The sequence below is a fragment of the Hesperophylax consimilis genome, chromosome 18, assembly GCF_061612785.1.
Source record: "Hesperophylax consimilis isolate HC1 chromosome 18, BYU_Hcon_1.0, whole genome shotgun sequence".
NCBI classification, from domain to species: domain Eukaryota; kingdom Metazoa; phylum Arthropoda; class Insecta; order Trichoptera; family Limnephilidae; genus Hesperophylax; species Hesperophylax consimilis.
The window spans coordinates 6,041,933-6,277,224 of record NC_142853.1 but is presented as its reverse complement, the minus strand read 5'-3'; the positions used below and the strand labels follow the sequence as shown (position 1 = coordinate 6,277,224).

General features: G+C 34.0%; 4 protein-coding genes across 7 annotated transcripts; 3 read left to right on the top strand and 1 right to left on the bottom strand.

Moving 5' to 3' along the window:
- The first annotated feature begins 11,513 nt into the window (after nt 1–11,513).
- On the top strand, nt 11,514–20,690 carry LOC149415290 (MD-2-related lipid-recognition protein-like). The gene is made up of 4 exons (XM_089642275.1): nt 11,514–11,670; nt 17,345–17,461; nt 19,072–19,241; nt 20,494–20,690. Exons 1-4 carry the CDS (start codon nt 11,580–11,582, stop codon nt 20,575–20,577), a joined length of 462 nt encoding a protein of 153 aa, XP_089498401.1. The 5' UTR covers nt 11,514–11,579; the 3' UTR covers nt 20,578–20,690.
- Nucleotides 20,691–25,051: 4,361 nt separating this feature from the next.
- Nucleotides 25,052–216,942, top strand: LOC149415289 (echinoderm microtubule-associated protein-like 1). 3 transcript variants are annotated; one of them, XM_089642463.1, is made up of 20 exons: nt 25,052–25,380; nt 97,753–97,857; nt 100,076–100,302; nt 164,028–164,213; nt 166,880–167,036; nt 168,147–168,284; nt 169,732–169,869; nt 170,842–170,910; nt 195,851–196,018; nt 198,644–198,854; nt 201,789–201,995; nt 204,879–205,065; nt 207,259–207,467; nt 207,801–207,927; nt 208,203–208,333; nt 210,403–210,524; nt 211,421–211,553; nt 213,115–213,202; nt 213,838–214,064; nt 215,850–216,942. In XM_089642463.1, the coding sequence occupies exons 3-20, from the start codon at nt 100,218–100,220 to the stop codon at nt 215,973–215,975; spliced, it is 2,709 nt and encodes a 902-aa protein (XP_089498589.1). In that variant the 5' UTR covers nt 25,052–25,380; nt 97,753–97,857; nt 100,076–100,217; the 3' UTR covers nt 215,976–216,942. The 3 variants fall into 3 exon arrangements, with proteins under 3 accessions (XP_089498589.1, XP_089498590.1, XP_089498591.1); XM_089642464.1 differs by lacking the exon at nt 97,753–97,857 and having other exon boundaries at nt 25,054–25,092; XM_089642465.1 differs by lacking the exons at nt 25,052–25,380; nt 97,753–97,857; nt 100,076–100,302; ... (3 more) ...; nt 169,732–169,869; nt 170,842–170,910 and adding an exon at nt 190,102–190,353.
- A 2,758-nt stretch (nt 216,943–219,700) lies between these two features.
- On the bottom strand, nt 219,701–227,408 carry LOC149415288 (mitochondrial import inner membrane translocase subunit TIM44). 2 transcript variants are annotated; one of them, XM_089642260.1, is made up of 6 exons: nt 227,281–227,408; nt 227,019–227,117; nt 226,443–226,734; nt 225,759–225,865; nt 223,288–223,506; nt 219,701–221,698 (listed from the first exon to the last, which is right to left on the bottom strand). In XM_089642260.1, the coding sequence occupies exons 1-6, from the start codon at nt 227,281–227,283 to the stop codon at nt 221,111–221,113; spliced, it is 1,308 nt and encodes a 435-aa protein (XP_089498386.1). In that variant the 5' UTR covers nt 227,284–227,408; the 3' UTR covers nt 219,701–221,110. The 2 variants fall into 2 exon arrangements, with proteins under 2 accessions (XP_089498386.1, XP_089498387.1); XM_089642261.1 differs by having other exon boundaries at nt 227,019–227,114; nt 227,281–227,391.
- A 407-nt stretch (nt 227,409–227,815) lies between these two features.
- Nucleotides 227,816–230,378, top strand: mdu (mitotic spindle positioning protein meduse). Its single transcript, XM_089642258.1, has 2 exons — nt 227,816–228,016; nt 228,309–230,378. Exons 1-2 carry the CDS (start codon nt 227,990–227,992, stop codon nt 229,209–229,211), a joined length of 930 nt encoding a protein of 309 aa, XP_089498384.1. The 5' UTR covers nt 227,816–227,989; the 3' UTR covers nt 229,212–230,378.
- Nucleotides 230,379–235,292: the final 4,914 nt, after the last annotated feature.

Sequence of the window (235,292 nt, the reverse complement as noted above, 5' to 3'; positions counted from 1 at the left end):
CGAGTGCACTATTTGACTTGTCGAATATACAGCATGTGGATTCTCATGCAATAGAGCTCTTCTATAATTCCCACGGTGAAAGCAATGGCAACGGTGATCCATTTCGTTAATACGTATAAGGGAGATCTATGATAATGATACCATTTTTCTTATGGAAATCCGACATAAGTACATCTTCGTCTCATTTTGAACAGCTCTTTCTCACACACTAAAAAGAGCTGTGGCATTATTTTGATAGAGTTGGTACATTTTTTGTATTATTTGTACCGTTGCCGTGCCATAACCTTAGGAATTATAAAAGCGTCCATACAAAATATTGCATTGTCGAAAAAAATTTGTGTTTTTGATTTTCCATCTGGCGAATAATAGTTTTGGAAGCAAGAAGTAGATTTTCATCGTGAATGCATTTGTACTTGAAATCTGCTTTAATTTTTTAACAAAACCTTCATTGTAAAATATGTATTCGTAGTCGAGTATAATCAATAGTCATTGGATAAATCTATTTAAACTAACGCAGAGCTGTGAAAAATCAAGGAATATTATTGTAGGATTTGTGAAGCTGAAAGTAATTATAAAATATTATCCTCAGAATCACATTGCCTTTCAAAAACACATTTGATTTAATTTTCTCTACAATATAATTGCAATTTTTGTTGACAAATAAATTAACCTTTCGAATGAACACGGTTAGTAAACATGAAAAATCATCTGTCAAAAATTGAAACAAAAGAAATACACATTTCAAATTCAGATTTATTAATTAATAAAATTCTGATTATATTTATTTAGGTACCCAATCTACCTCGCTTGTCTGAATTCACACAACCATTCAATTTAGAAAATATAAAAGTAAATTTGAGTTCATTACGCAGCTATATTTCACATTGCAGTCAACTGAAATTAGTATCTTTGATGGTGTTATTAAAAATATTTTTTAAATTTGGTAATCCCCTAAAATTGTCCAAGTGAACAAAAATATTGCCTAAATGGACAAAAATATTGCTTAGGGCCCGTTCCCACTTCCGTTTTCAAATCGGAGGCGGGTCCCGTTTTAAAAACGGACGGCCAATGGCCCTGTTCACACTACCGTTTTAAAAACGGATCCGTTTTAAAAACGGACCATACTCTACGAAAAAAAATAATTGTCGATTCAACAAAAACATGTTATTTGCTCATTATTCAGTAATGGTGCGCAATGGACGACGATGAAGCTCTTGTTGTCATGTGGTACTTATTAAATAGAAGGAAAAAAGTGAAAAGAAAATTTTGAGTACACCCAATCATAGCCGAATGATTTTCTGTAGGAATTTTCCAAGTGTTAATTGGTGAGTTAAGAAGTGATGAACTAAAGTTCTTTAATTATTTTAGAATAATAATGAATGGATTATTTATATAGCGCCGTTTTCACCATGAAAAATCACATCAAGGGCGCTTAATGGCTTAAGAGAATGTCTATCACTTCCTTTAACCATCTACTGGAATGAGTTTCAGAGAGCTTAACATATCAAAATACAAAATTGAGAAAGTGCATTTGTCCTGAAGAAAGGCTATCGATATTTTAAAGTAAGAAAACAATAAACACTCAAATATTTTTTATTATGTGTTTATTTAACTAATACGCTCTTCCGTGCATCTCATTAAAGCTTTAAAATTTAAAAAAAAGTAAACTTAAATAAAATAAAATAAAAATTTTGATGTACAAAAGTTGTGTACACCAAGTGTTTTGTTTTTATTTAGTTAAAGATAAAATATTACCATACTCTTTCTTCGACCAGTGGTATTAAATTTTCGGGATTTATTTCCTTATCCATTATTGTAGTTTTGATTTATTTACTTAACAAAATAACCAAATACAAGCACGCAACGTGCCTGCTTCCTTGCGACAGGGAGCGGGCGGGGAGGGGTCGGGGTTTGGCGGGGACTCTGCCGGAACGACTGGACGACAAGTGTGAACAGCTCCATACAACACTATGAGCGAGCGTGTGCCGACACGATTTGAAAACGGACGCGCTGCGTAGGCGAGCCATCCGACAAAAAATGTCGGATCCGTTTTCAAATCGTGTCGGACAAGTGTGAACAGCTCCATACATCCACTACAGCCACTAGGGCATCCGATTTTAAAACGGGACCCGCCCCCGATTTGAAAACGGAAGTGGGAACGGGCCCTTAGATGGACAATCCATATGGTCAAAATATTTTCCAAGTGTACAAAAAATTTGTGTTTTATTAATTAATATATTTAATTTACTCTGTAAAATTACCGGTCGGTGGCTGAGTTAGTAGTAGGACATTTTCAAATATTGTCAGGTTATTCGTAACACAGGAATATTTATCTTTCTAAAAAAAATAATTTAATTGATTTCATATAAATATGTGTTAATGTTTTTATTTATATTGCTTCTGTAATAGATTTTGATTGTTATTATATATTATTATTTAATATGATTAAAAGTACGTACTTAATATGGTTAATTAAATATGGTGACAAGTCTTTTTAATTTAAATTTATTTGTTTCATCAAAAAAAAATTACAGAATATACAATATATCATTAGTAAGTAAAATACCTATATGTAAGTTAGTAACAATGACATTTTTGTTATTTGTTTTTGGGGTGTTATGCCGTGTTGCGCTAACTCCTTCTTCAGCCAACGTTTCGGACAGCATTGCAGTGTCCATCATCAGGGCAAATGTGTTATCTGTGTTATTATATATGATAACACATCTGCCCTGATGAAGGACACTGCAGTGCTGTCCGAAACGTTGGCTAAAGAGGGAGTAAGCGCAACACGGCATAACAACCCAAAAACAAATAACAAAAATACTTTTGGCCGAGAAAATCTTAAATCATATTTAACAATGACATTGTTGGAAAACTAATGTTACAATAATAGAACAAAAAGTAAATATGTATGAGTGTTATAAAGATATGGCATAATATACTATATTTTGAGTTGTGCATAACCTGCCTCACTAGGCGAAACTGTGTTGAGGCAGATTTTTTAGTTAATTATTTCTCGCAAAGATTATTATATATTATTAAAAATTATTCCCAAACAAGCTTACTTTCGACAAACCCTGTACTAATGATAAATACGTACACATGTAACTTCCCAACAAAAAACAATAAACAACATCATTGAACGCCGTGTACCGAATGTACCCATTTTGCACCCAGCCAAATATTTAGTTGATTATTGATAAAATTTTGTATTATTGTGTTACAATATCAACAGACCGGTCAATAACTCACCAAATAATTCATTATAAAATTTGATATGTCCCAATTTTTTATATTTATTTACGTAAATTTGTCCAAAGTTCTTCGGGCGAGGATTTGCACCGAATGTACCGAGTCTGCACCCAAACAAAAGGTTGTTTATATATAGTTTTATTTGATTATGATAGTAGTTATATTTAGTTATGTCTACCTGGTTTATTTCGACTGTCTGTCCATTTAACTTTTGATATACTCGGTTTAATTTTAAGTTTTGCTTTTTGAATGGATGCTAATCTTGGAAGCGGAAATTAACCAACTTAGTAAGTAAGCTCAATTATTACTCACTTCTAGTGAAATTTTCAAATAGGTATCGACAACAATACCGCAAAAAAGTCATATCTGCTTCCGACTGTCTGAGGCGAGTGGAACTGTGGCAGAATTATGTGGATTTTTTGTTCAGTGTCCAACAACAATATAATAATTAATGGCGCTGTTCTTGTTAAAAATCACACGAAGAGCGCTGCGTTATAATTATATTTGTTGAAACAGTGACAAACGCTAAACAAACCTTTCGTTTCAAAGCAAAGTTAACCATGTCAAATTGTATGTACCCCTTGCAGTCCGTGAACTAGTTAAAAACTAATAAATTGACCTTTCGTCTAAAAAGGTTTACCTTCACTGTTCTGAACAAAATCTTTATTTTAACATTTCAACTACTGTTAAACTGTTAACTTCTCTACTGTACATACATAGGTTGGCACTAAGCTAATGTCCGGGTCATAAGGTCAAAGCGATTAGATTGTTATTTAGACATTTTTATTGTCGTTATAAACGTGTCAGAATGATGTTATTTGAAAACAAAGAATCATCATATCAATGCGTAATATCTACTAACCTAATCGCAACGTATGAAGCCCTTATTCACAGTATCCCGGAATATAGCTCCATTATTCGGGCCCCTTCTGAACAAAACCATATCCTAGAAATAAAAAGTACAAAAGAAGTTTAAGCGTTACCTATATATGAGAGAGTATACGTACTGTGTCATGTGACAAGTTAAACCAGTTATATTTACATTATATTATATTATTCTGACAGGAGAATTATGTCAGATCTGATTATGTTACACAGAGTCTATAACTTAATTTACAGTCCTGCCATCATTGCCACTATTAAATTCTATGTGCCGACTAAGAATATAAGACAAAATATAACATTCTTCTGCAATACATACACACTCACTGACCAATAGGATCCACGATCTGGGCAATAATTATGGGGGTACTATTGATATATTTATTGACTCCATTTATAGAACTAAGCGTAATCTATACCAGCACTTTTTTGAATCCTACAAATTAGAGTAGCGTTGGTAATGTAGTTTAAGTGATTTGTTTTACATTCCTCCTCATGTACTCCTCCATTCCTCCTACAGTCCACCTCCTTTAGATTCATCCTTGTTCTTAAAAGGAATGCTCAATTTTAACACCTTAGAAGCACGGCGAAAATTATAATAAACTAATCTCTGGAACTATATTAAAAGTGGTTAAGGCGATGCCATACGTAGTAATGCAAAATCATGTGTTTTTTTGTTTGAAAATTTGGTCGCCTAGAAATGTTTCAGATGCTTTAAATAAATACCGTGAGTATAATACATCTTGGACTTTGAAATAATCGAGTATTTTTTACATAAGTCTTTTTATAAGCCCAGAAAAAAATAATTTATAAGGCCTATGAAAAAAGCTTTAAAGTTCAAAATTTCCTACTTACGAACCCATTTTCGGTTATGGTTTTATTGTATCATTTATGCCTGAACATCCACAAAATAAAATAAAAGGCACTTTTTGGCCATGTTTTTTTCTTGCCTAAATCAAAACAGCTGGATGGTGTTAAGCGGGAATTTAAACCTTATCGCCATCTACGTAAGGAGTGTTATTGATGGCGGCTCGATTCAAAATATTACACGACGTATGGCATCGCCTTAACTTATATGTTCCTTATACTTATAAGTGATACTCGTGGGAGGTTTCATACACTTATTAATACTCCGAAAGCGAGGACTTCTGCCTATTGGAATGTTCCAATACAGAGAACGACTAATTTTCGATGACCATCGACAATTTCAACGTCACTTACAGTTCAGCAACTATCTGTTGACTTATGTAACAAAATAGTAAAACTGCCCCCTAAGACCTTCTATGGTCTTCTCTGTATATATTGGTAAGAACATGAATAAAGTAATAATCTGTTAAGCTTCCAGAAATATGCATATACTTTATAAAGACAAATGGTTTAATTATCCCTGTTTCATCTACAGATCAGAAAACATTTGTCGGCTTAGTAGATTCTGCGATTGGTGGTGCAAAAACGAATCAACGCAGAAAACATGAAGAAGCGTTTTTTTAATATTTAAAACTTGTTATTTTCACATCTTGTAATAAAAAGTATAGTTAAATCGAAAACGATTTCTAGTACTTATCTGTCAACACAAAATAACGACACAGAAAGCCTTATTTAAAATAAAAAATTACTATTGCATAAAGTAAATGGTGACCGGAAAACTCATCATAATTACAATTCAACACACCTTTGAAAAGTGTCATAAAGTAATGAAAAGTGATGAAACAAAAACTAGGTAAGGTGAGTTAATTTTTTTCATCGCTTTTAATGACTTTATATCACTTTTTAAAGATGTGCTGAATTGTCATTGTGTTGAAACAAAGTAAATAATACTGCGTAAATAAAAAAGTTATTTTATATTATGTTCGTACGAGTAGAACCCAAAAAGACTCAAAATAAATCATCATGAGATTTTTTTTGAACAAAATACAGGGTAATAAAATAAGAATACAAAAACAAAAGGAAATGTTGATAAAATCAGTGTAAACTATAAACATTCAAATTGATTAACAGTCAATCAAGGATTTCAAACAAACCAAAGTCGTACATCGAAGTTTACAAATGTCTAATTTATTATTAATTAGATACACACATTATAACTTTCATCATGCATTGTATTTTTATATCAATATGCAGGGCCGGCTATGAGCCAAACGGCGCCTGCCGCGTGTAAAATTTTGGCGCCCCTTGTCAAAACCAGTAGGCCAGTGCAATTAGCGCCAAAAAGGGGGTCGCGATCGAAGTAATTCCGGTAGTCCCAATTTTTTTATATGTTATATAAACTGATCCCCTGATGTAAAATCTGAGTTTCCGACCTTGGCGCACCTGTGCTCGCGCCGCCATTTTGAAAAAACTGGCCGAAATCGGGCCGAAATCTAGTTTTTCCCAAATATATCATTTCCAATGCAAATTTCGGCTAACATATATTTACAAGTATAATAGAACATAAAATAACCTACAACTTTTGTAAAATCAAATCTCTAATAGGTACCGAGGTAGAAAGTCGTAAAGGTGCGTATATTTTTGAAAAAACAAGTTTTTTGCGTGACTAGGTTTGGTTTTTTATAAATACCTCGTTTCCAGTGAAATTTCATGAAAATTTTATTGATACCAATTATGTAGAACATAAAATTTCAAAAAAAGCTGTGCAGTTTTTATGTTTATATAGTTTTTTTTACCGATATAAAGAATAAACAAATCTAGGTAGTTACGCACAGAAAATCTATCACGGTTTATTATCACGTTATTAGATTTTTGTTTGCATTTTTAAATACATACGAAGTTTATATTTTATTCATCATTCAACCCTCTACCAAATAATACAGAACTGGGAAGCAGTAAAATACACGTAATTGATGGAGGATATTTACTTCACAAAGTGGTATGGTGTCGTGCTCAACCTTTTTCAGTAATTTTCCAGCAATATGTCAGGTATGTACAAAATCATTATGGATCCAATGCAGTAGTGGTATTCGATGGATACCCAGATTCTATGGAAAAGAAAAGCACTAAAGGGGTGGAAAGAGCACGGCGTGCCAGAGTTACAACTTCTGCTGAAGTTTTGTTTTTTGAAAGCATGCACCCACAAGTGCCACAGGAAAAGTTTCTGGGAAATGAGGAGAACAAGTCTCGTTTTATTTCCCTACTCAGAACCTCATTTGCACGATCCCACATAACGACAGTACAAGCTGAAGAGGATGCTGACGTTCTCATAGTGAACACAGCAAATTCGTTGTCATCTCAACATGATGTAGTCATAATCGTTGGTCAGGATATTGATCTGCTGGTACTCCTCACAGCTCTCTCACCTCCCAACGTATATTACCAAAAAGTTGGAAAAGGTAAATCACCTAACGCGTTGTACTCGAACAAATGTTTTAAACACATTGAAATAGTTGAAAACATTTTATTCCTTCATGCCATAAGTGGTTGCGATACAACTTGAGCTACGTTTGGTCAAGGCAAACACAAATTTTGTAATATTCTTCTCAAGAACCACTCAGTGAATGAACTTGTTCGTGTATTTCAAGACCCAAAAGCAAAGACAGAAACAATCACTTTGGCTGCCGAACAACTATTTGCACTTTTGTATGGCGGTAACGAGAAATCAAATTCGGAAAATTTAAAGTCATAATATTTTTATTATCGTAATCATTTTTGTCAGAGGAGTAAAAAAGAACAAATTCAATTTATCCAGGCTACCACCCACCAAAGATGCAGTCCAGCAACACGCTTCAAGAACATACTTGCAAGTGCAGACTTGGCTTGGTCACGATAAAGATCCGACTGAATGGGGGTGGAAAAAGGATGCTGTTGGGTTACTTACTCCAGTAACAATGTTGAAGGAAGCTGCACCTCAGGCCTTGCTGAACTTCATATCAAAGGTTGCGCTGGAAAGTGCAACTGCAGAAAGTCGGGTTTGAAATGTTCCCTATTCTGCATTCATTGCAATGGTAACTCCTGCGAGAATGCTGTAGAAGCCTTCGTTGATGACGATGACGAGTAATATGATGACCCAGTCGCCACAAATTTGGGTGATAAGACAGATGAAGAAGCTATTCAGGGCCAGAAGTAAGAAACTATAGTCAAGGGCTCGTACTTCTGTCTAAACTGATCTACCATTATTTTTATTTTTTGTTATGCTGAAAACTTAACTAATAAAGAAAAGAATGTCGATAAATGTTAATTTTACGAAAATACCAATTTTTTATCTTTTTTATGTACCTCATCATCTTAATTGTATTAATAATCTTAAATGTATGTTGGGATTACGTTGATAGGCATGTCAGACCAAGCTGCGAGCACAAATGTAGTGGCCTGGCCTATTTTAGTGGTCTTCCCATTGGGAATGTATGGCGACCGATATGCTGAAATAGTCTATCTACTATATTTATAGCTAGGTCTGACACAGGCATGACGATTTTTGTCAACGTATATGTTCTTAGAACAATAATTGTTAAAGAAAAATAAAATCATGGAATGCCAAGTTTAAAACACCTAACCTCTGTTTCAATTTTTGCCTGGTTTTGGTGGATTAGAGTTTGGATACGTAATAGAGATAAAAAACATAAATTATATACCTATTTAAATTTTATTTTCTACAAAATTATTATCAATAAATTTTTCACAAAATTGTACTGGAAACGATGTATTTATAAAAAACCAAACCTAGTCGCGCAAAAAACTTGTTTTTTCAAAAATATACGCACCTTTACGACTTTCTACCTCGGTACCTATTAGAGATAGAAGAAATTTATTTTCACAAAAGTTGTAGGTTATTTTATGTTCTATTATACTTGTTAAAATATTTTAGCCGAAATTTGCATTGGAAATGAGATATTTGGGAAAAACTAGATTTTGGCCCGATTTCGGCCAGTTTTTTCAAAATGGCGGCGCGAGCACAGGTGCGCCAAGGTCGGAAACTCAGATTTTACATCAGAAGATCAGTTTATATAACATATAAAAAAATTGGGACTACCGGAATTACTTCGATCGCGAATCGCTAATTGCACTGGCCTATAGTAGGTAAGTGATCATTGTGATCAATAATATTCCGATGATTTTATTTTTTGGTAGGGCCGTTATATGAAAAATAATATCAAGGGTGTCGTGTTAGGACTGTTAGGTGTTATATATTATCGCCGTTTTATGAAAAATAATATCAAGGGTGTCGTGTTAGGACTGTTAGGTGTTATATATTATCGCCGTTTTATGAAAAATAATATCAAGGGTGGTGTGTTAGGATTGTTAGGTGTTATGTATTATCGCTGTTTTATGAAAAATAATATCAAGGGTGGTGTGTTAGGACTATTAGATGTTAGGTATTATCGCCGTTTTATGGAAAATAATATCAAGGGGGGTGTATTAGGACTGTTGAGTGTTAGGTATTATCGCCTTTTATGGAAAATAATATCAAGGGTGGTGTGTTAGGACTGTTAAATGTTAGGTTATCGCATTTTATGGAAAATAATACCAAGGGTGGTGTGTTAGGATTGTTAGGTGTTAGGTATTATCGCTGTTTTATGAAAAATAATATCAAGGGTGGTGTGTTAGGATTGTTAGGTGTTATGTATTATCGCTGTTTTATGGAAAATAATATCAAGGGTGGTGTGTTAGGACTGTTAGATGTTAGGTATTATCGCCGTTTTATGGAAAATAATATCAAGGGGGTGTGTTAGGACTGTTAAGTGTTAGGTATTATCGCCTTTTATGGAAAATAATATCAAGGGTGGTGTGTTAGGACTGTTAAATGTTAGGTTATCGCATTTTATGGAAAATAATACCAAGGGTGGTGTGTTAGGATTGTTAGGTGTTAGGTATTATCGCTGTTTTATGAAAAATAATATCAAGGGTGGTGTGTTAGGATTGTTAGGTGTTATGTATTATCGCTGTTTTATGAAAAATAATATCAAGGGTGGTGTGTTAGGACTATTAGATGTTAGGTATTATCGCCGTTTTATGGAAAATAATATCAAGGGGGTGTATTAGGACTGTTGAGTGTTAGGTATTATCGCCTTTTATGGAAAATAATATCAAGGGTGGTGTGTTAGGACTGTTAAATGTTAGGTTATCGCATTTTATGGAAAATAATACCAAGGGTGGTGTGTTAGGATTGTTAGGTGTTAGGTATTATCGCTGTTTTATGAAAAATAATATCAAGGGTGGTGTGTTAGGATTGTTAGGTGTTATGTATTATCGCTGTTTTATGGAAAATAATATCAAGGGTGGTGTGTTAGGACTGTTAGATGTTAGGTATTATCGCCGTTTTATGGAAAATAATATCAAGGGGGTGTGTTAGGACTGTTAAGTGTTAGGTATTATCGCCTTTTATGGAAAATAATATCAAGGGTGGTGTGTTAGGACTGTTAAATGTTAGGTTATCGCATTTTATGGAAAATAATACCAAGGGTGGTTTGTTAGGATTGTTAGGTGTTAGGTATTATCGCTGTTTTATGAAAAATAATATCAAGGGTGGTGTGTTAGGATTGTTAGGTGTTAGGTATTATCGCTGTTTTATGGAAAATAATATCAAGGGGGTGTGTTAGGACTGTAGGTGTTAGGTTGGGTGCCTTAGCAATTCGGCGCCAGGAGCGGACTGCTCCAATTGTGCCCGCCGGAGCGGCCCTGGAGCGGACTCCAGGGCCGACCCTGTCAATATGGCTCCTACAATCCAGCCTGAATTTATCAATTGGTGCAGACTTTACGGTTTCGGCAGCGCATTTATAATATTGCAATCCTTTATACAACAACCATTTTGTGTTTTGACTTTGTCCTTTATCGGTAGTCTAATTTCGTTACACTTTTTTGTATTATATTTGTGAATGTCTTTGTTGTATATAATTTTCATGGAAAAGTATTTTAGTAAAAGGTTTTTTGTTATTTTATGCGTAAATATCATCTTGTTCAAGGTCATCATCTGTTAGCCAATTTAGTTCCTTTAACATTTTAGTTACTTTTGAAAGCTTTCTAATTGCTAGAATTTTATTAGTAAGAAGATAGGGAAGTACTTGGCTATTCGGATGTGATCAGAAAACACGGCTAAAGCCAATTCAAACAACGTTTCAATTCTGAATGGTAGTCTTACAACAGGGCGATACTGAAAGTATCTTCAGAGATATGAACCCGCGACCTTCGTATTGTCGAGAGCCTTACTCTTAGACCACTTACCTTCCTACTATTGTGTATTGTTGCCTCCTTTGTGTTGAGAAGCGATTGTGTGTATTCGCAGAAGCGACCGTATCGCTTGAACCCGATGTACCAAGGGTGTCTTATCAGAATGTCCGAAGAGTAAATAACGCGGTCCCCAACTCAAACAGTCAGTATAACTTATCAGTTGGCATTGGTCAGTGACCGTATAGAGAGCTAAACGCACCGTTTTACTTCCCTACATCTCCTCAACTATTCAATCAATAGTATTATTAGCAATAGTTTTATAAGTCATTTTTAAAAAATTACCTAAAATGAATTCCTGGTTCGTTCTGTGTTGTTTTTTGGTATTGGGAGAATTTACTTTTGGAGAAGAAGTCAAATTTTCACTCTGCCCCGGAGAAGGTATGTGAAATATTATAATTTTTAACTATTTTTGGCTTTTTACGTAAATACCGCACAGTACCCGCAGCAAGGGGTATTATAGTATCCTTCAATTTCATGAAACTGAATTGAAAGGAGTGAGAAAGGAGATGAAGATTAAAAAGATTTGCAAGTTACAGGACGTTTCAGGACGTTACAAGACGTACGAAAGACTAAACCCTGGAAGAATTACGATGTTATTACAGAATACAGGATTGTGTTTTTATTAAACCAATGTACAGAGTGTAGGGATACAGGCTTAGTCCTAGTGAGGTTGATTTTTATGTAAAAAAAAGTGTTTTATGTAAAGTAAGATGTAATAAATAAATAAATATCTAAAATGAAAAGAAAAATCAGGCCTTTCTACCTCCGTAGAACATGAAAACGTAAACCTAAAAAAATTAGTGATAATACCTTTGTATATTTGTAGGTATCATAATATTATGGATTTTTTTAAATAAATATTAGCGTCACAAACAGTCAAACAACGTTAAACATTTTATTTGAATTTTTTTTAACACTTTTCAAGTGATTGATTGGAATTAAATTTTTCTAATACTCTAATAGATGCTATGCAAGTACCTAATCATGAGTAGTATTCTTCATTCTTCTACACTATATTTTCATGAAATATAATGTGTTATTCAAGATAATAAGTTAGGCGTACAGTCGATAAAGAGGTCAGAGATCTTATTTACTCGTAATAACATAGGGCACAAAGTACAACAGCATATAATCCATTGAGACCCTCTTCTTTCTGCTACGATTGAAACCTTTATAGATTCTATTAGTTACATATTTACTAGATATTATTAGGGTCTTAAAACATTATGAAAGTATTCGTATTAACAAAAAACAATAAATTATAATACTACATTTTTTAAATACGTACGTGCGAACTATTTCTACCTACTGTGTAAACTATTATTATCAACTAATTTTATACCTTCTTATTATCGTTATCGTTGATTTGGAGGATTATGGCAGATTTTCTATTTTTTGTCTCACTTATTTGTACTCTATCCCTACCTATATTTTTAAAACTCTTATATTTTATGTAACCTATATTTTGTTAACTCTTATATTTTATATGTAACCTACATTTTTAACACTGATTTTTTATGTAATCTGTATGACTAAAAAAATAAAGATGTACATTATTGTAAGTAAAATAAAAATATTCCGGAAAAAAATCTCTAAATGATAGTGAATCCGTTGCGTAGTTTAGAATAACTAAGCACACAAACAGACAGACGCAACAATGTTACCGACTATGTTTTATAGTATTTAGAGATATCGACCGGTTTCGCTTCAACCAAGCTCATCAGGATATAACAGTTACATCTTGATGTAGCTTGTTTGATGCGAATCCGGTGGATATTAAAAATAATAAGAAGTTCGTGGTTAAATACAAAGTTTTTATTATATTTAAAAATATAATGCCTAACTACAAAGTAATTGCTTCCTACGAAAAAATATATATAATAATATCGTTTTAAGTCCAAATATTTCCGCCTGGCAATAATGTTAACTTAAACAATAACTCATGAAGAAAAATACATATTCTTTATCATAAACATTAATGATGAAAATACGTACTTCATTTATTACTAATATATCGCTAATTATTGTTGACTTTATCGTACGACTTTATTACATTAATCAATGTTTTAATTAATGGGGTCAGTAGTAAAGATAAATATTTTTCTTCGCGGCATGGAAGCCAAGAAATTTGAGTGTATTTTACTTCTCCAAACTTCTTCCAATCTTTAGTTATTCGGATGAGCTCCTGTGCATCTTCAACCCCTGTTAAAAGGCGATTATTCTTTCGTGCTGATACCAAAAATTCGATGAGTTTGTATTTTCTCAAATGTATTATGTCGATCTCTTCAATACACGAATAACCATCCCCTTAAAGACCCTACAGAGAAAAATTACACTGACGACGAAGAAATTATTTGCAAAACTTGAAACACTGTGAAGATGATTCTATATAGGTACCCATTATTATAGTTGCAAGTGTTGAGTTGAATGCTGTTAATAATTCACTTACTTTCGTACTTACACAAATCTGGAGATATTCAGTAAACTGTAATTAATATTAATAAACTAAAAATATCTAAGATCGATGTAGCTCACCGAGTTAAGGCGATGCCATACGTAGTAATGCATAATCATGTGTTTTTGGTTTGAAAATTTGGTCGTCTAGAAATGTTTCAGATGTTTTCATTAAATACTGCGAGTAGAATACATCTTGGCCTTTGAAATAATCGAGTATTTTTAGTAAGTCTTTTTATAAGCCCAGAAAAAATAATGTAAAGGCCTATGAAAACTACTTTAAAGTTCAAAATCTCCTACTTACGAACCCATTTTCGGTTATGATTTTATTGTATAATGTGGAAAATTAAATTATTTATAAAATGATCGAAAAAAAATTAAATATTTATGCCTGAACATCCACAAAATAAAATAAAAGGCACTTTTTGGCCCTGTTTTTTTCTTGCATAAATCAAAACAGGCGGATGGTGTTAAGCGGGAATTTAAACCTTATCGCCATCTACGTAAGGCTTGTTATTGATAGCGGCTCAATTTATAATATTACACGACGTAGTGCATCGCCTTAAGAAGAATACACAAGCGGAGTGCGTGTATGTTCTTAGTGTATCCTATATCACCACGAATACATAAAATGCCGAGTTAAGAAGAATACATACACAAGCTGAGTGTGTGTATGTTCTTAGTTTATCCTATATCACCACTAAGGCATAAAAATCGCTTGGCAAACCGAGTACCTACTACTAAAATCGGCTGATTTAAGCTCAAACGCGATTTTTATTCATTTCGTGTATAATTTTATAAAAAAGAAAAAAGTTAATCCAGAGAAACTGTCACAGATAATTTTTAGTCCAGTCAGTGGGGAGTTTTACCTTGCAAAAGGTTAGGTAGTAGCGATTTTGATATATGTTGTTAAGATTGGGACTCTAAGGAAAAAAAAAAGTTTTCGACCTTGGGGGGGTCGAGCTCGATCCGCCATCTTGGATTGAAGGTGCCAAAATTTTATTTTTTCAAAATAATAATGAAGTGGTTGATTTTACAACCAAATTGTTTAAGGCAAACTTAAAGACAACTAAATTACCTACATTTTTTGTAGAAAGTTTTTTTTTGTAAGTCTAATAGGTAACGAGTTACAGCGGTTGAAAGAAGAAAATTTTGACAAAAAATTGTAAAACTCCAGTTTTCTTGATAAATTTTGTATTATGGTATTTTTTTGTAAGTCTAATAGGTAACGAGTTACAGTGGCGGAAATGTGAATATTTTTCTAAAAAATGATGAAATTCCCAACTTTGTAATTTTTTCGGGTTATTCATTACATAATTATAATAATTTTGTAAACTCATTTCCACACCACCATGAGGTATAGAATTGGCGCATTTGGCGCATTTTTTTATTGTGGTATCTCCACTATCTCCAGTAGGTCTACTCCACAGATATACCAGCGATGGTAGATTTCGAAATTATGTTACATTACTATGAATTATGTTACTATAAATTATGTTACTTAATAACAGTCTTCGTCGCCAATGTCATCATCTAACTCATTGCCTGTGATACTGAGATTCTGGGCTTTCATTGACAAAATCTCTTCTTCTTCGTCCTCGACATCGATGTGAACCTCTAGCGAATTTCAGCATGTTTGACCATTACAGCACCCACATACAATAGAACACTTCAATCCAGCTTTCGTGCAGCTACATGCAACGCCGCATCCTTTTTTACAATTGCATGAAATAAATTTTAATAAAGTCTCGGGTGCTGGTTTCTTTGTCATTCTTACTGGAACAAGCCCGTTGGTGTCACGTTTCCAGCCCCAGTTTCTGGATTTTTTTGGATTCCATACCATTTTTGGACTTGATGGTACGTTCTAAATGCATGGTACCGTGCAGCGTCGTTCGTTGGTGGCAAAGAGGCAAGATTGAATTTGCTTTTTGTTGTCGACTTTGCGAAACGTTTGTAGCGGACTTCTTCCAAGGTTTCCTTATCCATGTCACCCCCGTACAAAGCAACAAGAAAGCGTGTTCTTGCAACTGCTATGTCTTCTGGTGTTGCATCATGTTGTTTGAAGATTCCTATCATGGCATTGAGTCTTGTGTCGTTTTGCACAAGCGAACAAAATTTTGTTTTTCCTTGGTTGAAGAAGGACGATGTTGTATCGCAGCCGCTAAAGGCATGAAGAAACAGAATATTCTCAGCCGCCTCTTTGTATTTCACACTATTCGCGGAACACAGTCTTTCAAAAGTTTTGCCTCTCCCGGGTTTGCGAAGATATATACTACTTTTCGGTGGTGCTAATGCTGTCAGCAGAACTAGGAGATCAACGTCTTCGCTAATAATGAAAACAGCGTCATATGATGAACACAAGGAAATCGCAGTAGGTATTGACAATCAACTCATCAGCATCTTCTTCAGCCTGCTTAACTGTAAAATCATCCTGTATAAATTGCTTTGTAAGCATCGAAATCAGACGGATTTTGTTATTTTCATTGGCTAAAAATCGTTCTTGTGAAACTTGAACTGGCATTGTTTCATCGAAAAGAACATCTGCAGACATGAGCATCCAGGCAACGTCCTGTAACCAGGACTCAATCAGTGTTGCCAAGTCAGCTGTAGACTAGGATCCCCTATAACAAATCAACGTCATCGAGTACACGGATGATGCTATATAAGTATATTGTAACGTAGAAATATGTTAAAATGATATTGTGTAATATGTTCGTACAAAATTTTTCAAGAAAACTGGAGTTTTACAATTTTTTGTAAAAATTTTCTTCTTTCAACCGCTGTAACTCGTTACCTATTAGACTTACAAAAAATATTTTTCAAAAAAAATGTAGGTAATTTAGTTGTCTTTAAGTTTGCCTTCAACAATTTGGTTGTAAAATCAACCACTTCATAATTTTTTTGAAAAAAACAAATTTTGGCACCTTCAATCCAAGATGGCGGATCGAGCTCGACCCCCCCAAGGTCGAAAACTTTTTTTTTTCTTTAGAGTCCCAATCTTAACAACATATGTGAAAATCGCTACTACCTAACCTTTTGCAAGGTGAAGCCCTTTTTTATCCCCCACTGACTGGACTATTTAGTCATAAAACAGTATTTTTAAGAGATGTTTCTTACAAGAGTTCATTTTTTGTAGTTCACGCTTATATTTTTTGTTAAGTACTCAAGTGAAACGATAGAAAAGATTACATTTATTTAAACCATCTTTTTGGTTTTCATAATGTAATACGTATTGACATGGGAACTCAAATCAGCTGTTTCGTATTATTAACTTGTGGTCAGGATTAGTAGACATAAAAGTAATAAACACAAACATAACAAAAAGTAACATAAATAAACCTAACATAGACATAACAATCAACGAGTTTATTTTGATCAGCTATAAACTCTACTTAATTTAAACAATTTTTTTAAAACCGATATTTAGTTATTTTTTGCTTAAATTTGAGGAAATATTATTGGTGACATGTTAAAAAAAATTCTTAATGAAACTGCTCGAAAATAATATGAATATAGTTTTTTAATCATGAACGAATACTGTTGTACGCAGAGGTCAGTTTATCAGAATGACCAAAAATGTTGTTAATTGTATTTTCAGAAAACAAATGTGATATCCACAGCCTGAGGGTGAACCCCTGCAAAGAGGCCGCTACAGATTCCCCGTGCAGAATTAAGAGAGGAAAATCTGCGTCGATTTCCTTCGATTACACACCACGTAAGTTAATGATATTTCTTAAAATTAAATAAAACTAGTAATACCCACAAACCCTTTGATTTTGGAAAAATGGCTCATGTCTGGATATCCTTATCTTATCTAAATATTGTGTGGCCATCCATCTGGCCTGATTTCTTTTCCGGACAGCCATTAGCATAACTTGTATACTACCGATATCTCAAACACGTAGACAATCTCCGAGTCCAGGATCGGATACCATTGTACTTTACTTTCGCTCCTCGGTTGGACCAATTGCCCCTCTTTGTTTCCTATGTAATTTAGCTATCCTTACCACACACCTGATAGTGAAAACACTGCGTTTCTTTCTATTCTCATCCTTATAATGACCTTCTTCAGAGCACTTCCAGAAATAACAATGGCCCTGCGTAAAGTTAACATAAACATTATTAAAACATACATAGGTTACATTTTTGTAAGAAAAACAACATTGAAGGAGTGGAGAAAATTTGCCGAACAATTCGGTAAAAATAAGTATGAGTATAATGTACAACTTCAACGATAAATTGGCAATTCCTATTTGATCACTAAGCCTTGTTTTTCTGGTTCCTGGGGACAGTTAAAACCTTATGTGTGATATATCCAAAAAGTTGCTAAATCTTGTACAACCAACGTATTCTGGATATGAGGGGTGGCTAGAGAATTTCAGAGTGAAAATTTCCTCAGAATTTGATTGTGGGGGTGGGGGGTTGGCGAAAAATGTCGTATACAAGAAATGTAGTAATTTAGTTTCAATACACAAACGCTTTATCACCTCACCACATCAAAACATTTATATACCTAATACAAATAATTTGTATTGATAGAAAATATTTTGTACTAATACAAAGAAAAAGAGTTAAGACAAAATGTTTTGGGAGTTGGCGGGATATTTTACGTTTTTGTATGGGATATTTTATAATGCATCTTGTATGAGGTAATATTTGCTACCTGCATCCATATATGCACACCTATACATATATGAGTAGCTCCATGAGTACCCCGATGTTACGCAATCAATTAATTAAAAGACATTGATTATGTGCTATCAAAAAATCTACATAATTTTAGTCAACAAATGGCGAAAACAAGCGAATTTGAACATTAGCATTAGAATGCTGTTCCTTGAACTTAGTTTATCTTCAATATGTTCGCACAATGTCCCCGAAATAAATTAGATTGTATTTATAAAAGTTCAAAGTTTATGTAGCCCGGCTAAATATATATTTGTTTAATATTTATTTCGTCAATTACCCACATTAATTGTAATCAGTTTTTAAATAGAACGTTCTACGTTGAAAACGAGTAAATACTCAAATACCGAAAAAATCATGACCTCTCGGCAGAAGCATGTTACGTACTGCAAATACTTCCCAAATCTTTTTCAACCAAACATTCTCGGTATTCCACCTACAATATTCTTCTTTTCCTCTACATTAGTGACTGTTGAGGTTGACCCGCCTAGCACCCTTATCTGCATTAGATTTTACATTCCAACTTTTCCTGTTTATGTTATCTTCGCAGTGTTCCTTTTTACTGAGGAATATGGCTTACTCCTTTCCGAATATATTCTTGCCAGGCCTTTCCACTGTATTGTTGATTTCGTTTTCTAGATTTCTCCGGAGAGAAAATCGGTAACAGGGCCTACTGGACCGGTGGTGTCATGGACATCGCCTTCCCTGGGATGAACAGTGACGCCTGCTCATACACCGCCTGCCCGCTGGTCTCAGGGACCAAAACCACATACACCTACGATCTGGTTGTATCGAAAAACTACCCCACCGTAAGTATTATTAATTTGGTGTCTGACTTCATCATCAGGTCTTGACTTCACTTGAGATGGAATTTAGCCTCCCCCACAATTTTCAATTTTCCCCGGGAACCATTTATTGGATAACTAACACACTGCCTTTGTCACCCCAAGTGGTTCTCTACGTTTGCTGATTTAACAGGGTACCAGGGTTCATGGGGTGAGGTTTGTTTAGGTATTGATAATGGATGCGTTTATTCACCTACTGCGTGGCGGGCCAAATTGGAAGAGACTAGTTGAGGGAGAAATTTTGACCTCTCCAGCCGGACTATATCGAACCATCCATCGCCTCGTACCGCACGGAGAAAAATGATTCTGTTTAAAAAGTGACAGCATGCCAACTTCCTGACAAAATATTATTCATTTAGAATATATCCAAAACACGTGTTCTTTCCTAATACATCCTCATAAAACATTCACTTTTGACTGATAATTTGTCAGGAACTTTTCAATTAATTCATTCAGTCCCATTTTATCAGGAAAATTAATAATTTGTTATTGAATAAATTAACAGTTTTCATATCTGTAAGTCTTCCTTGTGCGTAGCTGTAGGGATGGATTCATACGTCCATCACTCCTGGACACATTGAGGGATTTTTATTCCTTACAGCTTCCTGTGTGGAGTTAATGTAAAAAAAACTTCTCCGCCTGTCCCTCGCCAGTCGCATCAAGTCCGCAAATTTTTTCATCCTGATCCAATCCTTTTCCACGCAGTAAATTTACCTCTTATTCACCCACTTATTCATGATTTGTGGTGTCCTGTCACCTGGCTTTCTTTCAACAAGTCTAGCCCATCGCAGTATTTGCAACCTAAAAATCTTACAACTATTTCGTACTCATTGAGTTCAAGGTTAATTTCACTCGAAATTTAGATGTTTCCAAATTTTGTTTTATTATCGATTTACAACAGACATGTTATGTTGGTAAGAATTACTTGGTACCATTCTGTTTATTTTTTTTGTGTGACACCTCACAAGAGCACCCCTGTTTGTACATTACAGTGTACAGTTTAAATGCATTGAAATTATGATGCCATCCACTTGGGCAGCGTTGTGAGGGGGGTTAAGGTAGGGGCTGTAAGAAGGGATTTATTAATACGGGTCTTAAAGAGGACCGGATTATACGAAGAAGGAAAAACAGAAGAGGGCAACATTTAGCAATAAAAAATCTTTTGTTTACTTATTTATTGCATATATGATTAAATTTATTTATTTTTTTCTTTCAGAGAATTTTTGACGTCAAGTGGAAGTTGTGGAACGAACACGACGAACAATGCTGCTTCATCCTCTCAATAAAATTAGTTAAATAGAACTCAGCTAAATATGAAATATCTCATTATTGTGTGCCAATCTATTACCTACTAAGAAACGAACGTTTCACGTCGTACGATCATTACATATTAGAAATAAAATATAAATATTTAATTACGCTGGTTTTAATTAGGTACCTACCTTACTTTTAGATAGATAAGTTTTCAAATAGCGATGCACTATTTGAAGAGTTCCGAGTTCTGGATGTTAGACAACTATACATGAGAAAATTAATTTTAAACATCCATCAACAACGCCACCTCTACCCATTTATTAACCCCTCTCACGACACCCGCCACTCACGGAGAAATCCAATTGTACCACTCACAACTAAAACATCTCTCGCTCAAAGACACTTCTCATTCGTCCAAAACTATACAACTTCATGCCTGATGCTTGGAAAAAGGAAAACACAGCTATTTTTCATAAATTGACCACTAATTGGTTTCATCAATTAGGTAGAAAGGAGAGTGAACTTTTACTACACAAAACATGAAATCAAACACAAACCAAAAACAACAACAAAAACTCCAACAAAAAATAAACCATGTAAAAGATACCCTTATGTTCTAATCTTTATCACTATGTGTATATATGTACCCACCTAGTACTTTTAAATTAGAATGCTACCCAAGCAGCAGTTAATCTTATGTTTAATTGGATATTTTATTTTATTCTATTTCCTCTTTTTTTTTTTTTTTTTTTTTTTTTTTTTTTTTTTTTTTTTTTTTTTTATATATACAATAATATTATTATTGGGTTTATAAAAACAGTTTATTTTTAAACAAGTTCTGCTGTGTAATTATTATTACGCGTGACAGCTGTTTCGCCCTCTGAAGGCATTATCAAACTGTGGGTAGCCCACTTACAGACGATAAATTTATATTATTTCTAGGTAGGTATTTTAATTTCATTTACTGATTTCTTAATTGATTTCTAAGTAAAATATCAAAAATTATTAATGGTTATTACCCCAGCAAAGTTTCCCCAATTAGTGTAATGTTTAAATTTGACTGAATGTCTTTATGTTAGTTATTCCCAAACGATGACTCATAGGGTTATTTTAATAGCATAATTAAGTACTTCATAGTGCACTCATATTTGCATTAGGTTTGAAGATATCTAGTAGGGGTGAACGAATTATATTTGTTTGTTCATTAATTAGAATAGCTTTTGGATTATTAGAGTTTTTGTTAATTTCTAACTGCTCTAAAAGATTCAGTTTACGGCCTTTATTTTGTATGTGTAACGGAGTTGGTTTATTATTATCATTAAGTGAGTGATTTTCATCTAGGAGATGTTTGGCAAATTGAGATTGTATTTTATTATTATTTTTAAAAGATCTTATATGTTCTTTAAACCTAGTGTTAAAGGACCGGCCCGTTTGTCCAACATAAACAGCGTTGCATTCGTCACACTGGAGTTTATAAATGCCACTATTTTGTAATTTGAGTACCTTACTTTTTGAGTTTTTAAGAGATGATCCTAAGTTGTTATTTGTGCGGAAGGCAATATCTAAACCACACTTTTTGAGGACTTTGGCAATTTTATTAGATGTCTGTCCGATGAATTCTAAACACCCGAATTTATTATTCGTCTTATTATTAGTCGTTGGGTAAATTAATTTAAGGTTATTTTTGTGTTTGTTATTATTAATTATTTTTTCAATGTCTCTACCCTTGAAGCCATTATTTTTAGCAATAGTTAGGATTGTATTTTTTTCCTTCTCGTATGCTTTCTTGTCAAGTGGGATATTAGTAAGCCTATGTACCATACCATAATATCCCACTTGACAAGAAAGCATACGAGAAGGAAAAAAATACAATCCTAACTATTGCTAAAAATAATGGCTTCAAGGGTAGAGACATTGAAAAAATAATTAATAATAACAAACACAAAAATAACCTTAAATTAATTTACCCAACGACTAATAATAAGACGAATAATAAATTCGGGTGTTTAGAATTCATCGGACAGACATCTAATAAAATTGCCAAAGTCCTCAAAAAGTGTGGTTTAGATATTGCCTTCCGCACAAATAACAACTTAGGATCATCTCTTAAAAACTCAAAAAGTAAGGTACTCAAATTACAAAATAGTGGCATTTATAAACTCCAGTGTGACGAATGCAACGCTGTTTATGTTGGACAAACGGGCCGGTCCTTTAACACTAGGTTTAAAGAACATATAAGATCTTTTAAAAATAATAATAAAATACAATCTCAATTTGCCAAACATCTCCTAGATGAAAATCACTCACTTAATGATAATAATAAACCAACTCCGTTACACATACAAAACAAAGGCCGTAAACTGAATCTTTTAGAGCAGTTAGAAATTAACAAAAACTCTAATAATCCAAAAGCTATTCTAATTAATGAACAAACAAATATAATTCGTTCACCCCTACTAGATATCTTCAAACCTAATGCAAATATGAGTGCACTATGAAGTACTTAATTATGCTATTAAAATAACCCTATGAGTCATCGTTTGGGAATAACTAACATAAAGACATTCAGTCAAATTTAAACATTACACTAATTGGGGAAACTTTGCTGGGGTAATAACCATTAATAATTTTTGATATTTTACTTAGAAATCAATTAAGAAATCAGTAAATGAAATTAAAATACCTACCTAGAAATAATATAAATTTATCGTCTGTAAGTGGGCTACCCACAGTTTGATAATGCCTTCAGAGGGCGAAACAGCTGTCACGCGTAATAATAATTACACAGCAGAACTTGTTTAAAAATAAACTGTTTTTATAAACCCAATAATAATATTATTGTATATATAAAAAATAAAAAAATAAAATGGAGTTCTACAAATTAAACTTAATAACAATAAATATCTATTTCCTCTCTTTGTTATTCATATTTATACTAAATATGTTAGTAGGCTTAGGCACCAGTTAAAAGTACAAATACCTAATATACCTATTATTTCATTATTATTTAATACTATACTTATCAAACAACTTATCAAAATTTTAATACTCATCCTAATTTGACTGTCCTAAAACGGGAATCCTCCTAGCTGGGCAATCAAAACATTTCAAATGTATAATAAATGTATAATCTTTTACTAAATAAAAAAAAATAAAAAATATAGTTTTGGGCATGTTTTTTTTTTTTTTTTTTTATAGTGAATACCTCACAAGAGTCCCAACTGCTCCCGTCTGGAGCCAGTGAGACTATGGCATCCCCAATCGGGGGATGTTGTGAGGCTGAAGGTAAGTGGGGAATGGAAAGAGGAAGGTGGGGAAGTACCTGGCTATTCAGATCTAGTCACTAAACACGGCTAAAGCCATTTGGAGCAACGTTTCAATTCTGAATGGTGGTCTTACACCAGGGCGATACTGGTAGTATCTTCCACTCTGGAACGTGCCGCAAATATACTATATACTATATATTATTTTAATTAATAATTGTGAAATAACACAAATTAATCAAATAAAATTTATTTGCGCACGCCGGGTTCGAACCCGCGACCTTCGGAATGGCAGTCCAATGCGTTACCACTGGACTATGCCGGCCGTCAAATGTGGAGCGAATGAACGAAGAAAGGAGTGTAAAGTGGAGCGTAGAACCGGAGACGCCCGAGGAAGACATGGCACGATCAAGTGAAGCAAATATGTATATGGTCATGTCAATATTAATAATAGAAGGGTACGTATGAGACGATATAAATACGATAAAAAAATATTTGGTATTTTATTAAAAATCTCTTTAAATTATTCGTTGTCCGGTTAGAAACGGGATTGCAGGCCTTTAACGAATGAATTGATAGGTTTCCTGGCGAAATATTAGTAAAATACTCGTACCAATAAATTGTCACGATGTCGAACACGTGTTCATATTAATCCTAACATTTTCGCATTTCGTCATTATATATTATTAAAACAAACGCAGGTGCATGAACACGGGTTCCGATATTATTTAGAATTTACTGAAAGTTAATGAGGAAGCGGCCAGCAGTCCCGTTTTTAACTGGATTACCAATGATTTGAAGAGATTTTTAATAAATCAGCAATACTCTTTTTTTCCATGCATGAATGTGAGAGAAGCGAGCAGTGTGTGCCAAGACCGAGTTTTGTTTGGCTGTCCATCCTCTCTGCCTATCCCTGCGAGGAAACAGCGTGATGGTCAGTTAGTTAGGTTTTCAAATCATCCGCCAAAAGTGTTCGCAGTTTGGCCGCTAGATCTCCCGCTATCCGCAAACTTTGCACCTGACGTTTAATTTTAAAACAATCCATCCTAACCAAACTACTAACACATTAAAAGTAGTCAAAATCTTACAAAAGATCACTTCACACATTGATAAACTTTCACAGTGTAATACAAATGATTGAACCACTTTGTGTAGGTGTCTGCTTACTAAAGTTTTATTTTACCTGGCTTAGTCGTGGTTTGAGCCCCCACTTCATCGTTGTATCGTGCACTGTACACCTTGCAGTAGAGTTTGTTATATTCGTATTATTATTTGTGAAAAGATAACCTGCGCCACAGGTAGAGTGTCACAAGTTGTTCCGTCCCGTCCGCGTCGACGCGAAATCCCGTATTTTAATATCGTTCCATCGGCAATAAGTTATCGATCTAAAATAATATCGAAATGTCAGATGACTGAACTTGTCCCTCGATAAGATTGTTGTGTACGTGTTGAGTTATGATATAAAACTTGTGTCAATATTGTGTGAATTTTGTGCCGCAAATCTTCTTCTGACTTCTGACAGCCAGCGTCGCGTCTGCTCATCTCGGGATTAATTCCCACGCCCACGAATAAATTTTATTCAACAGGTGAGAAAATACTTTCAGACTAACTGGGCGCCATTTAAACGCGCTAATGTTCGCTGTGGGAATTATCGTTTTTACGTTCGAAAGTCCGGCTTTTTCTGAAATGCTTAAAACTAATAAAAAACGATGCGATGCTATAAAAACTATTGACGCGAATAAAAATAAGTACCTAGTACCTGCCTACTTGATTGTGTTTTATATCCTATGTTTTCATCATTGAGATTTACGAGTATTATGCTTGTTCAGCGTACTCGATGGTACCTTCAAAAAATATTAATTCATACAACTACCTTCGATTTGATATCAAGAACTTTGTAATAGCTGAACGTGATGAAACATCTGAATATGTAAATATAAGTTTGGTTATTTATGAAGAAGTTTTTGAGCTGTATGTTTGTTTATATTAGTTCAATACAAAGTCGATGGTTCAACCACTTGTAGAAAATGATATCTAGTGTCTGTATTTTTCGTAATTTTCGTTTTGAAATATGCTTGAATTTTGATTGTAGATATATCGTTTTGCCAAAAGATAATAAACATAAAGCTGTTGATATAAATCGTAATGGAACCAGACGTAAACAAAGAGAATGCACCTGGTACTCACTAGATATAATTTAACAGAGATTAACCCAGTGTAGGTAGATAAATGCGTAATATAATATAAGTTAACCTGTTAAATGATTTTTGTGGAATTTTTACTTGCTGCTTTGAACTCGATATATTTTCTCTAACCTTATACGAGTTCCCTTCTTATTCCTAGAAAGTCAATGTCGCCTGCAGCATAGTCGTGACTTCAACAAGATACAGTTTCTAGTCCGAATATCGACGAACTGGCTTTCTGGTGCTGGAATTCCTAACGGCCAATGATACCTGAGTTCAGAGTTACCTGTAAGGCTTATGTTCCCCTGGTACCGGCGGTTTGCCGACACAGCCAGGGGCGGTACTAAATTCGTTTCCGGGCACCCTAAAAAACACATCATTACATACCCTTAAATTGCTTAATATGCCATGCAACAGAAACCCCGTTTACCTACTAACTAACAAAAGTAATATTCGGATAAACAGATGTTATTTATTATAATCTGGTCAATGTTATCAATTTATTTTAACAATGTTACTATGATGTGAGCAGCACTAATAAATAATATGTATAGGAATATGATTTTCTCATATGATACCCAACGATGTATGCATCTAATAGAGTTTTTTTAGTTGAAAATAGGTTGCATCGAATCAGGTCTTAGTTGCCTCCGTTGTGGGTGGTCTAAAAATATTATACCCTTGAGTCCAGGCTTGGGCTCATTCTTCACAAAAAACAAACCTCATCAATTTATAATTGAAGAAATATTAATAAATCTCTAAAATTCCCCAGTAAACCTTTGTAATTTGTTATTTATCGTTTATTTATTTATTTTTATTCTCTACAGTACATCGGTTACAGTGATAAAACAATTTACAGATATTAAATATTAATTTTTCACTTGTAGCAAACACTTTGTGGGTATACATAATTATAATAATTAAAATAAAATAACTTTGTTTAAATACCACTTTATTGTATATATTTATAACCAACCGGTTTCAGTTCAGCCCGAACCTTCATCAGGGTTAATAAAAACATATTAAATTAATTACAGAGGTGTATGGGTACTTATAGTTAAGCTGGAAGAGGGAGAGAGAACATCAACTTTGGTGGGGGTGGAAGACTTAGGTAGGAGAGAGGGGGTAAACATAGGTGCAGGAAATGGAAATATATTTAAAATGGGGCTGTTTGTTAAATCTAATTGTTTATTTAGTAAATTGATTTTATTGACTTTAAGGGATTTTTTTATCTCGAGTGCTTCTAAATTGTTGAGGCGTAGACCTATCCCGTTTCTATGTAATACTTCTACACCTGAAGGCTTATCAAATGAGTGATCTTTATCTATTAAATGTGTTGCAAATTCCGAAAAACCTATGTTGTTTAAGCATCTCAAGTGCTCAACTACCCGCGTTCAAACGCGGGTAGTTGAGCACTTGAGATGCTTAAACAACATAGGTTTTTCGGAATTTGCAACACATTTAATAGATAAAGATCACTCATTTGATAAGCCTTCAGGTGTAGAAGTATTACATAGAAACGGGATAGGTCTACGCCTCAACAATTTAGAAGCACTCGAGATAAAAAAATCCCTTAAAGTCAATAAAATCAATTTACTAAATAAACAATTAGATTTAACAAACAGCCCCATTTTAAATATATTTCCATTTCCTGCACCTATGTTTACCCCCTCTCTCCTACCTAAGTCTTCCACCCCCACCAAAGTTGATGTTCTCTCTCCCTCTTCCAGCTTAACTATAAGTACCCATACACCTCTGTAATTAATTTAATATGTTTTTATTAACCCTGATGAAGGTTCGGGCTGAACTGAAACCGGTTGGTTATAAATATATACAATAAAGTGGTATTTAAACAAAGTTATTTTATTTTAATTATTATATTAAATATTAGTTTAATATCTAATGTATCTTGTAATGTTTGATTCGTGGTATGTATAATCAGTAATTACCGGGTGACGCGTGTAGTGTACAAGTGTGTATATGTGTAAGTGTATGTGTAAGTGTGAGCAGTTTATAATATTATTGACACTATGCCACTTTTAAATTTTTAGAGTGAATCCGAAAATATATCGATGTTAGAATTTAGACAAATATTATATTATCATCAATGACTAATTAAAATAGGGACATAAATATAAGTTTGATGTTTCTGTGTAATCAACAATAGACGACTTTTTATATGAATGATTTATGAATAGTCCAATAAAAATCTTTACCAAATCTTTTTGTTAAAAAAATCCGGAAACCCCGTCAATAGAACTTTTCCGAATACAATAATGACTCAAGTCATTTGCTTATCTATTGATCTGTATCTCCCATTTTTCCTAATTCTATTGTTTATCGTGCAGTATCTTATCTGACATTTGTTCTGCTGATATAAATAAAATACTTATCGATTGCACATTGGAAACGTTATCTCCCACTCTTTCCTGACTCAAAATACAATTTCAATTATATTATTTCTTGAAGATAGTAGATACGTATTTATAATCTTAATAAATTCCACATTCTTTTACCCAACAATCATCATTACCGCATCGATGATCGTATATATTACACAGGCTGTCTTATTGATAATAATATTGTTATCAGGTTCCATGTGGATGATTCGTAGCCTTGCGAAATTAAACAGAGATGTAAACATAGCCAAAGTTACATGATAAAATTTTTGCGTGGTAATTTTGTAAAATATGTGTGATAATAAATGATTGCAACATCTGAAACAATAAATAAACTAATAATAAAATCGGCACCTTTTTGAACAGACTGATGAAATTTTTGTAGTTATCTCACAAATAAATTGTCGTTTTTCAAAACCTCGAAATATTGGCACTTTGGCATTTTCCTATTCGAATTTTGCAATTGTCATAACGTTAATAGATAATAGATAAATCAATTTAATAGATAAATCACAAATCCTTTTACTACTCTTATCCACACTTGTGACAATAGGTATACTAGTTGGCACTCTCTTGTCTGTACAAAAGACTGTGTAAAGCTTGTTATTTTGATACATTTTATTCCTACAGTAGCACTTTATATATCACCAATGCAGCTTTACTTCTGTTTTACCATCAGAATTATTGAACAATTCCTTGCAAGTAATTTTTCTAGTTGAGTTTTCAACTTGTTCTTCAATCCTGTGTAACAATTCTGGAAAAGCTTTGCGAATGCATTTCGCAGTTTGTGGCAACCATCCTGAGATTCAGCTTTCTTGTTATCTGAATCGCTTTTACAGTTTCTCCTGCAAGCTTGATGGTCGTTATGTAACCTTCCACGGCCAAGAACTAACCGGTTCTTGTTTCTGAACTTGCAATGCAAGTTGCTGAAGAATCAATAAACCAGGGGGACGCAATTTCTTTACATCACATGCTTTACTTTCGTTGCGATTCATCACATGTCGGTAACTAATATGTGAGAATATTTGTGATCAAATAGAATAGATAGAAAACCGGATCAGCTTTTCAAGTAACTTTATTAGTTGATCCAACTTGACCAAAATATTTGGCAAGTTTTAGCCTTTCACGCTCGCTTCTAATATCATAGGCTTTTTTACAACTATCAAAGTAAATCCAACAGCGAATTAACAAAGAAAACTTACAAACTAATATTTAAGTCCTATAAACTGTTAGTTAATAAGTAAAATAAGTCATGGAAGTCATAGTTATCTTATTAGAGAAGTGAATTTGCATAATTACTGCATAATACCGTTGAAGGCATGACTGTTAGTTATATATTCTATGTTAACATCGCATTCATTACCATTGTATACAACTGTAATTATCACATAGTTATCAGAACTAATTTCTAAGTTTTCAAAGCAGCAAGTCTCACATCCATTTTAGTGTCAAGATGAACTTAGAACTGGGTTCAATACGACAATAATAATAAACTTTATATAGTATTTATGGTGAAGCACATGGTTATAAATAGATCCTTGATGGCGATTCAATGGGTCACATCACATTTAAGTGCATCTCTAGTATATTTTTTAACGATGTGCTGACAGCGAAGATCCATTAAACCTTATTTTAACCAACCACAATGCTTTTTTTAAATAACTAAACGTTCATAAACCCAATGAAGAGAGTCTGTGTTTAAAGCACTTGCGGTATTTTTTGTGTAAAACTCGCGGAAGTGTTTAGAAGATCATCAATTTTTTTCTTTGTTATGGCTATTTGGTTGCTTAATCTCCTCCAACGGATCACAGAATGTATCTAATTGTCCGTTCCCTCGACTTTCTACGTTCGCCATTCTTTTAAAAATTGCAACACTGGGTGCCATCTGAATTCTAAATGGCTAACCGTTATTTTTGTAAGTACTTTGCATCTTGTCATAAAATAACCCATTTACCATGTAGTTGGATCGTAAATGAATAATTGGTTATTGAACTAATTTTGTATGAAGTGAAGGTAATATAAAATTCAAACAGCAAGAACAATTTTGTTAAGGGTTATTTTTGGTTAGTTGTTAAATACTGTAATGGTTTTAACCACAGAACTTGTAAGATAGTATATTAGTTAAGGGTTATTGTTGGTTAGTTTTTAAATGTTGTAATGGTTTTAACCACAGAATTTGTAAGATAATATATTAGTTAAGGATTATTTTTGGTTTGTTGTTAACAAAGATATTAGAAGAACGAGATGTGCTATTCGCAGTTCGTACTGAGTGGAATTGTTTTGCCGAGTGTCGCCGGTTTTGTTCACCAATACTACTGCACACCTTCGCTTGCGCTAAGGTATCCGCACTAATACATAGAACAGATTTCTGTGCGTACACGTCCCGATACCGTTCAAAGTACCCTAATTAGGTAGTACTCCGGCTACGGTCCGGCGGCCAACATAGCATATCTCGTTCTTCTAATATCTTTGGTTGTTAAATATTGTAAAGGCTTTAACAATCAGTACCTTAAAGATATCAGATTAGTTAAGTGTTTTCTTGGTTAGTTGTTAAATATTGTAAAGGCTTTAACAATCAGTACCTTAAAGATATCAGATTAGTTAAGTGTTTTCTTGGTTAGTTGTTAAATATTGTAAAGGCTTTAACAATCAGTACCTTAAAGATATCAGATTAGTTAAGTGTTTTCTTGGTTAGTTGTTAAATATTGTAAAGGCTTTAACAATCAGTACCTTAAAGATATCAGATTAGTTAAGTGTTTTCTTGGTTAGTTGTTAAATATTGTAAAGGCTTTAACAATCAGTACCTTAAAGATATCAGATTAGTTAAGTGTTTTCTTGGTTAGTTGTTAAATATTGTAAAGGCTTTAACAATCAGTACCTTAAAGATATCAGATTAGTTAAGTGTTTTCTTGGTTAGTTGTTAAATATTGTAAAGGCTTTAACAATCAGTACCTTAAAGATATCAGATTAGTTAAGTGTTTTCTTGGTTAGTTGTTAAATATTGTAAAGGCTTTAACAATCAGTACCTTAAAGATATCAGATTAGTTAAGTGTTTTCTTGGTTAGTTGTTAAATATTGTAAAGGCTTTAACAATCAGTACCTTAAAGATATCAGATTAGTTAAGTGTTTTCTTGGTTAGTTGTTAAATATTGTAAAGGCTTTAACAATCAGTACCTTAAAGATATCAGATTAGTTAAGTGTTTTCTTGGTTAGTTGTTAAATATTGTAAAGGCTTTAACAATCAGTACCTTAAAGATATCAGATTAGTTAAGTGTTTTCTTGGTTAGTTGTTAAATATTGTAAAGGCTTTAACAATCAGTACCTTAAAGATATCAGATTAGTTAAGTGTTTTCTTGGTTAGTTGTTAAATATTGTAAAGGCTTTAACAATCAGTACCTTAAAGATATCAGATTAGTTAAGTGTTTTCTTGGTTAGTTGTTAAATATTGTAAAAGTTTTAACCATCAGTACTTGTAAGATCATATATAAGTTATTAACATGAATACAGCCCAAGAGTCAAAACTGCTCCCAACCGTCCAGTGAGACCATGGCTTCCCCAATTGGGATATATTGTGGGCTCAGTGGAGGAGAAGGAGTTGCTAAAGAGCAAGGTGGGGAAGTACCTGGCTATTCAGATTTGGTCACCAAACAAGGCTTAAGCCATTTCGAGCAACGTTTCAATTCTGATTGGTGATCTTACACCAGGGCGATACTGAGAGTATCTCCCACTCTGAAGTGTGACGCAAATATAATATTTTTAATTTTAGAAGAGTATATTGTGAAATAATACAAAATTATTTAAAAAATATATATTTTTCGGGATTTGAACCCGTGACCACCGGACTGCTAGTCGAGAGCCTTTTTCCTCGATCACGGGGGCCGTCGTATAAATAAAACATATTATTATCATTCTGTATTAGACTTAGACAAATAGGGATCTTGAATCCTTTTTTGTGTTTCAAAGTACTTCATTACTTACCACTTAAGGATCAGACAAATAAGCTGCTTATGTTATAAGCTATAATATCAGGTTTAGATCACTTGTTGTCTTCTGATTGAATGCCTTTTTAAAAGAAATCATTTATCAGCTGCATTCTCGAGTGTTGTGTTTGTACAGCATCACATTAGTTTATAAACTAGAGACAGTCCTGTATTTATAGATTTAACTAAATAAATACATAATGTAATTTATGCATACTTTAGATAACAATTCAGGAAGTCAAAGATACATAGGCCAGGTATATCGGTTGATTTAAAGCTCGGCTTGGTTGGAATGTAGAGCTTAGCGCGGCTTGGTATATATTTTTTTTTTTTTTTTTTTTTACTTTTTTTTTTAAAAGAAAGACAAACATTCCCGGGTTACGAATAACCCAACAATGTTTGAAAATCTCCTACTACCACCACAGAAAGCCGAAAATGTTGCTTGTGTTGTGATGGAGGACTTAGCCAGCCGAGGAATCGAACACGCGACGCTCGGGTGAGACCCAAGCGCTATGCCCACTCAACCACTGACCGGTCTAATATCCATAACCCGTATATATGTCGGAAGCCTAGATATCAGTTATATTACACGTAGATATTGTCTATGATTGTATTAGAGGAAAGTACTTGATTTTCTATACTGCGTGAGTGGTATATCCATGATCTTACGTAATAGAGAGATCGAAAGCTTTCAAAATGTCAATTGTTTTAGGCGGGCTAATTTGAGTTGATTTTTTTAACAAGTTCCTTACTTCAATCAGCATGGTGCTATAAGCGAGGATGCTAATTTTAAATAGTATTTGTTTTGCAGTAGTCAATGCACTATTCATTAAATTGTGACAAACAAACCGCTGAAAACACTGTCCTGACGTTGAAAAATCCTCGGATAATACCTTACTAGACTATTTGTCTATTTTAGATTGATCATCAATTAATAACATTAACAGCCCACATCGCTTGATGAATGTAACATGCCATACTGATAAAATTATCCAATTTACGTATATGTCGGTGAGATTGGAGTACGTAATTACATACGTATAAGTCATGTTTGACATGTGTTACTGCTAGCGCCTCGGTGTCTAAAAGTAGAACTATTCTGCGGGTTACCAAGGCTTAAGCGGCCGATATAGCCCGCTTAAATTTGCCATTATAGCTAGGATACGGACTGACTAATATATCGGGAACAATTACCCACTGCAACAGAATGAAGCGTGCAATATTTGCTATAAGTAAACAAGCAGAAATAAAATAGATATAAACAATTTTTTATGTCCGATGCAGTAATAAATAAAATTTTCAAGTAGGTAATAAAGAGTGGTATAACGGTTATCAGTGTTATAATCAAAACAACTTCTACATTTTAAGATTCTGGATTGTGTCAGTTATTCTGCTAGGAAGAAAGGGGTAGTGAATAAATCATTATTTTCGTTTCCAAATAGTTACACAAAAACATAAATGAGGTTGTTTTTTTTAATTTTGAATATACTCGTGGAATAAAATGGGTTCCGAGAACATCCCAACGCAGTGAAGATTCACTGATTTTATCGAGCTTTTATGAAAGTATTTTAATCGAGCGTTCCAAGAAAAACATAAAATAATAATATTGTCCTATAATATATATATAGCAAAATTTCTCAAAAGGTAAGATATACAATCATAATTTTTTTACTACCTTTTCTGTCTGGATTTTCTAGATCAACGCAACTATCTTAAAATGTAATTTCCCTCACGAGTTATGAAGCATTCATTTGAAACATTAATTTAATTGACAAAAATTGAGATGAGACAAATACTGTTTATTAGATAAGTACTAGCTGCTCAAGTTTCACTTGATCGTGCCATAACTTCCTCGGCCATTCTGGACCATTCACTTCCTCATACAATTTCCTTACACCCCTTTCTTCTTTCAACACATAATGCCACACTTAATTATTTGATTCATTGAGCGTCTCCGACTTCTTATATCTCTCACTACCATAAACCACACTGTTCCTATTAAAAAACTACATTAATTCGACTCCGTATCTCATTCCAGTGCATAAATGCGTTAAGTCTTCCTCGTGTGTCCCCGACTTCTTCTATGACTCCTGCGACCAATGCTGAAAATTGCAATCTGAAACACGAAACTCTAAACATAAAGCTCCCACTGGTTTATTGCCGTGACTAAGTTATATCGACCGACCAATGTTCAATGATATTATGATTGCAACAATAACTATTACACCGGAATCAATTACAACCGCCTTGGTTCCATCCTCAACAAAGGAGAGGTCAAAGAACTAATGGAGAAGCTCTCGACGACTGGAAGGAAGAAATTGTTTTATATTTTGTTCAAAAGTTAACTGTTCTACGTCTTCTGTATTATTTCTGAGATAGCAATGATGTAATATGTTAATAAAAAATCAAATTATGTATTTTTTCATAGTTCAAAAGTTGACTATTCGACTTCTTTGTTTTTCAAGAATCATCGAATTGTGTGTACTGAAATCATTGACTATCATACATTTCTATATAATCAAATCGTGTATTATTTAATTATTAATATAATCTAAATTAATTGGAACCTGCGATTGTCTTGAAGAGAGGCTTTATAGATTAATAAATTATGTGGGTAATTTTTTGCCAGGTCGGTGTTGAGCAACCCTTTCTCTTTCTTGTCTATGTGAAACTTTCCTTTCTCAAGACCAAAGAAAATCATGATAGACATTGATTACCCTAAGGTGCTAAGTAATCAAAATACGCGTGGTGTTATTGCCACTTCTCCATGCTCCATTGTTTTATGATTACCAAGATGGGTACATAATACTTTCTCACAGTCAGTCGTGCAAAAATTATAAAATACGCAAACGAAGTATCTCGAAGACAGTTAGATATCAAAATTTAAACATTTTATATGAAACATTATTTAAGTGCAATGAAGACTGAAGTTGTTTTATACTGTCATTTCTTTTATTATGTTACTCTGCGTGACCTTTGGCATAAAATGGCATAAATAGAACATGGAATCAGAGTTGTAAACATTTAATCAATGAATGAAGAGGATTGATACACAATGTATGTACGAGAATTTTTAAGCGTTGTGTGTGACTTCCATGAAATGACACTAAAATGTTACGTAACGAACAAAAAATTCTTAAAATAAATTAAAGCGACAGTAAATGTTTGATGTTTTGGGGAAAAAGAGGAGTGTGCGTCTTATTTATTATTCTTCTTCATTCAATAGAAGACTACATAACATGGGTCAGCGGAGACAGGATCAAACTGTTTGAATGGTGACTTCATGCGATGCTGAGATATTTCTACTTTTTCAATAGAATCCGATGCCTTGTAGTATAGCATATATGAAACTCGTAGAGTAAGAAAATCTTCAACAATTGTCAATTGTTAAAATGTCCACTTTTACACAATACAAGTTCCCATTTGTGCATCGTGATAAATGGCTGTGACTGCAACGGATAAGGTTGAATTTTGTCCTCGGATTATCAATTATAATTAGTGCAAAACTTCAGGATAATAGATTTTCTTTGTGGTTACCCAATAGATCAATAAATTAATTGTTGCTAAGCGATTTTAAACAGAGCGGGTTTGGTATTTCTATAATATTTATTCTGCGTAAATGGGTATTGGATTATCCATTTACAGTGTATACGTATTAGGATTCAATCCATACCGCAAAGTCGGATAATTGGTTCTGCTGTAAGAGATTGAACTGATTACTCTATTTGCATTTTGAGCATGGAATTGTTGAACGATTCACACGCTGTAAAATATTGGCGAACTGTGGAGATGTTATCAGTAGAGATGTCGGAATGCGGCGCACTGAGATTAAGCGAAGTGCTACATTATTTAGTTTTATCTAGGAAGGTATGCAATGAGGTGTGTGTTATGGCAAATCTCAGTGGAGTGCCTAAAAACATTTTAGGTTTATTCACTCGGATAATGTTTTTTGCTGGTAAATAACACTATTTTGATATCATGAAGCGCGGAAATTCTGATGAAATAATTATTTGTGGAACACCGCCAAGAGTTGCAGTGGAACGGAGTCAGTGAAACTATGACATCACTTAATTGGGACTGTTGTATTAAGTTAGGTTAAAGGTTGTGGGGGAGGAGAAACCTTAGGGGTGGGTAGTGGTTTGGAAAGTACCATACTATGTAGATTTCGTCACTAAATAGAGCGAAAGCCAGAAACTGAAATTCAATGTTACAGTATCTTGTGTCTATAAGTCTTATGTAAATGTTTGAATGAATTGACAGGTCATTTACATTGAATGTAGAAAATGAAAGTTGAAAAGAAAGCAACCACAGGGAACTATTGAATTATCTTACATCAGAGACTGAAGATGAAATAATAATATGTTTAAGTAACATTTATATTTCTTATCTGTTCGTAATCAAAGCAGAATTCAGAGTACATCGGCTGTAATAAATGTATTTTTATAGCGTGTATTCCCTAAATAGCATTTTAATGTTGACGTCTAAATATATATTGATATTAGCCCGATTACATGCGTAATTATACATTATTTCCAATAACATCAACTACTGTCGAGAATTTGGTGTCTTTTCTGGTACATTTGTGTTTTTTGACTCGGTAGTATGGTTCAAACTATGATCTGAGCTTCAACCAATCGTATCCTGACAAATCCGTCATTCATCTACTGTTATTGCACTCCCCTCACCCTAAATAACTCTTATTTCTTTTCCCGGGGATATTTTTCAGTCTGCAATCGAAATTTTTAATGAGACCCAGTGACCATAAACAATTGAATCGGAGAAGGGATTTACAAAATATTATTAAATAGATACTACATTCAAAGCCTCAGTTCAACGGAATCGTTCTTAATCCATTCGTTCTGAGAAAACATTCTCCTATCTGAGCCTATAAGCGCAGATCTGTGTAATTGATTGCTTTAGTTCTCGTATACATAAATTCGTGCCATAAAACTTTGGGACATATACGAGCTTGTAACTGTACATACGAGTACTTGGAATAAATTGCGAAATAAGATCCGTATTGGTGTGAATTATTTGGAAAATTTCCAACTGTGCTGTAAAACTCACTTCTACTTAATCAAATACGCATTTGCTGTGAAGGCTGTATGATTTATTAATACAATATTCAGAATATAGCACAACTTTATTAAATACTTAATCAAATCAACCTTCGTAAAATAAAGACTAGATTTGACTCGAGTAATTATTGGTAGCTCTACACCGCCGAGTTCTGTGTGAATTTTTAGCTTTCAAAGAATTGTTGTTAAGTTAGAGTTTAAAAAAAATTAGAAGTCAACAAAACTAAAATAAAGAGTTCTGAATACTATTCCCCATCCTCTCATTATTCTTGTTCTATTTCGAGTGTGTGTGGATTCGATAGAAAGATTTACCGTTTATATTCAATACTACATCGGACGTCTTTATCTGCCATCTCCAAGAGGTTAATTGATTCTCAAAATCGATTTCAGCTACTGCCAAAATCATTAAGCTGCCATTACCTTCAACAAACAAAGCCGCTGCTTTGTGTAACTCTGTACAATACGGTCATCGTCCACTATTCAAGCAGGATGTCTATCCGCTGCTCGTCTAAACAAAATAGAAGTCTATTTGCTGTGCGTGCATTATGATCTGGTCTGGCGATTGCTCTCCAGAGCGTGTAATTGACCAAAAAACTGAACCGTTTACCGTCGCATGTAACGACTATTCCATTCCTGATCTTCTTCAGTACCACCGCAGTCTCTTTAAAACGTTTATATTAAAATCATATCTTTGCATGCATCATGAATGCATTATCTAACTGTCTTTATGTAGTCAAATCTAGCTACACTGATGAGACGAGAAGAGCCGTTAGTTTTTGACACAAATTGTGTATGAAACAGTTGTAATCGAGTTATCATTATTTTACAGTGTGGAAAATTGCATAAACTTGTTTTATGGATGCGAATTAATATCCAATTAGTTTGTTGATGTTTTAGAGGTTTTTTAGGTTAATTTGGGTAAACGGTCATTGAACTACGATAGATGACAAGATTGTCAACTTGTTGCATTTCGGTGATTGCATTTTAAATTATTCACTTATTCTTGAGCATTCTGGCGTCCAGCTTTGGACTTTCCTCAAATATACCCTCTTTTGCTGATTCTTGATAAATCTCACCCACCCATCCGTTATTTTCACTTGGAGGCGAAATCTCTATTTTACTAACGAAGACGCCATATTATGGTGATATCTCTTCTCTTCCCTATATCTATTATACTAAAATAAAGTCGCTGTCGCATCTTTTTTTTATTTTTTATTATTTATTGAGTTAGTTTATACATTTGAATATAAACTAATATAAACAAGATCATATTTCATTTTGTAATTTTACATATTTTTACAATAAATATAACATTTCTTTTTAAATACATTCATTCTTCCTTCATTCTTCAGACTTTCAGGCATTTCATCATACATTTTTAGTCCTTTGTACATTAGGCAGTTCTGTGATTTTGTTTTTTTCATATGTGGCAATCTAATCCTATTTACATTTCTGGTTTCGTAATTATGAACATCTCTATTAAAAACAATTTTATCCTTAAAATATTTTGGCATTTGGTTGTTCATGATTTTATGTACAAAAATTAACACATTATATAATAGTCTCTTTTTTATAGAAATCCAATTTAGCTGTTCTCTCATTTGATCTATGCTTGCGTATTTTCCTTTTCCTAGTATACATCTCATAGCTCTATTCTGTATAACATCTAGCTTGTTCAAGTTTCCTTCATTGGCCAAATATAACATAGTAGAGCAATAATCTAAATGTGGAGCAACTATAGTTTTATAAATCAGCTCTGTAGTGTTTCCATTTAGTTTATTTCTTAATCTTCTAAGAAAATTGACTTTTTTAGATACCTTCTTTAGCACATATTCAAAATTTGCTGCGAAAGTTAGTTTTGAATCTAGTATCACACCTAGGTACTTAATTTCATTTACTTTTTCAATTTTTTCGTCATTAATTGTCAATTTTAACTCTGTGTTATGCGTTTTGTTGCCTATTTCCATATATTTTGTTTTGTTGACATTCAGTTTTAATTTGTTTAATTTCAGCCATTTCGCTATATTTTGAAGGTCTTCATTTAATTTATTGATTGCATCTGTGTACTCTTCACATGAAATATAGATTAATGTATCGTCTGCAAATAATCTAATTTTGCAATGTTTTATGGTTTTAATTATATCATTAATGTAAATAATGAATAGAATTGGACCTAATACCGACCCTTGTGGAACACCGAGGTTGTTTTCTATCGGTTCTGATTCTGAGCTTTCCACTTTTGTTACCTGTTTTCTTTCATGGAGATATTCTTTGAAAAGATTTAGAGCTACTTCAGAAAGACCTATATCTTCTAATTTTTCCAAAAGTTTTTTCCTTTCTATCGTTTCAAATGCTCTTTTAAAATCTAAGAATGCTGCAATGGTGATTTTTTTATTATCTGTTTCTTTCTTCCATGTATCAATCACAATGTTTATTGCAGCTTCACAAGAGTTATTATTACGGAATCCTGATTGTTCGTCACATAATATATGATGTTTTTCCAAATACTCAACGAGTTGTTTCTTTATTACAATTTCTAGTACCTGTTCGTATTTTGGTAACATATTTATAGGTCTAAATTCTTCACATTTTCTGGTATTAACAACTTTCGGAATCGGGATCACAATAGATGTTTTCCATGTGTTTGGAAATTTTCCACTTCTTAACGATTCATTTATTATGTTCAGTAGATGAGGTCCTATCACTGGCATTGCATCCCTTAAAACTGTAAAACTTATTCCATCTGGACTCTCTTTTGATTTGGTGCTGTTTAGAATCTGTAAAAGATATGTTTCATCAATCTCTTTAAACACAAGTTTTTCTCGGTTTAGGGGAACATTTCTCACGCGGTTGTCTTCCTTCAGTATTGGTATACTCTGATGTAATTCCGTTATGCTGTTTACAAAATATTTGTTGAAGCAGTTCTGTATGCTACCCTGTATCTGATGTGGAAATTCAATGTCATGTTTCATCCCTTTATCTTCAGTTTGCATTAATCCTTTTATGGTTTTCCACATTTTTTTAGTGTCTCCTTTTTCACAGATAATTTTATTTTTGAAGTAATCGTTCTTACAAACTTTCAGTTGTTTTGAGTATTTATTTCTTGCATTTTTGAATGCTTTCCAGTCTTGTGAGTTTCTTGAGATTTTTGCAATTTTGTACATTCTGTCTCTTTCATATTGTACTGATTGTAGTTTTATGTTATACCATTTATTTGTTCCTCTTATTTTAGTAGTTTGGATTGGTATTAACTGGTCGATTACTTCTTGAAGGTTATTTATTAATGATTTAGACTTTTCATTAAATTCCATTTGATGAAGTTCATTCATATCACCCAGAAGTTCAATTAACCTTTCACTGTTATATTTTTTATAATTTCTGTATTTTATTTCTTTGCTGGTTTTCGTATTAGTTCTTTTTGTGTTATCTGTAATGTGTATAAGGTTATGGTCGGTTATTTTTGGCTCATCTAGAACTTTTACATTCAAATCTAATCTGTTGGATATGACAAGGTCAATTAACGTCCTGGATTTATCCGTTATTCGTGTCTCACTTTTAACAAGTTGTTTCATTCCCGATGCTTGGATAATTTTTTTAAGTCTTTTAGTATATGTATCATTCAAATTTTTGAAATTTATATTAAAGTCACCAGTTAGGATATTATTTTCTTCCTCTTCTAGGTTTTGGGTGCACCAGTTCTCTATAAATGATAGAAAGTCTTTGGTACTTGCATTTGGAGAATGGTAAATTACTCCGTATACTCCTTTCTTATATCCAGAAGTTATCCTGATCGCAAGTATCCAGCAGTTCTTTTCATATTGTGTGTTAGAAATAACTTCATATAATATGTCTTTTTTGATAATTATTATTGCTCCCCCTGTATGTCTACTGTAGGAATCACAGCGTATTGTTGTATATCCTTCAAAAGTAACTTCGCTATCTTCAATATCGCATGTTATGTGAGTCTCGCTTAACATTACAAGTGCAGGATCATTTCGTTCTATTAGTATCTGGATTTCTTCATTATTCGATATCAGACTCTGAATATTTAAGTATATAATTCCTTGCAGTTGGTTGCATTTTATAAAAAATTTACCTTCTTCTTCTCCAATTCCAATTTCCTTTTGTATACTGGACATTCGAAGCTCCACGCTGGATGATTTGAGTCTAGGTTTATCTTCAACTTGTTTTTAGTATTAATACAATTATTACACTTTTCTGTTCCTCTAATAGCCTTGCATTCTTCACTTTTATGACCACCTGTACATTTAGGGCATACAAAGGAGTCTTTTTTACATTCGCTCCCTTTATGGTTGAACCCGTAGCATTTATAGCAGCGCTTAATGTCAAATGCATCAAATACTCTGACCCTTTCCCATCCAATATTTATTTTTTGCATTTGCAACATTATTCCATGTGTTTGTGTATCTACTTCCAAATATATTATATATTCTTCTCCTGTTTTTAATTTCTTGTTTTTTATTACAGTTACTTCCATTTTTTGTGGTTCTTCTGGAAACTCGTTCTGAATTTTTATGTTCTGAACGATTTCTTTTTCGTCCATTTTATGTGTTACTCCAACGACTTTTATTGATGGGAATCTTTTATCCGGGATCTTCGTTGTATATTTTTCACAGAACTTTATTTTTATGTCTTCCTGTAGTTTTTCAATATGCTGACTATTTCTACATGTAACAATTATTTTACCATCCTTTGCATTTTTTATTCCCATCACTCCTGTTTCAATTGGATCAATTTGTTTTTTAATATCCTCTTCGGTTTTCTCCGTGGTCTGCTCTTCTTTCGGAGTGATAATAATTTTTTTCCCCAAATTTTGGTATTGCTTATTGTTACCGGTAATTTCCTTAAGTATTTTATTTTCTCCAGAAATATCGGCCATTTTTGCTGCCATTTCGCTTATTAACCCCAAAATTGTAATTGTTTTCGGGGTTAATTTATTAATTTGTTCTTTGTTTAGTTTTGTCGAACTGTCATTAATGCAATTTTGTAGAATTAGAACTGCATCTGTGGCTTTATCAATAAAACTTTTAGGATCCATCTTGAGTTACTTTATTTATTTCACTATTCACGGCAAAAATCAAGTTTTATGTCCGTTTATCTCAGATCACCTGTCTATTTTAATGTTTTTCTGTGGTTTTCTTCTGTCAAAACTTTTAATGTAAACTTTAAAGATATATTGCACCTTGTTTACTCAAGACAACGAAAAACCAATTATTTGAATACATTCATTTACCACTTCTTTTTAAAACGATATATTGCTTGATTATTTTGAAACACCAATATAGCAACACTTTAACATAATTTAAGGACAACTTTATTGTTATGTTCAGAGTTCAATTCCATAGACACTTATCTTATCTGTCTCTTGGTGCGATTAGTTCTTCTAAACTACGAAACGGATTTTGATAGAATTTTCATTCATCATTTAGAGAATTTCTCCCAGAAGGTTTGTATATAAAATATATAGGATATTATAATTTTTGAAAGTTGAGAAAAGTCGAGTAATGCCGGGAACACGTCAGCTAGTTAGTAATAATAATTAATTAAGACTGTAAGCCAGGTGTTTAGTATGGTTCTACTTAGGGTTGGATTATCGTGATGGTAATTTCGGCTACCTTTATCTAGCTCCACGAATTCGTCATGCATAACTCTTTTTAGGTTTGGTTGCCATTTATATCACAAATTTCATGTTTACTCTCACATTTTACCTTATCACAACCCTCTTCTCTCTTCTGGGTCGAAGTTTCTATTGTGCTTATGCTTTTACTTAGTGCTTCTTCCTGTATCATTATGTAGCAGATATCAGGTAGCAGGGAGCAGGTTGCCGCCCGGCATCCGGTGGGGGATCACAGGTGGCTCGAGCCACTGGCATTCAACTTGGATAAAAAACTGTATTACATGTGGTGATGATATTGTCTGATTCAGAGCTGGCATTTCCGGCCGTGGCGGATGCACTTCCGCTCATAACAATGCTGTCACCTGCCGCGATGGACCTATCTGCTATCATAAACTGTTTCGAATTAGATCTTGTTTTTATTGCTTTTTTAGGTATCGGGAATTATTCAGGGGTGAACGCAATTGGATTGAAATGCCACACAATTTTATCCCGATACACATTTCTCATTTTCGTTGCCTCGACCCGACTTCAGAAATTACTATCCTGACTCTCCGTCCATTCGCAAATGTGGCCAATCCATCTCCGCTTACCTTTCCGATTTCGGGTTCATTAAGCTTTCAAATCTCCCCCTAAATTAGTTAAAAAAATTTCACGCATGCGCCCCAGGAATCTCATTTATTTGGCATTCAGCCTTTTTTCCTCTGCCACTTCAATGCAGATAAATAATTATGAAATGTATAAATATAAATGTCCCTTTTAAATACGTGTGATATTAAATAGTTGCATTTTAGTGTAAAATACATTGACCAACAATATCAACTATAGGTTGTTAGTGTTACATAAATTGACCAACAATATCAACAATATCAACAAAATCAATCTTCGGATCTACCGGATCTGCCCTGATGATGGACACTGCAACGCTGTCCGAAACGTCGGCTAAAGAAGGAGTTAGCGCAACACGGCATAACACCCCAAAAACAAACAACAAAAATCAACAATATTAACAATATCAACAATATCAACCATTTTTTGTATTTCTTTGGCATTCACTATGTAACAATTTCAAGACATTTTTTATTTACATTACAACAGCATAATGGTCTCCCAATGGGAAATCCCGCTTCTCCTTTGTTTGCTGAAATATTTATGGATTCCTTTGAAAACAAACTTTTCGAATGTGGACTCTCCCTTTTAGCTAATGTATTTGTTTGGTATAGATATGTTGATGACATTTCTGTTATTTGGACAGGTAGCAACAGACAATTAGACAATTTTCTCACTTTTATTAATAACATTCACCAAAATATAAAATTTACGCTAGAACATAACTATAATAACAATTTAAATTTTTTAGACTTAAACATCAGTTTAGATAATAATAAGTGTGTTTTAAACATCTATAGAAAACCTACACACACTGACTGTGTTATACCTTCTACTTCACTACATCCTTTGTCCCAAAAAATCGCCTCCTTCAACTCAATGATACATCGAGCCATTAATGTCCCTTTAAATATTGAGAATTTCAATAATGAAATTAACATTATAAAACAGATAGCTCTAAACAACGGATATAAACCTGACATAATTAACCGTTTAGTTAATAAGAAACAAACCAAAATATTTTCTAAAAAGTACATTTATAGTGGAGATAATAACAATAAATCTAGTAAAAATCTAATATATAAAAAACTTCTTTATACAGGCGACTTATCCTTAAAAATATCCCGCATGTTACCAATTAATATTTCGACAGCTTTTTACAGGATGACAGGATGTTTCAAATAAATTAGATAAAAATGGGATATACACTTTAGAGTGTAATGATTGTACCTCACAGTATGTAGGTATGACTACTAGAAATTTCAAAACCAGAATTAGGGAACACGAACTATGTTTAAAAAATAATAATTTCTCGGAGTTCGCTAATCATTTGATAGAGACAGGCCATAGCTTCAACCGGGATAAAACTAAGTTTTAACATTCTAACATTAATAAATATTTTAATTTGTGCGCATTAGAAACATTAGAAATCAACAAAAAAATAATTCAAACATTAATAGAGTTAATAAAATAATCGCACCTTGCAAATCACCTCTATTGACAATGTTCCCCGTTATGTTGACTCCTCCCTCCGTTTCCTTCTCAACCCCCCTCCCCCTCCCTCAAATCCCCTCCCACCAAAGAATCAAACTAAATAAAACCCCATATTTCTGCACTTAAAAATTTAGTTTTAAAATAGCTAGTTGATGACACGAACGTGACGAAACCGGTCGCTAATTAATAAAATTTATAAGTAACAAATGTACATTGTGAATAATAAAACTCATTAAAAAACAAAAAAAATATCAACCATATCAACAAAATCAACCAAATCAACAATATCAACAATAATAACTATATCAACAATATCAAATATATCGACCATATCAACTATACATTGTTAGTCTTACATACATTGACCAACAATGTCAACTATATCGATGGTTTTATATTATAAAGATAAAATTCAAGGTCTTTGTTAGTAATTGACTAATAATTTAACCGTAATCGAATGGGCTTTAATAATACGCATTGTTATAATCCACTCCCTGCCTACATCTTTTTGTCATTAATTACCCTATTGTCCCATAATAATTCTGACCAATACCACACGCCACCTATTGTCTCTCATTGCCGTTGTGTTACGAAGTTTGAAGCTTGCCATTGACATTATTTATAAAATTCGCTAAAAATGTATTATAATTAGCACTTCTCAGATGACTATGTATTACGATCAGCAGATGTTGCGTAATATCTATATTTGGTATCAGTATACCTTTAAGTTCTTCTTCAGTTAATTTATAAAGATACTTATTTTCAAAGTCATAAAGTATGAGTGGGGGTTTTTAAAACCATAGTTATGGAGGATTCACAAATATTTCGCCTCCTTGAAATTTAATATTCTTTTAAGTATGTCCTTAAATGTGACTTTTCATTGATCATCTCTATTTTTGAGAAGTTTATGAATGAGAATAAAAAACTTTATAGAAATGGTTGTAAACAATATGAGTCAATAAATGCAATTACAGTCGACCACCTGTTGGTGATTTCGAAGCCTTTTTTGCAATAGTTTTGCTTGTTGCAATTCTGATGAATTAATCTCTGTTATATTCAGTTACCAAACTAATTACTCCAAAATGTTAAATAATATTGAGTTAATTTCTTCATATTTTGTTTAGATAATCTTATGTATGTATAATGTACCTACCTATAAATCAGGAAAATTAAGTTTATAACGACTTCCATAAAATATGTTTGGGCCTCAGTAATAAACGCGTTTCAAATTTTTCACAACTGATACACTACCATTAATTTATGGTAAATGGTTGTTTATCAGTATGTTTATCAAAGGGTGAACTATATTTAAATCTGTTTTCGAACAATAATAAATATGAAGAAGTTGGTAAGACGATAACTATACAGGGTGTTAGGGGACATACTTAACTAGCTTTAACCAGTTATTATTTACAGTAAAAATTATAAACGAAATTTTGGAATCCGTTTTTTTTTTTCAAAAACAAACTTCAAAAATTCTTCCACGTGTTGTCACTGGTCACTCAGCCTAGTAACCGATCCTAACTTTTGAGACTACGGCATCCTCAATTGGGATATGTTGTGTTGCTGAAGGTAGTGCGAAAGGGAAAGAAATGGGAAGAGGAAGGTGGGGAAGTACTAGCTATTCGTATCTGATCACCAAACACAGCCAAAGCTATTTCAAGCAACATTTCAATTTTGAATGGTGGTCTTACACAAGGACGATACTTATGATTATAAGAGTATCTTCCACTTTGGTATACGTATGATAAAATAACACGTTTATCCTGACGAAGAAACCATTGGTTTCGTAACATGTCGATCGTTTGATTAAAAATAGTGGTGTATACAAAGCATTTTATTTTATAAAATAAAGTCGCTTTCGGCGTCTTTCTGTTTGTGCGCTTAGTTCATCTAAACTACGTTACGGATTATAATAGGGTTTTCACCATCAGTTAGAGAATTTCATCCGGAAGATTTTTTTTATTAAAAAATAATTTATTTTCATCAGCCCTTGATGAAATTGAATCTAAATCAGTTTGAAATTTGACACAATCTTGACCATCACAAATTTTCTTAAGTAATTTTAGATCGCCAGCAAAAAGCAGGCAAGTGGAATGTTTGATGCATTCTTGAATGTCATCAATTAAGATATTAAATAGTAGAGGCCCTAGGTTTGACCCCTGTGGCACTCCAGAGAATGCAGAGAATTCTCTAGACCTGTATCCGTCGATGCAAACATATTATTATATTTATAGATAGTAGAGAAAATTCGAACAACGCCGGGTACACTCCAGGTAGTTTTCATATAATTTATAAAAAGTGTTTGATATCAGAACCATTCGACGTTGCAAGTCGCACGTATGTTTTACAAATAAAGAAGAACACAATAAATATTCAGTGGTGTACGAACATAATCACTAGACATATTTGCATATGTAACTGTCCATTAGAAGTGCATCAACGTCCAGATTTGATTCTAATATAATATTATCCGATACCCATTGATATAAATTACTCTCCGAAAACAGTACACCTTTACTACGATGACGCACATTCAGCAGAAACTCTGCTAATTTGAACATACCAATTAATTTCGTGAAATTATCATGCTCATGATTACTCTAATAGTGTGAAAAATGTTAGAGTTATATTGTTTTCTTTAAAATCAGTTACTTAGTAAACATCGTATGAAAACAGTAAACATATCGTGGGTTACCGTTGAATATAACACTTTATTTATTGATTCGCACATAATTTTATCACTTACTTGCTTGAATAATTATTACCTGGCCTTCTTAAATCTCTAAAAATAATCGATTACTACTTACGTCTGTAAATTACATCCTTAAAACTATTCTCGTGCAAGTCGATTCGATTCGGTTTTCATAAAATCTATTTAGTAAACGAGTCATTACTCGTTTAATCACGACTATTGGTTATAAAATCGAAACAATTACAATTTTAACGCCGTCACGAGTCACTTGACAATTGTGAAAAATATCTGGAACTGTTAACCATTATTAAAAATAAAATAATTACTATCGTACATTATGATCATAAGCATGATAATAATGAGAAGTATTTTTATATTAGATATATACTATTAAGTAAATATCACGTATTACACATCAAGATATCAAGTTGAGATTTAAATATCTTACTATAAGCAAATAAATAGGAAAAGTGAGAGATTTCTTTCAATCAAACTGATTGATCAGTTTTGTAGGATTTAAGTAAGATAAAATATTGTACAAATAATAAAAAAATTAAAAAAAACTTATAGAATCGAGTATTTACCTAGAAATTTATTAAGATACTTTCATTTTGATTTTAAACCTTTTTTATGTGAATGACGCACAACAGTCCTAACTGCATCCATGAGAGTTTCAGGAAGGTGGGGAGGTACCTGGCTAATCAGAACTGGTCACTAAATATGGCTAAAGCCATTTCAACTAAAGTTTTAATTCTGAATGGTGGTCTTACATGTACCTCGTTTTATTTTAAATGATTAAATTGTAAAATTACACAAATAATCAACTAAAATTTACGTGCGCACGCCGGGGTTGGGCCTTCGGATTGCTAGTCGAGAGCCTTACCCCTCGACCACGGAGGCCGTCGCCTGGGAATTACTTAAATTTTTGGAATTTATGTATAAACAATAATATTCCTCCTATTTTGCACGTCAAGTATGCAAAATTTCAAAACAAAATCAAAATTTTACTTTAAGGGGTGCGTGGTGAGGATAGAGGTTGTTTTTCGAAATCTCATATAGACAGTGAGCTTCCTGTTATCTTGAACGTAAAGTGTTCAAAATTTTCTCATTCTCGGAATAAAACTGTAGATATGTATAAAACCAAATCCACGCCCCCCGCCACAGACTACAAATTTATATAAATAAATAGAGAGACGATACTGTATAGCTTGATATTGTTAGTTTTTTTTTCCTAATTATTTGTTCATTATACTTTATCATATAATTAACATCTGTCTAAGATATGTATCTTAAACTGATAATAAAATTCTGCCATAAAACTGGCACAGTTATCAAACCCGCAAACTCCCAACGCATTTAAATCCTAACGCATCGTTATGCTTATTTCCAGCAAACATTTTGTAGCTCATCACAGTTATTTGCAATCAATTAATTAACCACTACGTCAATTACACCACGTAATACAGAAATACGTTGTCAAAATATTACCAAAACATCATAATATTCACCTACGCAAATTCCAAGACTTTGACAATCGCTCACACACGGCCAAATGACGGCGCCTAGTCTACTCTTCAATCACAAATGCAATACTTCAATTTCTGTCTGCCATCAATACATAAATAATATTAATTTGATGCTGGTTAATTAGCATACCATTTCAATTTATTTGACTCACCCACAATACAAATTGTTTGGCGCTTTGAATTCGAATTCTTCAAATGGCTGGCACTCCCGAAATGGGTTCTCTAATGAAAGGAAAATGTGTTTTGAAGACCAAAACAGTTTTATTGAAGCGCATAAAAACCTATTCAGGAAGCTTTTACGGTTGAAGCGTTTTCATCAAGAGAAATGCTGGTCAAAACTCTAGAATTATCTTTGTGGAAAACTACAAATTCAAATAAATATTTCGTTTTATCTTGAAATGCAATTAAAATTATAAATTTTCGATAATAGTTAGGTACTACAGTTTTTCAAATGTGGGAGTTTATGGTTAACTAGCGCAGGCCCATGAAAAAGCGTGGAATGTTATGTAAGTTAATCTAGTTAATTAGTAAATAACGCTTTCTTGAAAATGGGAAAAAAACCGCTGACCCTTGAAAAATCACCGTTAACTTGCCGTGTTTAACCCTTAGAAATTTAAACAAAACAAGTAGGTACACATTTCAAATATAGAATAAAAATAATTTTCTGTTAAAAATATATATTTTTATAAGTGTTTGACGACTTCCTTGGTCGAGGGGTAAGGCTCTCGACTAGCAATCCAGAGGGCGCGGGCTCAAATCATGGGGTGCGTAAGTAAATTTTATTTGATTAATTTGTGTTACTTCACAATTTACTCATTCAAAATAATATGTAATATATTTGCGCCACGTTCCAGGGTGGAAGATACTCTCAGTATCGTCCCGGTGTAAGACCACCATTCGGAATTGAAACGTTGCATTCGTGTTTGGTGACCGGATCTGAATAGCCAGGTATTTCCCAACCTTCATCTTCCTCATATTCTTCACCTACCTACTACCTTCTGCATCACAATATGCCCCAATTAGGGATGACATAGTCTCACTGGCTCCAGACGGTTGGGAGCAGTTTGGACTCTTGTGCTGTTTCACAATAAAAATGTACTTTTTCGCGTGCCTGAAAATTACGAATATTACAATTTTTTAATGGGTTGGGCCTGAATTCGCCTATTAAATTCATAACAACCCGAGTTCATTGATGCAGAGTTATTGTTGTTTTTTATGATAGCGGTTTTGGTGTTGTTTATTGTGTCGAAACTGCCGCTCCAATATGCACGAAAATAATAATATAATAAAATCATACTGGACGGCTACACCAAAACAAAAAATTTAACTAATTCCTGTACGGAAATATCGGTCATAGGAGTATTAATGCAGGCAAAAAATCACTTCTACATATTTAAACATACACTTCACCAAAATCTACACAACTGTCATGATGATGGACACTGTAACGCAATCTCAAACATTGACTAGAGAAGGAGGAAGCGCAACACGGCATAATAGCACAAAAATTAATCACAATAAAGGGTAATCTTGTACTTATTGTTCCTTATTACCTTAATTAATTATAATTAAGGGTAGGTAAAGTTTTTTTTTATTGATGTTAATATGTACACATCATTGAACCAATGATCTGAGCTGATGTGACAGCATGAAAATTAAAAAGCCATTTACATGGTTACACAGGTGTTTCAACACGTACCCTAATTATTTTAACCAACGATTCCTAAGCATATTTTTAGTTAAAGTTGTAGATCTCAATTTGGGATCCGATTGTATTTTTGTTTATTAAAAACATAAAATATATTTCTGTAACACGCCGCCACTGATCACACTGCCGCACGTTGCAACGCATCACGTGATACGCGCTATGTCTCGTCTGTACGGTGCTACTGAAACGAGACGGATTGCATATCACGTGACCAACTAGTCTGTACCCAGTGGCAAGGTGTGACAGCTTTTTCTTGTTGTTTTTGTTTGAAAAAAATATTATCAGGAATTGCTGGTTAACATATTGCTGGAGTAAGATATTCCTGCTGCCTTCGAGAGAGTTTTCAATGTTTATCCCTCTATGTGGTGGTATTTACTAACAAAACTATTTGACTAGGTGCAGTGTCTCGCAACACTGTACAAGCGGTTCGGAACTGCTCGGCCTTCCCGAGCAGTTCCGAACCGGTCGCGTAAACTACGGGCGCTGGCGGAACAGCGCCAGACGGAAAACCACCCCACTAGCGAGCACACGTTACCAACTAATATTGTACAGCTCGGTTGTAAATAGCATTTATCGTAATAAATCTGTAAAAGAACCATCAGAGTCTCAATTATCTAACGAGCCTTGAGCAACAGAAAAGTGTAGTAAACAACAGAAACACTACACTAGGCCACGAGGCGTACTATGGTTACATTTAGGTAGAGAGCCGCCTTTCCAAATAGAAGTCTCTGGAAATTGCCTCCAAAACATTACTCCTTTGAACCAGCCGCACGAGCTATGTAACAAGCGTCCCTTTGAAAACACGCAAACTCACGAACGCAGCCATAAAGTTTACCAACTTATGACTGAACGCTATAATACAGTACAGTTTGTAACGAACGTAGGCTCGACAAACAGGTCGGTGATTACCGCGTAGTATGAACGTGAAAGAAATATAATTTAGTTTTTATTATTTTAGACGGTCTCTTTTGTCTAGCAATCTGGATGTCGCAGGTTCTCTTCCTCATTTCCTTCTCCTTCACACTGCCTTCAGCCTCTCTACATACCCCAATAGGGATGCCATAATCTCACTTGCTCCAGACGGTCGGGAGCAGTTAGGACTAAAAAATAAATATAAAAAAAATTAATCTTGGAGCAAAACGGCATCTTTCGCTTTTACTCCAAATTAGCTTAGGAATAGTTAGTTATAGCAAAACCAGCTGTGGTTTTGGTTGTAGTCTTTTGGATACGTCTTGTAACCATTGAGAAATATACCTAAAAACTTGTTTATAGCCTGTATATTGTGAAATATAAGCTATAAAACCAGGAAGTTGCGAAATACAGCCAAACATCCCTAAAATAAATCGATACAAATGAAATATAGGGAAACGATTTATCAAATTTTCTTTATTATAGCCTGGGTTTAAATAAGACTTTTTCACATTTGTGTAAAGCTACTAGGTAGTTGTATTAAATGGTCCCTGTGCTATTTTTTAAATTTTATTTAAAATCATGTATTTTATCTTCAACTCCTGTGTATTGTCCTCAAATTGAACATTTCCACAACGGCCCACCAATCACAAACGAAAAATTATAAGTATTTACACGAAAGTATACACACGAACATACTTGTCCGAAATACTCCCCGAAACACCGCAATATAAATAATATAATATAATATAGTATAACTGACATGCTGGTAGAACCTACAAATATTATAGTTATTTCGAAATGTTCATTCAATAACTACATACATCACAAACCTTCATGTTCGTTCACTACTAAAAACAGAAACGATTGCAGTTATTTTTCATATTATTATAGATTGCATGCAAAAGGCAACCTTCACTAGCATGGCTGCATTTAATCGACCTCTTGCATTATTATCAAATTAAGGTCATGTTCTAGATCAAAATTACGACAGACCATCTGTTGACAGTGCTGGATTTGAAGAATGAATGAATGGAATCAAATTGTTGTTTACATATTGCATACCTTCAATATTTTATTTATGATTATTTCTGCTAAACACGAACAAAAAATTATTTTTTTAGAACTCGCTGGTCTGTCGTAACATCGAATGTCGCAGATTGACTTTTAAGGCGATGCTCTGCGAAGTTATGCAAAATCATGTATTTTTGGTTTGAAAATTTGACAACTAAGAAATGGTATAGCTAGTAGGACTAATCGAGCCTTTTTATAAGACAAGAAAAAAATATTTTTATCAGGCCTATAAAAATGATTTAAAGTGCAAAATCTTCTATTTATGAATCCAATATTGGTTGTGATTTTATTGTATAATGTGGCAAATAAGGTTTTTTAGAGAATTTTTTTTTCCTTGAATTAACAAAATAAATAAAACACTTTTCGGATGTTATTTTTTTTGCACAAATTAAAATAGGCGGCTGATGTTGCAGGAGTTTCAACCTTATTGCCATCTACATAAGGAATGTTATTGTTAGTGGCCTGATTAAGAATATTAAACGACGTGGTGCATCATCGCTTTATTCATAAATGGAAATATTTTATTCTATACACAAATTTACAATTGAGAAAGAACATAGGTACCTACTTAACGTTTTTCAATTTTTACGAGTATTTAAATGGAAACCTTCGACATTTTGCTGTCTTTTTTGATTTCGTAGAAAAATAATGAAAATGAGGATGAATGAAAGAATTTAGCTTCATAAGCAATATTTTTCCATGACTCACGATGAACATTATCAAAAACAAATCATATTTTTATCGAACCTCCCATCTCAACGAAACCTTGATAAATAATTGCTTTTCCTAAACAGTTTCTTAAAAAAAGGCATTACATAATTTCGCAAACTATTTCGCCTACGCTACATATACGTAATATCTATGCAAATCGTCAATAAAATCAATGACCTTAGACTTCAGTTTAAAGCTTCACTATTTTTTTTACTATTCTACATTTTAGCTTTTTATTTAAATTATCATGTGCCAAAAACGGAGGCATAAGACAGGATCCTATTATTTTATTCCCCCCACGTACAAAATGTTGAATTTTTTCTCTCATTGGTCAAACATAATGCTTTGAAAACATTGGATAATATTTATCCATTGTATTTACTTAATTTTATTTGAGTTGTAATCAACTCCTACTCCTACTAATTTTTAAGCATATTTTATTAACCGCGGGATATTTGCTAAGATTCCTTTATTATACAAATACCCATTTAATATTTTAGTAGACTTTGCGTTTAGCCATAAATTAAGTCAACTGTTGGTGTAATAAAAAAATATTATTTATTTTTTGTGTAAGCGGAGGAGTTTTATAATTTAAGCTATTCATAGGATTACATTAATTCTTTTTTTAAAAGTCATAAATAAATTAAAAGACAAATGAACACTATTTTATACCGTCGTAAAAACTTTACGCATAGTGTGTCATGGTGTTATTTCATTGTTGTGTTTTGATAAATAATAATGAAAAACATTAAATCATTATTTTAGTGGGAAAAACTATGTGGGTAGGTAGAAGGTACTGAGATTGAAAATTCTATTCTTCCTACTCATATATCACCCGCCTATTTAACACGTAATAAATCCCTTTTTAAAAAATTGTCGGATTAATTCATCATAAAGCTTCCAGTCCGCGTGGGTAGATGGCGTATGATATTATAGCCACTGTAATGGCCGCTTTACCGCCCAAACTATATTGTCTAAGGTTTATGTCTCAATTGTTACGAACGAGATAGCATGTTATTTGATTTCTGATTTCATTATCAAAAGGTGTTATTTTTATTTAAGCTATTTTCATTGTTCTTTAATCTGCATATTCAAAACACATTAAACCTCTAATTTATTTTAAAAATTTGTGGGTTTTATCATTCTGTTTGGGGAGATATATTATTCTAATTCAACTAGTTTAATTTCTGGACATTCGATGATTCTAGTATAGTGCAGAGTTAAAAAAGAAGGCTCACTTTAATAAATAACATGTCAATATTTGAAATTCTCCAAGTATCACCGTAATAAGCTGAGAACGTTTTTTGTGCAATGATCTAGCAGAGGATTGAATCTGCAACGGCTGGGTGGGGACCCAATGCTATGGACCAATCAGTCACTAATCTTCTATCAATAGCATCATATAACAAGATTGAGAAAGAGACGCTTAGACGTTCAGACTATATAGCGAAAAGAGTTAGTAGTTGGAGAATATGTACTGCGCAAATACATGGATGAAGAAGTGATGGTCAAGAATGCCTCAGTACTACATTGCATAGTCAATTTGCATATGTATATGAATAAATCGTGGTGTGTGTTAATATTATGTGGTGTTCATCCTATCTGCTTATCCCTCAGGAGAGATGAGAATTTACCACGTAAAATATTATTATTAATATTTTTATCAAATTCATCACATCAATAAGAAGAGCGGACAAATGTATGCAGGTGTTAATAAAGGGTGTTAAGGGACGTGCTTGACTTACTAAGCAGTGATTCCTGACATAATTTTGAGTACAAAAAGTTTAAGAAAATTTTGGTCCCCGGTGACTTCTTTGATATATTTTTTTCTAAACTATTTCTTCCACTTGTCACTAGTCGCTCAGCTGAGTAACTGCCCAAACCTTCTCCCAGATTGTAACTATCCAATTCTACTGATTTTTTAAAATGTTTTAAGTTGAAAAAAGGCATTTCACCTTACACCATAATTTTATTTACATTTTTTATTCCAAATAATGTCAGGAATCACTGGTTTAAAGTAAGTCAAGTACGTCCCTTAACACCCTGTACAATTAAGAGTTTTACTTTCAAGTCATTGGACTCTTGTTAAAATGGGGAAATAGTAAGGTAGGTACATATTGTAGAACAAACAGATAGCAATCAAGCAAATTAATGTTCCCTCGACAAGTACTTCAAATGAATGTATTTTGTAATTCAATATCTACCGTAGATAACTACGCGATTAATAATTATCTAACCATTAGACTGTTTTAAACCTCTTGCTAAATCTACTCGTGTATTTGCGTTCTTTGCATATCGAGTATCACAATGAGGGGAGATAAAATAAACATTTCTTACAAGTCAGATATAGATAGATGTTTGAAAGATACTACCAAAAGGTAGTAAAACCATGACATCTGCACTTGGATTATGTATGTATTATATTAATATTATAGATAGATGTTTGAAAGCAGTCTGGAATACTACGACGACTGTCCCAAAAGATAGTGGAACAATGACATCTGCACTTGGATTATGTTGTGTTATTAATATTATAGATAGATGTTTGAAATCAGTCTGGAATACTACGACGACTGTGCCAAAAGATAGTGGAACAATGACATCTGCACTTGGATTATGTTGTGTTATTAATATTATAGATAGATGTTTGAAAGCAGTCTGGAATATTACGACAACTGTCCCAAAAGATAGAGGGACCTTGACATCTGCACTTATTATGATTATGTTGTGTTATTAAACATATTGAACGGATCAAAGAGTTTGGAGAGGAAGGAGATGGGGAAGAGTACGGTAGTGAAAAGTGTCTGGATATTTAAATCTTCATTCGCATTAATGTTATTATGACTCTTTACAAGACCCTAACCTAAGTATTTGATTCACTTCTTCGTCTTTATATTGATTTTTTGGATATATATCTTTTATAAAATAAATGCCCTCTTATAAAATTTATATTTTATTTGATTAGTGCACAAGACATATTACAAAGATGAGCGGGATAATATTCCAATCACTCCGTGAAATTACCATGAATGAATCTGTAACCTGCGTGGGTAGATAGATCTCTGCCATTATTTCGAACCTGTGAATGCGATTGACTCTGTACCACATGCTGCATTGTCCACACAATAGGCTCGAATTTTAATATAAAGCTTGGATTAATTTAGTCATTGACGTCATATATCTATGGATTTAGTAGAATAATAATGTTATGTCCAATGAAAAGCGAAATATAGTATCAACATAAACGGAGAAAGAATATTGATTAGAAATATTTAATTAAAAATCTGGTTAAATTAATCGTCTTAAAAACAGGATTGGAGGTTTTTAACCGGTCGGTGGCTGAGTTTACATCGCGTTTGGCTCCCACCCTGGCAATTCCTCGGCTGGTTAAGTCCACCAAATGTGGTGGTAGTAGGAGATTTTCAAATATTATCAGGTTATTCGTAACCCGGGAATGTTTGTCTTTCTTTTAAAAAAAAAAATAATTGACAGGTTTAAAGTGATTTGTTTTTGGGGTATTATGCCGTGTTGTGCATCTCCTTCTTTGGCCAACGTTTCGGACAGAATTGCAGTGTCTATCATCAGTGGGCAGATGTGTAATCATTACAGATTGCAGATGTGTAATGATTAATCAAATTATTATTACACATCTGCCCTGTTGATGGACACTGCAATGCTGTCCGAAACGTTGGCTAAAGAAAGAGATAGCACCTTGGCATAATACCCCAAAAACAAATCACTATAATACTTTTGGCCGTGAAAATCTCAAATTATAATTGATAGGTTTCTTAATAAACTTTCAATAAAACACAAATATATTTTATTAGGATGTCGAAACACGTGTTCGTAAAAATAAAAATGGAAGCACGTCGGTACCTACTCTCTTTGGATATTGAACTTGACCTATCTGACTGTTCGCCGAGGGTATTACCCACAGGCCCATCTATCACATATATTTGATTGCGAGTATTCAATTCAATTATAAATTATAACCTACACCAGCCTTTATCATGTGCGCTGGTTTAATTAAAAACTCGTACCAAACAATACCCACGCAAAACGATGAATCAAATAATATCTAACAATATTTTTCACCCATCTTAGTTTGTTTGTTTATCGCCTCTCTTATTTTTATAGTTTGGGGTTTAAAGAATAGCCAATCGTGGGTTTGTGATTGTTTTTCTTATATAAATATTAATAGAGAATCTAACCTTTTTTTATTTTATTTATACTGATGTGTTGAGAGCAGCAACCTAAATATGCAAGCCCTTGGAAAGTCGTCACAAATATTACTTTACTTATTATCAGCAATAATTAGTCGCTTGAAATATGCATACAAATTGAAAATATCTCCCGAGTAAAAATAAATACCGCCGACGGGAATTTAACCTGCACCTCCTGAAATTTTTCTAAATTTGTTATAGTTGTCGAAATTTTTCAATTTTACTGACGGCGTTTATTTGAAATGGAAATTTCTGATCGTTTTTTGAAAGGCAATAATGATCATGAGGCAAATATTTTTGTACAAACACCTTTACCTTTACAAATCCTATAAATATAATATCCCGTGATTTTTCACGGATCTGTGCTAGTACTCTATAAAAACCATCGGCAAAACCATGTTTTCAACATTAATTGAATCTCTTAAAAAGGCTTGATTACTGACAGGCCAAATAAGTACATAATAAGGTTTACAGGTTAGGATAGTTTCATTTCTTGGAATCTCTCTAGTCCTAATTGTAAAAGCAATATTTCTACGACAAAAATTCTGCAAACACATTCTCTGAGTGGTATCTATCAAGAACTAGAAAATAACAAGTCTGAAGTCCATTTTAAGAGGAAGCTTCATACCAAAATGTGTATATTCTTGATATACCTTATATTGTAGGTAATAGGCATTAACATCGCTTGACAAACGGAGTCTAGAAACGTTCGATTTTAAGCACAAAACTGGTTTTTATTTATTTTTTAAATAATTTTAAAAGAAAGCAAAAAATTAAATCAAGTGAAACTGTCACAGATTAAGTTGTTTCCTTTCTGCGTTCATACATTTCCATTGAAAAAATATTATTTTTAGTAGTTTACATTTATATTTTTTATTGAGTAATTTATTTTTTTATTTGTATTCTACTCAAGCAAAATGATAGGAAAACCTTCAATTTATCCAAAGCATATTTTTTGGTATTCATAATGTACACCAATTCTTTATAAAGATTGATCAAAATAGTTATTTGGCATTAAGCTTCGCCTTTATGTCTAGTGGTGCACATGTGTGTGAGCGTTACCGTCTGGTCTGATTTCAAGCGAAAGTTTCACACGCACCGAAACGTATATTTTCTAAAAGATGAACTAATGAGATAGCTAGTTTTCGACCTCATCCCGTAAAAGGAACTGTTTTGTTAGCGGAACAACATCCTACAAAATAAACACAACGTACGTGATGCAATGCCGAAGTCCAACAACCAACGGCCAACGTGAAATGATTTGCCTTCTCGAATTCTTATTTAGCAACGGAACAATGTTACATTTTTTCACGTCTCCAGCGACAGTGTATCATTCATATCATTGTTACAATACTGTACCTGAGTATTTCTACAATATGTTCACGATATTAATTATATTTTCGTGTGTAATATAATATATATTTTCTTTTCCATGACAACTCAACACAATGACAATTCAACACATCATCAAAAGTGATATAAAGTCAATATAAACAATAAAACATTCATATAACTTTTCCATGACAACTCAACACAATGACCATTCAACTCATCATCAAAAGTGATATAAAGTCAATATAAAAAAAAACATTCATATAACTTTTCCATGACAACTCAACACAATTACCATTCAACACATTATCAAAAGTGATATAAAGTCAATATAAAGAATAAAACATTCATATAACTTTTCCTTGACAACTCAAAACAATGACCATTCAACACATCATCAAAAGTGATATAAAGTAAATATAAACAATGAAACATTCATAACCTAACCTATTTAACCTTGTTATTGTTTCATCACTTTTCATGACTTTATATCACTTTTTAAAGGTGTGTTGAATTATCATTTTGATCCGGTCATCCTCGAGATAATACATTGTGTTAATTACAGTCATTTGACTATTTTTCCGCCACCCTAATCCTCGGTAATAATAATTATTATTATAATTACCACCATAATCCCAGAATACTTATGGAGGGTAATAATTATACCCAGTCAGTCAACATCTTTAATTTATCACTTAACAAATACAAAAGACTGTTATTGTGGCAGTTTAGTTAAATATAATTAATATTTGCTGTATTCATATATATATTTTTTTAGTATTCATATATAAAAGCCCAAAAAGGGCGTTAATAAAGAAAAATATAAATAAAGTATGATTATAAGTTTGTTTTTGTTCATTCGTCTTTATTAATTACATATACATTGGTGATGTGCTGTGCCTGTATCACTAGAAACTCCTGTGTTGAGAGCAGGCTCAGTTTATAACAGTTGACAGAAAATTTATAAAAAAAACAACACAAGTATCGTACCATTGGAAATGCATGCTTATAAATTGGTTTTAACGAAAACTAACTATAGTTTAACTAGTGTTTCGTGTAAATTAAAAACATTCATGTAACATTGAACAAAATTACTTACTATTCACTTGCACACTTTTTGTAGTATTTTTATTGATGCTTTCGATTGCAAATTATTTTCGAACCTCTTTGTGGTTTTAATGTATAAATGAATGACTGTTCGTTTTTTGACCATTCATTAATTCAGAAACATGTTTTACGAATAAATCTATTAGGTAGGTACCCTGTTTTTTAAGAATTAAAACATCTTCGGTTTTTACAGTGATGCAAGTTCTTGTTGGATTTGGTGGCATTAGGAACTTTTTGTGAAACGTTTTTTTTAAACATTTTGTGAATAGTTTTTGTTGTTGTATGATGTGTTTGCTGGTCTGTAATTTGATTTGTAATATTATTAAATGAAGCGTTTGTACATTTTTTTAGAACTTTGAAGCTATTTTATGTGTCTCTGTGTTGGCATTTTTAGGTAGCATTCGTCGTAGCTGTTATAAGGAGTCTGAGAAGACAAGTTTTTTTTTTCTTCTCCGATTATTTCGTATGAAAAATGGACGATATTAAAAGTAAACCCATTACATATTATTAGTTCATTATTTTAGTTCATTACATTAGTTAATTTTTTTTTTTTTTTTTTTAAAGAAAGACAAACATTCCCGGATCACGGATAACCCAACAATGTTTGAAAATCTCCTACTACCACCACAGAAAGCCGAAAATGTTGCTTGTGTTGTGATGGTCATTACATTAGTTCATTATATTAGTTCATTAAATTAGTTCATTATATTATAGTTCATTATATTAGTTCATTATATTAGTTTATTATATTAGTTTATTATATTAGTTCATTATATAAGTTCATTATATTAGTTCATTAAATTAGTTCATTATATTAGTTCATTATATTATTTCATTATACTAGTTTATTATATTATATTAGTTCATTATATTAGTTCATTATATTAGTTTATTATATTAGTTCATTATATTAGTTCATTACATTAGTTCATTATATTAGTTCATTATATTAGTTCATTATATTAGTTCATTACTTATATTAGTTCATTATATTAGTTTATTAGTTCATTAAAATTATAATATAATGTATTAGAAAATCTGTCTTTCTATGTTTATTTCGCCCTGACAACTTTTATTCATTTGAACATAATTTTATAAATTGCATTCAATAGACATATTCACAATCCACTAATCTTGCTTAAAAAAAAATATTTCAAATAAAAACACCTGTCCTTGCAAAAAGATATGAAAATACAAATTGCACAACACGCCAAATATCGCGAAGCTTCTCCAAAAAAAATCGAATATATTCTTTTTAATTATATTAAAAGTTAACTGGCGTTACTTTCTTATCGTATTTTATTTATATTAATCTTATTACGTTCGTCGTCTCAACGTTTTTTTGTTTGTTTTTATGCGGTAGCCATAACTCTTGGTACTTGTTGGACATGTTCATTTTCTCTATTTTTTTATTGATATAAATTGTTCTCGGGTCAATGAATTTTAAGTTGCAAGCTACATAGACCACACCAGAACTCGTATTATAAGACGTAATTGTGGGAAAAAAATCTATCAGCCATAATCTTGTAAGTTGCGACTCCCATAGAAAAGTAAATAGTATACAGTAAGCTTGACTATGGAAATACTACAAACCGTTTTTTTATGGTAAAATCGATATATTTACTTATATCGAAATGGTCTCTGCGGTCGAGGGTATAGGCTCTCGACTAGCGATCAAAAGATATTAAACTATCTTTGGATAATTTAATATTTGTATGTATAATGGATTTTAACATTTCATTCTTTCGTTAATTTATTATTTTAATCAAGAAAACAAAATAGATGCAAATGATTATTTTTTTATTCTTTTATTTATTAAAGGAAAAAGTACATGTAAGTAATAAGGTTTACAATTTTCAATGACAATATTTAATACTACTCTTCCAGAGAAGCATTCGCTTGTGGTTGGAAGAGGAGTGTACATTATATTATTGTAGATATACATATAGAATTGAGAGAAGTAGGAAAAAAATATATTGTATAAAAAATTTACTACTAGTAGCTATAATATATAAATAAAAACATGATGTTATTAGTTTCTGGGATAAAGAAAATTATTATTTTTTATTAATATGTATACTGTATTTGGAGAAGAAGTTGCTTCTTAAGTAGAATATTTACTAATCACTTTTATGATAATTTATCTTTAAAATATTTTTTCAATATGCTCAAAGCTTGGCTTTTGTCGTTTATGATTCCATAATTATATTCCTTCTCACAAAAATTCAACAAACACTTGAAAAGACAGAAAATACCAGAATGTTGTAAGTTCTCAAACGAATAACGGTAGAAATTTAAAATTGTACGATTTTGATATTTTATTGTATCCAAGAGTTCGGTTTATGAATTGTCACCGTTAGGCGTAATAATATTGCTAAACGAATCAAGCTGTGACATACAGTGCGCACGTTATAACTTACGACGGATCCATCGTAAGTTCTGGCATATTAATTTAATTTATATTTACCTATATCATGTTCAGATATTACTAAATCTGACTGTAAAATGTTCCAAGAATTCTTGTCACCACATTCCGCTTGACATCTGTATTTCATCGCCTACATTTTTCTGCCGTTAAAATGCCGCTATTTTTATTGAAAATCTCAGAGGTTAAACTCTCATAAAGAAGCCATTTTATAACCTTATTGTGTGAACTATCTGATGCCGCTCTACCTTGACAATGGTACAACTGTTTCAATGAAAATCCTACTAAGAAAATAATTTATGGTTTACATCGTTACCATTATATTTATGGCGAGCAGGTTTCTAACAAGGTTTTTTTCTGAAATGAACATAAGAAAGCTTATTTTGTTAACTGTAATCTTTGTATTGTCTGTATTAAAACCGTATATAATTTCAGATAACTTTATAGGTATGTTCATTGCGTAGGTTTTAGGTATTATTAGTTTATTCTAAACATAAAGTAGGTACCTTAATTATTATGCAATTGTTGTTGAAATAATTTAAGTAGGGTGCTTTTGTTATTTTATTCAGCCTGTTATATACACGAAGTCTTGGTGAAAATAGATGATTGTTAAATAAAAACAACATGCTTTAAAATTCTCTCTTACTACCCATTAAAAATATGATCTAAACGATTTCAAAGCAATCAATGAAGAACCTTCAGTGAGGAAGATTATAAAAATCTTGTAATAATTTGGGGTCGCTGGCGTGGCAGGGTACAGCTAATAAGTAATAATAATATATAACTTTCAAGTCATACATTCTCCATATACCTCTTTCTCCGTTCATCACTTACGTCTTATTTCACCACAAAAAAATATTTGATTCACGTCTTCCTCGGGCATCCCCGACTTTTTATACCATTCACTTCATGTATAATCATGAAATCCACATTGTTTCTGTTAAATAAACTACACTTTGTGGATTTTAATTCGACTTGACCGAGTGTCTCACCGTTTTCGAAAAAAAAAAACAATTATATATAAATCTTCTTTATGTCTTTAATGCTGGTAGGTACCGTATATTTTATTAACTAAGCTAATTTTACTTCTACGTGTGATTTGCATTTTTTTTCAATAAAAAAGCCTAACTTTATTCTCTCTCTTACTGTTTTCCCTCCATTGTTAATTAAACATAGTGAGCTCTATCATAAAAATTGCACAGAAACGTCATTTCCTTCATGATATGATGTTTACGATCCTTGTCTACGAATCCGGTGGTCGCGAGAATGATCCCAGATATGAATTCCAGCGTGAGCAAATAAATATTATTTGATTGATTCCTGTTATTTCACAATTTATGTATTTGAAATATCACCCTAAGGAAAGACCACCATTCAGAATCTAGACGTTGCATTAAATAGCTTTAGCCATGTTTGGTGACCAGATCTGAATAGCTAGGTAGGTACTGCCCAACCTTCTTCTTCGCCATCTATTTCTTCTTCCCACTACTTCCAGCCTCACAACATACTCTAATTAGGGATGCCAAAGTCTCACAGGCTCCAGACGGCTTGAAGCAGTTGGAACAGATTTAATTTTGTAAAAATAATGCAAGTCACGATATTATTGTATTTAGAAAAAAACTGTTAATAAGGTAGCCGAGTAGTAACTAAACTACTAATAAAATGTATCGGAAACAGTTGAAAAACGTCAATAATTTGTGTCATATAAAAACCACCGCAAAACCCACAATCATAAAATTACAAATATTTCATAAAACGTTGCACCTTACTGCATGCAATAAGTGCACAGTCGGCCGATAGCACGTCGCTGCAGAACCGCTGCATTGACCTCTGGTGCCTCCCTCTTCTCAGGTGGCAAGACTCGTTGGACCTCTATCGCCGTTCTCAACTCCAGCTCCGTACTTCGTACTGCATTACACAAACATAACTTTCTGATTCAATTACTTTTTAAATTAATTGATTTAATGTCTCACCCATAGGTACTAGGTACTATCCATATAATGAATAAAAAATGAAGACCTACTCGTATAATAAAATATGGCCTAAGTGGTAGCAGAAAATATAATAAAAATATATAAGGCTTTGTAGAATACATTTAAGATAAAACTATTGAACAGCTTCCCGTATGTTTTTTTCTTTCTCTTTTGTACCACCGGAGAAAAATGAGAATTGCTGATTAATTAAAATCCGATTAAAACGGGATTGCAGGCCGGTTTTTTTTTTTTTTTTTTTTCTTTATTCATAAAAATATATTTGGATACAGATTTTTTACATGCTTTTCGACTACCACATTAGACACATGTCCGTATTATTGTAGTCGAAATTTGTGTATAATTATATAAATGTAATACATGATTCATTCAGTTGTAAAATAGGTATAGGTTAAATAGGTTTAACTGAAAATAAGAAAGCGATGAAAATAAAGATAAATTAAATAATTATTTTAAATAGAAATTTTAAACAGAATTGAAATGAAAAAAAAAAGAATAAGAAAGCAAATGAACTTATTTAATGATGTCAGGTATTCTTTAAAATAGTTCTTTCCCTTCATAAATTACCAATACTGAATATATAATATTATGTACATGATCACATACAGGAAAGGAATTGGAGTAGGTGAATCTTGTAAACATAAAGATAAAAATAAAAATAAAAATAATCGCATCAGCGTAATATGAAGTTTTTTTTGAAAGTTAATTTAGAGATAAAATTTTTACTCGAAAAATAAGAACACTATTAAGTTGTAAGGTATTCTTTATAATATTTCCTTCCGTGAGCAAATAACCAGTTCTGTACACTAATGACATAAAGATCATCAGTTTTCGATGTCTTAATATCAATACGTTGAACATTTTAGGCGCTATATAAGAGAACTGTCGCTGGGCGAAGGCTGTTTTTGTTGGAGGAATTTAACATTTTTGGTGTGATGAGTAGCGGGTGCAAATATTGTGTTGAGTTTTGAGTGTTAAATCATTTTTCCTTATGTGTATAAGAATTTTCTTAACGTATAATTGTCTAATGTCTAGGATTGCGAATTTTTTTAAAAGTGGGTCTGAAGGGTGAGATGGGTGACATTTTAATATAATCCTTAGTAGCAGTTCATGTTAAACTTTTAGTACATTCCTAATACATCGAAATACGTGTTCGTGCCCTTGCATTTGCCATGGTAATATATAATCACGGAATGCGAAAAGATAATGATTTTTATGAAAACGTGTTCCGACATCTCTCTAAAAGTTTAACAGGATACCTATAGTTGAGGGCCTCCAATGCCGTTTTTAACCGGATTACGAATAATAAGAAGAGATTCTTAATAAAGTAGCAATATTTTATATCAGAAAGTTTTCTCCGGGCAGCTTGTCAAAATGATGAATATATCGTCGTAGGGTGGAGGTACTTATGAATACTGCGTCTTCAATATATATATCTCCTATTGTAAAGATCCCGGTAATTATACAAGAATGATCACTATCACCCATCAATATGTTATAAAGCAAGATACGACGTACGTCGTACATTAGTTTTACATATCAAAACACGTTTTTCGTGCACTATCCGATTGAAATAAACATGAATCATTTGGCAACGTTGATTGAGATTTCAATTAAAACAAGTTTTTTAAATACTCAAAATCATAAATGGATACCAGCAGGTAAAAATTTATTACTTTTGTGACAGATTTTCAAATGGAATATTTTAAAACTTAACACGATTAATTCAAGGCATTGAAATTACATTAGTTAGATTCTGCCTACTGCCGTTAGAAGTCCCACGAGTCCCCTGGGATCAAGATACTTCAAGCGGAGAACAAATGTTTTTACGGGCTTTGACCGAGAACCTCGGGTTAACTTCGGTCTCCAATGCACCAATAAGCTGCGGAAAATGCCTATCAATATTTTAAATCGTATAAAAAGGTATGAAGTAATTCTGCTACCTTTATAAATACAGTCGCATGAATCTAAACTTTTTAAAACTGATGATTTCAGTGCAGGTTGTGGGTATTTTACTGGATTCGACACATTCCATTGAGGCATGTCTTTGGAGTTCAGGTTCCATGGGAGCTATCCTCATGGCTTTCCTGCCATTATCATTGACTGGCACTTCATAAAAAAATATTATTGGAGCTGCCACCAAATGAACATGCTTACCTTTTTATGAACAGGACACCTGCTTATTTTTCTGGTGACCTTTTCTATTAGAGCTTGACATACATCATAACAATCTAAACCCTATAGACAATTCTGTATTCTGCATTCAGGAACACCTCAGCTTAACTGAACTCCTGTTAGTTAGCAGGATTCTTAGCAATGAAGTCTTTTTCTACATAATACTTATTTTATCAAAAGTCCTTGGATTTTCTCAAAAGTCCCTGGATTTTCTCAAAAGTCCCTGGATTTTTAGTTAAGTCATCTTGTATACGTAAATATATAGATCGCTCCTCATAATGTGACAAAGATATTGAAATTTTTCAACTAGTTAGCTTAGTTTCGGCCAATAAACGGGTTTCGGCCAAAATTTTTGCGAAAGCTGCGTTCGTAATGTGTCAGATTATTTCGCCTTTATGCCTTTAGAATAACTTAATTATTATTTTTAAATAATTGAAGTTCAATATTTAAAGGTTTTGTACTTTTATTTACATTTGTCAAAGTTTAAATGATATTTAATTAGATAATGTATTTATTTATGTTATCGAAAATAAATACTAATTAAATAGACTAATTTGGTTATTACCGTTAGTATTTCTAAGATCTTCTGTATTTTTGTAATTCCTAAAGTTTAAAGAAGGTATAGCGTACATTGAAGAACATAACAACGAATCAAAACATTCTAATAATAATTCAATTTACTCATCAAATATTGATGCTTTGGAGGATTGTAATTATCGCCAATTTAAATGGGTTTATTTATTTATTTATTTATTTATTTAATATCAACGGTATAAATATACCATAAACAATGATAACATGTCACAGTTAAAATCGTAGAAATATTTTTAAAAAAGAATTACAAATATATGTGGCATTTGAATGTGAAATGACATTAGAGAGTAAGTAAACAAGAGATACAAGTACATAAGTTTCTATAGTGCAAATAAGGTAGAATTAGATTTAATTAATATTGATTGAAAAGATTTGATAGCATAGCCCTCTTGTACCTACCTTGCGTGCAGTTAAATAGATCTGCCACATCTGCGTATCTATTACTAACTTCATGCAACCTAGGTACAAGCGAGTGTTTGGAATACTCAGTCCTGATATTGTTGCATTTAAACAAAATTTTAGAACGAGTAGCTCTCGTGGGTATATGATATTCAATGAGGTTAATTAAATCAGGACTGTCTATACTACCATTTACAATTTTGAACATAAATATTAAGTCGGATATAATTCTTCGATCTGAGAGTTTTAATAAATTTAGATTTTTCATCAAGTAATTATAATTTATATTTTCAATGGGAATACCGAGTTTAAAATTAATGTGTCTTAGGAATTTATGTTGAATTTTTTCGATTGAATCTGAATGTAATTTGTAGTGGGGGGTCCAGATCGAGGAGTTATATTCGACTTGACTACGAACCAGGGATGTATACAAAAATTTTAATGTTGAAATATTCTTGAAACCTTTGGAATTTCGAAGAATGAAGCCTAGCATTTTCATTCCTTTATTATTAATATTATTTATATGCGATATAAAGTTTCATTTAGAGTCGAAAGTTATCCCCAGGTCATTAATTTATTCAACAGAGGTAAGGATTGAGTTATTGAGTTTATATGAATGAATAATTGGTTGATTTATTCTGTAAAATTTAATTGAATAACATTTATTTATGTTCAGATGAAGTTTGTTAAGAGAACACCAATTAATTAACCTGTTCAAATTATTTTGTAGACAGATACAATCTTCAGCGCTTTTGATTATTTTAAATATTTTTAAATCATCTGCGAAAAGTAACGTATTAATATCTTCATCTAATATATTTACAATATCATTTATGAACAGTAAAAATAATATTGGGCCTAAATGAGACCCTTGTGGTACACCACTGGTAGCTATAAATTGATTGGAAATGAACAAATTGATTTTTACAAGTAAAACTCTATTAGTTAGATAGCTAGCAAACCATTCTAAAAGTTTTCCGTCAATACCGAGCTTACGTAGTTTGATCAGGAGAATTTTATGGCATACTTTGTCAAAGGCCTTGATAAAGTCCGTATATATGGAATCCACTTGAGTTCTGTTAGCTAATGCGTTTGATATATAGTTTTCATATAACGAGAGATTAGTCAGAGTTGATCTACCTGACAAAAATCCGTGTTGATTCGGAACAATGAGATGGTTAATACATGGTGAAATTTTATCAAGTAATAGTTTTTCAAAAAGTTTAGGAATTACAGATAGCTTACATATTGGTCTATAGTTAGTAACATCACTTTTATTACCCTTTTTAAATATAGGAGTTAGATAACAACGTTTCCAAATATCAGGGAAGCACCCTGTGTCAAGGGATTGATTAAACAATAGAATGGGTTGTTGGCTAAATGATTCTGTTGTTCTCCAATCCGTAGAATCCAAGGTTCCGTGATTACTCTCGGTGTGTAAAAATGAGAATTAGGATATTTTCAATTTTTGTTTTTATTTTAACAAAACTCACGTTGCAATAATTTTATGAATATACAGATCGCGTACATTAGAGGAGATTTTAGGGCTAAACTGGCCGCTAGACCGCTGGAGAGAGAATGAAATATTTGCCGCGCGAGGTATCGCGCGCGGGCTTTACAGTGATACTAGTCTCACATGAATGTAGGTAAAAGTAATGTTGTTATTATTTTCGGGAGATGTAAACTCCGTGTAATTTACCCAACAATGCCTTTATTTCATTACGAATTTCAATTAATAATTTCGGGGTGAGTATTGTTTAACTTATTTAAATGTGATTTGGTTCCGGCCGAACAGAAGCCGAAATTCGCTTACGGTATCGGCTTAAAATCTAGTGTCGGGTTGGTCAATAGATTTTTAGCAAAAATATTTTACCTTGTTCATCCAGGGTATTTTGAGAATGGTCGTAATATGTTTCAAACACATTTAATCAGCACACTTTTATTAACAATATATTTTAATGGTAACAAGTTGTAAGATAATGTATAATAAACTGTGCGTAATTAGAGAGGTAGGTAAGTGCTAATTTAAATGTTTTATGTCAATTATTGACGTGGCTATTTCTGGTTCAAGGTGAGTTTGGTGGTCGCACTGAGACTTTAATTTTTAGAATGTCATAAAGGTTTGTATTAATTCATTTTGGAATGTCAATTAGGTACCTATTAGCTACCTTGGAATGTTATATAATTTAATATGGGCACTTAAATTTAAAAATGGAATGTGCGTTTCACGTGTGTTCTTTTTTGAATCTAAAAGACCTGGAGCGGTCAAACAACAAAAGAATTAATTTGTTTAAATCTGCCGACAACATGTTAAGCCGGCATTTTTAAAATGCCAACCGCAAGCGTTGTTCTTTTATTTTTATCTGGTTTCTGAAAACTTTTAAAATAACACGAAATGACGACATTTTAAAAAGTCACGATATTCGGTGATTTGCTATAAATTTGCTTTCATCTTTTCAATGTAACTAAACCCACGATAAGTCATTATTATTATGTACCTAGTCGCTGACTTAAAAAGCTTACATATGACGCAAACTTGTGTTAATTTTAAATATATATATATGTAATCAAAATTGTGATTTAAAAACTTAAAAAATTATTTAACACCACTTTTTACTAATATTTTGGATGCTGATTAGAAAAATATAAATAAATAATTTGAAAAGTGTAAGAAAAATTTCCTTGTCAATTTTTTTCATAAAACAGACATTTAAACCCTGAGGTATTTTGAGATTTAGGATTTATTTAGAAATATTCCCAGATGACGTTGATTTTCTAATAAATTTGCTGTTTTTAATGTATAACAAAATGAAAGATTATTTTTGAAAGCAGATAAAATACTTACAGATTTTAATATTAATACACAATTAAAAATATTGAATTTCTGTTATCAAAAATAGAGGAATTTTTTTACGATTGCTTTGTCGCTTACCGATTTTTTTCTTATAAAATTGAGAAATATCACTTATTATAAACGTAATCACTACTTCTTTTTTTAGTTTCACTTAAAAATAATCAATAAAAAAATCACAAACTTTCGCAAACATAAAATTTTTTACGATCGATGAATTTTTGGAATATGTGTTACTATTATGTGAAGTATATTGTAAATTTTAGATACAAATACAAAGCGTGATGTGGCCTCTTTCTAACATTGTTTAAATGATATATCTCATCGCTTTATAAGATGAGATAGAAAAACTTTTATGAGTCCGTCTCGGTTTGTGCCATAAATTACCTACTAAAAATTACCCGAGTTTTAATTATTCGCATTAACCCATTGGCGTGTGGAAATTGGAGGAGGTGACTAAAGTAGCTTATTTGTTATTTGACCGTGATTGATAATTGATACCGTAGCAAAGCTGAATGAATCTGTATCTATGTAGGTAATTGATATATTGAAAAGGTCATTATAGTGCGTATTTAGCCATAATGTCAGTCGCTAAAATCAGGTTTCGCAGATCATAAATTTAAATTCCACTCAGCGCACGTTTCGAAATCCCCCCGCGAGGAATCCGCAAGAAAAATAACGACTTGAAGCCAGCAACAATAGCGATATTTGGTCAGGACTTGTTTCGTAATGGAGCTTTTGAACTGTTGCTGAGTCGCAACATATGGAGCGGACTCGATCACTCGAAGGAGCGGCTGTTTTATACCAAATACGGCTTCGATTGCGCGGTAATGTTGCACATAAATGTATATATATTATGTTAGCACGTAAATATGACTCAGGGTCGCTTACCATTTTGGTTTTCGACGCGTAATGGCCTCATAAGTATTAAGGTTTCAGGTATTAAACTGTGCTGCAGTCTGCAGTCTATTTTTATTCTCTGCTGCAGTTCTGTTGTACTAGCGGCGAATGAATCGGTAAAAACAGGGAGGGGTTGGGAGGTAGGAGGTTTGCATGTCTCTTTTTGCACTCTGTGTTTCTTTATTTATACAGCAAACGCTTTTTTAATGCACCCTCTAAGAACTTCACTCTCATTCTGTTTTGAGGTTCTTATTTTATGTATCAGAATATCAGTAGGATATTGTAACCTTATTAGTATTGTTTTTCTATGGGACTTTCCTGTTCAGATATAGTCATTAGATGCTTCGATTCTATACAGGGAGAATCTGTGAGTAACTTCCATTCCACGACATCTGGATCAGAGACATATTATCTTACCTGTTAACCAAGAAGGTCATGGAGGGATATTTAATAGAAGCAGGATATTGATATTCAGAGCTGCATTAATGTAACAGACCTAACCTGGCCTCTACCGGGAGACTTTGTAAAACTGTCAGCTCATTATGTAGTATTATTTATGTAGGATATAGATATATAATAATATTACTATTTATGTCGGCTTACACCAGTGTGGCTGTTTACATCGCTGTACCTGCTTTACCTGCTCACGATTCAATGAAGTTTTTAAAAAATACATGGTTTTCCAATAAGAGGTGTTATTTTGATATTCAATCGTAAAAGATCAATGGTTTCGTTCCTTTTGTGGCACGTAGCGCCGTTTTGTTGAAAGTAAACGTTGTCCAAATCAATGCCATCCAATTCTTGTCATGAAAAATCATTAATCATCTCTCGATAGCGCAATCCATTCACCGTAACTGTTGCTCCAGCTCATTTTCGAAAAAGTAAGGTCCAATGACTCCGCCGGACCATAAACCGCACCAAACAGTCACACGTTGAGGATACAGAGGCTTTTCAACAATTACTCTTGGGTTTTCCGAGCCCCAGATGCGACAATTTTGCTTGTTGACGAAGCCACCGAGGTGGAAATGGGCCTCATCACTCAAGATGATTTGCATTTGATTCACTCAAGTGAATTTTAATAATTTCAATGCGTTGTTGAAGCGTGTATCGTTCCATTTTTAGTAATGGCATAGTTTCTACTTGTCAAATATTAAAAAATGACAGCTTCAAAAGTAACATCTACCGAAATAGCGGGCTATTCAAAATAACACCTCTTATTGGAAAACCATGTATTACTCAAAATTGAGGAATTTTTTAGCATTTTAATCCAAGAAAGGGAAAAAAAATATTTTAATTTTATTTAGCTCATAATATTCCATCCCTTGAGTTTTGGACAAAGGCATTTTTATGAAGAAATCAAAACGTTAATTAAAAACTACATCTATTCCTAATGTTTACATTTTTACCCCCTTACTGGGTGTCTTGATTGCATGAGATTTTTTGCAGCTGAGAAACAACCATTTACTACATTAAGGGTAGCTACATTGGTTATCAGTTGTGTAGAGTTTGAACCACGTTTATTATTAGAAAGGCCCGAATACTTACTTTAAATTGCTTACCTTTTATTCAAAATAACTTTCACCACGAAACTGGCGGTTGCCTAGTATGGCGATTCAATGCATCAATTCCTTGAAATAGTCTATTAAAAAACCATGTATTTTATAACAAAATATTTAAAAAAAAAACAGTGATACTGAGCCAGCCGTCCATCTTGTCTTGTAAATCCCATAAGGCGCTACGAAAACTTCACATATTTATGCTATATCTTATGAGTGATAAAGGTAAAAAAACTTAACATAATTTGTATTCGGTATTTCTGTCACTACTTTGAAAAAATACGTGTTTTGAATCTCACTCGTGAAAACAATGCCCAATATCGATGACTCAAAATGCATGTATTCAAGTAAGTATTGCGAATATATTATGCTGCCTTCGATAATCTTAAGTACACGTCCTGGTCAAAACCGGTACAAGGATTCGTTGCGAAGTCCTTCGCTCCTTGTGACCTCTGACTCAGCCCAGAGTAAGGTCGTTGGTAAGGTCCACAACTTGCCTCCAACTCTACGGTTATTTTGCAAATTATGTCCACGTTTTTTCAATAAATTGTCGATCAAGGTTAGATCGGCAAAGAAGTTCATAATACGATAAAAAAGATATTTAATAATAATAATCATATCAGATAATTCTGCTTTTAAATTCTTCTGATATTCATAATTACTTTTTTATGGGTTTATACTTGGGTACCTACTTACAAAAAAATAATAATCACACCTGAGCATCCAGCACGGTCGATTGATAAAGGTTTTATCGAAAATGTATCTAGCACGGTTGATCGATAAACGTTTAATCGAAAATGTCGGTAACGTGTCATAGTTTCCGAGTGTGACTTCAGATCGCCAACGAACAAACTACAACTCGTAACGACTAAGTGTTCTTAATTTGTTCTTAGTGATCTCTTGTTTCTACGTTAGCTATATTCAGTCGTGCTTTTTTTAATATATAAAAAATCAGCCTGCGCTGAAATCTATCGCTGAATATTTCAATGTTTGGTCTATTAAGTACTAGGAGTATTTAAAGAGTGGTTTGAATGGTAATGCAAAATCATGTGTTTTTGGTTTGAAAATTTGGTCCTCTAGAAATGTTTCAGATGCTTCAATTAAATACTGCGAGTAGAATACATCTTGGCCTTTGAAATAATCGAGTATTTTTTAGATAAGTCTTTTTATAAGCCCAGAAAAAAATAATGTATAAGGCCTATGAAAACTGCTTTAAAGTTCAAAATCTCCTACTTACGAACCCATTTTCGGTTATGATTTCATTGAATAATGTGGAAAATTAAGTTATTTATAAAATGATCGAAAAACATGTAAATATTTGTTCCTGAACATCCACAAAATAAAATAAAAGGCACTTTTTGGCCATGTTTTTTTCTTGCATAAATCAAAACAGGCGCATGGTGTTAAGCGGGAATTTGAACCTTATCGCCATCTACGTAAGGGTTGTTATTGATAGCGGCTCAATTTAAAATATTACACGACGTAGTGCATCACCTTAAGGCAATATCTCTGCACCGTAATGAGATACGGAGTCGAATTAATATAGTTTTTTAACAGTAACATTGTGGTATATAGTTGTCAATGGTGGAAGAAGTCAGAATGGCCCCGATAAAGATATTAGCAATAGCGAAGTATTGCGGGGTCTACTGGTTAATGATAAAAACCTTTATGCTAGATACCCAGGGGCCAGTTGTTAACAGCAAGGCTTTATTTGGGTAACTTCCCTCATCTCCCTGAATTATGTAAATTGATTTACACGTAATTAGAAGAAAAAATTTGTATTTCTACTTTTTTTCGATTATTATCATCTTGTTACAGCTTGAGCAAACACCCCGGATGCGCGCACATTTCATAAGCATGCGTTTCCGCATTCTTATCCGCTAATTAAGCGGCTGATTAGGAGAGTTTGATCGAACATTTTATCAAAATTAATCCCATATTACTATGTCCCAGTTGATCTGAATAATTTTTCAGAAAAAATAGGATAAATTTACTATCAATAATGTCACCGCTAGCCTTGTATGTAGGTACAAAGATACAGATAGGTATCCGTTTGTATCCTGTTGATGAATTATGATAAAGTAGCACGAGCATTAAACAATCAACGCATTATCATTCTATTGTTCATGCCGTCCATGCGTAGGAAAGATAAGAGTTTAACGATCGCTTTCTCTAATCGATACCAACCAAATTCTCCATCATGGTAGACTTATTGTTACGTCGTAGAACTATAACTCAATATAACTCAAGTACGCTTACTATATCATTTCATGAAATTCGATTTAGGAATAAATAATCATCATTTTTATCATTAATTCTATTTATTTTCATGTCGTTTGCAAACATCAACTTAAAAACACGGGCAAAGGTCTTGGTAGCGCCATTAATAATAATACTAAATAGTATAGGTCCAAGATGAAAACCCAGAAGTACGCCACGTTTAGCTTCAAAACTGTAAAATGATTATTATTATTGATATCAATTCGTGCTTAAGTTGAAGGATGTGAGCAAGGGAATGAGATGGGATAGTAGACTCTATCTACTTACTGTATTTTCAGGCCTTACTAATAAAACAACTTTTAACGTTTTACACAACTGATGAATAACCAATAATGTAGGGTAAATGGGTGTTTAGCAGTTTTGTAACATTTAAAACACGTTCATTGGGAAAGAGATTAATCTAGGACACACCTATCTTCCTCTTGCAGTCAAATATAAATATGCATTCAGTGTGTATACTTTCACACTAATTCCCCACCTCAAAGAACGTGCAAAAATGTTTATAATAAATTCAATTATTATAACATTGACACAAAACGCCAGAGGTTAGTACATTTTGTGTATTATGTGTATACGCATCACTTTTTTAATGCGGTCACCATTTCGGTAAATTCGGCATGCAATTAATATTCACTTTACCGATGAAATCAATAAACCAATTGATTTTCCACCTGTGGCGTTGGTGACTGTTCCGCCAAATTCGACGTGAATACCAATGTTATGCCATTTTCATATAAGGCTTCAATAAATTTATGAAAATGTTGTTTTATGCTATTGATATTATGTATTTGCAGAGCGGTAGATACTCCCAGTATTGTCATGATGAGAAAACATTATTATTCGAAAGTCGAAACAAAATCATGCTTAGTGACCAGAACATACTAGTTTTCAACCTTCTCAACCTTCCTCTTCGTCGTCTTTTTTCTATCCCCGCTTCCTACATCATCAACTATTTTTTTTTTAAACTGGTTCAACTGGCTCCGATGTTAAGAAAATTCACGCAAATTTGTGTACCTAAACATTTGGTCGATTTTTTTTAAGGAGAGTTCTATTCCGACGGTTACTGATGCTTTTACATCTGCCCTACAATGGCGGCATCCCGCAGGGATCTGTTCTGTCGCCATCTTTGTTTTTGCTGAACATAAATGTTCTTTTATTGTTTGTACCAAAAGAATCTAATTTTTTAAAGGAAATAGTTCTTAAGTCAGTTCTTGCTAACAAGTTTACTGTAACAGCATTGGCTCACGTGACTAGGTGATCGCAATATCTTCGTCAACACCATTTAGGTTCTAATGAATAAATGGTAATAAGTTAACGTCGCAAGGCTCGTTAATTAACATTTTCTTATACTTAAGGAGGTGATGTAACAAGCCAAACTAGCAATTTTCTTAATGGGTGGATTGCCAGTTTGTTGTTATAATAGATAGGTACTGTAGATAGATGGCCACTTCAGACAAGGCAACGATGACATAAGAAACCAACCCATATTGATGTTCGAGTACTTTTATGATTCATTCAACATCCGCAAAAAGTGCAAACATTGTTCGTTCAAGAACGACCGGTGGAAGCAAAGGATTTTGTTTTAGAAAACAGCCAAAAAGAGTTTTCGTTACGTACTAACTAAATCAAAATCAATCAAAGATCTATAAGCAATAGATTACAGACAAAGCTATTCTGCTCCCCTTATATAAAATCTTTTTTTTCTTTAAATTTATCTTTTTTAATTTCTGTTTCATATTCGAAAAAATTCCTAACAATGACCATCATTTCCTGGAAACCCTACAGGAGTAATGGAGGAATAAACATTGTTAAGAGGCTACGCGGCCTTTTTCATACAAAACCAAATTTCAAATTATATTTGAAGCCAAAATACTTAACCAAACTGAATAATTTATTTTTTATCCAAAGCTATAGCCAACATCTAGTTCGAATATAAACTGTTTTATTCTATTGGTTTGATTTAATTTTAAATTATAAAATTTATTTACAGATTTCGTAATTTTAATGACAAATTTGAAAATTATTTGTGAGTTAATGATAATTATTACCTAGGTGCTGCTTAAATATAATGAAATATAAAAAAAAATGTAAAAGTGAAAAAGCATTTTGATGAGGTAAATTTAAATTACAAACGAAATGTTGGGATACAAATCTGTCTCACTTCAAGTAGATAATTTCTACCCAAAAAAGAGTTTTTTTTTTATTTTTATACTTAACATTTTATTATATTAACACAGTAAGTAGGACAACATTATTTTTTAGTAATAACTATTCACTCACAAAATTGCTTTAGTTGCATTTAAAATTAAAAAAAAAACTGATTCTTTATTAGCCATTTAAAAAAAATTTAAAACACGAATAACTAAAATAGCTCACATTTGTAGGTACTAGATAATTACTAAATATCTTTTGATTCGAAGGGACACGGGTTCGAGTCCCGTTGGCGTCATGTATCTTTTATCAGGAGATTTTTCAATGTGGATGAGTGTTTCAGGCGAATAATTATTGCATGTAAAATAAAATCTATTCCGTTTAGTTGGGTATTTTGGGCTCAAATGCGCCTGGGTGGGACCCAAACGCGATGCCAACTCGGCCCCTGACCTATTTCAGAAGGTGCGGGTCCAATTCGGGTCTGCGGCATTTATTTTTTGTCGTAAGATTTTTTCAATTAAAATTTTTGTTTCAGGCTTTATAGCTTATATGAAAAATTTCGCGCAACTATTCTCTTAATATGGTATACTTGACGGATTGTTGAACAGAATTTAAACAATTTATCAAATTTCAACGATAATTGTCAAGTTCTGTGAAAGTCCTATTCAAGTTTTGTTATTATGTCTTCATGGGCCAGTTGTTTTGATGAATTTTACAAATTCTGTGAAACAATCCAACCTCACTGGATCTTTTTTTTTGAACTAGTATGTATGTAAACAATATTAGTATCTATCGAAATCTGTGAAGCCTAAACGAAAACTTTACCGACTTATACGAATGTAAATATATATTTATTATGTGCATAATATCGATCTGGTAAAGTTTCTTAGCGCATGCTCGCGAATATATTAAAGATTTAAGTAGTTGAACTGCAGTTGGCAGCGTTCTCCTTATATCGCGCCAAAACTGGGTTAGTAATGCCAAAACTTGATGATAAACAATTCGCCGCTTCGCAGAGGAAAATAATGCGCGCCATTTTCAGTTTTTCCGCCCGCAGCGCCGCGCGGCTCTTTTGGAAACTACAACATATTTTAATGTATGTATTTATTTTATCAATGAAACAGAACAAACTCTCAAGTTTAATGTACTGTAATCATACATAGATAACGCCCAAAAGAAATGATTTGATATAATGATTGTGTTGATAAAATCTTAACAAATTCATGCTTTCACAGGCACGCTCGAAATTGATTTTGTGTGATGCGGATCGCGGATGTGATTCAATAGAATTGTATAAATTGTATTATATGAACTTGAAATCTCTCTGTAAATTACTTTTTCGGGAAAGTGATCTACATTCATTCATTGTTTTACTTCTAAAATTATATTACGATTCTAAAATTCACGATTAAAAATTGCCCTTCTATTTGATTTCGAAATGATAATACGCTTAGGTCCTACCAAAGATATTAGAAGAACGAGATGTGCTATGCGCAGTTCGTACTGAGTGGAATTGTTTTGCCGAGTGTCGCCGGTTTTGTTCACCAATACTACTGCACACCTTCGCTTGCGCTAAGGTATCCGCACTAATACATAGAACAGATTTCTGTGCGTACACGTCCCGATACCGTTCAAAGTACCCTAATTAGGTAGTACTCCGGCTACGGTCCGGCGGCCAACATAGCATATCTCGTTCTTCTAATATCTTTGGGTCCTACCGAGAAGTCATTTATCCAGTTCCTACCTTTCCAACACCATAACCTTGCTGTAAAAGTATTTGAAATTTGGAACAATGGCAAGAACAGGGTGCAAATTCGGTGCGTTTTTTTTAAAAAAGAAGAAAGATTTTTTCGTGCACATAATCATGAAATTGCTTAATATTTTTTTAAGAACTCATCCGTCTTTTTGTGGCGATAATTACCTCAAGCTACGAGTATCTTGTTAGAACTCACTATATTGTGATTGTGTTATGTACTTGGTGCATAAGTATTGATCCTCCTGTTCCTTCCTTCCATCCTTTGTTCATTCCTACACATACAGCAAACACCATTTCATTTCGTTTCTTTTAAATTATTTACAGTCCACTTCATGTTCATCTGAAGTAGTTTCGGATGCAACACCTTTTTACATTATATCCGCTAGCATTATTTTAATCAAGACGAAAAAATAATTGTGTCTTATTTTGTACAGAGCAACTCGTCATTAATATTATCTGAAATGTTTTTTTCCCTGCCTAATTGGATCGTTAATAAATACACAAACGTGAATAAACTTGACAACATTTTAAAAGCAAATATGGTAACGTTCTGCCATTTGGATTCGGCGAAACAGGTCTTAGTCAAGACAGGTATTAATATCGATGACAGTAGTAGCTGAAACTACGTTGTTTAAAATAATCATTCAATGTTCAAGTCACCTGAATGTGATAAAGTCCAGGTGTCATTGAGTATCATACTATAGACCTCTTACCAGCATTGATAATTAATTTATGTTTATGTGCCACTACCATCGCATCATCAGGTTAAGATTAAACTTACCTCAGTGTTGCATAGATTCGAATGGGTATTTTATAAAAATAGCTAACATTTTTGGCTTAGAATTGTAGGTATTAGTTTTATGAAATTATGAACTTATGATCTTTCTCCAACAGATTTTCTCTAAGGATTATTTTCTTAGAGAAAATAATCATCTGATGACGATGCTCTTTAGAATTAACTTAATCACTTCCAAAATATTAGATCATCTTTAGGCGTGGAATAAAAAAATCTCTCAAATGTGGAGTCACTTTTATTCATGCAGAAGAAAATGTTATCAGTAAGTTAACCGTTTTGTCGGTATAAAATTTTATATTTTTTCATAAATCATTCCAATATAATGTGCAAGCAAAAAAGGCATTTTTCAAAATATTACTACGATCTAAGTCTGAATAATTCATTTCCTCGCGGGCATACATGGGTTTATTTACAAAAAAATGATACATATATGTTTTACGTTAATAATAAATATACTTGCATGTAGGTACTTTACCTGCCTCACTAGACGTTGTCTGATATGAGAAGATTGGTGATTATTATCTTTACTTTTTATGGTGGTGCTTATGGGTACCGCCGCACCGGGAACTGTTCATTGAATAACCAAAACTTCAGCCATAGGTCACCCAAAGTCGTTTTGGGATTTAGCAAGGGTCCTCAGGTTCATGTGGCCAAGTTTTTCCAGGTCTTGAGGGAGACTATTTGTACCATTTCCAGCCGGACTCTTTCGACCCAACACTTTGTAGCTCAGTGAGAACGATGGATACATACGTCAATCCCGGTCACACTACACCGCAGCGTCCATCCACTTATTTTCCTTCCCTGAACTTCCTCTTCTTACTTCTTTAGTTAAGAGAACCCTCCCCAAATCATCCCCAAAGACAACATAGGCCTTTTGTGTGGAGTTAAAAAACATAGGAATGCATAGCCTTTGGAGGTTTGATCATGCTTTGAGAAAGTCGTGCCATAAATAGGTAGTAATAAAAATATAATTTCCATAGAATTATAATTTCCTACGCAAATTTTAAGAAGTAGATACTTGAAATAAACCAAGAGCAAAATATTCTCGAGAGTACTCAGATCGGATAATGGGCACCTAACCCCCTTCTCCCACTTAATACACACAAGAGGGTTTGCACTTGAAAATAGTCAAGGGTCATTTCAGGATTTGACTGCCGTGCTTATTTTTAAAATCTCTGCCGAATTTGCTGGAAAATTTGCCAAAATCATACATACCTGTTATTCGACTGAAAATTCTTAGATTACATAAATTAAAAATTATTGTATTAATTGATCGTTACTTACATCAAGTGATATACATATTTTTGTATCTGATTGCCGCACAAGAGTCCCTACTGCTCCCAACCATCTGAAGCCACACGGAGAAAACTTACCGAAATAAAATACTTGTATTTAATAAGAATATTTTCAAATTATTCGTAATCCGACTAAAAACGGGATTGCAGGCCTTTAACATTTTAAATATTTTTGCATTTTGTCATTATCGTTGTATACAATCATTAAAAATGCAGGTGCATGACACGTGTTCCGATATCTTATGAATGTATTGAAAGTTTATTAGGAAATGGTCTGCAATCCCGTTTTTAACAGGATTTTAAGAAATCAGCATATTATTTTCCAGTGTAACTCTGGCATCCCCAATTGAGGTATGTTATGTGGAAGAAAGTAGTGGGCAGGATAAGGAGATGGAGAGAGGAAGGTATCTGGCTATTCAGATTTGGTCACCAAGCACGGCTAAAGCCATTTCAGGGCGATACTAAGGCATCTACCACTCTTGAACGAAATTTATTTATTTACTAAAACCGGAATTGAAATTTGCTATTGCTGACAGAACAAAAACTTTAGCCTTCGTTTAATTGTATTTTAATCATTATTTGGCTTTGTCCGTTACTCCCTAATTGAGAAAAAAAACCTTCAGTTAGCGCAGTATGAAGTAGCGATGGGTCATGACTCATTTTATCAAGAGCGGGAGCCTCGGTACCAACTCAATCTTTTCGTACGGCTCAAAGAGTCGACTCAATCGAACGACGGCTCAATTGAACGGGAGCAGTGAGCTCGGAGCGTATGAGCAATGAGAGTGCTGTCCTCCCCGGTACGACTCCTCCACTATGGCTCCCCGATACGGCTCCCAGCATACTAATGATTGTACGACTCTTGGTAATGGTAAACCACGAGCAAAATGACATGTCTGATAGTTAGTAGGTGTAGTTACATACACCCAAGTTCAGATGTCAGACTGTCAGATGCCGTTAACGTCTCTGAGTATGTAATAACAATTAATATTTTCCAATAAGAGGTGTTATTTTGATATTCAAATAAAAATGCCATTTTTTAATATAAACGATCGAATGTTTATTTCATTATAAAGAAGAAAGTAAGTCGATAATAGTGAAAAATAACATCAGTCAAATGACCACCACGACCACGCCTACAGGACCATATCCTTTTCATGAAATTTTCCATAACCAAATCCCTCATCCCCTCACGAATTCCATATTTCAGGTCTTGAATCGACGCTGGGCTTTTGGCGTAGACCTTCTCTTTCACGTGGCCCCAAAGGAAGAAGTCGCAAGGTGTTAAATCACAAGATCTCGGTGGCCAATTGTGATCACCTCTTCGAGAGATAACACGGTCCGGAAACTTTTCCCGTAAAAGATCAATGGTTTCGTTGCTTATGTGGCACGTATCGCCGTTTTGTTCAAGGTAAACGTTGTCCAGATCAATAACATCCAATTCCGGCCATAAAAAATCATTTTATGTACGGAATAAAATATACATAACACCTCTTATTGGAAAACCCTATACTTGGATAATTTTAATGGCGTTATTTTTCTAAAATATCTCCTGATAAAAAAAAAGAGTAACCGTTCAATTGAGCCTTGGTGCAGAGTACCGGGAGTCGTAAGAATACGGCTCACCAAAAAGAGCTGGAGCAAATGTGCGGCTCGCTCATAAACGACTCATCGCTAGTATGAAGAAATAAAACAATGGGCGGACACTGATCTGTTCCGCATTTCTGTTACCCTGATAGTAGAAATACAAATTTCGGAGATACCAAGAAACCAGTAAAGATTACTAATTTGTTGGAAAGTTTGTTATCTTGAAAATACTTTATAATTTATGGATATATTAACAGCTAAGCCTTTTATTCCGATCCCGCATTATATATACTAAACATAGTAAGTATGCGTATATGCTTATCTATCCGATAACAAATATTAACATGTAGTGTAATACAATAATGAATATTATTTACAAAGGCTTAGATAATTAGTGATTACTTCTGATTTGTTTCGCATGACAATAATGCATGATTGCAGAAAAAGACAATACTAATAAATCTAAACAAGATACAGAAAAATAAATAAACATGTAACGGTCTCAGCTGGGAACCGAACCCAGGATCTCTGTCTTACCTGTTCAATCGATCACATATTTCAGATATACAGGGTTTTCCAATAAGAGGTGTTATTTTGAATAGCCCGCTATTTTGGTAGATGTTACTTTTGAAGCTCTCATTTTTTGACATTTGACAAGTAGAAACTACGCCATTAATAAAAATGGAACGATACACGCTTTAACAACGCATTGAAATTATTAAAATTCACTTGAGTGAATCAAATGACCTTGCTTTTTCGAAAATGAGGCTGGAGCAACAGTTGCGGTGAATGGATTGCGCTATGGAGAGATGATTAATGTATTTTTATGGCCGGAATTATCTGGACAGCGTTTACTTTCAACAAGATGGCGCTACGTGCCACACAAGCAACGAAACCATTGATCTTTTACGATTGTATATCAAAATAACACCTCTTATTGGAAAACCCTGTAGAATTTACGAAACTATTCAACTAATAATAACTTCTAAAGAATAATACTGATTTAAGCCGTCTAGTATAGTGACCTGCTGCTAACCGTAAACAAACCTCAAGTACACCAACAATTGAATTTGGGAGCCACCTCTGGGCTGGAGCCCCTCAATACTTGATAAATCTACTTAATTATGAGCAAAGGAGGGTAATGCAAATACGCAATATGGGCATGCTGAGTTTGCTTCAGGTATTTTAATGGAGCCTGCCCTAAAGAGTAGCAGCATCGATTCCTGGGCAATGGTGCAAGTGCGTGAAAAGTTGATGTTGGCTTCATGAGAACGGATGGTTTCTTAGGTTCGTAAGTGGAACGAGCTACAGGCATTTGTTTTCCTCCTTCATGTAATCCGGACCCATGTATTCACGACTCGCATTAATAAATCCCTACCTACAGCCCTTTCCATAACCCGCCTCACAACGTTGCCCAACCCGGTCGTAACACAGGGGTGATCTTGAGAGGTGTCACATAAAAAAAACAAGTACCTCATAATTACATAATTAAACTTCCAAACAATCTGCAAAGCTCTTAAAGTAATTCACATGTATGTCTAATAACTTTACGATTAAAATTTGTTCGGGTTTACTAAGGCATTTTTAAAATCCCACAGCAATTTTTTAAAATGCTTCCCACCGTTTTATATTGGTTCCACAATAGTGCATAAAATTATGTTTATTTTTGCCATAATGCCGTGTATCTTCCTTGTGTATTTTTTGAACAAAGAACTGAACTCCCAATTTCGTTAATATCATTTTTATTTGTGTAACTAAATTAACAGTTTTTAATGTGAAATAAAATACAATATGTTCGCAAATGCTCTTGAAGTTATTTTCTCACGAAAACGGTGCTATACAAATAATCCAATCATTATTATTATTAAATAATACTTGTTACCAAAATAAACTCAAAAATAACGTGATAATGAGATTGGTTTAGGCCCGGGTGTTTGAACTTCTTTCACATTTGACGTCTTCACAAATCGAGGGTCAACCTTTGTTAGTTTTGAGCTATTCATGTCAAAGCTAATCGTTTGTTTTTGACGATGTCAAAAACAACAATAATAATATGACAGAGATTCAAAAAACGTGGCCTTAGTTTCATACATTCATGTTGAATATGGGACTCAAGTGCAAAATTAAGTAGAAATCTATGTCTTAGAGTAGCAAAATTATTAAACCGTAAGTTCTGGTCTCATGACATTTTTTGTCCAGTATTTATAGATCAACACAAATATTTCCACCCCAACGTTGATTTTGTCATGAATCATGAGCTTTGTTGTTTATATAACTGTAAAAACAAATAATAACAACATGTTAATCTACAAAAAGTTGCTGGTTATGATTTTTTTTAAATTTCGGCTAAGACATGAAATGAAGAAGTAGTTATCTGCTCATATCAGTTTTTAGAAAACTGATGTAGTATTTTTCCTCTTATTTTGAACGTCAAGTGTGCGATATTTAATCGAGAAGTATCACAATTCTTCTTTGAGAGGTGGGAAAAGGGAATGGGATGATTTTTCGAAATCTCATAATAATAATGAAAATATTTGGATGATTTTTATAGCGCCGTTTTTGTGAGAAATCGCTTCAAGAGCTGTCTAGATTGTTTACTTCCTCTTGTTTTGAAGAGTGCAAAATTTCATCATTCTCTTAGTAAAACAATAGATTTGACACTATTAGACACTATTCTTTATATTATAGAAGATTCCAAAACAAACGCTTATCTAATCATACGCCCATTGAATAACTACATACAAGAGCTAATTACAAGTTAACAAAATAGAGTAGGCAGCTCAATTTACATTTTAAATGTTTACTAGAAAAAAACACCCGAATGACTGTTCATTTTGGTAATGGTTCAGTAATTGCCGTTTAGCCCAAAGAACAACGCAAATCAGTTTTTTTATCAGATAATCCAACGTTTACGGTGTTCTGTCTGATGTAATTACTTTATTCTCCGATACAATCGAGAAACAAAGGCAAAATATTTTTTGTATATAAAGAAACACAATATACACAAAAAGTGATACAAATATTACATATTATTAGCTCAAAAACATTTCTGTTTGCGAAAAAATTATCGATGAAAATGTCTACTTCAGCACAATCTATCTTAGTATATAGTCAACGAATTTCGGTCAGAGAGCCAAAATATTGGCGATATTATTTCTAAATGTGTTCAGGTGAAACGTGCTACGACGTTTTTAACAATAGTAACTGGGAAAATTTATTTCAATATTGTTATTATATCATATATTAACGTAGTAATGGGTTGATTATCAACTGTTACTATTCGTACCACAGCAGTCATCCGCTTTTACAGCATATTCAAATGGTTTAAGGCGATGCACTTCGTCGTGTAGTATTTTAAATTGAGCCGCTTTCAATAACAACCCTTACGTAGATGGCGATAAGGTTTAAATTCCCGCTTAACACCATCCGCCTGTTTTGATTTATGCAAGAAAAAAACATGGCCAAAAAGTGCCTTTTATTTTATTTTGTGAATGTTCAGGCATAAATATTTAAATGTTTTTCGATCATTTTATAAATAATTTAATTTGCCACACTATACAATAAAATCATAACCGAAAACGGGTTCGTAAGTAGGAGATTTTGAACTTTAAAGCAGTTTTCATAGGCCTTTACATTATTTTTTTCTGTGCTTATAAAAAGACTTATCTAAAAAATACTCGATTATTTTAAAGGCCAAAATGTATTCTACTCGCAGTATTTAATTATCAGTAGAAGCGACCAATTTTCAAACCAAAAACACATGATTTTGCATAACTACGTATGGCATCGCCTTGAGAATAAACGTTTAATTAATTATCTTTTTAACTAGGTACAATGATTTTTAGGGAGATTGACACTGCGTGTTTTCCATCAAATAATGAAATAAGGTATACTAGCTTCGAAATTCCCATTTATTAATCAACATGACTCTCATAAATATGTCATTAGTACTTCTTCATGTAATCTTTAAAATATTATATTTTTTCCGTGGCCCCCAAAGCTTGTTGAGGTCCACTAGAAACATTATAGACAGTCCAGTTGAGAACGCCATACTAGAACTACAGGTATAATAATTTACGAGGGAGTCGGTGATCAAACAAAAACCGTGAGAATTGTTGCGGTTAGTCGTATCCAAATACATTGCATGATATTAATTGCACAGCGCTATGAATAACACGGTGATTACATTTTTTACTGTGCAATTCGCGTGCATCTTCATCATTTTACAAGGCAAAAAGTACTCCAATGGAGGCCAAAACATTTTTATAGCTGTTGTACTTTTTGTGATTTTTTTCCCTGGGAAAACCAATAAAACGTTTTACGGTTGTTCTTAATTATTTTTGCAAACGATTGACTTTTGGGTGAATTTCTTTTAACCATTTAAAAATAGTATGAAGTCATACAATAGCATTAAAGAAAAGATAGGCACTTAAATGTTTTCTTATATGAATCAATTATGCCAAAATGACTGTCCTAAAATTGGATGAAATTCTAGCTCACAGATAAAAAATATTTAATAAATTAATAGCTGTATTATCATCTGTAGATAAACACACAGATAAATAAACATTCGTCCATTTCTACTTCTAACAAATCTGGATGGCTGGTTATATAATATTAAAAAATAACAGTTTTATTTTATTGGTAAAGTGTGTTTCAGCACATTAATAGCCCTATAGGCTGGAGCAAACTTATTTTTATTTATTTATTCATGCTCTCCACAAAACGGTTATATAATATTTTATTATTTTGTGACATATGTCATAAGATAGTTGCTGAACTATCTGAAATGACGTTGAAAATATCGATGGTCAATGTAAAATCGATAAGCAGTTCACTGGCTATATTGCTTGGCACGTTCTGATAGGCAGAAGTCCTGGTTTTAGGCGTATAAAAAAGTGCATGGGATCTCCCACGTGTTTACTTGTTAGGCACCTCTTTAGTTAACTTCTTTCAATATATGTGGATTAATTAAGTTCTAGAGATTAGTTTAAAAACACTAGTTTTATGTTTTACGAAGGACTAATCGTAGTTACCTAAGCATATAAATAAATGTGGACAAAGAACGCTCCACCACAAGGCAACGATTATGTTGTAGGCTTGCCTTGCTGAATGAAATAGTTTGTATTGTCCAATAAAATATTTTCCGGATAAATGTATTTTTTGTAAATTAATTCCATTTAGATTCCAGAACTATTGCATGTTGAACTATCTTTGAGGTTAAACGCTGATTTATGGTTATTTGGAAGTACTTTGTAAACCCGTATTTGCAGAAATAACGTAGTAAGAACTTACCTTCTCTTCAATATCGCGGAAATGAGCACTCCTTAGCTAAAAGTATAACATTCATCACGATCACCGTGTTCCATCCATATCGCATGTCGATAAATAAATCTGAATCGGTTTAAAATGGTTTACGTGTGTTCACACAGTATTTCACATTTATTACTGCCTAAAGTAACTTCTATTCACTCTGAATCAATCTTCAACCATCAGCGTGGTCGTCGTCCCACGGGTCGGTAAGGAATCCACATAAACCGAGCGCTGTAAGGATGTGGAAAATGCTCTGCAATGCATGCTGCATGGTCTCTGCACACTCCAGATGTCAAGTTATACATATTTTAGCTTCTAGCTCAGTAAAGTGCCGGTATTGCAGATTTCTGTTTTCGCTTTATTTACCGCATAAACGCTAAATCTCATCATCTTCTCATCTACCAAATTGACTCACGGGTACTGTTATACGGGTAATTTAATATAATAATACATATGGTAATTTAACAGAAGACCGAGAAGGTGACCGAATGGCACGTAAACATATACAAGATAACAAACGACTGCGAGTCAAGTCAGATATCAAATAACAACGAGGTTGAGGATTTAAAAAAATATTATTAATGTGCCTGTTAATAAATTTGTAAGAATATTATAAATGCATATTTATCTGAAATAAATTTTATTAATAAACATAATAACAAGCTTCCACTGTAACGTTTGATTGTACGTGGCATCGCTCCCGATCGCCTCCCCGACCCGTATTCTGGTCCCAATACAAATATGCAGATCAGTGGGCTATCGGTATACCACATCCTTACAGCACTCGGTTTTCGTCCATTCCTTACTGACCCGTGGGACGACGGCCTAAATTTCATTGAAACTGTTAAAAAATCGACAACCTTGTGGAATAAATGTTGACATTGATTCCAATTTATCAACATTTAATCCTATCCTGATAAAAATTATGATGGCGATGCATTTAGTCGACGGAGAAAGAAACTACACTGAAAACATGCAAATGAAATCCCTGAGGCATGTGATGTACAAACGGCGTATAACTGATTTACGAAATGTAATGACTAAATAAAATAGTATTGTTACATATTTTGTCATATAGAGCGAATGAATTGAGAAGTGTCAGGATAGAAAATAAAGTCAGGGACGTCCTAGGATGATTCGTCGATCCGATGTAAAACTGTACTAGCTGACAATTTTTTCATATTTGGGTTTAGTCGGATCGAATCAATCTTTCCCTACGTAAATGTATAGGAAATATTTATTGACGGGTTAAATTGACCGTGTTAATTAGTCCTAAACGACAAACTGAGCTAAAATGTAATTGTACAACTGTGCTAAGCACATAGCATAGTTTTACATTCACATAAATATTATTTCTCTACCTGTTCATTTAGTGCAAATGAACAGGAACAGGTAAATATGTAGGTATTTGGTTGTAGTGTTACATTCAAAATTCTCTTTGATTTATTACCTAATTCTTATATTTCGAAGTTGTTGCGCGTGTAAAGCAATCCCAAAAGTCGTAATCTTGTTTAGAATTTGTAACAACCAACAAAATATATCTATTAACTAAAAACTGACTAGTTCCTTTGATCAGCTTGCCAGTGAGCTATTTTAAATTATTATTATTTATTTTAATATAATATTTTTTTAATTATTGTGTCGGGACCATTAAAGAACACGTATAGTATCCTTCCCACGTGGTAAAGCCGGCCTTGAGCCTGGTTTAAGGCCGTTTTAACCAAACAAACGCCGTGTTAACAAGTCAAGTTTTTCAATCTTCTGACCTTACGAGCCGCGTAATATTTACACCACATTTTTTAGTGAGGCTGTATAGGTGCAGGAATGTGTTGAAAATAATAGTTTTAAAGGCTGTTTTCAATCCTAGCTCGTGAATCGCTCATTAGCGCCTGCATCGTGCCCATTATAAATATTCTATCGTCTATCGGGTATTAGTCGATAATGGGTACATAGTCGATTCATGTTATTTATTTATATATACGACTAAAAAGGCTTTTACATAGAAGTGATACATGATGCAGTGTACATAGAAGAATATGTATTATGCAGGAGATATTGACAGTAAATAGATATAATCCATTTTAAAGAAGGTACAAAATACACACTTGTAAAATTGTGATTACAAGTATAATGAGAAAATATTAAAAAATATGAAGCAATTTAAGTAAAACCTAAGAGTAACATAAAGTAAAAAAGAAATTACAACAACACTACATATAAGACAAATCATTAAAACTAATTTACCAACGCTACTCTAATTTGTAGGATTCAACAAAGTGTTGGTGTAGATTATGCTTAATTCTATATATGGAACGAATAAATAAATCAATAGCACCCCCATACTTGTTGCCCAGATCATGCATCCTATTGGTCAGTGAGTGTGTCTGATAGTTGGTCGAGTATGTATTACAGAAGAATGTTATATATTGTCTTGTATTCCTAGTCGGCACATATAGTTTAATAGTGGCAAGGATGGCAGGACTATCAATTAAGTTGTTAATGACTCTGTGTAACACAACCAGGTCTGAAATAATTCTCCTGTCAGACAGTGTTATTAGATGCAATTGATTCATCAAACTGACATAATTAATGTGATCAATAGGAATTCCGAACTTAAAATTTACGTACTTAAGAAATTTGTGCTGAACTCTTTCTATATTATTGGAGTGAACTTTATATAAAGGGGACCAAATAGGTGAATTATACTCCAATTGACTTCTGACTAATGAAATATAAAGGGTTCTCATACAATCTATGGACTTAAAATCATTTGTTCCGCAAAGGAAGCAAGCCTTATTGGTTATATAGTTGATGTGTTCAATGAATGACAAGTTTTCATCGAATATTGCACCCAAGTAAGGAATGTTATTAATGGTATTAATTTAATATTATTTAATGTATATTCATGTAATATATTATAACGAGTTTTAGAAAATCGTATTACTTGACATTTCTGAATGTTCAAAAATAAAGCATTTTGTTCACACCATTGATGAAGTTGTTCTAAATTACTCTGTAAAATTTGACAATCGTATACATTTGTGTAAATAGTTAATATATTAACGATTTGTGATTTGTGGTAGTTGATATGTAGACAATTTGCTATTCATCGATTTGCTCTTTGTTGATTCAAACACCCGCCGGATATCGATCTTCTTTGCAAGGTTTCTGAAGGTCGATCGATCGGCGATTCGATTTCGAGTTGGCGTATTGTAGTATTTGTGGGTGTGGTTGAATAATCCAATACTCGTAACTAATCCATCAAGAATCAGATTACACTAGTGCCCTTCCCACGAGCAACGTTAATGTTTATTATTTGCAAGCGAAAAATACGATGTTCGAACCACTATAAATAATTTCAAAAAATTATTCACAATATCCATCAGCTATTTGACTGGAATAATCATTATTATCATTTTTCACTTTTGCAAAAAAAATTCTTACCTTATCATTTACATCCCCGCTTTTTATTAATGTATTATCTGCACGACATTCAGACTCCGTAGGTCATAACATCTATTATTGAAGGGTTCGTTCTTCTAGAAAAATGTGTAAATGAAATTTACTACCGATGGATTTAAAATTTCGGTAAGGACCTCTTTCACCAAAATCAAAGCGATCAACGCAATTTTCGGGACAAGAATTAGACTACTTTTATTTCTGTGGTCAACATGTTTAAATGTCAAAGTGACGTCTGCATGATTTTTACTGTTTAAAAAAAACCTGTTTAAACAACACAAATATTTACAAATGATAAAGATAATATAGACGGCCCCCGTGGTCGAGGGTTGAGGTCCTCGACAAAGAATCCGAAGGTCGCAATTAAATTGTATTAGTTCATATTTTTCACGTATATTTGCGGCACGTTTTAGAGAGGAAGCACCCTCAGTGTCGCCCTGGGCGTATAAGACATTCAGTATTGAGACGTTGCTTGAAATGGCTTCAGCCGTGTTTGTTGACCACATCTGAATAGCCACGTTCTTCCCCATATTCCTTTTCCCATCCCCCTACCCTTCAGCCTGACAACATCAACTTTGTAGATAGATACAGAATTAAATGTTTTTAGTTAAACCATTTTTTTTAATTTAGAAATTGTTCGGACGCTCTGTCAAAAATGACAGTGAAGAGGAAATAGCGGTAATTCTTTGCTATTTCTGCCACAATGTTTAAAAAATTTACTTAACTAGGTACTTATCGTTCACTTAGTTTTGATTGGTGAAAGCGGCCTTAACCGTTAGGTACTATTTTTTATGAGAGCCAAACAAGCTTACAAAATTAACAATAGGTACTTAGCGAAAGTTGTTTCATTCATACTATACAATTATTTGTACAGGAACTTAATATAAGTGGTTCAATAGTTATTATTTGAATCGTTTAATTGAAGCCCGGAGCTTCCACTAAATGTCTTGTTTGTCTTCCTATCCGCGAGTATATTTTTTTATCAATCGTCTCTGCAATTAAATATTGCCGGCCATATCCAACCTGGTTCACATTTCCAAAACACGAGTCAACAACCTAATAACAGTCACAGTCAAACTGTTGGGCAAATAGTCGGCCTTCCCGCGTATTCAATAACTACTAATTAGGGCTGCCAACCATTTCGATAGTCCAATACATTTATATAGAAAGGCTTTTAATGCTTAAATTTAAAGTTTATGTAATGCTACTTGCAGTCCTTTTTGATTGAGCTTAGCGAATTCCTGTTTCAACTCAACCGTTTTTTTATAAATTTTATGTGAGAGAGTCAAGAGTCCCAACTGCTCCCGACTATCTGGAACCAATGAGATTATGACATCCTCAATTCGGATATGTTATGAAGCTGAATGTAATAGTAAAGAGGAAGGAGATGGGGAGGAGGACAGTGGCTATTAAGATCTAGTTAACAAACACGGCTAAAGCCATTTCGAACAACGCTTCAATTCTGAATGGTGTTTTTACACTTACAAGACGGAACTATATTCCACGTGAAGAAAAAAGAGTGCGAATTTTTTAAATAAAAAACACTATTAAAAAATTGACTGCATACGCATACCCATATCCTAACAAAATATTAGTAATTCAGAATATAATAGAACACGTGTTCATGTAGGTGGCCTTGTCCCAGTAAATATAATGGACGAGATTCGAAAATATTACATATAATATTGACATATTCGTGCTATACTGATAGTTTGTTATTCAATTTGTCAATGAATTCGTTATAAGCATGCAGTCCCATTTTTAACAGAAAAACGAGTAATTAGACCATCTTAATTTAATATTTAATCAGTAAGTTTTCTCCGTGCATTCTGGGACGTGCCTCAAGCATACAATATAATAATTTTTATGAATTAGTTGTAAAATAAGACAAATTCATCAAATTAAATGAATTTGCGCACGCCGGTATTTGAACGCGCGACCTTCGAATTACTAGTCGAGAGCCTTATTGTGCCTCATTGTAGGCTGTTTTGCTAAAAACCCTTTAGCCTTTTAGTGAAATAATCTGTAAATTTGGCGGCTTCGAGTTTTGCATCACCTCTGTAAATGCTTTAGATTAACAATTCATTGTAAATTATCTCGAAAAACCTACAGTTTAGTAAAATTTCAGAATCAGCCGACAGCTCATCGTAAATTTTCACGATTTACCGACAATTCTCTATTAATTTTATCCAACAACTTACTGGTTATCGTAAATATTCTCAATCCAGAACGAAAGACAATTTGTTATAAATCGTCACAATATTTCTTTCAAAATTTACTCATTCACTGTGGTTATCACAGTGATTAATGATTACAACATCGCCTGTCTCATTTTCCCAACTTTATTCCCTTTTTTAAAATAATCTTATTTGAATTTCAATTTTGTTTTCGGTAATGAATGAATGCGAATCTTGGAATCAGAAATTAACCCACTTCCCAATATTCGATCGATCTGAAACTCGGCGGAAAGACACGTAACTCGAAATTAACAGTACATTCTATCAACTTTTGGTAGCAATCAAAGTAAACACAAGCGGACTGTATGCATTTTTTAAATCGGGTGACATTGCAGCTGTCTACAACATACGAAATAAATGTCGGTCCTGGTGAGGTAGAGTTATCTACTCCAGTTCATGGATAGAAAGGTTTAACCCATTTACGCCCAAGACTAAAGTTATCGTAGAAAAAAGAATAAATTCATTTTATGTCGTAGGAAATAGAGATTTTTAACAAAAATAAAAAAAATATATTTAATTTTTTTTTATTTACTATAAAAAAAGTGCCGTGCTCAAATGGGGACACTGGGCACATTCAGTATGGTATTTCTCGAAGGATGGTTTTTCAATACACAAAGTTTTTTTGCATTTTTTGCACTCCTCACGTGCCTTACTATGGCAAATAGTGCATCGTAACTGTTTTGTCAACTTCTCCGGAAAGTGTAAATTCAAACTGTAAATTGAGCACTATACAGAGGCTGATGGGTGAAATTGTAGCTGGTCCATCTTCACGTCGTTACTAAGTATGTGTAGATCGAACATGTATGTAAATAACACCCACCACCACTTCTTGCCTCGTATTGAAGTTCGATACGTTGAAATCGACTGATCGGCTTGATCGACACCGTCCATGCCTCTGTTGTAATTCATAAATACTTGAGGAATATTTTCATCGATTTTCTTCTTTTCGATTGAGCTCGGAAGAAAATTATCGTAGTTTGTTCCCATTGTACAAACGCTGTTATCCAGCCAGCGAACAAACAATATTTTATTGACCGTGTTGAACCGGTCGTCAAAGTCAGCACGACTTTTCTTTTTCATCTCCTTGACGGGTGTGAGAGGAAATTTGCAGGTCCTACCCTCACGTACAGTTCCTGTAGCCAGATTCCCATAGATCCCGCAGCAATGCATAGCTAGTGAAAAAATTATCGAAGAACACAACATGGTCTCTAGGATCTGTGTTTAGCTTGTTCAACAGGTTTTTCACAACTCGTGTACTCAACGGCTCATTGGTGGGTATTTGCGACTTGCCGCAATAAATATCAAAATTGTAGCAGTAGCCATCAGCACTAGCGAGCATCCAATTTTTATAACCGAAGCGTACAGGCTTACCTCGAATAAATTGTTTCGACGGATGACGTCCAAAATATTTCACCATGGATTCATCTATTGACAGATTTGTGTGAAACACTCCCCATTGCATAAATTTCTTCATGAGAACCTCAGCAAGGGTTCGCATCTTGAACATTTTATCTGATGTTTCAGCAGCTACAGTATTATCACAAAAATGTTGGTACATTTTGATATCTAAAAATCTGTTTCTCGTCATTGCCTTAGAAACAACAGGTACATTACAGTCCTCGTCTAAAGACCAAAATAGACGTTCGCGAGGCAAAGTGTGATAACCAGATAGAGATAGAATGCCCAAAAATGTTTTCAACTCACCGACGGTAATATTGATATCATGTTTATTGTTTTGTGATGCATACAAATCAGAATATTGAAGAATCGAATCGATTACTTCCTGATCAAAAATCTTCTCGAAAATTGAAACAGGATTTTTACCTTTGAGATCAGTAATTAGGTTTTTGCATCGTTGTTGTACATTATTCTCATCAAAAGGCATGTGATCGTAGCTAGGCTCGCATTTACGCCAACGGGGCCCAACATTGCATCGTTGCCTTCTAGCGGATTTCGACAAAGGCTCTTCATCAGAACTGTCCCAATCTTCTTCGTTTCTGTTTACAAAAACTTCGATATTTCCAGGAATATCTCTTGGCATGTCATTGGTAATAATATTGTCTTCATCGCCTTCTTCTTCGTCAGTGAGGATACTTGTTTCTGGGGGAAGAGCAACGATATCAAATTCAACATCTGAGTCCTCTTCTGTCATAATAGCATCAAGGGCCTTCTGGAGTCCATGATAGTTATCGCTTACTTCAAATTGCCGTTTTGACATATTTATGTGCAGTCAAAACTCTGTAAAAAAAAAGAATAATTTACTCTTTATGTGCCCACTGTCCCTATTTGGGGACACCAACAAAAAAAAGTAGTTCACAGTTCAGTAAATTATATATTTTAACTTATCAAATTTTTATTCCAAAGTAAACAAAGTGTTCAATAAGATTATGTAGAAAAATTAAAAATTTACGAACGTAAACATATAAAAAAAAATACTTACATCACCGCGACTCTGAGATTCACTTTATTTATGACACTAAAATACTTTTTATAAATGGTGTTATCCAAAATGTTTGATATAAAATGTAAGACACATCAATTAACTCGACAATAATGCACTGTTAGCAAAACTGATCACATTAATAACAAAATGGTGGGTAGATTTGAAGGCGTCCTCGTTTGGGCACGGCAGGCGTAAATGGGTTAATCAGTGACAAAAAAATGTTTTACGTATGTTATAGTTTTATGTTTTAAGACATTTTAAAATAGATGTATACTAACACCCATATTATACAATTTACTAACACCCACTTCGACCATATTAAAAAAATTCCCAGTTTTGAAGATTCATAAATTATATTCAATACAAATACTAACTTTCCTTTACAAGAACCTAAACACATTTAAAACTTCACAAATTTCTCGCAATAGTAGAACAAGGCATGCACACCAAATACTTATACCAAAAACCAACACATCCTTTGGACAAAAACAATACAGATTCCAGGCCATAATACTACACAATATAAAACATCTAATCTTACAGAATACAAAAAAACTTATATGGAACTGGCTACAATCCTTTTAATATTTAATTTTGTTATATTTCACATTTGTTTTTGTTAAAACTATGTAAAAATCGATTTTATATTTTAATTTTTATTGTTTCTCTGTGTAACTAACTCCACTGTATTGTTTACTATTATTTATCTTTACAATTGAAAAAGTCCTCCACAACACAGGTGAACTCTTAGCGTGGAGGACAATATACTATACCTTTGTAATACTAATATATTAAAGAATAAAAAAATAAAAAAAAAATAAAATAGATAAAAAGAACTTCCTCTGTTTAACATATTTTCAACAATTTACTAGGAAGATAATAATTTCGACAGCCCTAAAAACTTCAAACGCAGAAATTTACCGGCTTTACTTTCTTCTTCCGCTGCTTAGCCCGGGGCGGCATTCCAACAATTGTATAATCGCCGAAGATGGAATCGTTTTTACCTTCACTTCTTATTGAAAAGGTGTACCGTGTAGTGTGTTGCCGATCTTTCTGATAGTCAACTAACGTGTTCTTTTTTTTCTTGCAGTTCCCCGTCGGCAGTTACCGAGCGAGCGCCAACTGCACAAGTCGCGTTGGAGGTTGGAAGAACCTCGTTCTCTGCGACCAGTTCTTGTGCTTACGTCCAACAGTGGTAAATCAAAATTTACAATCCAGTTCGTCGGGTAGTAGGCATTCTCAGCACCTACCTACATTCTGGTGTGATTCATAAGCGTGACGTTTTAACATTCTTCGATTACTTAATTGTGTGATACGATTTTTCTGTGATATAATTTTGATTGGTGCTTGCGAAAGAGATCTAATTGTTATTGTTCATCGAAAATGCCAATTAAAATACGTATAATAACATGACGTTTCCTTTGAGAAATTGCGGCATGTTTTGAATCTGATATGAGAATCGTTCGATAAGAAATTGTTGAATTCGCAAAATATTTCCACTTGACCAAAAAAAACCTAGGATTGCAAATATGTTTTTCAAACCCTCATTACGAGAAAAATTATTGAAAACATATTTTTTTAACTGGTACTGCACTATTTAAGTGACAGGCGTAGCCACGTTAAAACAATATTTATGTAATAACAAAACTTCTTGTATTTATTATTTACGTAAATTTAAACGCGAGTCAATAATGTTTGAACAATAGTCAATAGACGTACGTGTTGTGTTGTGACGTGATTTAGTTATATTTTAAGTCGAATAATTAATTTTCAAGTCTCATAGGTCACTCAGGAAATTTTAATATATTTTTTTTTAATTCTTTGATTTTATGTCCGGGTTAAATCTTCCACATAGGAAAGACTAAACCCTTCCACACAATTTTCCACAAATGATCATCTAGTCAATCAACATTATGCAAGAGCATTATATAAGCAAAATAATACAAAACAACACGTCAACTCACCAGAGATCAAATGGGAAAATAATTCACCGACTCCAGATATTTTCATATCAGAGGGTTCGGCTCGGTAGAACTCCTAACAGGGCCTATAAATCCTATTGATCCCTCAACATAAATATTTAAAAAATCTTTCGTTATCCCACATGTATTTAAAATAACTAAAATGTATTTGAATTATGTACCTAATTATTATTCCAAGAACAAAACACGTATATGTATAGTATTAGATCATCGATACTTTGTATCTCTAATATTTCACTTACAATATTAACATCACATACAATTACAACGTTAAAATCCATCATCATCATTAATGAGATGTTGCTAAAATACAGTGGCGTAGTGACAATCTTCCGGGCCCCGGGCAAACATGTTAACCTTTTTTATTTAGGTTTTATGCAATCAATCTCTCCGACGTAAGCGAAAAAATGTTTTTGGCACCTTTCACCAACTAAGTAATCACCCATACAAGGAAGGAGAACTTTACACGCTAGTTATAATTAGTCAGTTTTTTAACATGCATATTCAAAGCACACATCCTGTTATAAATTGATTTAACTCAGGAAAGAGATTTATGCGCTAATATTTTTGGGATAATATATTTTTTTTAACAACACGAAGAAAAATGAATATTTTTGATTTATTAAAAATCTCTTCAAATTATTGGTAAAAACGGGACTGCAGACCGCTTCCTAATAGACTTTTAGAAAATTCGCAATAATATCGGATCACGTGTTCATGCATCTTCGTTTATCTCAATAATATATAATGACGAAATGCGAACACGTGTTCCGACATCGTGATAATTCATTAGTATTTTACTAAAACGTTTTTCAGGAAACCTATCAATTCATTCGTTAATGGCCTGCAATGGCCTGCCGTTTTTAACCGGATAATGAATAATTTGAAGAGGTTCCTAATAAATTAGCAATATTTTTATCTGTATGTTTTCTTCATGTACGATATGAGCCCTCATCCACAAACATTTAGTATGCTTATGAAGGAGAGATTGCCTTGTCGCCATTGATGTATTGTATTTAGATGAAATATGAAGCAAAAAAATAAGTTCCGCTTTTTTACCTCCACCTATCCTTCAACTGACCTCCAACTCTCCCAACTAAAACTACCGAATCCGGTCTAGACGCACCGCTTATCGCGTTCGAATAGTGGGACAAATTTCGACGAGATAATTACTACACAGTTGGGTCTATAATTGTAGCTCTATACTTGCCGACTTTCAGTTTAGAGATGAGCGCTTATCTTTCAAGTACCAATCCAGTAATTTTTTATATTTCTTCACGGCTTTTACGATCTCTTGGAATAATAAAAATGGTATCTTCAGTGAACATAGTTTGAATATTTTCCCATCTATTCTATCGAGATCTTCTTGTCGATTCTCTAATCTACATTCTGTGTACTCTGTTTTAACGGCGACTCTCTTTATTTTCCCAGGTGGTTCAGTATTTGTGAATAATTAAAAGTGATTCAACGAAGAATAATTCCGAAGTGATGACATCTCAGTGAACCGTCTTTGACTATTGACCATTGGTAGTTTATTGTGTTTATTTGTGGCAAGTGAAGGAATGCAGCAAACATGATGAAGCTCAATGGATTATCTGACAAAAATGGAGCCAATTTTACGGCGCGACAACACATGAACTATCACTCCAGCGATATGGGTAAGGATTTTTTTTATAATTAACTAGCTGTACACCGCCATGCGTTTCTGAGGCCCAGTCTCTGTTCAGACAGATAAACAATAGATAATAATAAATACGAAACAATAATTTGTTTTTACCTGTCACAGGTGTCATCTATATAATATAGGTATATAAAACCACACGCGTTTTCGAATGCAACTTTGTGTCAAAATTTCAAAGCAATGTATGAAGAACTTTCGGAAATTTAAGATTTTGAATGAACGAACATTTACATTTTTGTTTATTTAGAAGATTGTTTTTATTATTTTATAAATGTTATTTGTATTAATACATCCAAGTCCAATGTTTATATCTATAGGGTTTTCCAATAAGAGTTGTTATTTTGAATAGCCCGCCATTTCGGTAGATGATACTTTTGAAGCTGTCATTTTTTGACATTTGACAAGTAGAAACTACACCATTAATAAAAATGGAACGATACACGCTTCAACAACGCATTGAATTATTAAAATTCACTTGAGTGAATCAAATGCAAATCATCTTGAGTGATGAGGCCCATTTTCACCTCGGTGGCTTCGTCAACAAGCAAAATTGTCGCATCTGGGGCTCGGAAAACCCAAGAGTTATTGTTGAAAAGCCTCTCTATCCTCAACGTGTACTGTTTGGTGCGGTTTATGGTTCGGCGGAGTCATTGGACCTTACTTTTTCGAAAATGAGGCTGGAGCAACAGTTACGGTGAATGGATTGCGCTATTGAGAAGATGATTAATTATTTTTTATGGCCGGAATTGGATGGTATTGATCTGGACAACGTTTACTTTCAACAAAACGGCGCGGCGCTACGTGCCACACAAGCAACGAAACCATTGATCTTTTACGATTAAACATCAAAATAACACCTCTTATTGGAAAACCCTGTATAAGTATAAGACAGTAGTTAGCTGCTGTTTCGCTTAAGGTTAAACGTAACGTGCATTATAATATAGGCATTGCATAGCATTAATTCAATTATGTCATTAAAATGCACTTTTTGCAAGTTATTGTGTAATATGATAAGACGATTTTTTTTTGTTCACGTCCGTACATACGTAATACGAATATTAATAAATAGTTTTGTCCGTATAAAAAACTATACTTTTAAGAAGGCATACAAATACAATATTGTTTTTGTCTGCCTTTCTTGAAGGTATTGGGTTTTAATACGGACGAAACTATTTATTCATATTCATATTGCATACGTATAGTAGTATTGTAAATAATAACGTGCAAAAAGCGTATTTTAATGAAATATTTAAATTAAAGCTATCTATGAATACGTTGATTATAACGAACGTCACGTAAAGGGAATTTAAATACGGAAGAATGTTAATTGCGAGTAATAATTACAATCGTTTTATTTGTTGTAAAAGTAACGAAAGTAATAAAAACTTAATGCCATAATTAATAAAAATATTATAAAAACAAAAATAAGAATACGAAATGAAGTTTTGTTCTTCGCTCTGATTACGGTCAGGTAAAACTGCGATAAAATCGTATTTAATTTTTGTTGTGATTTATTCAGTAATTAAATTCCGGTGGCTAAATAACTTTCATTTTTAGGTTTCTTGATGAAATAGTATCTATGTAAAACTTTCTGGTTGAGAAAATTCGCAATGTTTGTCTACTTACATGATATTCAGTTGCATGATAACAATACTTGCTGCCTAATTGATAGATAATATCACGGGACAAATAAATACTTAAGGATTGTTAAATTAATATACAGGGTGTTAAGGGACGTCCTTGACTGAAATGTCTCCGGTGACTTTTTTTATGTTTTTTTTTCTACAAAAATATTGAAAATCATTAGGAATTAGACAGCTAGGATACATGTAATGGGTGGGGCGGTTACTCGGCTGAGTAACCAGTGTCGACACGTAGAAGAATTTTTTTTTGAAAAAAATTCATCATAAGTCACCGGAGACCAAAATTTAATTTGCATTTTTTACTCCAAATAATATCAGGAATCACTGGTTAAAGTATGTCAAGTACGAGTTTACGAGTTACACGAGTTTTTTTTTCTGATAAGCTATTATTGTAATGTCACAGACATAACACCGTTACGCCTTTCAATGACCTTACCTATCTGTTTCCTGAAAAATACTATATTATTCAACGTCTCTCTTTGCATATTGAGTACCTACAAGTTGAACAATATTACATGCAGAGTTTGTTATTTCTGTGGATTTGATTAAACGTTGTGTGTGCAAGAAATATTAAATGTATTATAAAGAAAACATAGAGGTATTCGATTTATATCAAAGACTTATCTTAAAATAAGCTGAATTCTAGTACAAATGCATTTTCGATAAACAATGCTCTATACTGCCAAAAATAATTATAAATATTATCAATGGTTATTTTAACGATTTGCGATATTCATTTCGATAACCTCGTTTGATTACAGATTATACAATGCGTAAATATTTTTGGTGTTTGAATAGTGAGAATATTAAAAACAAAATTCTTTTATACATTCGATGTACAAATTACAAACAAGTTTATACAAATCGATTGAAATTCTTCAGTCTATGGATAGGACCATCGAATATTCATGCCCATAGCTGCTGTTCAAATACAACGGAAACACGTTGACGTAACAGGTGTTGTTGATTCGGCATAAATTTTAAGGCTAACTTTTTGGGTAGGGATATTTATTATTCGAGAAAATAAAAAATATTATTCATTAATACTTGGAAAATTTTCTGTTCAGTTTTCGACCATTCCTTAAATTCATTAGTTAGTCATCAGTTGAGCGTGAATAAATTGTGAATTAATTGAGCCAAAATTATTGGTAATTTCCTTGCATTTCCGTGTGCAACGGAATAAAACTGCTGTTCGGTGTTAACATGTTGATAAGGTGAATGAAAATAAAATATATTGAATACCGCACAAGAGTCCCAGCTGCTCCCAAACGTCTAAAGCCAGTGAGAGTGTGGCATCCCCAATTGGGAGGAGCAATATGTCGGGAGGCTGAAGGTAGTAGAGGGTAAAAGGAGAAGACGAAGAGTAAGATGTGGAAGTACCCAAGTAAGTAAACGTCAAATAAACACGACTATTTGACATTTGAAAAAAGAATATTTACACATCAATTATATCGGCCACCATATTAAAACGAAAACGGAACATACAAACAAATTAACAGACGAACGAAATGCAAATACATCAAAATCAGGGTCCGCCTAAACGCGTTTCCTCAGGGTCATTAAAACTGCGGGTCAGTTTGACTCCTAAATGTGTGACCCCTGCTATCTGTGTTTTTCGACTTGACCGAATAAACTAAATACAGATGTTTTTTTATCTACTTGAAATATGAGTTTGCATATTCATATTATTGTAAATAAGTAGTTAGTTTTATGTACGTGTATAATGGATCCGGAACATCAATCTTAACGGCCCTCTACACCAGCCACCAATTTCTTCAAAAAGTGATTTGAGGTCTCAAATTCAAACGAATTCCATAAATACGTTTTTTCCGTACGTTGTTTTAATTTATATTTTTATTTGACCATTTGGCATTTAATTTGCCTGGTAATTTGGATAGGTCCCGATTTTTAACCCGACAGACTTCACATGATCGTGGTTCCTACTACGAGCTGTCAAATCGGAATAATCAATATTATGGTACCTATCGGCCAGAAGAATATTTGAAAAAAGAATTGTTTTTTTTTTTTATTTTACATAACTACAAATTTGATCACAATTGATAAATTGATCAAAAATGTCAGTTCGGATTAATAAGTTTTTAATGATGGTACATATTTAGAAAATTTCCGAGATGTGCACCTATAATAAGCAAAAATTAAATCGTACATCCTGAATTTATCACGTAATTTTCATTTGTATTTGTGAGGTGGCCTTTTTGAAATCGTGTTACATATTGGTGAGAAAATCGCCTTCAGTAAATTTGAAACTTTGGCCAGGAACTATGATTATGTTAATTAACTGCTCAGGCTAATTTGTTCGGCTTTGGGAACAAAAAGCTATATTACCCGTAATATCAATTTGTTCACTCTTCAGAACAGCTTATATGTTTTCATGGAAATCGTTGTGTCTCCCTTAGCTTCATAGTTAAAAATATAAACTAAACGGTGTTAGAAAGAGAAAACATCAAGATTTGTATTAAAGTTTAGAAGTTTACCACAGAATAATTAAAATGTACACCTTTATGAAACCGAAGATTCCGACCGCAATTAGAGAAAAATTTCTCAAACTTTATGATTTTTTTATTATTTATCTTTATATTGAAAATGGTAAATGAGTCAGATAGCAGTAATATTCATAATACATTTGTCTAATTTATTTTTCTCAGTAATTTTAGTTCAGCTTTTAGACGAACCATGTATTCGTTTAGACGATCAAGGTGATTCATTTTCAAAACTTTTTATGTTTGATTTCAAAATTTCAATATTTCAAAAACTATATGTTTACTTTTAATAATAAAATTTTAAAGCGTATTTTATCACCTTTGAAAAACAGTTTTTAGTTTTCAGATACGTTCAGAAATATTCCATTTATTTGGATTTTATCAAGAAGCGGAAATAACACACATTCTCCAACTTTTTGACAAGTTTTTCTTAAATTATACACGGCTATTGATCAATAGCAACGAAACCTCATAAAATCCGTTTGATTATTCTTTACAAGACCTTTTTTAGGCTAATCAATTTATATAAATACTTGTGAAGGCCATTGCAGTATTGTGCTTCAATCAAATTCTTCAACCGTTGCATTATTTCTGTACCCAAATAATTGTGTCAATCTTCGTCATTTAATTAGCTAATCGGCGACACATTATTTCACAACATTCCGTTGTTCATCGGCTAAGCATTGCATCAGAGCTATTCTTTCTTGACACATTTTTCCTTTTATTTTGGCTGACCAAGCGCGAAGAGATTCCGTAACCATTCGAATACAAATAATCTATCCGATTGTGTGTCAGTTTTTTTGCAAACTTATCGCATATTATATTGTATGTTATAAATTATTTAAATTTATGTAGTGACTATGTTGAAACTACTGGTATAATTTGTCTGTGTTAATGTTGAATGAATAGTTGTATGCAAAATGGATGTGTGAAGGTTGAATCATAAACTCTATTGCTTTATTTATACAATTTATACATATAAATTTTACGTAGAATTATAATATTATCACATTTCTAAATCACTACAAAGTTCCCCGATAGGACTATTCATTGGTTTATTCTTTTGGGATTACTCTTTTGGGTATGCTCGGAATGAACTATCTACGGGTCAGGAGGGATGTGCGCATTGCTACACATTTCTTCAGACTGATTCGTGCATGGTTTGAAAACTCGGTCATCATGGAGAGCATTCATTTCTATGTTCCCGATGGTTATCTACGTCACCGACAACATAGACTATTTTATCTCCCGGCCTGCAGAACTAACTTGCCAATGGTCATGCCTGTGGGGAGAGCAATCTTGCTGTTGAAATCAATTCGGATATAGACATTTTTAGCATCAATGAAGCTTCCTTTAAAAGGCAAGCTCTATTATTACTGGTATAGTTGATATACACACTGTTAATATTAATCCATGAATTCTTATTACAAAAATATTTTAAAAACGAATTGAAATTAACAAATTTTGTAATGTTTTTGAAATGAATAAACAGAATTGAATTGAATGCGAATACCCACTGCTAGTCTATAGGATTTTTGCACCTCCTGTTATGGTACGTATACATATGCGAACCAAAACGCGAACCGAGCCACGAATTACGGAAAAAGAACGAAGCAACTGCAAGCGGCGTTGTGCGTCATTTAATTTAAGTAGATTTAACTTTCCCATGAATTGATGTTCATTTCGGCAGTTCGGCTCGCGTATGTATACGTAGCATTAGGGATTATGTGAGGCGGAACGGGTAAATGAGGCAGGGGAAAAGATGAGAGATTGCTCGCGGTGAAATGAAGTTCTGTGGTTATTGGATATGTTGAAATTTAAAGTGGCTTGAAATCTCTTCTTTCATTATCACACCGTAAACAATCTCTCAATGATACATCTATTCAGATCTTGTTACTAAAGTTAACTTTAAACATTCCAATTAATGTTTCAATTCCATTCGTCTTCCACTCTGAAGGGAATCACATATATATTTTTTATATTTAGTACACATTTTTCCATAGCGACTAATCCATATATTTAGTATTGTTTCGTATTTATATCTCAAAAAAGGAAAATGTTAGGCGCTGGATTGACATTCTAGTATACTTTGGGTTTATACAACGCTTACTTTTTCACGTAATTTTTCCAACAGACGAAGAATTGAAGTGCCAAGATGACCTAATTCCATTTTTTACCCTTTCAAATGAAAATCATTTTAAAATATCAAGTATTGCTATTTATTCATGTATTTTATCATATATATTTTAACGATATATATTATAATGTCTCTAAAAGTGGAAAAATTATTTCATACGCAGACGACACAATATTGCTAATGAAAGCTAATACTTGGACGGAAGTCAGCAACATGGCTTGATATAAATTAATTGACACTAAATTCGAAAAAAACTTATTATGTACCATTTAACATAAAAAAAAACAAGAAACACCTAAAACAAATTATAATTCACCCTGAGACAAATACACAACAATATAACTGCAATAACTTGTGTTTAGTAATAGAAAACAAAACCGAAATAAAATGCATAAATAAGGGTAAACACACATAAACATACTCAAAGACGGAGTGAGGAAACTAACTTACATCTTTGCTCAGAATGACGTACTTTGCTTTCGGCTAATCAATAATACAGTATGACATTATAGGATGGGGCACATAGTAAAAAAATTAACATTCAGACCATAATATACATATTCATGAGAACTTTTGCTTAAAGAACTTACAGTCAGAAAACTAAACACATTATACTTCTACCACGTAACATTACAATTTACAAAGATAATATTTTAAAGAAAAATGCACCATTTAAAAACAATAGATTTCTCAGACAAACTGCAATACTCCTAACACCAAAATGTTAAAAAATAACAATGGAGCAATTCAAATATAAATTTCTTGGAGTAATTTTTAAAAATTCATTACTAGAAAATATTCGAAATATAAATAAAACAAAGATTTTAAAATCCGCTTATTCTATGAACTGACTATCTTGGCAAATACATTAAAAAATAAGGAACTAAATGACACACCCCCATAAAGGCAATCTTAGCTTTATTATGGTGGTACATCTTATGTGTAAAATTTGATGAAATAATTACGATATCTTTTCAAAATTATTTAAGGCGATGCCATACGTAGTAATGCAAAATCATGTGTTTTTGGTTTGAAAGTTTGGTCGCCTAGAAATGTTTCAGATCCTTTAATTAAATACTGCGAGTAGAATACATCTTGGCCTTTGAAATAATTGAGTATTTTTTAGGATAAGTATTTTTATAAGCCCAGAAAAAAATAATGTATAAGGCCTATGAAAACTGCTTTAAAGTTCAAAATCTCCTACTTACCAACCCATTTTCGGTTATGATTTTATTGTATAATGTGGCAAATTAAGTTATTTATAAAATGATCGAAAAAAAAAATGTTTATGCCTGAACATCCACAAAATAAAATAAAAGGCACTCTTTGGCCATGTTTTTTTCTTGCATAAATCAAAACAGGCGGATGGTGTTAAGCGGGAATTTAAACCTTATCGTCATCTACGTAAGGGTTGTTATTGATAGCGGCTCAATTTAAAATATTACACGACGTAGTGCATCGCCTTAATATTATTTTATTTAATAAACATTTAAAAAAATAATTAATCAACCTGTTCTATCTTGTCACTTCAATAATGAATAAGATAAGAACAAATGAATAATAAATAAAGAAAAATACGCATTTTAACTTCGTAGGGAAGTAAATTAATTCAAACGTATTTAAAAACTAGGTTTTCTCTTAAATAACTAACAATAATTATTTCGCATTTAAAAATAACGTCAGCTTTCACTCTTGATTAGGTAATATGTAATGTGTGTTTTTAATAGCGTATCTACGTGCCACGGTAAATGTCTAATGTTCTTTTAATCACGACAAAGTGCCTTTCAAAACACAGCCAAACCATAAACGACTGCAATTCATACCGCAATTTCGCAGAGTGGAAATTCATCGCCTAAAAATTATGCGGTACTGAATCGATACCTTAACAATGCTGATATTAGTGGTAAGTAGGTAGGTACATACAAACATCAGCTCATCAATAACAATAATAATGATTGGATCGTTTTTATAGGGCCGTTTTCGAGAGAAAATCACTCTAAGGGCTCTTTACAAATTAATGTATACATATAACCTATACCTTATCATATATATATCTAGTGTTTGTCAACTAAGATTTATGACTAATGACTTACATCGACTATAATAATATTTGGATGATTTGTGTAGCGCCTTTTTTGTGCAAAATCACCTCAAGCTAAGACTTATAGCCAGCGACTATCTACTGAGACTTTTAACTAGTGACTTACATCGACTATCACCTACAACTAAGACTTATAGCTAGCAACTATCTACTGAGACTTTCAACTAGTGACTTACATAGACTATCACTTACAACTAAGACTTATAGCTAGAAACTATCTACTGAGACTTTTAACTAGTGATTAGTGACTTACACCGACTATCCCCTACATCACAGACTTATAGCTAGCGAATATCTAATGAGACTTATAACTTGTGACTTAAATCGAATATCACCTTCAGCTTAGACTTAAGTGACTTACACATTAAATAATTTTGATATTTAAGTTAGCCAAGTGCTGTTTTAATAATATCATGGTCAGTCTATGGTAGAAAGTACTTTTTTAATGACTTCAAATAACGGTTTTTTAACATTTTTTTTATTTTTTTGACCGCTTTACTAGATAAATGAACACCAAGCATATCTACAAAACAAGTAGGTATTTTTGTAGAGTTGCAAATATTTATGCAAATAATATCGCTGTACGTGCAGAATGTAAGTAAATAAACTCTCAGAAGATTAATATAAATAATTCAGGATGGTTTTATGTGATTGCACGCTCAATAAATTAAGCTCTTTTATTATTTGATGTTTTAAACATAATTATGAGCATTAGAGTGCATACTTATTTAAATATTCATGGGCCCTCATTAAAATTTCGTGGATGCAATTTTGTTAGTAGTTGTAGACATTTTAATACGATTGATATATAAATACTGTAAATTACTTGTTGGTGAAAATACTGCTTGGACAGAAAAACCTGATTTGAAAGATTTGCACAAAATAAATCAGATTCTCTAAAAACTCTTTGCGGGTTTCGAGTTTTTTAGGGGGGAAACATACAGTAGCATACCTATATCGGACGTGCAGAGCCAAAGTCATTATGAGATAACAAGATCTCAAGTTTTTACGATGTCCTTAATATTTTTGATAAAACCATTTAGATATCTGCGTCAAAATAAATATGATACTATAATATTATTCCACATCCTTAATGTGCGACTGCTATAGTTAATATTAATGGATTTTCGGCGCCACCATACATTTAAAAACTAATGTTTTTGTTTTGTTCAACACAGTGAAGAGATAAGGGTGATCGCTAATTACTCTCATTGAACATGTGTGAAATTTAATGTATAATTTTGTCCAATAAATAGAGAAGTAACTGGTACAAACAGTCACTTCTCATCCGAGAGTTCTCGGGAAAGTAATACTTGTTTGATTTAATGTTTTCCTACTGCCCCTGCAAAAACTCTCAGATCAAGGTGTCAATGTGTGCCGGTGCCCTATTGAATTTGCAGTATTTGTGCGGGCTTCACTAACTTGGTCCCGTACAAATTGGTCCTTCGTGCCGGTTCTACGCATTACGCCTTTAATCGTGCTTCAGTAAAGATGCCTTCGCTTCGCAGTGGCCATAAAATCTCTACGTCATCCGGGGCGTCGCGATCAGCAACCAGCGTTCCCGCAGACCGAGACAAACGTATGTCTCGCCGAGCCCCGGACCCTACTTCCAACTCTCCGACTGATGTTCCCATTAGCCAAGATGCACCCCAGCAAGCTGATCAAGCTATGCTTGCCTCGGACTCCATTGAACAATCAACCACAGCTTGGGGTCCCATCCTGACCCACAGTTCCCCGGCCCCCCAGGAGTCCGACGGAGAGGATGATGACCAACGGTCAGAGTCAACTGAGGATGCAATACAAATGTTGCGCCGTGAGTTGCGCACTCGAGAGAAGCAGCACGTTAAGCACACCGCCAACCTACTTGCAGCCCTGGCAGCAGCAACAAAGACATCCGCCGCACTGCAAGCAGGCCACCAACCTGCCGATTCCAGGTTCACAACTACCCAAGCCCCCGTGGCGCCTGGAGCGTGGCCCGCCTCGAATGCCGGCTACGCTATCACAGCACCCGGGCAAGCCTCGAATGCATGCCCGGTGCAAACAGCGCCTGGAGCGTGGCCCGCCTCGAATGCCGGCTACGCTATCACAGCACCCGGGCAAGCCTCGAATGCATGCCCGGTGCAAACAGCGCCTGGAGCGTGGCCCGCCTCGAATGCCGGCTACGCTATCACAGCACCCGGGCAAGCCTCGAATGCATGCCCGGTGCAAACAGCGCCTGGAGCGTGGCCCGCCTCGAATGCCGGCTACGCTATCACAGCACCGGGGCAAGCCTCGAATGCATGCCCGGTGCAAACAGCGCCTGGAGCGTGGCCCGCCTCGAATGCCGGCTACGCTATCACAGCACCCGGGCAAGCCTCGAATGCATGCCCGGTGCAAACAGCGCCTGGAGCGTGGCCCGCCTCGAATGCCGGCTACGCTATCACAGCACCCGGGCAAGCCTCGAATGCATGCCCGGTGCAAACAGCGCCTGGAGCGTGGCCTGCCTCGAATGCCGGCTACGCTATCACAGCACCCGGGCAAGCCTCGAATGCATGCCCGGTGCAAACAGCGCCTGGAGTGTGGCCCGCCTCGAAAGCCGGTTACACTATCACAGCACCCGGGCAAGCCTTGAATGCATGCCCGGTGCGTACACTGCCGGGAACACGGCCCGCCCCAAATGCTGGCCACGCTATCATAAAACCCGGACCCGCCTCGAATGCACGCTCAGTGCACATACTGTCGGAAACTACGGGACACACGGCACCCGTGGCAAGCATTCCCATAGCCGATTATACTCTACCACAGTACCCCGAGCGACAGCCCCAAGCAGCAGTACCTGGAGAAGTGGAATTTACGCATAACAGATCGCAGCAATTCCCTACGAGTCAGGATTTTTCACCACTGTTTCCGCCACTGCCTACGGCCGATGAGACAGCACAGCACACTCACGAGTGGGTGCAAAAAGGCGCTGATCAGCTGTCCCAGATCACCTCAGCAATAGCAGAGGGTTTTCGCACGTCCCGTGCCCAAGAAAGCCCTCGCACGATAGAGGACGATACACGGATGGCCGCCTTAATCGCAAGGCAGACCACGGCCAAGGATCTTCCCCTCTTCCTGGGTGACCCGCTCGAGTGGCCCACATGGAAAGCCCAGTACACCCAATCCACAACCACTTGCAGAATGACTTCATCTGAAAACCTCATCCGGCTGCAGCGTGCACTAAAAGGGAAGGCTCGGGATGCAGTCGGCCCTCTCCTCATGGATCCCGCTCAAGTTCCAGAGATCCTCTCTGCCCTCGAGCAGCGATACGGTGGCGCCAGCGCAATAGCCACGCTGATGTTGGAAAAGGTGAAAAAGCTGCCGTATCTCACAATAGACGCAACCCTTGAGGACCTGGCAGACTTCTCCGGAACCGTCCAGAACTTGGTGACATCACTTAGGATCCTTAGGACTGACGGATACCTGACCAACCCCACCCTACTGAATGACATCACAACAAAGATGCCGATTACGCTACGGATGACCTGGCTGTATGAGACACGTGGTCTTACAATAACTCAGCTGGCAGCATTTCTGAAAAGTATGGCTAACGCTATACCCAACAGCGGGATGATCGACCCAGTGCGACCTCGACCGCGACGGACCGAGCAGGTGCATGTAGTAAACGGTGAAGAAGTTAAACCAGACTCTAGACCCGCTGAATTTGTTACATCGCGTAAGAGGAGTGAGCCTTGCGAAAATAAAATGAACAATACGCGTAAACGCAAACTGTCTAGTGAAAGTTGCGGCCAGTGCGGTGGCAACCACAAAACTCGCGAGTGCGCCGAGTTCGCGGAGAAAAGTCTCGCCCTCCGGTGGACAATGGTGCGACAGAAGAACCTGTGTCGTAAGTGTCTGGATCGACACCACTCACGGGACTGTAAAACCAAGGCATGGTGCGGCATAGGAGGGTGCAGATCACCACATCACCGTTTGCTTCATGACCCACAGTTCGTACCGGAAGGTGCTGTCGGTGAGGTTAACTTGTGACGCCAGACGACGGACCGGAGCGTGCTGTTAAAAATTGTGCAGGTTATGTTGGGCGTCCCCCAAGGAAGCAAAGTTTTGGTGTTCGCGCTCCTCGACGAAGGCTCAACTGTGACACTTGTCGACGCTGACATCGCGACACGGATCGGGGTGAGCGGCCCAGTCCGCGGCATACGGATCCATGGCGCCAAAGGGATGTGCACCTCTGACACACTCTCCCGCCGAGTGAAGCTGACCATAAGAGGATGTGATAGCAGTGACACCTACCACATCATCGCCAACACGATCTCCGACCTCAACGTGCCAGAACAACAGGCCCAGGGAAACCTTGTCACCCCAAAACTTTTGATAGGGCAAGACAATGCTCATCTGATCGTTTCACGGGAAGTGCGCGAAGACCATGACACTACGCGAATAGTGTCACGAACCGCACTGGGGTGGATCGCCCATGGGGGTGTCGGGACTGGCAGTGACAATAAATCCACGACGCTGGCACTACAAATTGAATCAGCCGCAGATATCCGCCTAAGAGAATTGGTAAAATGCAACTTTGCCGTCGACTCTCTTGGCGTAACTGCCGCGGTGAGAACCCAGGCAAGCGAACAAAGGGCCATCGCACTAATGAACACGACTACCCGGCCTCTTCGCACTGGGAGGTGGGAAACTGGCCTCCTGTGGCGTAATCCGGAAGCCACATTGCCTGACAACCGGCAGTGCGCGCTGAAACGACTTCATTCCCTTGAGAAGAAGCTGGCAGCAGATCAGAATCTGGCAGCAGCCTACAGCGACAAGATGAGCCAGCTGGTCAACAAAGGATACGCCAGGAAGCTGTCTAAACTGGAAGCGTCAACAACCGCACCCAGAAAATGGTACCTGCCGCACTTTGCGGTGACAAACCCCAATAAGCCAGGGAAGATCAGGATAGTGTTTGACGCCGCCAGTCGATGCCGAGGGACCTCCCTTAATGACCAGCTGCTTACCGGCCCTGACCTGCTGTCTTCCCTCTTAGGGAATATTCTGCGCTTTCGAGAGGGAAACATCGCCATTGCCGCAGATATCAAGGAAATGTTTCTGCAGATCAAGATAAGGCGGGAGGATCAGCTGTCCCAACTCTACCTCTGGAGATTACCGAACCAACACGAACCTGATACTTACCAGATGTCATCTATGATGTTCGGAGCCACTTGTTCACCGAGCAGCGCCCAGTTCGTCCGGAACAAGGTAGCCGGGGAATACGAACATGAAAACCCGATTGCCGCAGCAGCCATTCGTTCTAAATTCTACATGGATGACTACCTAGATGCGGTAGACAGTTGTCAGGAGGCTGCCTCACTCGTCCACGGTGTGAGCACCCTCCTCGCGAAAGGAGGATTCCACCTAACTAGCTGGGCATCTAACAGTCCAGCTGCCATAGCCGGTGTTCCCACAGAAGACCGGGCCAGTTCCACAGTGCGGATCAGCGGTGGAGGTACGGAGACGGAACGAGTGCTCGGACTAGTTTGGGACCCATCCACTGATAACTTCCTGTACTCATTCCAAGAGGCGATCACCCCAGAAGTGGCCACACGACCCACGAAAAGGCAGCTGCTCTCAATAGTAATGAAAATCTTCGACCCAGTAGGCTTCATTTCCTGCCTTACAATCCGGTCGAAGATACTGCTGCAGGCCGTGTGGCGCTCGAGTATAGGCTGGGACAACCCCATTACCCCTGAACATACACAGAGGTGGACCGAATGGCTGAGCCTGTTGAATACACACAGCATTTCAGTTCCGAGACGCTGCCTCCATCTCAAGCAGAACAGCGTGACCCTACATCTCTTCTGCGATGCGTCAGAACAAGCCTGCTGCGCTGTCGCCTATTACACCGAAGAAGTAAATGGATCCCTACAGGCGACATTTCTGGCCAGTAAATGCAAAGTGGCGCCACTGAAGCCCCTCTCCATTCCCCGCCTTGAGTTACAAGCCGGACTCATCGCGGCAAGACTAGCCCAGACCATCCACAAGGAAAGCCAGGCCCGTATATCCCAAACGTACTTCTGGACAGACTCTGCAACCGTATTGTGCTGGTTACGAACTGACCCACGTACGTACTCTGCCTTCGTGGCAAACAGACTGGGCGAAATAGATGAGTTAACCAACATACTCGACTGGAGATGGGTGCCAACCAAGCTCAATCCCGCTGACATCGGTACAAGGGACTCAGATGTGCCCGACCTATCACCCAAAGGAAGGTGGTTTACCGGCCCGGCCTTTATCATTTTACCTGAGAGTGCGTGGCCAAAAGAGCGTGCACCTGTCAAAAGGCCCGACGACCAGACACTAGAGGTTAAGCCTCACTACGTCGGCCTTCTATCAACTGCAAGGGAAGCCTTACCATCCATCGAGAGATTCTCCTCATGGCAACGGCTGATTCGTGCAACAGCATGGGTTCTCCGCTTTGTGAAACAATGTCGGATGAAAGTTAACAAATCTGTAGGGGGCCCACTGCGAGCGGAGGAGATCAAGGAGGCGGAAGACAGATGGATAAAAAGGTCTCAGGAGGACGCCTTCAATACTGACATGACCACCCTCAAGCAAGGCCAAATGCTGCCGACTGGTAGTCGTCTGAACCCATTAAACCCCTTCTTCGGACAAGACGGCGCCCTGCGGATGGGTACCCGGCTGCGAGCTCTAGCGAAAACGAAGTGTGTAGCACGGACTCCCGTCATCCTGGATGGAGACCACCCGTACACTCAGCTCCTGATTCGCCACTACCACCAGAAGGCGGACCATCCCAGCACGGAGAAGACGGTCGCAGAGGTGCGGGGCGATTTCTTTGTACTGCGTCTGCGCACTACAAGCAGGAAGATAGCACACGCCTGCCCCACCTGCCACATAAGGAGAAGCAAACCCTCTCCACCACTAATGGGGGCGCTACCACCACCTCGACTGATGCATCACATCCGCCCATTTACACATTGCGGACTCGACTACTTCGGGCCTATGGAGATCACGGTTGGCAGACATCGGGAAAAACGATATGGAGCCATCTTCACTTGTCTCTCGACCCGCGCCATTCACTTAGAACTGGCCGCCTCACTGACCGCAGACTCAGCCATCATGGCCATACAGCGGATGACTGCGCGAAGGGGACAACCCGCAGCCATGTACTCCGACAACGGAACAAATTTTCATGGAGCCGATGCAGAGATGAGAGACGCTCTGGTATCATTGAGCCACGATGCCAGAATGCTTGATGCCATAGCCACCCAGGGCATTGAGTGGCATTTCATACCTCCAATGACGCCCCACATGGGGGGAGCTTGGGAGAGGCTTGTACGGTCAGTAAAAAGAGCCCTGAGCACCACACTTAAGGAACGGGCACCTAGAGAAGAAACCTTACTCACGGCCCTGGCAGAGGCTGAATTCACAGTGAACAACAGACCACTCACTCACATATCAGTTGACCCACGCGACGAAGAGCCTTTGACCCCCAACCACTTTCTTCTAGGGTCGGCTGGAAAGCGTCCCCTCTTGTCCATGTTTGGCAAAAAGGAAGAGGAAATATGCCTTCGCCGCCAGTGGCGTATCGGCCAGCAACTTGCAGACATATTCTGGAGGCGGTGGCTTCTAGAATACCTTCCCACCATGGCAGCTCGGCAAAAATGGCACAACCCGGTCACACCCATTAAGAAGGATGACCTGGTGGTCATTATGGACTCCACGCTGCCACGGAACAGCTGGCCGCGTGGCCGCGTCCTTGAGGCCGTGCCCGCCGCCGACGGACAAGTCAGGACAGCCCGTATCCAGACAAGTTCCGGAATATATGTTAGACCGGCCATTAAAATCGCCGTCATACTACCTGCTTCAACAACACCAGCCGATCCAATCACCAGCACGACAACACCTGCCTAGCCGAAACCCCTTGCAATGACATCAACTGCAAACACGAGACGCTGGGATGAAACAGAACACGCCCGACGGAGTAGCTGGGCGCAGCAGAGACTGCACCGTGGGGAGTATATCGGACGTGCAGAGCCAAAGTCATTATGAGATAACAAGATCTCAAGTTTTTACGATGTCCTTAATATTTTTGATAAAACCATTTAGATATCTGCGTCAAAATAAATATGATACTATAATATTATTCCACATCCTTAATGTGCGACTGCTATAGTTAATATTAATGGATTTTCGGCGCCACCATACATTTAAAAACTAATGTTTTTGTTTTGTTCAACACAGTGAAGAGATAAGGGTGATCGCTAATTACTCTCATTGAACATGTGTGAAATTTAATGTATAATTTTGTCCAATAAATAGAGAAGTAACTGGTACAAACAGTCACTTCTCATCCGAGAGTTCTCGGGAAAGTAATACTTGTTTGATTTAATGTTTTCCTACTGCCCCTGCAAAAACTCTCAGATCAAGGTGTCAATGTGTGCCGGTGCCCTATTGAATTTGCAGTATTTGTGCGGGCTTCACTAACTTGGTCCCGTACAATACCCATTTTGACATATTGATTTTTTATTTGGTTGCATCATCCATTGAGCTTCCCGTAGTAATATTTTCTAAAAAAAAATGGTTAATGTAACTGATAAATGTTAGGAAAGCGATAAGAAATGTAAACAAAATAATAGAAAGAAAAAAAAATACAATGAGAATAAACGAAAAAAATATAATATATCTATAACACACAGGAAAGGGTAGGGAGATCATAATTATTATTAACCTCATAATTTAATTTTCTAGTATGCATTTAGTAAATATTGTGAGAATGCGTTTGAAAAGTGTTTTTTTATTTTTTTTTATTATTATTTTTTTTTAGTTAGTTACATTTTTTATATTATAATTTTACTGGTCTTCCATTAAAAGCCTTAGCTTGTGGATGGAAGAAGAGTTAACATTTCACATATTATGTACAAATAAAGTCACGTGTACAGTTAATACAGTTAATACATTTCATATAATTATAATTACTATTTACTATAATCATGTATTTCAATATATATGTATGTGTAGGTAATATAGACACATGGCAATCAGACCCGTTAACTAAAATATGTAAACATATATGTATTCAGTAAGAAGAAAAACAAGTAAGATTTTTAGTGTGACATTCTCTAAAATACTTTTTGATGGAGTTCAACAATTGAATTTTGTTCCTAATGCTTCTGATTTCTATTGGTAGGTTATTGAAAAAGAATTTTCCTTGGTGAGTATAATGGTGTTGTGCAAAAGAAGTGTTTAATTTGGGGCACACAAATACATGTTTAAGTCTAGTACGATTTTCAGTTATAAATGCGTATTTATCTTTTTCTTTTATAATTTGTATAATTGAATTTTTTATAAATAAGTTTTTAAATGTTGGAACTTTGAATTCTTCGAATATGCTGTCAGTTGAGAAGTCTGGAGGTTTTTTTAGTATAATTTTTATTATTAGTTTTTGAACAATTTCTATGGGGGTCAGATTAGTTTTGTAAGCTGCTCCCCAACTGATAATGGCATACTGAAGAATAGACTGTACTAATGCGTAGTATATTGAGTATAGGTTTTTCGTTGATAAAAAGTTTCGTATCCGTAAGAATATATGAATTAACTTCCTAACTCTTTTTATTGTATGGTCGATGTGATCTTTCCATTTTAGGTTTTTATCTATGATTATTCCAAGATATGTAATTTTATCCGCTATTTTCAGAAGTGAACATTTTTGTTGGCAGTGATTAGTATCGTGTTGTGCGAGAGAATGATTATGTAAGAATATTTGAAGATTTGGAGGTACAATGTTAGTGTTAATTTCGAAAGGAATGACATATGTTTTATCACTATTTAACGACAAGAGGTTATTGTCAAACCATATTTTTAGATTATTTATGTCTTCTGTAGCTTTTAGATTAATTTTTTCCCAAGTTTTTTCTTTTATTATAAGGACTGCATCATCAGCGTAAGAGATAATTTGGCCATGCAATGGTTGAATAAATATGTCGTTTACATACAAAATGAACAATATTGGTCCAAGCACGGTGCCCTGTGGGATACCAAAATTTGATGTTTCTCGGTCGCTAGTTTGGTCATTTATTTTAAAAAATTGTGCACGATTGTTCAAATAACTTTCTATCCATTGGACGGCTTTATCATTGATGTTATTTAATTTCAGTTTTTTGATAAGCTTTGCGTGTGAGATACTATCGAATGCTTTTCTTAGGTCTATGAATATTCCTGCGCATTTATTTCCTTCATCAAGTGCAGAGTATATAAATGATGTTACATTTGCTATTGCATCTTGTGTGCTTTTTGTTTTTAAGAATCCGAATTGATTGGAATGTAATATTTTATTGTTTTCTAGAAAATCAACAACCCTTTTTTTCACAATCTTTTCAAATATTTTTGCTATATTCGATATTAGTGATATCGGTCGATAATTTGAAACATTTTGCGGGTCGCCGGTTTTAAAGATAGGGGATATTATAGATTTTTTATAATTTGTTGGGAATATGCCTTTAGTCAGACTGAGATTGATAAGGTGGTTTAGTGGTTTCAGTAGATACATTTTCATTTCTTTAAGAATTTTCACAGAAATGTGGTCAAAACCTGGAGAGGATCCGTCTTTCATGCTTTCTATTACAAGTTGTATTTCAGTTTCGGTAGTTTTTTTAAAAGTGGATAGTGTATTTTGTTTTTGGGTATTAGTTGTTATAGTTTTTGGTGTGTGTACAGATTTAGTGATTTTATCAGCGAGATTGTTTCCTACTTTAGAGAAGTAAGAATTAAAAATGTTTTCTGTTAGTTTTGGGTCTTTGGATACATCTATGATATTATTTTCATGTTTTAAATATTTTATAGAATTATTTTTTTTCTTATTTTCAATTGCATAATTTACCGTTTTCCAAATAACTTTTAGATTGTTTTCTGAAGTAGAGATTATTTTTTTAAAGTAGTCGTCTTTACTTTTTTTAATTAAAGCTGTTAATTTATTTCTATATTTTTTGAGAACTATCTTAGCATTTTCATCGTGTGGATTTTTAATTGTATTTTTATATAGCCTTTCTTTTTCTCTGATAGATTTTATTAGGCCACAAGTGATCCAAGGTTTTATACGTCTGAATTTTGAATTCGTGTATAATGAGACCTCTGTTGTGGAGGTTTCAATATGATCCATAATTTGTTTTTCAAACATATTTGAGCATTGTTCGACATCGTTAGATTGTAGTATCGTACACCAAGTTTCTGCTTTCAATTTTTTCTCTAAAGTGGCAATATTTGTGGTTTTTTTAATAGTAATTGGAGCCTTAATTTGTGATTTTATTTCATTATCATACAATAATAAGCAAGTGTGGTGGTCAGTAATATTCGTTTGCCAAATCATTGTTTTGATTTTATATAGGTTTTGTAATTTTATGTTTATCCAAATATGATCTAAGCAAGACGATTTTTGTCCGTGCATTTCTCTAGTATTTTTGTTTATGCATGATTTAAAATCTAATTCAGTCATACAATTTAGGAACTCATTTTTGAAAATATTTTCTGATTTTTCGTTAATGTTAATATTAAAATCACCCGCGATAAAACAGGTTTTATTTTTAAGCGGTAGTAATATATTTTTCAGTTGAGTTATAAAATGTGAAATATTTGATTCGTGTGTTCTGTAAATGGCAATTATGTGATAAATATATTTATCGAGTTTAATTTCGATTTGAATACAGTTAGTCAGTAATATTGGGTGTTCTAAAGTCGTGACAATACTGAATTTGGTGTGAACGAATATTGCGATTCCACTATTTTTATTGATATTTATTTTAGTTGGGATGTATGTATAGTTAGGAAGTTGAAAGGCTGGTGACTCATCATTTGTAAATGTCTCTGTTAATATTATACAGTCTGGTTGTAATATTAGATTATTGATTTTAATAATAAATTCATCAAAATTTTGAAACATACTACGAATATTTTGGTGTAATATGAATAGACCGTTAAATTTGTGTGGGAAAAATTCATTACATGTCTCTGTGCTTGCACATTCGTATTCATGGATTTTGTAGAAATTTTCTATTTGGCTAGCTATAAAATCATCCATTTAAAATTAATTTTAATTCATTTAGAGCAATTGATAGCACATACATCCATAAGCTTGCCAAAACTATGAAGAATTAAATTAAAAGAATTACGCTCCGTTATTATAATGTTTATACTGGAAATATTGACCTGAGAATGTGAGAATGCGTTTTAAAGGTGATTATACTGGAAATATTGACATGAGAATGTGAGAATGCGTTTTAAAAGTGGTTATACTGGAAATATTGACCTGAGAATGTGAGAATGCGTTTGAAAAGTGGTTATACTGGAAATATTGACCCGAGAATGTGAGAATGCGTTTTAAAAGTGGTTATACTGGAAATATTGACCTGAGAATATGAGAATGCGTTTTAAAAGCGAACATACTGGAAATAACGGAATTATGTTTTTAGATTTTTATCTAAATTTTTTTTCTGGTGTATTTGAGTTTTTTATTACAACAATCAAAGATGCTACACGGAGAAAAACAAGTATTGCCAATTTATTAAGAATCTCTTCAAACGTACTAGTTGGAAACGGGATTGCACGCCGTTTCCCGATAAATTTTAGTAAATCCCTAATATATCGGAAACACGTGTTGACGTACCTGCATTTGCCTTTATAATATATAGTGACGAAACGCGAAAATATTAGTTTATCAGGAAACCTATCAATTCATTCATTAAGGGCCTGCAATCCCGTTTTCAGCTTGATTACGAATAATTTGAAGATATTCTTAATAAATTAGCAATATTCATATTTCTCCGTGTACACTAAAAAAAGACAGAATATGATGTAGTATTTATAACTTTCCTCTAACGTTTTAAACCTAAACGTTTTATGGTTATAGTTATCACATTTCTACAGTTACTTTTAACAAATACATGTCGTATTATATATGTTAACGGCACATGTTGGGCCGAATGTTTTTTTTTAAATATCTAAAATTATTACGTCTTTATCTCAAGTTTTCACCTGCATAGCTTCACAACTACAGAATGTCTTTACAGATTGTCTATGTTTGTAAAGTTTCATATAATATTAAATTGCATTGTATGAATAGAATAATAGTTTAACATTTAGAACGCAGGTAATATTGCAATACAATAGTGCATGCGTTGTGACATCACGTATTGCGGAATTATTTGCATTATATCATTATTATAATGAACTAATTTCCTGTCTACTTGATTCCATCCGGTGATGGCGGTGATTACGGATTACAATTATTATCCCATCGCAAATTTTATCTCATTACAATAGCAGGCACATAAAAACTTTATAATTGATGCCATAATAATTGCATGCGAAAAGATTTTGGTAGCGAGTAAAGTTTCTCAACTATTTCCATGTTTCATCCTGTCAGTTGGTGAATAACAAAATAATCTGCAACCGTGAGGTTGGCTCAAAGCCAAAAATATAGTACCTACTGAAAGCTTTATTGTATTGTACCACTGTCCACTAAATTATTGTTAGTCTCTTCGTTTTCAGTTCTACTTCAATAGTTTTTATAGCTAGACCGCAAGAAAAAGAACGTGCGCAGACGCACGTCTATTATAATGTCCAGAAAGGGCGTGATTTATTAGTAGGTCGCAAGCGTTCGTTGGTGGCTTGCCACGCTGCACTCGCCTGCCGCACCGCGCTTCAGTCGCATCTTTAGGGAACGGTATTTTATTTGTGTTGGAACAAAAAAATGGTATTAATTTTTGAGATAAAAAAATAGTAATAGTAAATTGAGACTTAATTTTATTCAGTTTTTTCGATGCTGGTGGCTCTCACCCATCCGGAGCATGCATTTTTTTTTTTCTTCATAATGTTGGTCCATCTCTTCTGTGGGCGACCTCTACTTCTCTCTTCCAACAGTATCGAACTATAATACAAATTATATTCATATTTTTTTTTAAGTTGATCATGATAATTATGGAGGTATTTATTATATCATGTAGGTAGAGAAGAGAGGGGGCAACACAGCATAAACGATTGAGCTATAAAGTTGAACGTAATATCCCAAATCTTTGCGGGAGGTACTTACCCTAGGCACTTATGTAAAAAGGACATTTTCAGAAATATTTATATTTTAATTACTCTCTGATTAAATCAACAATTATTTATCAGTAATAAAAACTATTTTGAGATGAAATCCTGTCTCGTCACCGATCATTTCTTGTACTTTAATTAAATACCTCTCGCTTCCCCGACAGAGTATGCAGTAATTATAACGACTAATCTAATGGCCAATCACTTATCTAGCTAGCTTGGTTTCCCTTTCATCATCGTATTCGATCATCGCTGCATCACGTCACGCTCGTCCATTGAATAATACCAACACTTTCTTCTCTCATTCATTCCTCCCAATAAACTTTTTTGCCAGTACACATCATTTACAAATGGTAGTATTATTTTTAAATTTCTTGATTTCGTAATGAATTCATTTATTTTTAAAACGTTACAGATGTCAGGTGCTTATAATTTTAAAATTTTTCTGAAAATGGAGCAAATTGATACCCGTTGAAAGCGTATCAACTCTATTCTGTCAGTTGTCCTGTTATTTAGTCAGACGTCCTACCCACCTGGCTATAGACCACTCCATGTTAATAACGTTTTGTAGCGTTTCCAGAGTGGTCGATATTCTCAGTATCGCCTTGGTGATGTACTACCATTCAGAATCGAAACGTTGCTTGAAATGGGTTTAGCCATGTTTGGTTACCAGACCTTAATAACCAGGTACTTTCAAACATTATTTTGCCCCATATCCTTCCCCTCCTCACTTCTTTCGTCAATTGAGGATTATATGGTCCCACTCACTCGGGACGGTTGGAATTACTGTGTGGTATTGATAAAAAAAAAGGAATTACAAAGTATTATATGTATAGCAATACACGATTTAAAACTGTGTTAACCTGACATTAAAAATTATTTAACCACTTTAACATCTTTATAAAACCAAACATCAATTATTATCCACTTACACAATCCGTAAACATTTTTTTTAAATGTCTAAGATATTTTATATCACAAATATCCCTCTGAATAAAACTAATGCGCATCATCTCATCGCAAAGCACTAATGGTAATCTGGCAGTCTTGTAAATGGTCTGAATAATATTTATGTGGTCAGCTCCAAAATGTTTTCTGCCGTCAAATATAGTCAATGAATAACCACTTGTGGTCAGCAAGGAGATCAAGATTATTAGGGGTCGACATATCGTGTAATGTCAACCCTTAACCTAACACAACTAATGTATCTGGGAAGTGTAGTAATCACGTATTGAGCCTGATATTTTTTCAATGCCCAACATTTGTACACGGTTGACATTTGTCACATGAGAACGGGTCGCTTCTACGATTCGTTCTTAAGTTCAACAGCTCGGCTGTGGAACGAACTGCCGGCCTCTGTGTTTCCTCCCTCCTACAACATGGGACTCTTCAAGACCCATGTTCACTCCTTCCTCTCCACAAAAAGACCCTCCACACAGCATCCCCAAAGATGACATAGGCCCTGAGGGAAATTATTTTCTTCAGGGCCTCCTGTGTGGAGTTAATATAAAAAATAAAAAAAAACATACAATATGATGTCCAAATGATTTCAAGGATGTTTTTTCTTGCTCACTCATTATTTAAATGAGAAAACATTTCATTGCTTCCCAGATAATTTTGTAAAAGTAGTGGATACATGGAAAAAAAACGGATCGATATTGTTTTTATTTATTTATATATTTCTTCAAAAAAATTACAGAATATATAATATATCATTAGTAAGTAAAAAAACCTGTATGTAAGTTAGTAGCAATTAAATTGTTGAAAAATTAATTTTACAATAATAGAACAGTTTCTAATAGAAGAAAAAGTAAATATGTACGAGTGTTATAAAGATATGGCATAATATACTATTGTCATATTGGTATGTCATCGATGCTACTAATATATCGATCGGTCGCAATGAAAATATATAAAAGCAGTAATACCCATTGGCAGCACTATCAGGGGAATATTATAAATGGAAATTTCGATTTACCAAAACAAATATGGAACGCATAATCAAATTGGCCAAATTTCGGAGCACTTCAAAGCAGACCGGTCAATGACATCGCAAATGTTATCTGAAGAAACGTAAAGTTAGCAACTAAACGCGAAATGCAAAAATGACCTATTTTTGGGGTTTGGAACAAAGTTGTGCCAGTCATGAGTAAATATTTTAACCCGAGCAGTATTCGGCCCTCTTCACCGTATTGCTATACCAGCGCTCTATCGGCATCTTTAATTGTGATTAGATGTGAGCGCATCAACGGAATGTTGCCTCATAAATAATAATAATAAAGTTATACAGTGTTAATAATTATAGATTTAGTAGATAGGTAGGTTAGCGGGAAAAGGTACTGACCGAAGGTCAATCGTAAATCACTTTATTATGCAAAAATGTGTTTTCTATTTATATTAAATCATTACATCACCAATCAAATTATATTGACACTTCTTTACCATCATGATTACGACTATAAATTATCAGTTAGGTACTTGAGACGAGAAGTAATAAAAACACTTAAATTGAAATTACGATGTTTCACTCATAAAAACAAGAATGGCTCTCGCCAGCCTACAGACAGATTTTTTGTTTTGTTTTGTTTTGCCATGAACAATTCTGTATTTCCTTTTAGAATCTCGAACCATCAACATTACGAAAACTGTAGCGTTACGCAACTTGTTTCAGTTTTCTGGTCGTTTAATTTATTATGAGAGATGATGATGGATTGCTTGTGTCAATATTGGTTCACATCTAATTAATTGTTTGAATATAACGGGAAGTGTTGAATATATGTCAATAGCTGATCTTTACTGAAACACGTTTTAGATAATAAACAATTTAGATTTCAAATAGATTGAAAAACAATAAAAACTTATTGTACGTGTAGGTACCTACCAATAAAACGTATTGTGTATGTTTTTTTATGTGTTACCTCTGGAGGCAGTGAGACTTTGGCATCCCCAATTGGGGTAACTTGTGAGGCTGAAAGTAGCGGGGAGGGAAAGGAGAGGAGGGAGAGTAAGGTGAGGAAGTACCTCGCTATTCAGATCTGGTCACCAAACTCGGACAAAGCCATTTCAAGCAACATTTCTATTGTGAATTGAGGTTTTACACCAGGGCGATATTGAGAGTAACTTTCACTCTCCATTTACAATATATTAATTTTGTGAGAAATTGTGAAATAACACAAATTAATCAATTTAAATTTACTTGCGCACCCCGGTATTCGAACCATCGACCTCCAGCTTGCTAGTCTAGAGCCTTAGATACCCCTAGACCACGTAGGCCGTGAAAATACCACATACACAATAAAACTTATTGTAAATGTACCGGCATCCATTCATACTTATTTTTCGAAATATTCAGAATGCAAATATTTAAAAAAAGAACTATTTACAAGCGTAAAACTCCATAGCCTGCGATGAAATCATTTTTGCTTAATATTGCACACAAATAAAATATTCAAAAAAAGATCTTGCATTATTAGATGCAGATTTTGTGTTTGACAAAGATATTATTAATAAATCTTCAATGAAACATGAGATAGAAAAGAAAAGTAATGGTCTTAACTGAGTATCGAAAAAAGAACCTTTGTCTTACCAGTTCAACACTCTACCCATTGAACTATTGAGCTACATTTTACTTTCAACATATTTAATAGCTCTATTGGTTGAGTGTTGTCTTGGTGAGACAAAGGTACTGTGCTAAATCCCCAGTTGCGACCTTCATCGTTTTTAATTTTTTGTTTTGTGTTTCATTAAAGATTCATTCTTTATTAATTCATTTCATTATATTACAATGAAGTTTATAAACTTCAGCACGTTATTCTAGGGGTGCGTATAAACGGGAGGCATGTTTGTTCTGTTTGTACGTAGCATAATAAATAGATGAAAAAGTCACAATTTTTTCCATTTATAAATAAGTCGTAAAATGTTGTCAGCAGGCTGCCGAATTGCTGCCTTTTGAGTCGATCACTCTTTGAATTGTCAACATTGACTCTCGACTTGCTTGTGTCTATAAATTTATTGCGCAATTCATTTGCCTTTTATAGCTGTGAGCTCATCTGCCGATAACCTTGCTAGGTGACACGTGACTATTTTTCTTTTATTCCTATGGAAAATAACACGGAACTCAGGTGTGTTTCAAAACATTTAGAAAAACCCGCATTTGCGAATATAAGTTTGACAACTTTGATATTAATTACACTTTCCTGAAAATATTTACTTTCGTAACAATGACGGATTGGGTTTAAAAGATAGATCAGGGTTTTAGGATAAAATATATATCTCTTGAAATGTTTTTGGCAATGATAAGAATATTCATAATTTCTTTAGCGTCGGTTACTAGTATTCTAATTTGAACGATTCGCCTTTTTTAAATACATCTACTTGATTTTCGATTTTGTTGTACGAATAAATTAATGAATTAATGAAATACAATCTTGGAACTGGAAATTAACCTACTTCTCGACATTCGATCGAGATAAAACTCGGCAGTGAGTCTCATTGTCGATGACAATGCATTCCATCTGCATCTGCATCTGGGAACTCGTGCATGCACACGCGCGCACAAACGCATTTTTCTGAAATTGGATGACATTATATTTGTTATATCCATGGTATTTCGTGAATGCTTAATGAATAAATCAGGCTCCGAATAACAATATATATTTATCATTAATACATTAAAGGGGGTGACAGATTACGCTATAAGTTCAAAACGTTTTATGTAACTCCAAATTCCTACCTACGCCTACGGCAGGAGAAGGGGTCAGAACAATTTACGGAGCGGCGTAATTAAGCGGCTGTCATCTGTCAAAGTGGCAAATCCCATACAAAGAAATGATATTCAGCGGCAGTTCCCCAATTGATATGACCCCCTCTCCTGAGTAAGATTATAGCGTAGTGTGTCACCCCAACATATAATACTTATATGCCACGCCCAAATTATGCCCGCATAATTTTGCGTAATGCGTCTAAGGCTTAATACTTTCTACAGTGTATTTGGAAATCGCTGTCCCTCACCCGACCTGTCACACCCAATCCACAAATAACAATTCGGTATCGTAGGTAGCGCGATTGTCGGTGTTATCTAGGATAACACCCATAAATACATACACTACAATATTTAAAAGTTAACAGCAATTAATATACGAAACAAATATCGGTACTTTCCAGAAAAGATTTGACTTTTGTGTCAGTGGTGTTGTTTCTAGTATCAAAAACTTTTTTTGAAATTTGCCAATAACCGGCCCAGGAGATGGCGCTACTATGTCGAAAATTGAAAATAGATGTATTGTGGTAAAAAATTTGTTTTTTTAACAAATTGACCGGTTTAGAACCGTGATACTTATTTACAATGTTTATTTTAGCCTCTCCAACAATCATCGGTCAAATCCAAAAATCGCGTAAAAAAATGTTATTTTTTTGGATTTATGGCATGACATATTTTCTCCACTACCTTTATTCTACATCATTGCATATATATTTTTTATAGAAATAAATTAAAATCTCAGGTTATAAGTAAACCAGGATTATTAGTCTCAATTTTGTATTAATTAATTATAATAAAAATATAATCCGCATTCTTTGGTTTAAACGCTAGCTGTTTTATTAAATAACGTACAATTTTTTTACGCTCCCCATAGAAGGCCCCGAGGAAACAATTTCCCTCAGGGTTTTTGGGGATATTGTCTGGAGAGTATTTTTAAGGAAATTGAGGAGAGGAGGTTCTGGGAAGGAAGAACGGTATGAATCTTAATATAATTATGGAGTCAATGTGTTCAGGAACTATGAGTGAGTCCATCCCTCCCACTGCGGTTCAAGACGTTAGGTTGGGTCGAAAGATTATTACTGGAGGGGTCAAAGGTCTCCCTCAACCAGTCTCTCCCGGTCCGGTGGGCAGACTCATCTTCCGCCAATACTATTACAAACCACCCCTGCTTAGTAAAAAAAACATAGCAAACCACTTATGATAGAAGTGAGGGTTATACTTGCTGACCTTGAATATGATGATATATATAAATAAAATAATAAACAACCTATTACCAAAACACTTAAAAATACAATTATGGACAGCAAGGATACACAAACATAATACAAGAAGGTCCAAAGAAAGACATGATTATTAATTAGGGAAATATAACGTGTTGCGCTACCTCCTGGTTTATCCGAAGTTTCACTGCTATATCTGCCCTGATGATGAGCACTACAATGCTGTCCGCAACGTTGGCTAAAGAAGGAGCGTAACGCAGCATAATACTCCACAAATAAATCACTATAATATATGTTAAATTACTAATAAATAAGATAATAACTGTCATTTGTTACAATTATTGTACATCGATATTTACAAATGTGATAAATAAAATTAAAAATTATTTTTCAATGATAAACTAATGTTTATAAGATAATGTTTTTTTCATAGCACAAAGGATAACAAATTAATCTGTCTGTGCAGATCATAGACATATGAATATTAGTAGACCTGCCCTAAGTGATTAAAAGCGTATTATCCCCACTCCCCATACCGGTTCCATTGGAGCCGGCTTTGCTCGCGTATGGCCTCAAGTGAAATTTGAAAACGTGACGTCATCATTCTTGTGCGAACTATGGTCGAGGCATCATCGGTTCATTTTACGAAATAACACGGCAAAATGTTGACTTGTACTATGAAAACTTGTAAAAATAGATGTGAAAAAGAGAATAAACCCAATTGTCGTATTACATTCCATATATAAGCATTATTTTACTTTATTTTAAGCATTTTCACATCGTATAATATGAATCAGTTGTTACTATCACATCGAGAAACGTCTGGACGCGAAACACAAAGCTGGTTTGTTGCTGGGAAGTAAATTATGAACATTTATAAAAGTGTCTTAACTAAATACTTAAACGAAATATTCGACTCTGAAAATAGAACCGGATTTTTTTGCCGAATTTGGACTTCGCAAATTTGTTCACAACCTGGCGAGTAATTTGCGCTCCCATGTAAAAATGTCTATTCATTCAAAAGCAGATTTTACTTTTAAGAAGTAAATGGTGATATTATAATGCGAGATGCCTATTTACCGTCAGATTGATTTATTGACGAATCACAGTCAGCTTCACTCCCTTCGTTCTTCAACAGTTGATTTTACCCCTCGCCATTATCTTCTCGTCTATTAATTCCTATGTTTGTGGTGCAGATAGATAAACAATAGCGCTTGTTGCTTTTACGTCCAACAGATGGCGCTGTTTTTTAAAAACAACATGTTTGTCCTACATATGGCGCTGTTTTTTTAAAAAAAACATATTTTTACCGCTCACAGGTCAGCGAACATTTACATTTTTATTTATTTATTTACTAACGGACCATTTCCAATTTCAACCCATTACATTTTACACGAAGTTCATACAAGGAGATAATTAGATATATTTATGTTTAAGATTAATAAAAATAGGACTTAACCAATAAAATATTTCATGTAAAGTGGTTCCAAATTTGATAAAACGTTTTTCAACTATAAAATTAGCGGCAAGCACCAGATTTTATTTTTATAGGCGATGAATTAGTAACTTTCAGAGGGATCTCTGTAGAAAAATTTAAGATTTTAGTAATACATTACGTTAATCAGAAATAATTCAAATAAACCCCCTGGAAAGGTCGATTTTCTAGCCCTGCTAGGGCAAAGTACCGTAGACGTCGTATTACGACGGGCCACGCACCGAATATTTTTTTTACGTGTCTTCATCACTTATGTCGTTAAGATACCCAAGACCTTGATTTTTTTGGTATAAGTCAGAATGTTTGACGCTCACTATGCAATTTAGGATATTTTGTATCACTAGTTTTAGCAAGGTCTTGACTTGACTTGACACTTCTATATAATTTCTATTTTCTTATGTTTTGCCTGTTTGTCTCTGCTTTTATATACCATCCTATACTCTTGAATTGTGCATTGTCCCAAATCTTTGTGCATGGCTTCTTTCTTCACTTACGTCGTTAATATTCTGGCTTTATTTTAGGGTATTGTTTCGTCTTAATAGAAGTTGCAACATTGTTGAGTATGATAAGATATTTATGGTCTTGATCGCAATAATATGTAACCATACCTGAAATACTTAACTTTAATAATTACGACTATTATGACATGATACACAAGGATAATATGTATTACATTTGTACATGTTACATGTCATACATAATGCATACCACTCCAGGCTACGAGGCTACGGACGATGCACATATGAGATAATATGACTTTAATTTGTTGCGTTATAATAACAGAGGAAGAACGCCATACTTACTGATAACTTTTACCCAAACATTTGCAAATAACGGATCATAATTTTTTTTTAAACAAATCCATTGTATTCCACTCAGAATCAAACATACTAATTTCGGTTGTCTGTGCATGGTTTGATTTGAATTTAAATTTCATTTTCTAACTTTGATTCAGTACGATTCAGACAAGCGATAAAGTACCTATAATATAATATTAAATTATTTCGAAAAATGGAATTTTTCGTGATTTTTCACGGTTCAAAAATAAACTGTCCATGAATAATTATGAATACGACAACTTTTTTTAAGCTTTTGAAGTTATGCTTTTATTTGGTAATAAGGTGTAGGTACCTAGAGAGATCTTACATTTTTCTTAACACTAGCAGTTTGTCGATATTTTTGGTTTGATAAATTCCGAAATAAGTTCTTTCAAAAACTTGTTTGTTACGAACTAACCGATCTACAATATAGTATATTTTTGTAATGAATAAATATAAGATATCCTCGCAAGGATCTCCCTTGCTGAGGATTTCATTTTCATAGTGTTAAAACTTAGTAGTATGGATAATGTGAATTTATTAAAAATATATTATTTTGTGATTTTCTGAAATAATTGCAAATATGTTTCGTGGTGCTTTTAGTGCATTAGAATGGTTTCGGTTTCAGTCTGTATTCGGTGTCAGTATATTTTCTTTTTCTGATCTCCTGTTATTTAACCAGCTTTTTTTTGGTTAAATAAGTTAGTGAGTTTTGAATGAGAGTGGGATTTTGTTGTAGAGTTTAGTATCATAATATATAAAGCTTCTTTGCCCAAATGACGTATTTTCAGTTACTTGTTGGATGCGCCCCTGAGGTGATAACTCACAAAAGCGGCGCTATTAAAATTATCCAATTATTATTATTATTATAATTATAAATAAAATAATAGGTAATATAAAAATTGGCAATATGTATCTAGGTAATTATTGGTTGGGTTATGTATAATAAGTGTAGGTACTATGTACATTTTTTTATTCTTTAAGATATATATTTTTTTGTAATATCGCCTTTTTTGTTCTTTAATCCATATCGTAATTTTTTTTGTGAAATGTTGTTTTCTTTCACTCATTTTTTTTTGTCGTGCGTCAGATTGTTGAATGCTTTTATTGCCTGGTATTTGTCGTGTCCTTGTCCAAAGTTTGTGCTTATCGACGGATTTTTAATTTTTTGTCTGTACTCTCATCTAACTGGTCTATTAATGTTAGTTTTTGGAAGATGAAAATTAGTTTCTTTTTTTAAATATACTTTAGTGGTGTTTTTATGTACATTTGATGTATATCTAGTTCTAGAACGTCAAACATGTTGAATATTTATTCAGTGTCACTCATTCTATGTTTTATATATGTCTAAAGTCTGAAGAATATGGATCTATGGGATCGTCGTTTTACTATGCACCCTCATATATGATCCCATAGGATCCCATGGCCTTTGATGTACAACTAAACAGTCGATCGATTAAGAAAAAATGTATGTACGCGGCTGGCTTTATGATAAAGATAAATAAGTACCAACACATATTATTATGATTATAAATAATATTGAGATTTTTTTTTCTTTTAAAATTGTATTCGTACGGCTCTTAACCAGTGACGGCTCGTGATTTTTGGATGTACTAGGGTACTTATATTATAAAAAATGGCATTATTGATGTTGTTGTAGCTGAAAACAATATATAAATCATAATAAACAATATATGTGGTTATGATTTTTTTGGAAATTTTTGAGGACATATTGAAATTTCCTGCAAATTTTCATACAAAAAAATCGAATTTTCGAAAGAAAAAAAATCGTTTTCAGTTACAATGACATAAATAATGCCATTTTTTGTAATATTAGCACTCTAGTACACAAAAAATCAATGAGGTGTTATTCATTCAATATTTAGTACATTTTTTTCGCAAAGATCGATTCTATTGTTCGAGATTTACTTCTTTAAAATTTGATTAACACATTTGAATCACAATGGTACTGGTTTCCGAATTTTTTGTGTACTTATAATATGCACTTTGGCATGTAGAAATATTGAAAGCTTTGTGGCTAGCTGTTGACTGCACGCTGCACGCTGCACGCTGCACCGGGCGGGTGTCGGGTGCATTTTAATTTATGACTCAAGGAGTTATTGTTTCCCATTGTTCTACTTTTGGTCCTACTCACCTTATATTGCATAACTTTCACTTGCATTCAAAGTCATACGATTTAAAATAACTTTATGCAAACTGGATGCATACATGTCTTAGAAATTGAAACATGTCATATGAATACGTAGGTTAAATTTAATTGTAGCAAGGTCTTGGGTCTTACTTAAAAACCTAGCTGTTAAAAAATTCATTTGAATACTATATTATTTATTTATTTGTTCGTGTTCTCCATTAAACGGTTACGCACCAATATATTACACGGAAAAAACTTACTGATATGAAATACTATTAATTTTTTTTCTAAATCTGCTCAAATTCTTCGTTTTCCTGTTAAAAACGGGACTGCGGGCCTATAACGAAAGAATTGAAAGAGTTCCTAACAAAGTATCAGTCATCAAAAGCAAATGTTTTATGAAGACAGCGGACAGTGTTCATACAAATACTGATATTGATATACTTATATTGTAGAATTCCGTCATGATATCTATTAGGAAAAAAAACACGTGTTCTCGATATATTCTGAATGACTAATGTTTTATCAAGAAGTCATGCTGTCACTTTTTTAAAAACGATCATTTTTCTCTGTGTACGGAGAAGATCACAAATTTGAGGTACGTGTAAGTATAAAAGGTCATGGGGGCTGTTTTAATATTTTGTGACATACGTCAAAAGATAGTTGCTGAACTGTCTGAGAAAATATCTATGGTCAATCAGTATTATTACAATTAACGTATGCGGTTTTCGCATTTAAAAATATGGAAATAAAGTTAATAATTATAATTCCATATAAAAATATTTCGAAGTGAAAAATTAATAAAAATTATGTGAATACCGCACAAGAGTCCCAACTGCTCCCAACCGTCTAGAGCCAGAGAGACTATGGCCTCCCCAATAAGGGTATGATGCGAGGCTGGAAGTGGGAATGGAAAAAAGATTGGGAGAAGAGATTGGGAGAATGTTTTAATTCTAAATTTCATGGTAATGAATTCGAAATTTACTTAAAAATTTATCAGGAAATGTGTGTTAATTCATTCAAATCCGGCAATCCCGTTTCTAACCGGAATTTACAACAATTTGAAGAGATTCTTAATAAATTAGGAATAGTCATATTTCTCCGTGTGTAACGTTAATGGAGGACTGAAAGCAGTTGGCGCTAACAAAAAATTGTCCAAAGAAGCGAAGTTAGCATTCCACAAAGGAGTGCTGGTACCTACCTTGATGTATGGAAGTGAGGCATGGAACTGGCAAAGAAAGGATGAAAGTAGATTGAATGTTGTTGAAATGAGATCCCTGGGGCGTATGTGTGGTAAAACCATGATCGTGTGAGGAATGTGGAGATCCGCAAAGAGTGCAAGGCTGATGTAAGCGTAATGAGTAAGATTAAGAAAGGGACGCTTAGATGGTTTGGGCATGTAGAGCGAATGAGCAAAGATAGGAGTGTAAGGAGGATATATGATGCAAATGCGAATGGTAGCAGAAGTAGGGGACGCCCGAAGACATGGCACGATCAAGTGAATCAGATACTCGAGTCGGGCCATGTCAGGAGTCAGAATAATAGAAGAGTATGTATGAGACGATGTATGAATGTGAATGAGGCAAGGAGTGTGTGCCAAGACCGAATTGTTTGGCGGTCCGTCCTCTCTGCCTACCCCTTCAGGGAAACGGCGTGATGATTAGTTAGTTAGCAAAAGCCCAAAAAAAAGCTGGGCGTGAAAAAAATCAAATTACTAAATAAATATAAATTTGAATAATTATAATATGAATATTCATTTATATACGAACCTAATTATTTCACAAAACATTAAAGTATTTACCTTCCATAAAATAAACGTCTACGTGAGGTAATTTTCTTGCTTATGTGACAATTGTCAAGCTTCTGAACTGTTTGTCAGCTCTTCCGAGATTCTGTCCCCAAGCGAGCACATTACTTGCATACTAACTACCTCATGAATGCCTTAGTTCCCCGACTTGGCGGAATGCAAATAAATTATCTAGACTGTACAGAGACTCCGAGCGCTGTCCAAACTCATTTGTCGACACTTAGACGCTGTAGCGTCGAATATATTGAAGGTTCTATTCCTCGCTGACATTCTTATTGAAAATTTGCTCGGGGCCCTCGAATTTCGAAACATATTATAAAATCGTTCTTATTCTACTCATAGAGTGGTAGATGGATACTCTCGTTAAGGCCGAGTGTAGACCTGTCAAAATCAACTATTTTCGACACACAAGAACTCTGTTGTTCATTTCCAAAACAATATTTTTTCTAACTAGAATTTATTTTAAAAACGTTTGCCTGAAAACAGTAAGATGGCGGTAATGTAAATCTTCGTTATCATCGTTATAAAAGTTATGAATTTCAGTTACCATTTTTACTTGTTGAAAACACTATCATTATCGATTTGCTTAATAATATTATCATTATTTTAAATTAATAAACAACTACACTCGGCCTTAACGCCATCGTGGAAGACTTTCATACACAATCGAAACGTACCTAGAAATGGCTTTACTCGTGATTGGTGATCTGAATATTTTCCCAAAGATAAATCTAATATCATTCCTCAAAATTTAAATGCCACAGTCCCATTAGTAACAGGCAGTTAGGAATCTTTTTGGGGACTCGCATTAAAAACTATGTTACAATCGAAATGCACTGTAATTTATTTTTGTTTTGTTTTACATTACGTTGTTGTCGTAGGTTATACGCTAAAGCGGACCCCGTACAATTAATTTACTTTAGAATCTATTCCTCTAAGGCCAGGGTTACCTTCGTCTAGGAAAGATTATAAAAAAATGCCACCAAATTACAAAATAAACTATTTTCTTCCTTCTTTCTCAGTAATCTTAATACAAAACAGATATGTAACTTTTATATAGAACCGTGAGAGTACCTACCTCGTAGATGTTTGAGGGTTTTACTAAAAAATATAAAGCTCTGCTGCAATGTAAAATGTAAAATATGTAATGATCTGCCCTTTCTACTTCAAACTTTTCCTTCTCTTCTTTCTACGATAATATTTTTCCTTAAGTCCCGTAGGTAACTTTTCCATAAGGCTTTGGTTATATATATATCCGGGGTAGGAAGGTCCTCCCTGCCGTCTTTTCTTTATTACACACCCCTTCAAGTGTGTACATCCTAGTTTGTCTACGTGTCGTACGACCTTGAACGTACTCATTTCACGTGACGGTTCAGTATAAAAAGGCTTCACCGAACGTTGTGTTGGGTTTTTGTTTCTCGGTTGAGAAACCTAGTTATTTATGTATGTGTGGTATCCCTTGGTTCTTTTGAGATAGAGTGAGTTGAATCCATTACCGCTGTGTTTTAAAACCATTTTATAAACCTTATCTTCTAAGTCGCCTGCTCCCCCCCCACTAGCTACTCGATTCTACCTATCGTAGGGTAGTGTGAATATAATAAAGTGTTAGATTTTATATATGTGATATACATACGATAAGTTTATGGTGTTAGTTGTCGGCGCCATCCATGTATATATTTTGGGAGGGGAAGGAGAGGAAAGGAAATGAATTTTTTCAAGTTAAGATTGACTCCTCCTCTTACCAAACAAAACTGATGGATGATAATTTGAGCAAGGCGATCGATATCTGCGTGTCTGGATATCACAACCGGCCGGGTCTCCCCTTGTTCCAAATCGGCAACCTTCACGCCAGAATAAAGAAAACCAGGTCTCATCACCAATTTCAGAATTGCCCCAATCTCAAACACCTCCAGGAAAATCTACTTTACTGAGTGTAGAAGGGGAAAACCATGACATCCCTTGTCACGAATCTAGTCGCGAAAATGTGACACGCAAGGTCCTAAGTTACGTGCCACCTCCAGAAAACGTTGTAACTCCCACGCCGTCGGGGATTTACATCCCTTTCTAGGTCAATACATAGATAACACACGACAATCTTGTCGACATTTTGCCTGCTTATTAACGATAGGTTGTGTGCCTACCCATTCAGCCAATTATCATGTGAGATATATGTAAGGTCTACTCGAAATGCCAAATTTGGGATGAGGACTGTCTGTATTTTAATATTTGGTTCCAGTATTTATTTTATGAGGTTACTAGCATCCTCGTGTATTAGGTATGGGTAACTTCTACTGAATACCTATCCTCTCAGGTAAGGTATAAACGGATAATTGGTTTGATTTTTTGCATTTAATTTAAAGAGGCTGCCTACCTCTCGAAAGATACCTGTTGAGAAAAGTTGTTCGGTTGGTAGTTTTATTTCGGAGATTACCATCTCCCTCTTTCGACTTTAGATTTGTTTTCGTGCATCCCAATTCGTAACTTAGAAAGTCAAACAATAGATGAAAAAGTATTAAATTAGAAAGTCAAATAACAGAAGAAAAGTTTTCATTTTGTTCCGTCTGGTTGCATCCGATCGCTTTCAATTTGGGACGGCATACGCTAGTAAAACTTCCCCTTTGACTGACTGTACTCCGCGCCTCTCGGCCTATATATGAAAAGGTCGTTGACTCGTCTCTCGCTCACAGCTGATTGACAATGCGTCTAGCGTATCCCTTCTTATGGGAAGATTATTTGGGTTGCAGGCGTTGCAAACTCGGTTCCTGTACCTCGGTTGTATCCTATTATTAAAAGGGTCCTCTGAAATTTAATAAATAATATAAAAAAACTCACCCTGTTAGTCACCTCCAAATCCTCGTGTGAAACTTACCTGGTTACACTATATAGCTAAATCACTTTAATTTTCGACCTCCTCCCTACGCTTATAAAAGGGTAATTAAATATTCCTGTAAATAAAATTGTACCTCCCTAATCTGTTAGGATTCGAACCCACAGTTAATAATCTATTTGATTCTCTGGTTTTCGGTCTCCGTGGATAGAATGCCATCTCGCCAAATCAATAACTTAGCCCGATTAAACACTTCCTGCCTTTAAGTACATTCACTCTATTTTAAAACGCAATCAATATTTTTATTATTTTCATGTTTTTAAGACAAGCAATCTAGTTCGAACTGTATACGAAATCACGTTTAAATCAACACAACTTTATAACACAATCGCGATTGCACAACACCTGGCGCCCCTGAGGTGGGTTTTTACAAAACGGCGCTCTACAAATTATCCAATTATTATTATTGTCATTATTATTAATTGTTTTCTCACTGAGTCCAACCACTTTCACTTCGCACAAAAACCGGTTCAATAATATTTCACTTTAGTTCAAAATTCCACAATACTATTAACACCATCTGAATCCACTAATTCACTGCAATTTCACACAACACTTCTCATTTGTATCGATTTCATGGAGCTGTCAACGCACTCAAGTTCCAAACCTGACTGCCCGTCCCTGCGCCCTGTCCCGTGTGAATGTGTTTACTCCAGGCCTGTCTGTCCATAAATCTCCCGTCGTTGTCTAAACAAAAAATTTTTTTTGAGCACGTTCGTTTCGTTTATTTTATGTGAGTGTCCAAAACATCACAAATACTGCCACCATGGGTGGAACTACGGCGGAGACTCCCAAGGAGGATATTGTGTTTCCACCTATGACGGCAGAATCACACCCATGCTAACACTTCGGCACAGGTTTAGGAGGTGAGGTGTTCAGAACATTGCTACCTAAGCTTCAATCATGTATATACGGTTGCAAATCACATTTCATTCTACTACCACGTTTTATATATGGAACATCTATATGTATTACTTGCAACCAATGTCAATATGTATACCTATAAAATGTATTTATAAGTGAATAGATAAATAAATAATAAAATAATATCCACTGACGTCAGAATACATAGATCTGCCCCCAAAGCCAAATTTGCGTACCCTTTCGACGGCCTGGAAGCAAACCATGTGACAACCTATTTGGCACCAGTCGGTCTCGCGCATTTCTTCAATATAATAATACAACATTCGTATTTTTACTGGTTTCTAGCGTTCATCAAAACATTCTATGGAATAACGCGACTGCAGCCTCCAAACCTCTTCAAGAGAATCATGGCTTACTATGCTACATTAATACAACTAACTGCTGACATATAATTCTCCTCCAAATTTTCATTATATTTAGAAACTGCTGGGAATTAAGATTCTAATCTAGGATCACCGTTATATTTGCGTTGAAGGTTAAAGTATTAAAAGTGTGGCCTTATCCAAACTTCTCTAATTACCCATACAATAATTGAATGTAGGTCGGATTTAGTCGCCAAGTCAGTCGTGATGGTTTTCGGACGCACCAAAGAAAACATGTAATTTCGTTATTTTAATCGGCCTCGTTAGATTTTTTTCATTGTTACGATAGATAGGTTCATAAATATATTACCTTCTAAATAGGACTATTCATTTATTCATCTAAAATTGTACCCGATGAAAATACTTTCTGACTCTTTCACATTGTTTTAGGACAAAACTTTCAGTCTTCTATTGACAACCAAAAACTTAGCCATCTGTCACCGCAAGAGGTTTGCCAGGTTTAGTGATTTAGCAGAATTGCTCGGGTTCATGAGGTGAGGTTTGTCCAAGTTTTGGTGGCGGATGCATCTGTCCACCAACTGTATAGCTGACCGGATCGAGACATGCCGGTTAGCTTCGATATGTGAATCATTATTATCGAAGGATGTGCTTAACAACTTTATGTATTTGAACAGAAGTAGAAAAGTGAGGAGTACAAAATAGTCCTGGGTCGATCGTGAATGACTCGCTCATTGAAACCCACTCAAAAGCCACCAAAGAGCGAGCGGTTTATTTTTTCGTAAGCACCCGGGTCTCACGACCTACTCTCACAACCTGCCCTGGCTACTGACGGGTGCCGTTGTGGCTAGGCAAGCTATCATAAATAGATGAATGAGTGAGCGAGCGGGTTTGTTAGCCAGTATGACAGGGCGAGCGACCACCAAAGATTTTTCTTGTAGTACGTCTTCTCTTCTTGTTATTATAAACTTCTGCTATTTTCTTTCCTAGACCCAACGCCTTGCGTTACAGTTGGTGGAATGGATTCATAATTAAGTCACCCCTAGACACACTGACCCCCAGATTTCAATCCACCCCTCATACCTTTTTTTCTTCTTTACCAGCACTTCCTATCCTTCATTTACTTAAAAAGACCCTCAACATAGCATCCCCACACGAAAAAAAATGCGCATGGCTGATTTATTAAAACCCTGTTAAAAACTTGGCAAATCATTTCCTAAGAAAATTATAGTAGGATTTAGAATAGATCGGGAAACGTGTTGATGCATCCGCGCTTGTCCTGATAAACATAATGACAAAATGATACAAATTCAATCAATTAAAAATCTTTACACCTTTCATAATTATGTTGAACTCTGTTTTACAGAATGCATTCCTACGTAAGTAGTATTCATAGCTTTATGGTTCCTATGTTCTATTTATCATGCAAATGCAGCCGCATTTAGACTGGTGTCTGTCAGTACGTAGTGTAATAAAATGACAATAAACCACATGGCCGAGCATTTAATTCGCTTAGAATATTCGGGGGCGTTGCATGACACGTGCGTTATTTCCTAACCGTTATCTAAACCGTTATCTTTATGTTAATTTTATAAATTCCTACTTTTGTGTAAATTTGTAAAGGTGAATCACATGAAATAAGTACGCAGTACAAGCTGAAGTAATGGGGAAACAAACAAACCTGCAAATAGCTTAATTATAACCAGACCTTGTAAATGTTCTTTATATCTGGCGATTTACACGAAGTATATACGCAGTACAAGATGAAGTAATGCAGAAACAAACAAACCCGCAAATAGCTTGATTATAACCAGACCTTGTAATTGTTCTTTATATCTGGTGATTCGCACGAAATATGTACGCAGTGCAAGCTGAAGTAATGCAGAAACAAACACACCTGCAAATAGCTTAATTATAACCAGAGGTTGTAAATGAGCTTTATATCTGATGCTCGAAGTTTTATGGTTTTGTAAATTGTACTTTTTTGTGCAGGCTGTTACGTACCAACCCAAATTGAACACTTTTTCTTACACAATGCCTTCCCAGTTGCATTATACACGGAGAAAAATGAGAATATCTTCAAATTTTTGATAATCCGGTTAAAAACGGGATTGCCGGTCCTTAACGAATGAATTAATAGGTTTCCTGATAAACTTTTAGTAAAATACGAATTTGTTAACACAAAATAAAATATCTTCATATTTTCGCATTTTGTCACTATATATTATCAAGGGAAAACGTGGGAACACGTATTCCGATATATTATAAATTTATTAAAATTATAAAAGATTACCAATAATTTGATGAGATTTTGAATAAAATTAGTAATACTAATTTTTTTCGGTGTAAAAGTTCACATACACCTACAATTAATAATATCGTAGTTCTGACTTTCACCAGAGCATTTAGTCTCACATACCACAGGTACACTATGCTCGGTCATAATCTCAAACGAGTTTCAAACATAAAGGATCTTGGGATTATGTATGAGAATAAGTTGACATTTCGTCCTCATATCGAAGGGGTGTGCCAGTCGGCCTTAAAAATGTTAGGGTTTCTTCTCCGAACCGTCAGAGTTTTTCGGGATACCCGTGCTCTGAAGATTTTATACTTCTCCCTGGTCCGCAGTAGGCTGGAGAGTGGTTCGCTTATCTGGAATCCTCATGAGGTGGGGTGCTCCCTCATGTTGGAGAGGGTTCAAAAAAAGTTTCTAAGATTTCTCTACATGAGGGAGTACGGCCACTATCCATGGCTCTACCCGACGAACTTTCTTCTGGGCATGCTAGGACTTCACTCCCTGCAGCTCAGAAGGGAGGGGTATGCCGCTACCCACTTATTCAGACTGCTGCGAGGCTATATTGAGAACTCAGCCATTTTGGAGCGCGTGAGTCTCTATGTTCCAGATGACTATCTTAGACAACGTCATCATAGATTATTCTATCTTCCTGCCTGCAGAACTAACCTGCCAATGGTTCTCCCGGTAGGAAGGAGTATATTGCTCCTGAACCAAATCTCCTCCGAGATTGATATATTTGGCGTCAGTGAGGAGAGATTCAGAAGGGAAATTCTTCTGATTCTTGAAAGAGTCTCTCCACATTGACGAGATCTTTCACCGCTGCCTGAAATTTTTTTGGAAATTCCACATTTCTTGAAAATTCTTTTTCTATGTATAAATACTTAAAACAATCTTTTGTAAAATTTATATAACCTAATTTCTTATATGTATTAAATCCTAATTTGTAATTGTATAAGAAATTAATAAAATTTATTATTATTATTATTTATTATTATTATTATTAATATCAAATCATATTAAAATTGACCGTTCGAGTTACTATATAAAACGATGGAATTGGAATACTTGATGTAATTTTCCTGGGCCTCTTCTGTCTGATGAATAAGTAAAGCCTTATTGCTAGTGGAATACTTTTTTTTCCTGTAGGCTCACGAGTGCTAAATAATGCAATATTTCAGCACCTATCCTTTCCTTTTCCCATTAGATCCTTGAACCAAGCTGTACCTCGATCAATGCGGCAATAATGTACAGTACAGGTTAACGGACAACATATAAAAGAATACAGAAGTAATATAAGTAAGTACCTGCTGCAGATTGTTATTTATTTAACAAATTGTGTAAATAAATATCAAGAGCAAATTATTTTAAAAAAAACTTCACATCAGTAATAACTGACAAAAAAAACTCACCTAAAAACTGAATTTTCAATAATAATGGCCGCCAAGTGAACAATCAATTGTAATTTTAATGAAATAGCATTTAAAATACATTATTTTCCTTTCGGCGCCTGAAATAGACGCACCTCAGTGATACAAAGTGTTTTTTTTAAGTGCTTATTAGTAACGATGTCCAGCGATTGTGGATATTTACCATAAATTACAATACAATTAGCATGTATCGACTAGGAACACAAGATAAAATGTAGCATTCTTCTGCGATACATACACAACAATTATCAGACTCAGACTCACTCACTAACAAATCGGATACACGATCTGGGCAATAAGTTTGCGGGAACTATTGATATATTTACTGACTCCATTTATAGAATTAATCGTAATCTATACCAGCACTTTTTTGAATCCTACAAATTATAGAAGCGTTGGTAATGTAGTTTTAGTGATTTTTTTTAAATGTATTTAACTTTACATTGTTTTAAGGTATTGTGTTATTTATGTTTTACTAATTGTTATGTCTCTGCTTTACTTGCAGATTTCTGTGTTGGGAACTCTTGATAAATTAAAAGGTTCTTTTACTATAATTGTGTTTATTTACGTAGCAATTAATAAGTCTGGATTTACCTACCCTGTTCATTACCCGAGGGTTGGTAATTCTCTATTTCTAGAAGCTTGTGGTTTGTCAATAATATCCCACAGGCAATTTCTACACTCTAGCGATATCTGTCGGACTCTGGAGTAAGCTTTATGACTAGTGCCATCTATCGCTTGAATACCCAACTTATTACCATACATCACACTAATATTGTTTTATGTTTATGCTATTTCATGCTATAAAAACTTTGTGTATAATTTTCTATAGCTCACTAGGTATATTCTGTTCTTATAATCCATGAACCAGCCCAGCAACCATAAAAAAATATATAAAACATTTAAAAAAATAAACTTTACATAAGAAACAAAATGCAACTCAACAATAATCGGCTCGAGGACAGGTGAATGGTGTTGTAATTTATTTTTGTTAGTCACATTAATTTATGTTAATATAAAGGTCACTCTAAAAAAACACTATCTGGATATTATCATTCAACGCGTCGTGATATTTCGTCAACTTTCTTTTCAGTGCAAAAAAGTTGAACAGTAAGCGCGTTTAGGCCTACCACTGAGCTACCATTGTAACTTCTACTTATTTCCCACAAATGATTCGTATATAAAAAGAGACGCTACAGTGATATAAATATATTTAAGCCTTCAGTACTCTGGTATATTGACCGTTATAATTCTTAGATGCTGAAAAAAAGTCGGAGAAATTGTGTGTATTTCCGCTAAAATTCAAACAAATGAGAAATTGTTTGTATTTCCTTTACAATTCAAATAAATAATAAATTGTGTGTATATCCGCTAAAATTCAAATAAATGAGAAATCGCATGTATTACAGCTAAAATTCAAATAAATTAGAAATTGTGTATATATCACCTAAAATTCAAATAAATGAGAAACCTTTTTTGATAAGTAATGAAATATGCTTTCAATATTTTTTTTGTATATACGTACATATAATTTTTATAATATTAAACTTTTCAAATCAAACACAATTTTTTTAAGAATGTATCACTTTACCTTTTTTCTCCTAAACACTGAACTAAAATTATTGATAGACAAATGTATTATAAACAATACTGCCACCTTACTTTTTTGTCATTTCATTTCATGTATAAAAAATTGTGTCGTAAATTTATCTCAAATTTTGGTTTGATTGAAGGTAATGATGGTAAGGGAGGCAACGATTTCTGTGAGATCTTATGAGCGGTTCAGAAAAGAAAAACAAATTAACCCTTAGGGTAATAGCTGTTTGTTACCAAAAACCGAACAAAATGGCCTGAGGAGATAACTAGATTTTGTAGATCACCGATTCTGTTACAAAATCGTTCTCCTTCCAGCTTTTGTTAATTTAACAGTTAGCGGGAATGGTCATCTCCTAGTCAAACCTCGCTACGTGGTCCATCATTTCAACTAATATACATAGAAAGTGGATATAAACAGATATTTTCAGACTTTGCACTTTATATGTTAAGTACCTATGATTTTTTTATATCATTCACTGTTTTATGAATTAAAAAACATGTAGGTATATTTTCAATACATACAAATAACATTATCATTTACACATACCAGATAAATTAGTATTTCACCTTCTTCGTATCTTAGTAAATTCCGCATATACTCTTAGTATCGCCCTGGTGTAGGACCAACATTCAGAATTGAAACATTGCTTGAAATGGCTTTAGCCGTGTTTTTTGACCAGATCTAAATACCCAGCCTTCCCACCTTCCTCTTCCCCATCTCGTTCCACTCCCCACATCATTAAGCTTCGAAACATACCCCAATTGGGGATGCCGTAGTCTTACTTGCTCCCGACGGTTGGGTCTCTTCTGCGGTATTCAGATAAAAAATGATAGGGAATTGATTATATTCTGGCTCTGTGCTGTCCTTCGGTGAATGGGTGATATAACGAAAACTTTGTCCAATTTTTAATTACGCCGTCCCGCGATTATGCGCAGGCCTGCGCTTAGTATATTATAAAACATATAATATATGATATGACATGACATATATTAGTGGTTTATCGAATAAATATGTAAAGGTATATATTTTTTATCAAATTTAATAGACTTTCCAACAGCGTGCAGGTCTCTCAGAGCTATTTTGTTATTTTCTTTGTTCCGTTGGTCGGTCATTCCTTACAGACTCTCCGTACCATTAGCCTTAGTCTACACATCTGTAATAATTCTCGGTCAATATTGACTGATGGTACAAATTCCATCTCCAGTGTCTACAGAACATGATCCTACCCAGCACGAGCACTATCTTCCAACTTTGCTCGCAAACAGAATGTCTTGCGTTCAACAACCACGTTTGTGGAATTCGGTAAACATCACATTAGATAAGATTCAATTGCGATGTTTTAATATCGTGTTACATAATATTGTTGAAGCCGAGTTCAATAACTTCCTAGAGCGAAAACCACTGTTGGAACCAAAGATATTAGAAGAACGAGATATGCTATGTTGGCCGCCGGACCGTAGCCGGAGTACTACCTAATTAGGGTACTTTGAACGGTATCGGGACGTGTACGCACAGAAATCTGTTCTATGTATTAGTGCGGATACCTTAGCGCAAGCTAAGGTGTGCAGTAGTATTGGTGAACAAAACCGGCGACACTCGGCAAAACAATTCCACTCAGTACGAACTGCTCATAGCACATCTCGTTCTTCTAATATCTTTGGTTGGAACTAAACTTTATATTTATGTCTATTTGAATTTCGCTTTTGTTTTCGGGAATGAATGAATGAATGAATGTAAATATTGGAGGCTGGAAATTAACCCACTTCCCGACATCTGATCGGGCTTAAACTCAGCAGATAGACTCGTTGTCGATGATAATGCATTATTTCTACTTTTGGTGTCAATCGCGTACACAAACGCGGATATATACGCATTTCTCTGAAATCGGAAGACATTACAACAGTTAATATACGAATTAAATGACGGTTCTACCCGATCGACATTTGGCGAGGGTGATAGAGTTGTCGACTCCAGTTCCTAGGCAGGAAGGTTCAATGCTCAGTCAAAGTTTTAAAAGATATTTTAAAATAGAATTATAAATTAATTTAGTAAGATTTTTTTCTTTCGGAAATTTGTCGGTGGCTCGCTAAACGTAATATGCTAACGGCATTAAAATAAACGTGTTTTAAATTTTATTTGTTATTAGTAGAAAAATAGATACAAAACCGCTCAAAAAAGTTTGAGGTGGTTTGTTTACGTTTAGTCGAAATACGATATCATAATATACGAGTATTATGTAGGCACATCAAATGCCTTATAAATCCAGCCTACACTCTTGCATAGTCACGTAAATATTCGGATAGTATTATCCAAAACCTCCGTAAAATTCATTATATAACAATAAGTTCGAAAGAATGATTGATTAAATGTAGGAAACTAGATTTATACGTTTTGTTTTGGAAGAGTTTATATATGTAATAGTGACGTGTTATTCTAAAACATTATATTATGTTATTCTAACTCCTAAATTTTTTTTTTTATGTAAACCTATTTTTAATTCTATCCCAAACCTCTATTAAATATAACAATTTTATAAAAAGTCTGCAAATCCATAAATACATACAAATATTATTTTATTGGAATAATTTTTTAGGTTTATACCAACCAATGTACTAAATCAAAAATATGGGAAAAATTATAAGAAGATGTTAATTCTGAATTTGAAAAATATGAGATCGACAAAAATTACGTAAAATATTTATTTATTGATTTATAAGTACATGTTACATGATTAATACATTTATTTAGAGAAGATACATTAGAGCACCATACTAGGCAGCTGCTTGTTTCATGGTGACCAATGGAGAAATAGTTAGTTTGAATTTAAGTCTAGTGTAAACATATTTTGGTAAAATTATAAAAATTTTGAAAATTGGTAAAAAAATTATTTCAATAACTCACAAAATTGCCAAAGTTTTCTATAAAATTTAGGTCCCACTGGCCGAGTGGTTAAGAGGCGTTGTCCCGGTAAGAAAGAGATCCTGGGTTATATTCCTAGTTGAGACCGTTTCGTTTTTATTTGACTTATATACATATAGATATTTAAGATCGTATTCCAAACACGTTCTGCTAACACTGTTTAAGCCAGCTCCAAAATTAGCTTTCTCACGTATACCTGTGTTCAATTTTATCAAACCGTACAAAAATATAACAATCCGCCCCATAATAATCAGTTCTAAAATAGTGATTGATTACTTTATTCGTCATTGTTGAACACCAATATTCATTAATTTATGTGGTTTCCTCATAGCCCCATTCATTCTTTGTTGCTACATTCCGCGCTGTCATTCAACTTTGGCAAAACAACAACTCGGCAATATCTCACCCTCACATGGGGCGATACTCAGCGGGGGTAGGGGCCATTTCAGCCTGCGGAAATAGGCTGTGTGCTGAAAGCGCCGGCGTCGTGGCGCCGTAGATTGATAATTCAGTCGAGCGCCGGCAGCGCCGCACAGCTGACGGAAGGTTACGAAAAGCGTCGGTTCTACAAACCGAGGGTTCATTTTGACGTTTGACAAGTGAAAACCGTTTAAATTGTAACAGTTCTGCATAAAAATATTGTGTTTATACATCCCTCAATTATTATATAACATTATAATTAATTAAGCTCCAATATTGCATGTTGATCTAGTTTATATTCCAAGGAAACGAATCATTTATATTCAGTGTGTCAAATATTTGTAATTCGGTCAACGGATCACTGTGTTTTGTTCGTGAAAAGATATATCAAATATAGAAGATATCAAATAACCTAAGGCCTATTTTCATACAAGTGAAAAATAGTGTATTTTTCATTCAATCTTCAACAAAGGTTATCACGTTTATAAAAACCTACTGATTAATAATGCATGCTAACTAGTGGACTTTAAAACGAATTCCTTTATCAAAGATAATGAATGAAAACCTTTTTCGATTATTTTTTTATTCATACTTATGCAATTTTTCTCAACAAAAAATAATATTTAATTTATGTAATGAGTTTAACCTACCTACGACTACGAGGAAACAAACACTTGTTATTATATCGGTTAATAGAATCATTCTAAATATAAGTAGGTACTCTATTTAAAGGGGATTATTTTCTGTCAGTCAGCTGTGTGCAAGTACCTACACTACAGACACAGTGTTCACACCCTCTATTGCCTGTCGTTAAACTTTGAAGCTTATTGGATTATTTATTAATCGAACGGCATGTAATAAATTCCACGTAATTGTGGGTATTCTCTTGTACGTGTGCGATGACTTGGTTCAAGCATTATAGAGGAAAGTCATTGATTAAGTTAAGTATATGATATTTTAGAATGTTCTGGGAAAGCTGTTAAAAATTAAAGTCTCGCTATTTAACAAATACTAATAACTATTTCTTGACAATAGTAATCAATCAAAAGGATCATTAGTTGATGTATTATTTATTACGGTAACTTTTAACCTTTGAAATGCTGTAGCCTCCTTGAAGATGATATTCCAATCCCAATATTCCATAGAATTAAATTTATTCCTAGGAATCTATCTCTTCTACCTTCTCCAGGAAGGCAGTGAAATGTTGTCTTGATAAAAGCTCAAATGCTAGATTACTTTACTTCGTAAGCTGTTTTCCCAGAAATTATGTCTATAATTTCTATCTCGAATCAAGACAAGTGATTAAATCTTAATCCAAGAAAATTTCAGTTTTACCGCATAAATTTTAAGTAGATTTATTTAGTACCTCTAGCCTTAAACTAACATGGCTTCTGATATTTGCGCATCACACTGTAACTCTATCATCATATATATACATTTTCAAAAAGCTATATCTATATAGCCTTAATATCACATTGTTATTCATACAATTTGTTTTCCTTTTTGTATGTAAAGATTAAAAAAATAATAAAATAAAATTCACGTACCTTTTCAGATAAGGAGTTTGCAAGGTATTCGCTTTACGAGTTCATAGTACTTCATTCTTACGCAGTGTTGAATTAACATATTTTTCATTTGAAAAAAAACAATTATGGTTTTTAATTGTCTTTTATTTAGAAAAAAATTATAACCGCTCTAATCTATCTAAATTAAAAATGTAAATGTTCGTTTGTTAAAAATCTTAAATCTCCGAAAGTTCTTCAGCGATTGCTTTGAAATTTTGACACAAAGTTGCATTCGAATACATATGTGTTTTTATATACCTTTATTACATATATGTTATCTGTGACAGGTAAAAAAATGTTTTTTTTTTAAACATGTTGGACATAAAAACAAAACGCTATCTGCTCTATCTGAACAGACAGATGGAGCCACAGCAAAACTTACAGGCGGGGTACAGCTAGTAACAAATAACTTCTCATCGATGTACATTTATTTTTGAAAAAAATATCGGGTAAAATTCGGTTTAGGGGAGTCATTCGAATAACCGAAATTGAACTTGATTTAGACTAATTTAGGGCTGGGGAATCCGAATCTGTAAGAATTAGGTGGGGGTCGGCACTATTAACTGAGTTATAGGGTCTTGAAATTTCGTACGCGACGAAATTTTAAGACCCTATAACTCAGTTAATATAGCCGACCTCCGCCTAATTCTTACAGATTCGGATTCCCCAGCCCTAAATTAGTCTAAATCAAGTTTAATTTCGGTTATTCGAGTGACTCCCCTAAACCGAATTTATTCCAAAATATCAAAGTTCCTTTACAGCTGTATATTAAATTTCAATTGCAACCATCAAACCTAATAATCTTCGTGGACAGTCTTTTTAAAGAATGGTGAGGGTGAAACTGGGACTCAAAAATATCGAGATTGTAGGTGGGATCAAACACAGAAGCCAGCAAATCCACATGAAAGCCACAGCCGAGCTGTAGATCACAATAACAAGTCATAACAACGACCTGTTCGCATGTGACAAATGTCAGCCACGTACGAAATTGTCGGGTAAGCATTTCTCACACGGAGAAAAATTAGTATTGTTGATTTAATAAAATCCGGTTGAAACCAGATTAGGAATAATTTGAAGAGATTCTTTAATAAATAAGCAACATTTTATTTCAAGTAAGTTTTCTCCGTGCGTGATACTATCAAAGTTTTTTTGCGAACCATCCACCTAAACCAAAATCGAACGAGTCATTAAACCACAGAGGTATTTGTATTATTTATTATGGCCGCATTTCCACCACAACCCCCTTAGGTTTTCCATTGAACTGATCCCAAGGGTTAACCACCCCATTAAGTTTCCGCTAGCGCTTAAACCATAAAATCCAACCCTTCATATTGAAGCGATGAATATTGTATAAACGGAGCCCATGCAGCTGTTTATAATATGAACTTAAATATTTATAGATCTATCTATGATTTAAAACTGGTAAAACAATGAACATGAGAAGTTGGCAGACTTTTTATTATAGTTTATATATACCGTATTTTCTGCATTAAAAAGGCCATATTTTTTGTAATAAGGAACTTTGTATCAATCGCAAGCAAACTGTTTTGCCTTTATTTAACAATTGTCCACAAAATTCCTGAAAAGCACTGATTTTCGCTTACTTACAATTTTATTTATAAGACTTTATAAAAATTAATTTCATGCTAAGTATTTGAATTTATTCTCTGGCATGTAAAATAAACTTTGTCGTGTTTTTTTCCATGGACATATTTTCTGCATGACTTTTTATATTATTTTTTTTTTAAAAGAAAGACAAACATTCCCGGGTTACGAATAACCTGACAATATTTGAAAGTCTCCTACTACCACCACAGTAAGCTGAAAATGTTGCTTGTGTTGTGATGGAGGACTTAGCCAGCCGATGAATTGAACACACTACTCCTGGGTGGGACCCAAACGCGATGTCAACTTGGCCACCGACCGGTCAATAGAATCCGGTCATAGAAAGAATTCGTAAAAATATTACTTACTCTTAAAGAGTTGGAATAAACCCATTCCGGAAAATACATTTATAAATAAATTTATTTACGTCACGTTCATTTATTAGATATGTACTCCATGTAAAGATATTATATTACTTGTGTTATTAATTGCTTTTGTCAGTTTTTTTTATTATTTATTATTACTTCACGCTTAAGTTCACTGGTTAATGAATGCATTAACTTTTTTACCGTGTATCTTCTAGTGAATATGTGATAGATATAATTGAATTGAATTTTGTTCGTGCTTTGCCACTTACGTTATGAACCGACAGACATGTGTTGTGATCATGTCTGTGTACTAGAAGCGAGGTCAGTTTTATCTTAATTCACCTGAAAATTCATTTTTTTAAATCTAACATAAAAATATATTTGGGACCTGTCTGTGTCCTATAATGTAAAAGGACTAATTTAATTTGGTGAAATCAATATTAGTATGTATTTATAAAAAAAATTGTATACGTTTTTGTCTTAAGTGCTTTTAGCGCTGATGTACGAATATGTGAAAAATAAAACTGGCTTTATTTTTAGTATTTTTTGTTAGATCGGTTGAGTAGTTTTAAGTATTATTTAAGCTCGTTTTATTTTCAAAAGCACTGGATACGTTCGTCATGTGACTGTTTTAACTTTATAGCTGGTTTAACTTCAATACAGATCGCCGCACCTCTAAGGCGCAGTGCGAATAATTCCAATTTAGACACAGTCTACTGACGCTGGGTTTAAGGTTTAGCCTAACTAATTCAACACTTTGATCATATTGCGAGGATAAAAATATATATGACCTGTCTAATAGATGTGTCGACAATGAGTCAATTGAATTAAACTGAGAAAAAAAATTATGAAAAATCACGAATATTCAGAACGTATTGTAATTGAATAATAAGATTAGAGAACATTCTATGCAAAAACGTAGTATTTAGCTAAAAAAAACTACTTAAAATAATAAGTTGGAACTCTGTTGCTCTGAGTTTAGCTGATTTTCAAAGCAACACGGTCCTTTCTGTTTTTTTTTTTAACTTACTTGTTAGTTAAAATTCAACTGTAATAAGTATATTTTTCACAATCAGTTTTCAATAAATTTCAAATTTAGAATTTATTCGTGACTCGAACTTTGAATCTCAATATTTCAGTTTCATCAAATACCTCCAACTTCTGACGTTTCCCATACATTCTGATGGTAACACGCTACACTAACGCATCCTAGCGGCATGAGTCGTATGGATACATTAATGGATTTAATGTGAAACTAAACTAAATTATAGAAATTAAAAAACCTTACTGCTTGTATTGTTCATACATTTAAAAAATATATTATACGCCAGTAGCTATATATTGCTAATAATACTATTTAGAGATAACTCAATAGCATTACCAATAACCCGTTCTGATAAATGTAATATGAACCCGTAAAGTAATAAAATGTAGACTACTAAATTATCAAAAGTTCTAAGTTACCACTTTGTTCAACCCTTAAATTAAAGAGGCATGAAGGTCATTAATTCCCTGCGGGTAAACCCTCCAAGGTCGGAACCATAATTAAAGGGTGAACAAAATTTTTAAAAAATCACAGTAGTTTTTCATAATCTAGAATCCAGATGGTAGATTTCCAGTCAGGTTACAATCCAACTGTAATTATCATTAAGTTACACTTTCCTCGGCTTTTCCTTAGTGGTGGTGAATTTTTCCGTTGCATAGTTTTGCCATGAAATTTTAATTGGATCAGTCACGCATGCCGAGTCAGTGTTTTGATAAATCTCGTGCTAGGAGCACAAAACGTACAGTGGGTACTTAATTGAAGTTTGGATAACCTCCAAAGTTTCATTATCACCCGTGTGAATTAATGTTATGCAATCGATGTAATGGCTTTGCAACTTTACCGTGTTTGTTTGCAAACATTGTTCAAGTAAGCTTCGTTGATGGTAACGATTCGGTAAACAAAACGTAAAGAAAATGATTTGCTCGAAAAACCAAATAAAAGATAAGCTTCTGTTGTTCTGCCTTTTTATTAGGTAACGAAACCTGGCGTGAAAGATTGCCTCGAGTGTTTAACTATGTTTCTTTACGTAATATAAAGTACCCACTTATTACGCAAAATATTTTAGTAGTCCATTCAGTTGAAAACCATTTGCCAGAAAACCTAAGAACACTTTCGAGCATGTAAACTCGGCCATCCTGACAAATTGGCAATTTCCGAGCATTTAATTGAAGCTGGCCATTACTTTGGATTTATTCCTAAAGTCCTGGGAAGCCTCAAAATACATGAGCACGCCTAATTACGGAGGCAATAGAAATTCGTAAAATTCCCTATAAATAAGACGACAACGATGTTCAGTAGTTCTTGGTATCCGATAATTGACGGCTACACTAAAACGAAACGCAGAAAACCATTATAACTTGTACTATAATTCCAGCTCTTTGAGGATTGGAGTTGGCAATATGGTATCACATATACAAATATAAGCATACACTGCACCACAATCTTAGTTTGCACATCTACCCTCATGATGGACAAAATACCCTCGTGAAAATCTCAAACCATATCTAAGTTTAACTTTTTCGGTTAATTAGGTTGAGTTACAAAACCCGGCATGAAAGATCATCTCAAGTTTTTAACTATGTTTCTTTATAGCTCGCATAATATTTAGTACTTCATTCGCACAGTGATCCAATTCAACTAGAGCAACTAGAACTGCGGGTCCGGTTCATAAAACTTATAGTCCATTCTTCATACCATGAAATCTCGAACCGGAGCGTGATTTCATTCAACCTAGTAGAAACGTTCAATGTAGCTCTAAAACTTATAACCGATATGCAAATTCACAGTACACCTCTTAGATGTTTCCTTTACTTAAACGTTGGTTTTTGCCAATAGTAGCACTTTGTGCCAACAATAGTAGCACTCAACGATCACAAAAGCCACCTTTTAGTGGCTGATGCTACAATTTGAACCGTTTTTTTATATTCCAATTTTAAGGCGATGCACTACGTCGTGTATAATCTTGAATCGAGCCGCTATCAATAACACACCTTACTTAGATGGCGATAAGGCTTAAATTCCCACTTAACACCATCCACCTGTTTTGATTTATGCAAGAAAAAAACATGGCCAAAAAGTGCCTTTTATTTTATTTTGTGGATGTTCAGGCACAAATATTTAAATGTTATTCGCTCAATTTATAAATAACTTAATTCGCCACATTATACAATAAAACCATAACCGAAAATGGGTTCGTAAGAAGGAGATTTTGAACTTTAAAGCAGTTTTCATAGGCCTTATACATTATTTTTTTCTGGGCTTACATATAAAAAAGACTTGAAAACTAATAAATAAAATACTCGATTATTTCAAAGGCCAGGATGTATTCTACTCGCAGTATTTAATTAAAGCATCTGAAACATTTCTAAGCTACCAAATTTTCAAACCAAAAACACATGATTTTGCATTACTACGTAGTGCATCGCCTTAACGCTGTTTCCCAAACATACAGTTTAGCATATTCATCAAAACTTTACATTCAAGAAATAATGATAATAATTTTCAATCAATCAATATTACCATGTAGTACCAGTACCAATATTTATTACCTGTACCAAATTTTTCATCATTTACATACTATAGTATAATTATTAATATTGTAAAATTAACCTGCTGACAAACTGCTTTGACAGTTTAACGGGTGTTAATAATGAAGAATAAAAAAAAATTAACAAACTTACTTACTTTTATTTTTATTACTCAGATTTTCGCCATCGTGCTTAAGGATGTTTTTTTTAATTTTATTTACATTCATAACTAGCTGTCGTGTACCCGGCTTTGCTCAGGGACTTTTAAATTGTTTAGTATAAAGTTTTGAGGTTGTGATGATCTCATAAGGTTTAGCCAGCGTTAGCAAAGTCAGCGTTCGAAAATATTTTTTTACGACTTTATTACAAAACATCGACTTTTCTCTATTTTCTATAAATATAATGTGCATGTATTGTATATATAAACATTTCGGAAGGAATTCTCTAAATGATAGTGAAAACTCTACCAAAATCCGTTGCATGGTTTAGAAGAACTAAACGCACAAACAGACAGACGCGGATGGCGACTTAGTTTTTTTTTTTTTTTTTTGGTTTTAGGCATTTCACCCTGAAGCGACTTAGTTTTATACTATTTAGAGATTTCTCTAACAGTATCTATTGACACCCGATAAAAACGAAGGTAGAACTAACATAAACAAGTTTTCTCTTTACTCTGGATGCCGTAGTCCCTCTGCCTTCGGGCAGTTAGAATTCTTGTGCGGTGTTCACATTCGATAAAGGCTCCAGAAAGTTCTACAGTGTGTATGTGCCTACTTTACGTGTTAATGTCTGATATTTCGAACTAGTAATAACTGCTGATACATATACAGTATCATTCCTGCTCTGGCAGAAAACGTAACGGTACTATGTTCACGTTTTCTGTCAGAACGGCTATATTTTAAAAGTCACTTCGCATAGTAACAGTCACATCCTATCTTCAGTAGTGTATCTACTATGTATTACTATATTTTGTCGTACAGCAGTGGTACATGTATCAAACTTCCTCTTGGCTCTAGGGTTACATTTCTGGCTGTAATAATTTCATGTTTATAATGCGATTCCGTGACATTTGGTAATAATAACAGAATGGGTCCAATGCGTGCTGAGTAACCAGCTACTACTAGCTACCCCCTTGTGACCAATAAAATAATTAATCTTTATTGGAGCCCCGACAGACCCTTGTTACGTAGTGCATTAATTGTACGCTCCTTCAATAATCAAGTTTTTATCAATACCTGTAATAAAAACTACCGTTTCCTTGACCTCTTCACAGTTTTTTTTTAACTAAATTTAACTTTTACGATTTATACTTTTTTATTTTTTAATTATATAGGTTTCTCTAACATGCCATTGACTTGTAAGACTGAAGGGAGTGGGAAGGGGAAGGAGATTAGGAAGAAGATGAATGGAAAGTTCCTGACTATTCAGATCCGGTCACCGAACTCGAGTGTGCCATTTTCAGCAACGATTCTGATATACAGGGTGCTAGGGACTTGATATAAACACTGATTAACATTATTTGGAGTAAAAATTCGAAATGAAATTTTGGTCTCCGGTGACTTTTTTGCAGTTTTTTTCTCCAAAACCTAGAAAATCAGTAGGATTGGACAACTAGGGTCGATGTGATGGGTTTGGTGATCGGCTGAGTGACCATTGTCGACACGAGAAAGATTTTTTATTTAATTGTTACACCCTGTATAATTCCAGTAGAAAATAATGTACATTAAGTGATATTTCATTATTAAATACTCTCAGTATCGTTCCAGTTAAATACCACATTCTGAAATGGTATTAGCCGTGTTTATTGACCAGGTCTGAATAGGTAGGTACTTCCCAACCTTCGTATTTTCTGTCTCCATAATATACCGAAAATCAGGATGCCATAGTACCACTGGTTCCAGACAGAGGCTGGTAGCAGTTGGGTTTCTTGTGTAGTATTCACATTAAAAAAATGCAGAAAGAAAACAGTTTAGAAAGCAGGTTAATTGAATTTTTCATTCGATTATTTAGTACCTAATCCATTTCTCGATTATGCCCGTCGTTACTATATCGATTAGATGTAAATAAATTATCGGTGGGAACGGTTTTCGAAACGCGTCATTTCCTGTAGGTACGAGATAAAATCAAAAAGTTCTGTAAACATGTTAAACATGTTACACAGACCATGATTAATACGAGTTTTGAGGTTTGAAACATAAATTACAACTGAACCGCTTTGATAAAAATATTATTTTGACAAACGCATTAGGAAATGACGAATTAACGTATATTAATAATACTATGCATTATACTACCTAGGTACCCATATCTTTATTAACGTCATTACATTTATAAAATACCCCTGCATATTCATTATCATTATTGGTAAGTATTTTTTCCTGAAAACAGACGTCATTTCAGCTTGCATGAACATGGTTACAATATTAACAAATAACCCTGTATTTATTAATTTTGTAATCATGTTCAGGTGATCTATACGATGATAAAAGTAAAAAAATAGATAACTTTTTCGAACTTCCAATATTTATTTTCCCTTACAAAAATATATTTTCAAAGAAGAATATTTATTTTTCTATACAATTCAACTTTTTAACCTAAAATACATTTGAATTTCGAAAAAGGTTATTCAACTTTTTTACTTTTAAAATCACGAAGGAAGGGCACCTTACCCCCGAACATACTGGAAAGTAATTTCTCAAATGGCTAAATTTATGACATAATTTTTCGTAAATAATGTAATATAATATGTTCTCTTTCTGTTACCTTCGTCGTTTATAAGAAAGAGAGATATTACAACGGAGCTATCAACTTGAATAAACAGCATCTCTCGCGTTCGCCGCCTGGCTTGAACCAATGAATAGTTTTATATCAGCTATCGTAAGATTATTAATTTTATCAACTTATTAATTAACCGATTCCCACCCGTCGTAGAAGTAGTTTTAGTTCAATTCTCTGCCAGCTCAAGTCCTCCATTATTGAAAAGCAACATTTCCCGCTCATAATGACAGAAGTAGGTAAAAATCAAATAATGTCAAGTTATTAATTGTACATAAATGTTAACTTGCAAGTGAAAACATTTTAATATACTACTTGTGCATAAACAATATCATGCATATAACCAAGATATATTGTTAAGTCTAAATTTAAGAATTCCATTTTAATTGTAAGTTTGTTTTTATTTGACTGTGGCTCAGTCTTTCTGTGCAGATAAAGAAACAAAAGCGCGTGTAGGATGGTGCAGTTTTTCAAAAAAAGCATTTTTGTCCACCATATTGCGCTGTTTTTCAAAAAAGCATGTTTTTTTACCTGTCACAGGTGACATACATATAATATAGGTATATAATAACACACGGGTATTCGAATGCAACATTTTGTCAAAATTTCAATTTTCATTGAAGAACTTTCAGAGATTTAAGATTGTGAACAAACGAACACTAACATTTTTTATTTATATAGATAGATATACCTTATATAATGCACTTACAAAACATGACAGCTGTGTCGCCTTTCGAGGGCTATATCAAACTGTAGTGAAGCAGACTATCTATTTAAATTATTTTATGATGAAAATATTTTGTAAAATTGCTTTTTTTTATTACCAATGCTCGTATCTTCAATTTCCGAGCAAATTTTCTGATATTTTCAATGCAATGAAATAAGTTATTACCCTGTAAAGTTTCCTTATTAAATTGCTTGCATTCCTTCGAAAGACAAATCAGCCGTCACGCTCTAAAAAATTACACATAAGAATTTGTTTATAATTTAACCTTTTTATTTTTATTAAAATGAATACCGAAGATTATTGATTTTAATTCATAAAAATCCACACGAAGAATTATTTTCGTCTTTTTTTCTCCAGACATAAATAAACATAGCATTAAATAAAGAGTAAAACATGTTAATTTGAGACAGCATCCAAATAACTGTTTCGCTAAAGTGTATCAAAAAAATTAAGTGTTGTAAGTGATGTGCCTTTGCCGGAAACTCTCCCCTTTCCCACAATGAGTTTGTGGCCCAGCACCAACGGGGGCGGGGGTGGCGGCAGTTCCGTGGGCTCGGCCTCCACGGGGGACCCCTCCCCTTCTCTGAACAGCCCTCCCGATACCATGGGAGATGTTTATGCAGCCTGGCGTAAGTTGTTTATTTCTGAAAATATCAAGAAAATTGATTATATTTTGTAAAAGTATAACGCAATTTACTATGGTATAGGAATTCTGTGAATAGTACTTGTAAATCTCGTTTCCAAAAAAAGGATGTTTCTAATTTAATAAATAAAAATAAATTGTCACATTTTGTAAGTAAGTACTTCGTCATGTAATATTTTGAATCGAGCCGCCATCAATAATACTCCTTACGTAGATGGCGATAAGGCTTAAATCCCCGCTTAACACCATCCAGCTGTTTTGATTTAGGCAAGAAACAAACATGGCCAAAAAGTGCATTTTATTTTATTTTGTATATGTTCAGGCACAAATATCTAAATGTTTTTAGATTATTTTATAAATAACTTAATTTTCCACATTATACAATAAAACCATAACCGAAAATGGGTTCGTAAGTAGGAGATTTTGAACTTTAAATCAGTTTTCATAGACCTATACATTATTATTTTCTGGGCTTATAAAAAGACTTGGAAAGCCAGGATGTATTCTACTTGCAGTATTTAATTAAAGCATTTGAAACATTTCTAGGCGATCAAATTTTCAAACCAAAAACACATGATTTTAAATTACTACGTAGTGCATCGCCTTAAATATCCACATATTTTATTATATACCTTGTATAAGTGATGTTTTTTATTTCAAATTAGGAATTATGCAAACGTTTTTTCAAACTTTGTAGAAAGTTTGAAAAAACATAAAAAAAAGTCTTCGAATTAAAACGTCCAAACGTCGATTTCACGTTTGAAAAAAGAATCCTTTGGACGGGTTGTTTCGGAGAATTTGAACAATTCATCAAATTTCAACGTTCATTTCCGGGTTCTGTAAAAGTCCTATTCAAGTTCTGTTAATATATCATTATAGGCTATTTGCTTGACATAACTGAAATATAAACAGAACTTGAAAAAATCTTTCGTATAACTGGAAAATGAGCGTTGAAATTTGATGAATTGTTCAAATTCTTCGAAACAACCCGTCCAATGAACCATATTTATTTTTTTATTTTTATTTATTGTTTTTATTTTAGTAATTTGTACATTTAAGTTTACAAATGACTAATTAATTATTACATACAAATATACTATGTTTTTTTTTTCTTGCTTGATGTGGCTCCTACACAACATCTTGAACTTTTCAATTGGGGCAGACTTAAGGTTTTCCGGCAGTGCGTTATAGTATTTCATCCCTTTATATAATATACTATTCTGGGTATTCGCTTTGTCCTTCTTTGGTAGCCTAATTTGATTGTACGTCCTAGTTTTATGTTTGTGTATGTCCTTGTTGTATACAATTTTATTCGAAAAATATTTGGGTAGCAGGTTGTTTACAATTTTGTGTAAAAATATCATCGTGTTCAAGGTCAACATCTGTTTCACCGTTAGCCAATTTAGTTCGTTTAACATTTTATTTACTTTTGAATACCTATTTCGTCTGAGTATTGTTCTCATTGCCCTATTTTGGAGAATTTGAAATTTATTTTGCTCTCGGTCGTTACACAGGATATTATATTCACTGTTAGTCATCTAGTCAAAGTAAGGCTTGCTTGCTTGATGATGCAGCAGATTGTCGAAAACGAAAACGGAACGCACAAACAAATTTACAGACAGATGAAATGCAAAACGGTCGATTTAAAATAAAAATATCAAAACATGAATCTACTCGATGTGTTCACTTCTTTACAACAATATTACATTATTATACCGTTACTTATAATATATTGTAATTTGTTTGATGTTGTATTTTAGTAATTTATTTTTTTATAAAAAGTATATTTCTATTCATATAGTTTTAGTATTTTATTATATATTACCCACACAAAGGCAGTGCCTTAGTGGGTTCCCTTTACTTAACTTTGCTTTAATTAATAAATATTTTTTTATTTTTTTTTTTTATTTGTACGTTGTATGTTGAAAAATTAAGGGGAAAAAATGAATAGTAAAAAACACTACTTTACCGAATGAAAAAAAAAAATCAAAATAAACATACAGATATGAAGTCACTGAATAAGTTCTACAGTTCGACAGTTCTCTGAAATTAGTTCTCCGCTAGAGAAAGAAATTAGATATTTGACCAGAAGAAATGAAAATTTAATCTTTCTTCGGGCACACGGACACGCCCAAAAACCCTATATAGGTTTATCTCTTCATTGTTTAAAGGGAACAGGGACCAAAATTTATGAATTTTCCTTTATGATTTATTTTGTTTCTGTAACGTATATTTTGTATTATTTGCCCTAGAGAAAATATTTTTCGTTTACCATGGACGAAAGTATTATTTCCTGCTTTCGATATGTTGAAAACAGAATAAAACTCATCTTATATCTAGAGATTATCTTTTAAAACCTCCACACACCATTTTCACGTGAAAATAAATTGAAAAAGAGTATTTTCTGCTCTGGAAAATAACGAAAATCGGAAGAAAAATTGTGAAAAGCAGTGTTACTTCAACACCTCTCTTTATCTTGAAAAATAACGGGTGGGTAAAGCTAGTACCTACTCTCATGGTTTTGTGTAAACATCTCCTCATTCATTTCAAGATGTTATTTGTTTATTTCAATGGGTAGGAAGAAAAAAACATTACTTTATTACATTTATCGTTAGCATTATTTTTTTAAGAAATAAAAACAGATTGTAATTTTTTTTTCGACAACTTGTTCAACTATCTACCGAAATGTTAAATAACATTTTAAACATTTAAAAAAAATATTTAGTGCTGGTGGCCAAAAGGAAAAATAACACGAGAAAAAAATATATTTACATTATTTTTAAATCATGATATCTGCAGTAGCGAGGCCCCCTATTGTACATAGAAGCTTTCTACAATACCAATATATGGTCACATATTTATTTTATGGTATTTTTCAACGGTGTGACTAAAGTGATTTTACTTTGTCACATTGTAATTTATTTTAATATTAGTTGGTACGGAAAAATTGATCTGACTTCAAAGGAAACCGTTGATGAAATAAAATATTTTTATTTTTAGGCCCGACTTTTACTTCTTAAAGATACCTTTTCAACGAATTTCGTTTTATGAATAATTTTATACCATAAACTTAATTTAAACCCTGGTTAGGATATTAGGTGTTATGTTTTATGAACGTTGAATAAAAACCGTAAAAATAATTTGTACCTAAATGGTTAAGGCTGTAAATTTCTTAATAGTTAAAAGGAAGTAAGTAAATCATCAAACATCTGTGCTGTATTAGCAGTGAACATACTAAACATTTTAATCTTGGCATAAATGAACTCCTTCATTTTGAAGCTTGTTTGAGATACTAATGACATAGTTGAATATTCATCAATTCTAATTCAGAAGAAAAACACAGTTTTCAACGACTTTGCATAATGTGTTGTCAAATAATTTGACTCCCTCGCACATTAATTTGTCATTTGTGTAAATATTTTGCAAATTTCCAGGGAATAGATTAAATTATTTTTTAGTTTTATGATGTGTCAACACTTTTCGTGGCAATTTCATTTGGTATTTTGTGAATTTTTTCTTCACTTCTTAAAAACCATTCTGCACTAGTGACAAGAATTTTTTCCCGCCGACAAACCGATCATGCGCTGGTGGCACTGGAATTTCACCCTAGCTGGAATTTTTTGAGATGCGAACTTGTGTGCCATGAGAAAGTGAATATATTTTTTTCAATTACACCTTATCTTTGAGAATCTTCTGGGTAGGTACTGTGTCCTGCTCAGAACAAAGCCTTTCTTTAGATTTTTCGATCCTTACCAGCTCCCAACCAAAGCTTGCAGTTCTCTTTTTCTCACTCGAATGAATACTATTATATTTCTCCTGAGAAGAGAACTGGCTAGGAGCAGAAATATTTGTGGCTCAATGGCTCAATAGCGAAGACGTCCTTCGGTATCAGTTTGTTACCTCTGTGATTATTCCCATTTTCCATGTATTGTCCTTATCCACTGCAGACTATAGACCAACCAATAAAACTGTGCTTTGAACATGTCGTATGATCGAAGTTAATTCTATTGTTTATCTGGTAAAATTACTCAAATATTAAATTTTATATTTGCGGCACGTTTCAGAGTGTTGGATACTTTCAGTATCGCTCTAGCGTAAGACCAACATTCAGAAATGAAACGTTGCTTGAAATGGCTTTAGCTGTGTTTGGTGACCAGATCTGAATAGCTATGCACTTCCCATCTTCCTCTTCCCCATCTCCTTTCCTCCCCTCTACCTTTAGGTAGTGGCGGCTGAGCTAGGATAACCCCACGTAACTGAAAAATCTTCACACAATAAAAAAGAAATTTCTAATAAAAAATCCAAAAAAAAATCATCTACAACAACATCATTAAAGTCTAATTATTCAATCTTAGTGCTCTAGCTCACTTAAAAGTCACGAGCTGTATAAATAATTTAAATAATTATTGGTGATGCCATAGTTCGCCTTCCTGGGCGACAGCAATTGGGACTCTTGTGCGCTACTCTCATATAAATAAAGTATATCCAATTTTTCGTCGGACAGAAGATTACACGTACCTTATATGATACGTGAGCCAAACTTCTCATCAAGTAACCTAGACTTTTTTTCCAAAAAACCTCGTGACTTTTAATAACTAACTTTTTTCGTAACAATTATTTTACAAGCAATAATTATTTGCCTGAAACATTCATCCACATTGAAAAATCTCCTGATAAAAGATACATGACGCCAACGGGACTCGAACCCGTGTCCCTTCGATTTCCGGTCGACAGCTCTGACCACTGAGCTATGGCGACTTATCTCTTATCCGCGAAATAATTCAATATATACTAGTGTTTCATTCAACAATTACTGCTTGTTACATTTACTGAGTGTTTCAGGCGAATAATTATTGCTTGTAAAATAAGTGTTACCCTTTGTGCTATGTATAAAAAATCTTGTCTTAAACATTAGTTTACCAAAAAATAATAACTTTTTTCGTGTTTCAGATGAAATGCTAGAAGCCGAGGGAGGCAGTATGGCCGTGAGGGTTGGTGCATTAGAAAGGAGGGCCCTGGAACAAGGGGAACAGCTATTGTGCCTTCGCTCATCCCTTGCCGATGCTCTCAGAAGGCTATCACTACTGGAGTCCCCGAGAAATGGGACTCACACCACACCAAATACTCCTACTAGATGTAAGTAGCAAATTTGACAAATCTCTTCAATTTATAAAATTTATTGGTAAAGGTAAGAGACAAACAGCTTATATATAAAATATAAATATAAATATATACATGTTAAATACAGTCAAGCCAAAAAAGTCTCCTATATTAAAATTGATTGGAGATGGAGTTTTATTGCATAAAAAAAATATATATATATATTTTAGGTGAGGAGGGGAGGAATAGGAATTTAGGATGAGGATATGAGATGCTCTGTATACATTCCATACTATTGTATTAATTTTATATCGTACGAGTTACTTCTAATCGATATTTGTGAAGTGTATTGCTAAAAATGTCTATGTTTTGAAATTTAGTATTATGTTGGGCACATATACGTGGAATTGGTGAATTTTTTCTAAAGTTAGTTCTATATGTAGGTAAATGAAACAAATGGGATTGCCGTGTTGATCTTGTTGGAATATGAATATTTATTAAATTCATTAGCTCTGGTGAGTCGAGGCCATTGTTAAGAATTTTAAATAATAAGATTTGGTCAAAAATCAAACGTCGTGTATGAAGTGAGTTGAAGTTGTGGTAATTAATAGAATCGGCGTAATTTGAGAAATGTAAGTTTTGTTTATAATTAATGTGTTTAAATTTTTTTTTTGAATTCTTTCGATTCTCTCAATGTGAGCTTGGTAAAAAGAAGTCCAGATCGGTGTGCAGTGTTCTAGGTGGGGACGGATGAACGCTGTGTAAAGGGAATATAGAGTCTTAAGGTTGCGGACAGGTTTCGTTAAACGTATTATAAATCCTAGCATTTTGTTGGCTTTGTTGATGATTGCATCAGTGTGTTGAATGAAGTTTAATTTCACATCCAGTATTACCCCAAGGTCTCTGATAGAATCTACTATCAGAGACCTTTATAAAATCTGTATATGCGATAGCTACTGAGGAAATAATCTATCTCTCTATCTATAGATGTATAATATAAAGAATATTGCCGGCATGGCTTTGTTTTTTGTATCATTTATGAGAAATCAACATTTGAATAGAACGTTTGTTTGAGATGGCAGCCAGATTTGACAGCCTTCGTGGTTTAGCGGTAAGATTCCCGACTAGCAATCTGGAGGTCGCGGGTTCAAATCCCGGAGTGCGCCGCAAGTAAATTTATTAATTTAGTTGTGTTATTTAACAATTTATTAATTATAAATAATACATAGTGAATTTGCGACACGTTGCAGAGTGGAAGATACTCTCAGTAGCGCCCACCATTCAGAATTGAAATGTTGTTTGAAATGGCTTTAGCCGTGTTTGGTGACCAGTACAGAATACTACCCTCTACCCTCAGTCTAATAACACATCCCAATTGGGGATGCCATAGTCTCACTGGCTCCAGATGGTTGGCAGCATTTTCAGACTCTTCTATAGTATTCACATATAAAAAAAATATAACGTCATATAGTAGTAGATATAAATATCCAAGTCATCAGTCATTTCCCATCTTGTCCCCAAAGAGTTGTACCATAAATCATCCAACAAACAAAGAATTACCATTGATATTCTCAAGTATCGGTAAGTATTGCATAAGATTCTCCCCAAGGCGTAATTTTTCACATTTATCCAAGAACCACATAAAACATAGATGATAAAAGTTTGGTCCCTTATGTCACATGCATTAGATATTGTAGAAGAAATACGGTGTATAAAACACGAAATGGAACTTACAGAAAACATTAAATCAAAAACAATATATTTTGTAATCTTTATAAAACAGTGTTGGAGTATTTTGTTAAAGCGGCTTACCATGAAGTTAAAAAGCCTATATTTTTTCATAATCCCTTAACAATTATCATATTGTGCGTTCTTTCGCATTATATGGCTTCCTAAAATGATAAACAACAACAAGTAACGGCCTTGCGAACTGATTAACAATATTATGAAACAAAGCCGTACTTCTCGTAATTTTAAGAAGGTTACTTCCATTCCTAATTAAAATCCATTTTCTGTATTTTTATAATGAATACCTAATTGGTTATTCCTTGGTATTTGCTCTACTTGTTATATATACCAAGATTACCGATCTTACTATGATATTTCAGAGGGAAAGTAAAACCAGGCAATGCGTATTTTTTTAAATTACTATTTCATATTAATGTTACGTGTGCTTTACTTTTTACTAACTACGGTTATGTTACCTAATGACAATAATTTTAGCTCGTGATCTCAACAACTCTGCAAGGTAGGGTTACGTTAAAAATTATGCTCGTACATTGCATGTAAGCTCATACAAAAACACAAACTGTAATCTTTTAAATTCAATATTATGAAATATATATTGGAATTTTATTGCATGTTATGATTTTTATGGAATTGAAAAGATTACAGTTGTAATGTGTTCACTGAAAACCTTAGATATTCTAACTTCTTGTTTAGAAAATACGGAAGATAAATCATTTTTAATCTCTTGTTACAAATTTTGTAGTTTTGCTTATATTAGATAGTGCTGTAAGGGTATTTTTAAAAGAAAGTACATAAGAGATAATTTCTATCTTTATAACCGGAAAACCCTTATTCTTCTTCTAATGCTAGTAGGCTGTCGGTTTCTCCCATCGCCGAATGTATTTGAGCGTTACAAATGTTTAAACATTATATTATTATATTTATATTAATAAATGTTAATTTTTGTTTTCCAGCAACAACGCCATCCAACACCAAGGAAATAAGATTACGAACCCCCTCCTATCGCCAGTCCCCCGACAGCACCATCCAGCCCCCGCCAGCCCCCCGTGGGGACCCCTCCCGGAGGACCACAGTACACGGGACCCCCAACAACTCTGCCCTCACGCAAAGGTATTGAAATATTTGCAGTTCAACATCTCCTGTACATGATGTAACAGACGTTCCCGGCAGACTTTTTACCACTTGTTTCTACCACATGTCGACAAAATTGAAAGCTTTCGCGCTAAGTTAGTATTATGGATCAGCCACGCTGTCAATGGTAGTAATGAATTGTTTCAAAATGCCGATTCAGAACAAAAGTGGAGGCTTTGATTGTGAAACACTTGGAGCAGAAAAAATACACTGTTATTTTGTTATAAGTGTGACTTACAACCTATGGACTGGGTACGAAATCCACTCTCGGATAACATTTCCCTTGGACTCTTACCGATAAACGAGCATGAAGAATTCAAGGAGTTAAAAACTGATTGGACATTAATTCGGACGATTTGGGTCATATTTCTCACCAAACATCTTTTCACATTAGGTAAATTGATTTTTAGTAATAAATAAATATTGCTTTTTTCTTTGGTGTACCTCTAAAATTTCTTGATTTGATAGGTGTAACTTGAACATAAAAAGTTTGCGGAACACTGCATTAGATGATTAGTGCGGACTTTTAGTAGGCTGATGTAAAGTTCTAACCAGTGGCGACATGTGAAAGTTTTAAAAATAATAATATGTTTTCTTTTTACTCCAAATAAGCTTAGGAATCGCTTGTTGAAGTCTCTCAGGTTAACCTATTATTGTCGACTAAAATCTTCCACATTTTTTATCCTCCGTCTCACACGTTTTGCGTGAAAACGATAAAGACAGAAAATATCAGAATATCGAATATGTCCAATGGAATATTGCACACATAAATTGAATAACGTACAGGTAAATCATTCGAAAGAGACCCTTGTATAGTTGTGTACTGGATGGATCACAAAATATTTTCATTATCTTTGGGCATTTGTGGGGTAAGAGGGGACTGCGGGCGGGCGTTCCAAACTAGCACAAAAAATTTTTTTAGAACTTTTTATACTATCGGTGTGCACAAATACATTTAAGCGTGTCATCTTTAAAATAATTTGCTTTTACTTTTTTCTTTTGAAATTAAAGGTTATTTTTTAATTATGCTCTACTAAGTGATATTGTTAATCTCTTTTTTAATAATTGATTTAATTTTTCTTATTACAGGAGGGGTGTACATTACCAGTCTACAGGTTCACTTCAGTCTGAGAGCCCCAACAGTTCTTCAAGCCTTAGTCCTGCCCCCTCCCCTTCTCCCCGCGCCACCCCACACCCCCCTCCGACCACCACACAAAGATATTCACTGTAAGTATTTAATGCATTGTTTCAATATTATGCTCAAATTCATCCAGCTTGCCAAATTTTGGTTATTCCAACTAAAAAAACTTTTACCGAATTCTATTTGGGAGTCTTTCAACTAAGAATTATAACTATTGACTTACAACCAAGACATACAAACAGCTAGCAACTAAGTACTGAAACTTATAACTAGTGATTTACATCTTACTTAGACCGCATAACTAATAATAATAATAATAATAATAAGAATTTATTCCAGTATGTATGCAGGGGTAGTGCAATGCAATACATTCCATATTTGAAATAATATACATAATAGGTAATAAAAATAATAATAAGGTTGGTAATAACATAGGTGATTCCGACAGGCATCAATAACTTACAGCTAAGATTTATTTTGAGTAACTTACGACAAAGATTTATAACTAGCAACCATGTACTGAGACTTATAATAAGTAACTTATATAGCTTGTTGACTTACAACTAAGACTTATAACTAGAGACTTACAACTAATATATATCTATGACCACATCTGGGTGACCACGAGTGGATCTTAATATGTACATAATAAAGCTTCTTGCTGAATCCTGTAACTGAAACCTATACTTCAGTAACTCCAAGAAAATACATCCTTGGCCGGGAAATATGTCCATCTTTTTGAGTGGTACTATTTTTTCCGTATTCATTATACCTTCACCACAATCACACAATGGCAAACAACAATCGTAAGAAATCATCTTTTATTTTTTGAGGGTGTCTCAATATTGTCAAATCCAAATATAAGTACATAGGTAAAATATTTTTAGTAGATATAATAAAGTAAAATACTAGATATGAAATGTAAATTTATAACCAAATTAAAAAAAAGGCTTAAGGCAAGGGTTCTCAACCTTTTTGAGGTTGGAAGCTAGTTTTTACCCAAGTTTTCATTAACAAGAATTTTTGCTGTTCTTTTTTTTATTTCTTCAAAACTTTGACCACTAAGCCAGTTTGTCTTGTCAATCTAGCAAAACCGATTTGTCCTATGACTAAGACATAATTTTTTTCATCTACGATTGTAAATTTATAATATGGAAGTAATAATTATTTTCAAAATTCACAATTATATTTATTGAGATCGACCAAAATTTGCTCTGCGATCTACCGGTCGATCTATTTTGGCTTGAGATAGATATCTATGTGGAAAAACAGAAATCTGTATGTATGCATTTAATATTTTGTATTTCATTTGGTGGAATATCATATATTAAAAATTGAATAATTGCTTGTGATATCACTCAAGATAATTATTTATATAAGAGTACTTCCTTTGCAAGCAGGAGACTCTCAATCAAAACTGGTAATTTGCACAAAATGTTGACTTCACTTGAGAACCTGAAAATGTAAGTTTGTGGCTTTGGATGGGTAAATGGAGTACGAAGCTAACCCTGCTTTATATTTTTCTGTTCCCAGGTCACGAAACAATTCTTCCTCAAGCAATCAAAGTGGAGGTGTTGGTGGAATGACATCCCCTGGACCAGGTAACTTGACCAAGAGATGGAGCTCAACGGGGGATTTTAATGCTCCCCAAGGGGGCATTGCAAATAACAGGTATATTTCATAACGAAACTAAAAAAAAGTTTTATTCCACTGCTGTTTACAGCATCAACAGAGTATGCACTTAAACCAACACTTTACTACATAAATGTCCAGACACCAACAGCGCCTCTAATTGCAAATCGTAAACAAAGTGAAGTATATTTAAAAAAAATCATGTTTGTTTGCCAAGTTAATCCCAAGGCGGTAGCCAACCTTGGAGAGCAGAGGGAACGTTGAAGTTATTATTGATAGTAAATAACTAAATTAATAAAATAATTAAACGTCCACTGTGAACGAAATAATTACGTATCATAAAATTCGGTGGCCATCTTGGCTGTCGATGTCCAGGCATTTATATGGGAAAGTGTTGCAATACGAGATATAGTGGATATCTGTCACTGGGCCGGTATATCAGTCTTTATATACGCTCGCTAATAGAGATATTTACGTCTGTCAAGTTGCTCTACGGTAGGAGCCCTGGCGTGATAAGTCTGGTGATACCATTACTAAAAAATACTGATATACTGGGCCATTGTTAGTGTAGTTCACAATCTATCAAAGTTTAAGTCATAATCACAGTGTGTTCAAAGTTTTGGCATGTTATGCATTTTGGTATACATCATTCACATTGGTATCTTAATTCCTATTTTGCATTATTTCGCAATATCAGTGATTGATAAATAATGAATGGCATTGATACCAAGTCATGAACTTTATTTCGGTTTGAGGGTAATTGCATGTTACCAACATAACAACATGTTTAACTTGATATGAATTATTTTTCTCCATTTGTGCAACATCCACATTTTTCAAGAAAATTCATTACATTATACATTATGCGGTTTTTTTGTTTATTCGATATTATTATGTTTACAATTTCACATCTGAAAACATTTTTGGTTTGATTTGCAATGTTTGTTTTGTTCATAGTTTGTTTCCTGCACTTCTTATTTTGTTTTCTTTATTTCTTTTGTTTCCTTGTAGATTTTCCACAAAATCCCTGTTGAATTTATATTCAAAACCCTCACAAAATGGATCAGTTTTAAAGCATGGGTGAGTTTTTATCAGTTTTTTATTATTTAATTTTCATTTGTTTTGTTGTTATGAAAAATCACACTAACCTTCCTATCCCTTATGTTTAAGGATTCTCAATATCATAATAAATATTAATTTGCTTACAATTATTTGTACGTAATTAAGTAGGTCTTTTCATATTTATGAAAATATAAAATGCATGACTAAGACAATAATACTAAATAACTTGGTTCGTATAATAAGGTAAAGGAAAATAATATATAAAACTTTGAAAAGCTTCGAATGAGAGTTCATAGATGTCTCAGCATGAAAGGAATTTCACATCAATCGAAGGTGATTTTAATATTCAATAGATGTCTCTAATTTTCATTGTATTATTATGGAATTATACATAATCAAGGCCGGCCCTATGCGGGCGCAATTGGAGTAATCCACTCCGAGTGCCGAATTTCGAAGGCGCTGATGATTCCTAACAGCTTACAGTCCTAACACATCACCCTTGAGATTATTTTTCCTAAAAACAGCTCTACATAAAAATACAAATCTTCCGAATATTATTGATTACAGTTATCACCACCTACTGGTTTTTTGAGGCTGCCAAAAAAAAAATTAAAATGAAAACTGTTCAGTTCATTGACCGTGGTTGACTTTCAATACATACCAAAAAGCAATTTGTCCAAAAATAATTGTGTGCCTATGTCCCGCTAATTATCACAATTGTTTCACAAATCATGAACCGTCCCAGACAATAATCATAATTACTTTACGTGGAGCTTTATGAATGGACCAGAGTGGTTCACAGTTAGTAGTTCTTCCCACTTGGATGACTTCACATTATGTTACTAATAGTTCCATACAATCAGCTGTAAAAGTTCCAAAGCATTGTTCAATACCACATAAATACTAACAATGGGTCATGACTCATTTTATTAAGAGCGGGAGCTACCGTACCGGCTCAGTATTTTCATATGGCTCAAAGAGTCGACTCAATTGAATGGGAGCTGTGGGCTCAGATCTACAATGAGAATACTGTTCTCACCTTATTCGACTCCTCCGATACGGCTCCCGGTACCGGTAGTAAGTCCAGAGACGGACTGTCAGACGTCGTTCACGTCTCTGAGTATTTAATTAACAATTAATACTTGGATAATTTGAATGGCTATTTTTCTAAAATATCTCCCCTTTTAAAAAGAGTAACTGTTCAATAGAGCCGTGGCACGGATTATCGGGAGTAGCACTAAAACCGCTCTTCGAAAAGAGCTAGTTTAGTTGTGTGGCTCATTCAAGAACTCATCGCTAATCAATACACCTAGAGACAAGTTTGCTGTTAGGAAAATTCAATATTATCAAATTCGTAAACAGCAGTACAACCGTACATAACAGAATCACAGAGAGATTTGGCAAGGAATTTTGCAGACTGTCGCCAAGCTACGATCAAACTGAATGGACTTTTAAAAAAGCTATTCAATGAATGTTATGTATTTGGTGTGTAGGTTGAAATAAAGGCGGGGTGCTGCTGTGCGTAGAAGCGATCAGCAGTATTATCTATCGGTGAACTATGTTGGCGGCGCGCATTGTACACGGGGTTTCATAATTGTTATATCTGCCTTACTTTGCAGATTTAAGTGTTGAGAACTCTTTGTAAAAAGTAAAAGGTTCTACTTATAATTGTGTTTATTTACGTTACAAATAATAGGTCTGGATTTAGTTACACTGTTCATTACCCGAGGGTTTTTAATTCTCTGGTTCGAGAAGCTTGTTCCCTGTCAATCTCATCTCACAAGTAATTGTTACACTCTAACGACATCTGTCGGACTCTGGAGTAAGCTTTATGACTAGCGCCATCTATCGCTTAAATACTCAACTTATTACCATACATCACAATAATGATCCATAGCCTATTTTCATTGTTACTATTATCTAGTAGTTATATAAGTCTAGAATACATCTGCTTCCGCTCCTGTCGGTATCTCTTCCAAGTCCTTTTTAAAATTGTTTTTAGCAAGCCATGGTACGAAATACTATACATATTATAATATTTAGATGAGACCCGATGTGAAAAAATTGATTCCGCTTAGTTGGAGGTAAGCACCCCCAAGGCTCTAATGATGAAAGATCGGCAAAAAATTTGAGAGGAAAACTATTTATTGGATAACCAACACCTAACCCATAAGTTACCCTAAGTGGTTCGCTACGATTGGTGACTTAGTAAAGAATCCCAGGTTCAAAAGGTAATATTTTTTAAAAAGCTTAATCTCGGCAGATAGACCCGTTGTCGATGACAATGCATTTTATCAGTTTTTGGTGGCAATCACGTACACACACGCGATCATATATGGATTTCTCTGATATCGGATGACATTACAGCAGATAATCAAAATAAATGTGAGCCCTACCCGATCAGCATTTAGTGAGGTTTGTAGGGTTATCAACTCCAGTTCCAGGGTAAAAAGGTTCAATCCTCAGTCAAACCAATTAAAAATTATAATTTTAAAATAGACGTATTATAGTAAAATTACTTTGTTTTGTACGGGTTGATTTTTTTATATCCATTTTCTATCACGATTTTTTTTGTGTCCTGACTGTGTTCAAATGTTTTTAATGCTGACTGTATACCAATTCAAACTTTATAATAGACAGGTGGGTATATATCTTTCCTCATTACTTATTATGAATTTATTCATATCTGAGGTCTTCCTCAAGCGCCCACACGAGATGCTGTCATAACCATGCACCAAAATAAAATGTTTCATTTAATTAACAACATAATAAATTATGAAATATTATGAAGTAGGTATCTGCTTGTATTTGTAAGTTATTAATATTTTTCTGTTGTCTTTTTACGTAAGAAACATGAATTATAAATAGTGAATCATCCGGAACTTAAATGTTTACTCTGTGAATTATCATTTTTCTGTGTAGATTGTAGATTCTACAATCTATATTATATAGGTAGATAGGTGCACATTCCAACAAGTCAAAAATATAAAAATATTATTGACTGTGTTTTGGTAAAAACCCTTCAAGCCGCATTTTTTTGAGAATGTTACTTTTCATTTAATTCATGTAGAATAGTTTTCAAAGTATAACATGGTAAAGTGATTTTTGCTAAATGGGGTTTCTAAAACAACAAACTAAATTTATCTATACAATTTGTTTTAGGTTGAGAAAACCGTACAAGCAATGACTAAACTTTCAAATCTCTTGTAATTATAAAAAGATTTGCATAATTTTACATCAAAATTTTGAAAAACAAATAACCACTTTCACAAAAACTTCAAGATTTTTAATTAGTTTTATGAATTTTTAAATATTCGTTTGTATCGTCTCCTGTAATGTTTTCATTTTGTGGCTTTAATACATGTATACATGAGGAAAAATAAAACGGGAAAAGGAAGAAAATTAGTTTTGTGGATTGTGTGCGACTGTTAAGATTGAGTTACTAAACATCTTCACACTAGCGACCAAATTCTTACAAGATTATTGGGCACGATCATACGAAATCTAGACTTTATCAAAGATCTAAGCGGACGGGTTGTTTCGGAGTATTTGAACAATTCATCAAATTTCAACGTTCATTTCTGGGATCTGTGAAAGTCCAATTCAAGTTCTGTTATTATATCATTATAGGCTAGTTGCTTGACAAAACTGAAATAAAAACAGAACTTGAAAAAATCTTTCACAGAACTTGAAAATGAACGTTGAAATTTGATGAATTGTTCAAATACTCCGAAACAACCCGTCCTAGTAATCGATAAAAACGAAAGTGCAGCACAGTGAACAAAACATAAACGTAAATACAATTTTCTTTCCATTTCCATGTATTAATTGAAGAGTTTTTAGAAAGGTGTAAACAGTTGGACAGTAATTTTCCTCTTATTTTGAACGTCACATGTGCAAAGAGTATCAAGTATCTAACTTCTTCTTTAAGGAGTGAGATAAGAGGATTGTGGTCTTTTGTAGACAGTGACCTTCCTCTTGTTTTGAAGGTAAAGTATGTGTGCAAAATTTCATCAATTTCGAAATAAAAATAGATTTGTGTAGAAAAAACAAAGCTACCTGACCAAACGAAGCCAATATAGAGAAAGACAGATTAAATTCATTGTATTAAAATTTCGTATAGATATTGACCATCCTTTCGCTTTGAAGGTCGAGTATGTGTGCAAAATTTCATCCATCTTGAAATTCAAATAGATTTTTGTAGTAAAAACAAAGCTAGATAGATAGAAAAAGATAGATTATTATTATTAGTTATTAAAGAAGAAGATATAACAAATCTAAACGAAATGTGAAAAAGATTTATTTATTTATTACAAGATATTACATTACAAAATGATAACAAATTTATAATGTATTATTCCCAGTGAGTTAACAAAACTCATTTCGGGAAAGACAACATTAGATTAAAGACAAGACAACATAAATACATTAAAATAAATAAACACAGAAGTTATTTTGGAGTTCCAAAGAAAGAATGTGTCAGTCATTAATAAAACTGCTGAGGAAATAACTTTTAAGAGCTTTTGCCAAGGTTTTTTTGTTCTTTGCCGGAAGTTTTAGATTACTAGGTAATGCGTTATATTGCTTATGTGCAATGTATTGTAAGTTGTAAGGAGTTAATTCCAAATTTAGTCGTGTAAGCAGATGACGATAAGTGTATTTGATTTTGTGATCGTGTTTGTAGATCAAACAACAAAACAGAAAATAAAAAGATAACAGTCTCAACAGGGAATCGTACCCAGGATATCTGTCTTACCGGGACAATGTCTTTATCCACTCGATCATTAGGACCAAATTATTATATGTTATATAATTTTTTTATTATTATTAAATTAACATTTTTGGCCTCCGATTTCACCAATTATTGTACATATTATTGGAAAATATTGCTAAATGGAGAGGACCAGACCTGTGCCCTATGCATGTGCATAAAATGTTAAAACAATTATTTACAGGTAATAAAAACGTAACTATTTGCACATTTACAGCTTAAAATAGCCCAAGGACAAACCACTTCAAATGTGGAATTCCTTGTTGTTTGTGGTTAAATTTGAACACAACTCAGTCTTTCATGTATTTTCTTGAAAGGAAATAAAGATTTCACGGAACTGTGCGCATAGTAATGTCCAAGTAATGACTCAATGAACACAATAAATTTCAGTTCAGTACCTACCTACGTAATGTTTAAGTTTCCCTACCCAAACCCAAGGACAAATGCAGATCAACTAACAAAAATTGTGGTTGATCTATGAATCATTATTTTTTTATTTTTAGTGGACGACGCAATGCTAAAAATCCAAATAATATGAAAATTTCTGGACTTATTCGTTAAGGCGATGCACTACGTAGTGTTATATTTTAAATCAAGCCGCTATTAATAACACCCCTTACGTAGATGGCAATAAGGCTTAAATTCCCGCTTAACACCATCCAGCTGTTTTGATTTAGGCAAAAAAAAACATGGCCAAAAAGTGCCTTTTATTTTATTTTGTGGATGTTCAGGCATAAATATTTAAAGGTTTTCCGATCATTTTATAAATAACCTAATTTGCCACATTCTACAATAAAACCATAACCGAAAATGGGTTCGTAAGTAGGAAATTTTGAACTTTAAAGCAGTTTTCATAGGCCTTATAAATTATTTTTTTCTGGGCTTATAAAAAGACTTATGTAATAAATACTCGATTATTTCAAAGGCCAAGATGTATTATACTCGCGGTATTTATTTAAAGTATCTGAAACTTTTCTAGGCGACCAAATTTTCAAACAAAAAACACATGATTTTGGGCGTCCCCGTCTTACTCTACCATTCAAAGCAATAAAACTGCAGATTTGTATACAATAATATGCCCGCCACAGGCCATGGGCATTATTATTATAAATAGATAGATAGATAATTTTTTGTTCCAAATTTTTCAATTGTTCATCAAGTAAAAATATTACAAAAAAGTGTGTTGAAACTCGGGCTTAGCCGGATAGTAGAAATAGTAGGTAGGTACACATTCCTATAAACACTATACAGATAAATATTAGGTAATTTCTAGTAGGTACCACAATTTAATTATTATTTATTCTTCCACACTAGTGTCACCACTGAATAGAATAGATAATACACACTAGAAATGCGTGTCATGTAGGATGGAAACCGATATCGCCACTGACTTAGTACCCTTTGGTTCTGGTCCATTTAGCACGCGCTCGATTTTTTTTGAAATCATTATCAAGTTTAATTTGTACAAATCTATTTAAGAGGAAGCTACAAGCCAAAAATGTGTGTATTCTTGATATACCTTATATTGTAGGTAATAGGCATTAAAATCGCTTGACAAACGGAGTCTAGAAATGCTCGATTTCAAGTACAAAACTGGTTTTTATTTATTTTGTAAATAGTTTTTTGAGAAAGCCAAAAAGTTAACCAAGTAAAACTGTCACAGATAATCTTAGTTGTTTCCTTTACGCGTTCATACATTTCTATTGAAAAAATAATTTTTTTAGTAGTTTTCATTTATATTTTTTATTGAGTAATTTATTTTTTATTTGTATTCTACTCAAGCGAAACGATAGGAAAACCTTCAATTTATCCTAATCATATTTTTTGGTATTCATAATGTACACCAATTCGTTATAAAGATTACAAAATAGTCCATTAAGCTTCGCCTTATATATCTTCTTGTTTTTAAAAATTTGATTTATAAAAACAAATTTTACTGGAAAATTTTTTCTTTAACTTTTGAAGGTTATAACCTTCAATTTAATATACAAATATAAATGAAACACGAAATAGAACAAGACACAGAAAATAAAACAAACACAAAAAATTTCGCTGCCAAAAATATGGGAAAAAAATGGTTGTAAGGTAATATTGTTAATTCTGAATTTGAAATATGAGATCGACAAATAATATGACGTTTAATAACTAGGCCCCAATGGTCGAGTGGTTAAGACGCTGTCCCGGTAAGAGATCCTGGTTTCGATTCTTAGTTGTGACCGTTATCTTTTTATAAAAACAGTTTATTTATATACAAGTTCTACTGTGTAGTTATTATTACGCATTCCAGCTTTTTCGCCTCCTTCTTCTGAAGGCATTATCAGACAGTTTGATAATGCATTCATTAGGCGAAACAGCTATCACGCGTTATAAATGAAATAATACTAGCTGACATGTATCCGGGGTTGCTAGAATTTTCACTATTTTCAATAAATATACTATTCATGTAGTATATGTATAAACCTTCCGGAAGAAATTCTCTAAATTATAGTGAAAACATTATCAAACTCCGTTGCATAGTTTAGAAGAACTAAGCGCACGAACCGACAGACGAGGGTAGTGACTTTGTTTTATACTATTTATAGATTACAATGTATTATCACGATTACCAATTAACTGAAAGTTTATCAGGAAACGGCCTGTCATCCCGTTTTTAGTTAATTATGTTAGTTAATGATCTGGGTTGTTCCGGGATGTTCCCGAACTTTCCAGACTATTCCCGAACATTCCACAACATTGCAGAATGTTCCGTGATGTTCTGGAATGTTGTGGAATGCTCTCGAATACTCTCGAATATTCTAGACTGTTCTAGAAATTTCTATAGGAGACTTCCAGCAATTATATCTTCTTTGACCGGTCGGTAGCTGAGTTGACATCGCGTTTGGATCACACCCAGGCGTAGTGTGTTCAATTCCTCGGCTGGCTAAGTCCTCCATCACAACACAAGCAACATTTTCAGCTTACTGTGGTGGTTGTAGGAGATTTTCATATATTGTCAAGTTATTCGTAACTCGGGAATGTTTGTCTTTCTTTTTTTAAAAAAAAAGCACGTCTTTAAAAACGGAACCTTCTCCATGGATGGGGGATAGAGGCTACCACACCATATATTCCCTTGATTGTACCGGGACTCGTTTCCGAGTTTTAGCAGCACGCACATTGCACACTTTCTTTTATAATATATATATTGTTTATTATTATTGAATGCATGTATAAAAAAACATAAAATAGTAATAATAAAATTCTTAGGTTTATCGACATATCGATTGACAAAATTAGAATAATTCAATACAAAAAAGGCAATGCTTACATAAATAGGCGATAACTTAAAATTATCACCCAGTTAACATTCCGTCATGCCTCGGTTATAGAGAAACATAGTATAAGAGAAAATTGACGCCTGGAATTTGAACGTAGGTTGTTTTTGACGGGTTTTGCGCATCAGTACTAACCTAATACCTACATAATATTATTCCGGGTACAATGCTTATTTTTTATTATTTATTATTGATGATCCAAACCATAACAAGCGTGAAGTGTCTTAGAGTAATTGATTATCAACAATAGATGTCACTTGATTCCTGGCAAAAAGGTTTCGGATTAAACTTTACTGGTGGGAGTCTAAAAATGATATTTTTTCATCGGCGTTCGATGGACCATACCCGAATAAATCGGCCTCGCTGGTGCGCCTTTATTTGTATCGATTTTATTGCATTCATGCCATTGTCATGGCCGCTACATATTATCAAAGCGTTTTAACTTTAAACCCGTTTTCAGTATAAAAACCACGGGAGTATGATCCCATGGAGATTGCTGATGAGACGTGCCAAGTATATTCAAAATCACGAGAAAATCGTCGTAAACCATCACATTTCTCAATAGGTACCACCGACATCAAAAACCAACAGTACACATTCATACATATATCAATCTATGTATTATGACACATAGAAAAAGAGCTAATAAAACGATTCAGACTTCAGACAGATTGGATGTTTTTCAAATTCTATGTGTATTTGATTGGAAACAAACGTTCTGAGATTTTCTTTCCCTTTAGTCTTTCGTTTCCATGCATCGGGTACGTGGTACGTGTGATATAGTGTCTAAATCTATTTAGAAGACGGGGATTATTATAAATGATAATCTTTCTTTCTCTTTAAATTTATTGTACAGATTAATCATTCATGCAGCTATTGGAGCGTTTTTGGCAAATTTGCAAACACCTGCCAGCGTCTGCTGGCCAAAATGTGGCTAATTTAAAGAGAAATTTTAATACATTTATTGGAATTTTAAAATAAATAATATTCATAATTCACGCATTTATTAATTTAAGTTTTTTGAATGAATCCTAAAATTATGTGATAAACGGTAATATCGGTGCATTTCAATTTGAAAATACGATTTAGCTTCAAACACGTACATCTACTATGATTGAGTGGAAAACAAATATGGCAATCGGTAATATCGACTAATTACAAAGATCCATACATGTTGTCAACGAATGCCCGCTCCATTCATTCCCCGGCGGGATTGATGAGGTTCACATGGCGACACCTGAGGCCCTAGACTGGCTCGCAGACCTAGATGTCCTTCTCTGACCCCCCCCCCCCTACACCATACGAAAGAAGAAGAATAAAGATCCATCGTGATAACACAATGGCGGAGTGGGTCGGTTCATAGAAACATGTTTAAAAAATAACAAATGAGAAACAAAAGTGGCAATCTGTAAAAATTTCAGAATCTGCAATCTGACACTATATTGGAATCAAAGGCGGCGATGAGTAAATGTCAATTTCAAATACGGCATTCTTGAAAATGCTTTTCAAACATTTTTTACAAAAACTCTCATTTTTAATACTTTAAATCAGAGGTTCCCAAACTTTTTTGCCCCGTAGACCACATGCCAAATATATTTTTTTCAGTAGACCCCCTGCCTGCCGAATATTGAATTTTCCTAAAACTATTAAAGTCCCATGTGATAATCATTTCTCTTTTTCGTAAGAAGATTCCCTTCCCTTGCCTGTCCAACAACCGGGTAGACGGGAATTTCTTTCTGTAGCTGGCCCTACAGAACTGCGCCTTAAGTTCTTTGTTAGGGCTTATTCCGGTTAGTTATTCTTGTCATATGATATCCGATTCTTCAACATTCCACTTCCACAGTCAGAATGTCCTTAAATTTAGTTTTGAAGTGTGTGTGAAGTACATTTAAATTTAGAACGTCATTATTACCCTGGACGTTTTTCAAAGACAAGTGCCAGATTGGAAATCTACGAAAATTCGCGAATTCCGATTTGCAATGTTTTGCTTGAATATATTAATACTGACAAACAAGAAAAGGAACGTATAATTTTATTTATATACCTCAATAAACAACTTTACGAAATATAAAAATACAAATATCAAATAAGTAATTTCTCAGTCTATTATTAGTTTTACGCAAACTGTGTTATTTGTGTTAGGTGTATTATGTAATTTACGGAACTCCTAAATGTTGACTTAAAGGTAAATGGGGGTCCGCTCGTATCTACCCCCATTTGGGACCCCCAAATTTATTTCTCGCTGACATAGACCCCCAGCAAGCCGATATCGACCCCTGGGGGTCTATATAGACCACTTTGGGAACCTCTGCTTTAAATGAACGGGAAATGAAATATGCTATACAAAAAGCATCATATTTATGCAATTTTATCCAAGTATTCAAAGTGAGGGTTTTTTTTGGTCTGCTGAAAAACTGACCTAACAGCAGATTGCCGCCTTTAAAATTATACCTACGATTCTCTCTGGTGGTTTATGGTAAAAGTGGAACATGGAGGTAATCCACTCTCCTTCAATATTCTTGGCCGTAACTCCGGCAACCTTGAACAAAACTGACAATAAAACCACCAGACAAACTTTTCGACCGTATCCAATTTTTGTTTTAAAGATGCCACCAACTGAGCTGGCGAATCATCTTTGATCTTGGACTGATGCGTGCTTCCGAGACAAATGGTCTTTCCTAACAAAATATTCCTAACCAAGCAGTTTATCTGAAAACAATAAAAAACATCACTTTTAGCCACGAATTTATAAAGACAAGATGCTAGTGCTCAATATTAAATGATATTTGTAAACAAACAAAATATATATATTTTTTTTTTTATTTCTTGAGGAAAAGGCACTAGGCTATGACAGGACCATAGAGCTTTACTACAATTAGCGGCGTTATTGCGTACATCTCGTTGAAAGGTGTTCCACTATTGGAAAGCCATAATCGGTGCGGGTATACCGTATTTTGTAGTTTCCGGTCGTTCGGCGTAAGAGCGGCGGAGGCGTTAGGGCCATATTGAACTACAAAAGTTGAACCTATTTTGTTCGCTTCATGTCTCATAATCACCATCGTCAATGGACAGAACGTCAATGGATGGTATATTTTTTCTATACACAGGGTATCCGGGTACAGGGTGCGTGATGGTAGAAGTAAAAAAGATAATATTTTTTTTAGAAATTATAATTTTTATTTTCCCATACACATTTCTAGTATTTCACTATTTATCTAGCCTCAAATAAAAGTCTTTACGTTTTTCATGCATTATTCATCGATCCAGTAATGACTCGCCCCAGAAACATTATAAAACTTTTTATTTTAACTACCTACTCGTACTTGCACCATTAAATTATTCATAAAATCATCTGTACATGCTATCTGTACACTGGGTGTATAGATTAAAATAATCTTTTTCCTCGTAAGTATTAGACACTAGTATCATTACCATCTCTTCGTGATGCAAATTGCACAATTTCCACAACACATCAAACGGCGTAATATTATGAGTGCAAAACAAAAGTTTGAACAATTTTTTGAACAATCGTCTTGTTCTGTGATTACGCAAGGGAAAAAAAAACAAATAGCGAAGCCAGGACGTCGGTAAATAAATATTGCATCTTTTTAATTTATTTTTCCGCCAAAAAAATTTAAATAATCTTTTGATGTTGGTTCCATGACAAAACAGAAAAGTTATGAAAAAAGAAGAAAAAAAAAACATATCTAACCTAATCTAATATTTTTTACATTAACTACACACGGGGAGGTCTTAAAGAAAGCCATGTTGTAGGAGGGAGGAAACACAGGCCGGCAAATCGTTCCACAGTTCTGAAGAACGATGCGTTTTCATGTAAGAAATGTCAACCGTGTTCAAATGTTGTAATCTTCCATTGAAATACGGTAGAACATGGACAGCATACCCACCTAAAGCCTGTGCTCTAAAGATAGTGTATCAGACGTAATCGTGTGACACACAAGACTGTAAGGGGCCGGTGATCCCAATCTGTGGAGGCGTGAGATGTCGTCCTTCAGTGGCGTGGAGGGGTAGAACGGGGCCGTCTCTGAAGCCGCTGTAGAGCTGGTCCGATCGCTTGTTCTTGAGCTGATTCCGAGTCTGGTCCGAAGGGGTAGGCAAGTCCGTGGTCCAGGGTGAGGCGGGGGTCAGAGTGAAAGAAGGCGAGTAGAAGCAGAAGTCGGAGCGAGGTAGAGGGCAGAGCAGAGAGAGAGGTGTAGAGCTGGTGGTGGTTGCTGGTTATCTGCCGTTTTGAGGGCCTGTTGCCCGTTATATAGCCGCCAGCGGGCGCGCGACGCGCACACGGGCCCACTTTCTCTTTGATTCCTGGAATCCGTGAGCCGTATTTGCGACGCTATCGCGGCGCCCCGCCGGGACGTCGGCCGGTAGTTTCGCACGATCCTCAGAACCGTGCCCGTGGGACGTAATGACGGCGTACCACCGGTCATTTGTGACGCTATGACGGCGCATGGCGCACGGCACGGCTTCCCACTACGTTTTGGCACGGTTCTAACAATCGTGCCCGAATTAAAATATGAATATGATTTTACCAGCTCTCACAATACTTCTCTGCCCGTATACCTCTAGCCAAGCTCCGACGTTTCATTTATTGTAACAATTTTACATTTTACATAACAATTTTACATAGCAATTTTACAAATTTCTACATTTTACATTTTTTGGCAGTATATTTTACTTTAATAACAGGGCAAATAGCAAATTAATAATATGGGGCGACGTCGGCTGATATTGGAGCAGTACGTCCGTTACAGATAGCAATCTATTTGTCTTAACAACTTAACCTAACCTATTATTTTATCGTGTTCTGTTTTGACACTGTACTGTTTTATCGATTAAAATATATCAGGAATGGCTAATTTTTATTTTTATTTTATTTTACCAATTAAAATATATCAGGAATGGCTAATTTTAACTTAGTTTTTATCATTCATCATAACAAAATAAAAAAAGTTACTAATTTTTAATTAGCATTTCCCCGTTTTATGCATAAAAGGCCTTGCAAAATGAACGCAAGTGCAAATAGCATTTTTCTGCCAATAATCCTTCTGTCATCTAATTACAAATATGCACATGTAGGTACATTGGCAAATATTGTAAAAATCTTGGAAAATAGAGTAGAATGAAATATAACCTAACCTAACCAAACCTATCGAACTTCGTCAATAAATTATTGTTTTTCGAATACATTTTGTGATAATGCAGACAAACTAATCGGTTGTTGTCGAGTCTACGGGCGCCTGAATACAATATATACAATCCACCTGTATCCTGTCAATCATTCCGTAAAGTTTCTCTTTTAACTTTCTCAATATCAATTTAATAAACCAGATATCATGTATAGAGTTACTGCAGACTGCCCTTTAATATCGCGTTACTGAGATTTATCTATCAAAGTCAAAAATATAACATATTTTACCTGTTATCATTCGATTACATACATAACCACCACTCTTTGTCAAAGTATGTTCAGTCTATTAAATTCGTCGCCTTAAAATTATATGCCCAGACATCTTGTTAACCACATTAAAAACATGTTATTATAGCATAACATGCGGTTACAATATTTCGGGCATGTGAAAACAACAAACAAACAAAAAAATACTGCATTCAGTAGATACAAGATTGTGAACTTTATATGTATATGATAGCTTATATGAATTATGTCTATTTTTCATTCGATTTGGAGTTTTCAGTACTAGGAATTACTCCAAGAAATTTTTTTTTGGAAAATCAAGAAAATTAAGTGTCAATCAAATGCAGAATGAAAATATTTTTTTTGTATTCTACGATCGGCAAGATCAACATTGAAAAATAATAAAAATAAACTAAATTATTTTTCATTTTTGAGCCTTGCTCGAAGTAGTCTCTGTTCTGGTTATGAAAGCATTGTCCATCATCGTGCTTGGTGGAAAATTGTTTTCGGATTCGGGAGTGGTCAAATATAAGGTTGAAATTGCTTTGCCGCTTCGACTGCCTGTTAGAATAACACAACAAATAATTCTAGAAATTGCGTGTGTTTAATTTATCAAAGACAGTTTTCCGATCGGAGTTTGAAACCAAAATAAGTCAATAATAGAAACAAAATGGACGTACTCATACTTACTGTTTGTAATTTAAAAACCCCTGCATAGATTTTTTTCAAGTTTAATTACCTCATTTAAAAATCTTGAGTAATTATTCTGCGTAGGACGATAAAAAATCTTTGAAAATGTATAAATTAATTGTCGCCTTGTTATTATAGGCTACATAGATTATGCACGGATATCACGATATGCAATTGAATTTTTGAAATGCAAAGTTGCATGTTCGTCTTTTACGAAATAAAATTTCTATATGATATTTATTACTTGTGATAATATTCAAACAATTAAACATGTATGTAATAAAGTGATGAGCAAAGTCGTAGGTGCCCACTAAACTTCTTAAAAAGGCAAATGAGTAGTTTTATTTGCCGGCTATTGGCACTTTGTGGGTTCGTTGTTATTTTCAATTACTTTTCAAATCTATTAAGGCAACACTAGTAATGCAAGTCGGAATCTTAAGGCTCCGTAGTAAGCGTTCAAATATGGTTTGAAAGAGAGATGTCAATACGAATGTTAGAGGGAGCGCGTTAATATTAAAATAAAACGATAGTAATATTGAAATAGAACAAATATCTCTCGACAAATGCTTAAGTTCCATGTAAAGATACTCAATTTTTTATACCTATAACATATTGAATAACAGAACAAAACGTGTTTTTACTTTTATTTCGGAGCTAACTTTGCAATTTTTTTCTATCGAGGGAATTAATTACTGTTTTACGCTTTACAAATTTATAGATATTATCTTCAAAAATAACATATTTAAAAAAAAACTGAAAGTGTTAAAGAGAAATATTTTATAAATCGGTAGAAATTCGGGATGCGGGGGCTTAACTACGTAAGTGAAGAAGTTGTGTACAAAAATATGCGACGCGCGACCCCGGTGTATTGGACGGACCTATGGTAGATTTTTCCCCAGCAAATACTTGAAAATAAACCGGGAATCTTAAGGCGATGCACTACGTCATGTAATATTTTATATTGAGCCGCTATCAATAACAACCCTTACGTAGATGGCGATAAGGTTTAAATTCCCGCTTTACACCATCCGCCTGTTTTGATTTATGCAAGAAAAAAACATGGCCAAAAAGTGCCTTTTATTTTATTTTGTAGATATTCAGGCATAAATATTTAATTTTTTTTCGATAATTTAATAAATAACTTAATTTGCCACATTATACAATAAAATCATAACCGAAAATGGGTTCGTAAGTAGGAGATTTTGTACCTTAAAGCAGTTTTCATAGTCCTTATACATTATTTATTTCTGTGCTTATAAAAATACTTGTCTAAAAAATACTCGATTATTTCAAAGGCCAAGATGTATTCTACTCTCAGTATTTAATTAAAGCATCTGAAACATTTCTAGGCGACCAAATTTTCAAACCAAAAACACATGATTTTGCATTACTACGTATGGAATCGCCTTAACGACGTAAGTGAAGAGGGTGTGTACAAAAATATTCGCCGCGCGACTCGGCGTATTGGACGGACTTAGGCTGCTGCCACACGCAAAGCTCACATCAAAAGTTAATGTACAGCGCATCATCTTTTCTACCGACACACGACGCTATCAAATATTTCTTCCTATGGTAGGAGAGGGGGTCAGTTGAATTCGAGAGCGGCCGAGGAACATAATTTCATCTGTCAAAGTGACAACTTTACTTACTGACAGCTTGAGCACGTTTTCGAAATGGATGATACTTGTCGCCTATTGCTGGATCTGTTGGACAGCTCATCCTCAGATGATGATGCCGCCAGCAGTGCTCAGTTGACTATATAATTATAAATGCTATTTATAAACTTTTTAGATTTTAAACAATCTGCGCGTAAATAGCGCATTTTCACATAACCTGACATAACCTCTCCGTCGAATCAGGAAATTCGCAGTTCGCACGCCGATCGACGAAAGCGACATATAATAAATTATTGTAAAATAAGCTCAAGTCGATTTCCAAAAATGTCGAAGGCAAAGGCGGCAAGGACCAACACCAGGGCAGGGAACGAGAAGAGAGCACGAGAGCTGACGAGAGCAAACCAGATTACCCAGGAAAACAATTGAAAACAATCAACAAACGAACAAACTAGAAGCTTCTCTATGTAGGTATCAGGCCGTCCAACTTTATCAAAAAACCGAATGATATTACCATATAAACATAGAGTTAAAAATATGATTAATTTTGAAAGGGCGAAAATTTGTTTACTTCAAATTCAAATATTGATTATATTTATATTTTAAATATATGTTAAGTATGTTTGCCAAATAAAGTTTTTTTTTATGTTTCTAAATTTACTAGCACACATGACGATATGAGCTAACATAATAAATAAGAAATGCATTATTAGGCTGCTTATGTCATGGCTGTCAAAGGGAACACGGAACTTAGTCGGTAGCTCCGCAGTTAAAATGACCCCCTCTCCTTTTTACGACGGAGAGGGGGACGCATAACTTTTCAAATATCGCGTCGGGAGCGGTTACGTAAAATAAATTCGGTTAGCGAAGTTCAGAACCACACTTATAGCGCGTTATCTTTTTACGTGTGTCGGGTCTGTATGGGATTGTATGGCGAGCGCTATTGTGCTTTATATTATCTGTTGATGTGAGCTTTGCGTGTGGCAGCACCATTACGGTCTAATTTGAGGTAGCAGTACTTGAAAATTGACCTTTCCGCGGGGTTTATTTTAATTAGTTCTGTTACAAGTATTACTAAAATCTCAGATGGTCTAGAAAAATAAAATCTGGTGCTCACCGCTAATTATATACTTTTTTCAAACCGTAACTACTTAAAATATTTTAATGGTAAGGTATTACTTTTATTAATCATAAATATAAATAACTTATGTCCGTGGGTATCGGTCCGTAAAAAAAGATGTCATAGTTACAAATTCGTCGGAAATAATTATAATGTGATCCTCGAGCAAACCTTCCTATTAGAGTCTTATGTCGTCTTAATAATAACATTTTCACCTCCGAACCTAGCAAAATGGCACCTGAGGCAGGTTTCAGATTGCATTTGAAATGAAAAAAAAATAACAGCAATGTGCAGGCGGCCAAAAACTATTTTATAAAAAAATCTGCTCTAGCGACAGCCCCAACTATAAATTTTTTGATCTGTATATCAATTTTTTTCTGCTTCTAAATCTTATTGAATTTTTTTGCGTTGCATCGTTTCAAATAGTGTAGTATTTTTTTTAATTTTCTATTCTGTTCGCTAAATAGCGCTTTGGTATAAGCATTATTTGTCTCTGAATGGGAAGATTGCTAGTTTTTTTCCACAGAGTGCAAAAAAAATAATTTTCATTCGACGTGTAAACGACCACTGTGATATTGCACCCATTCATTCGCTTGATAAATAATTTATTATTTTTGAATAATGTTCATTGTTTTTATTTCAAAAAATCCACTGAATATCAAGATTTCCTGTTGCATACACCCGAACAATTATTTATCTGCGTGCCTCTTTATACTTCATACCTCCCTCTTTTTGTATTCCGTCTCACATGGGCGCTCAAGTATGTCCCGAAAGGCGACATAATCGCCAGCCACCTGAACGTGAAAATTAACGTCGTTTCCAAGCAGCACTGTGCGTCGATCATATATATAAAATCCTTGACATTTCGTTAAGTACCTACTTACACGTTCTACTTAAAAGCAACATGAAGATCGTACTCTGAAATCTTCTTTTGGTGGGTTTGGAATACATGCTATGGGTATTTGATTTCATCATAATAATAACATCTGCCCACAACACGGTTTTTGACCATGTCGCACGTCAAACCATATAAAGCCATTATTTTTGTTTTAACGATGTTTTATTGCTATAAGACATCCGCATTGTAATTAATATCTGTATATCAGATTTTGTATGTACAATGTTAAAAAGTCGCCATAGTAAAAAAAATAGCTAGCTGTACCAGTCTGTCTGTGCAAATAGAAAAACAATAGCGCGTGTTGCTTTTACGTCCAACAGATTACGATGTCTTTCAAAAAATCATGTTTTTACCTGTCACAGATGACATGTAGGTATATAATATAGCTATATAAAACCATACGCGTATTCGAATGCAACATTGTGTCAAAATTTCAAAGCAATCGTTGAAGAACTTTCCGAGATTTAAGTATTTTATATGTTTAACCCTTCGCTCAGGGAGTGGAAACACGATCTGCAAAAGCCATCCCAAGCTGTGAGCTAACGTGGTCAGGCGGGCGACACTAGGGAACAATGTTCGAGGCTCTACTGGACTGGACTTTCGATTTTCCAAGATACTCCAAACAAACAAAACCAAAAATAGACCATTCAAAATTCAAACAAAAAACTAGAGGCCTTTGGGGAACCAACGGGGAGTGGAGAGGAGAGCTGAGGCCACCTCGGTGGAATCTTCCCTCGTGAAGTATTCGGGGAAACCGAACAAAGGAGGACTTCCGATGGAAAAACCCTTACCGCTTCAGGATCCTCCAGGGAATACGCGGGAAAACATGGACCCTTACGGGACCTGGAAACAAACTCAAAGGAATGAGGTGAAGTCGAAGATAACATAATGTGCCCATAGCCCGAGTGTTCACGAGAACTATCCGTAAGTATTTTGTGCAAATGGTCCCATAAGTGGATAACCTATGGAATTATTAGAAGTCTACCAAAGTAGATACCTAATTAACATCATACTAACAACCAAATTGTCACCAAGAACAACATAAAAGAAATGGAACCAAGATTCAAATAGATTCGCAGTCCCATAATCGAGATCATTGGAAATGCAGGTAGGATGAATAGATCATGGAGCAAGGTCAAAGATAAATCAATAGAATTTTTTTAACAACTTTTCAAATTGTAGCCATCCACCACGATTGTGTAAAATTTTTAATTCATTATTAGGTTTTTCAATCGGCAAACGTAACCGCGAAAACCATCGGCGCACAGTCTATTCCGGAATACGATCATTATTCTATTCATCTCGTATACAGTCATCGGAATAACATTATTACTCCGCGTATATACGTTATATACGTATATTTACGTCAGTCGGGAATCGCTTTTTGCGGTAGGCGGTCGCCGCGTAGTTTCTTTCTCACACTTCTTGCGATCGAATTAGAATTACAAACAACTGAAAAAACTGTTACATTACGAAGTGGATTGCATTGCTGAAGTTAATAACTCTGTATTATTACGTGTACCGCCGGCTTCACTCGTATTAAACGTTTGTCAAAGAAGGAAATTACGACAGCCTTATTTGGAATAAATTATCATTTTGTTATTCAACTTTCCAACATGAGCGACCGGTAAGAGATTTTAGATGATATTATTTTACTACTTACGGTATTGTTTCGCTGCGAGAAGCGTAAACCTATTTTAATAATATAAACATTGATAGTACCTAGATAAACATTAAGAGTAGGTATAATCATAGACGCTAATATTATTATTACGACAATTGAACTATAACTATGTTTGAATAAGACGTATAGATTCATACATTGATGTGTACAAAATGCTCCCGAATCAAATAAAACCATTCGTATAACGTGCAAGTCTTTGTTTATTTGAAATTCAACTCTTTTACTATTTCAAGTAACAAAAACAGAATCGTTACAATAAATTTTAATAATGAAAATATAGTCAAATTAAATGATAGTAGGAAATGATAATTTCATAGCAAATATTAATATATAACAAGAAGTGTACAAATGAAATATTTGTGTGTGTGTATTTTATAAATGACTGGATGTAAACATATATAATTCTTTTTTTTGCACAATATTTTTACATTTCAGAGTTATCCAGTAATGTTGGCCTCACTGGGTGGCTTACCCGTGCTTGAGGCCTTCATTTTATAATTTAAAAATATATTATACAATATAATACATTTAAAGAGAAAATAATACATTTAAAATATAATCTTATGTGTGTTTTATATTGGTTTTGTGGGTTTATGTGTAGGTTTTTTTTTTATTTTATGTTATGAAATTTTGGTAATATTATATTTTTTGTTCTTTAATCCATTTTGTAATTTTGTGTCTGAATTTATTTTTGTTTTCCTCAATTTTATTTTCAAGTGTTAAACTGTTGAATACTTTTATAGCATGGTTTTGGTAGTTTCTTTGTCCAAAGCTTGTATTTACTGTCGGAGTTTTTATGTTTTCTTTGTACGCTTGTCTAACTGGTCTGTTAGTGATATTTTGTGTATGTTGTAATTTGTTTTTATGAAGAAAAAAAGCACTGTTTTGAGTGTGTCTAAGGTTTAAACTAATTTACCCATAAAATTGGAGTTACAACTTACACCATTATTATTCTAAGTAACACATATATTATGAGATTTAAGCATTATTTATCGATGTTTTACTTATAACATCAAGTATCTACATTGTATAGATTTTGATGCCTCATTAAATTGATTGATTTTAACTTGTTGTGTTGAATTTATGATTGTTTGTGGGTATTCTGTTAAACGTTAATTGCAATTAGGGCCGGCCCTATGCGGGTGCAATTGGAGCAGTCCGCTCCGGGCGCCGAATCGCCAAGGCGTCAAGGTGTTGATAATACCTAACACCTAACAATCCGAAAATATTATCCTTGAAATTATTTTTCATAAAAACGGCGCTACACAAAAATACAGATCATCCGTATATTATTAACTAGCTGATGTATTCAACTGGCCATTGTAACGAGATTTACCACGTAGGGCGTCATTGTAACGAGGGGTTATTGCCACGAGGGCAGTAAGTGTAGTAAATAAAAGAGAGGAGAAAATGAATTCCACTATACAACATTTATTACTACAACATCTAATCAACATGAGAACTCTTTTAATTGATGATAAATAACTCAGGCGTGTGCTACAACCGAAGGTTGAAAGCACGATTGGAAATTTAAAAATTGCATTGAAAGCGACAATTGGATGGTGACATTTATTATAAACTAACCTGATGAATGTAATAATGGGCGCCAAGCGATGCGGTAAGCATTGCTGTTATTTATATGTAGAACGAAGGATGACCAAAGGTAAATTATTAAACTGAGGCGTCATCACCGTTCGTAAATTTTGTCAGCTCATTGTGCGGTTCGTGTCCTCTCTGCTAAGCGATGTTCCGGAAGGCCAGCCAGTTGAATACTCAGCTGTATGTACCTACCCGGCGTTGCTGGGGATTATCCTTAGGAGATATATATCATCGCGGAATTTTCTGTAGGCATTTTTAAAATATACAATTCCGTAGTACATTATTTTGACATATATCATAAGGTTTGGCCAGCGTTAGCAATGTAGTGCCAGAAAATAAGTCCTTACGTCTTGATTATAAAACATCCACTTTTCTCTACATTATCTAAATCAAACATGCATGTATCATATATGAAAATCTTCCGGAAGAAATTTTCTAAATGATAGTGAAAACCCTATCAAAATCCGTTGCTTAGTTTAGAAGAAATAAGCGCACAAACAGACATTCGCGGAGAGCAACTTTATTTTATACTACAACAACAACTACATGGTTTTCCAATAAGAGGTGTTATTTTGAATTGCCCGCTATTTCGGTAGATGTTACTTTTGAAGCTATTATTTTTTAACATTTGACAAGTAGAAACTACGTCATTAATAAAAATGGAGCAATACGCGCTTCAACAACGCATTGAAATTATTAAAATTCACTTGAGTGAATCAAATGCAAATCATCTTGAGTGATGAGGCCCATTTCCACCTCGGTGGCTTCGTCAACAAGCAAATTGTCGCATCTGAGGCTCGGAAAACCCAAGAGTTATCTTTCCTCAACGTGTGACTGTTTGGTGCGATTTATGGTCCGGCGGAGTCATTGGACCTTACTTTTTCGAAAATGAGGCTGGAGCAACAGTTACGGTGAATGGATTGCGCTATCGAGAGATCATTAATCATTTTTATGGCCGGAATTGGATGGTATTGATCTGGACAACGATTACTTTCAACAAGACGGCGCTACGTGCACACAAGCAACGAAACCATTGATCTTTTACGATTAAATATCAAAATAACATCTCTTATTGGAAAACCTGTTAGTTAACGTGTACTCGGCGTACATCGGGGACTTTTCTCTACTTTCTATAAACATGTTATGCATTTGTTGTATTTAAGTATAATATACAATAAGCCTTCTGGAAGAAATTCTCTAAATGATAGTGAAAACCCTATCAAAATCCGTTCCATAGTTTAGAAGAACTAAGAGCACAAACAGACAGACGCGAATAGCTACTTTGTTTTACACTATTTAGAGATATTTATAGATTACAGTAATCACCTGCCTAGGCGTCTAATGAGTTTGAAAAGGGGCACCAAAATTTAACCGCCTTTTGGCTCAGGTCCGGCCCTAATTGCAATGCACAGTTTTTGCATGTAAGCTTAGATTAAACAATTCACTGTGTTTTAAAATAATGTGCTGTTATATCACAAGAAATGTGATGTATAATATATAATATATAGGTATGTACATTTTTCCTACTCAAATTATAGAAGAAAATGAATGTCGTAATAATACCGATAATTCTGAATAAGCGCGGATTGCATTACGGTGCAGAGTTCTGTAATATCCGGCACTAACATTATTTTATACCGGTTTTATTAAAGTTTATGTTTTATTAAAGTTTATGTTTTATTAAAGTTTTCCGCATTCGGCTATCAATTCGCCGCAAAAAAAATGCGTTGTTATTTTTATTGAACACTAGTGTACACCGCAATTCTACGATATTGCTAATGTCTTTCTCAGTCGTCTCCGACTTCTTCCACCATTCACCGCTGTATACCACAATGTTACTATTAAAAAATTACATTACATCTAATTTATTTCGACTCCGTATCTCATTCCAGTGCAGATATATTGCGTTAAGCATTCCTCGGGCGTCCCCGACTTCTTCTGACATTCAAACCACTCTCTAAAAACTCCTGGCACGTTTTGTGAAAGATTTTTTCAAGTTCTGTTATTATTTCAGTTTTGTCAAGAAACTAGCCTATAATGATATAATAACAGAACTTGAATAGGACTTTTACAGAACCTGAAAACGAACGTTGAACTTTTATGGATTGTTCAAATTCTCCGAAACAAACCGTCCTTAGTAAAACTGTTCTGATTCCTGAAACAGTTACTTCCTTAGGCTTTTCGTAATATTATTATAAATAATTTATCTGTTTTCTAGCGACTATTTTTTTTATGTCTGTTGCTTTACGCCTTTACCTACAAAATACCTATAAGGAACGATCCAATTTCGATATGATCAATAAAAATAGTCAAATTAAAAATATTATGTCGTTTTCATACAAAACATTTCATGTTCATTTGAAATATTTTGGTTCCAAATTTCGAAAATTTTCAGCCTAAAACAGGTCCAAGAGGCGTAATTCCTTATTCATTGTTTTCGCCGAGACAGTGTTGTTGATTCCAAAAATGTGTCAACGAAATTATTCGTTGTTTGTTGGGAACTTTTGTCGTTTTATTCACGATTCCGATTTCTTTGTTTTTTTTAAATAAAATTCGTGGCTGGGCGACTGTTTCTGTCTTTTATTTAGTGAAATATATTATTTTCCTTGAATTATAAAGAAGCTTTGTAATATGTGCTTATAATTACTTTAATCGGCCAATCGGCGATAAAAATAGGGACACCTTCACAAAATTGTCTTTCCACGAAACTTGATATGATTAAAAACTGTTTTTGTTTTTTGAGACGTCATAAATATCTCTGATTTTGAATATTTGGCAATATCTCTCTGATATTATCTTTTATTTGTTGTGCACTTACACAAACGGTATGTACAAAAGTGATCCATTAATAAATTACCCTTATCGCATATCATTTTAGATTAATATTGATAAATAATATAGTAAATGTCTACCAAACAACTTTCTTTTCGCCATTTCCTACAAGTATTTAATTTTTTTAGTTTATTACTTTTATTTGTTTTCAGTGCATATAAATTTTAATATCCCTTATACATAAGATCAACATAATTTAAAATGAACAATTTTGTGTAAACCTTTCGAATTTAATCCCAGAAAAGCATCTTTCATGAATTGAATAGTGTTCTTAAATTCGCTTTTTACATAGGTGACATTTCACCTACTTATTTATTTTTATTTATTTACCCCTTAGGCCTCTGGCACATTCTGTCATATGTTCAGAAAATTTCTGCTTTGCGATAAAATCCAAATAAAAGGAATATTTCTGAACGTGTCTGAAAACTAAAAACGGTTTTAGAAAGGTGATGGATGAAATGTGCTTTCAAATTTTGTTATTAGAAATAAACACATAGCTTTTTAAATATATTTTTTTAGAATGTGAAAATGTATTTTTTTTAATTGGCTGACCTTACGTTTTTTCTAATTAAAATTACTGATAGCCTAAAATTTTTTTTTCAAAATGCGTACTTTTTTGGAAAAAAGTTGGAAACTTTTGTTTCATAGAAGTGGACATTTAATTTTTTCTGTGGCTAACTTTTTAGATTTGAATATAAAGAGTGGTGTTTTTTCTTCTGAGACCTATATGAGTTGTTCCCAAAAGCGAACAAATTAGTCTGTTAGATTAAAATATTTCACTTCGTATGGTCTGATACAAATTTAGGTTCAATTTTCATTTTGAACGTTTCTTACCTACACTTATTTCATACATCATTTTTACATTTAAAAAAAAAATTAAATCAATGCATTCAGAATCATTCCCAACGAGGATTTCATCCCATCTTCAAACCTAACCCATTCTCATCTTCACATAATATTATTAACAATTATTACCTCTTAATTAAATTAAAATTTTCCTGAATTATAGTACGCACACCTGCCAATACAATGATGAAGATGGGACAGTGCGCATGTTCCTCCGGGGAAGGCCCATCGTGCTGCATGCCCCCACCGGTATCCTGGATACTTACGACCTCACCAAGGTGGCACCCCCACCGCAGACCAAGCTGAAACTCGACTGGGTCTATGGATACAGGTGATTGATTCGTTTTGTATTGGATTGATTCATCTTTGACATAATTGTATTGGATTGACCGACCTTGGTCATTTTATATTGGACTGAAAGTCCTTGATAATTTTGTATTGGATTGATCGTCTTTGGTCGTTTGATTGATCATTTGGATTGATCTTGATCACTTTTTACTCGATTGCTTGACCTTGATCACACCGAATTCGATTAATTAATCCGGGTCAATTTATATTGGATTGATTGACCTTAATCACATTGTATTGGATTAATTGATTTAAATTATTTAATATCTGAGTAATTATTGCACTATATTATCAATTTAATGATGAATTGATTGACCTTGGACTTTTTGTATTGGATTGATTGAACTTGATCATTTTGCATTGAATTGATTCACTTCTTTTTGTATTGTGATTTTTTGATCCTTGTGAGGGTCATTTTTTCTTTATCAATTTGACTGTTGGCTTACGTGTCTTAATTATATTTATTATGGTTGTGAATTAAACCACATTCGGACAAAGAAATTACATTTATTTTGCGAAAAATCTCCACAACATCCTTCCCCCAGATATAAAAGCGAATAGAAAATTTGAATTATTACAAATCAAGAATAAAAATCTGACTGAAAGAGATTAATGAAATAAACATTAATAACAAAAATGAATAATTTTAGTCTGCCTCTGCACAGAATACAATTTACTATACATACATTAACTCTCATATTTTGTGTGTACAATGTTTAAATAGTCTCTATAATAAAAAATAAACCAAAAAAAAAAGTACATAGTTATTTCTAAAGACAGGTTGTTTCGCAGAATTTGAACAATTCATCAAATTTCAATGTCAATTTCCATGTTCTGTCTAAGCCCTATTAAAGTTCTGTTATTATATAATTATGGGCGAGATGCTTCATAGAACTGAAATAATAAAAGAATTGGAATAAAACTTTCACTTTACTTGAAAATGAACTTTGAAATTTGATGAATTGTTCAAATTTCTTGAAACAACCCGTCCTTAGTGGTTAGATGGTGATTGATATTATGAAAACCTGACTTCTTTTTTTCAAATGCTTATAATATTTTTGTAATGTTTTAAAATTATAATTATAATAACAAGTGTTTTATTAAATTTTTTGGCATTGACAATTGATAAATAATTCTATTTCTATTATCTAGTTTCTGATCATTGATAAATTTTTTTTATTTTATTATCTACCTGCACCTACCTTGTAAGAGTTGTGATGTAATGTAAGTTGGAATGTATGTACATATATAGTAAGTGTACGAACAGATTGCACACAATCCACTCACATATCGTATCATGTAATGTAGAATAATGAGAGACAATCCCACCAAGTGAACATTGTAAAGTAGTTAATAGAGCAGTAGGCGAGCCAACTGCCAATTAATTCCAATTCTGCAGAAAGAAGTCTAATTATTTCCCTGATCTATTTTTGATTAAATTTGCAACAAATGCTTCATAGAAATCATTCTTCTTTTGGATAATAAAAAAAAATTGTACCTATTCACAACAGACCTAATTGCATGTAAGTTTATCGTAATGAATTACATGATGTAAAATCTTGCATATGATGTTTTTCTTTGTTTTTTTTTATGTATTTTATTTAACCATGGAAACGGTCAAGGCTAATAGTTGCACTTAAATAAATGACAAAATTAATGACGATGCAGTAAAATTACATCAATATTCAATACCTGCATTGCATGTTTATAATAACAATCACGTAAGTAAGAACTTGTAAAATATTGTGACAGCTAAAAAAATATTGATTCTCCTACCATTTGACTGGAATCTAAATTAATGGTTGAATAAATGATCAATGCTAGAAGTAATATTTATAAAATCAAAATTATACCTAAGTTGCTAGACTAAAAAACATGTTCACTTCAAAGATGGAATGAAAGGCAAACTTACTGTGGTAGTTTGAGCTACAAGACATAGACGACTCTAGTGTTAATTGATCTTAGAGAGATGTTGATAGTGGTGACCGGATAAATCATCAAAATGATAATTCATCACATTTTCAAAAAGTCATGGAAAGTGATGAAACAAAAACTTTATTAACTGGGTTAAGTAGGTTAGGTTAGGTTTAAATTTAAATTTTTTTCATTGTTTTCAATTACTTTATATCACTTTTTAAAGGTGTGTTGAATAGTCACTGTGTTGAGTTATCATGGAATCCTTGATAGTATATATATATTAGCGATGGGTCATGAGTCATGACTCATTTTAGTAAGAGCGTGAAGCACCGTACTAGCTCAATATTTTCGTACAGCTCATAGAGTTGACTCCATTGAACGATAGCTCAATTGAACAATAAGACTGAAAATATTCTAGTCACCTGATACGACTCGCCCGATATGGCTCCCTCGCTATGGCTCCTAGCTTCCAGCGTAAGCGTACGAATGATTGTACGACTCTCGGTACCGATAGGCCGCTTTATACCACGAAAAAAATAAGATGCTAGGTAGTTAATAGGTGTAGGCACATATGTCCAAGTCTAGATGTCGGACTGTAGTTATAAGAGTTTTTTTTGTCAAATAGTTATTATTTCAAGAATCCAATCACAATCATAAATGGCACTGTCTTATATTATTATACTCTTTCCAGGGGAAAAGATTGCCGGAACAACCTGTACCTCCTCCCCACTGGAGAGATGGTCTACTTTGTGGCATCCGTGGTGGTCTTGTTCAATGTGGACGAGCAGTGCCAGAGGCATTACCTGGGACATACGGATGATGTCAAGTGCCTTTCTGTCCATCCCAACAAGCTGATAGTTGCAACAGGGCAGTGTGCCGGACACGATAGGGTTGATGCGCGGGTAAGGAAAAGAACATACTGAAAACTGTGAAATCACCCGTCAAAATAAATGTAATATGTTATGATATTTAACATATACAGGGTTTTCCAATAAGAGGTGTTATTTTGATATTCAATCGTAAAAGATCAATGGTTTCGTTTCTTGTGTGGCACGTAGCGCCGTCTTGTTGAAAGTAAACGTTGTCCAGATCAATACCATCTAATTCCGGCCATAAAAAAATCATTAATCATCTCTCGATAGCGCAATCCATTCACCGTAACTGTTGCTCCAGCCTCATTTTCGAAAAAGTAAGGTCCAATGACTCCGCCGGACAATAAACTGCACCAAACAGTCACACGTTGATAAATAGAGAGGCTTTTCAACAATAACTCTTGTGTTTTCCAAGCCCCAGATGCGACAATTTTGATTGTTGACGAAGCCACCGAGGTGGAAATGGACCTCATCACTCAAGATGATTTGCATTTGATTGACTCAAGTGAATTTTAATAATTTCAATGCGTTGTTTAAGCGTGTATTGTTCCATTTTTATTAATGGCGTAGTTTCTACTTGTCAAATGTTAAAAAATGACAGCTTCAAAAGTAACATCTACCGAAATAGCGGGCTATTCAAAATAACACCTCTTATTGGAAAACCCTGTATTATGATACTGATACATATTGAAATCAGTATCCTTGCCCATCCTTTTAAAACTGTAAATACCTAAAGCCAATCTTATAAAGTTAATCGAACAATAACCAACTACACAACACTCCGACTTGGCAGTACCCCTCTCTACATTAGAATTACAAAAATCCATATGTGCATCATCATCGTGTTTGTTCGCTAACTCAGGTAACTAACTACACTACGGGAATTAGTGAAATCCATATAAAATAATCAACAATACGATCTTTATTGATTGTTCAGAACTTTACAGTCCTGCATGTTATCAAATTAAATATATTATTCACATTGCAATGGGAGTAAACTAAGGAAATGGTATTTCAATACTTAGGTTCAAATATATTTATTGGTGAAATAATATATTATGATCCTCTATTTCACTTCTGTAGTTAATTATTTTAATGAACAACCCCTTTGGTGACATTCATTAGTGTTTTAATTTATTGCGGGCTGACTCTAGAGGATATTAGTGCAACGAATTTACTTAAAAGTACATTAGTAATTTAATTACTAGCGTAATGATTATACCTGAATTGTGTTTTTGTAGCTCTCATGTTCGTGTTGTCGATGAAGATAATGGAGCTTTGAAGTAATTAAACATGGAAATGGGTTGATTTTATGAAATAAAAGTTATACCAGGGTTATTAAACTGATAAAACATTAGATTAGAGACAAAATTAATCATTTTTACATTGAACACCGTTAATGAAAATTATCTTGACGCATAAGAGGCGGTTGATAACCCTGTGGGGAGTGGAGAGGACACTTGACTAGCAGTCAGACAGATGGAGTTTGATGCTCACAGCGGGTACCTTCTACTTTTTAAAATAGAAAAGGTATCTTATGTGTAAATTTCGATGTACACATAAATATGTATGTTTCACCAACGGTAAAAAGGAGAACATCTGATGATAGATTTGCAGTAGAACTGCTTTCGCCGAGAATTAGAACTCTTCACTCTTACTCTTTGGCCATTCGTACATGGAGATACTTATAAGCGACTCGAGTTTTGTGCGTGTAGCATGCATGTCGCTCGTGAGTATCAGTTGCAAGCTACTGACAGTACTGGTAGCTAGTTGCATCTGCTACTAATAATGCTGTACGAGCATGTTTTGAATATTAAATTAATTCTAGGGGTGAGAAAACATCCATGTTTATAATATAAATATAATTTAGCGGAACACGTAAGAAATGCTTTAGCGGAGAAGGCCTAAATTGACGTCGGGAAAAATGTCAATTTGATATCATTCTCATGTAGTTCTTTGGCGGCGATTGCTAACTAACTAACCATCATGCCGTATTACGCAGGGGTAGGCAGAGAGGACGGACCGCCAAACAACTCGGTCTTGGCACACACTCCTTGCCTCATTTACATTCATACATCGTCTCATACATACTCTTCTATTATTCTGACTCTTGAATTGCCCGACTCGAGTATCTGATTCACTTGATCGTGTCATGTCTTCCATCCATGCCCGACTTCTGCTACCATTCGCATTTGCATCATATATCCTCCTTACACTCCTTTCTTCGCTCATTCACTCTATATGCCCAAACCATCTAAGTGTCCCTTTCTTAATCTTACTCTTTACGCTTACATCAACCTTGCACTCTTTGCGGATCTGCACATTCCTCACACGATCATACATGGTTTTACCACACAAACGCCTCAGGGATCTCATTTCAACAGCATTGAATCTACTTTCATCCTTTCTTTGCCAGTTCCATGCCTCTCTTCCATACATCAGGATAGGTACCAGCACTCCATTGTGGACTGCTAACTTCGCTTCTTTGGACAATTTTTTGTTAGCGCTTACTGCGTTTAGTCCTCCATTAATGGAGTTACCTGCATTTACCCTTCTTTCAATATCTTTATTGCCCTACAATTAATATTGATTTCGTTTTATGGGTTAACTCAAAATTTTATATTAGATTGTTTTTATGCTTTTACATACATTGTAATAAAGTTAAAGAAAGAATAATGTTATCTTCATCGCTAGAGTCACCTTACATTGTATTAACCTAAGGCTGCATGTGAAAAATGATTGAAGTTCAGTATAATTCGGATAGCGCCATGTAAGAAACCAGCTTTAAAGAGTAGCATATCAATAGGGGACATGTAGTTGCATCACAGTGACGTAGCTTGTAAGTATCTCTGTATACAAATGGCCTTACCCCAAACTAAACCATCTATAATCCTAAGCAACCCGACTTGAATCACTTAATTCATTATTCAATTTTGTGGATGACTTATATATTTACAATTCCAGCCTCACATCCGAGTTTGGAATTCCGTGTCTCTGGCCACCCTGGCCGTGATTGGAACAAACGACATGGAGCGAGGAGTGTGTTGCCTGTCATTCTCCAGAGCTGATGGTGGAAGCCTTCTGTGCGCAGTTGACCAGGGGACTGAACATAATATCTCCGTCTGGGAATGGCAGCGCGGAGAGAAGGGAAGCAAAATTACTGAAACAAAGGTATGTTGATACAATCTGAACCATCATGAGCTACATTTTAATGTATGGCCTCCGTGGTCAAATCACAGCGTGCACAAGTAAATTTTATTTGATTATTTTTTGTTATTTCACAAATTACTCATTTAAAATAACATATTGTGTATTTGCGGCACGTTTCAGAGTGGAAGATACTCTCAGTATCGCCCTGGTGTAAGACCACCATTCAGAATTGAAACTTTGCTTGAAATAAGTTTGGTTATGTTTGGTGATCAAATCTAAATAGACAGGTACTCCCCACCTTCCTCTTCCCCATCTCCTTCCCCTCCCTACTACCTTCAGCCTCACAACATATCCTTATTGGGGATGCTATAGTCTCACTGGCTCCAGATGGTTGGGAGCAGTTGGGACTCTCGTGCGGTTTCACATGCGCAATAGTGAAACTTGTATCACATATGCGACATTCACATACGTGGACATCCACTTATGGATCACATATATTATGCGATGCCACCAGAGATGTGCTTTATTTCAAATAAATCCATTTGAAATGGAAATGCAAAATGAAAAATGGGCAGTTTCCATTTTGCATTATGCTTTTCTAAAAACCATTTTGCATTTTGCATTTTAAATGCTTTTCTCAATGCATTTTCCATTTTAAATGCTTTTTTGCAACATTCTTCCTACTATCTCCACTCATATTTTTTTCATAAGCCTCAAATATCAGTCGGTACTCAACTTCGCTATGAGAGATAATTTACATTTGTCAAGTTGCTCCCTGGTAGCAGCCCTGGCAATTGAGTGATACCATTACAAAAAAATACTGAACATGGGGCCATGACGCTGTAATATTAAATGTTCGATAATGGTTTCTATGTTTTTACGGTGGCAACATTAGTCCCGCGCAAATTTTTTGTGGTTTCATAATCTGTAGTCGTGGTGTTTTTGGATTTACCATCATGTAATATGTTTGTTCTACATTGATGTCCATTATTAAATGACAAAATTGTTTAAAAATTCTATAATTGACCTGAGAAACCATTTTGCATTTTCAATGCATTTTGAAAATAGGTATTTTGCATTTTGCATTTGAAATGCTTTTCTAAAAACCATTTTGCATTTTGCATTTTCAAATGGAAAAGTTTTGACCCATTTCCATTTTGCATTTCAAATGGTTTTGGGTACCCATTTTGCACATCTCTGGATGCCACAGATTAGCTTTTAAATTTAACATGTAAAACTGTTAAATATATTTAACAAACCAAGTGTAAACCAAAAGAGGGAAGTCATTGTGCCCACGCACAAAAGAGGAATTTATATTATTCAGCCAGTTAAGGCATATAGAATAGACTATTACAATTGAGTGGCATCTTTTCAAATCTCTATAAACACTCAACCTAATTTCACATATTCTATATTTTTGACATTTTTTTGCTGTTAAACTGTATGTGAAAATTTGTTATGCTTCTTACAATACAATTTACTTTTTTCAACAATCGTATCAGGGCCGGTCCTGTATAGACTCAATTAGAGCAGTCTGCTCCGGGCGCCGACCTGTCAAAGTTTTTACTGGTGCCAGCCGCTGTTTGGCTCAAAGCCGGCCCTGAATAGTATCTGTATTTTATTACCTTTTGTTACTTAAAAACAAAGCAATTGAAAAAAAACTAATGGTCCCGGAAAAAATTGTCCTCGATTAATGTCAAGTTTTGAAATAATGCTCCTCAGTTTGCAGCAGTAGGAGAGTAGATATAAGGTATGTTGTTTCTTTTGATACCAAAATAGACAACATGTCAGTTCAATGGAAGTTATTATTCAACTAGCGCAGACCTGTGAAAAATCACTGCAATATTTTACTACCTAATAGTACAGTGGTACCTCGACATACGAGTTTAATTCGTTCCGCAACCTTGCTCGTATCTTGAATTACTCGTATATCGATGCAGATTTCCCCATACAAAACAATTAGACTACCATTAATCCGTTCCAACCCCCAAAATGTCACCCCAGTTATTTTTGTTACGTGGTTTTGAATAATAAAAACGTATTTATTTGAATAATAAAAATTTATTGTACAAAAACAAAAAAGAGAATGTAAATAAATAAATTAGATATCCTTACTGGTCTTTGCCTTTTTCGCTACATTTTTCTCGCTTTCACCTGTAGGCCGTTTAGAAAAAAACATGTCCAAGGAGGTTTGTTTCTTCCTCCCTCTCAGAATGTTCCGGAAATGAGTTAGGCAAGTGTCCTAATGTGCTCATCAATGTATTCATTTTTTATTATTTTTATTTATTTCTTTATTAATTTTCTTTTTTTGTATGTATTAACTTAACCCTTGGGACCTTCTAAGACCCAAACAGTCCCAAATGCCGTGCGCGCATTATACTCTCCTAAGACCATATTTGTCCCAGAACGACCTCTCTTCCTCTCATCTAAAAATTAATTATTTCTTTTATGTCAGAAAGAGAACGAAATAGTGCTTGTTATTGTCTTTGAAAAAATGGAAGCTTGTAGAAGGTTCGATCCGTGCAAATCAACAACGTCTCAAGGGTTAAATGTAAACTTTTATGGCAGGCAGAGCATTGCACACACCGCTCTGTCCAGCTGAAATAAACATTATTATTATTATTATTATTGAAAAGATCAGATGCACGACCTGTTGCAACTTTTTCTGGGTGTTTCTTTTCCACGAACTGTGAAACTCTCTCCCACATTCCTAAGATCTCCTGTAATACCAAACTCGTATCTCGAATTTTGCTCGTAACTCAAAGCAAAAAATCACTCGCTCTCCGGCTCGTATCTCGAAAAACTCGTATGTCGAGGTACCACTGTATACATATTGCCAAATAGCAATTTCTTCCTACCAACCCAATTTACATATACATAATATGTAAATGTTTATTTTTCTAGTGTTCCGTGGACACGGTGATTGCTGCCGAGTTCCATCCGCTGGACAGGAACCAGATAGTGACCTGCGGAAAAAACCACATCGCCTTCTGGACCCTGGACCAGGGCGGTACCATCTACAAGCGCATGGGAGTGTTCGAGAACAGAGACAAGCCCAAATATGTTACCTGCCTGGCGTTCAACCACAACGGTAATCAGAGTTCTTATTTACATAGTGCTTATTCAAACAATACATCTTATCATTATAAATCAGATGCTCTTGACATTTTTAGATTATAAGAGTGAATCATGTCGACTACAAAATTTAGCTATGACATCATATTTAATTTCACCTTACAGTGAAACTCTCTTAAGAAATTTTCCAAGGGACCGGACAGAAAAACCTCATAAGTGGGAAAACTTCTTAACCTTTTGAACGCGTTAATTTGCTCCGTTTTATCTACACCCGTACGCGGTACATATTTTCAAATACCTATGCACGCAATTAAATGACAAAAAAATATCAAATTTAGCATTCTGGCATGATTTATTGGACTATATAGACAGAACAGATTATTCTCCACAATATGATAACAAATCCTCGTGTGTCAACACTCTTAGATGTTTATAAAAACAAAAACATAAAATTTCATACAAAGACGTTCCGTATCTTTTGAATGTGGTCCCGCCATTCACTCGGCGTGTGTGTACTTAGGCCACTGCGATGATAGACACAAGTGGGACACTTTTAGTTATGAAAACTTTTTCTAAAACTGAACACTTAAATTTTATGTCACTTCATATAATAACAAAATTGGACTAACGCCATCCGTTGACAAAATTGTAAACTATAGCACTCGAAGGCGCAAAGAGGCTCACGTGATTATCGATGTTTTTTAATGAAATACAATTTTATTTTCGAGAAATTCTTGTAGATGTCATCATCGTGATAGTTCTACGAATGTTCAAGCGAGCGGGAAATAAATTTATGTCGAAAGGCCGATGGAATATCGGCATTCAAAGTTTCCGTATCAACTGTTGATACAGCCGCGTGTGAGTATGGACTTTTTGCCGTAACAACAGTTGATACGGCCGCGTGCAAAGAGTTAAGCGAGTTTCACTGTAATATCAATTTGCTTCATTGATATATTAACCCGAGTAAAATAATAATAAAAATATTATACTTTTTTAGCACCGTTATTGTAAAAAATTCTTTGACCTATAAAAAGAAACTTACCTGGGACAACCGAGTACTAGATGACATAGAATCAAACAAAGATTTCTGAGATAAATTGTCAATATAAAAGGATTACAAAGACAAGATCCAAACATAACCCTTCAGGCTCTTAAATATTTTTACCAACAAGTCCCAACGACATGGTGAATTTTCTTGGAATTTTGCAATGCTCCCGAGGTGTCTAAAATGTGCTTCATATTACTTATTTTTGAATTGTCGTTAAAAAAATACTATTTTAGAAACTATATTAAATTATCTTCAAAATTTTTGCACTTGAAAAAAAATTGATCTTTCTAAAAAATATTTTTTTAACACCAAATTTGAAAATGTTAACAAAAAACTTACCAGGACATTTTGACTCGGAACGTCCATAATTTTGAAAGAATTCTATATTTAAAAAATATATTCCTTTTGTGTAGGTAAAAAGTAATAAAACTGTCGCTTCATTTTTTATAACGTTTATACAATAAAAAAATATAAATAATTTTTTAACTTTCAAATTTCAATGAAAAAAAAAAATGACACCCCGGTCAGATCTGTCCTTCAGAGGCTACAATGGAATATGATGTTTGTGGCTAGTAATGTCCTTCCGGGGCCTGAATGGTTAAACGTTGAAAAATAAGACATGGTTTTATAGAATTCAGTGCAACGGGCTGCCTCTAAAATTGGGCTATTTATTTATTGACGGATTATGATTTTCTGAAGAGGTGAGTTTCTTGTGAGATCTGTTAAGTTTTTGGACTGGTAGGTAACATAATGGGTCCTATGGCTTGAGTATTTATATACCCACGGGGTGAGTTTTGTCCAGGTCTTGGTAGCAAATTCTTCTGCGGGCCTGATGGTGGCTGTAGACCAAGATCCTTTTACCTCTCTAGCCAGACCCACTCAACCGAACGCCTTGCACCGCAGTAGGAGGGATGGATTCATGTCACTCCTGGACACTGGACACACTGACCTCCAGATACAGACCTACCCACCTCTCTTACTTTTCCCTTCCCAGAACTTCCTAATACCCTCGACATAGGATCCCCAAATATGACATGTGTGGAATTGATGTAAAAAAAGAAAATTGGAGCTCTGCAAACCATCTCCCCATCAATAATAGTAACACCCTTATGTGGGCTTTTAATCAATTACAAATTGAAAAAAATGTTTTTTTTTTTTCAGGTGATGTAATCTCTGGAGACTCAAGTGGAAACATAATAATCTGGGGCCGTGGAACAAACACCATCAACAAATACGTCCGTGGGGTTCACGAGGGCAGCATCTTCTCCATCTGCGTCCTGAAGGACGGCTCCGTCATCTCCGGGGGAGGAAAGGATAACAGGATCGTTCAGCTGGATGCTGACCTTACTCCTACGGGAATGGAGGGATCGGTAAACATCTACATACCATCCTAAAAATCGGATCTGTATAAAAAGTACAAAATTTCCGCAAGCTGAGCTGCAAATTACGGGAAAGGAACAAACGGTTAGCGGTTGCTTCGTTCCTTTCCCATAATTTGCGAGTAGGCTCGTGGAAATTTTGTCTGTTTATACATAGCATTACATGGTTTAAGACAGAGGGCGAGATTACAATGAAGCTATCTGCAGTATTTAACTAAACTAATGTTCTATATTATTCCGTCTATAGGTACCACAATCCTAGAAGTAATTGATTCAAGATGGCATAATTTAACGAGATCTGATGTTTTGATAATTTTATTATAGATTGAAGGACACTTTGGAGGAGTGCGGGTGTTAGCAGAAGGACGTGGGTCTCAAGTACTCATTGGCACAACCAAGAATTGCATTCTCCAAGGAGATTTAGTTCTTGGATTTTCTCCTGCTGTCTTAGGTTGGTTACTTCTCAAATTATTACACTAGTCCATCATTAATCTTTCAAAAATTTACCTATTCAATATCAATATAATCTTGTGTCCAGACATTTCTACATCTTTTCGCGCCTCCTTTAGTTTATTTCAAATAATTTTTGACTAACGCTGTGGTCTGCCATGTCACTTTAATTTCATCAGGCGATCTTGTTTTAGGTCTCTGTCATAATGAAATCAAAAGAAGAACAAGCTGAAGAACTTTCAGTCACTTTTCAATGAATGCTTTTGTTTAATTCAGGTCATTTGGATGAGCTGTGGGGATTAGCTTGCCATCCAACTGTTGCCCAATTTGCCACGGCAGGTTGGGATCGTTTGCTTCAGATGTGGGATGCACTCTCACATTCCACCGTATGGAGTAAGGATATAGGGGTAAACAAATAATTTGCCTTATCAAAGTCTATTTAATGATGTTACTGCGCATGCGCAATCGCTGATGTCGTTTTCCCCAACAACAGTACGGCAGAAAGTGTGAATTAGTGTGGGAATCAGCGAAACTTAATTGTCTTTGTCTTTCTTGTTAACAACTTTGTTCACTTTTAACCCCTCCAGCGTTTTAGGGTCATATATGACCGGGTCCACATTTTATAAAAGTTTTTTTTTTTTTTTTTCTATCATGGGGATATGCGTAAATTTTGTTCACGTTAGAAAGAGAAATAATAATTCTTTCCGGTTTGCCTCAAATATTTTTACTAGATGTCATCAATAAAATCCTAAAATTAGCCAAAATGAATAATTCATATTTTGCGCCGCTATCATTACAATCGGTTTAACTTTAAAAATTATTTTTTATTATATGAACGATACAAAAGTGAAGTTACAGTTTTCTTACAAATTTCTCAAACAAAATGAATGAATTGACGTCAACTGAATTCCTTCCTCAAACTTATAAACTCTTTTCATAATAAGATTAAATTCACATTAGAAATAGGCATAAATTCAACCTTAAACTTTTTAGACCTTACCTTATCGATCGTTAATAACAGAATTAATTTTAACATTTTTCGTAAACCCTCCTATACTGACGTTGTCATACACAGCACCTCCAATCACCCTATTTCACATAAGCACTCCGCATTCCATTCAATGGTCCATCGTTTAGTCACAATTCCAATGTCCGATAGTAATTTTGATAGTGAACTAAAACTAATTAAAAACATAGCAGTAAATAATGGCTATGAATCAGATTTTATAGATTTAATCTTAAATAAAAAGCTAAAACAAATAGCCATTAATCGCTTCCTCTTTGCTAGTCCTTGTCCTCAAATCAATGATAATAATATTAATTATCAATGGCGGCGAATTTTATTTATTAATCACTTTTCTACCTTAAGTGTAAAAAACCTTCCTTCTGAAGTCAAACCGGCCTTTTATACTAATAACAATATAGGTAAATTTCTAATTAATTCTAAAGATAAGGACGATAAATTCAGTCATTCGGGGATTTATAAATTAAATTGCAATAATTGTTCGGCTTTCTATATCGGTAAGACATCACGTAATGTTAATATTAGGATAAAGGAGCATCTTCGTTGCCTCAATAATAACGGGTTTTCCGAATTCGCAAATCATTTGATCGATAAAGATCATACATTCTGTCATAGCACCGGTGCTAACATCTTACATAAAAACGGGCATGGTAACAGACTAAACAACTTAGAGGCACTAGAAATTAAAAAAGCTGTAAAAACCAAAAGTCAGATACTTAATAATCAATTAGACATATCAAGTAGTCCAATATTAGGTCTGTTTCCAATAAACCCATAAAAAAATCCCAGTTCTCCTTACCTCCTTACCACCATGCCAGTTGATGCTTTGTTTCTCCCGATTTATTGATATAACCCATTAGTCTACATAATTATCTAGCGGTTTTTCCATTACTTGTGCACTTATGTTAATGTATTTTATGACCGTCTTTGTGTTGCTTATATTTGTATCATGTTGTCTCCCTCTATATTTTGTTATATATATACACACATTATGTACTTCTTGTTTAGTATTAATTTGTACCCTGATGATGCTTAAGTAAAGCGAAACCGGTCGGTTCTTAAATTAATAAATATCGTGGTTTTAAAACAAAAAAGTATTTTATTTTATTAAAAAAATAATGGCAAGACCCCTAAGGGCCGGACCTCTGCATATGCAGTGTTGAAGAATCATGCCCACGCACATAATCAAGCATAAAAAAAATCAAGCAATAATTGCAATGTCGAACCTTATTCAGTCATTTTGCCTTCGGATATTACCGAGTGGGTTAGTTAACCAATGACTAAAAAAAATACTCTCTGCAGTTAATGACCAAAATAAAAATGTCTCTTTTCAAGTATTGTATTATCTACATGTTGGCTTTAACAAAAATATGTTTTTATTTACTTGTTGAAGTTTCTTGTTGTGTAAAGTAATAGTTATTTACTAATGTAGTCTTTATATTGTGTTTTCAGGAAAGAGCACAAAGCTGTGCATTCTCTCGGGATGGATCTGTTGTGGCAGTTGGATGTTTGACCGGAAAGTGGATGGTGTACGATTCTGTTACAAGGGAACTCGTCGCTACAAATACTGATGGGTAAGCACTTGAATTTTTTTTCTTTTTTTTATGAAACGAATTTTCTTTACGCTATTCGTAATTCATATAAATTGCAATTCAGAGTGGGAAAACTACTTTTGATGTCGAAGACATCCTAAATAAAGATTAACTCAGAATGACATACTTTGCCTTCTGCCAATCATCAATACAATATGACGGGGTGTAGTGGAACTTATTACTATAGGATGGGGTGGATATTAAAAAAACATAGACAACTGCTTCACATAGCACCAAAATTAATATTAAAAAGAATTCTCCAAACTCCAAAATGTAAAAAAAAACAATGGGGGAAGTCAAGTACAAATATTGTGGGGTAAAACTTTTAATACATTACCGGAAGGATAAGAAATATAATAACATAGGATTTTAAATTTTATCTTTAAAAACACACTGAAAATATGAACTGAACACTTAACATATAAATCAAGAAATAACAAACATAATAATTAATAAAAAATCCCCCATATACACAAGCCTATATTTATCATGGTGGCTCATCTTATAGACCGGTCAGTGGTTGAGTGGGCATAGCGCTTGGGTCTCACCCGAGCGTCGCGTGTTCGATTCCTCGGCTGGCTAAGTCCTCCATCACAACACAAGCAACATTTTCGGCTTTCTGTGGTGGTAGTAGGAGATTTTCAAACATTGTTGGGTTATTCGTAACCTGGGAATGTTTGTCTTTCTTTTTAAAAAAAAAAAAAAAAATATATATATATATATATATATATATAAAACAATGTGTAAAATGATTGTAACTTATTTTCTGTAAATGATTGTAACTAATAAACTTTTGAATTTTGAATTGCTACGATTGAGGAAAATGTGGAATGTTTTTATTCATATTGTATATGTATATATGAAATTATGTGTTGCAGAGCGGAACCAATTCAATGCATCAGATACTCCCCCAATGGTCATTATGTGGCATTTGGATCGCGAGATAATTTTGTCTACATTTATCAATTAGACGAAGAATCCAGAAGATATAGCCGACTCGGAAAGTGCATGGTAAAACCATTATTTAAATTTATTATCATGATCCTCAAAACATTAAAGTTAATATTTGTAGTGTACTAACCTATCTGTTTAGGTATTTCACCTTTGACAGGATTTAATCTTATTGTGTGATAGAATTTTGAATAAAGAATTTTATAATTATTCAATTGCATTTCCATTATCAGGGAATAATTATTAGTACCATAGACAATAAAGACATCCAAATTAATAGACGAGCCAATCAGGGAAAGGGGAACAAAAACATTTGCCTGGAGCTGGGGAGGCAGTGTGACTGTTCCACTTTTTATTTATTTGTCAATATATGAATCTGACAGTTACAGGCAATTCGCATTAGAATAACACCACTCGGTCCTCAAAAATAAAATCTGCTTACAGATTACTAGTCCTTTTTACAATGGGGCGCGAATTGCTGGCTGCACAAAAAACTTAACCGCATATCCCAAAATGGGCAAACAAAAGTTCGGGCTTATTTCCAAAATTTTTATATTCTGTTACACTTTTACAAATGTTTTATAATTTAGCAACCTTACTCGATTTTAGCGTTGCTACGCCAGGCGATAAGTTTAAGAACGAACATTCATATCCTGCGCAGAAAGTGCCACAATTGACAGCTCTGCAAACCTTTGCATTATTTTAGCGAATTTTACTTTTCTTCGGATGGTCTGGTTATTTGAATGTGCGTTCTTTGGTGGTCAATGTTTGTCAAAATGTCTAATGTTATAGTTTAATCAAAGCATTCTCGAAGCCTTCTGGTGCCAAAAATATGGTCACATGGTTTCCCTCCAGCTCGTTGAAATGATATCCAGATTTCATGCTAGGGCAAGTCTATTATTTTGAATGTCTATTGGTTCCCTTCTTTCATCAATTTAAATATGAGTAGATATGAAGATATGTTTTAATCATTGTGTATTTAAATGTCATTATTTCTTGTGCTCTCAACTGCAGGCATCGGAACGAAGAAGGAAATCGGTAATAAGTAGTTAAAAGTAAAAATGTCAGTAGATGACATGCAATGAGTTAACGGTAGTTAGATATTATGTAATCAACAGTACGTTAGTACATAGAATTCAGTTATTAATAAGCTATGTACACATATATTCATGCTCAACGGCTTGGCTCGATCAAACATGTTGACTTGGAACCATGCTCGCCATTGTGTCCACACGCTCGAGCAGTTCGATACAAGACACCATAGATGTACCACCAAGATGCTCAGTCAAGTCATTAATTTCTGTCGAACATGGAGCTAGAATTACAGACCTTGAATCTTTTTCGCATTAAGCCTTTGGTTCAATATCGAACAAAAAATAATCAAGCGAGATGGTACACACATTGAGACATGTTTGAATGAGTGGAAGACTTTAGTGCCAATTTACGTTGTAGTAAATAAGTGGTATAGTAGTTTTTGTAGAATATAATAAGTATTTAAATAATTGTTTTGTATTCGTAAAATAATTCTAACTTTCCTAGTGCGTTTTATTTATTATTATTATAAAGCTACATAAAATGAAATTATTGCAATTTGTCTAATACTAAATATATTGTGTTTTAGGGACATTCAAGTTACATTACACATGTGGATTGGTCAGCAGACAGTCAATATTTGAGAAGCAACTCTGGGGACTACGAACTTCTTTATTGTGAGTACATTTTTCACTGATATTACATATTTTTCTTCTTCAGTTGGTGGAGGGCATAATGTCATCCATCTGTCTCCTGGACAAGGAGATCTATAATAGGTCTTCTGTCCCTAATATCAGTCATATTGTAGCATTTACAATAGCTGTAGAGTACCTACCACACTTATTTGCTGGTAGACATTTCACTCTTGAACACTATGCACAAAGCTAATTTCAATTTAATCAAAAGCTAAAATGGACTGAGACATTTAACGGGGACCGTTCAAACGTCAAAAACTAATAATGGCACTAAATGTTGATTTAATATTTATATGCATAATATTATGACACCTTAACCAAATTCCGTGTTAACCTCTTAAGGACCACGCCCGAGTATACTCGGGCAGCCAAAATTCAGAATTCATACTAAAGAATATTTTTAATTATTTTTTCACATTATGCACCACAACATCAATATTCAGTCCCATTTTGGGCCCGAAATGGCTTTTATATGAGGATATAATTATATTTTGAGTAAATAAAATTCATTAATAAAAAAAATGTGTTTTTTTTTCCATTTTTAATTTTTAAATGATTACTGAAGGGGTTAATAAAATGTTTCTTTAGAAGTTTAAAACGATTATTGTATGTTTTAGGGAATCCTTCTACATGCCGCCAAGTGACAGCAACGTCTAGCCTGAGAGATGTTGAATGGGACACTAACACTTGCACACTGTCGTTCCAAACCATCGGGATATGGCCGGAGAACGCCGACGGGACGGACATCAACTCGTGTGAATCTACACACGATAAGCGAGTGATCTGCACTGGCGATGACTTCGGCAAAGTCAAACTCTTCACCTTCCCTGCTTCACAGCCAAAAGTAAGCATGGAACTTAACAATATTAAGATTTCTACAAAAACATTACATATTCCAGATTAAACAATATTTGTAAAATGAACCTGCAGCTGAATTGCCGGTCAACTGCTCTAAACGGGTTCATTTCCCGTCGGCCGGGTTTATTTTTTACAAGAGATGTTTTCAATTTTTTTGGGGTATTTTGCGCGAATGATTATAATTTGTTATCCTTTGTGCTATGCATAAAAAACCTTGCCTTATAAACATTAGTTAATCATTGAAAATGATAAACCAATATGCTGACCTTTTTAACTAAAGTCTTTACAAAACGAATATGCCTACATATAAAGTCAATCCGAACAGGACGAAGGATTCACTGAGATACAATTTGTAATAAATGTAAAATAATTATTTTTATAAGCAATAATTGTTCGCCTGAAACACTCATCCACATTGAAAAAATCTCCTGATAAAAAATACATGACGGTTGGCGTCATGTATTTGTTATCCTTTGTGCTATGCATAAATAAAATCTTGTCTTAAAAACATTAATTTATCAAAAAAAAAATAATAATTAATATTTGACAAGTTCAAGTATTTCACCTAAAAATGTAGACAATTTGTCTCAACGCCATCTAGTGAGAGAGTTAGCACTTACAATGCCTTTCTCATATAAAATAAAGTTGGTTGTTCTCAGGTGAAAAAAATGTAACAAGCAGTAATTGTTGAATGAAACACTAGCATATATTGAATAATTTCGCGGGTAAGAGATAAGCCTCCATAGCTCAGTGGTCAGAGTTTTCGACCGGAAATCGAATGGACACGGGTTCGTGTCCCGTTGGCGTCATGTATTTTTTATCAGGAGATTTTTTCAATGTGGATGAGTGTTTCAGGCGAACAATTATTGCTTATAAAAATAATTGTTATCCTTTGTGCTATGCATAAATAAAATCTTGTCTTAAAAACATTAATTTATCAACAAAAAAAAAATAATTAAATGTAAAATAAGTTTGAATGTAGTGTGTATTTTTTACTTTTCTTTTGAACACCCTCTCTTGAAGAAATCAGAATATCAGGTGTACAAATGGTGACCGGGTATCTCATCACAATGACAGTTCAACACACCTACAAAAAGTGATATAAAGTCATGAAAAGTGATGAAACAAAAACTATGTTAAATAGTTACCTATGTAATGTTCACTTTTTAAAAGTGTGTTTAATTGTCATTTTGATGAAATATCATGGAACCGTACAATATTATCAAAGATAATACTAAGCTCAACTTTACTTACGGATAACCAAAATATGTAGTAAAAAAAAAACACAATATAATATATGCTCTTTCAGACTTCAAAAACTTATACCTATCTCAGTAATAGAAAGATAAAAATTGTTTGTTGACTCTTAGAGTGCCAATGCAAAAAATTTTCCCGTCCATCAGCTGATTCTATTTTGGTGATAACTTATGTTTTTTCTTTTATTCTAAATATAGGTCTTACAAGATAATGTGTTTAATATATCGATAAAAATAATATATAATCTGCCATAAGTAGTTTACCCAGAATAGCTGGATAAATGATTTTTTTGATACCCGGCACTCAAGCGATTAAGCACTTATCTGGCTAGTATACTGCTGGTTGGTTTGAAAGGAAAAAAAGCATTGTTGAAGATACAGTTGTACCAAAGATGTTGACTTTTCAGTAGTTATATTTTATTTCATCCCTGATATGGTTTCAAGAGAATGTTATGCCACTAATAATATACCAAAATGTTATTTTCTTTTTATTAATTGTGGTATTTGTTCAACAGTCTCTTTGCCATCAATACGGAGGCCATTCAAGCCACGTGACGAGTGTCAGCTTCCTCCATGATGACACCAGACTCATCTCAACAGGGGGCATGGACACCAGCGTGATGCAGTGGGCCTTGGAATAGCTATCCAAATAGATTCAATGTCATAGAAACTATTTCTACGTCATAGAAACATAGCCATTTTCGAGACATTAGCACAAGCATTCCACTATGTCATGTTCCATCTGATGTGCATATTTATTGTGTTAGGTAACATGTATCATGTTTGTATTTATTAGTTTAGTGTCCACTTCATTGTGCTGTATTTAATTTAAATGTCACTTTTCAACCTGCATTGATTTTGTGAGAAACATCTAGTTGTAGTTTTGTATTCTTAACAATAATAAGAGACGAGACCAAGTATTTGACGGAAAATGAAATGATATAAATTTGATCTGTTTGTTTTGATGGGTTATAATACCCATAATTGGACAACATACAAAAAAGTTTCAATTAGTTTTTAATAGTATGTATATAATATATAAAAATTTGAAGTTATGTTTTTTGACCCTAATACAAATACATAATTAATTTAATAAAATGCTTGTAAATTTTCTTTTAGGACATTCACGAAATTAGAACCTTTATTTAAGTGTATAGGATTTAATTCATAGGCAACAGATAAGTTTTGTTATAATTAATACATAATTACTAAATGCTGTGCGTAATTATTGTAGAATTTTTTTTTGAATTGCCGTATTTTACAAAATGCTACGCAAATTTGGTAACTTTCTTTTTTTAATTAGATCTGACAATATTTACATATTTTGTCCAAAAGCACCGTGGGACTTATCCCATTATCAGATAATTATTAACAATTTAGCAAAAAAAAAATTATGAAAAACAAATTAAGACTTGTGCTGTTTCATAAGAAAATGCCTTCAAATCATTTACCAGCCATTTTTTAAATTTTAAATATATACACTGCATTAAATTAAGCATAATAAAAAAGCATTATTTTATAAAAGTTTTTTATGTCTAAAAAAAAAACTGTAATATTTTCCATAATCTTCACTACACTAACTTCACAATAATCAATGAAAGAATAAAAATATTTTATTTAAATATGATATTTTTAAAGTTGGTTTTCAATGTAGAATGTAATGTAATAACCTTGTTATTTATTTTTCAAAAGACGTAGGAATATAATTTGTATTTGAAAACAAATTGAAACCATAAAGGTTATTTAGTCAACATTTTGTAAGTTTTTTTTTGAGCAATTTAATTTAAGTGTAAATATTTTATTCTTATTTTATTATTATTATGATACTGTTGTGCCTCTCATATTACATCATAAATGTTTAATCTAGTGTTTTTTGCTCTCAGCACTTTGAGCACATTTAATTATTGTCGTATTTTACTGAGCCTTTCTTTCATTACAAAACTTGTATAAACTATTTTGTGCTTTTATCAATAAAATCAAATACAAAATTTACATACTCAAATAAAAACGATTTTTAATACTTACTTCAATATTTTTTTTGACATTAGTTCCATACAGGAGGCAGAGGAAAATATTTTCCCTCAGGGCCTATAATCATCTTTGGGGATGCTGTGTGGAGGGTATTAAGGAAATGAAGGAGAGAGGATTCTGGGAAGGAAAAGGGTACCGAGTGATGGGTAGGAATTAGGGGGTCAGTGCGTCCAGGAGTGACAGACGGTTCCATGATAACTCAACACAGTGACAATTCAACACACTTTTAAAAAGTGATATAAAGTCATTAGAAATGAAGAAATTTTTTTTTAACCTATCCTAACCTAACCTACATAACCCAGTTAATAAAGTTTTTGTTTCATCACTTTCCTTGACTTTATATAACTTTTTAAAGATGTAATGAATTATAATTGTGATGATTTATCCGGTTACCGTGACAGACATATGAATCCATACTACCCACTGCAGTGCACAGCGTTGATAGATCAAGAGAGTCCGGCCGAATATGTATGTAATTTATTGTTGCATTATTTAGTTACTGTCAGTGTTTACTAGTTACCCACTAAACTAGCTGTACCTCGCCATGCTTTGCTGTGGCACAGTCTATCTGTGCAGATAGGAAACAATATCCCGTGTTACGTTTACATCCAACAGATGACGCTGTTTAAAAAAAATCATATTTTTACCTGTCGCAGGTGACATCAATATAATAAAGGTATATAAAAACGCATGCATATTCGAATGCAACATTGTGTCAAAATTTCAAAGCAATCGGTGAAGAATTTTTGGAGATTTAAGATTTTGAACACACAAACATTTTCATTTTTATGGTTTTGTATACAGATAGATAACCTAAAGGATTGTGTAGAACTCCCGTTTTGGTAAGTTGTAATAAAAAATCAAGAAATAATGTAAAATCAGTGTCAATCGTACCCGCCTCAGAACAGAAATTTTCTAGTGAAGCGGGTTACTTTAATGTTTGTAATTTTGATTATGTTATTGCAATAAACGCCCGGGTTGCCGGCAATTAAAATAATCTTTTATGTGACACTGACAACACTGTTTATTATTGCATCATTAGAAAAAGCACCTGACTATTCAGACCTGTTCACTAAACAGAGCTTAAGCCAAACCAAGCAATGTTTCAATCCTCATAGAGGCCTCCACCAGAGCAATACTAAGACGGGTTGTTTCGGAGAATTTGAACAGTTCTTCAAATTTCAATGTTAATTTTCAAGCTCTGTGAAAGATTTTTTCAAGTTCTGTTATTATTTCAGTTCTGTCAAGAAACTAGCTTAAAATGATCTAATAACAGAACTTGAATAGGACTTTCACAGAACCCGAAAAATGAATGTTGAGATTTGATAAATTCTTCATATTCTCGGAAACAACCCGTCCTATGAGAATTTTCAATTCTTTGTAGAATGGACTTAAATGATTATTATTTAAGTCACTAAAATAAAGAAACACATTTATTCATTGCACTTTTTACTCATTTTTATACATTTTAGTGTTTTTCAATATTAAAATCATACATTTTTGTAACAAAATATACATGATAATATAATAATTATTACGTTTTACGTAACATATCAACATTGTTTGGGAACTGGGAGCATGTTTAGAAGTAGTAAGAAAAAGTTTCAGAAATCCATCAAAACGCAAATTATAACAATGAATAAAATCTGAATTTCATGAAATTAAAGCTTAACAATTTTGAACATGTTTATGATTAGGTAGAGAGGTTAAAGCAAATAAATAAGCAATTTTAGTACCATTTTAAAATAATTAAATAATAATGTAAAAGAACTGAAATAAGTATGTACAGGAAAAAGAAACATGAATGTCAGGTATTTTTAATCATTTCTAAATATTCTACTTCATCAATGTAGAATAGAATACCATGTATAATATTCACTTCATCGAGGTAGAATAGAATACCATGAGCAATATTCACTTCATCAAGATAGAATAGAATACCATGAACAATCTTCACTTCATCAAGGTAGAATAGAATACCATGAACAATATTCACTTCATCAACGTAGAATAGAATACCATGAACAATCTTCACTTCATCAAGGTAGAATAGAATACCATGAACAATATTCACTTCATCAACGTAGAATAGAATACCATGAACAATATTCACTTCATCAAGGTAGAATAGAATACCATTAACAATATTCACTTCATCAACGTAGAATAGAATACCATTAACAATATTCACTTCATCAACGTAGAATAGAATACCATGAACAATATTCACTTCATCAAGATAGAATAGAATAACATGAACAATCACTTCATCCCGGTAGAATAGAATACCATGAAAAATTCACTAAAAACATTAAAAACAATTCCATATGAAGTGGAAGAAATTAAAATAATTAAATAATAATGTAAAAGAACTGAAATAAGTATGTACAGGAAAAAGAAACATGAATGTCAGGTATTTTTAATCATTTCTATAAAATGCTAACCGGCTAAAACATTTAAAACCACATCAACACATTTTAATTTTTCAGTGTTTTTGTACTCTAAATATTCTACTTCATCAATGTAGAATAGAATACCATGTATAATATTCACTTCATCGAGGTAGAATAGAATACCATGAGCAATATTCACTTCATCAAGATAGAATAGAATACCATGAACAATCTTCACTTCATCAAGGTAGAATAGAATACCATGAACAATATTCACTTCATCAACGTAGAATAGAATACCATGAACAATATTCACTTCATCAAGGTAGAATAGAATACCATTAACAATATTCACTTCATCAACGTAGAATAGAATACCATTAACAATATTCACTTCATCAAAGTAGAATAGAATACCATGAACAATATTCACTTCATCAAGATAGAATAGAATAACATGAACAATCACTTCATCCCGGTAGAATAGAATACCATGAAAAATTCACTAAAAACATTAAAAACAATTCCATATGAAGTGGAAGAAATTAAACCCCTCAGGCTAATTTGTTTGCTTTTGGGAACAGCTTGTTGGTCTCATAGCTTTGTATGTATATCTCCCTAAATAATATTTGGATGATTTGTATAGCTCCATCTTTGTGCAAAATCACCTCAAGGGCGCTATAGTTAGAAAATATGACCTAAACGGTCTTAGAAAGAGAAAACATCACATTTTATATTCAAATCTAGAAGTTAACCACAAAAGAATTAAAATGTATGACCTCTACGAAACCAAATGTTCAGATTGCAATTTGAAAAAAAAAATTAAACTTTGCAATTTTTTATTATTTTTATTTGAAATAACAAAAAAAGTGAGATGATAATAACGCTTGGAGTACATCTGCCTAATAAAATGTGTGTTTTTTTTATTATTCAAAATTTTAATATTTCTAAAATTATAAATTTATTTATAATAATAAAATTTGAAAGCGTATTTCACCACCTTTCAAATAGTTTTTGGATATTCTAAAAATTCGATTTATTTGGATTTTATTGTAAAGTGAAAATACTCCGACCTTCTGGCAGAAAATACGCCAGAGGCCTGAGGGGCTGGCATTTAGTTTTGTTTCCATACATTTCATAGAAAGATAATTCTGATAATCTGTGCCTCATTAATGCTAAATTAAAATACAATTACTTGTGTATTTTCAAATGCTCACTTAATAAGGTGTCAACATTCACACTATGGTCCAACAGACAAACACTTCTACCAAAAGTAACAACAAGTAAGATCATTGTAATGACTCCTAGATATTATTATCCTTAAAACAACTCAATAATTAACAATTTCCTAATTACACAAGTTGTTCAGTACTGTTGGCAGAAAGTTCTAGCAGTCTCCAAGCGGCTTTGGGATTCATCTCCGTGGGGTCTCTGCACAACACCCAGACATAGGTGACTCTCATGACCTTATCTGGACTCCCCTCGATGATGTTGTGCTTGGAGTCTCGCACGCACATTATCTGCTGTGACTGGAATGTTATCACTAGAACAGGACCCTGGTCCATCACCTTCCCCATTACAAGATCTACATTCTCTATATCCAAAATCTTGGAATCTAAATAATATCCTAACTGTTTGGCTTGCGTTAGGGGAGTCGCGATGACACTGTACGCACTTTCGTAACACCAATCTTTCAAAATTTCTAAGTTCCCTTGCACCATGGCTTCTAGTATATTTGGGATGATGTCGTTTTCGCAATCCTTCAAGAATTGCTTTTGTTCGAATGAAGGGTCGATTTTGCAGATTTCAGTCATTGTTTCGGAGAGTTCCGTCTTCTGGAAGATGTTTCCAAACAGGTCCCCCATTTTCTCAGTGAGAAGACGTGATGCACGGATCACCGGGTTTTCTGATGCTTCATATTTGATTTTCCAGTCGAGAACCTGTAAATAAAATGAATACATTGATAATATGCACAGTACTTGATTTCTATAAAGCACGATCAGACAAATAGAATTTTCTTGTTTTATGCAGTGATTGGCAAATTCACAAATTCAGCAATTTTAACTTTAATACGGTTACACAGGATGTCCAGGGGTAAGTTGCACAATCTTTGGGAGGTGATTCCACATGATAGTACATACTAGTAAAAATGATTTTTTCGAAATTTCAAAGTAGCTCCAGGTACAAAAGTTGAAATGTTAGTATGGAAAAATCCATAAAACTTAACGGTTCCGACCGAGATTTGAAAAAAATTTTTTTTACTAATTATTTTAATATGAAATGACGATAATACATTTGCCTAATAAAATATGGAAGTGTTTTGTTTTTTTCGTTGTCAGTAATTTATTGTTTGTATTTAAAATTTTAATATTTAAAAAAACTATATATTTATTTCTAATAGGAAAATTTGAAAGCGTATTTCATCGTCTCTTAAGTACAGTTTTTAGTTAACGAATAAGTTCAGAAATTTTCATACTATTTGGATTTAACTGCAAAGTGGAAATACTGAATAGAATATGCCTGAGGGTTAAATGATAACAGGAGCTGCACACCTGTATATTCCATTTTTTTCAGTAAAAGGAGCCATATCCGTCACTTCACATTACATCAACGTCGAAAATTGTACATGGCAAATATGATAATGTCTTGGCCTAAAGGTGATTTTCTCACGAAAACGCTGTAGAAATGATCCAATCATTATTAATATTATGTATAATGTCGACTGAAGTTATTTTTTTAAATACCCTGTACACAGTTTTTGCCTTAATTACAAACCTATAATTCAACAATGGTTTTGGCAGGTAATTATTTTTCAAAAACAAAAAGAAAAGCTCTTGAAAACCGAGCGCAGTGTTAATACCGAATTCATACTATCAAGTTTATATCTAGATCTGTAGAGCTCTAACATCTAATATTGTTAATTAGTTCCAAACCCGTTAATCCTAACTGACCGGCGAAGATGTCGCAGGGCTAAGGCGCAGACCAGTGAAAATGTCGCAGGGCCTAGTCGCATTGGGGGCGCAGGCCAGAGAAGATGTCACAAGGCCGAGACGCTGTTGTAATCCCAAGGAATTGATGATTATTTGTAGCCTCTCCTTTAAGGTTGTGCAACACAGGTCCATGGCCCATGGCGGCGCAATGAGGTAAGAGCGGGACACGGCACAGGGTCCGGCCGCCCAGATCAGTTAGCGGCGGGCGCTTGTACTGGGGTAACTTGTAAAACTGACTGACTAAGGTACCTCGATGTGACCGCTTTATATAGGATACACTTGTTCGAGAACAAACCAGCAAATCGCAAGGAAGGTAATGCGCCGTACATTCAATGTTTTACTAGCAGCTTCTAATGCCATACGGGTTGCTTGTATCAACATTCCAGAACCTTCTAGTAGCTACCGCTACATTCTTCTATGGAAAAATATTTTTGTATGCTAAAACGTTACTTTTATCTTTTTTACTTGCACTACATGTAGAATCACCTCCCGAAGTTTGTGCTAGTTGTACATAGTTGGTCAAGATAAGTTTTTTTTACCTTATTCACGTATTGATTGTTATCTTTGAAGTCCTGCCATTGTTGGTAGAACTTGGAGTCTTTATGCAGCTCCACTCCGGTGGCACTGTCATTGGCTTCATACACCTTCTCGTCCATTGCGCTGTCCGTGTCGACACGTTTCCGCAATCGGACTGGTGACTCGTACACTCGCCCTTCAATGCCCCGCGTATTGATTTCGCTTTTCACCGCTTCCGTTGCCTGAAATGAACAAAAGTCTATATATTTAAAGAGATAATTTGACACACATAAAAAAGTAAAATTACTAACAATTTACCTATAAATAAGATGAACAGAAGTCTGAACACGTATTAACGGGAGAGTAAAAGTAACTGGTAGATGATCAAATTGATTGGCAGTGAAAATAAAAGAAAAACATAATATTTTATTTAGAAATTTAAAAAGCATTAATTCAAATGAATCTATTTGTGTGTTTACAATGTTAACCCAAAAATTTTAAATTCTATTTTGGATCAAATTATTTATGAGAATCAACATTTACACAGTTCGTAGTTAAAAATTTTACAAACATTTTTGTTTTTTATTTATTCAACATTATTAATTACATTTCATTGGTGACGTTCTGTGACTGTCTTACTAAAAACTCCTATGTTGAGAGCAGACGCGGTTTATAATATAAGCAGTTTGCAATAAAAACAAAAATAACAACACAATGTGGCATTTAAAATAAAACACAATCAGCATCGTAGCATTGGAAATATATGCTTATAATAGGATTTAATAAAATTGTTGATGTTTGATCTTTCTTGGTTGACAATCCAAGACTTGGGTATCTAATATATATTTCATACTAGCTGTACCCCGCCACGCGTTGTTGTGGCTCAGTCTGTCTGTGAAGATAGAGAAACAATAGTGCGTGTGGCTTTTACGTCCAACAGATGGTGCTGTTTTTTTTTTTTTTTTAAATGTTTGTCTGACAGATAGCGCTATTTTTTTTAAAAAAGCATGTTTTAAACTGTCATAGGTGACATCCACAGACATAGGAATTATTATTATAGGTTTATCGTTTGCAGGTTAGTTTTATGTTTCTATATATATCTGTGAACATTAATAATTGGTCTGTTTTTTGTTATTCTCTTATGTATATTATATTACTAAGACTGTTAATGTTCCTAAAATAAATAAATAAATAAATAAATAAATAGACGAGAAGATAATGGCGAGGGGTAAAATCAACTGTTGAAGAACGAAGGGAGTGAAGCTGACTGTGATTCGTCAATAAATCAATCTGACAGTAAATAGGCATCTCGCATTATAATATCACCATTTACTTCTTAAAAGTAAAATCTGCTTTTGAATGAATAGACATTTTTACATGGGAGCGCAAATTACTCGCCACGTTATGAACAAATATGCGAAGTCCAAATTCGGCAAAAAAATTCGGTTCTATTTTCAGAGTCGAATATTTCGTTTAAGTATTTAGTTAAGACACTTTTATAAATGTTCATAATTTACTTCCCAGCAACCAACCAGCTTTGTGTTTCGCGTCCAGACGTTTCTCGATGTGATAGTAACAACTGATTCATATTATACGATGTGAATATGCTTAAAATAAAGTAAAATAATGCTTATATATGGAATGTAATACGACAATTGGGTTTATTCTCTTTTTCACATCTATTTTTACAAGTTTTCAAAGTACAAGTCAACATTTAGCCGTGTTATTTCGTAAAATGAACCGATGATGCCTCGACCATAGTTCGCACAAGAATGATGACGTCACGTTTTCTAAATTCACTTGAGGCCATACGCGAGCACAGCCGGCTCCAATGGAACCGGTATGGGGAGTGGGGATAATACGCTTTTAATCACTTAGGACCAGTGGCGGCTCGTGACTTTTGTGTTACTAGAGTGCTAATATTACAAAAAATGACATTATTGATGTTGTTGTAGCTGAAAACGATTTTTTTTTTTTTTTTCGAAAAATTGATTTTTTGTATGAAGATTTTCAGGAATTCCGTGCGGCGCACGGCTATACTGAAATTTCCTGAAAATCTTCATACAAAAAATCGATTTTCGAAAAAAAATTAAAAATCGTTTTCAGCTATAACAACATCAGAAATGCCATTTTTTTTAAATATTAGCACTCTAGTACACCCAAAAGTCACGAGCCGCCACTGCTTAGGACAGGTCTACTAATATTCATATGTCTATGGTGACATCTATATAATAAAGGTATTTAAAAACAATCAGTGTAGAACTTGCAGAGATTTTGAATAAACCTACATTTACATTTTTATTTATGTAGATAAAAAAATAAAAGATAATATTTGTATTATATCAGACTAATGTTTAAGAAACTGTCTTAGTGCAACCCAAAATTTAGTAACTAGGTTTGCATTTGAAAAGTTGATATTTCAATCTAAAAACAATGATCAACCATAATATTCCAAGAGGGTAAAAAGACATTTATAAACCAAAATATTACATACCTGAGAAATGTGTCTGAAAGCTTCAGTTTTTCCAAACTTCTGACCTTGTTCAGAAATTGAATCAGTCACTCCTCTCGCAGTTTTACCTATTCCTTCTGAAATCTGTCCTGGTAACCAAATTAACTAAATTAGTGGCATAATTTCTCCCCGCTGTTTGAAGCCAGAGGGATTATGGCATTTATTTATACGCCTAAAAAGGCTTTAATCAAGGTCAAAATATTATAAACAAAAGAACAACTCTATATACTTAAGATATGGTAAACACAAAATGTGCCTTGAAGACATCATTAGCCTAATGAAGAGAAAACAGATACATGGTAAGAAGTTTTGTATGAAAATGGTCATTAAATGCATGATATATGCAGACCTTAAACACACTGTCCCACAGTCCAGTAAGGAATCGACATAAACCAATTGTTGTAGACCCTGCACAGAAAAGTAAAGTTGGCTATGGTTGGCAGCGCAGCCATTGTGGGACTTTTCTACCCAGTGCCTTCGGTATATGTTGATCCTTACCCTTATGTGACTAAAACATAAGATATCATATTTAAATTTTCTATTATATGTATAACATTGTTCAATATTTCGAATGTTGCCAATTACCACGTATTGCTCAAATTTCCAACAGGAAATGAAAAGTATGATAAAAAAGAATAAAACAAACAAATAAGCACAACTTCTAACCTGCTTTCTTAGCAATATCAGACTTCCCCGCCTCATCCATAACCTCCTGCATCTTTCCTTTAAGCCCCTCCAACCTCTCCTTGAGGACTTCCCCGCCTTTGGATGCCTCAGACTCCACAGTCTGGAACTTCTTCCTGGCGGCCTGCAGAGCATCGGAGTGTTCTAACTTGTCGGCTTCCGCTCTGAACTTCTTCAAGCTGTCTTTCATCTCCTTATTCTTGGCGATGTCTTGCTTGATATTGTCAATAAACTGGGAAAAGAAACCCGGGCGTCTGGTGGAATACTGAGTTGCCTGGAAAATATATTCATTTATTTTATAACATACAACAGAAGAATGCAGCACCCAGAGATGGTGCAGTAATTAATAAAACTAGGTACACCAACAAGAAAATGTATTTTATATCATTGAAATGAAATTTGGTTTTAAATAAAATCGAATATCAAAATGTCAACAAAACAGTCCTGGGCGTTAAAATAGTTCTCGAAGTATGAATGTAAGTCAATTAAAAAGGAAATAACCAATGTTCATTCTAGTTACCTTTTAAATGGGCGAAGGGTAAAAAGAAGTTGACTTACGATAATTTGGGAAGACATCCTGGGTAAATTTGTGCCATGGTGGTTGGATAGGCTGGAAGTAATCTTCCCATAGCCTTTAATGACGTGTCGACAATGCTGCTGAAAATAAAGTCCAAAAGTCATTTTCCTTTCAAAATTTCACAAAATCCTGTAACTTGCATAACCTCATTGTATTCGAAGTGACGTTTAATATGACGCAACCTTGGGATAGAGTTTATGAAACAATATCTCTAACAGAGAAGAAGTATATTACTGTAATTACCATTTTATATATTTAATTTCACTACTTTATCACAATTTTTCATAAATCATTCATAATGCTGTCAAAATTCATGCGCTCAAAAATCCAAAACCGGCCTCCACTGCCTCTAGTGTTGCCAGTTGCCAGTGTTGCCATACATACTTGTTCACAAATTGCCAACAGATTAAAATAATTATGTTTTTTTAATTTGAAATTCGGGGTAACCTGCCTAAAATTTACTTTTGCTGTAGCGGATTTGGGAAAAACTTTATGTTATATGGATTGTGGATTTTCTAAATATGTTATTTAAATATTATACATTTTCTTATCTTATTGCGGGAAAATAGAAGCAATCACGTAATTAGGATCAGTGTCGAGTCAATAAGGTAATAAAAGCGACACCTAGCGTTACCTGTAAAACAAGAAGCAAAACGTTACCTGTATCTGTCGGTAATAAAGTTATCGTAAACAATAATCTCGCATCTCTTTCTTCTCCGTTGAATAAAATTTTACATTGCACTCTCACTCATTTGGTAAAAGCATAACAAATACCTTTACCTGAAGCTCTCGGCAGTCAGCAATTACAACAGGTGTGTGAACGCTCTCGCGGTGGAAGTGTTCTGTTCGGTGTTATCTTGGTGAATTATTCGACGTATATTATTGATGTGATAAAGTTTTTATTCGTGATTAGTGAAGTAGGAATATCGCACATTTCGGCAGTTACTTTCTGATGAGGAATATTATAGCAATGGAAGAGGTATGCAAAGTTTTTTTATGTAACGTGCTAATTTCCAAGTGTACCATTGTTCAAACAGCATTCTCTGATCTACTTACCGTTCTGTTGGATTAAGATAATGATCTCAAATGTTTACGTACCTACTCTATTTGAATTTCACGTTCAGTTTTAGATTCGTAAAGTTTTTCTGCGTGTTTTCCCATTTAATGATTTGGAAATTCGTTGTAAATAGTGTTTATTTTATTGTTTGATCCATTTTCAGGTTCAAAAATAGCGCAATAGTTTTCACATCGTTGTTTTCGTTTTATTTCAGTCTATCGTGAAGGACGATTCCCTAACCAGAATCCAACGAGAAATCATCGAAGTCACCGAACGAGAAAATGAGTTCAGAAAGGTTCATCCTACTTTCGCACGTAAAATGTCAGAGTCGGACATCGAGTCGGACGTAAATCACACGAATGGGCACATAAACGGTGATGCGAATGGTCATCCCAAGCAGATCATGCGGGCCATGTCCACCCCGTTCTTAATAAACAGCTCACCAACTCTGAACTCCAACACCAACGGCGGAAACTACGCTACCAGCAGAAGATACACCCCAACCTCTGGACAAAAGGGAATCATGCAGAGGTTTATCGCTTCGAAGGGCAAATTGAGCCTGTCTCCGATGAACGGAAACAATAATAACAACCCCATAGCACCTGTGTCAACAAAGGCAGTGTTCGTTTCCCAGCCTTTGCTTCCACCGCTGATGTCTAACGCCAATTTATCTGAAGGAAAAGCAATCCGAAAAGGTTTCGTGCCAGTTGAGGAGAAGATCCAGAAGGAACTGAAGGACCTAAAAGATAGGGAGAACGAACTGAAAAGGTTACGCAAGAAGTCTTCAACTTACCAGCTAGACTTCTCGTCTCTGGACCTTAGTGACAAGGAATCGGATTCCGAATCCGAAGAAGACATTCCGATGCCTGGAAAAATGAAGGCAGCCAAGTCAATCGGAGAACTTTACGAAGCAATGGGGGATGCGAGATCTCCTTCACCCTTGCAGACATCTGGACCGGAATCATATGGCTCCATGAAGCCTGCTAAATCCCTCGCAGAGCTGTGTGATCTGGGACCCGATGACAGCAACCTGGCGCCTAGTTCTACCAAGTTGATAGCTCAGTGGGAGAACCTAATCTTAAAGAAACAGTCCGTTAAAGAGTCCGGCGCTGCCTGAATTAGTTAAGCGAGTCCATCCACTATTCCAAAGCTATATCTAGGTCTATAGAATGTATTCCTTTCCGTACTAAATCGAAGTGATCAAAAATACGTTAAAATCTATCAGTGTTCTGGTTTTGTAACCAATCAGTTATTGACAAGTGCTTGATTTTTGTTTTCAGTGTTGACCATTCTTTACTTATGTTTCTTTTTGGAATTTGAAACATTCCGATGTTCACACCATTGGTCAAATCTACAGTCTGCCAATACCACTTATAAAATTCCAACAATTCCTTACTTGTGCTTTAATTTTAAGAGAAAATTAATATATTCTACGTACGATAAAAAATCCGAACTTCGGAAAAGTGTTATTTATTAAATTTAGGTTTGCATTAAATTTGCCATTTAATTGAATTTAGATAAACTGATTGTAGGTGAAATTTTTTTAAGCTGTTCTTCAAATAATGTATTTTATCTAATCATTCGATTGTTTATCGAGAAATAATACTTTACTTGAATATACTTATTTATCTACAAAACTTTAATCTTAGTATTTATTTCGATATAAAAATTAAACCAATGTTATGTGTATCTATTATACATTTCATTCTTATCAAACCATTGTATGATAAGTTTAGATTTTGAAATTTTGGTAAAAAAAAGTCATAAATTATAACTTTTTAATAAATTTCTATCTATATACACGGTTATTTTTTAATCAAACTTTTCAGTGAGATTATTCATTTTATGTATTATAAGATTGATGTCGAAATCATACTCATACAGCTTTGGTGAAATATTATTCCTTCAATAACAGACTTTATTTAATAATCGCAAAATATATCAGGGAACTCGCACATTCACATAGTGAAAAATAAATATGCTCATATATTTTTTCTTTATTACTATTCTTTTAAGAAACCTGTTAGAGTCTGATACAAAATTAATAATTTGAAGATTGGGTGACTTCTGACCGAGAAAAAAACCTTTAGAATGGGTTCAAGGTTCACGCTTAAATAACTTGAACTTTCCCTACATAACTTCGGCTTTATTTATCTACACACATGTACATGAAACCAGTTAAAATTAGGCCAGCACGAATAAAATGTCGCATTGCAGAGGATAAATTAAATATTTTTGTAAGTAATTTATTATATTTTAGTAAGAATAAACTTTGTACATTGTTTTTGCTGTTTTTTATTCAATATTCAATCTACCTTTTATGAGCTAGCTGATATGACCTGATACGAGCAGATACCAGATAACGAATTCTCCTCTTACCAATATGGTACTGAATTGTAGATAAACTAATCTAGGTAATTATTTGCCCACCTTGTTTTACTTTGGCGTATAATGTTTCAGGTGTATTCTTTGAGACGTGACGCAGGCTACTAAATATTACTTATACTTACCTACGTAATGTCTAATGATACAACATGTGGGCTTTAAATCATGTATATCAATAGAACCTACAATATCAGAGTGAAACATATCCCTTACCTTACCTGATTAACAAGTCCACGGCCAATTCAGTCGTTGTGTATTTACTGTTCCTACGCGATATGTGTTTTAAATTAAACTTTTATTGGAAGAACTTTTCTTTTAATAAACCATCAAACGATACATGAAACAGAACAAGACACAGAAAAATAAAAGATAACGGTTTCAACTGGGAATCGAACCCCGGATCTTTGTCTTACCGGGACAACGTCTTTAACCACTCGACCATTGGGATCTAATTGTTATACGTCATTTTTGTCGATCTCATATTTAAAATTCAGAATTAACAACCTCGCAACTAATTTTTCCATATTTTTTGGTAACTATCTTTTTTGAATGATTACAAAGTTCTAAGAATCTTTTTATTTCTTCTGTGTCTTGTTCTTCTACATTTATTAGTATCATCTTCTTCTTCAATAAAACAATAAATTTTAAGAACGCACTTTCTCCAAATTATATTGGTATCAAAATATAAAAATTACCTCATTTCCAAACATATTGGGTACCTCTTTATCCACTGTTTCCAAACTTTTATTTCATTCCAATATTTCGAAATAGTGGCCCTGCATATTTTCAGATTTTTTACTAATTATTTTCTAGAAGTATGCGTTTTACGGGTAGGTACTTTCGAAATGCATCACAATTGATTCCATTCCTTATCTTTTCTTGAAGATAATGTTGCCATGTTTCGGCACTTACTCGCTTTATTACTTTCACGTTCAAATTTATCTTTTACGTCTGAATTATAAATAAAAATTTTAAATACCTACATAATGATTTGTGAATTAATTGTACTTGAGATAAAGAAGCAAATCCATTCGTCACAGAACGAGGCCAATTTATCGATTACCGACCATTTTTATTGCTCAATAATTATTTGCCAGAAGAGAAATGCTCTCAAAGCCTTCGTGCAGTTGTGAAAATTTCGATCAGCTATTGATTATACCTACTTACATAATTTAACATTCAAAATCGTCTTATAATTCAAGAAAATCAATTATTATTTTTACTTTGGTTTTGTATGGGAAAGTCTCTACTAACCAAACAAAAAGGACCTTCTGAGTTGTGGTACTTGATGGTCAATTAATCAAAGTCTTGCCCTTGGCAAACACATATATCGGAGACCAGATATACAAGGCGATGTAATTTTTAAAATGACAAAAGGTATTAAATTACCAGATTTTACATGAAAGTACATTTTTATATCCCTAATACCAAAAAACTTACATAGGAAAACAAAACCTTCTTTAAGAAATCTATCAATTTTTGATTAACTCACGGGAGTACAATAATATGTTATTAAAAAAAGATATTGTGTTGTCCGAGTATATTTTATTTATAAATAAAAATAACTTATTTTTCAAATTTAAAACCATTGTGATTCCTTTCTTCGTTTTTCGTGTATGTAACGAAATAACGAAGTGAAAAAAGTTGCACTGACCTGCAAATTTATGTGGGGAATTTTCGCTTTAAAGCTAAGTATGAAGATGTCTGTAGCACAATAAAACTGGCCCAGCGGACAAAAAAATGGAAAAGAGTTGAAAGCGTATAGGCAAATCTTTTTAAAGAGGACACATTTAAATGTACGCGTGCACACCGAAAACAGTCTCCTCTTACACCACAAATGCTCAAAAATACTGGATACATAGCTACGTTATCAATTATTCCGTTTAATTTAGACTCGCGATTAAAATTTTTCAAGTTATGTTGAAAAAAAAACCATGTTTGAGAATTGCATACATTCTTTTGCATTTCACAGGTTTGAATTTGTGTGTGGTCGCTAACGATGTTGATTGAAGGTAGGTACTGACCTACCAAAATTCTGATAATAATTAATAATAATCATTTTCTATGGGTAGGTGTAGGCCAACGTATCTAAATACCTAGGTACTTCATGTTCAGTGGTACTACTGATTTTTGCACGTCGATGATTGATTGCCTTTTACTAGATTGACTCATTCGTGCCGTGTCTTTATGGAACATCTTCGAGCAATCTCTCTCAAAAATTGGCCGTGTCATAAAAATATTAAGGTTATACAAGAAACACTAAAATGGTTTCCGAATTTTGGATTGACGCATCGTAGCCTTAGTATTAGATTAATAATATATTATGCACCTATTCAGACTACCTTTTTACAAACAAAACAAATAACACGATATTCGCTTGTATATATTGTTGTATTGTACTAGCACTCTACTCTTGCGAACAGTAGACCTCGCGTTCATAGAACAATGTTCCCAATATTCTCTTGTTTAATAAATCAAAACCAAAATTTACCCTGGAACCATAAGATTTGCAAGTAGGTACCTAAATACCTACCTACGTAATTAGAAACCATAAATATTACGTAACATATTTTATTTATTTCAAATAAGGAACTATACAATTTGTCGTAAGAAATGTCAACATAACAATTCTTTTTTCAAACATTCTTCAGGCAGATAGGTACCATAAAGGTACCATAATATTGAACAATTCACGTTTGAAAAAATAATCTTTACTGAACCATTGAAACGGCCACCATCTTGAAACGGAAACGGAGTTACGTACAAATAAATTGACAGACAGACGAAATGCAGAACGGCCGAGTTAAAACCGGCAATTATAATGATGTGACAGTTTATGTAAGAATCTGTTCTTTTGAAGGTAAAAAAAACGTCATGCTAATTTGGTTATAGCAGAAGATTTCTTGAAAATTGTTCGAGAGGGTTAAAAAAAATAATGTCGCACAAAGAAAATGTTGAAGAACAGGGCTAAATTAGAATAATCCTTATACATATAGACTCCAATGACTCGAATCTGATAGAATTCTCCTTGAAAACGGGGATCACTAATGTTTGTGACTTTTTTATTTTTTTTAATATTTGTATGTTTTTTACAATAAATATACAATTTATACATATTATGCAGTGTTATAAAGGTAAATAATAATAGCTTTTCCTTGACTTGACACTCCATTATCTTTTGCCAGCAATTAACAAAAGATTTTTACAAATGGAAAAATTCAAGACGTATCTACAACTCAATAAAACAATAATAAAGCATTATAATGATATTGACAGTATCATATTAAGAAAAGCTTTCAATGGAACTGGTGCCTTGAGACGGAGAACTTGGAAACATGGAAAACCACATCAATGGGAAAACCCGATTATTTTGAGAATTGAGACAAAACAGCGTCAACAGGATACCAAAATTACAAGAGACGAAGCTGTGAATGTGGTTTGTCCAGAAGGTGACGATAAATAAATAATACTGCACGTTTTTGCGTGGATGTATCGCCATATTCATTATCACTTTGTGCAGTATTGTGCATGCCCCACAAGCTAACCTAATCAACCTCTCACCTAACCTTACCTAACCAAACAACGTTCCTCCACGTTATGTTTTTCCACTTAGTTGGGCGATGGTATTGCCCCATATGGGCTATCCCTTCTGTAAGGTTATGTTAGGTTAGATCATGAACACATTAATACAACCACGCAAAACTTGCAAATTTATATACGACTAGCGAAGACCCGTGAAAAATCATGGGATATTATAATTGTAGGATTGATAATTGCATATCGGCAAAAAGCGCAGACCCTTTAAAAATCTCAAAATCTAACTTTATTTGTCAATAAATTTAAACAAAAGAAATACACATTTAAAATGTAGAACTAAATTAATTTTCTGTTAAAATATATTATATGTATTATAGGTAGATAGGTGTGTTGGTAGGTACTTTATCGCTTGTCTGAAATTTTCGCATATTTTCGCATTCTAATTTCCTCACTTATTCAAATGAGAATTGGACATTGTAAAATGAGAATTGGATGAAATTTGAAATGTCATAAGTATGTCATCTACCTGCGGCAATGTATACCGACTGTGTAGGTATAATATATGGCAATAAAGCCTAGTGTACACCGTACAGAGAATTAGCCGACATAATGGTCATTTGGTGACCATTAAAATTGGATTATCTTTTTAAAATCCTCTTACGTTGAAGAAACGTAGTTTTAGGTCGTGCATGAGGCATTAATGAGTTTCACGTTTTGTTTTACGATCCAACACTGGAGCAACACAATGGGCTTTATTTTACAAGATTAAAGACTTTTCCAACTTATTTAGTTTATTTTAGACGAAAACCGCAAGGGTTCAGACTGCCCGGAGCCGGTGGGATTATGTCGAATCCAGAGGTGGTGGGTTGTGCAAATAAATGTTAATTCATTTGTACGTCCAATTATTTCAGATCTTATTAATGATAGCACGTAGTACCTACACAGAAATAAAGTGATTTTTTTGCCCTCACGATAAATAAACAGGCCTTATTATTTTTTTAAAAATTGATGTAAGAATTTTTTATCGACTTCCCTTGATATATCATAAATACAAAAGAATTTTCGTTTTAATCCAAAAAAACGATGTTTCGTGAACACGTGATGATAATAAATTCGTAATTTACTGAAAGTTTATCGAAAAACCTGTCAATTCGTGCGTAAGGCCTGCAATCCCGTTTTAACCGGAATTACTAAAAATAATTTGAGGACATTCTTAATAAATTAGCGATAATCATTTTTCTTCGCCTACCTACTTTTAGCTATTTGTGGCACGTTT

Coding starts and splice junctions, on each gene's coding strand:
- LOC149415290 (XM_089642275.1), top strand. CDS start 11,580: ATGAATTCCTGGTTCGTTCTGTGTTGTTTTTTGGTATTGGGAGAATTT. Junction 11,671..17,344: donor TTCACTCTGCCCCGGAGAAG/GTATGTGAAATA, acceptor TTGTATTTTCAG/AAAACAAATGTGATATCCAC. Junction 17,462..19,071: donor TTCCTTCGATTACACACCAC/GTAAGTTAATGA, acceptor TTCGTTTTCTAG/ATTTCTCCGGAGAGAAAATC.
- LOC149415289 (XM_089642463.1), top strand. CDS start 100,218: ATGATGAAGCTCAATGGATTATCTGACAAAAATGGAGCCAATTTTACG. Junction 167,037..168,146: donor AACTCTGCCCTCACGCAAAG/GTATTGAAATAT, acceptor TTCTTATTACAG/GAGGGGTGTACATTACCAGT. Junction 201,996..204,878: donor GCAAAATTACTGAAACAAAG/GTATGTTGATAC, acceptor TTATTTTTCTAG/TGTTCCGTGGACACGGTGAT.
- LOC149415288 (XM_089642260.1), bottom strand. Junction 225,866..226,442: donor TGATATTGCTAAGAAAGCAG/GTTAGAAGTTGT, acceptor TTTGGTTACCAG/GACAGATTTCAGAAGGAATA. Junction 221,699..223,287: donor ACAATCAATACGTGAATAAG/GTAAAAAAAACT, acceptor TTTTATTTACAG/GTTCTCGACTGGAAAATCAA.
- mdu (XM_089642258.1), top strand. CDS start 227,990: ATGAGGAATATTATAGCAATGGAAGAG. Junction 228,017..228,308: donor ATATTATAGCAATGGAAGAG/GTATGCAAAGTT, acceptor GTTTTATTTCAG/TCTATCGTGAAGGACGATTC.